The sequence below is a fragment of the Hyperolius riggenbachi genome, chromosome 10 (assembly GCF_040937935.1).
Source record: "Hyperolius riggenbachi isolate aHypRig1 chromosome 10, aHypRig1.pri, whole genome shotgun sequence".
In the NCBI taxonomy this organism is placed as follows: Eukaryota; Metazoa; Chordata; class Amphibia; order Anura; family Hyperoliidae; genus Hyperolius; species Hyperolius riggenbachi.
In genome coordinates this window covers 211014365-211302722 of record NC_090655.1, presented here as the reverse complement: position 1 = coordinate 211302722, position 288358 = coordinate 211014365, and the positions used below count along the sequence as shown (strand labels likewise).

Genomic DNA, 288358 nt, shown 5'->3' with positions numbered 1-288358 from the left:
GCCTTCTATCACCATCTTCTTCTTTTTTTCCAGTCTTCCGCCTCATCTTCTGTCACCTTTCCTGAAATGAAACACTGAAATGCACACTTTATTTATCTCGGACTCACCTGTGCTGCCTTCTATCACCATCTTCTTCTTTTTTCCAGTCTTTTACCTCATCTTCTGTCACCTTTCCTGAAACGAAACACTGAAATGCACACTTTATCTGAGACTCACCTGTGCTGCCTTCTATCACCATCTTCTTCTTTTTTCTAGTCTTCCACCTCATCTTCTGTCACCTTTCCTGAAACGAATCTCGGAAATGCACACTTTATTTATCTTGAACTCACCTGTGCTGCCTTCTATCAGCATTGTCTTCTTTAATCCCAGTCTTCACCTCATCTTCTGTCACCTTTTCTGAAACGAAACACTGAAATGCACACTTTATTTATCTCGGGCTCACCTGTGTTGCCTTCTATCACCATCTTCTTTTTTCCATTATTCCACCTCATCTTCTGTCACCTTTCCTGAAACAAAACACTGAAATGCACACTTTATTTATCTCAGACTCACCTGTGCTGTCTTCTATCACCATCTTCTTCTTTTTTTCCAGTCTTCCACCTCATGTTCTGTCACCTTTCCTAAAACAAAACACTGAAATGCACTCTTTATTTATCTCAGACTCACCTGTGTGCCTTCTATCACCATCTTTTTCTTTTTTTCCAGTCTTCCACCTCATCTTATGTCACCTTTACTGAAACAAAACACTGAAATGCACACTTTATTTATCTCGGACTCACCTGTGCTGCCTTCTTTCACCATCTTCTTTTTTCCAGTCTTCCACCTACTCTTCTGTCACCTTTCCTGAAACGAAACACTGAAATGCACACTTTATTTATCTTGAACTCACCTGTGCTGCCTTCTATCACCATCGTCGTCTTTATTCCCAGTCTTCCACCTCATCTTCTGTCACCTTTCCTGAAACGAAACACTTAAATGCACACTTTATTTATCTCGGGCTCACCTGTGTTGCCTTCTATCACTATCTTCTTTTTTCCATTCTTCTACCTCATCTTCTGTCACCTTTCCTGAAACGAAACACTGAAATGCACACTTTATTTATCTCGGACTCACCTGTGCTGCCTTCTATCACCATCTTCTTTTTTTCTAGTCTTCCACCTCATCTTCTGTCACCTTTCCTGAAACGAAACACTGAAATGCACACTTTATTTATCTCGGACTCACCTGTGCTGCCTTCTTTCACCATCTTCTTTTTTCCAGTCTTCCACCTACTCTTCTGTCACCTTTCCTGAAACGAAACACTGAAATGCACACTTTATTTATCTTGAACTCACCTGTGCTGCCTTCTATCACCATCGTCTTCTTTATTCCCAGTCTTCCACCTCATCTTCTGTCACCTTTCCTGAAACGAAACACTGAAATGCACACTTTATTTATCTCGGGCTCGCCTGTGTTGCCTTCTATCACCATCTTCTTTTTTCCATTCTTCTACCTCATCTTCTGTCACCTTTCCTGAAACGAAACACTGAAATGCACACTTTATTTATCTTGAACTCACCTGTGCTGCCTTCTATCACCATCGTCTTCTTTATTCCCAGTCTTCCACCTCATCTTCTGTCACCTTTCCTGAAATGAAATACTGAAATGCACACTTTATTTATCTCAGACTCACGTGTGCTGCCTTTTATCACCATCTTCTTCTTTTTTTCCAGTCTTCCACCTCATCTTCTGTCACTTTTCCTGAAACGAAACACTGAAATGCACACTTTATTTATCTCTGATTCACCTGTGCTGCCTTCTATCACCATCTTCTTCTTTTTTTTCCAGTCTTCCACCTCATCTTCTGTCACCTTTCCTAAAATGAAACACTGAAAACAACACACTTAATTTATCTCGGACTCACCTGTGCTGCCTTCTATCACCATCTTCTTCTTTTTTTCTAGTCTCCCACCTCATCTTCTGTCACCTTTCCTTAAACGAAACACTGAAATGCACACTTTATTTATCTCGGACTCACCTGTGCTGCCTTCTATCACCATCTTCTTCTTTTTTTCTAGTCTCCCACCTCATCTTCTGTCACCGTTCCTAAAAACGAAACACTGAAATGCACACTTTATTTATCTCGGACTCACCTGTGCTGCCTTCTATCACCATCTTCTTCTTTTTTTCTAGTCTCTCACCTCATCTTCTGTCACCTTTCCTTAAACGAAACACTGAAATGCACACTTTATTTATCTCGGACTCACCGGTGCTGCCTTCTATCACCATCTTCTTCTTTTTTCTAGTCTCCCACCTCATCTTCTGTCACCTTTCCTGAAACGAAACACTGAAATGCACACTTTATTTATCTCGGACTCACCTGTGCTGCCTTCTATCACCATCTTCTTTTTTTCTAGTCTTCCACCTCATCTTCTGTCACCTTTCCTGAAACGAAACACTGAAATGCACACTTTATTTATCTCGGACTCACTGGTGCTGCCTTCTATCACCATCTTCTTCTTTTTTCTAGTCTCCCACCTCATCTTCTGTCACCTTTCCTTAAACGAAACACTGAAATGCACACTTTATTTATCTCGGACTCACCGGTGCTGCCTTCTATCACCATCTTCTTCTTTTTTCTAGTCTCCCACCTCATCTTCTGTCACCTTTCCTGAAACGAAACACTGAAATGCACACTTTATTTATCTCACACTCACCTGTGCTGCCTTCTATCACCATCTTCTTTTTTCCAGTCTTCCACTTCATCTTCTGTCACCTTTCCTTAAACGATACGCTGAAATGCACACTTTATTTATCACGGACTCACCTGTGCTGCCTTCTATCACCATCTTCTTCTTTTTTTCCAGTCTTCCGCCTCATCTTCTGTCACCTTTCCTGAAATGAAACACTGAAATGCACACTTTATCTGAGACTCACCTGTGCTGCCTTCTATCACCAGCTTTTTTTTTCTAGTCTTCCACCTCATCTTCTGTCACCTTTCCTGAAACGAAACTCTGAAATGCACACTTTATTTATCTTGAACTCACCTGTGCTGCCTTCTATCAGCATCGTCTTCTTTATTCCAAATCTTCACCTCATCTTCTGTCACCTTTCCTGAAACGAAACACTGAAATGCACACTTTATTTATCTCGGGCTCACCTGTGTTGCCTTCTATCACCATCGTCTTCTTTATTCCCAGTCTTCCACCTCATCTTCTGTCACCTTTCCTGAAATGAAATACTGAAATGCACACTTTATTTATCTCAGACTCACGTGTGCTGCCTTTTATCACCATCTTCTTCTTTTTTTCCAGTCTTCCACCTAATCTTCTGTCACTTTTCCTGAAACGAAACATTGAAATGCACACTTTATTTATCTCTGATTCACCTGTGCTGCCTTCTATCACCATCTTCTTCTTTTTTTTCCAGTCTTCCACCTCATCTTCTGTCACCTTTCCTAAAATGAAACACTGAAAACAACACACTTAATTTATCTCGGACTCACCTGTGCTGCCTTCTATCACCATCTTCTTCTTTTTTTCTAGTCTCCCACCTCATCTTCTGTCACCTTTCCTTAAACGAAACACTGAAATGCACACTTTATTTATCTCGGACTCACCTGTGCTGCCTTCTATCACCATCTTCTTCTTTTTTTCTAGTCTCCCACCTCATCTTCTGTCACCGTTCCTAAAAACGAAACACTGAAATGCACACTTTATTTATCTCGGACTCACCTGTGCTGTCTTCCATCACCATCTTCTTCATTTTTTCCAGTCTTCCACGTCATGTTCTGTCATCTTTCCTAAAACAAAACACTGAAATGCACACTTTATTTATCTCAGACTCACCTGTGTGCCTTCTATCACCATCTTTTTCTTTTTTTTCCAGTCTTCCACCTCATCTTATGTCACCTTTACTGAAACAAAACACTGAAATGCACACTTTATTTATCTCGTACTCACCTGTTCTGCCTTTTATCACCATCTTCTTCTTTTTTCCAGTCTTCCACCTCATCTTCTGTCACCTTTCCTGAAACGAAACACTGAAATGCACACTTTATTTATCTTGAACTCACCTGTGCTGCCTTCTATCACCATCTTTTTCTTTTTTTCCAGTTTTCCACTTCATCTTATGTCACCTTTACTGAAACGAAACACTGAAATGCACACTTTATTTATCTCGGACTCAACTGTGCTGCCTTCTATCACCTTCTTCTTTTTTCCAGTCATCCGCATCATCTTCTGTCATTTTTCCTGAAACAAAACACTGAAATGCACACTTTATGTATCTTGAACTCACCTGTGCTGCCTTCTATCAGCATCGTCTTCTTTATTCCCAGTCTTCACCTCATCTTCTGTCACCTTTCCTGAAACGAAACACTGAAATGCACACTTTATTTATCTCAGACTCACCTGTGCTGTCTTCTATCACATCTTCTTCTTTTTTTCCAGTCTTCCACCTCATGTTCTGTCACCTTTCCTAAAACAAAACACTGAAATGCACACTTTATTTATCTCGGACTCACCTGTGCTGCCTTCTATCACCATCTTCTTCTTTTTTTCTAGTCTCCCACCTCATCTTCTGTCACCTTTCCTTAAACGAAACACTGAAATGCACACTTTATTTATCTCGGACTCACCTGTGCTGCCTTCTATCACCATCTTCTTCTTTTTTTCTAGTCTCCCACCTCATCTTCTGTCACCGTTCCTAAAAACGAAACACTGAAATGCACACTTTATTTATCTCGGACTCACCTGTGCTGCCTTCTATCACCATCTTCTTCTTTTTTTCTAGTCTCCCACCTCATCTTCTGTCACCTTTCCTTAAACGATACGCTGAAATGCACACTTTATTTATCACGGACTCACCTGTGCTGCCTTCTATCACCATCTTCTTCTTTTTTTCCAGTCTTCCGCCTCATCTTCTGTCACCTTTCCTGAAATGAAACACTGAAATGCACACTTTATCTGAGACTCACCTGTGCTGCCTTCTATCACCAGCTTTTTTTTTCTAGTCTTCCACCTCATCTTCTGTCACCTTTCCTGAAACGAAACTCTGAAATGCACACTTTATTTATCTTGAACTCACCTGTGCTGCCTTCTATCAGCATCGTCTTCTTTATTCCAAATCTTCACCTCATCTTCTGTCACCTTTCCTGAAACGAAACACTGAAATGCACACTTTATTTATCTCGGGCTCACCTGTGTTGCCTTCTATCACCATCGTCTTCTTTATTCCCAGTCTTCCACCTCATCTTCTGTCACCTTTCCTGAAATGAAATACTGAAATGCACACTTTATTTATCTCAGACTCACGTGTGCTGCCTTTTATCACCATCTTCTTCTTTTTTTCCAGTCTTCCACCTAATCTTCTGTCACTTTTCCTGAAACGAAACATTGAAATGCACACTTTATTTATCTCTGATTCACCTGTGCTGCCTTCTATCACCATCTTCTTCTTTTTTTTCCAGTCTTCCACCTCATCTTCTGTCACCTTTCCTAAAATGAAACACTGAAAACAACACACTTAATTTATCTCGGACTCACCTGTGCTGCCTTCTATCACCATCTTCTTCTTTTTTTCTAGTCTCCCACCTCATCTTCTGTCACCTTTCCTTAAACGAAACACTGAAATGCACACTTTATTTATCTCGGACTCACCTGTGCTGCCTTCTATCACCATCTTCTTCTTTTTTTCTAGTCTCCCACCTCATCTTCTGTCACCGTTCCTAAAAACGAAACACTGAAATGCACACTTTATTTATCTCGGACTCACCTGTGCTGTCTTCCATCACCATCTTCTTCATTTTTTCCAGTCTTCCACGTCATGTTCTGTCATCTTTCCTAAAACAAAACACTGAAATGCACACTTTATTTATCTCAGACTCACCTGTGTGCCTTCTATCACCATCTTTTTCTTTTTTTTCCAGTCTTCCACCTCATCTTATGTCACCTTTACTGAAACAAAACACTGAAATGCACACTTTATTTATCTCGTACTCACCTGTTCTGCCTTTTATCACCATCTTCTTCTTTTTTCCAGTCTTCCACCTCATCTTCTGTCACCTTTCCTGAAACGAAACACTGAAATGCACACTTTATTTATCTTGAACTCACCTGTGCTGCCTTCTATCACCATCTTTTTCTTTTTTTCCAGTTTTCCACTTCATCTTATGTCACCTTTACTGAAACGAAACACTGAAATGCACACTTTATTTATCTCGGACTCAACTGTGCTGCCTTCTATCACCTTCTTCTTTTTTCCAGTCATCCGCATCATCTTCTGTCATTTTTCCTGAAACAAAACACTGAAATGCACACTTTATGTATCTTGAACTCACCTGTGCTGCCTTCTATCAGCATCGTCTTCTTTATTCCCAGTCTTCACCTCATCTTCTGTCACCTTTCCTGAAACGAAACACTGAAATGCACACTTTATTTATCTCAGACTCACCTGTGCTGTCTTCTATCACCATCTTCTTCTTTTTTTCCAGTCTTCCACCTCATGTTCTGTCACCTTTCCTAAAACAAAACACTGAAATGCACACTTTATTTATCTCGGACTCACCTGTGCTGCCTTCTATCACCATCTTCTTCTTTTTTTCTAGTCTCCCACCTCATCTTCTGTCACCTTTCCTTAAACGAAACACTGAAATGCACACTTTATTTATCTCGGACTCACCTGTGCTGCCTTCTATCACCATCTTCTGCTTTTTTTCTAGTCTCCCACCTTATCTTCTGTCACCGTTCCTAAAAACGAAACACTGAAATGCACACTTTATTTATCTCGGACTCACCTGTGCTGCCTTCTATCACCATCTTCTTCTTTTTTTCTAGTCTCCCACCTCATCTTCTGTCACCTTTCCTTAAACGAAACACTGAAATGCACACTTTATTTATCTCGGACTCACCGGTGCTGCCTTCTATCACCATCTTCTTCTTTTTTCTAGTCTCCCACCTCATCTTCTGTCACCTTTCCTGAAACGAAACACTGAAATGCACACTTTATTTATCTCGGACTCACCTGTGCTGCCTTCTATCACCATCTTCTTTTTTTCTAGTCTTCCACCTCATCTTCTGTCACCTTTCCTGAAACGAAACACTGAAATGCACACTTTATTTATCTCGGACTCACTGGTGCTGCCTTCTATCACCATCTTCTTCTTTTTTCTAGTCTCCCACCTCATCTTCTGTCACCTTTCCTTAAACGAAACACTGAAATGCACACTTTATTTATCTCGGACTCACCGGTGCTGCCTTCTATCACCATCTTCTTCTTTTTTCTAGTCTCCCACCTCATCTTCTGTCACCTTTCCTGAAACGAAACACTGAAATGCACACTTTATTTATCTCACACTCACCTGTGCTGCCTTCTATCACCATCTTCTTTTTTCCAGTCTTCCACTTCATCTTCTGTCACCTTTCCTTAAACGATACGCTGAAATGCACACTTTATTTATCACGGACTCACCTGTGCTGCCTTCTATCACCATCTTCTTCTTTTTTTCCAGTCTTCCGCCTCATCTTCTGTCACCTTTCCTGAAATGAAACACTGAAATGCACACTTTATCTGAGACTCACCTGTGCTGCCTTCTATCACCAGCTTTTTTTCTAGTCTTCCACCTCATCTTCTGTCACCTTTCCTGAAACGAAACTCTGAAATGCACACTTTATTTATCTTGAACTCACCTGTGCTGCCTTCTATCAGCATCGTCTTCTTTATTCCAAATCTTCACCTCATCTTCTGTCACCTTTCCTGAAACGAAACACTGAAATGCACACTTTATTTATCTCGGGCTCACCTGTGTTGCCTTCTATCACCATCTTCTTTTTTCCATTCTTCCACCTCATCTTCTGTCACCTTTCCTGAAACAAAACACTGAAATGCACACTTTATTTATCTCAGACTCACATGTGCTGTCTTCCATCACCATCTTCTTCATTTTTTCCAGTCTTCCACGTCATGTTCTGTCATCTTTCCTAAAACAAAACACTGAAATGCACACTTTATTTATCTCAGACTCACCTGTGTGCCTTCTATCACCATCTTTTTCTTTTTTTTCCAGTCTTCCACCTCATCTTATGTCACCTTTACTGAAACAAAACACTGAAATGCACACTTTATTTATCTCGGACTCACCTGTGCTGCCTTCTTTCACCATCTTCTTTTTTCCAGTCTTCCACCTACTCTTCTGTCACCTTTCCTGAAACGAAACACTGAAATGCACACTTTATTTATCTTGAACTCACCTGTGCTGCCTTCTATCACCATCGTCGTCTTTATTCCCAGTCTTCCACCTCATCTTCTGTCACCTTTCCTGAAACGAAACACTTAAATGCACACTTTATTTATCTCGGGCTCACCTGTGTTGCCTTCTATCACTATCTTCTTTTTTCCATTCTTCTACCTCATCTTCTGTCACCTTTCCTGAAACGAAACACTGAAATGCACACTTTATTTATCTCGGACTCACCTGTGCTGCCTTCTATCACCATCTTCTTTTTTTCTAGTCTTCCACCTCATCTTCTGTCACCTTTCCTGAAACGAAACACTGAAATGCACACTTTATTTATCTCGGACTCACCTGTGCTGCCTTCTTTCACCATCTTCTTTTTTCCAGTCTTCCACCTACTCTTCTGTCACCTTTCCTGAAACGAAACACTGAAATGCACACTTTATTTATCTTGAACTCACCTGTGCTGCCTTCTATCACCATCGTCTTCTTTATTCCCAGTCTTCCACCTCATCTTCTGTCACCTTTCCTGAAACGAAACACTGAAATGCACACTTTATTTATCTCAGGCTCGCCTGTGTTGCCTTCTATCACCATCTTCTTTTTTCCATTCTTCTACCTCATCTTCTGTCACCTTTCCTGAAACGAAACACTGAAATGCACACTTTATTTATCTTGAACTCACCTGTGCTGCCTTCTATCACCATCGTCTTCTTTATTCCCAGTCTTCCACCTCATCTTCTGTCACCTTTCCTGAAATGAAATACTGAAATGCACACTTTATTTATCTCAGACTCACGTGTGCTGCCTTTTATCACCATCTTCTTCTTTTTTTCCAGTCTTCCACCTCATCTTCTGTCACTTTTCCTGAAACGAAACACTGAAATGCACACTTTATTTATCTCTGATTCACCTGTGCTGCCTTCTATCACCATCTGCTTCTTTTTTTTCCAGTCTTCCACCTCATCTTCTGTCACCTTTCCTAAAATGAAACACTGAAAACAACACACTTAATTTATCTCGGACTCACCTGTGCTGCCTTCTATCACCATCTTCTTCTTTTTTTCTAGTCTCCCACCTCATCTTCTGTCACCTTTCCTTAAACGAAACACTGAAATGCACACTTTATTTATCTCGGACTCACCTGTGCTGCCTTCTATCACCATCTTCTTCTTTTTTTCTAGTCTCCCACCTCATCTTCTGTCACCGTTCCTAAAAACGAAACACTGAAATGCACACTTTATTTATCTCGGACTCACCTGTGCTGCCTTCTATCACCATCTTCTTCTTTTTTTCTAGTCTCTCGCCTCATCTTCTGTCACCTTTCCTGAAACGAAACACTGAAATGCACACTTTATTTATCTCGGACTCACCTGTGCTGCCTTCTATCACCATCTTCTTTTTTTCTAGTCTTCCACCTCATCTTCTGTCACCTTTCCTGAAACGAAACACTGAAATGCACACTTTATTTATCTCGGACTCACTGGTGCTGCCTTCTATCACCATCTTCTTCTTTTTTCTAGTCTCCCACCTCATCTTCTGTCACCTTTCCTTAAACGAAACACTGAAATGCACACTTTATTTATCTCGGACTCACCGGTGCTGCCTTCTATCACCATCTTCTTCTTTTTTCTAGTCTCCCACCTCATCTTCTGTCACCTTTCCTGAAACGAAACACTGAAATGCACACTTTATTTATCTCACACTCACCTGTGCTGCCTTCTATCACCATCTTCTTTTTTCCAGTCTTCCACTTCATCTTCTGTCACCTTTCCTTAAACGATACGCTGAAATGCACACTTTATTTATCACGGACTCACCTGTGCTGCCTTCTATCACCATCTTCTTCTTTTTTTCCAGTCTTCCGCCTCATCTTCTGTCACCTTTCCTGAAATGAAACACTGAAATGCACACTTTATCTGAGACTCACCTGTGCTGCCTTCTATCACCAGCTTTTTTTTTCTAGTCTTCCACCTCATCTTCTGTCACCTTTCCTGAAACGAAACTCTGAAATGCACACTTTATTTATCTTGAACTCACCTGTGCTGCCTTCTATCAGCATCGTCTTCTTTATTCCAAATCTTCACCTCATCTTCTGTCACCTTTCCTGAAACGAAACACTGAAATGCACACTTTATTTATCTCGGGCTCACCTGTGTTGCCTTCTATCACCATCGTCTTCTTTATTCCCAGTCTTCCACCTCATCTTCTGTCACCTTTCCTGAAATGAAATACTGAAATGCACACTTTATTTATCTCAGACTCACGTGTGCTGCCTTTTATCACCATCTTCTTCTTTTTTTCCAGTCTTCCACCTAATCTTCTGTCACTTTTCCTGAAACGAAACATTGAAATGCACACTTTATTTATCTCTGATTCACCTGTGCTGCCTTCTATCACCATCTTCTTCTTTTTTTTCCAGTCTTCCACCTCATCTTCTGTCACCTTTCCTAAAATGAAACACTGAAAACAACACACTTAATTTATCTCGGACTCACCTGTGCTGCCTTCTATCACCATCTTCTTCTTTTTTTCTAGTCTCCCACCTCATCTTCTGTCACCTTTCCTTAAACGAAACACTGAAATGCACACTTTATTTATCTCGGACTCACCTGTGCTGCCTTCTATCACCATCTTCTTCTTTTTTTCTAGTCTCCCACCTCATCTTCTGTCACCGTTCCTAAAAACGAAACACTGAAATGCACACTTTATTTATCTCGGACTCACCTGTGCTGCCTTCTATCACCATCTTCTTCTTTTTTTCTAGTCTCCCACCTCATCTTCTGTCACCTTTCCTTAAACGAAACACTGAAATGCACACTTTATTTATCTCGGACTCACCTGTGCTGCCTTCTATCACCATCTTCTTTTTTTCTAGTCTTCCACCTCATCTTCTGTCACCTTTCCTGAAACGAAACACTGAAATGCACACTTTATTTATCTCGGACTCACTGGTGCTGCCTTCTATCACCATCTTCTGCTTTTTTCTAGTCTCCCACCTCATCTTCTGTCACCTTTCCTTAAACGAAACACTGAAATGCACACTTTATTTATCTCGGACTCACCGGTGCTGCCTTCTATCACCATCTTCTTCTTTTTTCTAGTCTCCCACCTCATCTTCTGTCACCTTTCCTGAAACGAAACACTGAAATGCACACTTTATTTATCTCACACTCACCTGTGCTGCCTTCTATCACCATCTTCTTTTTTCCAGTCTTCCACTTCATCTTCTGTCACCTTTCCTTAAATGATACGCTGAAATGCACACTTTATTTATCACGGACTCACCTGTGCTGCCTTCTATCACCATCTTCTTCTTTTTTTCCAGTCTTCCGCCTCATCTTCTGTCACCTTTCCTGAAATGAAACACTGAAATGCACACTTTATCTGAGACTCACCTGTGCTGCCTTCTATCACCAGCTTTTTTTTTCTAGTCTTCCACCTCATCTTCTGTCACCTTTCCTGAAACGAAACTCTGAAATGCACACTTTATTTATCTTGAACTCACCTGTGCTGCCTTCTATCAGCATCGTCTTCTTTATTCCAAATCTTCACCTCATCTTCTGTCACCTTTCCTGAAACGAAACACTGAAATGCACACTTTATTTATCTCGGGCTCACCTGTGTTGCCTTCTATCACCATCTTCTTTTTTCCATTCTTCCACCTCATCTTCTGTCACCTTTCCTGAAACAAAACACTGAAATGCACACTTTATTTATCTCAGACTCACATGTGCTGTCTTCCATCACCATCTTCTTCATTTTTTCCAGTCTTCCACGTCATGTTCTGTCATCTTTCCTAAAACAAAACACTGAAATGCACACTTTATTTATCTCAGACTCACCTGTGTGCCTTCTATCACCATCTTTTTCTTTTTTTTCCAGTCTTCCACCTCATCTTATGTCACCTTTACTGAAACAAAACACTGAAATGCACACTTTATTTATCTCGTACTCACCTGTTCTGCCTTTTATCACCATCTTCTTCTTTTTTCCAGTCTTCCACCTCATCTTCTGTCACCTTTCCTGAAACGAAACACTGAAATGCACACTTTATTTATCTTGAACTCACCTGTGCTGCCTTCTATCACCATCTTTTTCTTTTTTTCCAGTTTTCCACTTAATCTTATGTCACCTTTACTGAAACGAAACACTGAAATGCACACTTTATTTATCTCGGACTCAACTGTGCTGCCTTCTATCACCTTCTTCTTCTTTTTTCCAGTCATCCGCATCATCTTCTGTCATTTTTCCTGAAACAAAACACTGAAATGCACACTTTATGTATCTTGAACTCACCTGTGCTGCCTTCTATCAGCATCGTCTTCTTTATTCCCAGTCTTCACCTCATCTTCTGTCACCTTTCCTGAAACGAAACACTGAAATGCACACTTTATTTATCTCAGACTCACCTGTGCTGTCTTCTATCACCATCTTCTTCTTTTTTTCCAGTCTTCCACCTCATGTTCTGTCACCTTTCCTAAAACAAAACACTGAAATGCACACTTTATTTATCTCGGATTCACCTGTGCTGCCTTCTATCACCATCTTCTTCTTTTTTTTCCAGTCTTCCACCTCATCTTCTGTCACCTTTCCTTAAACGAAACACTGAAATGCACACTTTATTTATCTTGGACTTACCTGTGCTGCCTTCTATCACCATCTTCTTCTATTTTTCTAGTCCCCCACCTCATCTTATGTCACCTTTCCTGAAACGAAACACTGAAATGCACACTTTATTTATCTCGGACTCACCTGTGCTGCCTTCTATCACCATCTTCTTTTTTTCTAGTCTTCCACCTCATCTTCTGTCACCTTTCCTGAAACGAAACACTGAAATGCACACTTTATTTATCTCGCACTAACCTGTGCTGCCTTCTATCACCATCTTCTTTTTTCCAGTCTTCCACTTCATCTTCTGTCACCTTTCCTTAAACTATACGCTGAAATGCACACTTTATTTATCACGGACTCACCTGTGCTGCCTTCTATCACCATCTTCTTCTTTTTTTCCAGTCTTTCGCCTAATCTTCTGTCACCTTTCCTGAAATGAAACACTAAAATGCACACTTTATTTATCTCGGACTCACCTGTGCTGCCTTCTATCACCATCTTCCTCTTTTTTTCCAGTCTTTTACCTCATCCTATGTCACCTTTACTGAAACAAAACACTGAAATGCACACTTTATTTATCTCGGACTCACCTGTGCTGCCTTCTATCACCTTCTTCTTCTTTTTTCCAGTCTTTTACCTCATCCTATGTCACCTTTACTGAAACAAAACACTGAAATGCACACTTTATTTATCTCGGACTCACCTGTGCTGCCTTCTATCACCTTCTTCTTCTTTTTTCCAGTCATCCGCATCATCTTCTGTCATTTTTCCTGAAACGAAACACTGAAATGCACACTTTATGTATCTTGAACTCACCTGTGCTGCCTTCTATCAGCATCGTCTTCTTTATTCCCAGTCTTCACCTCATCTTCTGTCACCTTTCCTGAAACGAAACACTGAAATGCACACTTTATTTATCTCGGGCTCACCTGTGTTGCCTTCTATCACCATCTTCTTTTTTTCATTCTTCCACCTCATCTTCTGTCACCTTTCCTGAGACAAAACACTGAAATGCACACTTTATTTATCTCAGACTCACCTGTGCTGTCTTCTATCACCATCTTCTTTTTTTCCAGTCTTCCACCTCATGTTCTGTCACCTTTCCTAAAACAAAACACTGAAATGCACACTTTATTTATCTCGGACTCACCTGTGCTGCCTTCTATCACCATCTTCTTCTTTTTTTCTAGTCTCCCACCTCATCTTCTGTCACCTTTCCTGAAACGAAACACTAAAAAGGAACACTTTATTTATCTCGGACTTACCTGTGCTGCCTTCTATCACCATCTTCTTCTTTTTTTCTAGTCTCCCACCTCATCTTCTGTCACCTTTCCTTAAACGAAACACTGAAATGCACACTTTATTTATCTCGGACTCACCTGTGCTGCCTTCTATCACCATCTTCTTATTTTTTTTCTAATCTCCCACCTCATCTTCTGTCACCTTTCCTGAAACGAAACACTGAAATGCACACTTTATTTATCACTGACTCACCTGTGCTGCCTTCTATCACCATCTTCTTTTTTTCTAGTCTTCCACCTCATCTTCTGTCACCTTTCCTGAAACGAAACACTGAAATGCACACTTTATTTATCTCGGACTCACCTGTGCTGCCTTCTATCACCATCTTCTTTTTTCCAGTCTTCCACTTCATCTTCTGTCACCTTTCCTTAAACGATACACTGAAATGCACACTTTATTTATCACTGACTCACCTGTGCTGCCTTCTATCACCATTTTCTTCTTTTTTTCCAGTCTTCCGCCTCATCTTCTGTCACCTTTCCTGAAATGAAACACTGAAATGCACACTTTATTTATCTCGGACTCACCTGTGCTGCCTTCTATCACCATCTTCTTCTTTTTTCCAGTCTTTTACCTCATCTTCTGTCACCTTTCCTGAAACGAAACACTGAAATGCACACTTTATCTGAGACTTACCTGTGCTGCCTTCTATCACCATCTTCTTCTTTTTTCTAGTCTTCCACCTCATCTTCTGTCACCTTTCCTGAAACGAATCTCTGAAATGCACACTTTATTTATCTTGAACTCACCTGTGCTGCCTTCTTTCAGCATTGTCTTCTTTAATCCCAGTCTTCACCTCATCTTCTGTCACCTTTCCTGAAACGAAACACTGAAATGCACACTTTATTTATCTCGGGCTCACCTGTGTTGCCTTCTATCACCATCTTCTTTTTTCCATTATTCCACCTCATCTTCTGTCACCTTTCCTGAAACAAAACACTGAAATGCACACTTTATTTATCTCAGACTCACCTGTGCTGTCTTCTATCACCATCTTCTTCTTTTTTTCCAGTCTTCCACCTCATGTTCTGTCACCTTTCCTAAAACAAAACACTGAAATGCACTCTTTATTTATCTCAGACTCACCTGTGTGCCTTCTATCACCATCTTTTTCTTTTTTTCCAGTCTTCCACCTCATCTTATGTCACCTTTACTGAAACAAAACACTGAAATGCACACTTTATTTATCTCGGACTCACCTGTGCTGCCTTCTTTCACCATCTTCTTTTTTCTAGTCTTCCACCTACTCTTCTGTCACTTTTCCTGAAACGAAACACTGAAATGCACACTTTATTTATCTTGAACTCACCTGTGCTGCCTTCTATCACCATCGTCGTCTTTATTCCCAGTCTTCCACCTCATCTTCTGTCACCTTTCCTGAAACGAAACACTTAAATGCACACTTTATTTATCTCGGGCTCACCTGTGTTGCCTTCTATCACTATCTTCTTTTTTCCATTCTTCTACCTCATCTTCTGTCACCTTTCCTGAAACGAAACACTGAAATGCACACTTTATTTATCTCGGACTCACCTGTGCTGCCTTCTATCACCATCTTCTTTTTTCCAGTCTTCCACTTCATCTTCTGTCACCTTTCCTTAAACGATACGCTGAAATGCACACTTTATTTATCACTGATTCACCTGTGCTGCCTTCTATCACCATCTTCTTCTTTTTTTCCAGTCTTCCGCCTCATCTTCTGTCACCTTTCCTGAAATGAAACACTGAAATGCACACTTTATTTATCTCGGACTCACCTGTGCTGCCTTCTATCACCATCTTCTTCTTTTTTTCCAGTCTTTTTCCTCATCTTCTGTCACCTTTCCTGAAACGAAACACTGAAATGCACACTTTATCTGAGACTCACCTGTGCTGCCTTTTATCACCATCTTCTTCTTTTTTCTAGTCTTCCACCTCATCTTCTGTCACCTTTCCTGAAACGAATCTCTGAAATGCACACTTTATTTATCTTGAACTCACCTGTGCTGCCTTCTATCAGCATCGTCTTCTTTAATCCCAGTCTTCACCTCATCTTCTGTCACCTTTCCTGAAACGAAACACTGAAATGCACACTTTATTTATCTTGGGCTCACCTGTGTTGCCTTCTATCACCATCTTCTTTTTTCCATTCTTCCACCTCATCTTCTGTCACCTTTCCTGAAACAATACACTGAAATGCACACTTTATTTATCTGAGACTCACCTGTGCTGTTTTCTATCACTATCTTGTTCTTTTTTTCCAGTCTTCCACCTCATGTTCTGTCACCTTTCCTAAAACAAAACACTGAAATGCACTATTTATCTCAGACTTACCTGTGTGCCTTCTATCACCATCTTTTTCTTTTTTTCCAGTCTTCCACCTCATCTTATGTCACCTTTACTGAAACAAAATACTGAAATGCATACTTTATTTATCTCGGACTCACCTGTGCTGCCTTCTTTCACTATCTTCTTTTTTCCAGTCTTCCACCTACTCTTCTGTCACCTTTCCTGAAACGAAACACTGAAATGCACACTTTATTTATCTTCAACTCACCTGTGCTGCCTTCTATCACCATCGTCTTCTTTATTCCCAGTCTTCCACCTCATCTTCTGTCACCTTTCCTGAAACGAAACACTTAAATGCACACTTTATTTATCTCGGGCTCACCTGTGTTGCCTTCTATCACCATCTTCTTTTTTCCATTCTTCTACCTCATCTTCTGTCACCTTTCCTGAAACGAAACACTGAAATGCACACTTTATTTATCTCAGACTCACCTGTGCTGCCTTCTATCACCATCTTTTTCTTTTTTTCCAGTCTTCCACCTCATCTTATGTCACCTTTACTGAAACAAAACACTGAAATGCACACTTTATTTATCTCGGACTCACCTGTGCTGCCTTCTTTCACCGTCTTCTTTTTTCCAGTCTTCCACCTACTCTTCTGTCACCTTTCCTGAAACGAAACACTGAAATGCACACTTTATTTATCTTGAACTCACCTGTGCTGCCTTCTATCACCAACGTCTTCTTTATTCCCAGTCTTCCACCTCATCTTCTGTCACCTTTCCTGAAACGAAACACTGAAATGCACACTTTATTTATCTCGGGCTCACCTGTGTTGCCTTCTATTACCATCTTCTTTTTTCCATTCTTCTACCTCATGTTCTGTCACCTTTCCTGAAACGAAACACTGAAATGCACACTTTATTTATCTCGGACTAACCTGTGCTGCCTTCTTTCACCGTCTTCTTTTTTCCAGTCTTCCACCTACTCTTCTGTCACCTTTCCTGAAACGAAACACTGAAATGCACACTTTTATTTATCTTGAACTCACCTGTGCTGCCTTCTATCACCATCGTCTTCTTTATTCCCAGTTTTCCACCTAATCTTCTGTCACCTTTCCTGAAACGAAACACTGAAATGCACACTTTATTTATCTCGGGCTCACCTGTGTTGCCTTCTATCACCATCTTCTTTTTTCCATTCTTCTACCTCTTCTTCTGTCACCTTTCCTGAAACGAAACACTGAAATGCACACTTTATTTATCTCGGACTCACCTGTGTGCCTTCTATCACCATCTTTTTCTTTTTTTCCAGTTTTCCACTTCATCTTATAACACCTTTACTGAAACGAAACACTGAAATGCACACTTTATTTATCTTTGACTCACCTGTGCTGCCTTCTATCACCTTCTTCTTCTTTTTTCCAGTCATCCGCATCATCTTCTGTCATTTTTCCTGAAACGAAACACTAAAATGTACACTTTATGTATCTTGAACTCACCTGTGCTGCCTTCTATCAACATCGTCTTCTTTATTCCCAGTCTTCACCTCATCTTCTGTCACCTTTCCTAAAACGAAACACTGAAATGCACACTTTATTTATCTCGGGCTCACCTGTGTTGCCTTCTATCACCATCTTCTTTTTTCCATTCTTCCACCTCATGTTCTGTCACCTTTCCTAAAACAAAACACTGAAATGCACACTTTATTTATCTCAGACTCACCTGTGTGCCTTCTATCACCATCTTTTTCTTTTTTTCCATTCTTCCACCTCAACCTCTGTCACCTTTGCTGAAACAAAACACTGAAATGCACACTTTATTTATCTCGGACTCACCTGTGCTGCCTTCTTTCACCATCTTCTTTTTTCCAGTCTTCCACCTACTCTTCTGTCACCTTTCCTGAAACGAAACACTGAAATGCACACTTTATTTATCTTGAACTCACCTGTGCTGCCTTCTATCACCATCGTCTTCTTTATTCCCAGTCTTCCACCTCATCTTCTGTCACCTTTCCTGAAACAAAACACTGAAATGCACACTTTATTTATCTCGAACTCACCTGTGTGCCTTCTATCACCATCTGTTTCTTTTTTTCCAGTTTTCCACTTCATCTTATGTCACCTTTACTGAAACGAAACACTGAAATACACACCTTATTTATCTCGGACTCACCTGTGCTGCCTTCTATCACCTTCTTCTTCTTTTTTCCAGTCATCCGCATCATCTTCTGTCATTTTTCCTGAAACGAAACACTGAAATGCACACTTTATGTATCTTGAACTCACCTGTGCTGCCTTCTATCAGCATCGTCTTCTTTATTCCCAGTCTTCACCTCATCTTCTGTCACCTTTCCTGAAACGAAACACTGAAATGCACACTTTATTTATCTCAGGCTCACCTGTGTTGCCTTCTATCACCATCTTCTTTTTTCCATTCTTCCACCTCATCTTCTGTCACCTTTCCTGAAACAAAACACTGAAATGCACACTTTATTTATCTCAGACTCACCTGTGCTGTCTTCTATCACCATCTTCTTCTTTTTTTCCAGTCTTCCACCTCATGTTCTGTCACCTTTCCTAAAACAAAACACTGAAATGCACACTTTATTTATCTCGGACTCACCTGTGCTGCCTTCTATCACCATCTTCTTTTTTCCATTCTTCCACTTCATCTTCTGTCACCTTTCCTTAAACGATATGCTGAAATGCACACTTTATTTATCACTGATTCACCTGTGCTGCCTTCTATCACCATCTTCTTCTTTTTTTCCAGTCTTCCGCCTCATCTTCTGTCACCTTTCCTGAAATGAAACACTGAAATGCACACTTTATTTATCTCGGACTCACCTGTGCTGCCTTCTATCACCATCTTCTTCTTTTTTTCCAGTCTTTTTCCTCATCTTCTGTCACCTTTCCTGAAACGAAACACTGAAATGCACACTTTATCTGAGACTCACCTGTGCTGCCTTTTATCACCATCTTCTTCTTTTTTCTAGTCTTCCACCTCATCTTCTGTCACCTTTCCTGAAACGAATCTCTGAAATGCACACTTTATTTATCTTGAACTCACCTGTGCTGCCTTCTATCAGCATCGTCTTCTTTAATCCCAGTCTTCACCTCATTTTCTGTCACCTTTCCTAAAACAAAACACTGAAATGCACACTTTATTTATCACTGACTCACCTGTGCTGCCTTCTATCACCATCTTCTTTTTTTCTAGTCTTCCACCTCATCTTCTGTCACCTTTCCTGAAACGAAACACTGAAATGCACACTTTATTTATCTCGGACTCACCTGTGCTGCCTTCTATCACCATCTTCTTTTTTCCAGTTTTCCACTTCATCTTCTGTCACCTTTCCTTAAACGATACGCTGAAATGCACACTTTATTTATCAGTGACTCACCTGTGCTGCCTTCTATCACCATCTTCTTCTTTTTTTCCAGTCTTCCGCCTCATCTTCTGTCACCTTTCCTGAAATGAAACACTGAAATGCACACTTTATTTATCTCGGACTCACCTGTGCTGCCTTCTATCACCATCTTCTTCTTTTTTCCAGTCTTTTACCTCATCTTCTGTCACCTTTCCTGAAACGAAACACTGAAATGCACACTTTATCTGAGACTTACCTGTGCTGCCTTCTATCACCATCTTCTTCTTTTTTCTAGTCTTCCACCTCATCTTCTGTCACCTTTCCTGAAACGAATCTCTGAAATGCACACTTTATTTATCTTGAACTCACCTGTGCTGCCTTCTTTCAGCATTGTCTTCTTTAATCCCAGTCTTCACCTCATCTTCTGTCACCTTTCCTGAAACGAAACACTGAAATGCACACTTTATTTATCTCGGGCTCACCTGTGTTGCTTTCTATCACCATCTTCTTTTTTCCATTATTCCACCTCATCTTCTGTCACCTTTCCTGAAACGAAACACTGAAATGCACACTTTATTTATCACTGACTCACCTGTGCTGCCTTCTATCACCATCTTCTTTTTTTCTAGTCTTCCACCTCATCTTCTGTCACCTTTCCTGAAACGAAACACTGAAATGCACACTTTATTTATCTCGGACTCACCTGTGCTGCCTTCTATCACCATCTTCTTTTTTCCAGTCTTCCACTTCATCTTCTGTCACCTTTCCTTAAACGATACGCTGAAATGCACACTTTATTTATCACTGACTCACCTGTGCTGCCTTCTATCACCATCTTCTTCTTTTTTTCCAGTCTTCCGCCTCATCTTCTGTCACCTTTCCTGAAATGAAACACTGAAATGCACACTTTATTTATCTCGGACTCACCTGTGCTGCCTTCTATCACCATCTTCTTCTTTTTTCCAGTCTTTTACCTCATCTTCTGTCACCTTTCCTGAAACGAAACACTGAAATGCACACTTTATCTGAGACTTACCTGTGCTGCCTTCTATCACCATCTTCTTCATTTTTCTAGTCTTCCACCTCATCTTCTGTCACCTTTCCTGAAACGAATCTCTGAAATGCACACTTTATTTATCTTGAACTCACCTGTGCTGCCTTCTTTCAGCATTGTCTTCTTTAATCCCAGTCTTCACCTCATCTTCTGTCACCTTTCCTGAAACGAAACACTGAAATGCACACTTTATTTATCTCGGGCTCACCTGTGTTGCCTTCTATCACCATCTTTTTCTTTTTTTCCAGTTTTCCACTTCATCTTATAACACCTTTACTGAAACGAAACACTGAAATGCACACTTTATTTATCTTTGACTCACCTGTGCTGCCTTCTATCACCTTCTTCTTCTTTTTTCCAGTCATCCGCATCATCTTCTGTCATTTTTCCTGAAACGAAACACTAAAATGTACACTTTATGTATCTTGAACTCACCTGTGCTGCCTTCTATCAACATCGTCTTCTTTATTCCCAGTCTTCACCTCATCTTCTGTCACCTTTCCTAAAACGAAACACTGAAATGCACACTTTATTTATCTCGGGCTCACCTGTGTTGCCTTCTATCACCATCTTCTTTTTTCCATTCTTCCACCTCATGTTCTGTCACCTTTCCTAAAACAAAACACTGAAATGCACACTTTATTTATCTCAGACTCACCTGTGTGCCTTCTATCACCATCTTTTTCTTTTTTTCCATTCTTCCACCTCAACCTCTGTCACCTTTGCTGAAACAAAACACTGAAATGCACACTTTATTTATCTCGGACTCACCTGTGCTGCCTTCTTTCACCATCTTCTTTTTTCCAGTCTTCCACCTACTCTTCTGTCACCTTTCCTGAAACGAAACACTGAAATGCACACTTTATTTATCTTGAACTCACCTGTGCTGCCTTCTATCACCATCGTCTTCTTTATTCCCAGTCTTCCACCTCATCTTCTGTCACCTTTCCTGAAACAAAACACTGAAATGCACACTTTATTTATCTCGGACTCACCTGTGTGCCTTCTATCACCATCTGTTTCTTTTTTTCCAGTTTTCCACTTCATCTTATGTCACCTTTACTGAAACGAAACACTGAAATACACACCTTATTTATCTCGGACTCACCTGTGCTGCCTTCTATCACCTTCTTCTTCTTTTTTCCAGTCATCCGCATCATCTTCTGTCATTTTTCCTGAAACGAAACACTGAAATGCACACTTTATGTATCTTGAACTCACCTGTGCTGCCTTCTATCAGCATCGTCTTCTTTATTCCCAGTCTTCACCTCATCTTCTGTCACCTTTCCTGAAACGAAACACTGAAATGCACACTTTATTTATCTCAGGCTCACCTGTGTTGCCTTCTATCACCATCTTCTTTTTTCCATTCTTCCACCTCATCTTCTGTCACCTTTCCTGAAACAAAACACTGAAATGCACACTTTATTTATCTCAGACTCACCTGTGCTGTCTTCTATCACCATCTTCTTCTTTTTTTCCAGTCTTCCACCTCATGTTCTGTCACCTTTCCTAAAACAAAACACTGAAATGCACACTTTATTTATCTCGGACTCACCTGTGCTGCCTTCTATCACCATCTTCTTTTTTCCATTCTTCCACTTCATCTTCTGTCACCTTTCCTTAAACGATATGCTGAAATGCACACTTTATTTATCACTGATTCACCTGTGCTGCCTTCTATCACCATCTTCTTCTTTTTGTCCAGTCTTCCGCCTCATCTTCTGTCACCTTTCCTGAAATGAAACACTGAAATGCACACTTTATTTATCTCGGACTCACCTGTGCTGCCTTCTATCACCATCTTCTTCTTTTTTTCCAGTCTTTTTCCTCATCTTCTGTCACCTTTCCTGAAACGAAACACTGAAATGCACACTTTATCTGAGACTCACCTGTGCTGCCTTTTATCACCATCTTCTTCTTTTTTCTAGTCTTCCACCTCATCTTCTGTCACCTTTCCTGAAACGAATCTCTGAAATGCACACTTTATTTATCTTGAACTCACCTGTGCTGCCTTCTATCAGCATCGTCTTCTTTAATCCCAGTCTTCACCTCATTTTCTGTCACCTTTCCTAAAACAAAACACTGAAATGCACACTTTATTTATCACTGACTCACCTGTGCTGCCTTCTATCACCATCTTCTTTTTTTCTAGTCTTCCACCTCATCTTCTGTCACCTTTCCTGAAACGAAACACTGAAATGCACACTTTATTTATCTCGGACTCACCTGTGCTGCCTTCTATCACCATCTTCTTTTTTCCAGTCTTCCACTTCATCTTCTGTCACCTTTCCTTAAACGATACGCTGAAATGCACACTTTATTTATCACTGATTCACCTGTGCTGCCTTCTATCACCATCTTCTTCTTTTTTTCCAGTCTTCCGCCTCATCTTCTGTCACCTTTCCTGAAATGAAACACTGAAATGCACTCTTTATTTATCTCGGACTCACCTGTGCTGCCTTCTATCACCATCTTCTTCTTTTTTTCCAGTCTTTTTCCTCTTCTTCTGTCACCTTTCCTGAAACGAAACACTGAAATGCACACTTTATCTGAGACTCACCTGTGCTGCCTTTTATCACCATCTTCTTCTTTTTTCTAGTCTTCCACCTCATCTTCTGTCACCTTTCCTGAAACGAATCTCTGAAATGCACACTTTATTTATCTTGAACTCACCTGTGCTGCCTTCTATCAGCATCGTCTTCTTTAATCCCAGTCTTCACCTCATTTTCTGTCACCTTTCCTAAAACAAAACACTGAAATGCACACTTTATTTATCACTGACTCACCTGTGCTGCCTTCTATCACCATCTTCTTTTTTTCTAGTCTTCCACCTCATCTTCTGTCACCTTTCCTGAAACGAAACACTGAAATGCACACTTTATTTATCTCGGACTCACCTGTGCTGCCTTCTATCACCATCTTCTTTTTTCCAGTCTTCCACTTCATCTTCTGTCACCTTTCCTTAAACGATACGCTGAAATGCACACTTTATTTATCACTGACTCACCTGTGCTGCCTTCTATCACCATCTTCTTCTTTTTTTCCAGTCTTCCGCCTCATCTTCTGTCACCTTTCCTGAAACGAAACACTGAAATGCACACTTTATCTGAGACTTACCTGTGCTGCCTTCTATCACCATCTTCTTCTTTTTTCTAGTCTTCCACCTCATCTTCTGTCACCTTTCCTGAAACGAATCTCTGAAATGCACACTTTATTTATCTTGAACTCACCTGTGCTGCCTTCTTTCAGCATTGTCTTCTTTAATCCCAGTCTTCACCTCATCTTCTGTCACCTTTCCTGAAACGAAACACTGAAATGCACACTTTATTTATCTCGGGCTCACCTGTGTTGCCTTCTATCACCATCTTCTTTTTTCCATTATTCCACCTCATCTTCTGTCACCTTTCCTGAAACGAAACACTGAAATGCACACTTTATTTATCACTGACTCACCTGTGCTGCCTTCTATCACCATCTTCTTTTTTTCTAGTCTTCCACCTCATCTTCTGTCACCTTTCCTGAAACGAAACACTGAAATGCACACTTTATTTATCTCGGACTCACCTGTGCTGCCTTCTATCACCATCTTCTTTTTTCCAGTCTTCCACTTCATCTTCTGTCACCTTTCCTTAAACGATACGCTGAAATGCACACTTTATTTATCACTGACTCACCTGTGCTGCCTTCTATCACCATCTTCTTCTTTTTTTCCAGTCTTCCGCCTCATCTTCTGTCACCTTTCCTGAAATGAAACACTGAAATGCACACTTTATTTATCTCGGACTCACCTGTGCTGCCTTCTATCACCATCTTCTTCTTTTTTCCAGTCTTTTACCTCATCTTCTGTCACCTTTCCTGAAACAAAACACTGAAATGCACACTTTATCTGAGACTTACCTGTGCTGCCTTCTATCACCATCTTCTTCATTTTTCTAGTCTTCCACCTCATCTTCTGTCACCTTTCCTGAAACGAATCTCTGAAATGCACACTTTATTTATCTTGAACTCACCTGTGCTGCCTTCTTTCAGCATTGTCTTCTTTAATCCCAGTCTTCACCTCATCTTCTGTCACCTTTCCTGAAACGAAACACTGAAATGCACACTTTATTTATCTCGGGCTCACCTGTGTTGCCTTCTATCACCATCTTCTTTTTTCCATTATTCCACCTCATCTTCTGTCACCTTTCCTGAAACAAAACACTGAAATGCACACTTTATTTATCTCAGACTCACCTGTGCTGTCTTCTATCACCATCTTCTTCTTTTTTTCCAGTCTTCCACCTCATGTTCTGTCACCTTTCCTAAAACAAAACACTGAAATGCACTCTTTATTTATCTCAGACTCACCTGTGTGCCTTCTATCACCATCTTTTTCTTTTTTTCCAGTCTTCCACCTCATCTTATGTCACCTTTACTGAAACAAAACACTGAAATGCACACTTTATTTATCTCGGACTCACCTGTGCTGCCTTCTTTCACCATCTTCTTTTTTCTAGTCTTCCACCTACTCTTCTGTCACTTTTCCTGAAACGAAACACTGAAATGCACACTTTATTTATCTTGAACTCACCTGTGCTGCCTTCTATCACCATCGTCGTCTTTATTCCCAGTCTTCCACCTCATCTTCTGTCACCTTTCCTGAAACGAAACACTTAAATGCACACTTTATTTATCTCGGGCTCACCTGTGTTGCCTTCTATCACTATCTTCTTTTTTCCATTCTTCTACCTCATCTTCTGTCACCTTTCCTGAAACGAAACACTGAAATGCACACTTTATTTATCTCGGACTCACCTGTGCTGCCTTCTATCACCATCTTCTTTTTTCCAGTCTTCCACTTCATCTTCTGTCACCTTTCCTTAAACGATACGCTGAAATGCACACTTTATTTATCACTGATTCACCTGTGCTGCCTTCTATCACCATCTTCTTCTTTTTTTCCAGTCTTCCGCCTCATCTTCTGTCACCTTTCCTGAAATGAAACACTGAAATGCACACTTTATTTATCTCGGACTCACCTGTGCTGCCTTCTATCACCATCTTCTTCTTTTTTTCCAGTCTTTTTCCTCATCTTCTGTCACCTTTCCTGAAACGAAACACTGAAATGCACACTTTATCTGAGACTCACCTGTGCTGCCTTTTATCACCATCTTCTTCTTTTTTCTAGTCTTCCACCTCATCTTCTGTCACCTTTCCTGAAACGAATCTCTGAAATGCACACTTTATTTATCTTGAACTCACCTGTGCTGCCTTCTATCAGCATCGTCTTCTTTAATCCCAGTCTTCACCTCATCTTCTGTCACCTTTCCTGAAACGAAACACTGAAATGCACACTTTATTTATCTTGGGCTCACCTGTGTTGCCTTCTATCACCATCTTCTTTTTTCCATTCTTCCACCTCATCTTCTGTCACCTTTCCTGAAACAATACACTGAAATGCACACTTTATTTATCTGAGACTCACCTGTGCTGTTTTCTATCACTATCTTGTTCTTTTTTTCCAGTCTTCCACCTCATGTTCTGTCACCTTTCCTAAAACAAAACACTGAAATGCACTATTTATCTCAGACTCACCTGTGTGCCTTCTATCACCATCTTTTTCTTTTTTTCCAGTCTTCCACCTCATCTTATGTCACCTTTACTGAAACAAAATACTGAAATGCATACTTTATTTATCTCGGACTCACCTGTGCTGCCTTCTTTCACTATCTTCTTTTTTCCAGTCTTCCACCTACTCTTCTGTCACCTTTCCTGAAACGAAACACTGAAATGCACACTTTATTTATCTTGAACTCACCTGTGCTGCCTTCTATCACCATCGTCTTCTTTATTCCCAGTCTTCCACCTCATCTTCTGTCACCTTTCCTGAAACGAAACACTTAAATGCACACTTTATTTATCTCGGGCTCACCTGTGTTGCCTTCTATCACCATCTTCTTTTTTCCATTCTTCTACCTCATCTTCTGTCACCTTACCTGAAACGAAACACTGAAATGCACACTTTATTTATCTCAGACTCACCTGTGCTAGCTTCTATCACCATCTTTTTCTTTTTTTCCAGTCTTCCACCTCATCTTATGTCACCTTTACTGAAACAAAACACTGAAATGCACACTTTATTTATCTCGGACTCACCTGTGCTGCCTTCTTTCACCGTCTTCTTTTTTCCAGTCTTCCACCTACTCTTCTGTCACCTTTCCTGAAACGAAACACTGAAATGCACACTTTATTTATCTTGAACTCACCTGTGCTGCCTTCTATCACCAACGTCTTCTTTATTCCCAGTCTTCCACCTCATCTTCTGTCACCTTTCCTGAAACGAAACACTGAAATGCACACTTTATTTATCTCGGGCTCACCTGTGTTGCCTTCTATTACCATCTTCTTTTTTCCATTCTTCTACCTCATCTTCTGTCACCTTTCCTGAAACGAAACACTGAAATGCACACTTTATTTATCTCGGACTAACCTGTGCTGCCTTCTTTCACCGTCTTCTTTTTTCCAGTCTTCCACCTACTCTTCTGTCACCTTTCCTGAAACGAAACACTGAAATGCACACTTTTTTTATCTTGAACTCACCTGTGCTGCCTTCTATCACCATCGTCTTCTTTATTCCCAGTTTTCCACCTAATCTTCTGTCACCTTTCCTGAAACGAAACACTGAAATGCACACTTTATTTATCTCGGGCTCACCTGTGTTGCCTTCTATCACCATCTTCTTTTTTCCATTCTTCTACCTCTTCTTCTGTCACCTTTCCTGAAACGAAACACTGAAATGCACACTTTATTTATCTCAGACTCACCTGTGTGCCTTCTATCACCATCTTTTTCTTTTTTTCCAGTTTTCCACTTCATCTTATAACACCTTTACTGAAACGAAACACTGAAATGCACACTTTATTTATCTTTGACTCACCTGTGCTGCCTTCTATCACCTTCTTCTTCTTTTTTCCAGTCATCCGCATCATCTTCTGTCATTTTTCCTGAAACGAAACACTAAAATGCACACTTTATGTATCTTGAACTCACCTGTGCTGCCTTCTATCAACATCGTCTTCTTTATTCCCAGTCTTCACCTCATCTTCTGTCACCTTTCCTAAAACGAAACACTGAAATGCACACTTTATTTATCTCGGGCTCACCTGTGTTGCCTTCTATCACCATCTTCTTTTTTTCATTCTTCCACCTCATGTTCTGTCACCTTTCCTAAAACAAAACACTGAAATGCACACTTTATTTATCTCAGACTCACCTGTGTGCCTTCTATCACCATCTTTTTCTTTTTTTCCATTCTTCCACCTCAACCTCTGTCACCTTTGCTGAAACAAAACACTGAAATGCACACTTTATTTATCTCGGACTCACCTGTGCTGCCGTCTTTCACCATCTTCTTTTTTCCAGTCTTCCACCTACTCTTCTGTCACCTTTCCTGAAACGAAACACTGAAATGCACACTTTATTTATCTTGAACTCACCTGTGCTGCCTTCTATCACCATCGTCTTCTTTATTCCCAGTCTTCCACCTCATCTTCTGTCACCTTTCCTGAAACAAAACACTGAAATGCACACTTTATTTATCTCGGACTCACCTGTGTGCCTTCTATCACCATCTGTTTCTTTTTTTCCAGTTTTCCACTTCATCTTATGTCACCTTTACTGAAACGAAACACTGAAATACACACCTTATTTATCTCGGACTCACCTGTGCTGCCTTCTATCACCTTCTTCTTCTTTTTTCCAGTCATCCGCATCATCTTCTGTCATTTTTCCTGAAACGAAACACTGAAATGCACACTTTATGTATCTTGAACTCACCTGTGCTGCCTTCTATCAGCATCGTCTTCTTTATTCCCAGTCTTCACCTCATCTTCTGTCACCTTTCCTGAAACGAAACACTGAAATGCACACTTTATTTATCTCAGGCTCACCTGTGTTGCCTTCTATCACCATCTTCTTTTTTCCATTCTTCCACCTCATCTTCTGTCACCTTTCCTGAAACAAAACACTGAAATGCACACTTTATTTATCTCAGACTCACCTGTGCTGTCTTCTATCACCATCTTCTTCTTTTTTTCCAGTCTTCCACCTCATGTTCTGTCACCTTTCCTAAAACAAAACACTGAAATGCACACTTTATTTATCTCGGACTCACCTGTGCTGCCTTCTATCACCATCTTCTTTTTTCCATTCTTCCACTTCATCTTCTGTCACCTTTCCTTAAACGATATGCTGAAATGCACACTTTATTTATCACTGATTCACCTGTGCTGCCTTCTATCACCATCTTCTTCTTTTTTTCCAGTCTTCCGCCTCATCTTCTGTCACCTTTCCTGAAATGAAACACTGAAATGCACACTTTATTTATCTCGGACTCACCTGTGCTGCCTTCTATCACCATCTTCTTCTTTTTTTCCAGTCTTTTTCCTCATCTTCTGTCACCTTTCCTGAAACGAAACACTGAAATGCACACTTTATCTGAGACTCACCTGTGCTGCCTTTTATCACCATCTTCTTCTTTTTTCTAGTCTTCCACCTCATCTTCTGTCACCTTTCCTGAAACGAATCTCTGAAATGCACACTTTAATTATCTTGAACTCACCTGTGCTGCCTTCTATCAGCATCGTCTTCTTTAATCCCAGTCTTCACCTCATTTTCTGTCACCTTTCCTAAAACAAAACACTGAAATGCACACTTTATTTATCTCAGACTCACCTGTGTGCCTTCTATCACCATCTTTTTCTTTTTTTCCATTCTTCCACCTCAACCTCTGTCACCTTTACTGAAACAAAACACTGAAATGCACACTTTATTTATCTCGGACTCACCTGTGCTGCCTTCTTTCACCATCTTCTTTTTTCCAGTCTTCCACCTACTCTTCTGTCACCTTTCCTGAAACGAAACACTGAAATGCACACTTTATTTATCTTGAACTCACCTGTGTGCCTTCCATCACCATCTGTTTCTTTTTTTACAGTTTTCCACTTCATCTTATGTCACCTTTACTGAAACGAAACACTGAAATGCACACTTTATTTATCTCGGACTCACCTGTGCTGCCTTCTATCACCTTCTTCTTCTTTTTTCCAGTCATCCGCATCATCTTCTGTCATTTTTCCTGAAACGAAACACTGAAATGCACACTTTATGTATCTTGAACTCACCTGTGCTGCCTTCTATCAGCATCGTCTTCTTTATTCCCAGTCTTCACCTCATCTTCTGTCACCTTTCCTGAAACGAAACACTGAAATGCACACTTTATTTATCTCAGACTCACCTGTGCTGTCTTCTATCACCATCTTCTTCTTTTTTTCCAGTCTTCCACCTCATGTTCTGTCACCTTTCCTAAAACAAAACACTGAACTGCACACTTTATTTATCTCGGACTCACCTGTGCTGCCTTCTATCACCATCTTCTTTTTTCCAGTCTTCCACTTCATCTTCTGTCACCTTTTCTTAAACGATACGCTGAAAAGCACACTTTATTTATCACTGATTCACCTGTGCTGCCTTCTATCACCATCTTCTTCTTTTTTTCCAGTCTTCCGCCTCATCTTCTGTCACCTTTCCTGAAATGAAACACTGAAATGCACACTTTATTTATCTCGGACTCACCTGTGCTGCCTTCTATCACCATCTTCTTCTTTTTTTCCAGTCTTTTTCCTCATCTTCTGTCACCTTTCCTGAAACGAAACACTGAAATGCACACTTTATCTGAGACTCACCTGTGCTGCCTTTTATCACCATCTTCTTCTTTTTTCTAGTCTTCCACCTCATCTTCTGTCACCTTTCCTGAAACGAATCTCTGAAATGCACACTTTATTTATCTTGAACTCACCTGTGCTGCCTTCTATCAGCATCGTCTTCTTTAATCCCAGTCTTCACCTCATCTTCTGTCACCTTTCCTGAAACGAAACACTGAAATGCACTCTTTTTTTATCTCAGGCTCACCTGTGTTGCCTTCTATCACCATCTTCTTTTTTCCATTCTTCCACCTCATCTTCTGTCACCTTTCCTGAAACAAAACACTGAAATGCACACTTTATTTATCTCAGACTCACCTGTGCTGTCTTCTATCACCATCTTCTTCTTTTTTTCCAGTCTTCCACCTCATGTTCTGTCACCTTTCCTAAAACAAAACACTGAAATGCATTCTTTATTTATCTCAGACTCACCTGTGTGCCTTCTATCACCATCTTTTTCTTTTTTTCCAGTCTTCCACCTCATCTTATGTCACCTTTACTGAAATAAAACACTGAAATGCACACTTTATTTATCTCGGACTCACCTGTGCTGCCTTCTTTCACCATCTTCTTTTTTCCAGTCTTCCACCTACTCTTCTGTCACCTTTCCTGAAACGAAACACTGAAATGCACACTTTATTTATCTTGAACTCACCTGTGCTGCCTTCTATCACCATCGTCTTCTTTATTCCCAGTCTTCCACCTCATCTTCTGTCACCTTTCCTGAAACGAAACACTTAAATGCACACTTTATTTATCTTGGGCTCACCTGTGTTGCCTTCTATCACCATCTTCTTTTTTCCATTCTTCTACCTCATCTTCTGTCACCTTTCCTGAAACGAAACACTGAAATGCACACTTTATTTATCTCGGACTCACCTGTGCTGCCTTCTTTCACCGTCTTCTTTTTTCCAGTCTTCCACCTACTCTTCTGTCACCTTTCCTGAAACGAAACACTGAAATGCACACTTTATTTATCTCGGGCTCACCTGTGTTGCCTTCTTTCACCATCTTCTTTTTTCCATTCTTCTACCTCATCTTCTGTCACCTTTCCTGAAACGAAACACTGAAATGCACACTTTATTTATCTTGAACTCACCTGTGCTGCCTTCTATCACCATCGTCTTCTTTATTCCCAGTCTTCCACCTAATCTTCTGTCACCTTTCCTGAAACGAAACACTGAAATGCACACTTTATTTATCTTGGACTCACCTGTGCTGCCTTCTATCACCTTCTTCTCCTTTTTTCCAGTCATCCGCATCATCTTCTGTCATTTTTCCTGAAACGAAACACTGAAATGCACACTTTATGTATCTTGAACTCACCTGTGTTGCCTTCTATCACCATCTTCTTTTTTCCATTCTTCTACCTCTTCTTCTGTCACCTTTCCTGAAACGAAACACTGAAATGCACACTTTATTTATCTCGGACTCACCTGTGTGCCTTCTATCACCATCTTTTTCTTTTTTTCCAGTTTTCCACTTCATCTTATAACACCTTTACTGAAACGAAACACTGAAATGCACACTTTATTTATCTTGGACTCACCTGTGCTGCCTTCTATCACCTTCTTCTTCTTTTTTTCAGTCATCCGCATCATCTTCTGTCATTTTTCCTGAAACGAAACACTGAAATGCACACTTTATGTATCTTGAACTCACCTGTGCTGCCTTCTATCTACATCGTCTTCTTTATTCCCAGTCTTCACCTCATCTTCTGTCACCTTTCCTGAAACGAAACACTGAAATGCACACTTTATTTATCTCAGACTCACCTGTGTGCCTTCTTTCACCATCTTTTTCTTTTTTTCCATTCTTCCACCTCAACCTCTGTCACCTTTACTGAAACAAAACACTGAAATGCACACTTTATTTATCTCGGACTCACCTGTGCTGCCTTCTTTCACCATCTTCTTTTTTCCAGTCTTCCACCTACTCTTCTGTCACCTTTCCTGAAACGAAACACTGAAATGCACACTTTATTTATCTTGAACTCACCTGTGCTGCCTTCTATCACCATCGTCTTCTTTATTCCCAGTCTTCCACCTCATCTTCTGTCACCTTTCCTGAAACGAAACACTGAAATGCACACTTTATTTATCTCGGGCTCACCTGTGTTGCCTTCTATCACCATCTTCTTTTTTCCATTCTTCTACCTCATCTTCTGTCACCTTTCCTGAAACAAAACACTGAAATGCACACTTTATTTATCTCGGACTCACCTGTGTGCCTTCTATCACCATCTGTTTCTTTTTTTCCAGTTTTCCACTTCATCTTATGTCACCTTTACTGAAACGAAACACTGAAATGCACACTTTATTTATCTCGGACTCACCTGTGCTGCCTTCTATCACCTTCTTCTTCTTTTTTCCAGTCATCCGCATCATCTTCTGTCATTTTTCCTGAAACGAAACACTGAAATGCACACTTTATGTATCTTGAACTCACCTGTGCTGCCTTCTATCAGCATCGTCTTCTTTATTCCCAGTCTTCACCTCATCTTCTGTCACCTTTCCTGAAACGAAACACTGAAATGCACACTTTACTTCTCTCGGGCTCACCTGTGTTGCCTTCTATCACCATCTTCTTTTTTCCATTCTTCCACCTCATCTTCTGTCACCTTTCCTGAAACAAAACACTGAAATGCACAATTTATTTATCTCAGACTCACCTGTGCTGTCTTCTATCACCATCTTCTTCTTTTTTTCCAGTCTTCCACCTCATGTTCTGTCACCTTTCCTAAAACAAAACACTGAAATGCACACTTTATTTATCTCGGACTCACCTGTGCTGCCTTCTATCACCATCTTCTTCTTTTTTTTCCAGTCTTCCACCTCATCTTCTGTCACCTTTCCTAAAATGAAACACTGAAATGCACACTTAATTTATCTCGGACTCACCTGTGCTGCCTTCTATCACCATCTTCTTCTTTTTTTCTAGTCTCCCACCTCATCTTCTGTCACCTTTCCTGAAACGAAACACTGAAATGCACACTTTATCTGAGACTCACCTGTGCTGCCTTCTATCACCATCTTCTTCTTTTTTCTAGTCTTCCACCTCATCTTCTGTCACCTTTCCTGAATCGAATCTCTGAAATGCACACTTTATTTATCTTGAACTCACCTGTGCTGCCTTCTATCAACATCGTCTTCTTTAATCCCAGTCTTCACCTCATCTTCTGTCACCTTTCCTGAAACGAAACACTGAAATGCACACTTTATTTATCTCGGGCTCACCTGTGTTGCCTTCTATCACCATCTTATTTTTTCCATTCTTCCACCTCATCTTCTGTCACCTTTCCTGAAACAAAACACTGAAATGCACACTTTATGTATCTCAGACTCACCTGTGTGCCTTCTATCACCATCTTTTTCTTTTTTTCCAGTCTTCCACCTCATCTTATGTCACCTTTACTGAAACAAAACACTGAAATGCACACTTTATTTATCTCGGACTCACCTGTGCTGCCGTCTTTCACCATCTTCTTTTTTCCAGTCTTCCACCTACTCTTCTGTCACCTTTCCTGAAACGAAACACTGAAATGCACACTTTATTTATCTTGAACTCACCTGTGCTGCCTTCTATCACCATCGTCTTCTTTATTCCCAGTCTTCCACATCATCTTCTGTCACCTTTCCTGAAACGAAACACTGAAATGCACACTTTATTTATCTCGGGCTCACCTGTGTTGCCTTCTATCACCATCTTCTTTTTTCCATTCTTCTACCTCATCTTCTGTCACCTTTCCTGAAACGAAACACTGAAATGCACACTTTATTTATCTCGGACTCACCTGTGCTGTCTTCTATCACCATCTTCTTCTTTTTTTCCAGTCTTCCACCTCATGTTCTGTCACCTTTCCTAAAACAAAACACTGAAATGCACACTTTATTTATCTCAGACTCACCTGTGCTGCCTTCTATCACCATCTTTTTCTTTTTTTCCAGTCTTCCACCTCATCTTCTGTCACCTTTCCTGAAACGAAACACTGAAATGCACACTTTATTTATCTCAGACTCACCTGTGCTGCCTTCTATCACCATCTTTTTCTTTTTTTCCAGTCTTCCACCTCATCTTATGTCACCTTTCCTGAAACGAAACACTGAAATGCACACTTTATTTATCTCGGTCTCACCTGTGTTGCCTTCTATCACCATCTTCTTTTTTCCATTCTTCTACCTCATCTTCTGTCACCTTTCCTGAAACGAAACACTGAAATGCACACTTTATTTATCTCGGACTCACCTGTGTGCCTTCTATCACCATGTTTTTCTTTTTTTCCAGTTTTCCACTTCATCTTATGTCACCTTTACTGAAACGAAACACTGAAATGCACACTTTATTTATCTTGGACTCACCTGTGCTGCCTTCTATCACCTTCTTCTTCTTTTTTCGAGTCATCCGCATCATCTTCTGTCATTTTTCCTGAAACGAAACACTGAAATGCACACTTTATGTATCTTGAACTCACCTGTGCTGCCTTCTATCAGCATCGTCTTCTTTATTCCCAGTCTTCACCTCATCTTCTGTCACCTTTCCTGAAACGAAACACTGAAATGCACACTTTATTTCTCTCGGGCTCACCTGTGTTGCCTTCTATCACCATCTTCTTTTTTCCATTCTTCCACCTCATCTTCTGTCACCTTTCCTGAAACAAAACACTGAAATGCACACTTTATTTATCTCAGACTCACCTGTGCTGTCTTCTATCACCATCTTCTTCTTTTTTTCCAGTCTTCCACCTCATGTTCTGTCACCTTTCCTAAAACAAAACACTGAAATGCACACTTTATTTATCTCGGACTCACCTGTGCTGCCTTCTATCACCATCTTCTTCTTTTTTTTCCAGTCTTCCACCTCATCTTCTGTCACCTTTCCTAAAATAAAACACTGAAATGCACACTTAATTTATCTTGGACTCACCTGTGCTGCCTTCTATCACCATCTTCTTCTCTTCTTCTTTTTTTCTAGTCTCCCACCTCATCTTCTGTCACCTTTCCTGAAACGAAACACTGAAATGCACACTTTATCTGAGACTCACCTGTGCTGCCTTCTATCACCATCTTCTTCTTTTTTCTAGTCTTCCACCTCATCTTCTGTCACCTTTCCTGAATCGAATCTCTGAAATGCACACTTTATTTATCTTGAACTCACCTGTGCTGCCTTCTATCAACATCGTCTTCTTTAATCCCAGTCTTCACCTCATCTTCTGTCACCTTTCCTGAAACGAAACACTGAAATGCACACTTTATTTATCTCGGGCTCACCTGTGTTGCCTTCTATCACCATCTTTTTTTTTCCATTCTTCCACCTCATCTTCTGTCACCTTTCCTGAAACAAAACACTGAAATGCACACTTTATGTATCTCAGACTCACCTGTGTGCCTTCTATCACCATCTTTTTCTTTTTTTCCAGTCTTCCACCTCATCTTATGTCACCTTTACTGAAACAAAACACTGAAATGCACACTTTATTTATCTCGGACTCACCTGTGCTGCCGTCTTTCACCATCTTCTTTTTTCCAGTCTTCCACCTACTCTTCTGTCACCTTTCCTGAAACGAAACACTGAAATGCACACTTTATTTATCTTGAACTCACCTGTGCTGCCTTCTATCACCATCGTCTTCTTTATTCCCAGTCTTCCACCTCATCTTCTGTCACCTTTCCTGAAACGAAACACTGAAATGCACACTTTATTTATCTCGGGCTCACCTGTGTTGCCTTCTATCACCATCTTCTTTTTTCCATTCTTCTACCTCATCTTCTGTCACCTTTCCTGAAACGAAACACTGAAATGCACACTTTATTTATCTCAGACTCACCTGTGCTGCCTTCTATCACCATCTTTTTCTTTTTTTCCAGTCTTCCACCTCATCTTCTGTCACCTTTCCTGAAACGAAACACTGAAATGCACACTTTATTTATCTCAGACTCACCTGTGCTGCCTTCTATCACCATCTTTTTCTTTTTTTCCAGTCTTCCACCTCATCTTATGTCACCTTTCCTGAAACGAAACACTGAAATGCACACTTTATTTATCTCGGGCTCACCTGTGTTGCCTTCTATCACCATCTTCTTTTTTCCATTCTTCTACCTCATCTTCTGTCACCTTTCCTGAAACGAAACACTGAAATGCACACTTTATTTATCTCGGACTCATCTGTGTGCCTTCTATCACCATCTTTTTCTTTTTTTCCAGTTTTCCACTTCATCTTATGTCACCTTTACTGAAACGAAACACTGAAATGCACACTTTATTTATCTTGGACTCACCTGTGCTGCCTTCTATCACCTTCTTCTTCTATTGTCCAGTCATCCACATCATCTTCTGTCATTTTTCCTGAAACGAAACACTGAAATGCACACTTTATGTATCTTGAACTCACCTGTGCTGCCTTCTATCAACATCGTCTTCTTTATTCCCAGTCTTCACCTCATCTTCTGTCACCTTTCCTGAAACGAAACACTGAAATGCACACTTTATTTATCTCGGGCTCACCTGTGTTGCCTTCTATCACCATCTTCTTTTTTCCATTCTTCTACCTCATCTTCTGTCACCTTTCCTGAAACGAAACACTGAAATGCACACTTTATTTATCTCGGACTCACCTGTGTGCCTTCTATCACCATGTTTTTCTTTTTTTCCAGTTTTCCACTTCATCTTATGTCACCTTTACTGAAACGAAACACTGAAATGCACACTTTATTTATCTCAGACTCACCTGTGCTGCCTTCTATCACCATCTTTTTCTTTTTTTCCAGTCTTCCACCTCATCTTATGTCACCTTTCCTGAAACGAAACACTGAAATGCACACTTTATTTATCTCGGGCTCACCTGTGTTGCCTTCTATCACCATCTTCTTTTTTCCATTCTTCTACCTCATCTTCTGTCACCTTTCCTGAAACGAAACACTGAAATGCACACTTTATTTATCTCGGACTCACCTGTGTGCCTTCTATCACCATCTTTTTCTTTTTTTCCAGTTTTCCACTTCATCTTATGTCACCTTTACTGAAACGAAACACTGAAATGCACACTTTATTTATCTTGGACTCACCTGTGCTGCCTTCTATCACCTTCTTCTTCTTTTTTCCAGTCATCCACATCATCTTCTGTCATTTTTCCTGAAACGAAACACTGAAATGCACACTTTATGTATCTTGAACTCACCTGTGCTGCCTTCTATCAACATCGTCTTCTTTATTCCCAGTCTTCACCTCATCTTCTGTCACCTTTCCTGAAACGAAACACTGAAATGCACACTTTATTTATCTCGGGCTCACCTGTGTTGCCTTCTATCACCATCTTCTTTTTTCCATTCTTCTACCTCATCTTCTGTCACCTTTCCTGAAACGAAACACTGAAATGCACACTTTATTTATCTCGGACTCACCTGTGTGCCTTCTATCACCATGTTTTTCTTTTTTTCCAGTTTTCCACTTCATCTTATGTCACCTTTACTGAAACGAAACACTGAAATGCACACTTTATTTATCTTGGACTCACCTGTGCTGCCTTCTATCACCTTCTTCTTCTTTTTTCGAGTCATCCGCATCATCTTCTGTCATTTTTCCTGAAACGAAACACTGAAATGCACACTTTATGTATCTTGAACTCACCTGTGCTGCCTTCTATCAGCATCGTCTTCTTTATTCCCAGTCTTCACCTCATCTTCTGTCACCTTTCCTGAAACGAAACACTGAAATGCACACTTTATTTCTCTCGGGCTCACCTGTGTTGCCTTCTATCACCATCTTCTTTTTTCCATTCTTCCACCTCATCTTCTGTCACCTTTCCTGAAACAAAACACTGAAATGCACACTTTATTTATCTCAGACTCACCTGTGCTGTCTTCTATCACCATCTTCTTCTTTTTTTCCAGTCTTCCACCTCATGTTCTGTCACCTTTCCTAAAACAAAACACTGAAATGCACACTTTATTTATCTCGGACTCACCTGTGCTGCCTTCTATCACCATCTTCTTCTTTTTTTTCCAGTCTTCCACCTCATCTTCTGTCACCTTTCCTAAAATGAAACACTGAAATGCACACTTAATTTATCTTGGACTCACCTGTGCTGCCTTCTATCACCATCTTCTTCTCTTCTTCTTTTTTTCTAGTCTCCCACCTCATCTTCTGTCACCTTTCCTGAAACGAAACACTGAAATGCACACTTTATCTGAGACTCACCTGTGCTGCCTTCTATCACCATCTTCTTCTTTTTTCTAGTCTTCCACCTCATCTTCTGTCACCTTTCCTGAATCGAATCTCTGAAATGCACACTTTATTTATCTTGAACTCACCTGTGCTGCCTTCTATCAACATCGTCTTCTTTAATCCCAGTCTTCACCTCATCTTCTGTCACCTTTCCTGAAACGAAACACTGAAATGCACACTTTATTTATCTCGGGCTCACCTGTGTTGCCTTCTATCACCATCTTTTTTTTTCCATTCTTCCACCTCATCTTCTGTCACCTTTCCTGAAACAAAACACTGAAATGCACACTTTATTTATCTCAGACTCACCTGTGCTGTCTTCTATCACCATCTTTTTCTTTTTTTCCAGTCTTCCACCTCATCTTATGTCACCTTTACTGAAACAAAACACTGAAATGCACACTTTATTTATCTCGGACTCACCTGTGCTGCCGTCTTTCACCATCTTCTTTTTTCCAGTCTTCCACCTCATCTTCTGTCACCTTTCCTGAAACGAAACACTGAAATGCACACTTTATTTATCTTGAACTCACCTGTGCTGCCTTCTATCACCATCGTCTTCTTTATTCCCAGTCTTCCACCTCATCTTCTGTCACCTTTCCTGAAACGAAACACTGAAATGCACACTTTATTTATCTCGGGCTCACCTGTGTTGCCTTCTATCACCATCTTCTTTTTTCCATTCTTCTACCTCATCTTCTGTCACCTTTCCTGAAACGAAACACTGAAATGCACACTTTATTTATCTCAGACTCACCTGTGCTGCCTTCTATCACCTTCTTCTTCTTTTTTTCCAGTCTTCCACCTCATCTTCTGTCACCTTTCCTGAAACGAAACACTGAAATGCACACTTTATTTATCTCAGACTCACCTGTGCTGCCTTCTATCACCATCTTTTTCTTTTTTTCCAGTCTTCCACCTCATCTTATGTCACCTTTCCTGAAACGAAACACTGAAATGCACACTTTATTTATCTCGGGCTCACCTGTGTTGCCTTCTATCACCATCTTCTTTTTTCCATTCTTCTACCTCATCTTCTGTCACCTTTCCTGAAACGAAACACTGAAATGCACACTTTATTTATCTCGGACTCACCTGTGTGCCTTCTATCACCATCTTTTTCTTTTTTTCCAGTTTTCCACTTCATCTTATGTCACCTTTACTGAAACGAAACACTGAAATGCACACTTTATTTATCTTGGACTCACCTGTGCTGCCTTCTATCACCTTCTTCTTCTTTTTTCCAGTCATCCACATCATCTTCTGTCATTTTTCCTGAAACGAAACACTGAAATGCACACTTTATGTATCTTGAACTCACCTGTGCTGCCTTCTATCAACATCGTCTTCTTTATTCCCAGTCTTCACCTCATCTTCTGTCACCTTTCCTGAAACGAAACACTGAAATGCACACTTTATTTATCTCGGGCTCACCTGTGTTGCCTTCTATCACCATCTTCTTTTTTCCATTCTTCCACCTCATCTTCTGTCACCTTTCCTGAAACAAAACACTGAAATGCACACTTTATTTATCTCAGACGCACCTGTGCTGTCTTCTATCACCATCTTCTTCTTTTTTTCCAGTCTTCCACCTCATGTTCTGTCACCTTTCCTAAAACAAAACACTGAAATGCACACTTTATTTATCTCAGACTCACCTGTGTGCCTTCTATCACCATCTTTTTCTTTTTTTTTCCAGTCTTCCACCTCATCTTATTTCACCTTTACTGAAACAAAACACTGAAATGCACACTTTATTTATCTCGGACTCACCTGTGCTGCCTTCTTTCACCATCTTCTTTTTTCCAGTCTTCCACCTATTCTTCTGTCACCTTTCCTGAAACGAAACACTGAAATGCACACTTTATTTATCTTGAACTCACCTGTGCTGCCTTCTATCACCATCGTCTTCTTTATTCCCAGTCTTCCACCTCATCTTCTGTCACCTTTCCTAAAACGAAACACTGAAATGCACACTTTATTTATCTCGGGCTCACCTGTGTTGCCTTCTATCACCATCTTCTTTTTTCCTTTCTTCTACCTCATCTTCTGTCACCTTTCCTGAAACAAAACACTGAAATGCACACTTTATTTATCTCGGACTCACCTGTGTGCCTTCTATCACCATCTGTTTCTTTTTTTCCTGTTTTCCACTTCATCTTATGTGACCTTTACTGAAACGAAACACTGAAATGCACACTTTATTTATCTCGGACTCACCTGTGCTGCCTTCTATCACCTTCTTCTTCTTTTTTCCAGTCATCCGCATCATCTTCTGTCATTTTTCCTGAAACGAAACACTGAAAAGCACACTTGATTTTATCTTGCACTCACCTGTACTCCCTTCTATCAGCATCGTCTTCATTATTCCCAGTCTTCACCTCATCTTCTGTCACCTTTCCTGAAACGAAACACTGAAATGCACACTTTATTTATCTCGGGCTCACCTGTGTTGCCTTCTATCACCATCTTCGTTTTTCCATTCTTCCACCTCATCTTCTGTCACCTTTCCTGAAACAAAACACTGAAATGCACACTTTATTTATCTCAGACTCACCTGTGCTGTCTTCTATCACCATCTTCTTCTTTTTTTCCAGTCTACCACCTCATGTTCTGTCACCTTTCCTAAAACAAAACACTGAAATGCACACTTTATTTATCTCGGACTCACCTGTGCTGCCTTCTATCACCATCTTCTTCTTTTTTTTCCAGTCTTCCACCTCATCTTCTGTCACCTTTCCTAAAATGAAACACTGAAATGCACAATTAATTTATCTCGGACTCACCTGTGCTGCCTTCTATCACCATCTTCTTCTTTTTTTCTAGTCTCCCACCTCATCTTCTGTCACCTTTCCTGAAACGAAACACTAAAAAGGAACACTTTATTTATCTCGGACTCACCTGTGCTGCCTTCTATCACCATCTTCTTCTTTTTTTCTATTCTTCCACCTCATCTTCTGTCACCTTTCCTGAAACAAAACACTGAAATGCACACTTTATTTATCTTGGACTCACCTGTGCTGCCTTCTATCACCTTCTTCTTCTTTTTTCCAGTCATCCGCATCATCTTCTGTCATTTTTCCTGAAACGAAACACTGAAATGCACACTTTATGTATCTTGAACTCACCTGTGCTGCCTTCTATGAGCATCGTCTTCTTTTTTCCAGTCATCCGCATCATCTTCTGTCATTTTTCCTGAAATGAAACACTGAAATGCACACTTTATGTATCTTGAACTCACCTGTGCTGCCTTCTATCAGCATCGTCTTCTTTATTCCCAGTCTTCACCTCATCTTCTGTCACCTTTCCTGAAACGAAACACTGAAATGCACACTTTATTTATCTCGGGCTCACCTGTGTTGCCTTCTATCACCATATTCTTTTTTCCATTCTTCCACCTCACCTTCTGTCACCTTTCCTGAAACAAAACACTGAAATGCACACTTTATTTATCTCAGACTCACCTGTGCTGTCTTCTATCACCATCTTCTTCTTTTTTTCCAGTCTTTCACCTCATCTTCTGTCACCTTTCCTGAAACGAAACACTAAAAAGGAACACTTTATTTATCTCGGACTCACCTGTGCTGCCTTCTATCACCATCTTCTTCTTTTTTTCTATTCTTCCACCTCATCTTCTGTCACCTTTCCTGAAACAAAACACTGAAATGCACACTTTATTTATCTTGGACTCACCTGTGCTGCCTTCTATCACCTTCTTCTTCTTTTTTCCAGTCATCCGCATCATCTTCTGTCATTTTTCCTGAAACGAAACACTGAAATTCACACTTTATGTATCTTGAACTCACCTGTGCTGCCTTCTATGAGCATCGTCTTCTTTTTTCCAGTCATCCGCATCATCTTCTGTCATTTTTCCTGAAATGAAACACTGAAATGCACACTTTATGTATCTTGAACTCACCTGTGCTGCCTTCTATCAGCATCGTCTTCTTTATTCCCAGTCTTCACCTCATCTTCTGTCACCTTTCCTGAAACGAAACACTGAAATGCACACTTTATTTATCTCGGGCTCACCTGTGTTGCCTTCTATCACCATATTCTTTTTTCCATTCTTCCACCTCACCTTCTGTCACCTTTCCTGAAACAAAACACTGAAATGCACACTTTATTTATCTCAGACTCACCTGTGCTGTCTTCTATCACCATCTTCTTCTTTTTTTCCAGTCTTCCACCTCATGTTCTGTCACCTTTCCTAAAACAAAACACTGAAATGCACACTTTATTTATCTCAGACTCACCTGTGTGCCTTCTATCACCATCTTTTTCTTTTTTTCCAGTCTTCCACCTCATCTTATGTCACCTTTACTGAAACAAAACACTGAAATGCACACTTTATTTATCTCAGACTCACCAGTGCTGCCTTCTTTCACCATCTTCTTTTTTCCAGTCTTCCACCTACTCTTCTGTCACCTTTCCTGAAACGAAACACTGAAATGCACACTTTATTTATCTTGAACTCACCTGTGCTGCCTTCTATCACCATCGTCTTCTTTATTCCCAGTCTTCCACCTCATCTTCTGTCACCTTTCCTAAAACGAAACACTGAACTGCACACTTTATTTATCTCGGGCTCACCTGTGTTGCCTTCTATCACCATCTTCTTTTTTCCATTCTTCTACCTCATCTTCTGTCACCTTTCCTGAAACGAAACACTGAAATGCACACTTTATTTATCTCGGACTCACCTGTGCTGTCTTCTATCACCATCTTCTTCTTTTTTTCCAGTCTTCCACCTCATGTTCTGTCACCTTTCCTAAAACAAAACACTGAAATGCACACTTTATTTATCTCGGACTCACCTGTGCTGCCTTCTATCACCATCTTCTTCTTTTTTTCTAGTCTCCCACCTCATCTTCTGTCACCTTTCCTGAAACGAAACACTGAAATGCACACTTTATTTATCTCAGACTCACCTGTGCTGTCTTCTATCACCATCTTCTTCTTTTTTTCCAGTCTTCCACCTCATGTTCTGTCACCTTTCCTAAAACAAAACACTGAAATGCACACTTTATTTATCTCAGACTCACCTGTGTGCCTTCTATCACCATCTTTTTCTTTTTTCCCAGTCTTCCACCTCATCTTATGTCACCTTTACTGAAACAAAACACTGAAATGCACACTTTATTTATCTCAGACTCACCAGTGCTGCCTTCTTTCACCATCTTCTTTTTTCCAGTCTTCCACCTACTCTTCTGTCACCTTTCCTGAAACGAAACACTGAAATGCACACTTTATTTATCTTGAACTCACCTGTGCTGCCTTCTATCACCATCGTCTTCTTTATTCCCAGTCTTCCACCTCATCTTCTGTCACCTTTCCTGAAATGAAACACTGAAATGCACACTTTATTTATCTCGGGCTCACCTGTGCTGCCTTCTATCACCATCTTTTTCTTTTTTTCCAGTCTTCCACCTCATCTTATGTCACCTTTACTGAAACAAAACACTGAAATGCACACTTTATTTATCTCGGACTCACCTGTGCTGCCTTCTTTAACCGTCTTCTTTTTTCCATTCTTCTACCTCATCTTCTGTCACCTTTCCTGAAACGAAACACTGAAATGCACACTTTATTTATCTCGGACTCACCTGTGTGCCTTCTATCACCATCTTTTTCTTTTTTTCCAGTTTTCCACTTCATCTTATGTCACCTTTACTGAAACGAAACACTGAAATGCACACTTTATTTATCTTGAACTCACCTGTGCTGCCTTCTATCACCATCGTCTTCTTTATTCCCAGTCTTCCACCTAATCTTCTGTCACCTTTCCTGAAACGAAACACTGAAATGCACACTTTATTTATCTCGGGCTCACCTGTGTTGCCTTCTATCACCATCTTCTTTTTTCCATTCTTCTACCTCATCTTCTGTCACCTTTCCTGAAACGAAACACTGAAATGCACACTTTATTTATCTCAGACTCACCTGTGCTGCCTTCTATCACCATCTTTTTCTTTTTTTCCAGTCTTCCACCTCATCTTATGTCACCTTTACTGAAACAAAACACTGAAATGCACACTTTATTTATCTCGGACTCACCTGTGCTGCCTTCTTTAACCGTCTTCTTTTTGCCAGTCTTCCACCTACTCTTCTGCCACCTTTCCTGAAAGGAAACACTGAAATGCACACTTTATTTATCTTGAACTCACCTGTGCTGCCTTCTATCACCATCGTCTTCTTTATTCCCAGTCTTCCACCTAATCTTCTGTCACCTTTCCTGAAACGAAACACTGAAATGCACACTTTATTTATCTTGTGCTCACCTGTGTTGCCTTCTATCACCATCTTCTTTTTTCCATTCTTCTACCTCATCTTCTGTCACCTTTCCTGAAACGAAACACTGAAATGCACACTTTATTTATCTCGGACTCACCTGTGTGCCTTCTATCACCATCTTTTTCTTTTTTTCCAGTTTTCCACTTCATCTTATGTCACCTTTACTGAAACGAAACACTGAAATGCACACTTTATTTATCTTGGACTCACCTGTGCTGCCTTCTATCACCTTCTTCTTCTTTTTTCCAGTCATCCACATCATCTTCTGTCATTTTTCCTGAAACGAAGCACTGAAATGCACACTTTATGTATCTTGAACTCACCTGTGCTGCCTTCTATCAACATCGTCTTCTTTATTCCCAGTCTTCACCTCATCTTCTGTCACCTTTCCTGAAACGAAACACTGAAATGCACACTTTATTTATCTCGGGCTCACCTGTGTTGCCTTCTATCACCATCTTCTTTTTTCCATTCTTCCACCTCATCTTCTGTCACCTTTCCTGAAACAAAACACTGAAATGCACACTTTATTTATCTCAGACGCACCTGTGCTGTCTTCTATCACCATCTTCTTCTTTTTTTCCAGTCTTCCACCTCATGTTCTGTCACCTTTCCTAAAACAAAACACTGAAATGCACACTTTATTTATCTCAGACTCACCTGTGTGCCTTCTATCACCATCATTTTCTTTTTTTTCCAGTCTTCCACCTCATCTTATGTCACCTTTACTGAAACAAAACACTGAAATGCACACTTTATTTATCTCGGACTCACCTGTGCTGCCTTCTTTCACCATCTTCTTTTTTCCAGTCTTCCACCTTTCCTGAAACGAAACACTGAAATGCACACTTTATTTATCTTGAACTCACCTGTGCTGCCTTCTATCACCATCGTCTTCTTTATTCCCAGTCTTCCACCTCATCTTCTGTCACCTTTCCTAAAACGAAACACTGAAATGCACACTTTATTTATCTCGGGCTCACCTGTGTTGCCTTTTATCACCATCTTCTTTTTTCCTTTCTTCTACCTCATCTTCTGTCACCTTTCCTGAAACAAAACACTGAAATGCACACTTTATTTATCTCGGACTCACCTGTGTGCCTTCTATCACCATCTGTTTCTTTTTTTCCTGTTTTCCACTTCATCTTATGTCACCTTTACTGAAACGAAACACTGAAATGCACACTTTATTTATCTCGGACTCACCTGTGCTGCCTTCTATCACCTTCTTCTTCTTTTTTCCAGTCATCCGCATCATCTTCTGTCATTTTTCCTGAAACGAAACACTGAAAAGCACACTTGATTTTATCTTGAACTCACCTGTACTCCCTTCTATCAGCATCGTCTTCTTTATTCCCAGTCTTCACCTCATCTTCTGTCACCTTTCCTGAAACGAAACACTGAAATGCAAACTTTATTTATCTCGGGCTCACCTGTGTTGCCTTCTATCACCATTTTCGTTTTTCCATTCTTCCACCTCATCTTCTGTCACCTTTCCTGAAACAAAACACTGAAATGCACACTTTATTTATCTCAGACTCACCTGTGCTGTCTTCTATCACCATCTTCTTCTTTTTTTCCAGTCTTCCACCTCATGTTCTGTCACCTTTCCTAAAACAAAACACTGAAATGCACACTTTATTTATCTCGGACTCACCTGTGCTGCCTTCTATCACCATCTTCTTCTTTTGTTTCCAGTCTTCCACCTCATCTTCTGTCACCTTTCCTAAAATGAAACACTGAAATGCACAATTAATTTATCTCGGACTCACCTGTGCTGCCTTCTATCACCATCTTCTTCTTTTTTTCTAGTCTCCCACCTCATCTTCTGTCACCTTTCCTGAAACGAAACACTAAAAAGGAACACTTTATTTATCTCGGACTCACCTGTGCTGCCTTCTATCACCATCTTCTTCTTTTTCCAGTCATCCGCATCATCTTCTGTCATTTTTCCTGAAAAGAAACACTGAAATGCACACTTTATGTATCTTGAACTCACCTGTGCTGCCTTCTATGAGCATCGTCTTCTTTTTTCCAGTCATCCGCATCATCTTCTGTCATTTTTCCTGAAATGAAACACTGAAATGCACACTTTATGTATCTTGAACTCACCTGTGCTGCCTTCTATCAGCATCGTCTTCTTTATTCCCAGTCTTCACCTCATCTTCTGTCACCTTTCCTGAAACGAAACACTGAAATGCACACTTTATTTATCTCGGGCTCACCTGTGTTGCCTTCTATCACCATATTCTTTTTTCCATTCTTCCACCTCACCTTCTGTCACCTTTCCTGAAACAAAACACTGAAATGCACACTTTATTTATCTCAGACTCACCTGTGCTGTCTTCTATCACCATCTTCTTCTTTTTTCCAGTCTTCCACCTCATGTTCTGTCACCTTTCCTAAAACAAAACACTGAAATGCACACTTTATTTATCTCAGACTCACCTGTGTGCCTTCTATCACCATCTTTTTCTTTTTTTCCAGTCTTCCACCTCATCTTATGTCACCTTTACTGAAACAAAACACTGAAATGCACACTTTATTTATCTCAGACTCACCAGTGCTGCCTTCTTTCACCATCTTCTTTTTTCCAGTCTTCCACCTACTCTTCTGTCACCTTTCCTGAAACGAAACACTGAAATGCACACTTTATTTATCTTGAACTCACCTGTGCTGCCTTCTATCACCATCGTCTTCTTTATTCCCAGTCTTCCACCTCATCTTCTGTCACCTTTCCTAAAACGAAACACTGAACTGCACACTTTATTTATCTCGGGCTCACCTGTGTTGCCTTCTATCACCATCTTCTTTTTTCCATTCTTCTACCTCATCTTCTGTCACCTTTCCTGAAACGAAACACTGAAATGCACACTTTATTTATCTCGGACTCACCTGTGCTGTCTTCTATCACCATCTTCTTCTTTTTTTCCAGTCTTCCACCTCATGTTCTGTCACCTTTCCTAAAACAAAACACTGAAATGCACACTTTATTTATCTCGGACTCACCTGTGCTGCCTTCTATCACCATCTTCTTCTTTTTTTCTAGTCTCCCACCTCATCTTCTGTCACCTTTCCTGAAACGAAACACTGAAATGCACACTTTATTTATCTCGGACTCACCTGTGCTGCCTTCTATCACCATCTTCTTTTTTTCTAGTCTTCCACCTCATCTTCTGTCACCTTTCCTGAAACGAAACACTGAAATGCACACTTTATTTATCTCGGACTCACCTGTGTGCCTTCTATCACCATCTGTTTCTTTTTTTCCTGTTTTCCACTTCATCTTATGTCACCTTTACTGAAACGAAACACTGAAATGCACACTTTATTTATCTCGGACTCACCTGTGCTGCCTTCTATCACCTTCTTCTTCTTTTTTCCAGTCATCCGCATCATCTTCTGTCATTTTTCCTGAAACGAAACACTGAAAAGCACACTTGATTTTATCTTGAACTCACCTGTACTCCCTTCTATCAGCATCGTCTTCTTTATTCCCAGTCTTCACCTCATCTTCTGTCACCTTTCCTGAAACGAAACACTGAAATGCACACTTTATTTATCTCGGGCTCACCTGTGTTGCCTTCTATCACCATCTTCGTTTTTCCATTCTTCCACCTCATCTTCTGTCACCTTTCCTGAAACAAAACACTGAAATGCACACTTTATTTATCTCAGACTCACCTGTGCTGTCTTCTATCACCATCTTCTTCTTTTTTTCCAGTCTTCCACCTCATGTTCTGTCACCTTTCCTAAAACAAAACACTGAAATGCACACTTTATTTATCTCGGACTCACCTGTGCTGCCTTCTATCACCATCTTCTTCTTTTTTTTCCAGTCTTCCACCTCATCTTCTGTCACCTTTCCTAAAATGAAACACTGAAATGCACAATTAATTTATCTCGGACTCACCTGTGCTGCCTTCTATCACCATCTTCTTCTTTTTTTCTAGTCTCCCACCTCATCTTCTGTCACCTTTCCTGAAACAAAACACTAAAAAGGAACACTTTATTTATCTCGGACTCACCTGTGCTGCCTTCTATCACCATCTTCTTCTTTTTTCCAGTCATCCGCATCATCTTCTGTCATTTTTCCTGAAAAGAAACACTGAAATGCACACTTTATGTATCTTGAACTCGCCTGTGCTGCCTTCTATGAGCATCGTCTTCTTTTTTTCCAGTCATCCGCATCATCTTCTGTCATTTTTCCTGAAATGAAACACTGAAATGCACACTTTATGTATCTTGAACTCACCTGTGCTGCCTTCTATCAGCATCGTCTTCTTTATTCCCAGTCTTCACCTCATCTTCTGTCACCTTTCCTGAAACGAAACACTGAAATGCACACTTTATTTATCTCGGGCTCACCTGTGTTGCCTTCTATCACCATATTCTTTTTTCCATTCTTCCACCTCACCTTCTGTCACCTTTCCTGAAACAAAACACTGAAATGCACACTTTATTTATCTCAGACTCACCTGTGCTGTCTTCTATCACCATCTTCTTCTTTTTTTCCAGTCTTCCACCTCATGTTCTGTCACCTTTCCTAAAACAAAACACTGAAATGCACACTTTATTTATCTCAGACTCACCTGTGTGCCTTCTATCACCATCTTTTTCTTTTTTTCCAGTCTTCCACCTCATCTTATGTCACCTTTACTGAAACAAAACACTGAAATGCACACTTTATTTATCTCAGACTCACCAGTGCTGCCTTCTTTCACCATCTTCTTTTTTCCAGTCTTCCACCTACTCTTTTGTCACCTTTCCTGAAACGAAACACTGAAATGCACACTTTATTTATCTTGAACTCACCTGTGCTGCCTTCTATCACCATCGTCTTCTTTATTCCCAGTCTTCCACCTCATCTTCTGTCACCTTTCCTAAAACGAAACACTGAACTGCACACTTTATTTATCTCGGGCTCACCTGTGTTGCCTTCTATCACCATCTTCTTTTTTCCATTCTTCTACCTCATCTTCTGTCACCTTTCCTGAAACGAAACACTGAAATGCACACTTTATTTATCTCGGACTCACCTGTGCTGTCTTCTATCACCATCTTCTTCTTTTTTTCCAGTCTTCCACCTCATGTTCTGTCACCTTTCCTAAAACAAAACACTGAAATGCACACTTTATTTATCTCGGACTCACCTGTGCTGCCTTCTATCACCATCTTCTTCTTTTTTTCTAGTCTCCCACCTCATCTTCTGTCACCTTTCCTGAAACGAAACACTGAAATGCACACTTTATTTATCTCGGACTCACCTGTGCTGCCTTCTATCACCATCTTCTTTTTTTCTAGTCTTCCACCTCATCTTCTGTCACCTTTCCTGAAACGAAACACTGAAATGCACACTTTATTTATCTCGGGCTCACCTGTGTTGCCTTCTATCACCATCTTATTTTTTCCATTCTTCCACCTCATCTTCTGTCACCTTTCCTGAAACAAAACACTGAAATGCACACTTTATGTATCTCAGACTCACCTGTGCTGTCTTCTATCACCATCTTATTCTTTTTTTCCAGTCTTCCACCTCATGTTCTGTCACCTTTCCTAAAACAAAACACTGAAATGCACTCTTTATTTATCTCAGACTCACCTGTGTGCCTTCTATCACCATCTTTTTCTTTTTTTCCAGTCTTCCACCTCATCTTATGTCACCTTTACTGAAACAAAACACTGAAATGCACACTTTATTTATCTCGGACTCACCTGTGCTGCCGTCTTTCACCATCTTCTTTTTTCCAGTCTTCCACCTACTCTTCTGTCACCTTTCCTGAAACGAAACACTGAAATGCACACTTTATTTATCTTGAACTCACCTGTGCTGCCTTCTATCACCATCGTCTTCTTTATTCCCAGTCTTCCACCTCATCTTCTGTCACCTTTCCTGAAACGAAACACTGAAATGCACACTTTATTTATCTCGGGCTCACCTGTGTTGCCTTCTATCACCATCTTCTTTTTTCCATTCTTCTACCTCATCTTCTGTCACCTTTCCTGAAACGAAACACTGAAATGCACACTTTATTTATCTCAGACTCACCTGTGCTGCCTTCTATCACCATCTTTTTCTTTTTTTCCAGTCTTCCACCTCATCTTATGTCACCTTTACTGAAACAAAACACTGAAATGCACACTTTATTTATCTCGGACTCACCTGTGCTGCCTTCTATCACCATCTTCTTCTTTTTTTTTTTCAGTCTTCCACCTCATCTTCTGTCACCTTTCCTAAAATGAAACACTGAAATGCACAATTAATTTATCTCGGACTCACCTGTGCTGCCTTCTATCACCATCTTCTTCTTTTTTTCTAGTCTCCCACCTCATCTTCTGTCACCTTTCCTGAAACGAAACACTAAAAAGGAACACTTTATTTATCTCGGACTCACCTGTGCTGCCTTCTATCACCATCTTCTTCTTTTTTTCTATTCTTCCACCTCATCTTCTGTCACCTTTCCTGAAACAAAACACTGAAATGCACACTTTATTTATCTTGGACTCACCTGTGCTGCCTTCTATCACCTTCTTCTTCTTTTTTCCAGTCATCCGCATCATCTTCTGTCATTTTTCCTGAAACGAAACACTGAAATGCACACTTTATGTATCTTGAACTCACCTGTGCTGCCTTCTATGAGCATCGTCTTCTTTTTTCCAGTCATCCGCATCATCTTCTGTCATTTTTCCTGAAATGAAACACTGAAATGCACACTTTATGTATCTTGAACTCACCTGTGCTGCCTTCTATCAGCATCGTCTTCTTTATTCCCAGTCTTCACCTCATCTTCTGTCACCTTTCCTGAAACGAAACACTGAAATGCACACTTTATTTATCTCGGGCTCACCTGTGTTGCCTTCTATCACCATATTCTTTTTTCCATTCTTCCACCTCACCTTCTGTCACCTTTCCTGAAACAAAACACTGAAATGCACACTTTATTTATCTCAGACTCACCTGTGCTGTCTTCTATCACCATCTTCTTCTTTTTTTCCAGTCTTTCACCTCATCTTCTGTCACCTTTCCTGAAACGAAACACTAAAAAGGAACACTTTATTTATCTCGGACTCACCTGTGCTGCCTTCTATCACCATCTTCTTCTTTTTTTCTATTCTTCCACCTCATCTTCTGTCACCTTTCCTGAAACAAAACACTGAAATGCACACTTTATTTATCTTGGACTCACCTGTGCTGCCTTCTATCACCTTCTTCTTCTTTTTTCCAGTCATCCGCATCATCTTCTGTCATTTTTCCTGAAACGAAACACTGAAATTCACACTTTATGTATCTTGAACTCACCTGTGCTGCCTTCTATGAGCATCGTCTTCTTTTTTCCAGTCATCCGCATCATCTTCTGTCATTTTTCCTGAAATGAAACACTGAAATGCACACTTTATGTATCTTGAACTCACCTGTGCTGCCTTCTATCAGCATCGTCTTCTTTATTCCCAGTCTTCACCTCATCTTCTGTCACCTTTCCTGAAACGAAACACTGAAATGCACACTTTATTTATCTCGGGCTCACCTGTGTTGCCTTCTATCACCATATTCTTTTTTCCATTCTTCCACCTCACCTTCTGTCACCTTTCCTGAAACAAAACACTGAAATGCACACTTTATTTATCTCAGACTCACCTGTGCTGTCTTCTATCACCATCTTCTTCTTTTTTTCCAGTCTTCCACCTCATGTTCTGTCACCTTTCCTAAAACAAAACACTGAAATGCACACTTTATTTATCTCAGACTCACCTGTGTGCCTTCTATCACCATCTTTTTCTTTTTTTCCAGTCTTCCACCTCATCTTATGTCACCTTTACTGAAACAAAACACTGAAATGCACACTTTATTTATCTCAGACTCACCAGTGCTGCCTTCTTTCACCATCTTCTTTTTTCCAGTCTTCCACCTACTCTTCTGTCACCTTTCCTGAAACGAAACACTGAAATGCACACTTTATTTATCTTGAACTCACCTGTGCTGCCTTCTATCACCATCGTCTTCTTTATTCCCAGTCTTCCACCTCATCTTCTGTCACCTTTCCTAAAACGAAACACTGAACTGCACACTTTATTTATCTCGGGCTCACCTGTGTTGCCTTCTATCACCATCTTCTTTTTTCCATTCTTCTACCTCATCTTCTGTCACCTTTCCTGAAACGAAACACTGAAATGCACACTTTATTTATCTCGGACTCACCTGTGCTGTCTTCTATCACCATCTTCTTCTTTTTTTCCAGTCTTCCACCTCATGTTCTGTCACCTTTCCTAAAACAAAACACTGAAATGCACACTTTATTTATCTCGGACTCACCTGTGCTGCCTTCTATCACCATCTTCTTCTTTTTTTCTAGTCTCCCACCTCATCTTCTGTCACCTTTCCTGAAACGAAACACTGAAATGCACACTTTATTTATCTCAGACTCACCTGTGCTGTCTTCTATCACCATCTTCTTCTTTTTTTCCAGTCTTCCACCTCATGTTCTGTCACCTTTCCTAAAACAAAACACTGAAATGCACACTTTATTTATCTCAGACTCACCTGTGTGCCTTCTATCACCATCTTTTTCTTTTTTCCCAGTCTTCCACCTCATCTTATGTCACCTTTACTGAAACAAAACACTGAAATGCACACTTTATTTATCTCAGACTCACCAGTGCTGCCTTCTTTCACCATCTTCTTTTTTCCAGTCTTCCACCTACTCTTCTGTCACCTTTCCTGAAACGAAACACTGAAATGCACACTTTATTTATCTTGAACTCACCTGTGCTGCCTTCTATCACCATCGTCTTCTTTATTCCCAGTCTTCCACCTCATCTTCTGTCACCTTTCCTGAAATGAAACACTGAAATGCACACTTTATTTATCTCGGGCTCACCTGTGCTGCCTTCTATCACCATCTTTTTCTTTTTTTCCAGTCTTCCACCTCATCTTATGTCACCTTTACTGAAACAAAACACTGAAATGCACACTTTATTTATCTCGGACTCACCTGTGCTGCCTTCTTTAACCGTCTTCTTTTTTCCATTCTTCTACCTCATCTTCTGTCACCTTTCCTGAAACGAAACACTGAAATGCACACTTTATTTATCTCGGACTCACCTGTGTGCCTTCTATCACCATCTTTTTCTTTTTTTCCAGTTTTCCACTTCATCTTATGTCACCTTTACTGAAACGAAACACTGAAATGCACACTTTATTTATCTTGAACTCACCTGTGCTGCCTTCTATCACCATCGTCTTCTTTATTCCCAGTCTTCCACCTAATCTTCTGTCACCTTTCCTGAAACGAAACACTGAAATGCACACTTTATTTATCTCGGGCTCACCTGTGTTGCCTTCTATCACCATCTTCTTTTTTCCATTCTTCTACCTCATCTTCTGTCACCTTTCCTGAAACGAAACACTGAAATGCACACTTTATTTATCTCAGACTCACCTGTGCTGCCTTCTATCACCATCTTTTTCTTTTTTTCCAGTCTTCCACCTCATCTTATGTCACCTTTACTGAAACAAAACACTGAAATGCACACTTTATTTATCTCGGACTCACCTGTGCTGCCTTCTTTAACCGTCTTCTTTTTGCCAGTCTTCCACCTACTCTTCTGCCACCTTTCCTGAAAGGAAACACTGAAATGCACACTTTATTTATCTTGAACTCACCTGTGCTGCCTTCTATCACCATCGTCTTCTTTATTCCCAGTCTTCCACCTAATCTTCTGTCACCTTTCCTGAAACGAAACACTGAAATGCACACTTTATTTATCTTGTGCTCACCTGTGTTGCCTTCTATCACCATCTTCTTTTTTCCATTCTTCTACCTCATCTTCTGTCACCTTTCCTGAAACGAAACACTGAAATGCACACTTTATTTATCTCGGACTCACCTGTGTGCCTTCTATCACCATCTTTTTCTTTTTTTCCAGTTTTCCACTTCATCTTATGTCACCTTTACTGAAACGAAACACTGAAATGCACACTTTATTTATCTTGGACTCACCTGTGCTGCCTTCTATCACCTTCTTCTTCTTTTTTCCAGTCATCCACATCATCTTCTGTCATTTTTCCTGAAACGAAGCACTGAAATGCACACTTTATGTATCTTGAACTCACCTGTGCTGCCTTCTATCAACATCGTCTTCTTTATTCCCAGTCTTCACCTCATCTTCTGTCACCTTTCCTGAAACGAAACACTGAAATGCACACTTTATTTATCTCGGGCTCACCTGTGTTGCCTTCTATCACCATCTTCTTTTTTCCATTCTTCCACCTCATCTTCTGTCACCTTTCCTGAAACAAAACACTGAAATGCACACTTTATTTATCTCAGACGCACCTGTGCTGTCTTCTATCACCATCTTCTTCTTTTTTTCCAGTCTTCCACCTCATGTTCTGTCACCTTTCCTAAAACAAAACACTGAAATGCACACTTTATTTATCTCAGACTCACCTGTGTGCCTTCTATCACCATCATTTTCTTTTTTTTCCAGTCTTCCACCTCATCTTATGTCACCTTTACTGAAACAAAACACTGAAATGCACACTTTATTTATCTCGGACTCACCTGTGCTGCCTTCTTTCACCATCTTCTTTTTTCCAGTCTTCCACCTTTCCTGAAACGAAACACTGAAATGCACACTTTATTTATCTTGAACTCACCTGTGCTGCCTTCTATCACCATCGTCTTCTTTATTCCCAGTCTTCCACCTCATCTTCTGTCACCTTTCCTAAAACGAAACACTGAAATGCACACTTTATTTATCTCGGGCTCACCTGTGTTGCCTTTTATCACCATCTTCTTTTTTCCTTTCTTCTACCTCATCTTCTGTCACCTTTCCTGAAACAAAACACTGAAATGCACACTTTATTTATCTCGGACTCACCTGTGTGCCTTCTATCACCATCTGTTTCTTTTTTTCCTGTTTTCCACTTCATCTTATGTCACCTTTACTGAAACGAAACACTGAAATGCACACTTTATTTATCTCGGACTCACCTGTGCTGCCTTCTATCACCTTCTTCTTCTTTTTTCCAGTCATCCGCATCATCTTCTGTCATTTTTCCTGAAACGAAACACTGAAAAGCACACTTGATTTTATCTTGAACTCACCTGTACTCCCTTCTATCAGCATCGTCTTCTTTATTCCCAGTCTTCACCTCATCTTCTGTCACCTTTCCTGAAACGAAACACTGAAATGCAAACTTTATTTATCTCGGGCTCACCTGTGTTGCCTTCTATCACCATTTTCGTTTTTCCATTCTTCCACCTCATCTTCTGTCACCTTTCCTGAAACAAAACACTGAAATGCACACTTTATTTATCTCAGACTCACCTGTGCTGTCTTCTATCACCATCTTCTTCTTTTTTTCCAGTCTTCCACCTCATGTTCTGTCACCTTTCCTAAAACAAAACACTGAAATGCACACTTTATTTATCTCGGACTCACCTGTGCTGCCTTCTATCACCATCTTCTTCTTTTGTTTCCAGTCTTCCACCTCATCTTCTGTCACCTTTCCTAAAATGAAACACTGAAATGCACAATTAATTTATCTCGGACTCACCTGTGCTGCCTTCTATCACCATCTTCTTCTTTTTTTCTAGTCTCCCACCTCATCTTCTGTCACCTTTCCTGAAACGAAACACTAAAAAGGAACACTTTATTTATCTCGGACTCACCTGTGCTGCCTTCTATCACCATCTTCTTCTTTTTCCAGTCATCCGCATCATCTTCTGTCATTTTTCCTGAAAAGAAACACTGAAATGCACACTTTATGTATCTTGAACTCACCTGTGCTGCCTTCTATGAGCATCGTCTTCTTTTTTCCAGTCATCCGCATCATCTTCTGTCATTTTTCCTGAAATGAAACACTGAAATGCACACTTTATGTATCTTGAACTCACCTGTGCTGCCTTCTATCAGCATCGTCTTCTTTATTCCCAGTCTTCACCTCATCTTCTGTCACCTTTCCTGAAACGAAACACTGAAATGCACACTTTATTTATCTCGGGCTCACCTGTGTTGCCTTCTATCACCATATTCTTTTTTCCATTCTTCCACCTCACCTTCTGTCACCTTTCCTGAAACAAAACACTGAAATGCACACTTTATTTATCTCAGACTCACCTGTGCTGTCTTCTATCACCATCTTCTTCTTTTTTCCAGTCTTCCACCTCATGTTCTGTCACCTTTCCTAAAACAAAACACTGAAATGCACACTTTATTTATCTCAGACTCACCTGTGTGCCTTCTATCACCATCTTTTTCTTTTTTTCCAGTCTTCCACCTCATCTTATGTCACCTTTACTGAAACAAAACACTGAAATGCACACTTTATTTATCTCAGACTCACCAGTGCTGCCTTCTTTCACCATCTTCTTTTTTCCAGTCTTCCACCTACTCTTCTGTCACCTTTCCTGAAACGAAACACTGAAATGCACACTTTATTTATCTTGAACTCACCTGTGCTGCCTTCTATCACCATCGTCTTCTTTATTCCCAGTCTTCCACCTCATCTTCTGTCACCTTTCCTAAAACGAAACACTGAACTGCACACTTTATTTATCTCGGGCTCACCTGTGTTGCCTTCTATCACCATCTTCTTTTTTCCATTCTTCTACCTCATCTTCTGTCACCTTTCCTGAAACGAAACACTGAAATGCACACTTTATTTATCTCGGACTCACCTGTGCTGTCTTCTATCACCATCTTCTTCTTTTTTTCCAGTCTTCCACCTCATGTTCTGTCACCTTTCCTAAAACAAAACACTGAAATGCACACTTTATTTATCTCGGACTCACCTGTGCTGCCTTCTATCACCATCTTCTTCTTTTTTTCTAGTCTCCCACCTCATCTTCTGTCACCTTTCCTGAAACGAAACACTGAAATGCACACTTTATTTATCTCGGACTCACCTGTGCTGCCTTCTATCACCATCTTCTTTTTTTCTAGTCTTCCACCTCATCTTCTGTCACCTTTCCTGAAACGAAACACTGAAATGCACACTTTATTTATCTCGGACTCACCTGTGTGCCTTCTATCACCATCTGTTTCTTTTTTTCCTGTTTTCCACTTCATCTTATGTCACCTTTACTGAAACGAAACACTGAAATGCACACTTTATTTATCTCGGACTCACCTGTGCTGCCTTCTATCACCTTCTTCTTCTTTTTTCCAGTCATCCGCATCATCTTCTGTCATTTTTCCTGAAACGAAACACTGAAAAGCACACTTGATTTTATCTTGAACTCACCTGTACTCCCTTCTATCAGCATCGTCTTCTTTATTCCCAGTCTTCACCTCATCTTCTGTCACCTTTCCTGAAACGAAACACTGAAATGCACACTTTATTTATCTCGGGCTCACCTGTGTTGCCTTCTATCACCATCTTCGTTTTTCCATTCTTCCACCTCATCTTCTGTCACCTTTCCTGAAACAAAACACTGAAATGCACACTTTATTTATCTCAGACTCACCTGTGCTGTCTTCTATCACCATCTTCTTCTTTTTTTCCAGTCTTCCACCTCATGTTCTGTCACCTTTCCTAAAACAAAACACTGAAATGCACACTTTATTTATCTCGGACTCACCTGTGCTGCCTTCTATCACCATCTTCTTCTTTTTTTTCCAGTCTTCCACCTCATCTTCTGTCACCTTTCCTAAAATGAAACACTGAAATGCACAATTAATTTATCTCGGACTCACCTGTGCTGCCTTCTATCACCATCTTCTTCTTTTTTTCTAGTCTCCCACCTCATCTTCTGTCACCTTTCCTGAAACAAAACACTAAAAAGGAACACTTTATTTATCTCGGACTCACCTGTGCTGCCTTCTATCACCATCTTCTTCTTTTTTCCAGTCATCCGCATCATCTTCTGTCATTTTTCCTGAAAAGAAACACTGAAATGCACACTTTATGTATCTTGAACTCGCCTGTGCTGCCTTCTATGAGCATCGTCTTCTTTTTTTCCAGTCATCCGCATCATCTTCTGTCATTTTTCCTGAAATGAAACACTGAAATGCACACTTTATGTATCTTGAACTCACCTGTGCTGCCTTCTATCAGCATCGTCTTCTTTATTCCCAGTCTTCACCTCATCTTCTGTCACCTTTCCTGAAACGAAACACTGAAATGCACACTTTATTTATCTCGGGCTCACCTGTGTTGCCTTCTATCACCATATTCTTTTTTCCATTCTTCCACCTCACCTTCTGTCACCTTTCCTGAAACAAAACACTGAAATGCACACTTTATTTATCTCAGACTCACCTGTGCTGTCTTCTATCACCATCTTCTTCTTTTTTTCCAGTCTTCCACCTCATGTTCTGTCACCTTTCCTAAAACAAAACACTGAAATGCACACTTTATTTATCTCAGACTCACCTGTGTGCCTTCTATCACCATCTTTTTCTTTTTTTCCAGTCTTCCACCTCATCTTATGTCACCTTTACTGAAACAAAACACTGAAATGCACACTTTATTTATCTCAGACTCACCAGTGCTGCCTTCTTTCACCATCTTCTTTTTTCCAGTCTTCCACCTACTCTTTTGTCACCTTTCCTGAAACGAAACACTGAAATGCACACTTTATTTATCTTGAACTCACCTGTGCTGCCTTCTATCACCATCGTCTTCTTTATTCCCAGTCTTCCACCTCATCTTCTGTCACCTTTCCTAAAACGAAACACTGAACTGCACACTTTATTTATCTCGGGCTCACCTGTGTTGCCTTCTATCACCATCTTCTTTTTTCCATTCTTCTACCTCATCTTCTGTCACCTTTCCTGAAACGAAACACTGAAATGCACACTTTATTTATCTCGGACTCACCTGTGCTGTCTTCTATCACCATCTTCTTCTTTTTTTCCAGTCTTCCACCTCATGTTCTGTCACCTTTCCTAAAACAAAACACTGAAATGCACACTTTATTTATCTCGGACTCACCTGTGCTGCCTTCTATCACCATCTTCTTCTTTTTTTCTAGTCTCCCACCTCATCTTCTGTCACCTTTCCTGAAACGAAACACTGAAATGCACACTTTATTTATCTCGGACTCACCTGTGCTGCCTTCTATCACCATCTTCTTTTTTTCTAGTCTTCCACCTCATCTTCTGTCACCTTTCCTGAAACGAAACACTGAAATGCACACTTTATTTATCTCGGGCTCACCTGTGTTGCCTTCTATCACCATCTTATTTTTTCCATTCTTCCACCTCATCTTCTGTCACCTTTCCTGAAACAAAACACTGAAATGCACACTTTATGTATCTCAGACTCACCTGTGCTGTCTTCTATCACCATCTTATTCTTTTTTTCCAGTCTTCCACCTCATGTTCTGTCACCTTTCCTAAAACAAAACACTGAAATGCACTCTTTATTTATCTCAGACTCACCTGTGTGCCTTCTATCACCATCTTTTTCTTTTTTTCCAGTCTTCCACCTCATCTTATGTCACCTTTACTGAAACAAAACACTGAAATGCACACTTTATTTATCTCGGACTCACCTGTGCTGCCGTCTTTCACCATCTTCTTTTTTCCAGTCTTCCACCTACTCTTCTGTCACCTTTCCTGAAACGAAACACTGAAATGCACACTTTATTTATCTTGAACTCACCTGTGCTGCCTTCTATCACCATCGTCTTCTTTATTCCCAGTCTTCCACCTCATCTTCTGTCACCTTTCCTGAAACGAAACACTGAAATGCACACTTTATTTATCTCGGGCTCACCTGTGTTGCCTTCTATCACCATCTTCTTTTTTCCATTCTTCTACCTCATCTTCTGTCACCTTTCCTGAAACGAAACACTGAAATGCACACTTTATTTATCTCAGACTCACCTGTGCTGCCTTCTATCACCATCTTTTTCTTTTTTTCCAGTCTTCCACCTCATCTTATGTCACCTTTACTGAAACAAAACACTGAAATGCACACTTTATTTATCTCGGACTCACCTGTGCTGCCTTCTATCACCATCTTCTTCTTTTTTTTCCAGTCTTCCACCTCATCTTCTGTCACCTTTCCTAAAATGAAACACTGAAATGCACAATTAATTTATCTCGGACTCACCTGTGCTGCCTTCTATCACCATCTTCTTCTTTTTTTCTAGTCTCCCACCTCATCTTCTGTCACCTTTCCTGAAACGAAACACTAAAAAGGAACACTTTATTTATCTCGGACTCACCTGTGCTGCCTTCTATCACCATCTTCTTCTTTTTTTCTATTCTTCCACCTCATCTTCTGTCACCTTTCCTGAAACAAAACACTGAAATGCACACTTTATTTATCTTGGACTCACCTGTGCTGCCTTCTATCACCTTCTTCTTCTTTTTTCCAGTCATCCGCATCATCTTCTGTCATTTTTCCTGAAACGAAACACTGAAATGCACACTTTATGTATCTTGAACTCACCTGTGCTGCCTTCTATGAGCATCGTCTTCTTTTTTCCAGTCATCCGCATCATCTTCTGTCATTTTTCCTGAAATGAAACACTGAAATGCGCACTTTATGTATCTTGAACTCACCTGTGCTGCCTTCTATCAGCATAGTCTTCTTTATTCCCAGTCTTCACCTCATCTTCTGTCACCTTTCCTGAAACGAAACACTGAAATGCACACTTTATTTATCTCGGGCTCACCTGTGTTGCCTTCTATCACCATCTTATTTTTTCCATTCTTCCACCTCATCTTCTGTCACCTTTCCTGAAACAAAACACTGAAATGCACACTTTATGTATCTCAGACTCACCTGTGCTGTCTTCTATCACCATCTTATTCTTTTTTTCCAGTCTTCCACCTCATGTTCTGTCACCTTTCCTAAAACAAAACACTGAAATGCACTCTTTATTTATCTCAGACTCACCTGTGTGCCTTCTATCACCATCTTTTTCTTTTTTTCCAGTCTTCCACCTCATCTTATGTCACCTTTACTGAAACAAAACACTGAAATGCACACTTTATTTATCTCGGACTCACCTGTGCTGCCGTCTTTCACCATCTTCTTTTTTCCAGTCTTCCACCTACTCTTCTGTCACCTTTCCTGAAATGAAACACTGAAATGCACACTTTATTTATCTTGAACTCACCTGTGCTGCCTTCTATCACCATCGTCTTCTTTATTCCCAGTCTTCCACCTCATCTTCTGTCACCTTTCCTGAAACGAAACACTGAAATGCACACTTTATTTATCTCGGGCTCACCTGTGTTGCCTTCTATCACCATCTTCTTTTTTCCATTCTTCTACCTCATCTTCTGTCACCTTTCCTGAAACGAAACACTGAAATGCACACTTTATTTATCTCAGACTCACCTGTGCTGCCTTCTATCACCATCTTTTTCTTTTTTTCCAGTCTTCCACCTCATCTTATGTCACCTTTACTGAAACAAAACACTGAAATGCACACTTTATTTATCTCGGACTCACCTGTGCTGCCTTCTTTAACCGTCTTCTTTTTGCCAGTCTTCCACCTACTCTTCTGCCACCTTTCCTGAAACGAAACACTGAAATGCACACTTTATTTATCTTGAACTCACCTGTGCTGCCTTCTATCACCATCGTCTTCTTTATTCCCAGTCTTCCACCTAATCTTCTGTCACCTTTCCTGAAACGAAACACTGAAATGCACACTTTATTTATCTCGGGCTCACCTGTGTTGCCTTCTATCACCATCTTCTTTTTTCCATTCTTCTACCTCATCTTCTGTCACCTTTCCTGAAACGAAACACTGAAATGCACACTTTATTTATCTCGGACTCACCTGTGTGCCTTCTATCACCATCTTTTTCTTTTTTTCCAGTTTTCCACTTCATCTTATGTCACCTTTACTGAAACGAAACACTGAAATGCACACTTTATTTATCTTGGACTCACCTGTGCTGCCTTCTATCACCTTCTTCTTCTTTTTTCCAGTCATCCACATCATCTTCTGTCATTTTTCCTGAAACGAAACACTGAAATGCACACTTTATGTATCTTGAACTCACCTGTGCTGCCTTCTATCAACATCGTCTTCTTTATTCCCAGTCTTCACCTCATCTTCTGTCACCTTTCCTGAAACGAAACACTGAAATGCACACTTTATTTATCTCGGGCTCACCTGTGTTGCCTTCTATCACCATCTTCTTTTTTCCATTCTTCCACCTCATCTTCTGTCACCTTTCCTGAAACAAAACACTGAAATGCACACTTTATTTATCTCAGACTCACCTGTGTGCCTTCTATCACCATCTTTTTCTTTTTTTTTCCAGTCTTCCACCTCATCTTATGTCACCTTTACAGAAACAAAACACTGAAATGCACACTTTATTTATCTCGGACTCACCTGTGCTGCCTTCTTTCACCATCTTCTTTTTTCCAGTCTTCCACCTATTCTTCTGTCACCTTTCCTGAAACGAAACACTGAAATGCACACTTTATTTATCTTGAACTCACCTGTGCTGCCTTCTATCACCATCGTCTTCTTTATTCCCAGTCTTCCACCTCATCTTCTGTCACCTTTCCTAAAACGAAACACTGAAATGCACACTTTATTTATCTCGGGCTCACCTGTGTTGCCTTCTATCACCATCTTCTTTTTTCCTTTCTTCTACCTCATCTTCTGTCACCTTTCCTGAAACAAAACACTGAAATGCACACTTTATTTATCTCGGACTCACCTGTGTGCCTTCTATCACCATCTGTTTCTTTTTTTCCTGTTTTCCACTTCATCTTATGTCACCTTTACTGAAACGAAACACTGAAATGCACACTTTATTTATCTCGGACTCACCTGTGCTGCCTTCTATCACCTTCTTCTTCTTTTTTCCAGTCATCCGCATCATCTTCTGTCATTTTTCCTGAAACGAAACACTGAAAAGCACACTTGATTTTATCTTGAACTCACCTGTACTCCCTTCTATCAGCATCGTCTTCTTTATTCCCAGTCTTCACCTCATCTTCTGTCACCTTTCCTGAAACGAAACACTGAAATGCACACTTTATTTATCTCGGGCTCACCTGTGTTGCCTTCTATCACCATATTCTTTTTTCCATTCTTCCACCTCACCTTCTGTCACCTTTCCTGAAACAAAACACTGAAATGCACACTTTATTTATCTCAGACTCACCTGTGCTGTCTTCTATCACCATCTTCTTCTTTTTTTCCAGTCTTCCACCTCATGTTCTGTCACCTTTCCTAAAACAAAACACTGAAATGCACACTTTATTTATCTCAGACTCACCTGTGTGCCTTCTATCACCATCTTTTTCTTTTTTTTCAGTCTTCCACCTCATCTTATGTCACCTTTACTAAAACAAAACACTGAAATGCACACTTAATTTATCTCAGACTCACCAGTGCTGCCTTCTTTCACCATCTTCTTTTTTCCAGTCTTCCACCTACTCTTCTGTCACCTTTCCTGAAACGAAACACTGAAATGCACACTTTATTTATCTTGAACTCACCTGTGCTGCCTTCTATCACCATCGTCTTCTTTATTCCCAGTCTTCCACCTCATCTTCTGTCACCTTTCCTAAAACGAAACACTGAACTGCACACTTTATTTATCTCGGGCTCACCTGTGTTGCCTTCTATCACCATCTTCTTTTTTCCATTCTTCTACCTCATCTTCTGTCACCTTTCCTGAAACGAAACACTGAAATGCACACTTTATTTATCTCGGACTCACCTGTGCTGTCTTCTATCACCATCTTCTTCTTTTTTTCCAGTCTTCCACCTCATGTTCTGTCACTTTTCCTAAAACAAAACACTGAAATGCACACTTTATTTATCTCGGACTCACCTGTGCTGCCTTCTATCACCATCTTCTTCTTTTTTTCTAGTCTCCCACCTCATCTTCTGTCACCTTTCCTGAAACGAAACACTGAAATGCACACTTTATTTATCTCGGACTCACCTGTGCTGCCTTCTATCACCATCTTCTTTTTTTCTAGTCTTCCACCTCATCTTCTGTCACCTTTCCTGAAACGAAACACTGAAATGCACACTTTATTTATCTCGGGCTCACCTGTGTTGCCTTCTATCACCATCTTATTTTTTCCATTCTTCCACCTCATCTTCTGTCACCTTTCCTGAAACAAAACACTGAAATGCACACTTTATGTATCTCAGACTCACCTGTGCTGTCTTCTATCACCATCTTATTCTTTTTTTCCAGTCTTCCACCTCATGTTCTGTCACCTTTCCTAAAACAAAACACTGAAATGCACTCTTTATTTATCTCAGACTCACCTGTGTGCCTTCTATCACCATCTTTTTCTTTTTTTCCAGTCTTCCACCTCATCTTATGTCACCTTTACTGAAACAAAACACTGAAATGCACACTTTATTTATCTCGGACTCACCTGTGCTGCCGTCTTTCACCATCTTCTTTTTTCCAGTCTTCCACCTACTCTTCTGTCACCTTTCCTGAAACGAAACACTGAAATGCACACTTTATTTATCTTGAACTCACCTGTGCTGCCTTCTATCACCATCGTCTTCTTTATTCCCAGTCTTCCACCTCATCTTCTGTCACCTTTCCTGAAACGAAACACTGAAATGCACACTTTATTTGTCTCGGGCTCACCTGTGTTGCCTTCTATCACCATCTTCTTTTTTCCATTCTTCTACCTCATCTTCTGTCACCTTTCCTGAAACGAAACACTGAAATGCACACTTTATTTATCTCAGACTCACCTGTGCTGCCTTCTATCACCATCTTTTTCTTTTTTTCCAGTCTTCCACCTCATCTTATGTCACCTTTACTGAAACAAAACACTGAAATGCACACTTTATTTATCTCGGACTCACCTGTGCTGCCTTCTATCACCATCTTCTTCTTTTTTTTCCAGTCTTCCACCTCATCTTCTGTCACCTTTCCTAAAATGAAACACTGAAATGCACAATTAATTTATCTCGGACTCACCTGTGCTGCCTTCTATCACCATCTTCTTCTTTTTTTCTAGTCTCCCACCTCATCTTCTGTCACCTTTCCTGAAACGAAACACTAAAAAGGAACACTTTATTTATCTCGGACTCACCTGTGCTGCCTTCTATCACCATCTTCTTCTTTTTTTCTATTCTTCCACCTCATCTTCTGTCACCTTTCCTGAAACAAAACACTGAAATGCACACTTTATTTATCTTGGACTCACCTGTGCTGCCTTCTATCACCTTCTTCTTCTTTTTTCCAGTCATCCGCATCATCTTCTGTCATTTTTCCTGAAACGAAACACTGAAATGCACACTTTATGTATCTTGAACTCACCTGTGCTGCCTTCTATGAGCATCGTCTTCTTTTTTCCAGTCATCCGCATCATCTTCTGTCATTTTTCCTGAAATGAAACACTGAAATGCACACTTTATGTATCTTGAACTCACCTGTGCTGCCTTCTATCAGCATAGTCTTCTTTATTCCCAGTCTTCACCTCATCTTCTGTCACCTTTCCTGAAACGAAACACTGAAATGCACACTTTATTTATCTCGGGCTCACCTGTGTTGCCTTCTATCACCATCTTATTTTTTCCATTCTTCCACCTCATCTTCTGTCACCTTTCCTGAAACAAAACACTGAAATGCACACTTTATGTATCTCAGACTCACCTGTGCTGTCTTCTATCACCATCTTATTCTTTTTTTCCAGTCTTCCACCTCATGTTCTGTCACCTTTCCTAAAACAAAACACTGAAATGCACTCTTTATTTATCTCAGACTCACCTGTGTGCCTTCTATCACCATCTTTTTCTTTTTTTCCAGTCTTCCACCTCATCTTATGTCACCTTTACTGAAACAAAACACTGAAATGCACACTTTATTTATCTCGGACTCACCTGTGCTGCCGTCTTTCACCATCTTCTTTTTTCCAGTCTTCCACCTACTCTTCTGTCACCTTTCCTGAAATGAAACACTGAAATGCACACTTTATTTATCTTGAACTCACCTGTGCTGCCTTCTATCACCATCGTCTTCTTTATTCCCAGTCTTCCACCTCATCTTCTGTCACCTTTCCTAAAACGAAACACTGAACTGCACACTTTATTTATCTCGGGCTCACCTGTGTTGCCTTCTATCACCATCTTCTTTTTTCCATTCTTCTACCTCATCTTCTGTCACCTTTCCTGAAACGAAACACTGAAATGCACACTTTATTTATCTCGGACTCACCTGTGCTGTCTTCTATCACCATCTTCTTCTTTTTTTCCAGTCTTCCACCTCATGTTCTGTCACCTTTCCTAAAACAAAACACTGAAATGCACACTTTATTTATCTCGGACTCACCTGTGCTGCCTTCTATCACCATCTTCTTCTTTTTTTCTAGTCTCCCACCTCATCTTCTGTCACCTTTCCTGAAACGAAACACTGAAATGCACACTTTATTTATCTCGGACTCACCTGTGCTGCCTTCTATCACCATCTTCTTTTTTTCTAGTCTTCCACCTCATCTTCTGTCACCTTTCCTGAAACGAAACACTGAAATGCACACTTTATTTATCTCGGGCTCACCTGTGTTGCCTTCTATCACCATCTTATTTTTTCCATTCTTCCACCTCATCTTCTGTCACCTTTCCTGAAACAAAACACTGAAATGCACACTTTATGTATCTCAGACTCACCTGTGCTGTCTTCTATCACCATCTTATTCTTTTTTTCCAGTCTTCCACCTCATGTTCTGTCACCTTTCCTAAAACAAAACACTGAAATGCACTCTTTATTTATCTCAGACTCACCTGTGTGCCTTCTATCACCATCTTTTTCTTTTTTTCCAGTCTTCCACCTCATCTTATGTCACCTTTACTGAAACAAAACACTGAAATGCACACTTTATTTATCTCGGACTCACCTGTGCTGCCGTCTTTCACCATCTTCTTTTTTCCAGTCTTCCACCTACTCTTCTGTCACCTTTCCTGAAACGAAACACTGAAATGCACACTTTATTTATCTTGAACTCACCTGTGCTGCCTTCTATCACCATCGTCTTCTTTATTCCCAGTCTTCCACCTCATCTTCTGTCACCTTTCCTGAAACGAAACACTGAAATGCACACTTTATTTATCTCGGGCTCACCTGTGTTGTCTTCTATCACCATCTTCTTTTTTCCATTCTTCTACCTCATCTTCTGTCACCTTTCCTGAAACGAAACACTGAAATGCACACTTTATTTATCTCGGACTCACCTGTGCTGCCTTCTATCACCATCTTCTTCTTTTTTTTCCAGTCTTCCACCTCATCTTCTGTCACCTTTCCTAAAATGAAACACTGAAATGCACAATTAATTTATCTCGGACTCACCTGTGCTGCCTTCTATCACCATCTTCTTCTTTTTTTCTAGTCTCCCACCTCATCTTCTGTCACCTTTCCTGAAACGAAACACTAAAAAGGAACACTTTATTTATCTCGGACTCACCTGTGCTGCCTTCTATCACCATCTTCTTCTTTTTTTCTATTCTTCCACCTCATCTTCTGTCACCTTTCCTGAAACAAAACACTGAAATGCACACTTTATTTATCTTGGACTCACCTGTGCTGCCTTCTATCACCTTCTTCTTCTTTTTTCCAGTCATCCGCATCATCTTCTGTCATTTTTCCTGAAACGAAACACTGAAATGCACACTTTATGTATCTTGAACTCACCTGTGCTGCCTTCTATGAGCATCGTCTTCTTTTTTCCAGTCATCCGCATCATCTTCTGTCATTTTTCCTGAAATGAAACACTGAAATGCACACTTTATGTATCTTGAACTCACCTGTGCTGCCTTCTATCAGCATAGTCTTCTTTATTCCCAGTCTTCACCTCATCTTCTGTCACCTTTCCTGAAACGAAACACTGAAATGCACACTTTATTTATCTCGGGCTCACCTGTGTTGCCTTCTATCACCATCTTATTTTTTCCATTCTTCCACCTCATCTTCTGTCACCTTTCCTGAAACAAAACACTGAAATGCACACTTTATGTATCTCAGACTCACCTGTGCTGTCTTCTATCACCATCTTATTCTTTTTTTCCAGTCTTCCACCTCATGTTCTGTCACCTTTCCTAAAACAATACACTGAAATGCACTCTTTATTTATCTCAGACTCACCTGTGTGCCTTCTATCACCATCTTTTTCTTTTTTTCCAGTCTTCCACCTCATCTTATGTCACCTTTACTGAAACAAAACACTGAAATGCACACTTTATTTATCTCGGACTCACCTGTGCTGCCGTCTTTCACCATCTTCTTTTTTCCAGTCTTCCACCTACTCTTCTGTCACCTTTCCTGAAATGAAACACTGAAATGCACACTTTATTTATCTTGAACTCACCTGTGCTGCCTTCTATCACCATCGTCTTCTTTATTCCCAGTCTTCCACCTCATCTTCTGTCACCTTTCCTGAAACGAAACACTGAAATGCACACTTTATTTATCTCGGGCTCACCTGTGTTGCCTTCTATCACCATCTTCGTTTTTCCATTCTTCCACCTCATCTTCTGTCACCTTTCCTGAAACAAAACACTGAAATGCACACTTTATTTATCTCAGACTCACCTGTGCTGTCTTCTATCACCATCTTCTTCTTTTTTTCCAGTCTTCCACCTCATGTTCTGTCACCTTTCCTAAAACAAAACACTGAAATGCACACTTTATTTATCTCAGACTCACCTGTGTGCCTTCTATCACCATCTTTTTCTTTTTTTCCAGTCTTCCACCTCATCTTATGTCACCTTTACTGAAACAAAACACTGAAATGCACACTTTATTTATCTCAGACTCACCAGTGCTGCCTTCTTTCACCATCTTCTTTTTTCCAGTCTTCCACCTACTCTTCTGTCACCTTTCCTGAAACGAAACACTGAAATGCACACTTTATTTATCTTGAACTCACCTGTGCTGCCTTCTATCACCATCGTCTTCTTTATTCCCAGTCTTCCACCTCATCTTCTGTCACCTTTCCTAAAACGAAACACTGAACTGCACACTTTATTTATCTCGGGCTCACCTGTGTTGCCTTCTATCACCATCTTCTTTTTTCCATTCTTCTACCTCATCTTCTGTCACCTTTCCTGAAACGAAACACTGAAATGCACACTTTATTTATCTCGGACTCACCTGTGCTGTCTTCTATCACCATCTTCTTCTTTTTTTCCAGTCTTCCACCTCATGTTCTGTCACCTTTCCTAAAACAAAACACTGAAATGCACACTTTATTTATCTCGGACTCACCTGTGCTGCCTTCTATCACCATCTTCTTCTTTTTTTCTAGTCTCCCACCTCATCTTCTGTCACCTTTCCTGAAACGAAACACTGAAATGCACACTTTATTTATCTCTGACTCACCTGTGCTGCCTTCTATCACCATCTTCTTTTTTTCTAGTCTTCCACCTCATCTTCTGTCACCTTTCCTGAAACGAAACACTGAAATGCACACTTTATTTATCTCGGGCTCACCTGTGTTGCCTTCTATCACCATCTTATTTTTTCCATTCTTCCACCTCATCTTCTGTCACCTTTCCTGAAACAAAACACTGAAATGCACACTTTATGTATCTCAGACTCACCTGTGCTGTCTTCTATCACCATCTTATTCTTTTTTTCCAGTCTTCCACCTCATGTTCTGTCACCTTTCCTAAAACAAAACACTGAAATGCACTCTTTATTTATCTCAGACTCACCTGTGTGCCTTCTATCACCATCTTTTTCTTTTTTTCCAGTCTTCCACCTCATCTTATGTCACCTTTACTGAAACAAAACACTGAAATGCACACTTTATTTATCTCGGACTCACCTGTGCTGCCGTCTTTCACCATTTTCTTTTTTCCAGTCTTCCACCTACTCTTCTGTCACCTTTCCTGAAACGAAACACTGAAATGCACACTTTATTTATCTTGAACTCACCTGTGCTGCCTTCTATCACCATCGTCTTCTTTATTCCCAGTCTTCCACCTCATCTTCTGTCACCTTTCCTGAAACGAAACACTGAAATGCACACTTTATTTATCTCGGGCTCACCTGTGTTGCCTTCTATCACCATCTTCTTTTTTCCATTCTTCTACCTCATCTTCTGTCACCTTTCCTGAAACGAAACACTGAAATGCACACTTTATTTATCTCAGACTCACCTGTGCTGCCTTCTATCACCATCTTTTTCTTTTTTTCCAGTCTTCCACCTCATGTTCTGTCACCTTTCCTAAAACAAAACACTGAAATGCACTCTTTATTTATCTCAGACTCACCTGTGTGCCTTCTATCACCATCTTTTTCTTTTTTTCCAGTCTTCCACCTCATCTTATGTCACCTTTACTGAAACAAAACACTGAAATGCACACTTTATTTATCTCGGACTCACCTGTGCTGCCGTCTTTCACCATCTTCTTTTTTCCAGTCTTCCACCTACTCTTCTGTCACCTTTCCTGAAACGAAACACTGAAATGCACACTTTATTTATCTTGAACTCACCTGTGCTGCCTTCTATCACCATCGTCTTCTTTATTCCCAGTCTTCCACCTCATCTTCTGTCACCTTTCCTGAAACGAAACACTGAAATGCACACTTTATTTATCTCGGGCTCACCTGTGTTGCCTTCTATCACCATCTTCTTTTTTCCATTCTTCTACCTCATCTTCTGTCACCTTTCCTGAAACGAAACACTGAAATGCACACTTTATTTATCTCAGACTCACCTGTGCTGCCTTCTATCACCATCTTTTTCTTTTTTTCCAGTCTTCCACCTCATCTTATGTCACCTTTACTGAAACAAAACACTGAAATGCACACTTTATTTATCTCGGACTCACCTGTGCTGCCTTCTATCACCATCTTCTTCTTTTTTTTCCAGTCTTCCACCTCATCTTCTGTCACCTTTCCTAAAATGAAACACTGAAATGCACAATTAATTTATCTCGGACTCACCTGTGCTGCCTTCTATCACCATCTTCTTCTTTTTTTCTAGTCTCCCACCTCATCTTCTGTCACCTTTCCTGAAACGAAACACTAAAAAGGAACACTTTATTTATCTCGGACTCACCTGTGCTGCCTTCTATCACCATCTTCTTCTTTTTTTCTATTCTTCCACCTCATCTTCTGTCACCTTTCCTGAAACAAAACACTGAAATGCACACTTTATTTATCTTGGACTCACCTGTGCTGCCTTCTATCACCTTCTTCTTCTTTTTTCCAGTCATCCGCATCATCTTCTGTCATTTTTCCTGAAACGAAACACTGAAATGCACACTTTATGTATCTTGAACTCACCTGTGCTGCCTTCTATGAGCATCGTCTTCTTTTTTCCAGTCATCCGCATCATCTTCTGTCATTTTTCCTGAAATGAAACACTGAAATGCACACTTTATGTATCTTGAACTCACCTGTGCTGCCTTCTATCAGCATAGTCTTCTTTATTCCCAGTCTTCACCTCATCTTCTGTCACCTTTCCTGAAACGAAACACTGAAATGCACACTTTATTTATCTCGGGCTCACCTGTGTTGCCTTCTATCACCATCTTATTTTTTCCATTCTTCCACCTCATCTTCTGTCACCTTTCCTGAAACAAAACACTGAAATGCACACTTTATGTATCTCAGACTCACCTGTGCTGTCTTCTATCACCATCTTATTCTTTTTTTCCAGTCTTCCACCTCATGTTCTGTCACCTTTCCTAAAACAAAACACTGAAATGCACTCTTTATTTATCTCAGACTCACCTGTGTGCCTTCTATCACCATCTTTTTCTTTTTTTCCAGTCTTCCACCTCATCTTATGTCACCTTTACTGAAACAAAACACTGAAATGCACACTTTATTTATCTCGGACTCACCTGTGCTGCCGTCTTTCACCATCTTCTTTTTTCCAGTCTTCCACCTACTCTTCTGTCACCTTTCCTGAAATGAAACACTGAAATGCACACTTTATTTATCTTGAACTCACCTGTGCTGCCTTCTATCACCATCGTCTTCTTTATTCCCAGTCTTCCACCTCATCTTCTGTCACCTTTCCTGAAACGAAACACTGAAATGCACACTTTATTTATCTCGGGCTCACCTGTGTTGCCTTCTATCACCATCTTCTTTTTTCCATTCTTCTACCTCATCTTCTGTCACCTTTCCTGAAACGAAACACTGAAATGCACACTTTATTTATCTCAGACTCACCTGTGCTGCCTTCTATCACCATCTTTTTCTTTTTTTCCAGTCTTCCACCTCATCTTATGTCACCTTTACTGAAACAAAACACTGAAATGCACACTTTATTTATCTCGGGCTCACCTGTGTTGCCTTCTATCACCATCTTATTTTTTCCATTCTTCCACCTCATCTTCTGTCACCTTTCCTGAAACAAAACACTGAAATGCACACTTTATGTATCTCAGACTCACCTGTGCTGTCTTCTATCACCATCTTATTCTTTTTTTCCAGTCTTCCACCTCATGTTCTGTCACCTTTCCTAAAACAAAACACTGAAATGCACTCTTTATTGATCTCAGACTCACCTGTGTGCCTTCTATCACCATCTTTTTCTTTTTTTCCAGTCTTCCACCTCATCTTATGTCACCTTTACTGAAACAAAACACTGAAATGCACACTTTATTTATCTCGGACTCACCTGTGCTGCCGTCTTTCACCATCTTCTTTTTTCCAGTCTTCCACCTACTCTTCTGTCACCTTTCCTGAAACGAAACACTGAAATGCACACTTTATTTATCTTGAACTCACCTGTGCTGCCTTCTATCACCATCGTCTTCTTTATTCCCAGTCTTCCACCTCATCTTCTGTCACCTTTCCTGAAACGAAACACTGAAATGCACACTTTATTTATCTCGGGCTCACCTGTGTTGCCTTCTATCACCATCTTCTTTTTTCCATTCTTGTACCTCATCTTCTGTCACCTTTCCTGAAACGAAACACTGAAATGCACACTTTATTTATCTCAGACTCACCTGTGCTGCCTTCTATCACCATCTTTTTCTTTTTTTCCAGTCTTCCACCTCATCTTATGTCACCTTTACTGAAACAAAACACTGAAATGCACACTTTATTTATCTCGGACTCACCTGTGCTGCCTTCTATCACCATCTTCTTCTTTTTTTTCCAGTCTTCCACCTCATCTTCTGTCACCTTTCCTAAAATGAAACACTGAAATGCACAATTAATTTATCTCGGACTCACCTGTGCTGCCTTCTATCACCATCTTCTTCTTTTTTTCTAGTCTCCCACCTCATCTTCTGTCACCTTTCCTGAAACGAAACACTAAAAAGGAACACTTTATTTATCTCGGACTCACCTGTGCTGCCTTCTATCACCATCTTCTTCTTTTTTTCTATTCTTCCACCTCATCTTCTGTCACCTTTCCTGAAACAAAACACTGAAATGCACACTTTATTTATCTTGGACTCACCTGTGCTGCCTTCTATCACCTTCTTCTTCTTTTTTCCAGTCATCCGCATCATCTTCTGTCATTTTTCCTGAAACGAAACACTGAAATGCACACTTTATGTATCTTGAACTCACCTGTGCTGCCTTCTATGAGCATCGTCTTCTTTTTTCCAGTCATCCGCATCATCTTCTGTCATTTTTCCTAAAAATGAAACACTGAAATGCACACTTTATGTATCTTGAACTCACCTGTGCTGCCTTCTATCAGCATAGTCTTCTTTATTCCCAGTCTTCACCTCATCTTCTGTCACCTTTCCTGAAACGAAACACTGAAATGCACACTTTATTTATCTCGGGCTCACCTGTGTTGCCTTCTATCACCATCTTATTTTTTCCATTCTTCCACCTCATCTTCTGTCACCTTTCCTGAAACAAAACACTGAAATGCACACTTTATGTATCTCAGACTCACCTGTGCTGTCTTCTATCACCATCTTATTCTTTTTTTCCAGTCTTCCACCTCATGTTCTGTCACCTTTCCTAAAACAAAACACTGAAATGCACTCTTTATTTTTCTCAGACTTACCTGTGTGCCTTCTATCACCATCTTTTTCTTTTTTTCCAGTCTTCCACCTCATCTTATGTCACCTTTACTGAAACAAAACACTGAAATGCACACTTTATTTATCTCGGACTCACCTGTGCTGCCGTCTTTCACCATCTTCTTTTTTCCAGTCTTCCACCTACTCTTCTGTCACCTTTCCTGAAATGAAACACTGAAATGCACACTTTATTTATCTTGAACTCACCTGTGCTGCCTTCTATCACCATCGTCTTCTTTATTCCCAGTCTTCCACCTCATCTTCTGTCACCTTTCCTGAAACGAAACACTGAAATGCACACTTTATTTATCTCGGGCTCACCTGTGTTGCCTTCTATCACCATCTTCTTTTTTCCATTCTTCTACCTCATCTTCTGTCACCTTTCCTGAAACGAAACACTGAAATGCACACTTTATTTATCTCAGACTCACCTGTGCTGCCTTCTATCACCATCTTTTTCTTTTTTTCCAGTCTTCCACCTCATCTTATGTCACCTTTACTGAAACAAAACACTGAAATGCACACTTTATTTATCTCGGACTCACCTGTGCTGCCTTCTTTAACCGTCTTCTTTTTGCCAGTCTTCCACCTACTCTTCTGCCACCTTTCCTGAAACGAAACACTGAAATGCACACTTTATTTATCTTGAACTCACCTGTGCTGCCTTCTATCACCATCGTCTTCTTTATTCCCAGTCTTCCACCTAATCTTCTGTCACCTTTCCTGAAACGAAACACTGAAATGCACACTTTATTTATCTCGGGCTCACCTGTGTTGCCTTCTATCACCATCTTCTTTTTTCCATTCTTCTACCTCATCTTCTGTCACCTTTCCTGAAACGAAACACTGAAATGCACACTTTATTTATCTCGGACTCACCTGTGTGCCTTCTATCACCATCTTTTTCTTTTTTTCCAGTTTTCCACTTCATCTTATGTCACCTTTACTGAAACGAAACACTGAAATGCACACTTTATTTATCTTGGACTCACCTGTGCTGCCTTCTATCACCTTCTTCTTCTTTTTTCCAGTCATCCACATCATCTTCTGTCATTTTTCCTGAAACGAAACACTGAAATGCACACTTTATGTATCTTGAACTCACCTGTGCTGCCTTCTATCAACATCGTCTTCTTTATTCCCAGTCTTCACCTCATCTTCTGTCACCTTTCCTGAAACGAAACACTGAAATGCACACTTTATTTATCTCGGGCTCACCTGTGTTGCCTTCTATCACCATCTTCTTTTTTCCATTCTTCCACCTCATCTTCTGTCACCTTTCCTGAAACAAAACACTGAAATGCACACTTTATTTATCTCAGACGCACCTGTGCTGTCTTCTATCACCATCTTCTTCTTTTTTTCCAGTCTTCCACCTCATGTTCTGTCACCTTTCCTAAAACAAAACACTGAAATGCACACTTTATTTATCTCAGACTCACCTGTGTGCCTTCTATCACCATCTTTTTCTTTTTTTTTCCAGTCTTCCACCTCATCTTATGTCACCTTTACTGAAACAAAACACTGAAATGCACACTTTATTTATCTCGGACTCACCTGTGCTGCCTTCTTTCACCATCTTCTTTTTTCCAGTCTTCCACCTATTCTTCTGTCACCTTTCCTGAAACGAAACACTGAAATGCACACTTTATTTATCTTGAACTCACCTGTGCTGCCTTCTATCACCATCGTCTTCTTTATTCCCAGTCTTCCACCTCATCTTCTGTCACCTTTCCTAAAACGAAACACTGAAATGCACACTTTATTTATCTCGGGCTCACCTGTGTTGCCTTCTATCACCATCTTCTTTTTTCCTTTCTTCTACCTCATCTTCTGTCACCTTTCCTGAAACAAAACACTGAAATGCACACTTTATTTATCTCGGACTCACCTGTGTGCCTTCTATCACCATCTGTTTCTTTTTTTCCTGTTTTCCACTTCATCTTATGTCACCTTTACTGAAACGAAACACTGAAATGCACACTTTATTTATCTCGGACTCACCTGTGCTGCCTTCTATCACCTTCTTCTTCTTTTTTCCAGTCATCCGCATCATCTGTCATTTTTCCTGAAACGAAACACTGAAAAGCACACTTGATTTTATCTTGAACTCACCTGTACTCCCTTCTATCAGCATCGTCTTCTTTATTCCCAGTCTTCACCTCATCTTCTGTCACCTTTCCTGAAACGAAACACTGAAATGCACACTTTATTTATCTCGGGCTCACCTGTGTTGCCTTCTATCACCATCTTCGTTTTTCCATTCTTCCACCTCATCTTCTGTCACCTTTCCTGAAACAAAACACTGAAATGCACACTTTATTTATCTCAGACTCACCTGTGCTGTCTTCTATCACCATCTTCTTCTTTTTTTCCAGTCTTCCACCTCATGTTCTGTCACCTTTCCTAAAACAAAACACTGAAATGCACACTTTATTTATCTCGGACTCACCTGTGCTGCCTTCTATCACCATCTTCTTCTTTTTTTTCCAGTCTTCCACCTCATCGTCTGTCACCTTTCCTAAAATGAAACACTGAAATGCACAATTAATTTATCTCGGACTCACCTGTGCTGCCTTCTATCACCATCTTCTTCTTTTTTTCTAGTCTCCCACCTCATCTTCTGTCACCTTTCCTGAAACGAAACACTAAAAAGGAACACTTTATTTATCTCGGACTCACCTGTGCTGCCTTCTATCACCATCTTCTTCTTTTTTTCTATTCTTCCACCTCATCTTCTGTCATTTTTCCTGAAACGAAACACTGAAATGCACACTTTATGTATCTTGAACTCACCTGTGCTGCCTTCTATGAGCATCGTCTTCTTTTTTCCAGGCATCCGCATCATCTTCTGTCATTTTTCCTGAAATGAAACACTGAAATGCACACTTTATGTATCTTGAACTCACCTGTGCTGCCTTCTATCAGCATCGTCTTCTTTATTCCCAGTCTTCACCTCATCTTCTGTCACCTTTCCTGAAACGAAACACTGAAATGCACACTTTATTTATCTCGGGCTCACCTGTGTTGCCTTCTATCACCATATTCTTTTTTCCATTCTTCCACCTCACCTTCTGTCACCTTTCCTGAAACAAAACACTGAAATGCACACTTTATTTATCTCAGACTCACCTGTGCTGTCTTCTATCACCATCTTCTTCTTTTTTTCCAGTCTTCCACCTCATGTTCTGTCACCTTTCCTAAAACAAAACACTGAAATGCACACTTTATTTATCTCAGACTCACCTGTGTGCCTTCTATCACCATCTTTTTCTTTTTTTCCAGTCTTCCACCTCATCTTATGTCACCTTTACTGAAACAAAACACTGAAATGCACACTTTATTTATCTCAGACTCACCAGTGCTGCCTTCTTTCACCATCTTCTTTTTTCCAGTCTTCCACCTACTCTTCTGTCACCTTTCCTGAAACGAAACACTGAAATGCACACTTTATTTATCTTGAACTCACCTGTGCTGCCTTCTATCACCATCGTCTTCTTTATTCCCAGTCTTCCACCTCATCTTCTGTCACCTTTCCTAAAACGAAACACTGAACTGCACACTTTATTTATCTCAGGCTCACCTGTGTTGCCTTCTATCACCATCTTCTTTTTGCCATTCTTCTACCTCATCTTCTGTCACCTTTCCTGAAACGAAACACTGAAATGCACACTTTATTTATCTCGGACTCACCTGTGCTGTCTTCTATCACCATCTTCTTCTTTTTTTCCAGTCTTCCACCTCATGTTCTGTCACCTTTCCTAAAACAAAACACTGAAATGCACACTTTATTTATCTCGGACTCACCTGTGCTGCCTTCTATCACCATCTTCTTCTTTTTTTCTAGTCTCCCACCTCATCTTCTGTCACCTTTCCTGAAACGAAACACTGAAATGCACACTTTATTTATCTCAGACTCACCTGTGCTGTCTTCTATCACCATCTTCTTCTTTTTTTCCAGTCTTCCACCTCATGTTCTGTCACCTTTCCTAAAACAAAACACTGAAATGCACACTTTATTTATCTCAGACTCACCTGTGTGCCTTCTATCACCATCTTTTTCTTTTTTTCCAGTCTTCCACCTCATCTTATGTCACCTTTACTGAAACAAAACACTGAAATGCACACTTTATTTATCTCAGACTCACCAGTGCTGCCTTCTTTCACCATCTTCTTTTTTCCAGTCTTCCACCTACTCTTCTGTCACCTTTCCTGAAACGAAACACTGAAATGCACACTTTATTTATCTTGAACTCACCTGTGCTGCCTTCTATCACCATCGTCTTCTTTATTCCCAGTCTTCCACCTCATCTTCTGTCACCTTTCCTGAAATGAAACACTGAAATGCACACTTTATTTATCTCAGGCTCACCTGTGTTGCCTTCTATCACCATCTTCTTTTTTCCATTCTTCTACCTCATCTTCTGTCACCTTTCCTGAAACGAAACACTGAAATGCACAATTTTTTTTATCTCAGACTCACCTGTGCTGCCTTCTATCACCATCTTTTTCTTTTTTTCCAGTCTTCCACCTCATCTTATGTCACCTTTACTGAAACAAAACACTGAAATGCACACTTTATTTATCTCGGACTCACCTGTGCTGCCTTCTTTAACCGTCTTCTTTTTTCCATTCTTCTACCTCATCTTCTGTCACCTTTCCTGAAACGAAACACTGAAATGCACACTTTATTTATCTCAGACTCACCTGTGCTGCCTTCTATCACCATCTTTTTCTTTTTTTCCAGTTTTCCACTTCATCTTATGTCACCTTTACTGAAACGAAACACTGAAATGCACACTTTATTTATCTTGAACTCACCTGTGCTGCCTTCTATCACCATCGTCTTCTTTATTCCCAGTCTTCCACCTAATCTTCTGTCACCTTTCCTGAAACGAAACACTGAAATGCACACTTTATTTATCTCGGGCTCACCTGTGTTGCCTTCTATCACCATCTTCTTTTTTCCATTCTTCTACCTCATCTTCTGTCACCTTTCCTGAAACGAAACACTGAAATGCACACTTTATTTATCTCAGACTCACCTGTGCTGCCTTCTATCACCATCTTTTTCTTTTTTTCCAGTCTTCCACCTCATCTTATGTCACCTTTACTGAAACAAAACACTGAAATGCACACTTTATTTATCTCGGACTCACCTGTGCTGCCTTCTTTAACCGTCTTCTTTTTGCCAGTCTTCCACCTACTCTTCTGCCACCTTTCCTGAAACGAAACACTGAAATGCACACTTTATTTATCTTGAACTCACCTGTGCTGCCTTCTATCACCATCGTCTTCTTTATTCCCAGTCTTCCACCTAATCTTCTGTCACCTTTCCTGAAACGAAACACTGAAATGCACACTTTATTTATCTTGTGCTCACCTGTGTTGCCTTCTATCACCATCTTCTTTTTTCCATTCTTCTACCTCATCTTCTGTCACCTTTCCTGAAACGAAACACTGAAATGCACACTTTATTTATCTCGGACTCACCTGTGTGCCTTCTATCACCATCTTTTTCTTTTTTTCCAGTTTTCCACTTCATCTTATGTCACCTTTACTGAAACGAAACACTGAAATGCACACTTTATTTATCTTGGACTCACCTGTGCTGCCTTCTATCACCTTCTTCTTCTTTTTTCCAGTCATCCACATCATCTTCTGTCATTTTTCCTGAAACGAAACACTGAAATGCACACTTTATGTATCTTGAACTCACCTGTGCTGCCTTCTATCAACATCGTCTTCTTTATTCCCAGTCTTCACCTCATCTTCTGTCACCTTTCCTGAAACGAAACACTGAAATGCACACTTTATTTATCTCGGGCTCACCTGTGTTGCCTTCTATCACCATCTTCTTTTTTCCATTCTTCCACCTCATCTTCTGTCACCTTTCCTGAAACAAAACACTGAAATGCACACTTTATTTATCTCAGACGCACCTGTGCTCTCTTCTATCACCATCTTCTTCTTTTTTTCCAGTCTTCCACCTCATGTTCTGTCACCTTTCCTAAAACAAAACACTGAAATGCACACTTTATTTATCTCAGACTCACCTGTGTGCCTTCTATCACCATCATTTTCTTTTTTTTCCAGTCTTCCACCTCATCTTATGTCACCTTTACTGAAACAAAACACTGAAATGCACACTTTATTTATCTCGGACTCACCTGTGCTGCCTTCTTTCACCATCTTCTTTTTTCCAGTCTTCCACCTATTCTTCTGTCACCTTTCCTGAAACGAAACACTGAAATGCACACTTTATTTATCTTGAACTCACCTGTGCTGCCTTCTATCACCATCGTCTTCTTTATTCCCAGTCTTCCACCTCATCTTCTGTCACCTTTCCTAAAACGAAACACTGAAATGCACACTTTATTTATCTCGGGCTCACCTGTGTTGCCTTCTATCACCATCTTCTTTTTTCCTTTCTTCTACCTCATCTTCTGTCACCTTTCCTGAAACAAAACACTGAAATGCACACTTTATTTATCTCGGACTCACCTGTGTGCCTTCTATCACCATCTGTTTCTTTTTTTCCTGTTTTCCACTTCATCTTATGTCACCTTTACTGAAACGAAACACTGAAATGCACACTTTATTTATCTCGGACTCACCTGTGCTGCCTTCTATCACCTTCTTCTTCTTTTTTCCAGTCATCCGCATCATCTTCTGTCATTTTTCCTGAAACGAAACACTGAAAAGCACACTTGATTTTATCTTGAACTCACCTGTACTCCCTTCTATCAGCATCGTCTTCTTTATTCCCAGTCTTCACCTCATCTTCTGTCACCTTTCCTGAAACGAAACACTGAAATGCACACTTTATTTATCTCGGGCTCACCTGTGTTGCCTTCTATCACCATCTTCGTTTTTCCATTCTTCCACCTCATCTTCTGTCACCTTTCCTGAAACAAAACACTGAAATGCACACTTTATTTATCTCAGACTCACCTGTGCTGTCTTCTATCACCATCTTCTTCTTTTTTTCCAGTCTTCCACCTCATGTTCTGTCACCTTTCCTAAAACAAAACACTGAAATGCACACTTTATTTATCTCGGACTCACCTGTGCTGCCTTCTATCACCATCTTCTTCTTTTTTTTCCAGTCTTCCACCTCATCGTCTGTCACCTTTCCTAAAATGAAACACTGAAATGCACAATTAATTTATCTCGGACTCACCTGTGCTGCCTTCTATCACCATCTTCTTCTTTTTTTCTAGTCTCCCACCTCATCTTCTGTCACCTTTCCTGAAACGAAACACTAAAAAGGAACACTTTATTTATCTCGGACTCACCTGTGCTGCCTTCTATCACCATCTTCTTCTTTTTTTCTATTCTTCCACCTCATCTTCTGTCATTTTTCCTGAAACGAAACACTGAAATGCACACTTTATGTATCTTGAACTCACCTGTGCTGCCTTCTATGAGCATCGTCTTCTTTTTTCCAGGCATCCGCATCATCTTCTGTCATTTTTCCTGAAATGAAACACTGAAATGCACACTTTATGTATCTTGAACTCACCTGTGCTGCCTTCTATCAGCATCGTCTTCTTTATTCCCAGTCTTCACCTCATCTTCTGTCACCTTTCCTGAAACGAAACACTGAAATGCACACTTTATTTATCTCGGGCTCACCTGTGTTGCCTTCTATCACCATATTCTTTTTTCCATTCTTCCACCTCACCTTCTGTCACCTTTCCTGAAACAAAACACTGAAATGCACACTTTATTTATCTCAGACTCACCTGTGCTGTCTTCTATCACCATCTTCTTCTTTTTTTCCAGTCTTCCACCTCATGTTCTGTCACCTTTCCTAAAACAAAACACTGAAATGCACACTTTATTTATCTCAGACTCACCTGTGTGCCTTCTATCACCATCTTTTTCTTTTTTTCCAGTCTTCCACCTCATCTTATGTCACCTTTACTGAAACAAAACACTGAAATGCACACTTTATTTATCTCAGACTCACCAGTGCTGCCTTCTTTCACCATCTTCTTTTTTCCAGTCTTCCACCTACTCTTCTGTCACCTTTCCTGAAACGAAACACTGAAATGCACACTTTATTTATCTTGAACTCACCTGTGCTGCCTTCTATCACCATCGTCTTCTTTATTCCCAGTCTTCCACCTCATCTTCTGTCACCTTTCCTAAAACGAAACACTGAACTGCACACTTTATTTATCTCAGGCTCACCTGTGTTGCCTTCTATCACCATCTTCTTTTTGCCATTCTTCTACCTCATCTTCTGTCACCTTTCCTGAAACGAAACACTGAAATGCACACTTTATTTATCTCGGACTCACCTGTGCTGTCTTCTATCACCATCTTCTTCTTTTTTTCCAGTCTTCCACCTCATGTTCTGTCACCTTTCCTAAAACAAAACACTGAAATGCACACTTTATTTATCTCGGACTCACCTGTGCTGCCTTCTATCACCATCTTCTTCTTTTTTTCTAGTCTCCCACCTCATCTTCTGTCACCTTTCCTGAAACGAAACACTGAAATGCACACTTTATTTATCTCAGACTCACCTGTGCTGTCTTCTATCACCATCTTCTTCTTTTTTTCCAGTCTTCCACCTCATGTTCTGTCACCTTTCCTAAAACAAAACACTGAAATGCACACTTTATTTATCTCAGACTCACCTGTGTGCCTTCTATCACCATCTTTTTCTTTTTTTCCAGTCTTCCACCTCATCTTATGTCACCTTTACTGAAACAAAACACTGAAATGCACACTTTATTTATCTCAGACTCACCAGTGCTGCCTTCTTTCACCATCTTCTTTTTTCCAGTCTTCCACCTACTCTTCTGTCACCTTTCCTGAAACGAAACACTGAAATGCACACTTTATTTATCTTGAACTCACCTGTGCTGCCTTCTATCACCATCGTCTTCTTTATTCCCAGTCTTCCACCTCATCTTCTGTCACCTTTCCTGAAATGAAACACTGAAATGCACACTTTATTTATCTCAGGCTCACCTGTGTTGCCTTCTATCATCATCTTCTTTTTTCCATTCTTCTACCTCATCTTCTGTCACCTTTCCTGAAACGAAACACTGAAATGCACAATTTTTTTTATCTCAGACTCACCTGTGCTGCCTTCTATCACCATCTTTTTCTTTTTTTCCAGTCTTCCACCTCATCTTATGTCACCTTTACTGAAACAAAACACTGAAATGCACACTTTATTTATCTCGGACTCACCTGTGCTGCCTTCTTTAACCGTCTTCTTTTTTCCATTCTTCTACCTCATCTTCTGTCACCTTTCCTGAAACGAAACACTGAAATGCACACTTTATTTATCTCAGACTCACCTGTGCTGCCTTCTATCACCATCTTTTTCTTTTTTTCCAGTTTTCCACTTCATCTTATGTCACCTTTACTGAAACGAAACACTGAAATGCACACTTTATTTATCTTGAACTCACCTGTGCTGCCTTCTATCACCATCGTCTTCTTTATTCCCAGTCTTCCACCTAATCTTCTGTCACCTTTCCTGAAACGAAACACTGAAATGCACACTTTATTTATCTCGGGCTCACCTGTGTTGCCTTCTATCACCATCTTCTTTTTTCCATTCTTCTACCTCATCTTCTGTCACCTTTCCTGAAACGAAACACTGAAATGCACACTTTATTTATCTCAGACTCACCTGTGCTGCCTTCTATCACCATCTTTTTCTTTTTTTCCAGTCTTCCACCTCATCTTATGTCACCTTTACTGAAACAAAACACTGAAATGCACACTTTATTTATCTCGGACTCACCTGTGCTGCCTTCTTTAACCGTCTTCTTTTTGCCAGTCTTCCACCTACTCTTCTGCCACCTTTCCTGAAACGAAACACTGAAATGCACACTTTATTTATCTTGAACTCACCTGTGCTGCCTTCTATCACCATCGTCTTCTTTATTCCCAGTCTTCCACCTAATCTTCTGTCACCTTTCCTGAAACGAAACACTGAAATGCACACTTTATTTATCTTGTGCTCACCTGTGTTGCCTTCTATCACCATCTTCTTTTTTCCATTCTTCTACCTCATCTTCTGTCACCTTTCCTGAAACGAAACACTGAAATGCACACTTTATTTATCTCGGACTCACCTGTGTGCCTTCTATCACCATCTTTTTCTTTTTTTCCAGTTTTCCACTTCATCTTATGTCACCTTTACTGAAACGAAACACTGAAATGCACACTTTATTTATCTTGGACTCACCTGTGCTGCCTTCTATCACCTTCTTCTTCTTTTTTCCAGTCATCCACATCATCTTCTGTCATTTTTCCTGAAACGAAACACTGAAATGCACACTTTATGTATCTTGAACTCACCTGTGCTGCCTTCTATCAACATCGTCTTCTTTATTCCCAGTCTTCACCTCATCTTCTGTCACCTTTCCTGAAACGAAACACTGAAATGCACACTTTATTTATCTCGGGCTCACCTGTGTTGCCTTCTATCACCATCTTCTTTTTTCCATTCTTCCACCTCATCTTCTGTCACCTTTCCTGAAACAAAACACTGAAATGCACACTTTATTTATCTCAGACGCACCTGTGCTCTCTTCTATCACCATCTTCTTCTTTTTTTCCAGTCTTCCACCTCATGTTCTGTCACCTTTCCTAAAACAAAACACTGAAATGCACACTTTATTTATCTCAGACTCACCTGTGTGCCTTCTATCACCATCATTTTCTTTTTTTTCCAGTCTTCCACCTCATCTTATGTCACCTTTACTGAAACAAAACACTGAAATGCACACTTTATTTATCTCGGACTCACCTGTGCTGCCTTCTTTCACCATCTTCTTTTTTCCAGTCTTCCACCTATTCTTCTGTCACCTTTCCTGAAACGAAACACTGAAATGCACACTTTATTTATCTTGAACTCACCTGTGCTGCCTTCTATCACCATCGTCTTCTTTATTCCCAGTCTTCCACCTCATCTTCTGTCACCTTTCCTAAAACGAAACACTGAAATGCACACTTTATTTATCTCGGGCTCACCTGTGTTGCCTTCTATCACCATCTTCTTTTTTCCTTTCTTCTACCTCATCTTCTGTCACCTTTCCTGAAACAAAACACTGAAATGCACACTTTATTTATCTCGGACTCACCTGTGTGCCTTCTATCACCATCTGTTTCTTTTTTTCCTGTTTTCCACTTCATCTTATGTCACCTTTACTGAAACGAAACACTGAAATGCACACTTTATTTATCTCGGACTCACCTGTGCTGCCTTCTATCACCTTCTTCTTCTTTTTTCCAGTCATCCGCATCATCTTCTGTCATTTTTCCTGAAACGAAACACTGAAAAGCACACTTGATTTTATCTTGAACTCACCTGTACTCCCTTCTATCAGCATCGTCTTCTTTATTCCCAGTCTTCACCTCATCTTCTGTCACCTTTCCTGAAACGAAACACTGAAATGCACACTTTATTTATCTCGGGCTCACCTGTGTTGCCTTCTATCACCATCTTCGTTTTTCCATTCTTCCACCTCATCTTCTGTCACCTTTCCTGAAACAAAACACTGAAATGCACACTTTATTTATCTCAGACTCACCTGTGCTGTCTTCTATCACCATCTTCTTCTTTTTTTCCAGTCTTCCACCTCATGTTCTGTCACCTTTCCTAAAACAAAACACTGAAATGCACACTTTATTTATCTCGGACTCACCTGTGCTGCCTTCTATCACCATCTTCTTCTTTTTTTTCCAGTCTTCCACCTCATCGTCTGTCACCTTTCCTAAAATGAAACACTGAAATGCACAATTAATTTATCTCGGACTCACCTGTGCTGCCTTCTATCACCATCTTCTTCTTTTTTTCTAGTCTCCCACCTCATCTTCTGTCACCTTTCCTGAAACGAAACACTAAAAAGGAACACTTTATTTATCTCGGACTCACCTGTGCTGCCTTCTATCACCATCTTCTTCTTTTTTTCTATTCTTCCACCTCATCTTCTGTCATTTTTCCTGAAACGAAACACTGAAATGCACACTTTATGTATCTTGAACTCACCTGTGCTGCCTTCTATGAGCATCGTCTTCTTTTTTCCAGTCATCCGCATCATCTTCTGTCATTTTTCCTGAAATGAAACACTGAAATGCACACTTTATGTATCTTGAACTCACCTGTGCTGCCTTCTATCAGCATCGTCTTCTTTATTCCCAGTCTTCACCTCATCTTCTGTCACCTTTCCTGAAACGAAACACTGAAATGCACACTTTATTTATCTCGGGCTCACCTGTGTTGCCTTCTATCACCATATTCTTTTTTCCATTCTTCCACCTCACCTTCTGTCACCTTTCCTGAAACAAAACACTGAAATGCACACTTTATTTATCTCAGACTCACCTGTGCTGTCTTCTATCACCATCTTCTTCTTTTTTTCCAGTCTTCCACCTCATGTTCTGTCACCTTTCCTAAAACAAAACACTGAAATGCACACTTTATTTATCTCAGACTCACCTGTGTGCCTTCTATCACCATCTTTTTCTTTTTTTCCAGTCTTCCACCTCATCTTATGTCACCTTTACTGAAACAAAACACTGAAATGCACACTTTATTTATCTCAGACTCACCAGTGCTGCCTTCTTTCACCATCTTCTTTTTTCCAGTCTTCCACCTACTCTTCTGTCACCTTTCCTGAAACGAAACACTGAAATGCACACTTTATTTATCTTGAACTCACCTGTGCTGCCTTCTATCACCATCGTCTTCTTTATTCCCAGTCTTCCACCTCATCTTCTGTCACCTTTCCTAAAACGAAACACTGAACTGCACACTTTATTTATCTCAGGCTCACCTGTGTTGCCTTCTATCACCATCTTCTTTTTGCCATTCTTCTACCTCATCTTCTGTCACCTTTCCTGAAACGAAACACTGAAATGCACACTTTATTTATCTCGGACTCACCTGTGCTGTCTTCTATCACCATCTTCTTCTTTTTTTCCAGTCTTCCACCTCATGTTCTGTCAACTTTCCTAAAACAAAACACTGAAATGCACACTTTATTTATCTCGGACTCACCTGTGCTGTCTTCTATCACCATCTTCTTCTTTTTTTCCAGTCTTCCACCTCATGTTCTGTCACCTTTCCTAAAACAAAACACTGAAATGCACACTTTATTTATCTCGGACTCACCTGTGCTGCCTTCTATCACCATCTTCTTCTTTTTTTCTAGTCTCCCACCTCATCTTCTGTCACCTTTCCTGAAACGAAACACTGAAATGCACACTTTATTTATCTCAGACTCACCTGTGCTGTCTTCTATCACCATCTTCTTCTTTTTTTCCAGTCTTCCACCTCATGTTCTGTCACCTTTCCTAAAACAAAACACTGAAATGCACACTTTATTTATCTCAGACTCACCTGTGTGCCTTCTATCACCATCTTTTTCTTTTTTTCCAGTCTTCCACCTCATCTTATGTCACCTTTACTGAAACAAAACACTGAAATGCACACTTTATTTATCTCAGACTCACCAGTGCTGCCTTCTTTCACCATCTTCTTTTTTCCAGTCTTCCACCTACTCTTCTGTCACCTTTCCTGAAACGAAACACTGAAATGCACACTTTATTTATCTTGAACTCACCTGTGCTGCCTTCTATCACCATCGTCTTCTTTATTCCCAGTCTTCCACCTCATCTTCTGTCACCTTTCCTGAAATGAAACACTGAAATGCACACTTTATTTATCTCAGGCTCACCTGTGTTGCCTTCTATCATCATCTTCTTTTTTCCATTCTTCTACCTCATCTTCTGTCACCTTTCCTGAAACGAAACACTGAAATGCACAATTTTTTTTATCTCAGACTCACCTGTGCTGCCTTCTATCACCATCTTTTTCTTTTTTTCCAGTCTTCCACCTCATCTTATGTCACCTTTACTGAAACAAAACACTGAAATGCACACTTTATTTATCTCGGACTCACCTGTGCTGCCTTCTTTAACCGTCTTCTTTTTTCCATTCTTCTACCTCATCTTCTGTCACCTTTCCTGAAACGAAACACTGAAATGCACACTTTATTTATCTCAGACTCACCTGTGCTGCCTTCTATCACCATCTTTTTCTTTTTTTCCAGTTTTCCACTTCATCTTATGTCACCTTTACTGAAACGAAACACTGAAATGCACACTTTATTTATCTTGAACTCACCTGTGCTGCCTTCTATCACCATCGTCTTCTTTATTCCCAGTCTTCCACCTAATCTTCTGTCACCTTTCCTGAAACGAAACACTGAAATGCACACTTTATTTATCTCGGGCTCACCTGTGTTGCCTTCTATCACCATCTTCTTTTTTCCATTCTTCTACCTCATCTTCTGTCACCTTTCCTGAAACGAAACACTGAAATGCACACTTTATTTATCTCAGACTCACCTGTGCTGCCTTCTATCACCATCTTTTTCTTTTTTTCCAGTCTTCCACCTCATCTTATGTCACCTTTACTGAAACAAAACACTGAAATGCACACTTTATTTATCTCGGACTCACCTGTGCTGCCTTCTTTAACCGTCTTCTTTTTGCCAGTCTTCCACCTACTCTTCTGCCACCTTTCCTGAAACGAAACACTGAAATGCACACTTTATTTATCTTGAACTCACCTGTGCTGCCTTCTATCACCATCGTCTTCTTTATTCCCAGTCTTCCACCTAATCTTCTGTCACCTTTCCTGAAACGAAACACTGAAATGCACACTTTATTTATCTTGTGCTCACCTGTGTTGCCTTCTATCACCATCTTCTTTTTTCCATTCTTCTACCTCATCTTCTGTCACCTTTCCTGAAACGAAACACTGAAATGCACACTTTATTTATCTCGGACTCACCTGTGTGCCTTCTATCACCATCTTTTTCTTTTTTTCCAGTTTTCCACTTCATCTTATGTCACCTTTACTGAAACGAAACACTGAAATGCACACTTTATTTATCTTGGACTCACCTGTGCTGCCTTCTATCACCTTCTTCTTCTTTTTTCCAGTCATCCACATCATCTTCTGTCATTTTTCCTGAAACGAAACACTGAAATGCACACTTTATGTATCTTGAACTCACCTGTGCTGCCTTCTATCAACATCGTCTTCTTTATTCCCAGTCTTCACCTCATCTTCTGTCACCTTTCCTGAAACGAAACACTGAAATGCACACTTTATTTATCTCGGGCTCACCTGTGTTGCCTTCTATCACCATCTTCTTTTTTCCATTCTTCCACCTCATCTTCTGTCACCTTTCCTGAAACAAAACACTGAAATGCACACTTTATTTATCTCAGACGCACCTGTGCTCTCTTCTATCACCATCTTCTTCTTTTTTTCCAGTCTTCCACCTCATGTTCTGTCACCTTTCCTAAAACAAAACACTGAAATGCACACTTTATTTATCTCAGACTCACCTGTGTGCCTTCTATCACCATCATTTTCTTTTTTTTCCAGTCTTCCACCTCATCTTATGTCACCTTTACTGAAACAAAACACTGAAATGCACACTTTATTTATCTCGGACTCACCTGTGCTGCCTTCTTTCACCATCTTCTTTTTTCCAGTCTTCCACCTATTCTTCTGTCACCTTTCCTGAAACGAAACACTGAAATGCACACTTTATTTATCTTGAACTCACCTGTGCTGCCTTCTATCACCATCGTCTTCTTTATTCCCAGTCTTCCACCTCATCTTCTGTCACCTTTCCTAAAACGAAACACTGAAATGCACACTTTATTTATCTCGGGCTCACCTGTGTTGCCTTCTATCACCATCTTCTTTTTTCCTTTCTTCTACCTCATCTTCTGTCACCTTTCCTGAAACAAAACACTGAAATGCACACTTTATTTATCTCGGACTCACCTGTGTGCCTTCTATCACCATCTGTTTCTTTTTTTCCTGTTTTCCACTTCATCTTATGTCACCTTTACTGAAACGAAACACTGAAATGCACACTTTATTTATCTCGGACTCACCTGTGCTGCCTTCTATCACCTTCTTCTTCTTTTTTCCAGTCATCCGCATCATCTTCTGTCATTTTTCCTGAAACGAAACACTGAAAAGCACACTTGATTTTATCTTGAACTCACCTGTACTCCCTTCTATCAGCATCGTCTTCTTTATTCCCAGTCTTCACCTCATCTTCTGTCACCTTTCCTGAAACGAAACACTGAAATGCACACTTTATTTATCTCGGGCTCACCTGTGTTGCCTTCTATCACCATCTTCGTTTTTCCATTCTTCCACCTCATCTTCTGTCACCTTTCCTGAAACAAAACACTGAAATGCACACTTTATTTATCTCAGACTCACCTGTGCTGTCTTCTATCACCATCTTCTTCTTTTTTTCCAGTCTTCCACCTCATGTTCTGTCACCTTTCCTAAAACAAAACACTGAAATGCACACTTTATTTATCTCGGACTCACCTGTGCTGCCTTCTATCACCATCTTCTTCTTTTTTTTCCAGTCTTCCACCTCATCGTCTGTCACCTTTCCTAAAATGAAACACTGAAATGCACAATTAATTTATCTCGGACTCACCTGTGCTGCCTTCTATCACCATCTTCTTCTTTTTTTCTAGTCTCCCACCTCATCTTCTGTCACCTTTCCTGAAACGAAACACTAAAAAGGAACACTTTATTTATCTCGGACTCACCTGTGCTGCCTTCTATCACCATCTTCTTCTTTTTTTCTATTCTTCCACCTCATCTTCTGTCATTTTTCCTGAAACGAAACACTGAAATGCACACTTTATGTATCTTGAACTCACCTGTGCTGCCTTCTATGAGCATCGTCTTCTTTTTTCCAGTCATCCGCATCATCTTCTGTCATTTTTCCTGAAATGAAACACTGAAATGCACACTTTATGTATCTTGAACTCACCTGTGCTGCCTTCTATCAGCATCGTCTTCTTTATTCCCAGTCTTCACCTCATCTTCTGTCACCTTTCCTGAAACGAAACACTGAAATGCACACTTTATTTATCTCGGGCTCACCTGTGTTGCCTTCTATCACCATATTCTTTTTTCCATTCTTCCACCTCACCTTCTGTCACCTTTCCTGAAACAAAACACTGAAATGCACACTTTATTTATCTCAGACTCACCTGTGCTGTCTTCTATCACCATCTTCTTCTTTTTTTCCAGTCTTCCACCTCATGTTCTGTCACCTTTCCTAAAACAAAACACTGAAATGCACACTTTATTTATCTCAGACTCACCTGTGTGCCTTCTATCACCATCTTTTTCTTTTTTTCCAGTCTTCCACCTCATCTTATGTCACCTTTACTGAAACAAAACACTGAAATGCACACTTTATTTATCTCAGACTCACCAGTGCTGCCTTCTTTCACCATCTTCTTTTTTCCAGTCTTCCACCTACTCTTCTGTCACCTTTCCTGAAACGAAACACTGAAATGCACACTTTATTTATCTTGAACTCACCTGTGCTGCCTTCTATCACCATCGTCTTCTTTATTCCCAGTCTTCCACCTCATCTTCTGTCACCTTTCCTAAAACGAAACACTGAACTGCACACTTTATTTATCTCAGGCTCACCTGTGTTGCCTTCTATCACCATCTTCTTTTTGCCATTCTTCTACCTCATCTTCTGTCACCTTTCCTGAAACGAAACACTGAAATGCACACTTTATTTATCTCGGACTCACCTGTGCTGTCTTCTATCACCATCTTCTTCTTTTTTTCCAGTCTTCCACCTCATGTTCTGTCAACTTTCCTAAAACAAAACACTGAAATGCACACTTTATTTATCTCGGACTCACCTGTGCTGCCTTCTATCACCATCTTCTTCTTTTTTTCTAGTCTCCCACCTCATCTTCTGTCACCTTTCCTGAAACGAAACACTGAAATGCACACTTTATTTATCTCAGACTCACCTGTGCTGTCTTCTATCACCATCTTCTTCTTTTTTTCCAGTCTTCCACCTCATGTTCTGTCACCTTTCCTAAAACAAAACACTGAAATGCACACTTTATTTATCTCAGACTCACCTGTGTGCCTTCTATCACCATCTTTTTCTTTTTTTCCAGTCTTCCACCTCATCTTATGTCACCTTTACTGAAACAAAACACTGAAATGCACACTTTATTTATCTCAGACTCACCAGTGCTGCCTTCTTTCACCATCTTCTTTTTTCCAGTCTTCCACCTACTCTTCTGTCACCTTTCCTGAAACGAAACACTGAAATGCACACTTTATTTATCTTGAACTCACCTGTGCTGCCTTCTATCACCATCGTCTTCTTTATTCCCAGTCTTCCACCTCATCTTCTGTCACCTTTCCTGAAATGAAACACTGAAATGCACACTTTATTTATCTCAGGCTCACCTGTGTTGCCTTCTATCACCATCTTCTTTTTTCCATTCTTCTACCTCATCTTCTGTCACCTTTCCTGAAACGAAACACTGAAATGCACATTTTATTTATCTCGGGCTCACCTGTGTTGCCTTCTATCACCATCTTCTTTTTTCCATTCTTCCACCTCATCTTCTGTCACCTTTCCTGAAACAAAACACTGAAATGCACACTTTATTTATCTCAGACGCACCTGTGCTGTCTTCTATCACCATCTTCTTCTTTTTTTCCAGTCTTCCACCTCATGTTCTGTCACCTTTCCTAAAACAAAACACTGAAATGCACACTTTATTTATCTCAGACTCACCTGTGTGCCTTCTATCACCATCTTTTTCTTTTTTTTTCCAGTCTTCCACCTCATCTTATGTCACCTTTACTGAAACAAAACACTGAAATGCACACTTTATTTATCTCGGACTCACCTGTGCTGCCTTCTTTCACCATCTTCTTTTTTCCAGTCTTCCACCTATTCTTCTGTCACCTTTCCTGAAACGAAACACTGAAATGCACACTTTATTTATCTTGAACTCACCTGTGCTGCCTTCTATCACCATCGTCTTCTTTATTCCCAGTCTTCCACCTCATCTTCTGTCACCTTTCCTAAAACGAAACACTGAAATGCACACTTTATTTATCTCGGGCTCACCTGTGTTGCCTTCTATCACCATCTTCTTTTTTCCTTTCTTCTACCTCATCTTCTGTCACCTTTCCTGAAACAAAACACTGAAATGCACACTTTATTTATCTCGGACTCACCTGTGTGCCTTCTATCACCATCTGTTTCTTTTTTTCCTGTTTTCCACTTCATCTTATGTCACCTTTACTGAAACGAAACACTGAAATGCACACTTTATTTATCTCGGACTCACCTGTGCTGCCTTCTATCACCTTCTTCTTCTTTTTTCCAGTCATCCGCATCATCTTCTGTCATTTTTCCTGAAACGAAACACTGAAAAGCACACTTGATTTTATCTTGAACTCACCTGTACTCCCTTCTATCAGCATCGTCTTCTTTATTCCCAGTCTTCACCTCATCTTCTGTCACCTTTCCTGAAACGAAACACTGAAATGCACACTTTATTTATCTCGGGCTCACCTGTGTTGCCTTCTATCACCATCTTCGTTTTTCCATTCTTCCACCTCATCTTCTGTCACCTTTCCTGAAACAAAACACTGAAATGCACACTTTATTTATCTCAGACTCACCTGTGCTGTCTTCTATCACCATCTTCTTCTTTTTTTCCAGTCTTCCACCTCATGTTCTGTCACCTTTCCTAAAACAAAACACTGAAATGCACACTTTATTTATCTCGGACTCACCTGTGCTGCCTTCTATCACCATCTTCTTCTTTTTTTTCCAGTCTTCCACCTCATCGTCTGTCACCTTTCCTAAAATGAAACACTGAAATGCACAATTAATTTATCTCGGACTCACCTGTGCTGCCTTCTATCACCATCTTCTTCTTTTTTTCTAGTCTCCCACCTCATCTTCTGTCACCTTTCCTGAAACGAAACACTAAAAAGGAACACTTTATTTATCTCGGACTCACCTGTGCTGCCTTCTATCACCATCTTCTTCTTTTTTTCTATTCTTCCACCTCATCTTCTGTCATTTTTCCTGAAACGAAACACTGAAATGCACACTTTATGTATCTTGAACTCACCTGTGCTGCCTTCTATGAGCATCGTCTTCTTTTTTCCAGTCATCCGCATCATCTTCTGTCATTTTTCCTGAAATGAAACACTGAAATGCACACTTTATGTATCTTGAACTCACCTGTGCTGCCTTCTATCAGCATCGTCTTCTTTATTCCCAGTCTTCACCTCATCTTCTGTCACCTTTCCTGAAACGAAACACTGAAATGCACACTTTATTTATCTCGGGCTCACCTGTGTTGCCTTCTATCACCATATTCTTTTTTCCATTCTTCCACCTCACCTTCTGTCACCTTTCCTGAAACAAAACACTGAAATGCACACTTTATTTATCTCAGACTCACCTGTGCTGTCTTCTATCACCATCTTCTTCTTTTTTTCCAGTCTTCCACCTCATGTTCTGTCACCTTTCCTAAAACAAAACACTGAAATGCACACTTTATTTATCTCAGACTCACCTGTGTGCCTTCTATCACCATCTTTTTCTTTTTTTCCAGTCTTCCACCTCATCTTATGTCACCTTTACTGAAACAAAACACTGAAATGCACACTTTATTTATCTCAGACTCACCAGTGCTGCCTTCTTTCACCATCTTCTTTTTTCCAGTCTTCCACCTACTCTTCTGTCACCTTTCCTGAAACGAAACACTGAAATGCACACTTTATTTATCTTGAACTCACCTGTGCTGCCTTCTATCACCATCGTCTTCTTTATTCCCAGTCTTCCACCTCATCTTCTGTCACCTTTCCTAAAACGAAACACTGAACTGCACACTTTATTTATCTCAGGCTCACCTGTGTTGCCTTCTATCACCATCTTCTTTTTGCCATTCTTCTACCTCATCTTCTGTCACCTTTCCTGAAACGAAACACTGAAATGCACACTTTATTTATCTCGGACTCACCTGTGCTGTCTTCTATCACCATCTTCTTCTTTTTTTCCAGTCTTCCACCTCATGTTCTGTCACCTTTCCTAAAACAAAACACTGAAATGCACACTTTATTTATCTCGGACTCACCTGTGCTGCCTTCTATCACCATCTTCTTCTTTTTTTCTAGTCTCCCACCTCATCTTCTGTCACCTTTCCTGAAACGAAACACTGAAATGCACACTTTATTTATCTCAGACTCACCTGTGCTGTCTTCTATCACCATCTTCTTCTTTTTTTCCAGTCTTCCACCTCATGTTCTGTCACCTTTCCTAAAACAAAACACTGAAATGCACACTTTATTTATCTCAGACTCACCTGTGTGCCTTCTATCACCATCTTTTTCTTTTTTTCCAGTCTTCCACCTCATCTTATGTCACCTTTACTGAAACAAAACACTGAAATGCACACTTTATTTATCTCAGACTCACCAGTGCTGCCTTCTTTCACCATCTTCTTTTTTCCAGTCTTCCACCTACTCTTCTGTCACCTTTCCTGAAACGAAACACTGAAATGCACACTTTATTTATCTTGAACTCACCTGTGCTGCCTTCTATCACCATCGTCTTCTTTATTCCCAGTCTTCCACCTCATCTTCTGTCACCTTTCCTGAAATGAAACACTGAAATGCACACTTTATTTATCTCAGGCTCACCTGTGTTGCCTTCTATCACCATCTTCTTTTTTCCATTCTTCTACCTCATCTTCTGTCACCTTTCCTGAAACGAAACACTGAAATGCACACTTTATTTATCTCAGACTCACCTGTGCTGCCTTCTATCACCATCTTTTTCTTTTTTTCCAGTCTTCCACCTCATCTTATGTCACCTTTACTGAAACAAAACACTGAAATGCACACTTTATTTATCTCGGACTCACCTGTGCTGCCTTCTTTAACCGTCTTCTTTTTTCCATTCTTCTACCTCATCTTCTGTCACCTTTCCTGAAACGAAACACTGAAATGCACACTTTATTTATCTCAGACTCACCTGTGCTGCCTTCTATCACCATCTTTTTCTTTTTTTCCAGTTTTCCACTTCATCTTATGTCACCTTTACTGAAACGAAACACTGAAATGCACACTTTATTTATCTTGAACTCACCTGTGCTGCCTTCTATCACCATCGTCTTCTTTATTCCCAGTCTTCCACCTAATCTTCTGTCACCTTTCCTGAAACGAAACACTGAAATGCACACTTTATTTATCTCGGGCTCACCTGTGTTGCCTTCTATCACCATCTTCTTTTTTCCATTCTTCTACCTCATCTTCTGTCACCTTTCCTGAAACGAAACACTGAAATGCACACTTTATTTATCTCAGACTCACCTGTGCTGCCTTCTATCACCATCTTTTTCTTTTTTTCCAGTCTTCCACCTCATCTTATGTCACCTTTACTGAAACAAAACACTGAAATGCACACTTTATTTATCTCGGACTCACCTGTGCTGCCTTCTTTAACCGTCTTCTTTTTGCCAGTCTTCCACCTACTCTTCTGCCACCTTTCCTGAAACGAAACACTGAAATGCACACTTTATTTATCTTGAACTCACCTGTGCTGCCTTCTATCACCATCGTCTTCTTTATTCCCAGTCTTCCACCTAATCTTCTGTCACCTTTCCTGAAACGAAACACTGAAATGCACACTTTATTTATCTTGTGCTCACCTGTGTTGCCTTCTATCACCATCTTCTTTTTTCCATTCTTCTACCTCATCTTCTGTCACCTTTCCTGAAACGAAACACTGAAATGCACACTTTATTTATCTCGGACTCACCTGTGTGCCTTCTATCACCATCTTTTTCTTTTTTTCCAGTTTTCCACTTCATCTTATGTCACCTTTACTGAAACGAAACACTGAAATGCACACTTTATTTATCTTGGACTCACCTGTGCTGCCTTCTATCACCTTCTTCTTCTTTTTTCCAGTCATCCACATCATCTTCTGTCATTTTTCCTGAAACGAAACACTGAAATGCACACTTTATGTATCTTGAACTCACCTGTGCTGCCTTCTATCAACATCGTCTTCTTTATTCCCAGTCTTAACCTCATCTTCTGTCACCTTTCCTGAAACGAAACACTGAAATGCACACTTTATTTATCTCGGGCTCACCTGTGTTGCCTTCTATCACCATCTTCTTTTTTCCATTCTTCCACCTCATCTTCTGTCACCTTTCCTGAAACAAAACACTGAAATGCACACTTTATTTATCTCAGACGCACCTGTGCTGTCTTCTATCACCATCTTCTTCTTTTTTTCCTGTCTTCCACCTCATGTTCTGTCACCTTTCCTAAAACAAAACACTGAAATGCACACTTTATTTATCTCAGACTCACCTGTGTGCCTTCTATCACCATCATTTTCTTTTTTTTCCAGTCTTCCACCTCATCTTATGTCACCTTTACTGAAACAAAACACTGAAATGCACACTTTATTTATCTCGGACTCACCTGTGCTGCCTTCTTTCACCATCTTCTTTTTTCCAGTCTTCCACCTATTCTTCTGTCACCTTTCCTGAAACGAAACACTGAAATGCACACTTTATTTATCTTGAACTCACCTGTGCTGCCTTCTATCACCATCGTCTTCTTTATTCCCAGTCTTCCACCTCATCTTCTGTCACCTTTCCTAAAACGAAACACTGAAATGCACACTTTATTTATCTCGGGCTCACCTGTGTTGCCTTCTATCACCATCTTCTTTTTTCCTTTCTTCTACCTCATCTTCTGTCACCTTTCCTGAAACAAAACACTGAAATGCACACTTTATTTATCTCGGACTCACCTGTGTGCCTTCTATCACCATCTGTTTCTTTTTTTCCTGTTTTCCACTTCATCTTATGTCACCTTTACTGAAACGAAACACTGAAATGCACACTTTATTTATCTCGGACTCACCTGTGCTGCCTTCTATCACCTTCTTCTTCTTTTTTCCAGTCATCCGCATCATCTTCTGTCATTTTTCCTGAAACGAAACACTGAAAAGCACACTTGATTTTATCTTGAACTCACCTGTACTCCCTTCTATCAGCATCGTCTTCTTTATTCCCAGTCTTCACCTCATCTTCTGTCACCTTTCCTGAAACGAAACACTGAAATGCACACTTTATTTATCTCGGGCTCACCTGTGTTGCCTTCTATCACCATCTTCGTTTTTCCATTCTTCCACCTCATCTTCTGTCACCTTTCCTGAAACAAAACACTGAAATGCACACTTTATTTATCTCAGACTCACCTGTGCTGTCTTCTATCACCATCTTCTTCTTTTTTTCCAGTCTTCCACCTCATGTTCTGTCACCTTTCCTAAAACAAAACACTGAAATGCACACTTTATTTATCTCGGACTCACCTGTGCTGCCTTCTATCACCATCTTCTTCTTTTTTTTCCAGTCTTCCACCTCATCGTCTGTCACCTTTCCTAAAATGAAACACTGAAATGCACAATTAATTTATCTCGTACTCACCTGTGCTGCCTTCTATCACCATCTTCTTCTTTTTTTCTAGTCTCCCACCTCATCTTCTGTCACCTTTCCTGAAACGAAACACTAAAAAGGAACACTTTATTTATCTCGGACTCACCTGTGCTGCCTTCTATCACCATCTTCTTCTTTTTTTCTATTCTTCCACCTCATCTTCTGTCATTTTTCCAGAAACGAAACACTGAAATGCACACTTTATGTATCTTGAACTCACCTGTGCTGCCTTCTATGAGCATCGTCTTCTTTTTTCCAGTCATCTGCATCATCTTCTGTCATTTTTCCTGAAATGAAACACTGAAATGCACACTTTATGTATCTTGAACTCACCTGTGCTGCCTTCTATCAGCATCGTCTTCTTTATTCCCAGTCTTCACCTCATCTTCTGTCACCTTTCCTGAAACGAAACACTGAAATGCACACTTTATTTATCTCGGGCTCACCTGTGTTGCCTTCTATCACCATATTCTTTTTTCCATTCTTCCACCTCACCTTCTGTCACCTTTCCTGAAACAAAACACTGAAATGCACACTTTATTTATCTCAGACTCACCTGTGCTGTCTTCTATCACCATCTTCTTCTTTTTTTCCAGTCTTCCACCTCATGTTCTGTCACCTTTCCTAAAACAAAACACTGAAATGCACACTTTATTTATCTCAGACTCACCTGTGTGCCTTCTATCACCATCTTTTTCTTTTTTTCCAGTCTTCCACCTCATCTTATGTCACCTTTACTGAAACAAAACACTGAAATGCACACTTTATTTATCTCAGACTCACCAGTGCTGCCTTCTTTCACCATCTTCTTTTTTCCAGTCTTCCACCTACTCTTCTGTCACCTTTCCTGAAACGAAACACTGAAATGCACACTTTATTTATCTTGAACTCACCTGTGCTGCCTTCTATCACCATCGTCTTCTTTATTCCCAGTCTTCCACCTCATCTTCTGTCACCTTTCCTAAAACGAAACACTGAACTGCACACTTTATTTATCTCAGGCTCACCTGTGTTGCCTTCTATCACCATCTTCTTTTTGCCATTCTTCTACCTCATCTTCTGTCACATTTCCTGAAACGAAACACTGAAATGCACACTTTATTTATCTCGGACTCACCTGTGCTGTCTTCTATCACCATCTTCTTCTTTTTTTCCAGTCTTCCACCTCATGTTCTGTCACCTTTCCTAAAACAAAACACTGAAATGCACACTTTTTTTATCTCGGACTCACCTGTGCTGCCTTCTATCACCATCTTCTTCTTTTTTTCTAGTCTCCCACCTCATCTTCTGTCACCTTTCCTGAAACGAAACACTGAAATGCACACTTTATTTATCTCAGACTCACCTGTGCTGTCTTCTATCACCATCTTCTTCTTTTTTTCCAGTCTTCCACCTCATGTTCTGTCACCTTTCCTAAAACAAAACACTGAAATGCACACTTTATTTATCTCAGACTCACCTGTGTGCCTTCTATCACCATCTTTTTCTTTTTTTCCAGTCTTCCACCTCATCTTATGTCACCTTTACTGAAACAAAACACTGAAATGCACACTTTATTTATCTCAGACTCACCAGTGCTGCCTTCTTTCACCATCTTCTTTTTTCCAGTCTTCCACCTACTCTTCTGTCACCTTTCCTGAAACGAAACACTGAAATGCACACTTTATTTATCTTGAACTCACCTGTGCTGCCTTCTATCACCATCGTCTTCTTTATTCCCAGTCTTCCACCTCATCTTCTGTCACCTTTCCTGAAATGAAACACTGAAATGCACACTTTATTTATCTCAGGCTCACCTGTGTTGCCTTCTATCACCATCTTCTTTTTTCCATTCTTCTACCTCATCTTCTGTCACCTTTCCTGAAACGAAACACTGAAATGCACACTTTATTTATCTCAGACTCACCTGTGCTGCCTTCTATCACCATCTTTTTCTTTTTTTCCAGTCTTCCACCTCATCTTATGTCACCTTTACTGAAACAAAACACTGAAATGCACACTTTATTTATCTCGGACTCACCTGTGCTGCCTTCTTTAACCGTCTTCTTTTTTCCATTCTTCTACCTCATCTTCTGTCACCTTTCCTGAAACAAAACACTGAAATGCACACTTTATTTATCTCAGACTCACCTGTGCTGCCTTCTATCACCATCTTTTTCTTTTTTTCCAGTTTTCCACTTCATCTTATGTCACCTTTACTGAAACGAAACACTGAAATGCACACTTTATTTATCTTGAACTCACCTGTGCTGCCTTCTATCACCATCGTCTTCTTTATTCCCAGTCTTCCACCTAATCTTCTGTCACCTTTCCTGAAACGAAACACTGAAATGCACACTTTATTTATCTCGGGCTCACCTGTGTTGCCTTCTATCACCATCTTCTTTTTTCCATTCTTCTACCTCATCTTCTGTCACCTTTCCTGAAACGAAACACTGAAATGCACACTTTATTTATCTCAGACTCACCTGTGCTGCCTTCTATCACCATCTTTTTCTTTTTTTCCAGTCTTCCACCTCATCTTATGTCACCTTTACTGAAACAAAACACTGAAATGCACACTTTATTTATCTCGGACTCACCTGTGCTGCCTTCTTTAACCGTCTTCTTTTTGCCAGTCTTCCACCTACTCTTCTGCCACCTTTCCTGAAACGAAACACTGAAATGCACACTTTATTTATCTTGAACTCACCTGTGCTGCCTTCTATCACCATCGTCTTCTTTATTCCCAGTCTTCCACCTAATCTTCTGTCACCTTTCCTGAAACGAAACACTGAAATGCACACTTTATTTATCTTGTGCTCACCTGTGTTGCCTTCTATCACCATCTTCTTTTTTCCATTCTTCTACCTCATCTTCTGTCACCTTTCCTGAAACGAAACACTGAAATGCACACTTTATTTATCTCGGACTCACCTGTGTGCCTTCTATCACCATCTTTTTCTTTTTTTCCAGTTTTCCACTTCATCTTATGTCACCTTTACTGAAACGAAACACTGAAATGCACACTTTATTTATCTTGGACTCACCTGTGCTGCCTTCTATCACCTTCTTCTTCTTTTTTCCAGTCATCCACATCATCTTCTGTCATTTTTCCTGAAACGAAACACTGAAATGCACACTTTATGTATCTTGAACTCACCTGTGCTGCCTTCTATCAACATCGTCTTCTTTATTCCCAGTCTTCACCTCATCTTCTGTCACCTTTCCTGAAACGAAACACTGAAATGCACACTTTATTTATCTCGGGCTCACCTGTGTTGCCTTCTATCACCATCTTCTTTTTTCCATTCTTCCACCTCATCTTCTGTCACCTTTCCTGAAACAAAACACTGAAATGCACACTTTATTTATCTCAGACGCACCTGTGCTGTCTTCTATCACCATCTTCTTCTTTTTTTCCAGTCTTCCACCTCATGTTCTGTCACCTTTCCTAAAACAAAACACTGAAATGCACACTTTATTTATCTCAGACTCACCTGTGTGCCTTCTATCACCATCATTTTCTTTTTTTTCCAGTCTTCCACCTCATCTTATGTCACCTTTACTGAAACAAAACACTGAAATGCACACTTTATTTATCTCGGACTCACCTGTGCTGCCTTCTTTCACCATCTTCTTTTTTCCAGTCTTCCACCTATTCTTCTGTCACCTTTCCTGAAACGAAACACTGAAATGCACACTTTATTTATCTTGAACTCACCTGTGCTGCCTTCTATCACCATCGTCTTCTTTATTCCCAGTCTTCCACCTCATCTTCTGTCACCTTTCCTAAAACGAAACACTGAAATGCACACTTTATTTATCTCGGGCTCACCTGTGTTGCCTTCTATCACCATCTTCTTTTTTCCTTTCTTCTACCTCATCTTCTGTCACCTTTCCTGAAACAAAACACTGAAATGCACACTTTATTTATCTCGGACTCACCTGTGTGCCTTCTATCACCATCTGTTTCTTTTTTTCCTGTTTTCCACTTCATCTTATGTCACCTTTACTGAAACGAAACACTGAAATGCACACTTTATTTATCTCGGACTCACCTGTGCTGCCTTCTATCACCTTCTTCTTCTTTTTTCCAGTCATCCGCATCATCTTCTGTCATTTTTCCTGAAACGAAACACTGAAAAGCACACTTGATTTTATCTTGAACTCACCTGTACTCCCTTCTATCAGCATCGTCTTCTTTATTCCCAGTCTTCACCTCATCTTCTGTCACCTTTCCTGAAACGAAACACTGAAATGCACAATTAATTTATCTCGGACTCACCTGTGCTGCCTTCTATCACCATCTTCTTCTTTTTTTCTAGTCTCCCACCTCATCTTCTGTCACCTTTCCTGAAATGAAACACTAAAAAGGAACACTTTATTTATCTCGGACTCACCTGTGCTGCCTTCTATCACCACCTTCTTCTTTTTTCCAGTCATCCGCATCATCTTCTGTCATTTTTCCTGAAACGAAACACTGAAATGCACACTTTATGTATCTTGAACTCACCTGTGCTGCCTTCTATGAGCATCGTCTTCTTTTTTCCAGTCATCCGCATCATCTTCTGTCATTTTTCCTGAAATGAAACACTGAAATGCACACTTTATGTATCTTGAACTCACCTGTGCTGCCTTCTATCAGCATCGTCTTCTTTATTCCCAGTCTTCACCTCATCTTCTGTCACCTTTCCTGAAACGAAACACTGAAATGCACACTTTATTTATCTCGGGCTCACCTGTGTTGCCTTCTATCACCATATTCTTTTTTCCATTCTTCCACCTCACCTTCTGTCACCTTTCCTGAAACAAAACACTGAAATGCACACTTTATTTATCTCAGACTCACCTGTGCTGTCTTCTATCACCATCTTCTTCTTTTTTTCCAGTCTTCCACCTCATGTTCTGTCACCTTTCCTAAAACAAAACACTGAAATGCACACTTTATTTATCTCAGACTCACCTGTGTGCCTTCTATCACCATCTTTTTCTTTTTTTCCAGTCTTCCACCTCATCTTATGTCACCTTTACTGAAACAAAACACTGAAATGCACACTTTATTTATCTCAGACTCACCAGTGCTGCCTTCTTTCACCATCTTCTTTTTTCCAGTCTTCCACCTACTCTTCTGTCACCTTTCCTAAAACGAAACACTGAACTGCACACTTTATTTATCTCGGGCTCACCTGTGTTGCCTTCTATCACCATCTTCTTTTTTCCATTCTTCTACCTCATCTTCTGTCACCTTTCCTGAAACGAAACACTGAAATGCACACTTTATTTATCTCGGACTCACCTGTGCTGTCTTCTATCACCATCTTCTTCTTTTTTTCCAGTCTTCCACCTCATGTTCTGTCACCTTTCCTAAAACAAAACACTGAAATGCACACTTTATTTATCTCGGACTCACCTGTGCTGCCTTCTATCACCATCTTCTTCTTTTTTTCTAGTCTCCCACCTCATCTTCTGTCACCTTTCCTGAAACGAAACACTGAAATGCACACTTTATTTATCTCGGACTCACCTGTGCTGCCTTCTATCACCATCTTCTTTTTTTCTAGTCTTCCACCTCATCTTCTGTCACCTTTCCTGAAACGAAACACTGAAATGCACACTTTATTTATCTCGGGCTCACCTGTGTTGCCTTCTATCACCATCTTATTTTTTCCATTCTTCCACCTCATCTTCTGTCACCTTTCCTGAAACAAAACACTGAAATGCACACTTTATGTATCTCAGACTCACCTGTGCTGTCTTCTATCACCATCTTATTCTTTTTTTCCAGTCTTCCACCTCATGTTCTGTCACCTTTCCTAAAACAAAACACTGAAATGCACTCTTTATTTATCTCAGACTCACCTGTGTGCCTTCTATCACCATCTTTTTCTTTTTTTCCAGTCTTCCACCTCATCTTATGTCACCTTTACTGAAACAAAACACTGAAATGCACACTTTATTTATCTCGGACTCACCTGTGCTGCCGTCTTTCACCATCTTCTTTTTTCCAGTCTTCCACCTCATCTTCTGTCACCTTTCCTGAAACGAAACACTGAAATGCACACTTTATTTATCTTGAACTCACCTGTGCTGCCTTCTATCACCATCGTCTTCTTTATTCCCAGTCTTCCACCTCATCTTCTGTCACCTTTCCTGAAACGAAACACTGAAATGCACACTTTATTTATCTCGGGCTCACCTGTGTTGCCTTCTATCACCATCTTCTTTTTTCCATTCTTCTACCTCATCTTCTGTCACCTTTCCTGAAACGAAACACTGAAATGCACACTTTATTTATCTCAGACTCACCTGTGCTGCCTTCTATCACCATCTTTTTCTTTTTTTCCAGTCTTCCACCTCATCTTATGTCACCTTTACTGAAACAAAACACTGAAATGCACACTTTATTTATCTCGGACTCACCTGTGCTGCCTTCTATCACCATCTTCTTCTTTTTTTTCCAGTCTTCCACCTCATCTTCTGTCACCTTTCCTAAAATGAAACACTGAAATGCACAATTAATTTATCTCGGACTCACCTGTGCTGCCTTCTATCACCATCTTCTTCTTTTTTTCTAGTCTCCCACCTCATCTTCTGTCACCTTTCCTGAAACGAAACACTAAAAAGGAACACTTTATTTATCTCGGACTCACCTGTGCTGCCTTCTATCACCATCTTCTTCTTTTTTTCTATTCTTCCACCTCATCTTCTGTCACCTTTCCTGAAACAAAACACTGAAATGCACACTTTATTTATCTTGGACTCACCTGTGCTTCCTTCTATCACCTTCTTCTTCTTTTTTCCAGTCATCCGCATCATCTTATGTCACCTTTACTGAAACAAAACACTGAAATGCACACTTTATTTATCTCGGACTCACCTGTGCTGCCGTCTTTCACCATCTTCTTTTTTCCAGTCTTCCACCTACTCTTCTGTCACCTTTCCTGAAACGAAACACTGAAATGCACACTTTATTTATCTTGAACTCACCTGTGCTGCCTTCTATCACCATCGTCTTCTTTATTCCCAGTCTTCCACCTAATCTTCTGTCACCTTTCCTGAAACGAAACACTGAAATGCACACTTTATTTATCTCGGGCTCACCTGTGTTGCCTTCTATCACCATCTTCTTTTTTCCATTCTTCTACCTCATCTTCTGTCACCTTTCCTGAAACGAAACACTGAAATGCACACTTTATTTATCTCGGACTCACCTGTGTGCCTTCTATCACCATCTTTTTCTTTTTTTCCAGTTTTCCACTTCATCTTATGTCACCTTTACTGAAACGAAACACTGAAATGCACACTTTATTTATCTTGGACTCACCTGTGCTGCCTTCTATCACCTTCTTCTTCTTTTTTCCAGTCATCCACATCATCTTCTGTCATTTTTCCTGAAACGAAACACTGAAATGCACACTTTATGTATCTTGAACTCACCTGTGCTGCCTTCTATCAACATCGTCTTCTTTATTCCCAGTCTTCACCTCATCTTCTGTCACCTTTCCTGAAACGAAACACTGAAATGCACACTTTATTTATCTCGGGCTCACCTGTGTTGCCTTCTATCACCATCTTCTTTTTTCCATTCTTCCACCTCATCTTCTGTCACCTTTCCTGAAACAAAACACTGAAATGCACACTTTATTTATCTCAGACGCACCTGTGCTGTCTTCTATCACCATCTTCTTCTTTTTTTCCAGTCTTCCACCTCATGTTCTGTCACCTTTCCTAAAACAAAACACTGAAATGCACACTTTATTTATCTCAGACTCACCTGTGTGCCTTCTATCACCATCTTTTTCTTTTTTTTTCCAGTCTTCCACCTCATCTTATGTCACCTTTACTGAAACAAAACACTGAAATGCACACTTTATTTATCTCGGACTCACCTGTGCTGCCTTCTTTCACCATCTTCTTTTTTCCAGTCTTCCACCTATTCTTCTGTCACCTTTCCTGAAACGAAACACTGAAATGCACACTTTATTTATCTTGAACTCACCTGTGCTGCCTTCTATCACCATCGTCTTCTTTATTCCCAGTCTTCCACCTCATCTTCTGTCACCTTTCCTAAAACGAAACACTGAAATGCACACTTTATTTATCTCGGGCTCACCTGTGTTGCCTTCTATCACCATCTTCTTTTTTCCTTTCTTCTACCTCATCTTCTGTCACCTTTCCTGAAACAAAACACTGAAATGCACACTTTATTTATCTCGGACTCACCTGTGTGCCTTCTATCACCATCTGTTTCTTTTTTTCCTGTTTTCCACTTCATCTTATGTCACCTTTACTGAAACGAAACACTGAAATGCACACTTTATTTATCTCGGACTCACCTGTGCTGCCTTCTATCACCTTCTTCTTCTTTTTTCCAGTCATCCGCATCATCTTCTGTCATTTTTCCTGAAACGAAACACTGAAAAGCACACTTGATTTTATCTTGAACTCACCTGTACTCCCTTCTATCAGCATCGTCTTCTTTATTCCCAGTCTTCACCTCATCTTCTGTCACCTTTCCTGAAACGAAACACTGAAATGCACACTTTATTTATCTCGGGCTCACCTGTGTTGCCTTCTATCACCATCTTCGTTTTTCCATTCTTCCACCTCATCTTCTGTCACCTTTCCTGAAACAAAACACTGAAATGCACACTTTATTTATCTCAGACTCACCTGTGCTGTCTTCTATCACCATCTTCTTCTTTTTTTCCAGTCTTCCACCTCATGTTCTGTCACCTTTCCTAAAACAAAACACTGAAATGCACACTTTATTTATCTCGGACTCACCTGTGCTGCCTTCTATCACCATCTTCTTCTTTTTTTTCCAGTCTTCCACCTCATCGTCTGTCACCTTTCCTAAAATGAAACACTGAAATGCACAATTAATTTATCTCGGACTCACCTGTGCTGCCTTCTATCACCATCTTCTTCTTTTTTTCTAGTCTCCCACCTCATCTTCTGTCACCTTTCCTGAAACGAAACACTAAAAAGGAACACTTTATTTATCTCGGACTCACCTGTGCTGCCTTCTATCACCATCTTCTTCTTTTTTTCTATTCTTCCACCTCATCTTCTGTCACCTTTCCTGAAACAAAACACTGAAATGCACACTTTATTTATCTTGGACTCACCTGTGCTGCCTTCTATCACCTTCTTCTTCTTTTTTCCAGTCATCCGCATCATCTTCTGTCATTTTTCCTGAAACGAAACACTGAAATGCACACTTTATGTATCTTGAACTCACCTGTGCTGCCTTCTATGAGCATCGTCTTCTTTTTTCCAGTCATCCGCATCATCTTCTGTCATTTTTCCTGAAATGAAACACTGAAATGCACACTTTATGTATCTTGAACTCACCTGTGCTGCCTTCTATCAGCATCGTCTTCTTTATTCCCAGTCTTCACCTCATCTTCTGTCACCTTTCCTGAAACGAAACACTGAAATGCACACTTTATTTATCTCGGGCTCACCTGTGTTGCCTTCTATCACCATATTCTTTTTTCCATTCTTCCACCTCACCTTCTGTCACCTTTCCTGAAACAAAACACTGAAATGCACACTTTATTTATCTCAGACTCACCTGTGCTGTCTTCTATCACCATCTTCTTCTTTTTTTCCAGTCTTCCACCTCATGTTCTGTCACCTTTCCTAAAACAAAACACTGAAATGCACACTTTATTTATCTCAGACTCACCTGTGTGCCTTCTATCACCATCTTTTTCTTTTTTTCCAGTCTTCCACCTCATCTTATGTCACCTTTACTGAAACAAAACACTGAAATGCACACTTTATTTATCTCAGACTCACCAGTGCTGCCTTCTTTCACCATCTTCTTTTTTCCAGTCTTCCACCTACTCTTCTGTCACCTTTCCTGAAACGAAACACTGAAATGCACACTTTATTTATCTTGAACTCACCTGTGCTGCCTTCTATCACCATCGTCTTCTTTATTCCCAGTCTTCCACCTCATCTTCTGTCACCTTTCCTAAAACGAAACACTGAACTGCACACTTTATTTATCTCAGGCTCACCTGTGTTGCCTTCTATCACCATCTTCTTTTTGCCATTCTTCTACCTCATCTTCTGTCACCTTTCCTGAAACGAAACACTGAAATGCACACTTTATTTATCTCGGACTCACCTGTGCTGTCTTCTATCACCATCTTCTTCTTTTTTTCCAGTCTTCCACCTCATGTTCTGTCACCTTTCCTAAAACAAAACACTGAAATGCACACTTTATTTATCTCGGACTCACCTGTGCTGCCTTCTATCACCATCTTCTTCTTTTTTTCTAGTCTCCCACCTCATCTTCTGTCACCTTTCCTGAAACGAAACACTGAAATGCACACTTTATTTATCTCAGACTCACCTGTGCTGTCTTCTATCACCATCTTCTTCTTTTTTTCCAGTCTTCCACCTCATGTTCTGTCACCTTTCCTAAAACAAAACACTGAAATGCACACTTTATTTATCTCAGACTCACCTGTGTGCCTTCTATCACCATCTTTTTCTTTTTTTCCAGTCTTCCACCTCATCTTATGTCACCTTTACTGAAACAAAACACTGAAATGCACACTTTATTTATCTCAGACTCACCAGTGCTGCCTTCTTTCACCATCTTCTTTTTTCCAGTCTTCCACCTACTCTTCTGTCACCTTTCCTGAAACGAAACACTGAAATGCACACTTTATTTATCTTGAACTCACCTGTGCTGCCTTCTATCACCATCGTCTTCTTTATTCCCAGTCTTCCACCTCATCTTCTGTCACCTTTCCTGAAATGAAACACTGAAATGCACACTTTATTTATCTCAGGCTCACCTGTGTTGCCTTCTATCACCATCTTCTTTTTTCCATTCTTCTACCTCATCTTCTGTCACCTTTCCTGAAACGAAACACTGAAATGCACACTTTATTTATCTCAGACTCACCTGTGCTGCCTTCTATCACCATCTTTTTCTTTTTTTCCAGTCTTCCACCTCATCTTATGTCACCTTTACTGAAACAAAACACTGAAATGCACACTTTATTTATCTCGGACTCACCTGTGCTGCCTTCTTTAACCGTCTTCTTTTTTCCATTCTTCTACCTCATCTTCTGTCACCTTTCCTGAAACGAAACACTGAAATGCACACTTTATTTATCTCAGACTCACCTGTGCTGCCTTCTATCACCATCTTTTTCTTTTTTTCCAGTTTTCCACTTCATCTTATGTCACCTTTACTGAAACGAAACACTGAAATGCACACTTTATTTATCTTGAACTCACCTGTGCTGCCTTCTATCACTATCGTCTTCTTTATTCCCAGTCTTCCACCTAATCTTCTGTCACCTTTCCTGAAACGAAACACTGAAATGCACACTTTATTTATCTCGGGCTCACCTGTGTTGCCTTCTATCACCATCTTCTTTTTTCCATTCTTCTACCTCATCTTCTGTCACCTTTCCTGAAACGAAACACTGAAATGCACACTTTATTTATCTCAGACTCACCTGTGCTGCCTTCTATCACCATCTTTTTCTTTTTTTCCAGTCTTCCACCTCATCTTATGTCACCTTTACTGAAACAAAACACTGAAATGCACACTTTATTTATCTCGGACTCACCTGTGCTGCCTTCTTTAACCGTCTTCTTTTTGCCAGTCTTCCACCTACTCTTCTGCCACCTTTCCTGAAACGAAACACTGAAATGCACACTTTATTTATCTTGAACTCACCTGTGCTGCCTTCTATCACCATCGTCTTCTTTATTCCCAGTCTTCCACCTAATCTTCTGTCACCTTTCCTGAAACGAAACACTGAAATGCACACTTTATTTATCTTGTGCTCACCTGTGTTGCCTTCTATCACCATCTTCTTTTTTCCATTCTTCTACCTCATCTTCTGTCACCTTTCCTGAAACGAAACACTGAAATGCACACTTTATTTATCTCGGACTCACCTGTGTGCCTTCTATCACCATCTTTTTCTTTTTTTCCAGTTTTCCACTTCATCTTATGTCACCTTTACTGAAACGAAACACTGAAATGCACACTTTATTTATCTTGGACTCACCTGTGCTGCCTTCTATCACCTTCTTCTTCTTTTTTCCAGTCATCCACATCATCTTCTGTCACCTTTCCTGAAACGAAACACTGAAATGCACACTTTATTTATCTCGGGCTCACCTGTGTTGCCTTCTATCACCATCTTCTTTTTTCCATTCTTCCACCTCATCTTCTGTCACCTTTCCTGAAACAAAACACTGAAATGCACACTTTATTTATCTCAGACGCACCTGTGCTGTCTTCTATCACCATCTTCTTTTTTTCCAGTCTTCCACCTCATGTTCTGTCACCTTTCCTAAAACAAAACACTGAAATGCACACTTTATTTATCTCAGACTCACCTGTGTGCCTTCTATCACCATCATTTTCTTTTTTTTCCAGTCTTCCACCTCATCTTATGTCACCTTTACTGAAACAAAACACTGAAATGCACACTTTATTTATCTCGGACTCACCTGTGCTGCCTTCTTTCACCATCTTCTTTTTTCCAGTCTTCCACCTATTCTTCTGTCACCTTTCCTGAAACGAAACACTGAAATGCACACTTTATTTATCTTGAACTCACCTGTGCTGCCTTCTATCACCATCGTCTTCTTTATTCCCAGTCTTCCACCTCATCTTCTGTCACCTTTCCTAAAACGAAACACTGAAATGCACACTTTATTTATCTCGGGCTCACCTGTGTTGCCTTCTATCACCATCTTCTTTTTTCCTTTCTTCTACCTCATCTTCTGTCACCTTTCCTGAAACAAAACACTGAAATGCACACTTTATTTATCTCGGACTCACCTGTGTGCCTTCTATCACCATCTGTTTCTTTTTTTCCTGTTTTCCACTTCATCTTATGTCACCTTTACTGAAACGAAACACTGAAATGCACACTTTATTTATCTCGGACTCACCTGTGCTGCCTTCTATCACCTTCTTCTTCTTTTTTCCAGTCATCCGCATCATCTTCTGTCATTTTTCCTGAAACGAAACACTGAAAAGCACACTTGATTTTATCTTGAACTCACCTGTACTCCCTTCTATCAGCATCGTCTTCTTTATTCCCAGTCTTCACCTCATCTTCTGTCACCTTTCCTGAAACGAAACACTGAAATGCACAATTAATTTATCTCGGACTCACCTGTGCTGCCTTCTATCACCATCTTCTTCTTTTTTTCTAGTCTCCCACCTCATCTTCTGTCACCTTTCCTGAAATGAAACACTAAAAAGGAACACTTTATTTATCTCGAACTCACCTGTGCTGCCTTCTATCACCATCTTCTTCTTTTTTCCAGTCATCCGCATCATCTTCTGTCATTTTTCCTGAAACGAAACACTGAAATGCACACTTTATGTATCTTGAACTCACCTGTGCTGCCTTCTATGAGCATCGTCTTCTTTTTTCCAGTCATCCGCATCATCTTCTGTCATTTTTCCTGAAATGAAACACTGAAATGCACACTTTATGTATCATGAACTCACCTGTGCTGCCTTCTATCAGCATCGTCTTCTTTATTCCCAGTCTTCACCTCATCTTCTGTCACCTTTCCTGAAACGAAACACTGAAATGCACACTTTATTTATCTCGGGCTCACCTGTGTTGCCTTCTATCACCATATTCTTTTTTCCATTCTTCCACCTCACCTTCTGTCACCTTTCCTGAAACAAAACACTGAAATGCACACTTTATTTATCTCAGACTCACCTGTGCTGTCTTCTATCACCATCTTCTTCTTTTTTTCCAGTCTTCCACCTCATGTTCTGTCACCTTTCCTAAAACAAAACACTGAAATGCACACTTTATTTATCTCAGACTCACCTGTGTGCCTTCTATCACCATCTTTTTCTTTTTTTTCCAGTCTTCCACCTCATCTTATGTCACCTTTACTGAAACAAAACACTGAAATGCACACTTTATTTATCTCAGACTCACCAGTGCTGCCTTCTTTCACCATCTTCTTTTTTCCAGTCTTCCACCTCCTCTTCTGTCACCTTTCCTAAAACGAAACACTGAACTGCACACTTTATTTATCTCGGGCTCACCTGTGTTGCCTTCTATCACCATCTTCTTTTTTCCATTCTTCTACCTCATCTTCTGTCACCTTTCCTGAAACGAAACACTGAAATGCACACTTTATTTATCTCGGACTCACCTGTGCTGTCTTCTATCACCATCTTCTTCTTTTTTTCCAGTCTTCCACCTCATGTTCTGTCACCTTTCCTAAAACAAAACACTGAAATGCACACTTTATTTATCTCGGACTCACCTGTGCTGCCTTCTATCACCATCTTCTTCTTTTTTTCTAGTCTCCCACCTCATCTTCTGTCACCTTTCCTGAAACGAAACACTGAAATGCACACTTTATTTATCTCGGACTCACCTGTGCTGCCTTCTATCACCATCTTCTTTTTTTCTAGTCTTCCACCTCATCTTCTGTCACCTTTCCTGAAACGAAACACTGAAATGCACACTTTATTTATCTCGGGCTCACCTGTGTTGCCTTCTATCACCATCTTATTTTTTCCATTCTTCCACCTCATCTTCTGTCACCTTTCCTGAAACAAAACACTGAAATGCACACTTTATGTATCTCAGACTCACCTGTGCTGTCTTCTATCACCATCTTATTCTTTTTTTCCAGTCTTCCACCTCATGTTCTGTCACCTTTCCTAAAACAAAACACTGAAATGCACTCTTTATTTATCTCAGACTCACCTGTGTGCCTTCTATCACCATCTTTTTCTTTTTTTCCAGTCTTCCACCTCATCTTATGTCACCTTTACTGAAACAAAACACTGAAATGCACACTTTATTTATCTCGGACTCACCTGTGCTGCCGTCTTTCACCATCTTCTTTTTTCCAGTCTTCCACCTACTCTTCTGTCACCTTTCCTGAAACGAAACACTGAAATGCACACTTTATTTATCTTGAACTCACCTGTGCTGCCTTCTATCACCATCGTCTTCTTTATTCCCAGTCTTCCACCTCATCTTCTGTCACCTTTCCTGAAACGAAACACTGAAATGCACATTTATCTCGGGCTCACCTGTGTTGCCTTCTATCACCATCTTCTTTTTTCCATTCTTCTACCTCATCTTCTGTCACCTTTCCTGAAACGAAACACTGAAATGCACACTTTATTTATCTCAGACTCACCTGTGCTGCCTTCTATCACCATCTTTTTCTTTTTTTCCAGTCTTCCACCTCATCTTATGTCACCTTTACTGAAACAAAACACTGAAATGCACACTTTATTTATCTCGGACTCACCTGTGCTGCCTTCTATCACCATCTTCTTCTTTTTTTTCCAGTCTTCCACCTCATCTTCTGTCACCTTTCCTAAAATGAAACACTGAAATGCACAATTAATTTATCTCGGACTCACCTGTGCTGCCTTCTATCACCATCTTCTTCTTTTTTTCTAGTCTCCCACCTCATCTTCTGTCACCTTTCCTGAAACGAAACACTAAAAAGGAACACTTTATTTATCTCGGACTCACCTGTGCTGCCTTCTATCACCATCTTCTTCTTTTTTTCTATTCTTCCACCTCATCTTCTGTCACCTTTCCTGAAACAAAACACTGAAATGCACACTTTATTTATCTTGGACTCACCTGTGCTGCCTTCTATCACCTTCTTCTTCTTTTTTCCAGTCATCCGCATCATCTTCTGTCATTTTTCCTGAAACGAAACACTGAAATGCACACTTTATGTATCTTGAACTCACCTGTGCTGCCTTCTATGAGCATCGTCTTCTTTTTTCCAGTCATCCGCATCATCTTCTGTCATTTTTCCTGAAATGAAACACTGAAATGCACACTTTATGTATCTTGAACTCACCTGTGCTGCCTTCTATCAGCATCGTCTTCTTTATTCCCAGTCTTCACCTCATCTTCTGTCACCTTTCCTGAAACGAAACACTGAAATGCACACTTTATGTATCTCAGACTCACCTGTGCTGTCTTCTATCACCATCTTATTCTTTTTTTCCAGTCTTCCACCTCATGTTCTGTCACCTTTCCTAAAACAAAACACTGAAATGCACTCTTTATTTATCTCAGACTCACCTGTGTGCCTTCTATCACCATCTTTTTCTTTTTTTCCAGTCTTCCACCTCATCTTATGTCACCTTTACTGAAACAAAACACTGAAATGCACACTTTATTTATCTCGGACTCACCTGTGCTGCCGTCTTTCACCATCTTCTTTTTTCCAGTCTTCCACCTACTCTTCTGTCACCTTTCCTGAAACGAAACACTGAAATGCACACTTTATTTATCTTGAACTCACCTGTGCTGCCTTCTATCACCATCGTCTTCTTTATTCCCAGTCTTCCACCTCATCTTCTGTCACCTTTCCTGAAACGAAACACTGAAATGCACACTTTATTTATCTCGGGCTCACCTGTGTTGCCTTCTATCACCATCTTCTTTTTTCCATTCTTCTACCTCATCTTCTGTCACCTTTCCTGAAACGAAACACTGAAATGCACACTTTATTTATCTCAGACTCACCTGTGCTGCCTTCTATCACCATCTTTTTCTTTTTTTCCATTCTTCCACCTCACCTTCTGTCACCTTTCCTGAAACAAAACACTGAAATGCACACTTTATTTATCTCAGACTCACCTGTGCTGTCTTCTATCACCATCTTCTTCTTTTTTTCCAGTCTTCCACCTCATGTTCTGTCACCTTTCCTAAAACAAAACACTGAAATGCACACTTTATTTATCTCAGACTCACCTGTGCTGCCTTCTATCACCATCTTTTTCTTTTTTTCCAGTCTTCCACCTCATCTTATGTCACCTTTACTGAAACAAAACACTGAAATGCACACTTTATTTATCTCAGACTCACCAGTGCTGCCTTCTTTCACCATCTTCTTTTTTCCAGTCTTCCACCTACTCTTCTGTCACCTTTCCTGAAACGAAACACTGAAATGCACACTTTATTTATCTTGAACTCACCTGTGCTGCCTTCTATCACCATCGTCTTCTTTATTCCCAGTCTTCCACCTCATCTTCTGTCACCTTTCCTAAAACGAAACACTGAACTGCACACTTTATTTATCTCGGGCTCACCTGTGTTGCCTTCTATCACCATCTTCTTTTTTCCATTCTTCTACCTCATCTTCTGTCACCTTTCCTGAAACGAAACACTGAAATGCACACTTTATTTATCTCGGACTCACCTGTGCTGCCTTCTATCACCTTCTTCTTCTTTTTTCCAGTCATCCGCATCATCTTCTGTCATTTTTCCTGAAACGAAACACTGAAAAGCACACTTGATTTTATCTTGAACTCACCTGTACTCCCTTCTATCAGCATCGTCTTCTTTATTCCCAGTCTTCACCTCATCTTCTGTCACCTTTCCTGAAACGAAACACTGAAATGCACACTTTATTTATCTCGGGCTCACCTGTGTTGCCTTCTATCACCATCTTCGTTTTTCCATTCTTCCACCTCATCTTCTGTCACCTTTCCTGAAACAAAACACTGAAATGCACACTTTATTTATCTCAGACTCACCTGTGCTGTCTTCTATCACCATCTTCTTCTTTTTTTCCAGTCTTCCACCTCATGTTCTGTCACCTTTCCTAAAACAAAACACTGAAATGCACACTTTATTTATCTCGGACTCACCTGTGCTGCCTTCTATCACCATCTTCTTCTTTTTTTTCCAGTCTTCCACCTCATCGTCTGTCACCTTTCCTAAAATGAAACACTGAAATGCACAATTAATTTATCTCGGACTCACCTGTGCTGCCTTCTATCACCATCTTCTTCTTTTTTTCTAGTCTCCCACCTCATCTTCTGTCACCTTTCCTGAAACGAAACACTAAAAAGGAACACTTTATTTATCTCGGACTCACCTGTGCTGCCTTCTATCACCATCTTCTTCTTTTTTTCTATTCTTCCACCTCATCTTCTGTCACCTTTCCTGAAACAAAACACTGAAATGCACACTTTATTTATCTTGGACTCACCTGTGCTGCCTTCTATCACCTTCTTCTTCTTTTTTCCAGTCATCCGCATCATCTTCTGTCATTTTTCCTGAAACGAAACACTGAAATGCACACTTTATGTATCTTGAACTCACCTGTGCTGCCTTCTATGAGCATCGTCTTCTTTTTTCCAGTCATCCGCATCATCTTCTGTCATTTTTCCTGAAATGAAACACTGAAATGCACACTTTATGTATCTTGAACTCACCTGTGCTGCCTTCTATCAGCATCGTCTTCTTTATTCCCAGTCTTCACCTCATCTTCTGTCACCTTTCCTGAAACGAAACACTGAAATGCACACTTTATTTATCTCGGGCTCACCTGTGTTGCCTTCTATCACCATATTCTTTTTTCCATTCTTCCACCTCACCTTCTGTCACCTTTCCTGAAACAAAACACTGAAATGCACACTTTATTTATCTCAGACTCACCTGTGCTGTCTTCTATCACCATCTTCTTCTTTTTTTCCAGTCTTCCACCTCATGTTCTGTCACCTTTCCTAAAACAAAACACTGAAATGCACACTTTATTTATCTCAGACTCACCTGTGTGCCTTCTATCACCATCTTTTTCTTTTTTTCCAGTCTTCCACCTCATCTTATGTCACCTTTACTGAAACAAAACACTGAAATGCACACTTTATTTATCTCAGACTCACCAGTGCTGCCTTCTTTCACCATCTTCTTTTTTCCAGTCTTCCACCTACTCTTCTGTCACCTTTCCTGAAACGAAACACTGAAATGCACACTTTATTTATCTTGAACTCACCTGTGCTGCCTTCTATCACCATCGTCTTCTTTATTCCCAGTCTTCCACCTCATCTTCTGTCACCTTTCCTAAAACGAAACACTGAACTGCACACTTTATTTATCTCAGGCTCACCTGTGTTGCCTTCTATCACCATCTTCTTTTTGCCATTCTTCTACCTCATCTTCTGTCACCTTTCCTGAAACGAAACACTGAAATGCACACTTTATTTATCTCGGACTCACCTGTGCTGTCTTCTATCACCATCTTCTTCTTTTTTTCCAGTCTTCCACCTCATGTTCTGTCACCTTTCCTAAAACAAAACACTGAAATGCACACTTTATTTATCTCGGACTCACCTGTGCTGCCTTCTATCACCATCTTCTTCTTTTTTTCTAGTCTCCCACCTCATCTTCTGTCACCTTTCCTGAAACGAAACACTGAAATGCACACTTTATTTATCTCAGACTCACCTGTGCTGTCTTCTATCACCATCTTCTTCTTTTTTTCCAGTCTTCCACCTCATGTTCTGTCACCTTTCCTAAAACAAAACACTGAAATGCACACTTTATTTATCTCAGACTCACCTGTGTGCCTTCTATCACCATCTTTTTCTTTTTTTCCAGTCTTCCACCTCACCTTATGTCACCTTTACTGAAACAAAACACTGAAATGCACACTTTATTTATCTCAGACTCACCAGTGCTGCCTTCTTTCACCATCTTCTTTTTTCCAGTCTTCCACCTACTCTTCTGTCACCTTTCCTGAAACGAAACACTGAAATGCACACTTTATTTATCTTGAACTCACCTGTGCTGCCTTCTATCACCATCGTCTTCTTTATTCCCAGTCTTCCACCTCATCTTCTGTCACCTTTCCTGAAATGAAACACTGAAATGCACACTTTATTTATCTCAGGCTCACCTGTGTTGCCTTCTATCACCATCTTCTTTTTTCCATTCTTCTACCTCATCTTCTGTCACCTTTCCTGAAACGAAACACTGAAATGCACACTTTATTTATCTCAGACTCACCTGTGCTGCCTTCTATCACCATCTTTTTCTTTTTTTCCAGTCTTCCACCTCATCTTATGTCACCTTTACTGAAACAAAACACTGAAATGCACACTTTATTTATCTCGGACTCACCTGTGCTGCCTTCTTTAACCGTCTTCTTTTTTCCATTCTTCTACCTCATCTTCTGTCACCTTTCCTGAAACGAAACACTGAAATGCACACTTTATTTATCTCAGACTCACCTGTGCTGCCTTCTATCACCATCTTTTTCTTTTTTTCCAGTTTTCCACTTCATCTTATGTCACCTTTACTGAAACGAAACACTGAAATGCACACTTTATTTATCTTGAACTCACCTGTGCTGCCTTCTATCACTATCGTCTTCTTTATTCCCAGTCTTCCACCTAATCTTCTGTCACCTTTCCTGAAACGAAACACTGAAATGCACACTTTATTTATCTCGGGCTCACCTGTGTTGCCTTCTATCACCATCTTCTTTTTTCCATTCTTCTACCTCATCTTCTGTCACCTTTCCTGAAACGAAACACTGAAATGCACACTTTATTTATCTCAGACTCACCTGTGCTGCCTTCTATCACCATCTTTTTCTTTTTTTCCAGTCTTCCACCTCATCTTATGTCACCTTTACTGAAACAAAACACTGAAATGCACACTTTATTTATCTCGGACTCACCTGTGCTGCCTTCTTTAACCGTCTTCTTTTTGCCAGTCTTCCACCTACTCTTCTGCCACCTTTCCTGAAACGAAACACTGAAATGCACACTTTATTTATCTTGAACTCACCTGTGCTGCCTTCTATCACCATCGTCTTCTTTATTCCCAGTCTTCCACCTAATCTTCTGTCACCTTTCCTGAAACGAAACACTGAAATGCACACTTTATTTATCTTGTGCTCACCTGTGTTGCCTTCTATCACCATCTTCTTTTTTCCATTCTTCTACCTCATCTTCTGTCACCTTTCCTGAAACGAAACACTGAAATGCACACTTTATTTATCTCGGACTCACCTGTGTGCCTTCTATCACCATCTTTTTCTTTTTTTCCAGTTTTCCACTTCATCTTATGTCACCTTTACTGAAACGAAACACTGAAATGCACACTTTATTTATCTTGGACTCACCTGTGCTGCCTTCTATCACCTTCTTCTTCTTTTTTCCAGTCATCCACATCATCTTCTGTCACCTTTCCTGAAACGAAACACTGAAATGCACACTTTATTTATCTCGGGCTCACCTGTGTTGCCTTCTATCACCATCTTCTTTTTTCCATTCTTCCACCTCATCTTCTGTCACCTTTCCTGAAACAAAACACTGAAATGCACACTTTATTTATCTCAGACGCACCTGTGCTGTCTTCTATCACCATCTTCTTTTTTTCCAGTCTTCCACCTCATGTTCTGTCACCTTTCCTAAAACAAAACACTGAAATGCACACTTTATTTATCTCAGACTCACCTGTGTGCCTTCTATCACCATCATTTTCTTTTTTTTCCAGTCTTCCACCTCATCTTATGTCACCTTTACTGAAACAAAACACTGAAATGCACACTTTATTTATCTCGGACTCACCTGTGCTGCCTTCTTTCACCATCTTCTTTTTTCCAGTCTTCCACCTATTCTTCTGTCACCTTTCCTGAAACGAAACACTGAAATGCACACTTTATTTATCTTGAACTCACCTGTGCTGCCTTCTATCACCATCGTCTTCTTTATTCCCAGTCTTCCACCTCATCTTCTGTCACCTTTCCTAAAACGAAACACTGAAATGCACACTTTATTTATCTCGGGCTCACCTGTGTTGCCTTCTATCACCATCTTCTTTTTTCCTTTCTTCTACCTCATCTTCTGTCACCTTTCCTGAAACAAAACACTGAAATGCACACTTTATTTATCTCGGACTCACCTGTGTGCCTTCTATCACCATCTGTTTCTTTTTTTCCTGTTTTCCACTTCATCTTATGTCACCTTTACTGAAACGAAACACTGAAATGCACACTTTATTTATCTCGGACTCACCTGTGCTGCCTTCTATCACCTTCTTCTTCTTTTTTCCAGTCATCCGCATCATCTTCTGTCATTTTTCCTGAAACGAAACACTGAAAAGCACACTTGATTTTATCTTGAACTCACCTGTACTCCCTTCTATCAGCATCGTCTTCTTTATTCCCAGTCTTCACCTCATCTTCTGTCACCTTTCCTGAAACGAAACACTGAAATGCACAATTAATTTATCTCGGACTCACCTGTGCTGCCTTCTATCACCATCTTCTTCTTTTTTTCTAGTCTCCCACCTCATCTTCTGTCACCTTTCCTGAAATGAAACACTAAAAAGGAACACTTTATTTATCTCGAACTCACCTCTGCTGCCTTCTATCACCATCTTCTTCTTTTTTCCAGTCATCCGCATCATCTTCTGTCATTTTTCCTGAAACGAAACACTGAAATGCACACTTTATGTATCTTGAACTCACCTGTGCTGCCTTCTATGAGCATCGTCTTCTTTTTTCCAGTCATCCGCATCATCTTCTGTCATTTTTCCTGAAATGAAACACTGAAATGCACACTTTATGTATCATGAACTCACCTGTGCTGCCTTCTATCAGCATCGTCTTCTTTATTCCCAGTCTTCACCTCATCTTCTGTCACCTTTCCTGAAACGAAACACTGAAATGCACACTTTATTTATCTCGGGCTCACCTGTGTTGCCTTCTATCACCATATTCTTTTTTCCATTCTTCCACCTCACCTTCTGTCACCTTTCCTGAAACAAAACACTGAAATGCACACTTTATTTATCTCAGACTCACCTGTGCTGTCTTCTATCACCATCTTCTTCTTTTTTTCCAGTCTTCCACCTCATGTTCTGTCACCTTTCCTAAAACAAAACACTGAAATGCACACTTTATTTATCTCAGACTCACCTGTGTGCCTTCTATCACCATCTTTTTCTTTTTTTTCCAGTCTTCCACCTCATCTTATGTCACCTTTACTGAAACAAAACACTGAAATGCACACTTTATTTATCTCAGACTCACCAGTGCTGCCTTCTTTCACCATCTTCTTTTTTCCAGTCTTCCACCTCCTCTTCTGTCACCTTTCCTAAAACGAAACACTGAACTGCACACTTTATTTATCTCGGGCTCACCTGTGTTGCCTTCTATCACCATCTTCTTTTTTCCATTCTTCTACCTCATCTTCTGTCACCTTTCCTGAAACGAAACACTGAAATGCACACTTTATTTATCTCGGACTCACCTGTGCTGTCTTCTATCACCATCTTCTTCTTTTTTTCCAGTCTTCCACCTCATGTTCTGTCACCTTTCCTAAAACAAAACACTGAAATGCACACTTTATTTATCTCGGACTCACCTGTGCTGCCTTCTATCACCATCTTCTTCTTTTTTTCTAGTCTCCCACCTCATCTTCTGTCACCTTTCCTGAAACGAAACACTGAAATGCACACTTTATTTATCTCGGACTCACCTGTGCTGCCTTCTATCACCATCTTCTTTTTTTCTAGTCTTCCACCTCATCTTCTGTCACCTTTCCTGAAACGAAACACTGAAATGCACACTTTATTTATCTCGGGCTCACCTGTGTTGCCTTCTATCACCATCTTATTTTTTCCATTCTTCCACCTCATCTTCTGTCACCTTTCCTGAAACAAAACACTGAAATGCACACTTTATGTATCTCAGACTCACCTGTGCTGTCTTCTATCACCATCTTATTCTTTTTTTCCAGTCTTCCACCTCATGTTCTGTCACCTTTCCTAAAACAAAACACTGAAATGCACTCTTTATTTATCTCAGACTCACCTGTGTGCCTTCTATCACCATCTTTTTCTTTTTTTCCAGTCTTCCACCTCATCTTATGTCACCTTTACTGAAACAAAACACTGAAATGCACACTTTATTTATCTCGGACTCACCTGTGCTGCCGTCTTTCACCATCTTCTTTTTTCCAGTCTTCCACCTACTCTTCTGTCACCTTTCCTGAAACGAAACACTGAAATGCACACTTTATTTATCTTGAACTCACCTGTGCTGCCTTCTATCACCATCGTCTTCTTTATTCCCAGTCTTCCACCTCATCTTCTGTCACCTTTCCTGAAACGAAACACTGAAATGCACATTTATCTCGGGCTCACCTGTGTTGCCTTCTATCACCATCTTCTTTTTTCCATTCTTCTACCTCATCTTCTGTCACCTTTCCTGAAACGAAACACTGAAATGCACACTTTATTTATCTCAGACTCACCTGTGCTGCCTTCTATCACCATCTTTTTCTTTTTTTCCAGTCTTCCACCTCATCTTATGTCACCTTTACTGAAACAAAACACTGAAATGCACACTTTATTTATCTCGGACTCACCTGTGCTGCCTTCTATCACCATCTTCTTCTTTTTTTTCCAGTCTTCCACCTCATCTTCTGTCACCTTTCCTAAAATGAAACACTGAAATGCACAATTAATTTATCTCGGACTCACCTGTGCTGCCTTCTATCACCATCTTCTTCTTTTTTTCTAGTCTCCCACCTCATCTTCTGTCACCTTTCCTGAAACGAAACACTAAAAAGGAACACTTTATTTATCTCGGACTCACCTGTGCTGCCTTCTATCACCATCTTCTTCTTTTTTTCTATTCTTCCACCTCATCTTCTGTCACCTTTCCTGAAACAAAACACTGAAATGCACACTTTATTTATCTTGGACTCACCTGTGCTGCCTTCTATCACCTTCTTCTTCTTTTTTCCAGTCATCCGCATCATCTTCTGTCATTTTTCCTGAAACGAAACACTGAAATGCACACTTTATGTATCTTGAACTCACCTGTGCTGCCTTCTATGAGCATCGTCTTCTTTTTTCCAGTCATCCGCATCATCTTCTGTCATTTTTCCTGAAATGAAACACTGAAATGCACACTTTATGTATCTTGAACTCACCTGTGCTGCCTTCTATCAGCATCGTCTTCTTTATTCCCAGTCTTCACCTCATCTTCTGTCACCTTTCCTGAAACGAAACACTGAAATGCACACTTTATGTATCTCAGACTCACCTGTGCTGTCTTCTATCACCATCTTATTCTTTTTTTCCAGTCTTCCACCTCATGTTCTGTCACCTTTCCTAAAACAAAACACTGAAATGCACTCTTTATTTATCTCAGACTCACCTGTGTGCCTTCTATCACCATCTTTTTCTTTTTTTCCAGTCTTCCACCTCATCTTATGTCACCTTTACTGAAACAAAACACTGAAATGCACACTTTATTTATCTCGGACTCACCTGTGCTGCCGTCTTTCACCATCTTCTTTTTTCCAGTCTTCCACCTACTCTTCTGTCACCTTTCCTGAAACGAAACACTGAAATGCACACTTTATTTATCTTGAACTCACCTGTGCTGCCTTCTATCACCATCGTCTTCTTTATTCCCAGTCTTCCACCTCATCTTCTGTCACCTTTCCTGAAACGAAACACTGAAATGCACACTTTATTTATCTCGGGCTCACCTGTGTTGCCTTCTATCACCATCTTCTTTTTTCCATTCTTCTACCTCATCTTCTGTCACCTTTCCTGAAACGAAACACTGAAATGCACACTTTATTTATCTCAGACTCACCTGTGCTGCCTTCTATCACCATCTTTTTCTTTTTTTCCATTCTTCCACCTCACCTTCTGTCACCTTTCCTGAAACAAAACACTGAAATGCACACTTTATTTATCTCAGACTCACCTGTGCTGTCTTCTATCACCATCTTCTTCTTTTTTTCCAGTCTTCCACCTCATGTTCTGTCACCTTTCCTAAAACAAAACACTGAAATGCACACTTTATTTATCTCAGACTCACCTGTGCTGCCTTCTATCACCATCTTTTTCTTTTTTTCCAGTCTTCCACCTCATCTTATGTCACCTTTACTGAAACAAAACACTGAAATGCACACTTTATTTATCTCAGACTCACCAGTGCTGCCTTCTTTCACCATCTTCTTTTTTCCAGTCTTCCACCTACTCTTCTGTCACCTTTCCTGAAACGAAACACTGAAATGCACACTTTATTTATCTTGAACTCACCTGTGCTGCCTTCTATCACCATCGTCTTCTTTATTCCCAGTCTTCCACCTCATCTTCTGTCACCTTTCCTAAAACGAAACACTGAACTGCACACTTTATTTATCTCGGGCTCACCTGTGTTGCCTTCTATCACCATCTTCTTTTTTCCATTCTTCTACCTCATCTTCTGTCACCTTTCCTGAAACGAAACACTGAAATGCACACTTTATTTATCTCGGACTCACCTGTGCTGTCTTCTATCACCATCTTCTTCTTTTTTTCCAGTCTTCCACCTCATGTTCTGTCACCTTTCCTAAAACAAAACACTGAAATGCACACTTTATTTATCTCGGACTCACCTGTGCTGCCTTCTATCACCATCTTCTTCTTTTTTTCTAGTCTCCCACCTCATCTTCTGTCACCTTTCCTGAAACGAAACACTGAAATGCACACTTTATTTATCTCGGACTCACCTGTGCTGCCTTCTATCACCATCTTCTTTTTTTCTAGTCTTCCACCTCATCTTCTGTCACCTTTCCTGAAACGAAACACTGAAATGCACACTTTATTTATCTCGGGCTCACCTGTGTTGCCTTCTATCACCATCTTATTTTTTCCATTCTTCCACCTCATCTTCTGTCACCTTTCCTGAAACAAAACACTGAAATGCACACTTTATGTATCTCAGACTCACCTGTGCTGTCTTCTATCACCATCTTATTCTTTTTTTCCAGTCTTCCACCTCATGTTCTGTCACCTTTCCTAAAACAAAACACTGAAATGCACTCTTTATTTATCTCAGACTCACCTGTGTGCCTTCTATCACCATCTTTTTCTTTTTTTCCAGTCTTCCACCTCATCTTATGTCACCTTTACTGAAACAAAACACTGAAATGCACACTTTATTTATCTCGGACTCACCTGTGCTGCCGTCTTTCACCATCTTCTTTTTTCCAGTCTTCCACCTACTCTTCTGTCACCTTTCCTGAAACGAAACACTGAAATGCACACTTTATTTATCTTGAACTCACCTGTGCTGCCTTCTATCACCATCGTCTTCTTTATTCCCAGTCTTCCACCTCATCTTCTGTCACCTTTCCTGAAACGAAACACTGAAATGCACACTTTATTTATCTCGGGCTCACCTGTGTTGCCTTCTATCACCATCTTCTTTTTTCCATTCTTCTACCTCATCTTCTGTCACCTTTCCTGAAACGAAACACTGAAATGCACACTTTATTTATCTCAGACTCACCTGTGCTGCCTTCTATCACCATCTTTTTCTTTTTTTCCAGTCTTCCACCTCATCTTATGTCACCTTTACTGAAACAAAACACTGAAATGCACACTTTATTTATCTCGGACTCACCTGTGCTGCCTTCTATCACCATCTTCTTCTTTTTTTCTAGTCTCCCACCTCATCTTCTGTCACCTTTCCTGAAACGAAACACTAAAAAGGAACACTTTATTTATCTCGGACTCACCTGTGCTGCCTTCTATCACCATCTTCTTCTTTTTTTCTATTCTTCCACCTCATCTTCTGTCACCTTTCCTGAAACAAAACACTGAAATGCACACTTTATTTATCTTGGACTCACCTGTGCTGCCTTCTATCACCTTCTTCTTCTTTTTTCCAGTCATCCGCATCATCTTCTGTCATTTTTCCTGAAACGAAACACTGAAATGCACACTTTATGTATCTTGAACTCACCTGTGCTGCCTTCTATGAGCATCGTCTTCTTTTTTCCAGTCATCCGCATCATCTTCTGTCATTTTTCCTGAAATGAAACACTGAAATGCACACTTTATGTATCTTGAACTCACCTGTGCTGCCTTCTATCAGCATCATCTTCTTTATTCCCAGTCTTCACCTCATCTTCTGTCACCTTTCCTGAAACGAAACACTGAAATGCACACTTTATTTATCTCGGGCTCACCTGTGTTGCCTTCTATCACCATCTTATTTTTTCCATTCTTCCACCTCATCTTCTGTCACCTTTCCTGAAACAAAACACTGAAATGCACACTTTATGTATCTCAGACTCACCTGTGCTGTCTTCTATCACCATCTTATTCTTTTTTTCCAGTCTTCCACCTCATGTTCTGTCACCTTTCCTAAAACAAAACACTGAAATGCACTCTTTATTTATCTCAGACTCACCTGTGTGCCTTCTATCACCATCTTTTTCTTTTTTTCCAGTCTTCCACCTCATCTTATGTCACCTTTACTGAAACAAAACACTGAAATGCACACTTTATTTATCTCGGACTCACCTGTGCTGCCGTCTTTCACCATCTTCTTTTTTCCAGTCTTCCACCTACTCTTCTGTCACCTTTCCTGAAACGAAACACTGAAATGCACACTTTATTTATCTTAAACTCACCTGTGCTGCCTTCTATCACCATCGTCTTCTTTATTCCCAGTCTTCCACCTCATCTTCTGTCACCTTTCCTGAAACGAAACACTGAAATGCACACTTTATTTATCTCAGACTCACCTGTGCTGCCTTCTATCACCATCTTTTTCTTTTTTTCCAGTCTTCCACCTCATCTTATGTCACCTTTACTGAAACAAAACACTGAAATGCACACTTTATTTATCTCGGACTCACCTGTGCTGCCTTCTTTAACCGTCTTCTTTTTGCCAGTCTTCCACCTACTCTTCTGCCACCTTTCCTGAAACGAAACACTGAAATGCACACTTTATTTATCTTGAACTCACCTGTGCTGCCTTCTATCACCATCGTCTTCTTTATTCCCAGTCTTCCACCTAATCTTCTGTCACCTTTCCTGAAACGAAACACTGAAATGCACACTTTATTTATCTCGGGCTCACCTGTGTTGCCTTCTATCACCATCTTCTTTTTTCCATTCTTCTACCTCATCTTCTGTCACCTTTCCTGAAACGAAACACTGAAATGCACACTTTATTTATCTCGGACTCACCTGTGTGCCTTCTATCACCATCTTTTTCTTTTTTTTCCAGTTTTCCACTTCATCTTATGTCACCTTTACTGAAACGAAACACTGAAATGCACACTTTATTTATCTTGGACTCACCTGTGCTGCCTTCTATCACCTTCTTCTTCTTTTTTCCAGTCATCCACATCATCTTCTGTCATTTTTCCTGAAACGAAACACTGAAATGCACACTTTATGTATCTTGAACTCACCTGTGCTGCCTTCTATCAACATCGTCTTCTTTATTCCCAGTCTTCACCTCATCTTCTGTCACCTTTCCTGAAACGAAACACTGAAATGCACACTTTATTTATCTCGGGCTCACCTGTGTTGCCTTCTATCACCATCTTCTTTTTTCCATTCTTCCACCTCATCTTCTGTCACCTTTCCTGAAACAAAACACTGAAATGCACACTTTATTTATCTCAGACGCACCTGTGCTGTCTTCTATCACCATCTTCTTCTTTTTTTCCAGTCTTCCACCTCATGTTCTGTCACCTTTCCTAAAACAAAACACTGAAATGCACACTTTATTTATCTCAGACTCACCTGTGTGCCTTCTATCACCATCTTTTTCTTTTTTTTCCAGTCTTCCACCTCATCTTATGTCACCTTTACTGAAACAAAACACTGAAATGCACACTTTATTTATCTCGGACTCACCTGTGCTGCCTTCTTTCACCATCTTCTTTTTTCCAGTCTTCCACCTATTCTTCTGTCACCTTTCCTGAAACGAAACACTGAAATGCACACTTTATTTATCTTGAACTCACCTGTGCTGCCTTCTATCACCATCGTCTTCTTTATTCCCAGTCTTCCACCTCATCTTCTGTCACCTTTCCTAAAACGAAACACTGAAATGCACACTTTATTTATCTCGGGCTCACCTGTGTTGCCTTCTATCACCATCTTCTTTTTTCCTTTCTTCTACCTCATCTTCTGTCACCTTTCCTGAAACAAAACACTGAAATGCACACTTTATTTATCTCGGACTCACCTGTGTGCCTTCTATCACCATCTGTTTCTTTTTTTCCAGTTTTCCACTTAATCTTATGTCACCTTTACTGAAACGAAACACTGAAATGCACACTTTATTTATCTCGGACTCACCTGTGCTGCCTTCTATCACCTTCTTCTTCTTTTTTCCAGTCATCCGCATCATCTTCTGTCATTTTTCCTGAAACGAAACACTGAAAAGCACACTTGATTTTATCTTGAACTCACCTGTACTCCCTTCTATCAGCATCGTCTTCTTTATTCCCAGTCTTCACCTCATCTTCTGTCACCTTTCCTGAAACGAAACACTGAAATGCACACTTTATTTATCTCGGGCTCACCTGTGTTGCCTTCTATCACCATCTTCGTTTTTCCATTCTTCCACCTCATCTTCTGTCACCTTTCCTGAAACAAAACACTGAAATGCACACTTTATTTATCTCAGACTCACCTGTGCTGTCTTCTATCACCATCTTCTTCTTTTTTTCCAGTCTTCCACCTCATGTTCTGTCACCTTTCCTAAAACAAAACACTGAAATGCACACTTTATTTATCTCGGACTCACCTGTGCTGCCTTCTATCACCATCTTCTTCTTTTTTTTCCAGTCTTCCACCTCATCTTCTGTCACCTTTCCTAAAATGAAACACTGAAATGCACAATTAATTTATCTCGGACTCACCTGTGCTGCCTTCTATCACCATCTTCTTCTTTTTTTCTAGTCTCCCACCTCATCTTCTGTCACCTTTCCTGAAACGAAACACTAAAAAGGAACACTTTATTTATCTCGGACTCACCTGTGCTGCCTTCTATCACCATCTTCTTCTTTTTTTCTATTCTTCCACTTCATCTTCTGTCACCTTCCCTGAAACAAAACACTGAAATGCACACTTTATTTATCTTGGACTCACCTGTGCTGCCTTCTATCACCTTCTTCTTCTTTTTTCCAGTCATCCGCATCATCTTCTGTCATTTTTCCTGAAACGAAACACTGAAATGCACACTTTATGTATCTTGAACTCACCTGTGCTGCCTATTATGAGCATCGTCTTCTTTTTTCCAGTCATCCGCATCATCTTCTGTCATTTTTCCTGAAATGAAACACTGAAATGCACACTTTATGTATCTTGAACTCACCTGTGCTGCCTTCTATCAGCATCGTCTTCTTTATTCCCAGTCTTCACCTCATCTTCTGTCACCTTTCCTGAAACGAAACACTGAAATGCACACTTTATTTATCTCGGGCTCACCTGTGTTGCCTTCTATCACCATATTCTTTTTTCCATTCTTCCACCTCACCTTCTGTCACCTTTCCTGAAACAAAACACTGAAATGCACACTTTATTTATCTCAGACTCACCTGTGCTGTCTTCTATCACCATCTTCTTCTTTTTTTCCAGTCTTCCACCTCATGTTCTGTCACCTTTCCTAAAACAAAACACTGAAATGCACACTTTATTTATCTCAGACTCACCTGTGTGCCTTCTATCACCATCTTTTTCTTTTTTTCCAGTCTTCCACCTCATCTTATGTCACCTTTACTGAAACAAAACACTGAAATGCACACTTTATTTATCTCAGACTCACCAGTGCTGCCTTCTTTCACCATCTTCTTTTTTCCAGTCTTCCACCTACTCTTCTGTCACCTTTCCTGAAACGAAACACTGAAATGCACACTTTATTTATCTTGAACTCACCTGTGCTGCCTTCTATCACCATCGTCTTCTTTATTCCCAGTCTTCCACCTCATCTTCTGTCACCTTTCCTAAAACGAAACACTGAACTGCACACTTTATTTATCTCGGGCTCACCTGTGTAGCCTTCTATCACCATCTTCTTTTTTCCATTCTTCTACCTCATCTTCTGTCACCTTTCCTGAAACGAAACACTGAAATGCACACTTTATTTATCTCGGACTCACCTGTGCTGTCTTCTATCACCATCTTCTTCTTTTTTTCCAGTCTTCCACCTTATGTTCTGTCACCTTTCCTAAAACAAAACACTGAAATGCACACTTTATTTATCTCAGACTCACCTGTGTGCCTTCTATCACCATCTTTTTCTTTTTTTCCAGTCTTCCACCTCATCTTATGTCACCTTTACTGAAACTAAACACTGAAATGCACACTTTATTTATCTCAGACTCACCAGTGCTGCCTTCTTTCACCATCTTCTTTTTTCCAGTCTTCCACCTACTCTTCTGTCACCTTTCCTGAAACGAAACACTGAAATGCACACTTTATTTATCTTGAACTCACCTGTGCTGCCTTCTATCACCATCGTCTTCTTTATTCCCAGTCTTCCACCTCATCTTCTGTCACCTTTCCTAAAACGAAACACTGAACTGCACACTTTATTTATCTCGGGCTCACCTGTGTTGCCTTCTATCACCATCTTCTTTTTTCCATTCTTCTACCTCATCTTCTGTCACCTTTCCTGAAACGAAACACTGAAATGCACACTTTATTTATCTCGGACTCACCTGTGCTGTCTTCTATCACCATCTTCTTCTTTTTTTCCAGTCTTCCACCTCATGTTCTGTCACCTTTCCTAAAACAAAACACTGAAATGCACACTTTATTTATCTCGGACTCACCTGTGCTGCCTTCTATCACCATCTTCTTCTTTTTTTCTAGTCTCCCACCTCATCTTCTGTCACCTTTCCTGAAACGAAACACTGAAATGCACACTTTATTTATCTCGGACTCACCTGTGCTGCCTTCTATCACCATCTTCTTTTTTTCTAGTCTTCCACCTCATCTTCTGTCACCTTTCCTGAAACAAAACACTGAAATGCACACTTTATTTATCTCGCACTCACCTGTGCTACCTTCTATCACCATCTTCTTTTTTCCAGTCTTCCACTTCATCTTCTGTCACCTTTCCTTAAACGATACGCTGAAATGCACACTTTATTTATCACGGATTCACCTGTGCTGCCTTCTATCACCATCTTCTTCTTTTTTTCCAGTCTTCCGCCTCATCTTCTGTCACCTTTCCTGAAATGAAACACAGAAATGCACACTTTATTTATCTCGGACTCACCTGTGCTGCCTTCTGTCACCATCTTCTTCTTTTTTTCCAGTCTTTTACCTCATCTTCTGTCACCTTTCCTGAAACGAAACACTGAAATGCACACTTTATCTGAGACTCACCTGTGCTGCCTTCTATCACCATCTTCTTCTTTTTTCTAGTCTTCCACCTCATCTTCTGTCACCTTTCCTGAAACGAAACTCTGAAATGCACACTTAATTATCTTGAACTCACCTGTGCTGCCTTCTATCAGCATCGTCTTCTTTATTCCCAGTTTTCACCTCATCTTCTGTAACCTTTCCTGAAACGAAACACTGAAATGCACACTTTATTTATCTCTGGCTCACCTGTGTTGCCTTCTATCACCATCTTCTTTTTTCCATTCTTCCACCTCATCTTCTGTCACCTTTCCTGAAACAAAACACTGAAATGCACACTTTATTTATCTCACACTCACCTGTGTGCCTTCTATCACCATCTTCTTCTTTTTTTCCAGTCTTCCACCTCATTTTCTGTCACCTTTCCTAAAACAAAACACTGAAATGTACTCTTTATTTATCTCAGACTCACCTGTGCTGCCTTCTTTCACCATCTTCTTTTTTCCAGTCTTCCACCTACTCTTCTGTCACCTTTCCTGAAACGAAACTCTGAAATGCACACTTAATTATCTTGAACTCACCTGTGCTGCCTTCTATCAGCATCGTCTTCTTTATTCCCAGTTTTCACCTCATCTTCTGTAACCTTTCCTGAAACGAAACACTGAAATGCACACTTTATCTCTGGCTCACCTGTGTTGCCTTCTATCACCATCTTCTTTTTTCCATTCTTCCACCTCATCTTCTGTCACCTTTCCTGAAACAAAACACTGAAATGCACACTTTATTTATCTCTGGCTCACCTGTGTTGCCTTCTATCACCATCTTCGTTTTTCCATTCTTCCACCTCATCTTCTGTCACCTTTCCTGAAACAAAACACTGAAATGCACACTTTATTTATCTCAGACTCACCTGTGTTGCCTTCTATCACCATCTTCTTTTTTCCATTCTTCTACCTCATCTTCTGTCACCTTTCCTGAAACGAAACACTGAAATGCACACTTTATTTATCTCGGACTCACCTGTGCTGTCTTCTATCACCATCTTCTTCTTTTTTTCCAGTCTTCCACCTCATGTTCTGTCACCTTTCCTAAAACAAAACACTGAAATGCACACTTTATTTATCTCACACTCACCTGTGTGCCTTCTATCACCATCTTTTTCTTTTTTTCCAGTCTTCCACCTCATCTTATGTCACCTTTACTGAAACAAAACACTGAAATGCACACTTTATTTATCTCAGACTCACCAGTGCTGCCTTCTTTCACCATCTTCTTTTTTCCAGTCTTCCACCTACTCTTCTGTCACCTTTCCTGAAACGAAACACTGAAATGCACACTTTATTTATCTTGAACTCACCTGTGCTGCCTTCTATCACCATCGTCTTCTTTATTCCCAGTCTTCCACCTCATCTTCTGTCACCTTTCCTAAAACGAAACACTGAACTGCACACTTTATTTATCTCGGGCTCACCTGTGTTGCCTTCTATCACCATCTTCTTTTTTCCATTCTTCTACCTCATCTTCTGTCACCTTTCCTGAAACGAAACACTGAAATGCACACTTTATTTATCTCGGACTCACCTGTGCTGTCTTCTATCACCATCTTCTTCTTTTTTTCCAGTCTTCCACCTCATGTTCTGTCACCTTTCCTAAAACAAAACACTGAAATGCACACTTTATTTATCTCGGACTCACCTGTGCTGCCTTCTATCACCATCTTCTTCTTTTTTTCTAGTCTCCCACCTCATCTTCTGTCACCTTTCCTGAAACGAAACACTGAAATGCACACTTTATTTATCTCGGACTCACCTGTGCTGCCTTCTATCACCATCTTCTTTTTTTCTAGTCTTCCACCTCATCTTCTGTCACCTTTCCTGAAACAAAACACTGAAATGCACACTTTATTTATCTCGCACTCACCTGTGCTACCTTCTATCACCATCTTCTTTTTTCCAGTCTTCCACTTCATCTTCTGTCACCTTTCCTTAAACGATACGCTGAAATGCACACTTTATTTATCACGGATTCACCTGTGCTGCCTTCTATCACCATCTTCTTCTTTTTTTCCAGTCTTCCGCCTCATCTTCTGTCACCTTTCCTGAAATGAAACACAGAAATGCACACTTTATTTATCTCGGACTCACCTGTGCTGCCTTCTATCACCATCTTCTTCTTTTTTTCCAGTCTTTTACCTCATCTTCTGTCACCTTTCCTGAAACGAAACACTGAAATGCACACTTTATCTGAGACTCACCTGTGCTGCCTTCTATCACCATCTTCTTCTTTTTTCTAGTCTTCCACCTCATCTTCTGTCACCTTTCCTGAAACGAAACTCTGAAATGCACACTTAATTATCTTGAACTCACCTGTGCTGCCTTCTATCAGCATCGTCTTCTTTATTCCCAGTTTTCACCTCATCTTCTGTAACCTTTCCTGAAACGAAACACTGAAATGCACACTTTATTTATCTCTGGCTCACCTGTGTTGCCTTCTATCACCATCTTCTTTTTTCCATTCTTCCACCTCATCTTCTGTCACCTTTCCTGAAACAAAACACTGAAATGCACACTTTATTTATCTCACACTCACCTGTGTGCCTTCTATCACCATCTTCTTCTTTTTTTCCAGTCTTCCACCTCATTTTCTGTCACCTTTCCTAAAACAAAACACTGAAATGTACTCTTTATTTATCTCAGACTCACCTGTGCTGCCTTCTTTCACCATCTTCTTTTTTCCAGTCTTCCACCTACTCTTCTGTCACCTTTCCTGAAACGAAACTCTGAAATGCACACTTAATTATCTTGAACTCACCTGTGCTGCCTTCTATCAGCATCGTCTTCTTTATTCCCAGTTTTCACCTCATCTTCTGTAACCTTTCCTGAAACGAAACACTGAAATGCACACTTTATCTCTGGCTCACCTGTGTTGCCTTCTATCACCATCTTCTTTTTTCCATTCTTCCACCTCATCTTCTGTCACCTTTCCTGAAACAAAACACTGAAATGCACACTTTATTTATCTCTGGCTCACCTGTGTTGCCTTCTATCACCATCTTCGTTTTTCCATTCTTCCACCTCATCTTCTGTCACCTTTCCTGAAACAAAACACTGAAATGCACACTTTATTTATCTCAGACTCACCTGTGCTGTCTTCTATCACCATCTTCTTCTTTTTTTCCAGTCTTCCACCTCATGTTCTGTCACCTTTCCTAAAACAAAACACTGAAATGCACACTTTATTTATCTCTGGCTCACCTGTGCTGCCTTCTATCACCATCTTCTTCTTTTTTTTCCAGTCTTCCACCTCATCTTCTGTCACCTTTCCTAAAATGAAACACTGAAATGCACAATTAATTTATCTCGGACTCACCTGTGCTGCCTTCTATCACCATCTTCTTCTTTTTTTCTATTCTTCCACCTCATCTTCTGTCACCTTTCCTGAAACAAAACACTGAAATGCACACTTTATTTATCTTGGACTCACCTGTGCTGCCTTCTATCACCTTCTTCTTCTTTTTTCCAGTCATCCGCATCATCTTCTGTCATTTTTCCTGAAACGAAACACTGAAATGCACACTTTATGTATCTTGAACTCACCTGTGCTGCCTTCTATGAGCATCGTCTTCTTTTTTCCAGTCATCCGCATCATCTTCTGTCATTTTTCCTGAAATGAAACACTGAAATGCACACTTTATGTATCTTGAACTCACCTGTGCTGCCTTCTATCAGCATCGTCTTCTTTATTCCCAGTCTTCACCTCATCTTCTGTCACCTTTCCTGAAACGAAACACTGAAATGCACACTTTATTTATCTCGGGCTCACCTGTGTTGCCTTCTATCACCATATTCTTTTTTCCATTCTTCCACCTCACCTTCTGTCACCTTTCCTGAAACAAAACACTGAAATGCACACTTTATTTATCTCAGACTCACCTGTGCTGTCTTCTATCACCATCTTCTTCTTTTTTTCCAGTCTTCCACCTCATCTTATGTCACCTTTACTGAAACAAAACACTGAAATGCACACTTTATTTATCTCGGACTCACCAGTGCTGCCTTCTTTCACCATCTTATTTTTTCCAGTCTTCCACCTACTCTTCTGTCACCTTTCCTGAAACGAAACACTGAAATGCACACTTTATTTATCTTGAACTCACCTGTGCTGCCTTCTATCACCATCGTCTTCTTTATTCCCAGTCTTCCACCTCATCTTCTGTCACCTTTCCTGAAATGAAACACTGAAATGCACACTTTATTTATCTCAGGCTCACCTGTGTTGCCTTCTATCACCATCTTCTTTTTTCCATTCTTCTACCTCATCTTCTGTCACCTTTCCTGAAACGAAACACTGAAATGCACACTTTATTTATCTCAGACTCACCTGTGCTGCCTTCTATCACCATCTTTTTTTTTTTCCAGTCTTCCACCTCATCTTATGTCACCTTTACTGAAACAAAACACTGAAATGCACACTTTATTTATCTCGGACTCACCTGTGCTGCCTTCTTTAACCGTCTTCTTTTTTCCATTCTTCTACCTCATCTTCTGTCACCTTTCCTGAAACGAAACACTGAAATGCACACTTTATTTATCTCAGACTCACCTGTGCTGCCTTCTATCACCATCTTTTTCTTTTTTTCCAGTTTTCCACTTCATCTTATGTCACCTTTACTGAAACGAAACACTGAAATGCACACTTTATTTATCTTGAACTCACCTGTGCTGCCTTCTATCACCATCGTCTTCTTTATTCCCAGTCTTCCACCTAATCTTCTGTCACCTTTCCTGAAACGAAACACTGAAATGCACACTTTATTTATCTCGGGCTCACCTGTGTTGCCTTCTATCACCATCTTCTTTTTTCCATTCTTCTACCTCATCTTCTGTCACCTTTCCTGAAACGAAACACTGAAATGCACACTTTATTTATCTCAGACTCACCTGTGCTGCCTTCTATCACCATCTTTTTCTTTTTTTCCAGTCTTCCACCTCATCTTATGTCACCTTTACTGAAACAAAACACTGAAATGCACACTTTATTTATCTCGGACTCACCTGTGCTGCCTTCTTTAACCGTCTTCTTTTTGCCAGTCTTCCACCTACTCTTCTGCCACCTTTCCTGAAACGAAACACTGAAATGCACACTTTATTTATCTTGAACTCACCTGTGCTGCCTTCTATCACCATCGTCTTCTTTATTCCCAGTCTTCCACATAATCTTCTGTCACCTTTCCTGAAACGAAACACTGAAATGCACACTTTATTTATCTTGTGCTCACCTGTGTTGCCTTCTATCACCATCTTCTTTTTTCCATTCTTCTACCTCATCTTCTGTCACCTTTCCTGAAACGAAACACTGAAATGCACACTTTATTTATCTCTGACTCACCTGTGTGCCTTCTATCACCATCTTTTTCTTTTTTTCCAGTTTTCCACTTCATCTTATGTCACCTTTACTGAAACGAAACACTGAAATGCACACTTTATTTATCTTGGACTCACCTGTGCTGCCTTCTATCACCTTCTTCTTCTTTTTTCCAGTCATCCACATCATCTTCTGTCATTTTTCCTGAAACGAAACACTGAAATGCACACTTTATGTATCTTGAACTCACCTGTGCTGCCTTCTATCAACATCGTCTTCTTTATTCCCAGTCTTCACCTCATCTTCTGTCACCTTTCCTGAAACGAAACACTGAAATGCACACTTTATTTATCTCGGGCTCACCTGTGTTGCCTTCTATCACCATCTTCTTTTTTCCATTCTTCCACCTCATCTTCTGTCACCTTTCCTGAAACAAAACACTGAAATGCACACTTTATTTATCTCAGACGCACCTGTGCTGTCTTCTATCACCATCTTCTTCTTTTTTTCCAGTCTTCCACCTCATGTTCTGTCACCTTTCCTAAAACAAAACACTGAAATGCACACTTTATTTATCTCAGACTCACCTGTGTGCCTTCTATCACCATCATTTTCTTTTTTTTCCAGTCTTCCACCTCATCTTATGTCACCTTTACTGAAACAAAACACTGAAATGCACACTTTATTTATCTCGGACTCACCTGTGCTGCCTTCTTTCACCATCTTCTTTTTTCCAGTCTTCCACCTATTCTTCTGTCACCTTTCCTGAAACGAAACACTGAAATGCACACTTTATTTATCTTGAACTCACCTGTGCTGCCTTCTATCACCATCGTCTTCTTTATTCCCAGTCTTCCACCTCATCTTCTGTCACCTTTCCTAAAACGAAACACTGAAATGCACACTTTATTTATCTCGGGCTCACCTGTGTTGCCTTCTATCACCATCTTCTTTTTTTCCTTTCTTCTACCTCATCTTCTGTCACCTTTCCTGAAACAAAACACTGAAATGCACACTTTATTTATCTCGGACTCACCTGTGTGCCTTCTATCACCATCTGTTTCTTTTTTTCCTGTTTTCCACTTCATCTTATGTCACCTTTACTGAAACGAAACACTGAAATGCACACTTTATTTATCTCGGACTCACCTGTGTGCCTTCTATCACCATCTGTTTCTTTTTTTTCCTGTTTTCCACTTCATCTTATGTCACCTTTCCTGAAACGAAACACTGAAATGCACACTTTATTTATCTCGGGCTCACCTGTGTTGCCTTCTATCACCATCTTCTTTTTTCCATTCTTCTACCTCATCTTCTGTCACCTTTCCTGAAACGAAACACTGAAATGCACACTTTATTTATCTCAGACTCACCTGTGCTGCCTTCTATCACCATCTTTTTCTTTTTTTCCAGTCTTCCACCTCATCTTATGTCACCTTTACTGAAACAAAACACTGAAATGCACACTTTATTTATCTCGGACTCTCCTGTGCTGCCTTCGTTAACCGTCTTCTTTTTGCCAGTCTTCCACCTACTCTTCTGCCACCTTTCCTGAAACGAAACACTGAAATGCACACTTTATTTATCTTGAACTCACCTGTGCTGCCTTCTATCAGCATCGTCTTCTTTATTCCCAGTCTTCACCTCATCTTCTGTCACCTTTCCTGAAACGAAACACTGAAATGCACACTTTATTTATCTCGGGCTCACCTGTGTTGCCTTCTATCACCATATTCTTTTTTCCATTCTTCCACCTCACCTTCTGTCACCTTTCCTGAAACAAAACACTGAAATGCACACTTTATTTATCTCAGACTCACCTGTGCTGTCTTCTATCACCATCTTCTTCTTTTTTTCCAGTCTTCCACCTCATGTTCTGTCACCTTTCCTAAAACAAAACACTGAAATGCACACTTTATTTATCTCAGACTCACCTGTGTGCCTTCTATCACCATCTTTTTCTTTTTTTCCAGTCTTCCACCTCATCTTATGTCACCTTTACTGAAACAAAACACTAAAATGCACACTTTATTTATCTCAGACTCACCAGTGCTGCCTTCTTTCACCATCTTCTTTTTTCCAGTCTTCCACCTACTCTTCTGTCACCTTTCCTGAAACGAAACACTGAAATGCACACTTTATTTATCTTGAACTCACCTGTGCTGCCTTCTATCACCTTCTTCTTCTTTTTTCCAGTCATCCGCATCATCTTCTGTCATTTTTCCTGAAACGAAACACTGAAATGCACACTTTATGTATCTTGAACTCACCTGTGCTGCCTTCTATGAGCATCGTCTTCTTTTTTCCAGTCATCCGCATCATCTTCTGTCATTTTTCCTGAAATGAAACACTGAAATGCACACTTTATGTATCTTGAACTCACCTGTGCTGCATTCTATCAGCATCGTCTTCTTTATTCCCAGTCTTCACCTCATCTTCTGTCACCTTTCCTGAAACGAAACACTGAAATGCACACTTTATTTATCTCGGGCTCACCTGTGTTGCCTTCTATCACCATATTCTTTTTTCCATTCTTCCACCTCACCTTCTGTCACCTTTCCTGAAACAAAACACTGAAATGCACACTTTATTTATCTCAGACTCACCTGTGCTGTCTTCTATCACCATCTTCTTCTTTTTTTCCAGTCTTCCACCTCATGTTCTGTCACCTTTCCTAAAACAAAACACTGAAATGCACACTTTATTTATCTCAGACTCACCTGTGTGCCTTCTATCACCATCTTTTTCTTTTTTTCCAGTCTTCCACCTCATCTTATGTCACCTTTACTGAAACAAAACACTGAAATGCACTCTTTATTTATCTCAGACTCACCAGTGCTGCCTTCTTTCACCATCTTCTTTTTTCCAGTCTTCCACCTACTCTTCTGTCACCTTTCCTGAAACGAAACACTGAAATGCACACTTTATTTATCTTGAACTCACCTGTGCTGCCTTCTATCACCATCGTCTTCTTTATTCCCAGTCTTCCACCTCATCTTCTGTCACCTTTCCTAAAACGAAACACTGAACTGCACACTTTATTTATCTCGGGCTCACCTGTGTTGCCTTCTATCACCATCTTCTTTTTTCCATTCTTCTACCTCATCTTCTGTCACCTTTCCAGAAACGAAACACTGAAATGCACACTTTATTTATCTCGGACTCACCTGTGCTGTCTTCTATCACCATCTTCTTCTTTTTTTCCAGTCTTCCACCTCATGTTCTGTCACCTTTCCTAAAACAAAACACTGAAATGCACACTTTATTTATCTCAGACTCACCTGTGTGCCTTCTATCACCATCTTTTTCTTTTTTTCCAGTCTTCCACCTCATCTTATGTCACCTTTACTGAAACAAAACACTGAAATGCACACTTTATTTATCTCAGACTCACCAGTGCTGCCTTCTTTCACCATCTTCTTTTTTCCAGTCTTCCACCTACTCTTCTGTCACCTTTCCTGAAACGAAACACTGAAATGCACACTTTATTTATCTTGAACTCACCTGTGCTGCCTTCTATCACCATCGTCTTCTTTATTTCCAGTCTTCCACCTCATCTTCTGTCACCTTTCCTAAAACGAAACACTGAACTGCACACTTTATTTATCTCGGGCTCACCTGTGTTGCCTTCTATCACCATCTTCTTTTTTCCATTCTTCTACCTCATCTTCTGTCACCTTTCCTGAAACGAAACACTGAAATGCACACTTTATTTATCTCGGACTCACCTGTGCTGTCTTCTATCACCATCTTCTTCTTTTTTTCCAGTCTTCCACCTCATGTTCTGTCACCTTTCCTAAAACAAAACACTGAAATGCACACTTTATTTATCTCGGACTCACCTGTGCTGCCTTCTATCACCATCTTCTTCTTTTTTTCTAGTCTCCCACCTCATCTTCTGTCACCTTTCCTGAAACGAAACACTGAAATGCACACTTTATTTATCTCGGACTCACCTGTGCTGCCTTCTATCACCATCTTCTTTTTTTCTAGTCTTCCACCTCATCTTCTGTCACCTTTCCTGAAACAAAACACTGAAATGCACACTTTATTTATCTCGCACTCACCTGTGCTACCTTCTATCACCATCTTCTTTTTTCCAGTCTTCCACTTCATCTTCTGTCACCTTTCCTTAAACGATACGCTGAAATGCACACTTTATTTATCACGGATTCACCTGTGCTGCCTTCTATCACCATCTTCTTCTTTTTTTCCAGTCTTCCGCCTCATCTTCTGTCACCTTTCCTGAAATGAAACACAGAAATGCACACTTTATTTATCTCGGACTCACCTGTGCTGCCTTCTATCACCATCTTCTTCTTTTTTTCCAGTCTTTTACCTCATCTTCTGTCACCTTTCCTGAAACGAAACACTGAAATGCACACTTTATCTGAGACTCACCTGTGCTGCCTTCTATCACCATCTTCTTCTTTTTTTCCAGTCTTCCACCTCATTTTCTGTCACCTTTCCTAAAACAAAACACTGAAATGTACTCTTTATTTATCTCAGACTCACCTGTGCTGCCTTCTTTCACCATCTTCTTTTTTTCCAGTCTTCCACCTACTCTTCTGTCACCTTTCCTGAAACGAAACTCTGAAATGCACACTTAATTATCTTGAACTCACCTGTGCTGCCTTCTATCAGCATCGTCTTCTTTATTCCCAGTTTTCACCTCATCTTCTGTAACCTTTCCTGAAACGAAACACTGAAATGCACACTTTATCTCTGGCTCACCTGTGTTGCCTTCTATCACCATCTTCTTTTTTCCATTCTTCCACCTCATCTTCTGTCACCTTTCCTGAAACAAAACACTGAAATGCACACTTTATTTATCTCTGGCTCACCTGTGTTGCCTTCTATCACCATCTTCGTTTTTCCATTCTTCCACCTCATCTTCTGTCACCTTTCCTGAAACAAAACACTGAAATGCACACTTTATTTATCTCAGACTCACCTGTGCTGTCTTCTATCACCATCTTCTTCTTTTTTTCCAGTCTTCCACCTCATGTTCTGTCACCTTTCCTAAAACAAAACACTGAAATGCACACTTTATTTATCTCTGGCTCACCTGTGCTGCCTTCTATCACCATCTTCTTCTTTTTTTTCCAGTCTTCCACCTCATCTTCTGTCACCTTTCCTAAAATGAAACACTGAAATGCACAATTAATTTATCTCGGACTCACCTGTGCTGCCTTCTATCACCATCTTCTTCTTTTTTTCTAGTCTCCCACCTCATCTTCTGTCACCTTTCCTGAAACGAAACACTAAAAAGGAACACTTTATTTATCTCGGACTCACCTGTGCTGCCTTCTATCACCATCTTCTTCTTTTTTTCTATTCTTCCACCTCATCTTCTGTCACCTTTCCTGAAACAAAACACTGAAATGCACACTTTATTTATCTTGGACTCACCTGTGCTGCCTTCTATCACCTTCTTCTTCTTTTTTCCAGTCATCCGCATCATCTTCTGTCATTTTTCCTGAAACGAAACACTAAAATGCACACTTTATGTATCTTGAACTCACCTGTGCTGCCTTCTATGAGCATCGTCTTCTTTTTTCCAGTCATCCGCATCATCTTCTGTCATTTTTCCTGAAATGAAACACTGAAATGCACACTTTATGTATCTTGAACTCACCTGTGCTGCCTTCTATCAGCATCGTCTTCTTTATTCCCATTCTTCCACCTCATCTTCTGTCACCTTTCCTGAAACAAAACACTGAAATGCACACTTTATTTATCTCTGGCTCACCTGTGTTGCCTTCTATCACCATCTTCGTTTTTCCATTCTTCCACCTCATCTTCTGTCACCTTTCCTGAAACAAAACACTGAAATGCACACTTTATTTATCTCAGACTCACCTGTGCTGTCTTCTATCACCATCTTCTTCTTTTTTTCCAGTCTTCCACCTCATGTTCTGTCACCTTTCCTAAAACAAAACACTGAAATGCACACTTTATTTATCTCTGGCTCACCTGTGCTGCCTTCTATCACCATCTTCTTCTTTTTTTTCCAGTCTTCCACCTCATCTTCTGTCACCTTTCCTAAAATGAAACACTGAAATGCACAATTAATTTATCTCGGACTCACCTGTGCTGCCTTCTATCACCATCTTCTTCTTTTTTTCTAGTCTCCCACCTCATCTTCTGTCACCTTTCCTGAAACGAAACACTAAAAAGGAACACTTTATTTATCTCGGACTCACCTGTGCTGCCTTCTATCACCATCTTCTTCTTTTTTTCTATTCTTCCACCTCATCTTCTGTCACCTTTCCTGAAACAAAACACTGAAATGCACACTTTATTTATCTTGGACTCACCTGTGCTGCCTTCTATCACCTTCTTCTTCTTTTTTCCAGTCATCCGCATCATCTTCTGTCATTTTTCCTGAAACGAAACACTAAAATGCACACTTTATGTATCTTGAACTCACCTGTGCTGCCTTCTATGAGCATCGTCTTCTTTTTTCCAGTCATCCGCATCATCTTCTGTCATTTTTCCTGAAATGAAACACTGAAATGCACACTTTATGTATCTTGAACTCACCTGTGCTGCCTTCTATCAGCATCGTCTTCTTTATTCCCAGTCTTCACCTCATCTTCTGTCACCTTTCCTGAAACGAAACACTGAAATGCACACTTTATTTATCTCGGGCTCACCTGTGTTGCCTTCTATCACCATATTCTTTTTTCCATTCTTCCACCTCACCTTCTGTCACCTTTCCTGAAACAAAACACTGAAATGCACACTTTATTTATCTCAGACTCACCTGTGCTGTCTTCTATCACCATCTTCTTCTTTTTTTCCAGTCTTCCACCTCATGTTCTGTCACCTTTCCTAAAACAAAACACTGAAATGCACACTTTATTTATCTCAGACTCACCTGTGTGCCTTCTATCACCATCTTTTTCTTTTTTTCCAGTCTTCCACCTCATCTTATGTCACCTTTACTGAAACAAAACACTGAAATGCACACTTTATTTATCTCAGACTCACCAGTGCTGCCTTCTTTCACCATCTTCTTTTTTCCAGTCTTCCACCTACTCTTCTGTCACCTTTCCTGAAACGAAACACTGAAATGCACACTTTATTTATCTTGAACTCACCTGTGCTGCCTTCTATCACTATCGTCTTCTTTATTCCCAGTCTTCCACCTCATCTTCTGTCACCTTTCCTAAAACGAAACACTGAACTGCACACTTTATTTATCTCGGGCTCACCTGTGTTGCCTTCTATCACCATCTTCTTTTTTCCATTCTTCTACCTCATCTTCTGTCACCTTTCCTGAAACGAAACACTGAAATGCACACTTTATTTATCTCGGACTCACCTGTGCTGTCTTCTATCACCATCTTCTTCTTTTTTTCCAGTCTTCCACCTCATGTTCTGTCACCTTTCCTAAAACAAAACACTGAAATGCACACTTTATTTATCTCGGACTCACCTGTGCTGCCTTCTATCACCATCTTCTTCTTTTTTTCTAGTCTCCCACCTCATCTTCTGTCACCTTTCCTGAAACGAAACACTGAAATGCACACTTTATTTATCTCGGACTCACCTGTGCTGCCTTCTATCACCATCTTCTTTTTTTCTAGTCTTCCACCTCATCTTCTGTCACCTTTCCTGAAACGAAACACTGAAATGCACACTTTATTTATCTCGGGCTCACCTGTGTTGCCTTCTATCACCATCTTATTTTTTCCATTCTTCCACCTCATCTTCTGTCACCTTTCCTGAAACAAAACACTGAAATGCACACTTTATGTATCTCAGACTCACCTGTGCTGTCTTCTATCACCATCTTATTCTTTTTTTCCAGTCTTCCACCTCATGTTCTGTCACCTTTCCTAAAACAAAACACTGAAATGCACTCTTTATTTATCTCAGACTCACCTGTGTGCCTTCTATCACCATCTTTTTCTTTTTTTCCAGTCTTCCACCTCATCTTATGTCACCTTTACTGAAACAAAACACTGAAATGCACACTTTATTTATCTCGGACTCACTTGTGCTGCCGTCTTTCACCATCTTCTTTTTTCCAGTCTTCCACCTACTCTTCTGTCACCTTTCCTGAAACGAAACACTGAAATGCACACTTTATTTATCTTGAACTCACCTGTGCTGCCTTCTATCACCATCGTCTTCTTTATTCCCAGTCTTCCACCTCATCTTCTGTCACCTTTCCTGAAACGAAACACTGAAATGCACACTTTATTTATCTCGGGCTCACCTGTGTTGCCTTCTATCACCATCTTCTTTTTTCCATTCTTCTACCTCATCTTCTGTCACCTTTCCTGAAACGAAACACTGAAATGCACACTTTATTTATCTCAGACTCACCTGTGCTGCCTTCTATCACCATCTTTTTCTTTTTTTCCAGTCTTCCACCTCATCTTATGTCACCTTTACTGAAACAAAACACTGAAATGCACACTTTATTTATCTCGGACTCACCTGTGCTGCCTTCTATCACCATCTTCTTCTTTTTTTTCCAGTCTTCCACCTCATCTTCTGTCACCTTTCCTAAAATGAAACACTGAAATGCACAATTAATTTATCTCGGACTCACCTGTGCTGCCTTCTATCACCATCTTCTTCTTTTTTTCTAGTCTCCCACCTCATCTTCTGTCACCTTTCCTGAAACGAAACACTGAAATGCACACTTTATTTATCTCGGGCTCACCTGTGTTGCCTTCTATCACCATCTTCTTTTTTCCATTCTTCTACCTCATCTTCTGTCACCTTTCCTGAAACGAAACACTGAAATGCACACTTTATTTATCTCGGACTCACCTGTGTGCCTTCTATCACCATCTTTTTCTTTTTTTCCAGTTTTCCACTTCATCTTATGTCACCTTTACTGAAACGAAACACTGAAATGCACACTTTATTTATCTTGGACTCACCTGTGCTGCCTTCTATCACCTTCTTCTTCTTTTTTCCAGTCATCCACATCATCTTCTGTCATTTTTCCTGAAACGAAACACTGAAATGCACACTTTATGTATCTTGAACTCACCTGTGCTGCCTTCTATCAACATCGTCTTCTTTATTCCCAGTCTTCACCTCATCTTCTGTCACCTTTCCTGAAACGAAACACTGAAATGCACACTTTATTTATCTCGGGCTCACCTGTGTTGCCTTCTATCACCATCTTCTTTTTTCCATTCTTCCACCTCATCTTCTGTCACCTTTCCTGAAACAAAACACTGAAATGCACACTTTATTTATCTCAGACGCACCTGTGCTGTCTTCTATCACCATCTTCTTCTTTTTTTCCAGTCTTCCACCTCATGTTCTGTCACCTTTCCTAAAACAAAACACTGAAATGCACACTTTATTTATCTCAGACTCACCTGTGTGCCTTCTATCACCATCTTTTTCTTTTTTTTCCAGTCTTCCACCTCATCTTATGTCACCTTTACTGAAACAAAACACTGAAATGCACACTTTATTTATCTCGGACTCACCTGTGCTGCCTTCTTTCACCATCTTCTTTTTTCCAGTCTTCCACCTATTCTTCTGTCACCTTTCCTGAAACGAAACACTGAAATGCACACTTTATTTATCTTGAACTCACCTGTGCTGCCTTCTATCACCATCGTCTTCTTTATTCCCAGTCTTCCACCTCATCTTCCGTCACCTTTCCTAAAACGAAACACTGAAATGCACACTTTATTTATCTCGGGCTCACCTGTGTTGCCTTCTATCACCATCTTCTTTTTTCCTTTCTTCTACCTCATCTTCTGTCACCTTTCCTGAAACAAAACACTGAAATGCACACTTTATTTATCTCGGACTCACCTGTGTGCCTTCTATCACCATCTGTTTCTTTTTTTCCAGTTTTCCACTTCATCTTATGTCACCTTTACTGAAACGAAACACTGAAATGCACACTTTATTTATCTCGGACTCACCTGTGCTGCCTTCTATCACCTTCTTCTTCTTTTTTCCAGTCATCCGCATCATCTTCTGTCATTTTTCCTGAAACGAAACACTGAAAAGCACACTTGATTTTATCTTGAACTCACCTGTACTCCCTTCTATCAGCATCGTCTTCTTTATTCCCAGTCTTCACCTCATCTTCTGTCACCTTTCCTGAAACGAAACACTGAAATGCACACTTTATTTATCTCGGACTCACCTGTGTTGCCTTCTATCACCATCTTCGTTTTTCCATTCTTCCACCTCATCTTCTGTCACCTTTCCTGAAACAAAACACTGAAATGCACACTTTATTTATCTCAGACTCACCTGTGCTGTCTTCTATCACCATCTTCTTCTTTTTTTCCAGTCTTCCACCTCATGTTCTGTCACCTTTCCTAAAACAAAACACTGAAATGCACACTTTATTTATCTCGGACTCACCTGTGCTGCCTTCTATCACCATCTTCTTCTTTTTTTTCCAGTCTTCCACCTCATCTTCTGTCACCTTTCCTAAAATGAAACACTGAAATGCACAATTAATTTATCTCGGACTCACCTGTGCTGCCTTCTATCACCATCTTCTTCTTTTTTTCTAGTCTCCCACCTCATCTTCTGTCACCTTTCCTGAAACGAAACACTAAAAAGGAACACTTTATTTATCTCGGACTCACCTGTGCTGCCTTCTATCACCATCTTCTTCTTTTTTTCTATTCTTCCACCTCATCTTCTGTCACCTTTCCTGAAACAAAACACTGAAATGCACACTTTATTTATCTTGGACTCACCTGTGCTGCCTTCTATCACCTTCTTCTTCTTTTTTCCAGTCATCCGCATCATCTTCTGTCATTTTTCCTGAAACGAAACACTGAAATGCACACTTTATGTATCTTGAACTCACCTGTGCTGCCTTCTATGAGCATCGTCTTCTTTTTTCCAGTCATCCGCATCATCTTCTGTCATTTTTCCTGAAATGAAACACTGAAATGCACACTTTATGTATCTTGAACTCACCTGTGCTGCCTTCTATCAGCATCGTCTTCTTTATTCCCAGTCTTCACCTCATCTTCTGTCACCTTTCCTGAAACGAAACACTGAAATGCACACTTTATTTATCTCGGGCTCACCTGTGTTGCCTTCTATCACCATATTCTTTTTTCCATTCTTCCACCTCACCTTCTGTCACCTTTCCTGAAACAAAACACTGAAATGCACACTTTATTTATCTCAGACTCACCTGTGCTGTCTTCTATCACCATCTTCTTCTTTTTTTCCAGTCTTCCACCTCATGTTCTGTCACCTTTCCTAAAACAAAACACTGAAATGCACACTTTATTTATCTCAGACTCACCTGTGTGCCTTCTATCACCATCTTTTTCTTTTTTTCCAGTCTTCCACCTCATCTTATGTCACCTTTACTGAAACAAAACACTGAAATGCACACTTTATTTATCTCAGACTCACCAGTGCTGCCTTCTTTCACCATCTTCTTTTTTCCAGTCTTCCACCTACTCTTCTGTCACCTTTCCTGAAACGAAACACTGAAATGCACACTTTATTTATCTTGAACTCACCTGTGCTGCCTTCTATCACCATCGTCTTCTTTATTCCCAGTCTTCCACCTCATCTTCTGTCACCTTTCCTAAAACGAAACACTGAACTGCACACTTTATTTATCTCGGGCTCACCTGTGTTGCCTTCTATCACCATCTTCTTTTTTCCATTCTTCTACCTCATCTTCTGTCACCTTTCCTGAAACGAAACACTGAAATGCACACTTTATTTATCTCGGACTCACCTGTGCTGTCTTCTATCACCATCTTCTTCTTTTTTTCCAGTCTTCCACCTCATGTTCTGTCACCTTTCCTAAAACAAAACACTGAAATGCACACTTTATTTATCTCGGACTCACCTGTGCTGCCTTCTATCACCATCTTCTTCTTTTTTTCTAGTCTCCCACCTCATCTTCTGTCACCTTTCCTGAAACGAAACACTGAAATGCACACTTTATTTATCTCGGACTCACCTGTGCTGCCTTCTATCACCATCTTCTTTTTTTCTAGTCTTCCACCTCATCTTCTGTCACCTTTCCTGAAACAAAACACTGAAATGCACACTTTATTTATCTTGCACTTACCTGTGCTACCTTCTATCACCATCTTCTTTTTTCCAGTCTTCCACTTCATCTTCTGTCACCTTTCCTTAAACGATACGCTGAAATGCACACTTTATTTATCACGGATTCACCTGTGCTGCCTTCTATCACCATCTTCTTCTTTTTTTCCAGTCTTCCGCCTCATCTTCTGTCACCTTTCCTGAAATGAAACACAGAAATGCACACTTTATTTATCTCGGACTCACCTGTGCTGCCTTCTATCACCATCTTCTTCTTTTTTTCCAGTCTTTTACCTCATCTTCTGTCACCTTTCCTGAAACGAAACACTGAAATGCACACTTTATCTGAGACTCACCTGTGCTGCCTTCTATCACCATCTTCTTCTTTTTTCTAGTCTTCCACCTCATCTTCTGTCACCTTTCCTGAAACGAAACTCTGAAATGCACACTTAATTATCTTGAACTCACCTGTGCTGCCTTCTATCAGCATCGTCTTCTTTATTCCCAGTTTTCACCTCATCTTCTGTAACCTTTCCTGAAACGAAACACTGAAATGCACACTTTATTTATCTCTGGCTCACCTGTGTTGCCTTCTATCACCATCTTCTTTTTTCCATTCTTCCACCTCATCTTCTGTCACCTTTCCTGAAACAAAACACTGAAATGCACACTTTATTTATCTCACACTCACCTGTGTGCCTTCTATCACCATCTTCTTCTTTTTTTCCAGTCTTCCACCTCATTTTCTGTCACCTTTCCTAAAACAAAACACTGAAATGTACTCTTTATTTATCTCAGACTCACCTGTGCTGCCTTCTTTCACCATCTTCTTTTTTCCAGTCTTCCACCTACTCTTCTGTCACCTTTCCTGAAACGAAACTCTGAAATGCACACTTAATTATCTTGAACTCACCTGTGCTGCCTTCTATCAGCATCGTCTTCTTTATTCCCAGTTTTCACCTCATCTTCTGTAACCTTTCCTGAAACGAAACACTGAAATGCACACTTTATTTATCTCTGGCTCACCTGTGTTGCCTTCTATCACCATCTTCTTTTTTCCATTCTTCCACCTCATCTTCTGTCACCTTTCCTGAAAAAAAACACTGAAATGCACACTTTATTTATCTCTGGCTCACCTGTGTTGCCTTCTATCACCATCTTCGTTTTTCCATTCTTCCACCTCATCTTCTGTCACCTTTCCTGAAACAAAACACTGAAATGCACACTTTATTTATCTCAGACTCACCTGTGCCGCTTCTATCACCATCTTCTTCTTTTTTTCCAGTCTTCCACCTCATGTTCTGTCACCTTTCCTAAAACAAAACACTGAAATGCACACTTTATTTATCTCTGGCTCACCTGTGCTGCCTTCTATCACCATCTTCTTCTTTTTTTTCCAGTCTTCCACCTCATCTTCTGTCACCTTTCCTAAAATGAAACACTGAAATGCACAATTAATTTATCTCGGACTCACCTGTGCTGCCTTCTATCACCATCTTCTTCTTTTTTTCTAGTCTCCCACCTCATCTTCTGTCACCTTTCCTGAAACGAAACACTAAAAAGGAACACTTTATTTATCTCGGACTCACCTGTGCTGCCTTCTATCACCATCTTCTTCTTTTTTTCTATTCTTCCACCTCATCTTCTGTCACCTTTCCTGAAACAAAACACTGAAATGCACACTTTATTTATCTTGGACTCACCTGTGCTGCCTTCTATCACCTTCTTCTTCTTTTTTCCAGTCATCCGCATCATCTTCTGTCATTTTTCCTGAAACGAAACACTAAAATGCACACTTTATGTATCTTGAACTCACCTGTGCTGCCTTCTATGAGCATCGTCTTCTTTTTTCCAGTCATCCGCATCATCTTCTGTCATTTTTCCTGAAATGAAACACTGAAATGCACACTTTATGTATCTTGAACTCACCTGTGCTGCCTTCTATCAGCATCGTCTTCTTTATTCCCAGTCTTCACCTCATCTTCTGTCACCTTTCCTGAAACGAAACACTGAAATGCACACTTTATTTATCTCGGGCTCACCTGTGTTGCCTTCTATCACCATATTCTTTTTTCCATTCTTCCACCTCACCTTCTGTCACCTTTCCTGAAACAAAACACTGAAATGCACACTTTATTTATCTCAGACTCACCTGTGCTGTCTTCTATCACCATCTTCTTCTTTTTTTCCAGTCTTCCACCTCATGTTCTGTCACCTTTCCTAAAACAAAACACTGAAATGCACACTTTATTTATCTCAGACTCACCTGTGTGCCTTCTATCACCATCTTTTTCTTTTTTTCCAGTCTTCCACCTCATCTTATGTCACCTTTACTGAAACAAAACACTGAAATGCACACTTTATTTATCTCAGACTCACCAGTGCTGCCTTCTTTCACCATCTTCTTTTTTCCAGTCTTCCACCTACTCTTCTGTCACCTTTCCTGAAACGAAACACTGAAATGCACACTTTATTTATCTTGAACTCACCTGTGCTGCCTTCTATCACTATCGTCTTCTTTATTCCCAGTCTTCCACCTCATCTTCTGTCACCTTTCCTAAAACGAAACACTGAACTGCACACTTTATTTATCTCGGGCTCACCTGTGTTGCCTTCTATCACCATCTTCTTTTTTCCATTCTTCTACCTCATCTTCTGTCACCTTTCCTGAAACGAAACACTGAAATGCACACTTTATTTATCTCGGACTCACCTGTGCTGTCTTCTATCACCATCTTCTTCTTTTTTTCCAGTCTTCCACCTCATGTTCTGTCACCTTTCCTAAAACAAAACACTGAAATGCACACTTTATTTATCTCGGACTCACCTGTGCTGCCTTCTATCACCATCTTCTTCTTTTTTTCTAGTCTCCCACCTCATCTTCTGTCACCTTTCCTGAAACGAAACACTGAAATGCACACTTTATTTATCTCGGACTCACCTGTGCTGCCTTCTATCACCATCTTCTTTTTTTCTAGTCTTCCACCTCATCTTCTGTCACCTTTCCTGAAACGAAACACTGAAATGCACACTTTATTTATCTCGGGCTCACCTGTGTTGCCTTCTATCACCATCTTATTTTTTCCATTCTTCCACCTCATCTTCTGTCACCTTTCCTGAAACAAAACACTGAAATGCACACTTTATGTATCTCAGACTCACCTGTGCTGTCTTCTATCACCATCTTATTCTTTTTTTCCAGTCTTCCACCTCATGTTCTGTCACCTTTCCTAAAACAAAACACTGAAATGCACTCTTTATTTATCTCAGACTCACCTGTGTGCCTTCTATCACCATCTTTTTCTTTTTTTCCAGTCTTCCACCTCATCTTATGTCACCTTTACTGAAACAAAACACTGAAATGCACACTTTATTTATCTCGGACTCACTTGTGCTGCCGTCTTTCACCATCTTCTTTTTTCCAGTCTTCCACCTACTCTTCTGTCACCTTTCCTGAAACGAAACACTGAAATGCACACTTTATTTATCTTGAACTCACCTGTGCTGCCTTCTATCACCATCGTCTTCTTTATTCCCAGTCTTCCACCTCATCTTCTGTCACCTTTCCTGAAACGAAACACTGAAATGCACACTTTATTTATCTCGGGCTCACCTGTGTTGCCTTCTATCACCATCTTCTTTTTTCCATTCTTCTACCTCATCTTCTGTCACCTTTCCTGAAACGAAACACTGAAATGCACACTTTATTTATCTCAGACTCACCTGTGCTGCCTTCTATCACCATCTTTTTCTTTTTTTCCAGTCTTCCACCTCATCTTATGTCACCTTTACTGAAACAAAACACTGAAATGCACACTTTATTTATCTCGGACTCACCTGTGCTGCCTTCTATCACCATCTTCTTCTTTTTTTTCCAGTCTTCCACCTCATCTTCTGTCACCTTTCCTAAAATGAAACACTGAAATGCACAATTAATTTATCTCGGACTCACCTGTGCTGCCTTCTATCACCATCTTCTTCTTTTTTTCTAGTCTCCCACCTCATCTTCTGTCACCTTTCCTGAAACGAAACACTAAAAAGGAACACTTTATTTATCTCGGACTCACCTGTGCTGCCTTCTGTCACCATCTTCTTCTTTTTTTCTATTCTTCCACCTCATCTTCTGTCACCTTTCCTGAAACAAAACACTGAAATGCACACTTTATTTATCTTGGACTCACCTGTGCTGCCTTCTATCACCTTCTTCTTCTTTTTTCCAGTCATCCGCATCATCTTCTGTCATTTTTCCTGAAACGAAACACTGAAATGCACACTTTATGTATCTTGAACTCACCTGTGCTGCCTTCTATGAGCATCGTCTTCTTTTTTCTAGTCATCCGCATCATCTTCTGTCATTTTTCCTGAAATGAAACACTGAAATGCACACTTTATGTATCTTGAACTCACCTGTGCTGCCTTCTATCAGCATCGTCTTCTTTATTCCCAGTCTTCACCTCATCTTCTGTCACCTTTCCTGAAACGAAACACTGAAATGCACACTTTATTTATCTCGGGCTCACCTGTGTTGCCTTCTATCACCATCTTATTTTTTCCATTCTTCCACCTCATCTTCTGTCACCTTTCCTGAAACAAAACACTGAAATGCACACTTTATGTATCTCAGACTCACCTGTGCTGTCTTCTATCACCATCTTATTCTTTTTTTCCAGTCTTCCACCTCATGTTCTGTCACCTTTCCTAAAACAAAACACTGAAATGCACTCTTTATTTATCTCAGACTCACCTGTGTGCCTTCTATCACCATCTTTTTCTTTTTTTCCAGTCTTCCACCTCATCTTATGTCACCTTTACTGAAACAAAACACTGAAATGCACACTTTATTTATCTCGGACTCACCTGTGCTGCCTTCTTTAACCGTCTTCTTTTTTCCATTCTTCTACCTCATCTTCTGTCACCTTTCCTGAAACGAAACACTGAAATGCACACTTTATTTATCTCAGACTCACCTGTGCTGCCTTCTATCACCATCTTTTTCTTTTTTTCCAGTTTTCCACTTCATCTTATGTCACCTTTACTGAAACGAAACACTGAAATGCACACTTTATTTATCTTGAACTCACCTGTGCTGCCTTCTATCACCATCGTCTTCTTTATTCCCAGTCTTCCACCTAATCTTCTGTCACCTTTCCTGAAACGAAACACTGAAATGCACACTTTATTTATCTCGGGCTCACCTGTGTTGCCTTCTATCACCATCTTCTTTTTTCCATTCTTCTACCTCATCTTCTGTCACCTTTCCTGAAACGAAACACTGAAATGCACACTTTATTTATCTCAGACTCACCTGTGCTGCCTTCTATCACCATCTTTTTCTTTTTTTCCAGTCTTCCACCTCATCTTATGTCACCTTTACTGAAACAAAACACTGAAATGCACACTTTATTTATCTCGGACTCACCTGTGCTGCCTTCTTTAACCGTCTTCTTTTTGCCAGTCTTCCACCTACTCTTCTGCCACCTTTCCTGAAACGAAACACTGAAATGCACACTTTATTTATCTTGAACTCACCTGTGCTGCCTTCTATCACCATCGTCTTCTTTATTCCCAGTCTTCCACCTAATCTTCTGTCACCTTTCCTGAAACGAAACACTGAAATGCACACTTTATTTATCTTGTGCTCACCTGTGTTGCCTTCTATCACCATCTTCTTTTTTCCATTCTTCTACCTCATCTTCTGTCACCTTTCCTGAAACGAAACACTGAAATGCACACTTTATTTATCTCGGACTCACCTGTGTGCCTTCTATCACCATCTTTTTCTTTTTTTCCAGTTTTCCACTTCATCTTATGTCACCTTTACTGAAACGAAACACTGAAATGCACACTTTATTTATCTTGGACTCACCTGTGCTGCCTTCTATCACCTTCTTCTTCTTTTTTCCAGTCATCCACATCATCTTCTGTCATTTTTCCTGAAACGAAACACTGAAATGCACACTTTATGTATCTTGAACTCACCTGTGCTGCCTTCTATCAACATCGTCTTCTTTATTCCCAGTCTTCACCTCATCTTCTGTCACCTTTCCTGAAACGAAACACTGAAATGCACACTTTATTTATCTCGGGCTCACCTGTGTTGCCTTCTATCACCATCTTCTTTTTTCCATTCTTCCACCTCATCTTCTGTCACCTTTCCTGAAACAAAACACTGAAATGCACACTTTATTTATCTCAGACGCACCTGTGCTGTCTTCTATCACCATCTTCTTCTTTTTTTCCAGTCTTCCACCTCATGTTCTGTCACCTTTCCTAAAACAAAACACTGAAATGCACACTTTATTTATCTCAGACTCACCTGTGTGCCTTCTATCACCATCATTTTCTTTTTTTTCCAGTCTTCCACCTCATCTTATGTCACCTTTACTGAAACAAAACACTGAAATGCACACTTTATTTATCTCGGACTCACCTGTGCTGCCTTCTTTCACCATCTTCTTTTTTCCAGTCTTCCACCTATTCTTCTGTCACCTTTCCTGAAACGAAACACTGAAATGCACACTTTATTTATCTTGAACTCACCTGTGCTGCCTTCTATCACCATCGTCTTCTTTATTCCCAGTCTTCCACCTCATCTTCTGTCACCTTTCCTAAAACGAAACACTGAAATGCACACTTTATTTATCTCGGGCTCACCTGTGTTGCCTTCTATCACCATCTTCTTTTTTCCTTTCTTCTACCTCATCTTCTGTCACCTTTCCTGAAACAAAACACTGAAATGCACACTTTATTTATCTCGGACTCACCTGTGTGCCTTCTATCACCATCTGTTTCTTTTTTTCCTGTTTTCCACTTCATCTTATGTCACCTTTACTGAAACGAAACACTGAAATGCACACTTTATTTATCTCGGACTCACCTGTGCTGCCTTCTATCACCTTCTTCTTCTTTTTTCCAGTCATCCGCATCATCTTCTGTCATTTTTCCTGAAACGAAACACTGAAAAGCACACTTGATTTTATCTTGAACTCACCTGTACTCCCTTCTATCAGCATCGTCTTCTTTATTCCCAGTCTTCACCTCATCTTCTGTCACCTTTCCTGAAACGAAACACTGAAATGCACACTTTATTTATCTCGGGCTCACCTGTGTTGCCTTCTATCACCATCTTCGTTTTTCCATTCTTCCACCTCATCTTCTGTCACCTTTCCTGAAACAAAACACTGAAATGCACACTTTATTTATCTCAGACTCACCTGTGCTGTCTTCTATCACCATCTTCTTCTTTTTTTCCAGTCTTCCACCTCATGTTCTGTCACCTTTCCTAAAACAAAACACTGAAATGCACACTTTATTTATCTCGGACTCACCTGTGCTGCCTTCTATCACCATCTTCTTCTTTTTTTTCCAGTCTTCCACCTCATCTTCTGTCACCTTTCCTAAAATGAAACACTGAAATGCACAATTAATTTATCTCGGACTCACCTGTGCTGCCTTCTATCACCATCTTCTTCTTTTTTTCTAGTCTCCCACCTCATCTTCTGTCACCTTTCCTGAAATGAAACACTAAAAAGGAACACTTTATTTATCTCGGACTCACCTGTGCTGCCTTCTATCACCATCTTCTTCTTTTTTCCAGTCATCCGCATCATCTTCTGTCATTTTTCCTGAAACGAAACACTGAAATGCACACTTTATGTATCTTGAACTCACCTGTGCTGCCTTCTATGAGCATCGTCTTCTTTTTTCCAGTCATCCGCATCATCTTCTGTCATTTTTCCTGAAATGAAACACTGAAATGCACACTTTATGTATCTTGAACTCACCTGTGCTGCCTTCTATCAGCATCGTCTTCTTTATTCCCAGTCTTCACCTCATCTTCTGTCACCTTTCCTGAAACGAAACACTGAAATGCACACTTTATTTATCTCGGGCTCACCTGTGTTGCCTTCTATCACCATATTCTTTTTTCCATGCTTCCACCTCACCTTCTGTCACCTTTCCTGAAACAAAACACTGAAATGCACACTTTATTTATCTCAGACTCACCTGTGCTGTCTTCTATCACCATCTTCTTCTTTTTTTCCAGTCTTCCACCTCATGTTCTGTCACCTTTCCTAAAACAAAACACTGAAATGCACACTTTATTTATCTCAGACTCACCTGTGTGCCTTCTATCACCATCTTTTTCTTTTTTTCCAGTCTTCCACCTCATCTTATGTCACCTTTACTGAAAAAAACACTGAAATGCACACTTTATTTATCTCAGACTCACCAGTGCTGCCTTCTTTCACCATCTTCTTTTTTCCAGTCTTCCACCTACTCTTCTGTCACCTTTCCTGAAACGAAACACTGAAATGCACACTTTATTTATCTTGAACTCACCTGTGCTGCCTTCTATCACCATCGTCTTCTTTATTCCCAGTCTTCCACCTCATCTTCTGTCACCTTTCCTAAAACGAAACACTGAACTGCACACTTTATTTATCTCGGGCTCACCTGTGTTGCCTTCTATCACCATCTTCTTTTTTCCATTCTTCTACCTCATCTTCTGTCACCTTTCCTGAAACGAAACACTGAAATGCACACTTTATTTATCTCGGACTCACCTGTGCTGTCTTCTATCACCATCTTCTTCTTTTTTTCCAGTCTTCCACCTCATGTTCTGTCACCTTTCCTAAAACAAAACACTGAAATGCACACTTTATTTATCTCGGACTCACCTGTGCTGCCTTCTATCACCATCTTCTTCTTTTTTTCTAGTCTCCCACCTCATCTTCTGTCACCTTTCCTGAAACGAAACACTGAAATGCACACTTTATTTATCTCGGACTCACCTGTGCTGCCTTCTATCACCATCTTCTTTTTTTCTAGTCTTCCACCTCATCTTCTGTCACCTTTCCTGAAACGAAACACTGAAATGCACACTTTATTTATCTCGGGCTCACCTGTGTTGCCTTCTATCACCATCTTATTTTTTCCATTCTTCCACCTCATCTTCTGTCACCTTTCCTGAAACAATTTCCAGTCTTCCACCTCATGTTCTGTCACCTTTCCTAAAACAAAACACTGAAATGCACTCTTTATTTATCTCAGACTCACCTGTGTGCCTTCTATCACCATCTTTTTCTTTTTTTCCAGTCTTCCACCTCATCTTATGTCACCTTTACTGAAACAAAACACTGAAATGCACACTTTATTTATCTCGGACTCACCTGTGCTGCCGTCTTTCACCATCTTCTTTTTTCCAGTCTTCCACCTACTCTTCTGTCACCTTTCCTGAAACGAAACACTGAAATGCACACTTTATTTATCTTGAACTCACCTGTGCTGCCTTCTATCACCATCGTCTTCTTTATTCCCAGTCTTCCACCTCATCTTCTGTCACCTTTCCTGAAACGAAACACTGAAATGCACACTTTATTTATCTCGGGCTCACCTGTGTTGCCTTCTATCACCATCTTCTTTTTTCCATTCTTCTACCTCATCTTCTGTCACCTTTCCTGAAACGAAACACTGAAATGCACACTTTATTTATCTCAGACTCACCTGTGCTGCCTTCTATCACCATCTTTTTCTTTTTTTCCAGTCTTCCACCTCATCTTATGTCACCTTTACTGAAACAAAACACTGAAATGCACACTTTATTTATCTCGGACTCACCTGTGCTGCCTTCTATCACCATCTTCTTCTTTTTTTTCCAGTCTTCCACCTCATCTTCTGTCACCTTTCCTAAAATGAAACACTGAAATGCACAATTAATTTATCTCGGACTCACCTGTGCTGCCTTCTATCACCATCTTCTTCTTTTTTTCTAGTCTCCCACCTCATCTTCTGTCACCTTTCCTGAAACGAAACACTAAAAAGGAACACTTTATTTATCTCGGACTCACCTGTGCTGCCTTCTATCACCATCTTCTTCTTTTTTTCTATTCTTCCACCTCATCTTCTGTCACCTTTCCTGAAACAAAACACTGAAATGCACACTTTATTTATCTTGGACTCACCTGTGCTGCCTTCTATCACCTTCTTCTTCTTTTTTCCAGTCATCCGCATCATCTTCTGTCATTTTTCCTGAAACGAAACACTGAAATGCACACTTTATGTATCTTGAACTCACCTGTGCTGCCTTCTATGAGCATCGTCTTCTTTTTTCCAGTCATCCGCATCATCTTCTGTCATTTTTCCTGAAATGAAACACTGAAATGCACACTTTATGTATCTTGAACTCACCTGTGCTGCCTTCTATCAGCATCGTCTTCTTTATTCCCAGTCTTCACCTCATCTTCTGTCACCTTTCCTGAAACGAAACACTGAAATGCACACTTTATTTATCTCGGGCTCACCTGTGTTGCCTTCTATCACCATCTTATTTTTTCCATTCTTCCACCTCATCTTCTGTCACCTTTCCTGAAACAAAACACTGAAATGCACACTTTATGTATCTCAGACTCACCTGTGCTGTCTTCTATCACCATCTTATTCTTTTTTTCCAGTCTTCCACCTCATGTTCTGTCACCTTTCCTAAAACAAAACACTGAAATGCACTCTTTATTTATCTCAGACTCACCTGTGTGCCTTCTATCACCATCTTCTTCTTTTTTTCCAGTCTTCCACCTCATCTTATGTCACCTTTACTGAAACAAAACACTGAAATGCACACTTTATTTATCTCGGACTCACCTGTGCTGCCGTCTTTCACCATCTTCTTTTTTCCAGTCTTCCACCTACTCTTCTGTCACCTTTCCTGAAACGAAACACTGAAATGCACACTTTATTTATCTTGAACTCACCTGTGCTGCCTTCTATCACCATCGTCTTCTTTATTCCCAGTCTTCCACCTCATCTTCTGTCACCTTTCCTGAAACGAAACACTGAAATGCACACTTTATTTATCTCGGGCTCACCTGTGTTGCCTTCTATCACCATCTTCTTTTTTCCATTCTTCTACCTCATCTTCTGTCACCTTTCCTGAAACGAAACACTGAAATGCACACTTTATTTATCTCAGACTCACCTGTGCTGCCTTCTATCACCATCTTTTTCTTTTTTTCCAGTCTTCCACCTCATCTTATGTCACCTTTACTGAAACAAAACACTGAAATGCACACTTTATTTATCTCGGACTCACCTGTGCTGCCTTCTTTAACCGTCTTCTTTTTGCCAGTCTTCCACCTACTCTTCTGCCACCTTTCCTGAAACGAAACACTGAAATGCACACTTTATTTATCTTGAACTCACCTGTGCTTCCTTCTATCAGCATCGTCTTCTTTATTCCCAGTCTTCACCTCATCTTCTGTCACCTTTCCTGAAACGAAACACTGAAATGCACACTTTATTTATCTCGGGCTCACCTGTGTTGCCTTCTATCACCATATTCTTTTTTCCATTCTTCCACCTCACCTTCTGTCACCTTTCCTGAAACAAAACACTGAAATGCACACTTTATTTATCTCAGACTCACCTGTGCTGTCTTCTATCACCATCTTCTTCTTTTTTTCCAGTCTTCCACCTCATGTTCTGTCACCTTTCCTAAAACAAAACACTGAAATGCACACTTTATTTATCTCAGACTCACCTGTGTGCCTTCTATCACCATCTTTTTCTTTTTTTCCAGTCTTCCACCTCATCTTATGTCACCTTTACTGAAAAAAACACTGAAATGCACACTTTATTTATCTCAGACTCACCAGTGCTGCCTTCTTTCACCATCTTCTTTTTTCCAGTCTTCCACCTACTCTTCTGTCACCTTTCCTGAAACGAAACACTGAAATGCACACTTTATTTATCTTGAACTCACCTGTGCTGCCTTCTATCACCATCGTCTTCTTTATTCCCAGTCTTCCACCTCATCTTCTGTCACCTTTCCTAAAACGAAACACTGAACTGCACACTTTATTTATCTCGGGCTCACCTGTGTTGCCTTCTATCACCATCTTCTTTTTTCCATTCTTCTACCTCATCTTCTGTCACCTTTCCTGAAACGAAACACTGAAATGCACACTTTATTTATCTCGGACTCACCTGTGCTGTCTTCTATCACCATCTTCTTCTTTTTTTCCAGTCTTCCACCTCATGTTCTGTCACCTTTCCTAAAACAAAACACTGAAATGCACACTTTATTTATCTCGGACTCACCTGTGCTGCCTTCTATCACCATCTTCTTCTTTTTTTCTAGTCTCCCACCTCATCTTCTGTCACCTTTCCTGAAACGAAACACTGAAATGCACACTTTATTTATCTCGGACTCACCTGTGCTGCCTTCTATCACCATCTTCTTTTTTTCTAGTCTTCCACCTCATCTTCTGTCACCTTTCCTGAAACGAAACACTGAAATGCACACTTTATTTATCTCGGGCTCACCTGTGTTGCCTTCTATCACCATCTTATTTTTTCCATTCTTCCACCTCATCTTCTGTCACCTTTCCTGAAACAATTTCCAGTCTTCCACCTCATGTTCTGTCACCTTTCCTAAAACAAAACACTGAAATGCACTCTTTATTTATCTCAGACTCACCTGTGTGCCTTCTATCACCATCTTTTTCTTTTTTTCCAGTCTTCCACCTCATCTTATGTCACCTTTACTGAAACAAAACACTGAAATGCACACTTTATTTATCTCGGACTCACCTGTGCTGCCGTCTTTCACCATCTTCTTTTTTCCAGTCTTCCACCTACTCTTCTGTCACCTTTCCTGAAACGAAACACTGAAATGCACACTTTATTTATCTTGAACTCACCTGTGCTGCCTTCTATCACCATCGTCTTCTTTATTCCCAGTCTTCCACCTCATCTTCTGTCACCTTTCCTGAAACGAAACACTGAAATGCACACTTTATTTATCTCGGGCTCACCTGTGTTGCCTTCTATCACCATCTTCTTTTTTCCATTCTTCTACCTCATCTTCTGTCACCTTTCCTGAAACGAAACACTGAAATGCACACTTTATTTATCTCAGACTCACCTGTGCTGCCTTCTATCACCATCTTTTTCTTTTTTTCCAGTCTTCCACCTCATCTTATGTCACCTTTACTGAAACAAAACACTGAAATGCACACTTTATTTATCTCGGACTCACCTGTGCTGCCTTCTATCACCATCTTCTTCTTTTTTTTCCAGTCTTCCACCTCATCTTCTGTCACCTTTCCTAAAATGAAACACTGAAATGCACAATTAATTTATCTCGGACTCACCTGTGCTGCCTTCTATCACCATCTTCTTCTTTTTTTCTAGTCTCCCACCTCATCTTCTGTCACCTTTCCTGAAACGAAACACTAAAAAGGAACACTTTATTTATCTCGGACTCACCTGTGCTGCCTTCTATCACCATCTTCTTCTTTTTTTCTATTCTTCCACCTCATCTTCTGTCACCTTTCCTGAAACAAAACACTGAAATGCACACTTTATTTATCTTGGACTCACCTGTGCTGCCTTCTATCACCTTCTTCTTCTTTTTTCCAGTCATCCGCATCATCTTCTGTCATTTTTCCTGAAACGAAACACTGAAATGCACACTTTATGTATCTTGAACTCACCTGTGCTGCCTTCTATGAGCATCGTCTTCTTTTTTCCAGTCATCCGCATCATCTTCTGTCATTTTTCCTGAAATGAAACACTGAAATGCACACTTTATGTATCTTGAACTCACCTGTGCTGCCTTCTATCAGCATCGTCTTCTTTATTCCCAGTCTTCACCTCATCTTCTGTCACCTTTCCTGAAACGAAACACTGAAATGCACACTTTATTTATCTCGGGCTCACCTGTGTTGCCTTCTATCACCATCTTATTTTTTCCATTCTTCCACCTCATCTTCTGTCACCTTTCCTGAAACAAAACACTGAAATGCACACTTTATGTATCTCAGACTCACCTGTGCTGTCTTCTATCACCATCTTATTCTTTTTTTCCAGTCTTCCACCTCATGTTCTGTCACCTTTCCTAAAACAAAACACTGAAATGCACTCTTTATTTATCTCAGACTCACCTGTGTGCCTTCTATCACCATCTTCTTCTTTTTTTCCAGTCTTCCACCTCATCTTATGTCACCTTTACTGAAACAAAACACTGAAATGCACACTTTATTTATCTCGGACTCACCTGTGCTGCCGTCTTTCACCATCTTCTTTTTTCCAGTCTTCCACCTACTCTTCTGTCACCTTTCCTGAAACGAAACACTGAAATGCACACTTTATTTATCTTGAACTCACCTGTGCTGCCTTCTATCACCATCGTCTTCTTTATTCCCAGTCTTCCACCTCATCTTCTGTCACCTTTCCTGAAACGAAACACTGAAATGCACACTTTATTTATCTCGGGCTCACCTGTGTTGCCTTCTATCACCATCTTCTTTTTTCCATTCTTCTACCTCATCTTCTGTCACCTTTCCTGAAACGAAACACTGAAATGCACACTTTATTTATCTCAGACTCACCTGTGCTGCCTTCTATCACCATCTTTTTCTTTTTTTCCAGTCTTCCACCTCATCTTATGTCACCTTTACTGAAACAAAACACTGAAATGCACACTTTATTTATCTCGGACTCACCTGTGCTGCCTTCTTTAACCGTCTTCTTTTTGCCAGTCTTCCACCTACTCTTCTGCCACCTTTCCTGAAACGAAACACTGAAATGCACACTTTATTTATCTTGAACTCACCTGTGCTTCCTTCTATCAGCATCGTCTTCTTTATTCCCAGTCTTCACCTCATCTTCTGTCACCTTTCCTGAAACGAAACACTGAAATGCACACTTTATTTATCTCGGGCTCACCTGTGTTGCCTTCTATCACCATATTCTTTTTTCCATTCTTCCACCTCACCTTCTGTCACCTTTCCTGAAACAAAACACTGAAATGCACACTTTATTTATCTCAGACTCACCTGTGCTGTCTTCTATCACCATCTTCTTCTTTTTTTCCAGTCTTCCACCTCATGTTCTGTCACCTTTCCTAAAACAAAACACTGAAATGCACACTTTATTTATCTCAGACTCACCTGTGTGCCTTCTATCACCATCTTTTTCTTTTTTTCCAGTCTTCCACCTCATCTTATGTCACCTTTACTGAAACAAAACACTGAAATGCACACTTTATTTATCTCAGACTCACCAGTGCTGCCTTCTTTCACCATCTTCTTTTTTCCAGTCTTCCACCTACTCTTCTGTCACCTTTCCTGAAACGAAACACTGAAATGCACACTTTATTTATCTTGAACTCACCTGTGCTGCCTTCTATCACCATCGTCTTCTTTATTCCCAGTCTTCCACCTCATCTTCTGTCACCTTTCCTAAAACGAAACACTGAACTGCACACTTTATTTATCTCGGGCTCACCTGTGTTGCCTTCTATCACCATCTTCTTTTTTCCATTCTTCTACCTCATCTTCTGTCACCTTTCCTGAAACGAAACACTGAAATGCACACTTTATTTATCTCGGACTCACCTGTGCTGTCTTCTATCACCATCTTCTTCTTTTTTTCCAGTCTTCCACCTCATGTTCTGTCACCTTTCCTAAAACAAAACACTGAAATGCACACTTTATTTATCTCGGACTCACCTGTGCTGCCTTCTATCACCATCTTCTTCTTTTTTTCTAGTCTCCCACCTCATCTTCTGTCACCTTTCCTGAAACGAAACACTGAAATGCACACTTTATTTATCTCGGACTCACCTGTGCTGCCTTCTATCACCATCTTCTTTTTTTCTAGTCTTCCACCTCATCTTCTGTCACCTTTCCTGAAACGAAACACTGAAATGCACACTTTATTTATCTCGGGCTCACCTGTGTTGCCTTCTATCACCATCTTATTTTTTCCATTCTTCCACCTCATCTTCTGTCACCTTTCCTGAAACAAAACACTGAAATGCACACTTTATGTATCTCAGACTCACCTGTGCTGTCTTCTATCACCATCTTATTCTTTTTTTCCAGTCTTCCACCTCATGTTCTGTCACCTTTCCTAAAACAAAACACTGAAATGCACTCTTTATTTATCTCAGACTCACCTGTGTGCCTTCTATCACCATCTTTTTCTTTTTTTCCAGTCTTCCACCTCATCTTATGTCACCTTTACTGAAACAAAACACTGAAATGCACACTTTATTTATCTCGGACTCACCTGTGCTGCCGTCTTTCACCATCTTCTTTTTTCCAGTCTTCCACCTACTCTTCTGTCACCTTTCCTGAAACGAAACACTGAAATGCACACTTTATTTATCTTGAACTCACCTGTGCTGCCTTCTATCACCATCGTCTTCTTTATTCCCAGTCTTCCACCTCATCTTCTGTCACCTTTCCTGAAACGAAACACTGAAATGCACACTTTATTTATCTCGGGCTCACCTGTGTTGCCTTCTATCACCATCTTCTTTTTTCCATTCTTCTACCTCATCTTCTGTCACCTTTCCTGAAACGAAACACTGAAATGCACACTTTATTTATCTCAGACTCACCTGTGCTGCCTTCTATCACCATCTTTTTCTTTTTTTCCAGTCTTCCACCTCATCTTATGTCACCTTTACTGAAACAAAACACTGAAATGCACACTTTATTTATCTCGGACTCACCTGTGCTGCCTTCTATCACCATCTTCTTCTTTTTTTTCCAGTCTTCCACCTCATCTTCTGTCACCTTTCCTAAAATGAAACACTGAAATGCACAATTAATTTATCTCGGACTCACCTGTGCTGCCTTCTATCACCATCTTCTTCTTTTTTTCTAGTCTCCCACCTCATCTTCTGTCACCTTTCCTGAAACGAAACACTAAAAAGGAACACTTTATTTATCTCGGACTCACCTGTGCTGCCTTCTATCACCATCTTCTTCTTTTTTTCTATTCTTCCACCTCATCTTCTGTCACCTTTCCTGAAACAAAACACTGAAATGCACACTTTATTTATCTTGGACTCACCTGTGCTGCCTTCTATCACCTTCTTCTTCTTTTTTCCAGTCATCCGCATCATCTTCTGTCATTTTTCCTGAAACGAAACACTGAAATGCACACTTTATGTATCTTGAACTCACCTGTGCTGCCTTCTATGAGCATCGTCTTCTTTTTTCCAGTCATCCGCATCATCTTCTGTCATTTTTCCTGAAATGAAACACTGAAATGCACACTTTATGTATCTTGAACTCACCTGTGCTGCCTTCTATCAGCATCGTCTTCTTTATTCCCAGTCTTCACCTCATCTTCTGTCACCTTTCCTGAAACGAAACACTGAAATGCACACTTTATTTATCTCGGGCTCACCTGTGTTGCCTTCTATCACCATCTTATTTTTTCCATTCTTCCACCTCATCTTCTGTCACCTTTCCTGAAACAAAACACTGAAATGCACACTTTATGTATCTCAGACTCACCTGTGCTGTCTTCTATCACCATCTTATTCTTTTTTTCCAGTCTTCCACCTCATGTTCTGTCACCTTTCCTAAAACAAAACACTGAAATGCACTCTTTATTTATCTCAGACTCACCTGTGTGCCTTCTATCACCATCTTCTTCTTTTTTTCCAGTCTTCCACCTCATCTTATGTCACCTTTACTGAAACAAAACACTGAAATGCACACTTTATTTATCTCGGACTCACCTGTGCTGCCGTCTTTCACCATCTTCTTTTTTCCAGTCTTCCACCTACTCTTCTGTCACCTTTCCTGAAACGAAACACTGAAATGCACACTTTATTTATCTTGAACTCACCTGTGCTGCCTTCTATCACCATCGTCTTCTTTATTCCCAGTCTTCCACCTCATCTTCTGTCACCTTTCCTGAAACGAAACACTGAAATGCACACTTTATTTATCTCGGGCTCACCTGTGTTGCCTTCTATCACCATCTTCTTTTTTCCATTCTTCTACCTCATCTTCTGTCACCTTTCCTGAAACGAAACACTGAAATGCACACTTTATTTATCTCAGACTCACCTGTGCTGCCTTCTATCACCATCTTTTTCTTTTTTTCCAGTCTTCCACCTCATCTTATGTCACCTTTACTGAAACAAAACACTGAAATGCACACTTTATTTATCTCGGACTCACCTGTGCTGCCTTCTTTAACCGTCTTCTTTTTGCCAGTCTTCCACCTACTCTTCTGCCACCTTTCCTGAAACGAAACACTGAAATGCACACTTTATTTATCTTGAACTCACCTGTGCTGCCTTCTATCAGCATCGTCTTCTTTATTCCCAGTCTTCACCTCATCTTCTGTCACCTTTCCTGAAACGAAACACTGAAATGCACACTTTATTTATCTCGGACTCACCTGTGCTGCCTTCTTTAACCGTCTTCTTTTTGCCAGTCTTCCACCTACTCTTCTGCCACCTTTCCTGAAACGAAACACTGAACTGCACACTTTATTTATCTCGGGCTCACCTGTGTTGTCTTCTATCACCATCTTCTTCTTTTTTTCCAGTCTTCCACCTCATGTTCTGTCACCTTTCCTAAAACAAAACACTGAAATGCACACTTTATTTATCTCAGACTCACCTGTGTGCCTTCTATCACCATCTTTTTCTTTTTTTCCAGTCTTCCACCTCATCTTATGTCACCTTTACTGAAACAAATCACTGAAATGCACACTTTATTTATCTCAGACTCACCAGTGCTGCCTTCTTTCACCATCTTCTTTTTTCCAGTCTTCCACCTACTCTTCTGTCACCTTTCCTGAAACGAAACACTGAAATGCACACTTTATTTATCTTGAACTCACCTGTGCTGCCTTCTATCACCATCGTCTTCTTTATTCCCAGTCTTCCACCTCATCTTCTGTCACCTTTCCTAAAACGAAACACTGAACTGCACACTTTATTTATCTCGGGCTCACCTGTGTTGCCTTCTATCACCATCTTCTTTTTTCCATTCTTCTACCTCATCTTCTGTCACCTTTCCTGAAACGAAACACTGAAATGCACACTTTATTTATCTCGGACTCACCTGTGCTGTCTTCTATCACCATCTTCTTCTTTTTTTCCAGTCTTCCACCTCATGTTCTGTCACCTTTCCTAAAACAAAACACTGAAATGCACACTTTATTTATCTCGGACTCACCTGTGCTGCCTTCTATCACCATCTTCTTCTTTTTTTCTAGTCTCCCACCTCATCTTCTGTCACCTTTCCTGAAACGAAACACTGAAATGCACACTTTATTTATCTCGGACTCACCTGTGCTGCCTTCTATCACCATCTTCTTTTTTTCTAGTCTTCCACCTCATCTTCTGTCACCTTTCCTGAAACGAAACACTGAAATGCACACTTTATTTATCTCGGGCTCACCTGTGTTGCCTTCTATCACCATCTTATTTTTTCCATTCTTCCACCTCATCTTCTGTCACCTTTCCTGAAACAAAACACTGAAATGCACACTTTATGTATCTCAGACTCACCTGTGCTGTCTTCTATCACCATCTTATTCTTTTTTTCCAGTCTTCCACCTCATGTTCTGTCACCTTTCCTAAAACAAAACACTGAAATGCACTCTTTATTTATCTCAGACTCACCTGTGTGCCTTCTATCACCATCTTTTTCTTTTTTTCCAGTCTTCCACCCCATCTTATGTCACCTTTACTGAAACAAAACACTGAAATGCACACTTTATTTATCTCGGACTCACCTGTGCTGCCGTCTTTCACCATCTTCTTTTTTCCAGTCTTCCACCTACTCTTCTGTCACCTTTCCTGAAACGAAACACTGAAATGCACACTTTATTTATCTTGAACTCACCTGTGCTGCCTTCTATCACCATCGTCTTCTTTATTCCCAGTCTTCCACCTCATCTTCTGTCACCTTTCCTAAAACGAAACACTGAAATGCACACTTTATTTATCTCGGGCTCACCTGTGTTGCCTTCTATCACCATCTTCTTTTTTCCATTCTTCTACCTCATCTTCTGTCACCTTTCCTGAAACGAAACACTGAAATGCACACTTTATTTATCTCAGACTCACCTGTGCTGCCTTCTATCACCATCTTTTTCTTTTTTTCCAGTCTTCCACCTCATCTTATGTCACCTTTACTGAAACAAAACACTGAAATGCACACTTTATTTATCTCGGACTCACCTGTGCTGCCTTCTATCACCATCTTCTTCTTTTTTTTCCAGTCTTCCACCTCATCTTCTGTCACCTTTCCTAAAATGAAACACTGAAATGCACAATTAATTTATCTCGGACTCACCTGTGCTGCCTTCTATCACCATCTTCTTCTTTTTTTCTAGTCTCCCACCTCATCTTCTGTCACCTTTCCTGAAACGAAACACTAAAAAGGAACACTTTATTTATCTCGGACTCACCTGTGCTGCCTTCTATCACCATCTTCTTCTTTTTTTCTATTCTTCCACCTCATCTTCTGTCACCTTTCCTGAAACAAAACACTGAAATGCACACTTTATTTATCTTGGACTCACCTGTGCTGCCTTCTATCACCTTCTTCTTCTTTTTTCCAGTCATCCGCATCATCTTCTGTCATTTTTCCTGAAACGAAACACTGAAATGCACACTTTATGTATCTTGAACTCACCTGTGCTGCCTTCTATGAGCATCGTCTTCTTTTTTCCAGTCATCCGCATCATCTTCTGTCATTTTTCCTGAAATGAAACACTGAAATGCACACTTTATGTATCTTGAACTCACCTGTGCTGCCTTCTATCAGCATCGTCTTCTTTATTCCCAGTCTTCACCTCATCTTCTGTCACCTTTCCTGAAACGAAACACTGAAATGCACACTTTATTTATCTCGGGCTCACCTGTGTTGCCTTCTATCACCATCTTATTTTTTCCATTCTTCCACCTCATCTTCTGTCACCTTTCCTGAAACAAAACACTGAAATGCACACTTTATGTATCTCAGACTCACCTGTGCTGTCTTCTATCACCATCTTATTCTTTTTTTCCAGTCTTCCACCTCATGTTCTGTCACCTTTCCTAAAACAAAACACTGAAATGCACTCTTTATTTATCTCAGACTCACCTGTGTGCCTTCTATCACCATCTTTTTCTTTTTTTCCAGTCTTCCACCTCATCTTATGTCACCTTTACTGAAACAAAACACTGAAATGCACACTTTATTTATCTCGGACTCACCTGTGCTGCCGTCTTTCACCATCTTCTTTTTTCCAGTCTTCCACCTACTCTTCTGTCACCTTTCCTGAAACGAAACACTGAAATGCACACTTTATTTATCTTGAACTCACCTGTGCTGCTTTCTATCACCATCGTCTTCTTTATTCCCAGTCTTCCACCTCATCTTCTGTCACCTTTCCTGAAACGAAACACTGAAATGCACACTTTATTTATCTCGGGCTCACCTGTGTTGCCTTCTATCACCATCTTCATTTTTCCATTCTTCTACCTCATCTTCTGTCACCTTTCCTGAAACGAAACACTGAAATGCACACTTTATTTATCTCAGACTCACCTGTGCTGCCTTCTATCACCATCTTTTTCTTTTTTTCCAGTCTTCCACCTCATCTTATGTCACCTTTACTGAAACAAAACACTGAAATGCACACTTTATTTATCTCGGACTCACCTGTGCTGCCTTCTTTAACCGTCTTCTTTTTGCCAGTCTTCCACCTACTCTTCTGCCACCTTTCCTGAAACGAAACACTGAAATGCACACTTTATTTATCTTGAACTCACCTGTGCTGCCTTCTATCACCATCGTCTTCTTTATTCCCAGTCTTCCACCTAATCTTCTGTCACCTTTCCTGAAACGAAACACTGAAATGCACACTTTATTTATCTCGGGCTCACCTGTGTTGCCTTCTATCACCATCTTCTTTTTTCCATTCTTCTACCTCATCTTCTGTCACCTTTCCTGAAACGAAACACTGAAATGCACACTTTAGTTATCTCGGACTCACCTGTGTGCCTTCTATCACCATCTTTTTCTTTTTTTCCAGTTTTCCACTTCATCTTATGTCACCTTTACTGAAACGAAACACTGAAATGCACACTTTATTTATCTTGGACTCACCTGTGCTGCCTTCTATCACCTTCTTCTTCTTTTTTCCAGTCATCCACATCATCTTCTGTCATTTTTCCTGAAACGAAACACTGAAATGCACACTTTATGTATCTTGAACTCACCTGTGCTGCCTTCTATCAACATCGTCTTCTTTATTCCCAGTCTTCACCTCATCTTCTGTCACCTTTCCTGAAACGAAACACTGAAATGCACACTTTATTTATCTCGGGCTCACCTGTGTTGCCTTCTATCACCATCTTCTTTTTTCCATTCTTCCACCTCATCTTCTGTCACCTTTCCTGAAACAAAACACTGAAATGCACACTTTATTTATCTCAGACGCACCTGTGCTGTCTTCTATCACCATCTTCTTCTTTTTTTCCAGTCTTCCACCTCATGTTCTGTCACCTTTCCTAAAACAAAACACTGAAATGCACACTTTATTTATCTCAGACTCACCTGTGTGCCTTCTATCACCATCTTTTTCTTTTTTTTCCAGTCTTCCACCTCATCTTATGTCACCTTTACTGAAACAAAACACTGAAATGCACACTTTATTTATCTCGGACTCACCTGTGCTGCCTTCTTTCACCATCTTCTTTTTTCCAGTCTTCCACCTATTCTTCTGTCACCTTTCCTGAAACGAAACACTGAAATGCACACTTTATTTATCTTGAACTCACCTGTGCTGCCTTCTATCACCATCGTCTTCTTTATTCCCAGTCTTCCACCTCATCTTCTGTCACCTTTCCTAAAACGAAACACTGAAATGCACACTTTATTTATCTCGGGCTCACCTGTGTTGCCTTCTATCACCATCTTCTTTTTTCCTTTCTTCTACCTCATCTTCTGTCACCTTTCCTGAAACAAAACACTGAAATGCACACTTTATTTATCTCGGACTCACCTGTGTGCCTTCTATCACCATCTGTTTCTTTTTTTCCAGTTTTCCACTTCATCTTATGTCACCTTTACTGAAACGAAACACTGAAATGCACACTTTATTTATCTCGGACTCACCTGTGCTGCCTTCTATCACCTTCTTCTTCTTTTTTCCAGTCATCCGCATCATCTTCTGTCATTTTTCCTGAAACGAAACACTGAAAAGCACACTTGATTTTATCTTGAACTCACCTGTACTCCCTTCTATCAGCATCGTCTTCTTTATTCCCAGTCTTCACCTCATCTTCTGTCACCTTTCCTGAAACGAAACACTGAAATGCACACTTTATTTATCTCGGGCTCACCTGTGTTGCCTTCTATCACCATCTTCGTTTTTCCATTCTTCCACCTCATCTTCTGTCACCTTTCCTGAAACAAAACACTGAAATGCACACTTTATTTATCTCAGACTCACCTGTGCTGTCTTCTATCACCATCTTCTTCTTTTTTTCCAGTCTTCCACCTCATGTTCTGTCACCTTTCCTAAAACAAAACACTGAAATGCACACTTTATTTATCTCGGACTCACCTGTGCTGCCTTCTATCACCATCTTCTTCTTTTTTTTCCAGTCTTCCACCTCATCTTCTGTCACCTTTCCTAAAATGAAACACTGAAATGCACAATTAATTTATCTCGGACTCACCTGTGCTGCCTTCTATCACCATCTTCTTCTTTTTTTCTAGTCTCCCACCTCATCTTCTGTCACCTTTCCTGAAACGAAACACTAAAAAGGAACACTTTATTTATCTCGGACTCACCTGTGCTGCCTTCTATCACCATCTTCTTCTTTTTTTCTATTCTTCCACCTCATCTTCTGTCACCTTTCCTGAAACAAAACACTGAAATGCACACTTTATTTATCTCAGACTCACCTGTGCTGTCTTCTATCACCATCTTCTTCTTTTTTTCCAGTCTTCCACCTCATGTTCTGTCACCTTTCCTAAAACAAAACACTGAAATGCACACTTTATTTATCTCAGACTCACCTGTGTGCCTTCTATCACCATCTTTTTCTTTTTTTCCAGTCTTCCACCTCATCTTATGTCACCTTTACTGAAACAAAACACTGAAATGCACACTTTATTTATCTCAGACTCACCAGTGCTGCCTTCTTTCACCATCTTCTTTTTTCCAGTCTTCCACCTACTCTTCTGTCACCTTTCCTGAAACGAAACACTGAAATGCACACTTTATTTATCTTGAACTCACCTGTGCTGCCTTCTATCACCATCGTCTTCTTTATTCCCAGTCTTCCACCTCATCTTCTGTCACCTTTCCTAAAACGAAACACTGAACTGCACACTTTATTTATCTCGGGCTCACCTGTGTTGCCTTCTATCACCATCTTCTTTTTTCCATTCTTCTACCTCATCTTCTGTCACCTTTCCTGAAACGAAACACTGAAATGCACACTTTATTTATCTCGGACTCACCTGTGCTGTCTTCTATCACCATCTTCTTCTTTTTTTCCAGTCTTCCACCTCATGTTCTGTCACCTTTCCTAAAACAAAACACTGAAATGCACACTTTATTTATCTCGGACTCACCTGTGCTGCCTTCTATCACCATCTTCTTCTTTTTTTTCCAGTCTTCCACCTCATCTTCTGTCACCTTTCCTAAAATGAAACACTGAAATGCACAATTAATTTATCTCGGACTCACCTGTGCTGCCTTCTATCACCATCTTCTTCTTTTTTTCTAGTCTCCCACCTCATCTTCTGTCACCTTTCCTGAAACGAAACACTAAAAAGGAACACTTTATTTATCTCGGACTCACCTGTGCTGCCTTCTATCACCATCTTCTTCTTTTTTTCTATTCTTCCACCTCATCTTCTGTCACCTTTCCTGAAACAAAACACTGAAATGCACACTTTATTTATCTCAGACTCACCTGTGCTGTCTTCTATCACCATCTTCTTCTTTTTTTCCAGTCTTCCACCTCATGTTCTGTCACCTTTCCTAAAACAAAACACTGAAATGCACACTTTATTTATCTCAGACTCACCTGTGTGCCTTCTATCACCATCTTTTTCTTTTTTTCCAGTCTTCCACCTCATCTTATGTCACCTTTACTGAAACAAAACACTGAAATGCACACTTTATTTATCTCAGACTCACCAGTGCTGCCTTCTTTCACCATCTTCTTTTTTCCAGTCTTCCACCTACTCTTCTGTCACCTTTCCTGAAACGAAACACTGAAATGCACACTTTATTTATCTTGAACTCACCTGTGCTGCCTTCTATCACCATCGTCTTCTTTATTCCCAGTCTTCCACCTCATCTTCTGTCACCTTTCCTAAAACGAAACACTGAACTGCACACTTTATTTATCTCGGGCTCACCTGTGTTGCCTTCTATCACCATCTTCTTTTTTCCATTCTTCTACCTCATCTTCTGTCACCTTTCCTGAAACGAAACACTGAAATGCACACTTTATTTATCTCGGACTCACCTGTGCTGTCTTCTATCACCATCTTCTTCTTTTTTTCCAGTCTTCCACCTCATGTTCTGTCACCTTTCCTAAAACAAAACACTGAAATGCACACTTTATTTATCTCGGACTCACCTGTGCTGCCTTCTATCACCATCTTCTTCTTTTTTTCTAGTCTCCCACCTCATCTTCTGTCACCTTTCCTGAAACAAAACACTGAAATGCACACTTTATTTATCTCGGACTCACCTGTGCTGCCTTCTATCACCATCTTCTTTTTTTCTAGTCTTCCACCTCATCTTCTGTCACCTTTCCTGAAACAAAACACTGAAATGCACACTTTATTTATCTCGGACTCACCTGTGCTGCCGTCTTTCACCATCTTCTTTTTTCCAGTCTTCCACCTACTCTTCTGTCACCTTTCCTGAAACGAAACACTGAAATGCACACTTTATTTATCTTGAACTCACCTGTGCTGCCTTCTATCACCATCGTCTTCTTTATTCCCAGTCTTCCACCTCATCTTCTGTCACCTTTCCTGAAACGAAACACTGAAATGCACACTTTATTTATCTCAGACTCACCTGTGCTGCCTTCTATCACCATCTTTTTCTTTTTTTCCAGTCTTCCACCTCATCTTATGTCACCTTTACTGAAACAAAACACTGAAATGCACACTTTATTTATCTCGGACTCACCTGTGTGCCTTCTATCACCATCTTTTTCTTTTTTTCCAGTTTTCCACTTCATCTTATGTCACCTTTACTGAAACGAAACACTGAAATGCACACTTTATTTATCTTGGACTCACCTGTGCTGCCTTCTATCACCTTCTTCTTCTTTTTTCCAGTCATCCACATCATCTTTTGTCATTTTTCCTGAAACGAAACACTGAAATGCACACTTTATGTATCTTGAACTCACCTGTGCTGCCTTCTATCAACATCGTCTTCTTTATTCCCAGTCTTCACCTCATCTTCTGTCACCTTTCCTGAAACGAAACACTGAAATGCACACTTTATTTATCTCGGGCTCACCTGTGTTGCCTTCTATCACCATCTTCTTTTTTCCATTCTTCCACCTCATCTTCTGTCACCTTTCCTGAAACAAAACACTGAAATGCACACTTTATTTATCTCAGACGCACCTGTGCTGTCTTCTATCACCATCTTCTTCTTTTTTTCCAGTCTTCCACCTCATGTTCTGTCACCTTTCCTAAAACAAAACACTGAAATGCACACTTTATTTATCTCAGACTCACCTGTGTGCCTTCTATCACCATCTTTTTCTTTTTTTTCCAGTCTTCCACCTCATCTTATGTCACCTTTACTGAAACAAAACACTGAAATGCACACTTTATTTATCTCGGACTCACCTGTGCTGCCTTCTTTCACCATCTTCTTTTTTCCAGTCTTCCACCTATTCTTCTGTCACCTTTCCTGAAACGAAACACTGAAATGCACACTTTATTTATCTTGAACTCACCTGTGCTGCCTTCTATCACCATCGTCTTCTTTATTCCCAGTCTTCCACCTCATCTTCTGTCACCTTTCCTAAAACGAAACACTGAAATGCACACTTTATTTATCTCGGGCTCACCTGTGTTGCCTTCTATCACCATCTTCTTTTTTCCTTTCTTCTACCTCATCTTCTGTCACCTTTCCTGAAACAAAACACTGAAATGCACACTTTATTTATCTCGGACTCACCTGTGTGCCTTCTATCACCATCTGTTTCTTTTTTTCCAGTTTTCCACTTAATCTTATGTCACCTTTACTGAAACGAAACACTGAAATGCACACTTTATTTATCTCGGACTCACCTGTGCTGCCTTCTATCACCTTCTTCTTCTTTTTTCCAGTCATCCGCATCATCTTCTGTCATTTTTCCTGAAACGAAACACTGAAAAGCACACTTGATTTTATCTTGAACTCACCTGTACTCCCTTCTATCAGCATCGTCTTCTTTATTCCCAGTCTTCACCTCATCTTCTGTCACCTTTCCTGAAACGAAACACTGAAATGCACACTTTATTTATCTCGGGCTCACCTGTGTTGCCTTCTATCACCATCTTCGTTTTCCATTCTTCCACCTCATCTTCTGTCACCTTTCCTGAAACAAAACACTGAAATGCACACTTTATTTATCTCAGACTCACCTGTGCTGCCTTCTATCACCATCTTCTTCTTTTTTTTCCAGTCTTCCACCTCATCTTCTGTCACCTTTCCTAAAATGAAACACTGAAATGCACAATTAATTTATCTCGGACTCACCTGTGCTGCCTTCTATCACCATCTTCTTCTTTTTTTCTAGTCTCCCACCTCATCTTCTGTCACCTTTCCTGAAACGAAACACTAAAAAGGAACACTTTATTTATCTCGGACTCACCTGTGCTGCCTTCTATCACCATCTTCTTCTTTTTTTCTATTCTTCCACCTCATCTTCTGTCACCTTTCCTGAAACAAAACACTGAAATGCACACTTTATTTATCTTGGACTCACCTGTGCTGCCTTCTATCACCTTCTTCTTCTTTTTTCCAGTCATCCGCATCATCTTCTGTCATTTTTCCTGAAACGAAACACTGAAATGCACACTTTATGTATCTTGAACTCACCTGTGCTGCCTTCTATGAGCATCGTCTTCTTTTTTCCAGTCATCCGCATCATCTTCTGTCATTTTTCCTGAAATGAAACACTGAAATGCACACTTTATGTATCTTGAACTCACCTGTGCTGCCTTCTATCAGCATCGTCTTCTTTATTCCCAGTCTTCACCTCATCTTCTGTCACCTTTCCTGAAACGAAACACTGAAATGCACACTTTATTTATCTCGGGCTCACCTGTGTTGCCTTCTATCACCATATTCTTTTTTCCATTCTTCCACCTCACCTTCTGTCACCTTTCCTGAAACAAAACACTGAAATGCACACTTTATTTATCTCAGACTCACCTGTGCTGTCTTCTATCACCATCTTCTTCTTTTTTTCCAGTCTTCCACCTCATGTTCTGTCACCTTTCCTAAAACAAAACACTGAAATGCACACTTTATTTATCTCAGACTCACCTGTGTGCCTTCTATCACCATCTTTTTCTTTTTTTCCAGTCTTCCACCTCATCTTATGTCACCTTTACTGAAACAAAACACTGAAATGCACACTTTATTTATCTCAGACTCAGCAGTGCTGCCTTCTTTCACCATCTTCTTTTTTCCAGTCTTCCACCTACTCTTCTGTCACCTTTCCTGAAACGAAACACTGAAATGCACACTTTATTTATCTTGAACTCACCTGTGCTGCCTTCTATCACCATCGTCTTCTTTATTCCCAGTCTTCCACCTCATCTTCTGTCACCTTTCCTAAAACGAAACACTGAACTGCACACTTTATTTATCTCGGGCTCACCTGTGTTGCCTTCTATCACCATCTTCTTTTTTCCATTCTTCTACCTCATCTTCTGTCACCTTTCCTGAAACGAAACACTGAAATGCACACTTTATTTATCTCGGACTCACCTGTGCTGTCTTCTATCACCATCTTCTTCTTTTTTTCCAGTCTTCCACCTCATGTTCTGTCACCTTTCCTAAAACAAAACACTGAAATGCACACTTTATTTATCTCGGACTCACCTGTGCTGCCTTCTATCACCATCTTCTTCTTATTTTCTAGTCTCCCACCTCATCTTCTGTCACCTTTCCTGAAACGAAACACTGAAATGCACACTTTATTTATCTCGGACTCACCTGTGCTGCCTTCTATCACCATCTTCTTTTTTTCTAGTCTTCCACCTCATCTTCTGTCACCTTTCCTGAAACAAAACACTGAAATGCACACTTTATTTATCTCGCACTCACCTGTGCTACCTTCTATCACCATCTTCTTTTTTCCAGTCTTCCACTTCATCTTCTGTCACCTTTCCTTAAACGATACGCTGAAATGCACACTTTATTTATCACGGATTCACCTGTGCTGCCTTCTATCACCATCTTCTTCTTTTTTTCCAGTCTTCCGCCTCATCTTCTGTCACCTTTCCTGAAATGAAACACAGAAATGCACACTTTATTTATCTCGGACTCACCTGTGCTGCCTTCTATCACCATCTTCTTCTTTTTTTCCAGTCTTTTACCTCATCTTCTGTCACCTTTCCTGAAACGAAACACTGAAATGCACACTTTATCTGAGACTCACCTGTGCTGCCTTCTATCACCATCTTCTTCTTTTTTCTAGTCTTCCACCTCATCTTCTGTCACCTTTCCTGAAACGAAACTCTGAAATGCACACTTAATTATCTTGAACTCACCTGTGCTGCCTTCTATCAGCATCGTCTTCTTTATTCCCAGTTTTCACCTCATCTTCTGTAACCTTTCCTGAAACGAAACACTGAAATGCACACTTTATTTATCTCTGGCTCACCTGTGTTGCCTTCTATCACCATCTTCTTTTTTCCATTCTTCCACCTCATCTTCTGTCACCTTTCCTGAAACAAAACACTGAAATGCACACTTTATTTATCTCACACTCACCTGTGTGCCTTCTATCACCATCTTCTTCTTTTTTTCCAGTCTTCCACCTCATTTTCTGTCACCTTTCCTAAAACAAAACACTGAAATGTACTCTTTATTTATCTCAGACTCACCTGTGCTGCCTTCTTTCACCATCTTCTTTTTTCCAGTCTTCCACCTACTCTTCTGTCACCTTTCCTGAAACGAAACTCTGAAATGCACACTTAATTATCTTGAACTCACCTGTGCTGCCTTCTATCAGCATCATCTTCTTTATTCCCAGTTTTCACCTCATCTTCTGTAACCTTTCCTGAAACGAAACACTGAAATGCACACTTTATTTATCTCTGGCTCACCTGTGTTGCCTTCTATCACCATCTTCTTTTTTCCATTCTTCCACCTCATCTTCTGTCACCTTTCCTGAAACAAAACACTGAAATGCACACTTTATTTATCTCTGGCTCACCTGTGTTGCCTTCTATCACCATCTTCGTTTTTCCATTCTTCCACCTCATCTTCTGTCACCTTTCCTGAAACAAAACACTGAAATGCACACTTTATTTATCTCAGACTCACCTGTGCTGTCTTCTATCACCATCTTCTTCTTTTTTTCCAGTCTTCCACCTCATGTTCTGTCACCTTTCCTAAAACAAAACACTGAAATGCACACTTTATTTATCTCTGGCTCACCTGTGTGCCTTCTATCACCATCTTCTTCTTTTTTTTCCAGTCTTCCACCTCATCTTCTGTCACCTTTCCTAAAATGAAACACTGAAATGCACAATTAATTTATCTCGGACTCACCTGTGCTGCCTTCTATCACCATCTTCTTCTTTTTTTCTAGTCTCCCACCTCATCTTCTGTCACCTTTCCTGAAACGAAACACTAAAAAGGAACACTTTATTTATCTCGGACTCACCTGTGCTGCCTTCTATCACCATCTTCTTCTTTTTTTCTATTCTTCCACCTCATCTTCTGTCACCTTTCCTGAAACAAAACACTGAAATGCACACTTTATTTATCTTGGACTCACCTGTGCTGCCTTCTATCACCTTCTTCTTCTTTTTTCCAGTCATCCGCATCATCTTCTGTCATTTTTCCTGAAACGAAACACTGAAATGCACACTTTATGTATCTTGAACTCACCTGTGCTGCCTTCTATGAGCATCGTCTTCTTTTTTCCAGTCATCCGCATCATCTTCTGTCATTTTTCCTGAAATGAAACACTGAAATGCACACTTTATGTATCTTGAACTCACCTGTGCTGCCTTCTATCACCATCGTCTTCTTTATTCCCAGTCTTCCACCTCATCTTCTGTCACCTTTCCTAAAACGAAACACTGAACTGCACACTTTATTTATCTCGGGCTCACCTGTGTTGCCTTCTATCACCATCTTCTTTTTTCCATTCTTCTACCTCATCTTCTGTCACCTTTCCTGAAACGAAACACTGAAATGCACACTTTATTTATCTCGGACTCACCTGTGCTGTCTTCTATCACCATCTTCTTCTTTTTTTCCAGTCTTCCACTTCATGTTCTGTCACCTTTCCTAAAACAAAACACTGAAATGCACACTTTATTTATCTCGGACTCACCTGTGCTGCCTTCTATCACCATCTTCTTCTTTTTTTCTAGTCTCCCACCTCATCTTCTGTCACCTTTCCTGAAACGAAACACTGAAATGCACACTTTATTTATCTCGGACTCACCTGTGCTGCCGTCTTTCACCATCTTCTTTTTTCCAGTCTTCCACCTACTCTTCTGTCACCTTTCCTGAAACGAAACACTGAAATGCACACTTTATTTATCTTGAACTCACCTGTGCTGCCTTCTATCACCATCGTCTTCTTTATTCCCAGTCTTCCACCTCATCTTCTGTCACCTTTCCTGAAACGAAACACTGAAATGCACACTTTATTTATCTCAGACTCACCTGTGCTGCCTTCTATCACCATCTTTTTCTTTTTTTCCAGTCTTCCACCTCATCTTATGTCACCTTTACTGAAACAAAACACTGAAATGCACACTTTATTTATCTCGGACTCACCTGTGTGCCTTCTATCACCATCTTTTTCTTTTTTTCCAGTTTTCCACTTCATCTTATGTCACCTTTACTGAAACTAAACACTGAAATGCACACTTTATTTATCTTGGACTCACCTGTGCTGCCTTCTATCACCTTCTTCTTCTTTTTTCCAGTCATCCACATCATCTTCTGTCATTTTTCCTGAAACGAAACACTGAAATGCACACTTTATGTATCTTGAACTCACCTGTGCTGCCTTCTATCAACATCGTCTTCTTTATTCCCAGTCTTCACCTCATCTTCTGTCACCTTTCCTGAAACGAAACACTGAAATGCACACTTTATTTATCTCGGGCTCACCTGTGTTGCCTTCTATCACCATCTTCTTTTTTCCATTCTTCCACCTCATCTTCTGTCACCTTTCCTGAAACAAAACACTGAAATGCACACTTTATTTATCTCAGACGCACCTGTGCTGTCTTCTATCACCATCTTCTTCTTTTTTTCCAGTCTTCCACCTCATGTTCTGTCACCTTTCCTAAAACAAAACACTGAAATGCACACTTTATTTATCTCAGACTCACCTGTGTGCGTTCTATCACCATCTTTTTCTTTTTTTTCCAGTCTTCCACCTCATCTTATGTCACCTTTACTGAAACAAAACACTGAAATGCACACTTTATTTATCTCGGACTCACCTGTGCTGCCTTCTTTCACCATCTTCTTTTTTCCAGTCTTCCACCTATTCTTCTGTCACCTTTCCTGAAACGAAACACTGAAATGCACACTTTATTTATCTTGAACTCACCTGTGCTGCCTTCTATCACCATCGTCTTCTTTATTCCCAGTCTTCCACCTCATCTTCTGTCACCTTTCCTAAAACGAAACACTGAAATGCACACTTTATTTATCTCGGGCTCACCTGTGTTGCCTTCTATCACCATCTTCTTTTTTCCTTTCTTCTACCTCATCTTCTGTCACCTTTCCTGAAACAAAACACTGAAATGCACACTTTATTTATCTCGGACTCACCTGTGTGCCTTCTATCACCATCTGTTTCTTTTTTTCCAGTTTTCCACTTAATCTTATGTCACCTTTACTGAAACGAAACACTGAAATGCACACTTTATTTATCTCGGACTCACCTGTGCTGCCTTCTATCACCTTCTTCTTCTTTTTTCCAGTCATCCGCATCATCTTCTGTCATTTTTCCTGAAACGAAACACTGAAAAGCACACTTGATTTTATCTTGAACTCACCTGTACTCCCTTCTATCAGCATCGTCTTCTTTATTCCCAGTCTTCACCTCATCTTCTGTCACCTTTCCTGAAACGAAACACTGAAATGCACACTTTATTTATCTCGGGCTCACCTGTGTTGCCTTCTATCACCATCTTCGTTTTCCATTCTTCCACCTCATCTTCTGTCACCTTTCCTGAAACAAAACACTGAAATGCACACTTTATTTATCTCAGACTCACCTGTGCTGTCTTCTATCACCATCTTCTTCTTTTTTTCCAGTCTTCCACCTCATGTTCTGTCACCTTTCCTAAAACAAAACACTGAAATGCACACTTTATTTATCTCGGACTCACCTGTGCTGCCTTCTATCACCATCTTCTTCTTTTTTTTCCAGTCTTCCACCTCATCTTCTGTCACCTTTCCTAAAATGAAACACTGAAATGCACAATTAATTTATCTCGGACCCACCTGTGCTGCCTTCTATCACCATCTTCTTCTTTTTTTCTAGTCTCCCACCTCATCTTCTGTCACCTTTCCTGAAACGAAACACTAAAAAGGAATACTTTATTTATCTCGGACTCACCTGTGCTGCCTTCTATCACCATCTTCTTCTTTTTTTCTATTCTTCCACCTCATCTTCTGTCACCTTTCCTGAAACAAAACACTGAAATGCACACTTTATTTATCTTGGACTCACCTGTGCTGCCTTCTATCACCTTCTTCTTCTTTTTTCCAGTCATCCGCATCATCTTCTGTCATTTTTCCTGAAACGAAACACTGAAATGCACACTTTATGTATCTTGAACTCACCTGTGCTGCCTTCTATGAGCATCGTCTTCTTTTTTCCAGTCATCCGCATCATCTTCTGTCATTTTTCCTGAAATGAAACACTGAAATGCACACTTTATGTATCTTGAACTCACCTGTGCTGCCTTCTATCAGCATCGTCTTCTTTATTCCCAGTCTTCACCTCATCTTCTGTCACCTTTCCTGAAACGAAACACTGAAATGCACACTTTATTTATCTCGGGCTCACCTGTGTTGCCTTCTATCACCATATTCTTTTTTCCATTCTTCCACCTCACCTTCTGTCACCTTTCCTGAAACAAAACACTGAAATGCACACTTTATTTATCTCAGACTCACCTGTGCTGTCTTCTATCACCATCTTCTTCTTTTTTTCCAGTCTTCCACCTCATGTTCTGTCACCTTTCCTAAAACAAAACACTGAAATGCACACTTTATTTATCTCAGACTCACCTGTGTGCCTTCTATCACCATCTTTTTCTTTTTTTCCAGTCTTCCACCTCATCTTATGTCACCTTTACTGAAACAAAACACTGAAATGCACACTTTATTTATCTCAGACTCACCAGTGCTGCCTTCTTTCACCATCTTCTTTTTTCCAGTCTTCCACCTACTCTTCTGTCACCTTTCCTGAAACGAAACACTGAAATGCACACTTTATTTATCTTGAACTCACCTGTGCTGCCTTCTATCACCATCGTCTTCTTTATTCCCAGTCTTCCACCTCATCTTCTGTCACCTTTCCTAAAACGAAACACTGAACTGCACACTTTATTTATCTCGGGCTCACCTGTGTTGCCTTCTATCACCATCTTCTTTTTTCCATTCTTCTACCTCATCTTCTGTCACCTTTCCTGAAACGAAACACTGAAATGCACACTTTATTTATCTCGGACTCACCTGTGCTGTCTTCTATCACCATCTTCTTCTTTTTTTCCAGTCTTCCACCTCATGTTCTGTCACCTTTCCTAAAACAAAACACTGAAATGCACACTTTATTTATCTCGGACTCACCTGTGCTGCCTTCTATCACCATCTTCTTCTTTTTTTCTAGTCTCCCACCTCATCTTCTGTCACCTTTCCTGAAACGAAACACTGAAATGCACACTTTATTTATCTCGGACTCACCTGTGCTGCCTTCTATCACCATCTTCTTTTTTTCTAGTCTTCCACCTCATCTTCTGTCACCTTTCCTGAAACAAAACACTGAAATGCACACTTTATTTATCTCGCACTCACCTGTGCTACCTTCTATCACCATCTTCTTTTTTCCAGTCTTCCACTTCATCTTCTGTCACCTTTCCTTAAACGATACGCTGAAATGCACACTTTATTTATCACGGATTCACCTGTGCTGCCTTCTATCACCATCTTCTTCTTTTTTTCCAGTCTTCCGCCTCATCTTCTGTCACCTTTCCTGAAATGAAACACAGAAATGCACACTTTATTTATCTCGGACTCACCTGTGCTGCCTTCTATCACCATCTTCTTCTTTTTTTCCAGTCTTTTACCTCATCTTCTGTCACCTTTCCTGAAACGAAACACTGAAATGCACACTTTATCTGAGACTCACCTGTGCTGCCTTCTATCACCATCTTCTTCTTTTTTCTAGTCTTCCACCTCATCTTCTGTCACCTTTCCTGAAACGAAACTCTGAAATGCACACTTAATTATCTTGAACTCACCTGTGCTGCCTTCTATCAGCATCGTCTTCTTTATTCCCAGTTTTCACCTTATCTTCTGTAACCTTTCCTGAAACGAAACACTGAAATGCACACTTTATTTATCTCTGGCTCACCTGTGTTGCCTTCTATCACCATCTTCTTCTTTTTTCTAGTCTTCCACCTCATCTTCTGTCACCTTTCCTGAAACGAAACTCTGAAATGCACACTTAATTATCTTGAACTCACCTGTGCTGCCTTCTATCAGCATCGTCTTCTTTATTCCCAGTTTTCACCTTATCTTCTGTAACCTTTCCTGAAACGAAACACTGAAATGCACACTTTATTTATCTCTGGCTCACCTGTGTGCCTTCTATCACCATCTTCTTCTTTTTTTCCAGTCTTCCACCTCATTTTCTGTCACCTTTCCTAAAACAAAACACTGAAATGTACTCTTTATTTATCTCAGACTCACCTGTGCTGCCTTCTTTCACCATCTTCTTTTTTCCAGTCTTCCACCTACTCTTCTGTCACCTTTCCTGAAACGAAACTCTGAAATGCACACTTAATTATCTTGAACTCACCTGTGCTGCCTTCTATCAGCATCGTCTTCTTTATTCCCAGTTTTCACCTCATCTTCTGTAACCTTTCCTGAAACGAAACACTGAAATGCACACTTTATTTATCTCTGGCTCACCTGTGTTGCCTTCTATCACCATCTTCTTTTTTCCATTCTTCCACCTCATCTTCTGTCACCTTTCCTGAAACAAAACACTGAAATGCACACTTTATTTATCTCTGGCTCACCTGTGTTGCCTTCTATCACCATCTTCGTTTTTCCATTCTTCCACCTCATCTTCTGTCACCTTTCCTGAAACAAAACACTGAAATGCACACTTTATTTATCTCAGACTCACCTGTGCTGTCTTCTATCACCATCTTCTTCTTTTTTTCCAGTCTTCCACCTCATGTTCTGTCACCTTTCCTAAAACAAAACACTGAAATGCACACTTTATTTATCTCTGGCTCACCTGTGCTGCCTTCTATCACCATCTTCTTCTTTTTTTTCCAGTCTTCCACCTCATCTTCTGTCACCTTTCCTAAAATGAAACACTGAAATGCACAATTAATTTATCTCGGACTCACCTGTGCTGCCTTCTATCACCATCTTCTTCTTTTTTTCTAGTCTCCCACCTCATCTTCTGTCACCTTTCCTGAAACGAAACACTAAAAAGGAACACTTTATTTATCTCGGACTCACCTGTGCTGCCTTCTATCACCATCTTCTTCTTTTTTTCTATTCTTCCACCTCATCTTCTGTCACCTTTCCTGAAACAAAACACTGAAATGCACACTTTATTTATCTTGGACTCACCTGTGCTGCCTTCTATCACCTTCTTCTTCTTTTTTCCAGTCATCCGCATCATCTTCTGTCATTTTTCCTGAAACGAAACACTGAAATGCACACTTTATGTATCTTGAACTCACCTGTGCTGCCTTCTATGAGCATCGTCTTCTTTTTTCCAGTCATCCGCATCATCTTCTGTCATTTTTCCTGAAATGAAACACTGAAATGCACACTTTATGTATCTTGAACTCACCTGTGCTGCCTTCTATCAGCATCGTCTTCTTTATTCCCAGTCTTCACCTCATCTTCTGTCACCTTTCCTGAAACGAAACACTGAAATGCACACTTTATTTATCTCGGGCTCACCTGTGTTGCCTTCTATCACCATATTCTTTTTTCCATTCTTCCACCTCACCTTCTGTCACCTTTCCTGAAACAAAACACTGAAATGCACACTTTATTTATCTCAGACTCACCTGTGCTGTCTTCTATCACCATCTTCTTCTTTTTTTCCAGTCTTCCACCTCATGTTCTGTCACCTTTCCTAAAACAAAACACTGAAATGCACACTTTATTTATCTCAGACTCACCTGTGTGCCTTCTATCACCATCTTTTTCTTTTTTTCCAGTCTTCCACCTCATCTTATGTCACCTTTACTGAAACAAAACACTGAAATGCACACTTTATTTATCTCAGACTCACCAGTGCTGCCTTCTTTCACCATCTTCTTTTTTCCAGTCTTCCACCTACTCTTCTGTCACCTTTCCTGAAACGAAACACTGAAATGCACACTTTATTTATCTTGAACTCACCTGTGCTGCCTTCTATCACCATCGTCTTCTTTATTCCCAGTCTTCCACCTCATCTTCTGTCACCTTTCCTAAAACGAAACACTGAACTGCACACTTTATTTATCTCGGGCTCACCTGTGTTGCCTTCTATCACCATCTTCTTTTTTCCATTCTTCTACCTCATCTTCTGTCACCTTTCCTTAAACGATATGCTGAAATGCACACTTTATTTATCACGGATTCACCTGTGCTGCCTTCTATCACCATCTTCTTCTTTTTTTCCAGTCTTCCGCCTCATCTTCTGTCACCTTTCCTGAAATGAAACACAGAAATGCACACTTTATTTATCTCGGACTCACCTGTGCTGCCTTCTATCACCATCTTCTTCTTTTTTTCCAGTCTTTTACCTCATCTTCTGTCACCTTTCCTGAAACGAAACACTGAAATGCACACTTTATCTGAGACTCACCTGTGCTGCCTTCTATCACCATCTTCTTCTTTTTTCTAGTCTTCCACCTCATCTTCTGTCACCTTTCCTGAAACGAAACTCTGAAATGCACACTTAATTATCTTGAACTCACCTGTGCTGCCTTCTATCAGCATCGTCTTCTTTATTCCCAGTTTTCACCTCATCTTCTGTAACCTTTCCTGAAACGAAACACTGAAATGCACACTTTATTTATCTCTGGCTCACCTGTGTTGCCTTCTATCACCATCTTCTTTTTTCCATTCTTCCACCTCATCTTCTGTCACCTTTCCTGAAACAAAACACTGAAATGCACACTTTATTTATCTCAGACTCACCTGTGTGCCTTCTATCACCATCTTCTTCTTTATTCCCAGTCTTCCACCTCATCTTCTGTCACCTTTCCTGAAACGAAACACTTAAATGCACACTTTATTTATCTCGGGCTCACCTGTGTTGCCTTCTATCACCATCTTCTTTTTTCCATTCTTCTACCTCATCTTCTGTCACCTTTCCTGAAACGAAACACTGAAATGCACACTTTATTTATCTCAGACTCACCTGTGTGCCTTCTATCACCATCTTTTTCTTTTTTTCCAGTCTTCCACCTCATCTTATGTCACCTTTACTGAAACAAAACACTGAAATGCACGCTTTATTTATCTTGGACTCACCTGTGCTGCCTTCTTTCACCATCTTCTTTTTTCCAGTCTTCCACCTATTCTTCTGTCACCTTTCCTGAAACGAAACACTGAAATGCACACTTTATTTATCTTGAACTCACCTGTGCTGCCTTCTATCACCATCGTCTTCTTTATTCCCAGTCTTCCACCTCATCTTCTGTCACCTTTCCTGAAACGAAACACTGAAATGCACACTTTATTTATCTCGGACTCACCTGTGTGCCTTCTATCACCATCTTCTTCTTTTTTTCCCGTTTTCCACTTCCTCTTATGTCACCTTTACTGAAACAAAACACTGAAATGCACACTTTATTTATCTTGGACTCACCTGTGCTGCCTTCTATCACCTTCTTCTTCTTTTTTCCAGTCATCCGCATCATCTTCTGTCATTTTTCCTGAAACGAAACACTGAAATGCACACTTTATGTATCTTGAACTCACCTGTGCTGCCTTCTATCAGCATCGTCTTCTTTTTTCCAGTCATCCGCATCATCTTCTGTCATTTTTCCTGAAATGAAACACTGAAATGCACACTTTATGTATCTTGAACTCACCTGTGCTGCCTTCTATCAGCATCGTCTTCTTTATTCCCAGTCTTCACCTCATCTTCTGTCACCTTTCCTGAAACGAAACACTGAAATGCACACTTTATTTATCTCGGGCTCACCTGTGTTGCCTTCTATCACCATCTTCTTTTTTCCATTCTTCCACCTCACCTTCTGTCACCTTTCCTGAAACAAAATACTGAAATGCACACTTTATTTATCTCAGACTCACCTGTGCTGTCTTCTATCACCATCTTCTTCTTTTTTTCCAGTCTTCCACCTCATGTTCTGTCACCTTTCCTAAAACAAAACACTGAAATGCACACTTTATTTATCTCAGACTCACCTGTGTGCCTTCTATCACCATCTTTTTCTTTTTTTTTCCAGTCTTCCACCTCATCTTATGTCACCTTTACTGAAACAAAACACTGAAATGCACACTTTATTTATCTCGGACTCACCTGTGCTGCCTTCTTTCACCATCTTCTTTTTTCCAGTCTTCCACCTACTCTTCTGTCACCTTTCCTGAAACGAAACACTGAATGCACACTTTATTTATCTTGAACTCACCTGTGCTGCCTTCTATCACCATCGTCTTCTTTATTCCCAGTCTTCCACCTCATCTTCTGTCACCTTTCCTAAAACGAAACACTGAAATGCACACTTTATTTATCTCGGGCTCACCTGTGTGCCTTCTATCACCATCTTTTTCTTTTTTTCCAGTTTTCCACTTCATCTTATGTCACCTTTACTGAAACGAAACACTGAAATGCACACTTTATTTATCTCGGACTCACCTGTGCTGCCTTCTATCACCTTCTTCTTCTTTTTTCCAGTCATCCGCATCATCTTTTGTCATTTTTCCTGAAACGAAACACTGAAATGCACACTTTATTTATCTCTGACTCACCTGTGCTGCCTTCTATCACCATCTGCTTTTTTCCAGTCTTCCACCTCATCTTCTGTCACCTTTCCTGAAACGAAACACTGAAATGCACACTTTATTTATCTTGAACTCACCTGTGTTGCCTTCTATCACCATCGTCTTCTTTATTCCCAGTCTTCCACCTCATCTTCTGTCACCTTTCCTGAAACAAAACACTGAAATGCACACTTTATTTATCTCGGGCTCACCTGTGTTGCCTTCTATCACCATCTTCTTTTTTCCATTCTTCCACCTCATCTTCTGTCACCTTTCCTGAAACGAAACACTGAAATGCACACTTTATTTATCTTGGACTCACCTGTGTGCCTTCTATCACCTTCTTCTTCTTTTTTCCAGTCATCCGCATCATCTTCTGTCATTTTTCCTGAAACGAAACACTGAAATGCACACTTTATGTATCTTGAACTCACCTGTGCTGCCTTCTATCAGCATCGTCTTCTTTATTCCCAGTCTTCACCTCATCTTCTGTCACCTTTCCTGAAACGAAACACTGAAATGCACACTTTATTTATCTCGGGCTCACCTGTGTTGCCTTCTATCACCATATTCTTTTTTCCATTCTTCCACCTCACCTTCTGTCACCTTTCCTGAAACAAAACACTGAAATGCACACTTTATTTATCTCAGACTCACCTGTGCTGTCTTCTATCACCATCTTCTTCTTTTTTTCCAGTCTTCCACCTCATGTTCTGTCACCTTTCCTAAAACAAAACACTGAAATGCACACTTTATTTATCTCAGACTCACCTGTGTGCCTTCTATCACCATCTTTTTCTTTTTTTCCAGTCTTCCACCTCATCTTATGTCACCTTTACTGAAACAAAACACTGAAATGCACACTTTATTTATCTCAGACTCACCAGTGCTGCCTTCTTTCACCATCTTCTTTTTTCCAGTCTTCCACCTACTCTTCTGTCACCTTTCCTGAAACGAAACACTGAAATGCACACTTTATTTATCTTGAACTCACCTGTGCTGCCTTCTATCACCATCGTCTTCTTTATTCCCAGTCTTCCACCTCATCTTCTGTCACCTTTCCTAAAACGAAACACTGAACTGCACACTTTATTTATCTCGGGCTCACCTGTGTTGCCTTCTATCACCATCTTCTTTTTTCCATTCTTCTACCTCATCTTCTGTCACCTTTCCTGAAACGAAACACTGAAATGCACACTTTATTTATCTCGGACTCACCTGTGCTGTCTTCTATCACCATCTTCTTCTTTTTTTCCAGTCTTCCACCTCATGTTCTGTCACCTTTCCTAAAACAAAACACTGAAATGCACACTTTATTTATCTCGGACTCACCTGTGCTGCCTTCTATCACCATCTTCTTCTTTTTTTCTAGTCTCCCACCTCATCTTCTGTCACCTTTCCTGAAACGAAACACTGAAATGCACACTTTATTTATCTCGGACTCACCTGTGCTGCCTTCTATCACCATCTTCTTTTTTTCTAGTCTTCCACCTCATCTTCTGTCACCTTTCCTGAAACGAAACACTGAAATGCACACTTTATTTATCTCGGGCTCACCTGTGTTGCCTTCTATCACCATCTTATTTTTTCCATTCTTCCACCTCATCTTCTGTCACCTTTCCTGAAACAAAACACTGAAATGCACACTTTATGTATCTCAGACTCACCTGTGCTGTCTTCTATCACCATCTTATTCTTTTTTTCCAGTCTTCCACCTCATGTTCTGTCACCTTTCCTAAAACAAAACACTGAAATGCACTCTTTATTTATCTCAGACTCACCTGTGTGCCTTCTATCACCATCTTTTTCTTTTTTTCCAGTCTTCCACCTCATCTTATGTCACCTTTACTGAAACAAAACACTGAAATGCACACTTTATTTATCTCGGACTCACCTGTGCTGCCGTCTTTCACCATCTTCTTTTTTCCAGTCTTCCACCTACTCTTCTGTCACCTTTCCTGAAACGAAACACTGAAATGCACACTTTATTTATCTTGAACTCACCTGTGCTGCCTTCTATCACCATCGTCTTCTTTATTCCCTGTCTTCCACCTCATCTTCTGTCACCTTTCCTGAAACGAAACACTGAAATGCACACTTTATTTATCTCGGGCTCACCTGTGTTGCCTTCTATCACCATCTTCTTTTTTCCATTCTTCTACCTCATCTTCTGTCACCTTTCCTGAAACGAAACACTGAAATGCACACTTTATTTATCTCAGACTCACCTGTGCTGCCTTCTATCACCATCTTTTTCTTTTTTTCCAGTCTTCCACCTCATCTTATGTCACCTTTACTGAAACAAAACACTGAAATGCACACTTTATTTATCTCGGACTCACCTGTGCTGCCTTCTATCACCATCTTCTTCTTTTTTTTCCAGTCTTCCACCTCATCTTCTGTCACCTTTCCTAAAATGAAACACTGAAATGCACAATTAATTTATCTCGGACTCACCTGTGCTGCCTTCTATCACCATCTTCTTCTTTTTTTCTAGTCTCCCACCTCATCTTCTGTCACCTTTCCTGAAACGAAACACTAAAAAGGAACACTTTATTTATCTCGGACTCACCTGTGCTGCCTTCTATCACCATCTTCTTCTTTTTTTCTATTCTTCCACCTCATCTTCTGTCACCTTTCCTGAAACAAAACACTGAAATGCACACTTTATTTATCTTGGACTCACCTGTGCTGCCTTCTATCACCTTCTTCTTCTTTTTTCCAGTCATCCGCATCATCTTCTGTCATTTTTCCTGAAACGAAACACTGAAATGCACACTTTATGTATCTTGAACTCACCTGTGCTGCCTTCTATGAGCATCGTCTTCTTTTTTCCAGTCATCCGCATCATCTTCTGTCATTTTTCCTGAAATGAAACACTGAAATGCACACTTTATGTATCTTGAACTCACCTGTGCTGCCTTCTATCAGCATCATCTTCTTTATTCCCAGTCTTCACCTCATCTTCTGTCACCTTTCCTGAAACGAAACACTGAAATGCACACTTTATTTATCTCGGGCTCACCTGTGTTGCCTTCTATCACCATCTTATTTTTTCCATTCTTCCACCTCATCTTCTGTCACCTTTCCTGAAACAAAACACTGAAATGCACACTTTATGTATCTCAGACTCACCTGTGCTGTCTTCTATCACCATCTTTTTCTTTTTTTCCAGTCTTCCACCTCATCTTATGTCACCTTTACTGAAACAAAACACTGAAATGCACACTTTATTTATCTCGGACTCACCTGTGCTGCCGTCTTTCACCATCTTCTTTTTTCCAGTCTTCCACCTACTCTTCTGTCACCTTTCCTGAAACGAAACACTGAAATGCACACTTTATTTATCTTAAACTCACCTGTGCTGCCTTCTATCACCATCGTCTTCTTTATTCCCAGTCTTCCACCTCATCTTCTGTCACCTTTCCTGAAACGAAACACTGAAATGCACACTTTATTTATCTCAGACTCACCTGTGCTGCCTTCTATCACCATCTTTTTCTTTTTTTCCAGTCTTCCACCTCATCTTATGTCACCTTTACTGAAACAAAACACTGAAATGCACACTTTATTTATCTCGGACTCACCTGTGCTGCCTTCTTTAACCGTCTTCTTTTTGCCAGTCTTCCACCTACTCTTCTGCCACCTTTCCTGAAACGAAACACTGAAATGCACACTTTATTTATCTTGAACTCACCTGTGCTGCCTTCTATCACCATCGTCTTCTTTATTCCCAGTCTTCCACCTAATCTTCTGTCACCTTTCCTGAAACGAAACACTGAAATGCACACTTTATTTATCTCGGGCTCACCTGTGTTGCCTTCTATCACCATCTTCTTTTTTCCATTCTTCTACCTCATCTTCTGTCACCTTTCCTGAAACGAAACACTGAAATGCACACTTTATTTATCTCGGACTCACCTGTGTGCCTTCTATCACCATCTTTTTCTTTTTTTTCCAGTTTTCCACTTCATCTTATGTCACCTTTACTGAAACGAAACACTGAAATGCACACTTTATTTATCTTGGACTCACCTGTGCTGCCTTCTATCACCTTCTTCTTCTTTTTTCCAGTCATCCACATCATCTTCTGTCATTTTTCCTGAAACGAAACACTGAAATGCACACTTTATGTATCTTGAACTCACCTGTGCTGCCTTCTATCAACATCGTCTTCTTTATTCCCAGTCTTCACCTCATCTTCTGTCACCTTTCCTGAAACGAAACACTGAAATGCACACTTTATTTATCTCGGGCTCACCTGTGTTGCCTTCTATCACCATCTTCTTTTTTCCATTCTTCCACCTCATCTTCTGTCACCTTTCCTGAAACAAAACACTGAAATGCACACTTTATTTATCTCAGACGCACCTGTGCTGTCTTCTATCACCATCTTCTTCTTTTTTTCCAGTCTTCCACCTCATGTTCTGTCACCTTTCCTAAAACAAAACACTGAAATGCACACTTTATTTATCTCAGACTCACCTGTGTGCCTTCTATCACCATCTTTTTCTTTTTTTTCCAGTCTTCCACCTCATCTTATGTCACCTTTACTGAAACAAAACACTGAAATGCACACTTTATTTATCTCGGACTCACCTGTGCTGCCTTCTTTCACCATCTTCTTTTTTCCAGTCTTCCACCTATTCTTCTGTCACCTTTCCTGAAACGAAACACTGAAATGCACACTTTATTTATCTTGAACTCACCTGTGCTGCCTTCTATCACCATCGTCTTCTTTATTCCCAGTCTTCCACCTCATCTTCTGTCACCTTTCCTAAAACGAAACACTGAAATGCACACTTTATTTATCTCGGGCTCACCTGTGTTGCCTTCTATCACCATCTTCTTTTTTCCTTTCTTCTACCTCATCTTCTGTCACCTTTCCTGAAACAAAACACTGAAATGCACACTTTATTTATCTCGGACTCACCTGTGTGCCTTCTATCACCATCTGTTTCTTTTTTTCCAGTTTTCCACTTAATCTTATGTCACCTTTACTGAAACGAAACACTGAAATGCACACTTTATTTATCTCGGACTCACCTGTGCTGCCTTCTATCACCTTCTTCTTCTTTTTTCCAGTCATCCGCATCATCTTCTGTCATTTTTCCTGAAACGAAACACTGAAAAGCACACTTGATTTTATCTTGAACTCACCTGTACTCCCTTCTATCAGCATCGTCTTCTTTATTCCCAGTCTTCACCTCATCTTCTGTCACCTTTCCTGAAACGAAACACTGAAATGCACACTTTATTTATCTCGGGCTCACCTGTGTTGCCTTCTATCACCATCTTCGTTTTTCCATTCTTCCACCTCATCTTCTGTCACCTTTCCTGAAACAAAACACTGAAATGCACACTTTATTTATCTCAGACTCACCTGTGCTGTCTTCTATCACCATCTTCTTCTTTTTTTCCTGTCTTCCACCTCATGTTCTGTCACCTTTCCTAAAACAAAACACTGAAATGCACACTTTATTTATCTCGGACTCACCTGTGCTGCCTTCTATCACCATCTTCTTCTTTTTTTTCCAGTCTTCCACCTCATCTTCTGTCACCTTTCCTAAAATGAAACACTGAAATGCACAATTAATTTATCTCGGACTCACCTGTGCTGCCTTCTATCACCATCTTCTTCTTTTTTTCTAGTCTCCCACCTCATCTTCTGTCACCTTTCCTGAAACGAAACACTAAAAAGGAACACTTTATTTATCTCGGACTCACCTGTGCTGCCTTCTATCACCATCTTCTTCTTTTTTTCTATTCTTCCACCTCATCTTCTGTCACCTTTCCTGAAACAAAACACTGAAATGCACACTTTATTTATCTTGGACTCACCTGTGCTGCCTTCTATCACCTTCTTCTTCTTTTTTCCAGTCATCCGCATCATCTTCTGTCATTTTTCCTGAAACGAAACACTGAAATGCACACTTTATGTATCTTGAACTCACCTGTGCTGCCTTCTATGAGCATCGTCTTCTTTTTTCCAGTCATCCGCATCATCTTCTGTCATTTTTCCTGAAATGAAACACTGAAATGCACACTTTATGTATCTTGAACTCACCTGTGCTGCCTTCTATCAGCATCGTCTTCTTTATTCCCAGTCTTCACCTCATCTTCTGTCACCTTTCCTGAAACGAAACACTGAAATGCACACTTTATTTATCTCGGGCTCACCTGTGTTGCCTTCTATCACCATATTCTTTTTTCCATTCTTCCACCTCACCTTCTGTCACCTTTCCTGAAACAAAACACTGAAATGCACACTTTATTTATCTCAGACTCACCTGTGCTGTCTTCTATCACCATCTTCTTCTTTTTTTCCAGTCTTCCACCTCATGTTCTGTCACCTTTCCTAAAACAAAACACTGAAATGCACACTTTATTTATCTCAGACTCACCTGTGTGCCTTCTATCACCATCTTTTTCTTTTTTTCCAGTCTTCCACCTCATCTTATGTCACCTTTACTGAAACAAAACACTGAAATGCACACTTTATTTATCTCAGACTCACCAGTGCTGCCTTCTTTCACCATCTTCTTTTTTCCAGTCTTCCACCTACTCTTCTGTCACCTTTCCTGAAACGAAACACTGAAATGCACACTTTATTTATCTTGAACTCACCTGTGCTGCCTTCTATCACCATCGTCTTCTTTATTCCCAGTCTTCCACCTCATCTTCTGTCACCTTTCCTAAAACGAAACACTGAACTGCACACTTTATTTATCTCGGGCTCACCTGTGTAGCCTTCTATCACCATCTTCTTTTTTCCATTCTTCTACCTCATCTTCTGTCACCTTTCCTGAAACGAAACACTGAAATGCACACTTTATTTATCTCGGACTCACCTGTGCTGTCTTCTATCACCATCTTCTTCTTTTTTTCCAGTCTTCCACCTCATGTTCTGTCACCTTTCCTAAAACAAAACACTGAAATGCACACTTTATTTATCTCAGACTCACCTGTGTGCCTTCTATCACCATCTTTTTCTTTTTTTCCAGTCTTCCACCTCATCTTATGTCACCTTTACTGAAACAAAACACTGAAATGCACACTTTATTTATCTCAGACTCACCAGTGCTGCCTTCTTTCACCATCTTCTTTTTTCCAGTCTTCCACCTACTCTTCTGTCACCTTTCCTGAAACGAAACACTGAAATGCACACTTTATTTATCTTGAACTCACCTGTGCTGCCTTCTATCACCATCGTCTTCTTTATTCCCAGTCTTCCACCTCATCTTCTGTCACCTTTCCTAAAACGAAACACTGAACTGCACACTTTATTTATCTCGGGCTCACCTGTGTTGCCTTCTATCACCATCTTCTTTTTTCTATTCTTCTACCTCATCTTCTGTCACCTTTCCTGAAACGAAACACTGAAATGCACACTTTATTTATCTCGGACTCACCTGTGCTGTCTTCTATCACCATCTTCTTCTTTTTTTCCAGTCTTCCACCTCATGTTCTGTCACCTTTCCTAAAACAAAACACTGAAATGCACACTTTATTTATCTCGGACTCACCTGTGCTGCCTTCTATCACCATCTTCTTCTTTTTTTCTAGTCTCCCACCTCATCTTCTGTCACCTTTCCTGAAACGAAACACTGAAATGCACACTTTATTTATCCCGGACTCACCTGTGCTGCCTTCTATCACCATCTTCTTTTTTTCTAGTCTTCCACCTCATCTTCTGTCACCTTTCCTGAAACAAAACACTGAAATGCACACTTTATTTATCTCGCACTCACCTGTGCTACCTTCTATCACCATCTTCTTTTTTCCAGTCTTCCACTTCATCTTCTGTCACCTTTCCTTAAACGATACGCTGAAATGCACACTTTATTTATCACGGATTCACCTGTGCTGCCTTCTATCACCATCTTCTTCTTTTTTTCCAGTCTTCCGCCTCATCTTCTGTCACCTTTCCTGAAATGAAACACAGAAATGCACACTTTATTTATCTCGGACTCACCTGTGCTGCCTTCTATCACCATCTTCTTCTTTTTTTCCAGTCTTTTACCTCATCTTCTGTCACCTTTCCTGAAACGAAACACTGAAATGCACACTTTATCTGAGACTCACCTGTGCTGCCTTCTATCACCATCTTCTTCTTTTTTCTAGTCTTCCACCTCATCTTCTGTCACCTTTCCTGAAACGAAACTCTGAAATGCACACTTAATTATCTTGAACTCACCTGTGCTGCCTTCTATCAGCATCGTCTTCTTTATTCCCAGTTTTCACCTCATCTTCTGTAACCTTTCCTGAAACGAAACACTGAAATGCACACTTTATTTATCTCTGGCTCACCTGTGTTGCCTTCTATCACCATCTTCTTTTTTCCATTCTTCCACCTCATCTTCTGTCACCTTTCCTGAAACAAAACACTGAAATGCACACTTTATTTATCTCACACTCACCTGTGTGCCTTCTATCACCATCTTCTTCTTTTTTTCCAGTCTTCCACCTCATTTTCTGTCACCTTTCCTAAAACAAAACACTGAAATGTACTCTTTATTTATCTCAGACTCACCTGTGCTGCCTTCTTTCACCATCTTCTTTTTTCCAGTCTTCCACCTACTCTTCTGTCACCTTTCCTGAAACGAAACTCTGAAATGCACACTTAATTATCTTGAACTCACCTGTGCTGCCTTCTATCAGCATCGTCTTCTTTATTCCCAGTTTTCACCTCATCTTCTGTAACCTTTCCTGAAACGAAACACTGAAATGCACACTTTATCTCTGGCTCACCTGTGTTGCCTTCTATCACCATCTTCTTTTTTCCATTCTTCCACCTCATCTTCTGTCACCTTTCCTGAAACAAAACACTGAAATGCACACTTTATTTATCTCTGGCTCACCTGTGTTGCCTTCTATCACCATCTTCGTTTTTCCATTCTTCCACCTCATCTTCTGTCACCTTTCCTGAAACAAAACACTGAAATGCACACTTTATTTATCTCAGACTCACCTGTGTTGCCTTCTATCACCATCTTCTTTTTTCCATTCTTCTACCTCATCTTCTGTCACCTTTCCTGAAACGAAACACTGAAATGCACACTTTATTTATCTCGGACTCACCTGTGCTGTCTTCTATCACCATCTTCTTCTTTTTTTCCAGTCTTCCACCTCATGTTCTGTCACCTTTCCTAAAACAAAACACTGAAATGCACACTTTATTTATCTCAGACTCACCTGTGTGCCTTCTATCACCATCTTTTTCTTTTTTTCCAGTCTTCCACCTCATCTTATGTCACCTTTACTGAAACAAAACACTGAAATGCACACTTTATTTATCTCAGACTCACCAGTGCTGCCTTCTTTCACCATCTTCTTTTTTCCAGTCTTCCACCTACTCTTCTGTCACCTTTCCTGAAACGAAACACTGAAATGCACACTTTATTTATCTTGAACTCACCTGTGCTGCCTTCTATCACCATCGTCTTCTTTATTCCCAGTCTTCCACCTCATCTTCTGTCACCTTTCCTAAAACGAAACACTGAACTGCACACTTTATTTATCTCGGGCTCACCTGTGTTGCCTTCTATCACCATCTTCTTTTTTCCATTCTTCTACCTCATCTTCTGTCACCTTTCCTGAAACGAAACACTGAAATGCACACTTTATTTATCTCGGACTCACCTGTGCTGTCTTCTATCACCATCTTCTTCTTTTTTTCCAGTCTTCCACCTCATGTTCTGTCACCTTTCCTAAAACAAAACACTGAAATGCACACTTTATTTATCTCGGACTCACCTGTGCTGCCTTCTATCACCATCTTCTTCTTTTTTTCTAGTCTCCCACCTCATCTTCTGTCACCTTTCCTGAAACGAAACACTGAAATGCACACTTTATTTATCTCGGACTCACCTGTGCTGCCTTCTATCACCATCTTCTTTTTTTCTAGTCTTCCACCTCATCTTCTGTCACCTTTCCTGAAACAAAACACTGAAATGCACACTTTATTTATCTCGCACTCACCTGTGCTACCTTCTATCACCATCTTCTTTTTTCCAGTCTTCCACTTTATCTTCTGTCACCTTTCCTTAAACGATACGCTGAAATGCACACTTTATTTATCACGGATTCACCTGTGCTGCCTTCTATCACCATCTTCTTCTTTTTTTCCAGTCTTCCGCCTCATCTTCTGTCACCTTTCCTGAAATGAAACACAGAAATGCACACTTTATTTATCTCGGACTCACCTGTGCTGCCTTCTATCACCATCTTCTTCTTTTTTTCCAGTCTTTTACCTCATCTTCTGTCACCTTTCCTGAAACGAAACACTGAAATGCACACTTTATCTGAGACTCACCTGTGCTGCCTTCTATCACCATCTTCTTCTTTTTTCTAGTCTTCCACCTCATCTTCTGTCACCTTTCCTGAAACGAAACTCTGAAATGCACACTTAATTATCTTGAACTCACCTGTGCTGCCTTCTATCAGCATCGTCTTCTTTATTCCCAGTTTTCACCTCATCTTCTGTAACCTTTCCTGAAACGAAACACTGAAATGCACACTTTATTTATCTCTGGCTCACCTGTGTTGCCTTCTATCACCATCTTCTTTTTTCCATTCTTCCACCTCATCTTCTGTCACCTTTCCTGAAACAAAACACTGAAATGCACACTTTATTTATCTCACACTCACCTGTGTGCCTTCTATCACCATCTTCTTCTTTTTTTCCAGTCTTCCACCTCATTTTCTGTCACCTTTCCTAAAACAAAACACTGAAATGTACTCTTTATTTATCTCAGACTCACCTGTGCTGCCTTCTTTCACCATCTTCTTTTTTCCAGTCTTCCACCTACTCTTCTGTCACCTTTCCTGAAACGAAACTCTGAAATGCACACTTAATTATCTTGAACTCACCTGTGCTGCCTTCTATCAGCATCGTCTTCTTTATTCCCAGTTTTCACCTCATCTTCTGTAACCTTTCCTGAAACGAAACACTGAAATGCACACTTTATCTCTGGCTCACCTGTGTTGCCTTCTATCACCATCTTCTTTTTTCCATTCTTCCACCTCATCTTCTGTCACCTTTCCTGAAACAAAACACTGAAATGCACACTTTATTTATCTCTGGCTCACCTGTGTTGCCTTCTATCACCATCTTCGTTTTTCCATTCTTCCACCTCATCTTCTGTCACCTTTCCTGAAACAAAACACTGAAATGCACACTTTATTTATCTCAGACTCACCTGTGCTGTCTTCTATCACCATCTTCTTCTTTTTTTCCAGTCTTCCACCTCATGTTCTGTCACCTTTCCTAAAACAAAACACTGAAATGCACACTTTATTTATCTCTGGCTCACCTGTGCTGCCTTCTATCACCATCTTCTTCTTTTTTTTCCAGTCTTCCACCTCATCTTCTGTCACCTTTCCTAAAATGAAACACTGAAATGCACAATTAATTTATCTCGGACTCACCTGTGCTGCCTTCTATCACCATCTTCTTCTTTTTTTCTATTCTTCCACCTCATCTTCTGTCACCTTTCCTGAAACAAAACACTGAAATGCACACTTTATTTATCTTGGACTCACCTGTGCTGCCTTCTATCACCTTCTTCTTCTTTTTTCCAGTCATCCGCATCATCTTCTGTCATTTTTCCTGAAACGAAACACTGAAATGCACACTTTATGTATCTTGAACTCACCTGTGCTGCCTTCTATGAGCATCGTCTTCTTTTTTCCAGTCATCCGCATCATCTTCTGTCATTTTTCCTGAAATGAAACACTGAAATGCACACTTTATGTATCTTGAACTCACCTGTGCTGCCTTCTATCAGCATCGTCTTCTTTATTCCCAGTCTTCACCTCATCTTCTGTCACCTTTCCTGAAACGAAACACTGAAATGCACACTTTATTTATCTCGGGCTCACCTGTGTTGCCTTCTATCACCATATTCTTTTTTCCATTCTTCCACCTCACCTTCTGTCACCTTTCCTGAAACAAAACACTGAAATGCACACTTTATTTATCTCAGACTCACCTGTGCTGTCTTCTATCACCATCTTCTTCTTTTTTTCCAGTCTTCCACCTCATCTTATGTCACCTTTACTGAAACAAAACACTGAAATGCACACTTTATTTATCTCAGACTCACCAGTGCTGCCTTCTTTCACCATCTTCTTTTTTCCAGTCTTCCACCTACTCTTCTGTCACCTTTCCTGAAACGAAACACTGAAATGCACACTTTATTTATCTTGAACTCACCTGTGCTGCCTTCTATCACCATCGTCTTCTTTATTCCCAGTCTTCCACCTCATCTTCTGTCACCTTTCCTGAAATGAAACACTGAAATGCACACTTTATTTATCTCAGGCTCACCTGTGTTGCCTTCTATCACCATCTTCTTTTTTCCATTCTTCTACCTCATCTTCTGTCACCTTTCCTGAAACGAAACACTGAAATGCACACTTTATTTATCTCAGACTCACCTGTGCTGCCTTCTATCACCATCTTTTTCTTTTTTTCCAGTCTTCCACCTCATCTTATGTCACCTTTACTGAAACAAAACACTGAAATGCACACTTTATTTATCTCGGACTCACCTGTGCTGCCTTCTTTAACCGTCTTCTTTTTTCCATTCTTCTACCTCATCTTCTGTCACCTTTCCTGAAACGAAACACTGAAATGCACACTTTATTTATCTCAGACTCACCTGTGCTGCCTTCTATCACCATCTTTTTCTTTTTTTCCAGTTTTCCACTTCATCTTATGTCACCTTTACTGAAACGAAACACTGAAATGCACACTTTATTTATCTTGAACTCACCTGTGCTGCCTTCTATCACCATCGTCTTCTTTATTCCCAGTCTTCCACCTAATCTTCTGTCACCTTTCCTGAAACGAAACACTGAAATGCACACTTTATTTATCTCGGGCTCACCTGTGTTGCCTTCTATCACAATCTTCTTTTTTCCATTCTTCTACCTCATCTTCTGTCACCTTTCCTGAAACGAAACTCTGAAATGCACACTTTATTTATCTCAGACTCACCTGTGCTGCCTTCTATCACCATCTTTTTCTTTTTTTCCAGTCTTCCACCTCATCTTATGTCACCTTTACTGAAACAAAACACTGAAATGCACACTTTATTTATCTCGGACTCACCTGTGCTGCCTTCTTTAACCGTCTTCTTTTTGCCAGTCTTCCACCTACTCTTCTGCCACCTTTCCTGAAACGAAACACTGAAATGCACACTTTATTTATCTTGAACTCACCTGTGCTGCCTTCTATCACCATCGTCTTCTTTATTCCCAGTCTTCCACATAATCTTCTGTCACCTTTCCTGAAACGAAACACTGAAATGCACACTTTATTTATCTTGTGCTCACCTGTGTTGCCTTCTATCACCATCTTCTTTTTTCCATTCTTCTACCTCATCTTCTGTCACCTTTCCTGAAACGAAACACTGAAATACACACTTTATTTATCTCTGACTCACCTGTGTGCCTTCTATCACCATCTTTTTCTTTTTTTCCAGTTTTCCACTTCATCTTATGTCACCTTTACTGAAACAAAACACTGAAATGCACACTTTATTTATCTCGGACTCACCTGTGCTGCCTTCTTTAACCGTCTTCTTTTTGCCAGTCTTCCACCTACTCTTCTGCCACCTTTCCTGAAACGAAACACTGAAATGCACACTTTATTTATCTTGAACTCACCTGTGCTGCCTTCTATCACCATCGTCTTCTTTATTCCCAGTCTTCCACATAATCTTCTGTCACCTTTCCTGAAACGAAACACTGAAATGCACACTTTATTTATCTTGGACTCACCTGTGCTGCCTTCTATCACCTTCTTCTTCTTTTTTCCAGTCATCCACATCATCTTCTGTCATTTTTCCTGAAACGAAACACTGAAATGCACACTTTATGTATCTTGAACTCACCTGTGCTGCCTTCTATCAACATCGTCTTCTTTATTCCCAGTCTTCACCTCATCTTCTGTCACCTTTCCTGAAACGAAACACTGAAATGCACACTTTATTTATCTCTGGCTCACCTGTGTTGCCTTCTATCACCATCTTCGTTTTTCCATTCTTCCACCTCATCTTCTGTCACCTTTCCTGAAACAAAACACTGAAATGCACACTTTATTTATCTCAGACTCACCTGTGTTGCCTTCTATCACCATCTTCTTTTTTCCATTCTTCTACCTCATCTTCTGTCACCTTTCCTGAAACGAAACACTGAAATGCACACTTTATTTATCTCGGACTCACCTGTGCTGTCTTCTATCACCATCTTCTTCTTTTTTTCCAGTCTTCCACCTCATGTTCTGTCACCTTTCCTAAAACAAAACACTGAAATGCACACTTTATTTATCTCAGACTCACCTGTGTGCCTTCTATCACCATCTTTTTCTTTTTTTCCAGTCTTCCACCTCATCTTATGTCACCTTTACTGAAACAAAACACTGAAATGCACACTTTATTTATCTCAGACTCACCAGTGCTGCCTTCTTTCACCATCTTCTTTTTTCCAGTCTTCCACCTACTCTTCTGTCACCTTTCCTGAAACGAAACACTGAAATGCACACTTTATTTATCTTGAACTCACCTGTGCTGCCTTCTATCACCATCGTCTTCTTTATTCCCAGTCTTCCACCTCATCTTCTGTCACCTTTCCTAAAACGAAACACTGAACTGCACACTTTATTTATCTCGGGCTCACCTGTGTTGCCTTCTATCACCATTTTCTTTTTTCCATTCTTCTACCTCATCTTCTGTCACCTTTCCTGAAACGAAACACTGAAATGCACACTTTATTTATCTCGGACTCACCTGTGCTGTCTTCTATCACCATCTTCTTCTTTTTTTCCAGTCTTCCACCTCATGTTCTGTCACCTTTCCTAAAACAAAACACTGAAATGCACACTTTATTTATCTCGGACTCACCTGTGCTGCCTTCTATCACCATCTTCTTCTTTTTTTCTAGTCTCCCACCTCATCTTCTGTCACCTTTCCTGAAACGAAACACTGAAATGCACACTTTATTTATCTCGGACTCACCTGTGCTGCCTTCTATCACCATCTTCTTTTTTTCTAGTCTTCCACCTCATCTTCTGTCACCTTTCCTGAAACAAAACACTGAAATGCACACTTTATTTATCTCGCACTCACCTGTGCTACCTTCTATCACCATCTTCTTTTTTCCAGTCTTCCACTTCATCTTCTGTCACCTTTCCTTAAACGATACGCTGAAATGCACACTTTATTTATCACGGATTCACCTGTGCTGCCTTCTATCACCATCTTCTTCTTTTTTTCCAGTCTTCCGCCTCATCTTCTGTCACCTTTCCTGAAATGAAACACAGAAATGCACACTTTATTTATCTCGGACTCACCTGTGCTGCCTTCTATCACCATCTTCTTCTTTTTTTCCAGTCTTTTACCTCATCTTCTGTCACCTTTCCTGAAACGAAACACTGAAATGCACACTTTATCTGAGACTCACCTGTGCTGCCTTCTATCACCATCTTCTTCTTTTTTCTAGTCTTCCACCTCATCTTCTGTCACCTTTCCTGAAACGAAACTCTGAAATGCACACTTAATTATCTTGAACTCACCTGTGCTGCCTTCTATCAGCATCGTCTTCTTTATTCCCAGTTTTCACCTCATCTTCTGTAACCTTTCCTGAAACGAAACACTGAAATGCACACTTTATTTATCTCTGGCTCACCTGTGTTGCCTTCTATCACCATCTTCTTTTTTCCATTCTTCCACCTCATCTTCTGTCACCTTTCCTGAAACAAAACACTGAAATGCACACTTTATTTATCTCACACTCACCTGTGTGCCTTCTATCACCATCTTCTTCTTTTTTTCCAGTCTTCCACCTCATTTTCTGTCACCTTTCCTAAAACAAAACACTGAAATGTACTCTTTATTTATCTCAGACTCACCTGTGCTGCCTTCTTTCACCATCTTCTTTTTTCCAGTCTTCCACCTACTCTTCTGTCACCTTTCCTGAAACGAAACTCTGAAATGCACACTTAATTATCTTGAACTCACCTGTGCTGCCTTCTATCAGCATCGTCTTCTTTATTCCCAGTTTTCACCTCATCTTCTGTAACCTTTCCTGAAACGAAACACTGAAATGCACACTTTATCTCTGGCTCACCTGTGTTGCCTTCTATCACCATCTTCTTTTTTCCATTCTTCCACCTCATCTTCTGTCACCTTTCCTGAAACAAAACACTGAAATGCACACTTTATTTATCTCTGGCTCACCTGTGTTGCCTTCTATCACCATCTTCGTTTTTCCATTCTTCCACCTCATCTTCTGTCACCTTTCCTGAAACAAAACACTGAAATGCACACTTTATTTATCTCAGACTCACCTGTGCTGTCTTCTATCACCATCTTCTTCTTTTTTTCCAGTCTTCCACCTCATGTTCTGTCACCTTTCCTAAAACAAAACACTGAAATGCACACTTTATTTATCTCTGGCTCACCTGTGCTGCCTTCTATCACCATCTTCTTCTTTTTTTTCCAGTCTTCCACCTCATCTTCTGTCACCTTTCCTAAAATGAAACACTGAAATGCACAATTAATTTATCTCGGACTCACCTGTGCTGCCTTCTATCACCATCTTCTTCTTTTTTTCTATTCTTCCACCTCATCTTCTGTCACCTTTCCTGAAACAAAACACTGAAATGCACACTTTATTTATCTTGGACTCACCTGTGCTGCCTTCTATCACCTTCTTCTTCTTTTTTCCAGTCATCCGCATCATCTTCTGTCATTTTTCCTGAAACGAAACACTGAAATGCACACTTTATGTATCTTGAACTCACCTGTGCTGCCTTCTATGAGCATCGTCTTCTTTTTTCCAGTCATCCGCATCATCTTCTGTCATTTTTCCTGAAATGAAACACTGAAATGCACACTTTATGTATCTTGAACTCACCTGTGCTGCCTTCTATCAGCATCGTCTTCTTTATTCCCAGTCTTCACCTCATCTTCTGTCACCTTTCCTGAAACGAAACACTGAAATGCACACTTTATTTATCTCGGGCTCACCTGTGTTGCCTTCTATCACCATATTCTTTTTTCCATTCTTCCACCTCACCTTCTGTCACCTTTCCTGAAACAAAACACTGAAATGCACACTTTATTTATCTCAGACTCACCTGTGCTGTCTTCTATCACCATCTTCTTCTTTTTTTCCAGTCTTCCACCTCATCTTATGTCACCTTTACTGAAAGAAAACACTGAAATGCACACTTTATTTATCTCAGACTCACCAGTGCTGCCTTCTTTCACCATCTTCTTTTTTCCAGTCTTCCACCTACTCTTCTGTCACCTTTCCTGAAACGAAACACTGAAATGCACACTTTATTTATCTTGAACTCACCTGTGCTGCCTTCTATCACCATCGTCTTCTTTATTCCCAGTCTTCCACCTCATCTTCTGTCACCTTTCCTGAAATGAAACACTGAAATGCACACTTTATTTATCTCAGGCTCACCTGTGTTGCCTTCTATCACCATCTTCTTTTTTCCATTCTTCTACCTCATCTTCTGTCACCTTTCCTGAAACGAAACACTGAAATGCACACTTTATTTATCTCAGACTCACCTGTGCTGCCTTCTATCACCATCTTTTTCTTTTTTTCCAGTCTTCCACCTCATCTTATGTCACCTTTACTGAAACAAAACACTGAAATGCACACTTTATTTATCTCGGACTCACCTGTGCTGCCTTCTTTAACCGTCTTCTTTTTTCCATTCTTCTACCTCATCTTCTGTCACCTTTCCTGAAACGAAACACTGAAATGCACACTTTATTTATCTCAGACTCACCTGTGCTGCCTTCTATCACCATCTTTTTCTTTTTTTCCAGTTTTCCACTTCATCTTATGTCACCTTTACTGAAACGAAACACTGAAATGCACACTTTATTTATCTTGAACTCACCTGTGCTGCCTTCTATCACCATCGTCTTCTTTATTCCCAGTCTTCCACCTAATCTTCTGTCACCTTTCCTGAAACGAAACACTGAAATGCACACTTTATTTATCTCGGGCTCACCTGTGTTGCCTTCTATCACCATCTTCTTTTTTCCATTCTTCTACCTCATCTTCTGTCACCTTTCCTGAAACGAAACACTGAAATGCACACTTTATTTATCTCAGACTCACCTGTGCTGCCTTCTATCACCATCTTTTTCTTTTTTTCCAGTCTTCCACCTCATCTTATGTCACCTTTACTGAAACAAAACACTGAAATGCACACTTTATTTATCTCTGACTCACCTGTGCTGCCTTCTTTAACCGTCTTCTTTTTGCCAGTCTTCCACCTACTCTTCTGCCACCTTTCCTGAAACGAAACACTGAAATGCACACTTTATTTATCTTGAACTCACCTGTGCTGCCTTCTATCACCATCGTCTTCTTTATTCCCAGTCTTCCACATAATCTTCTGTCACCTTTCCTGAAACGAAACACTGAAATGCACACTTTATTTATCTTGTGCTCACCTGTGTTGCCTTCTATCACCATCTTCTTTTTTCCATTCTTCTACCTCATCTTCTGTCACCTTTCCTGAAACGAAACACTGAAATGCACACTTTATTTATCTCGGACTCACCTGTGTGCCTTCTATCACCATCTTTTTCTTTTTTTCCAGTTTTCCACTTCATCTTATGTCACCTTTACTGAAACGAAACACTGAAATGCACACTTTATTTATCTTGGACTCACCTGTGCTGCCTTCTATCACCTTCTTCTTCTTTTTTCCAGTCATCCACATCATCTTCTGTCATTTTTCCTGAAACGAAACACTGAAATGCACACTTTATGTATCTTGAACTCACCTGTGCTGCCTTCTATCAACATCGTCTTCTTTATTCCCAGTCTTCACCTCATCTTCTGTCACCTTTCCTGAAACGAAACACTGAAATGCACACTTTATTTATCTCGGGCTCACCTGTGTTGCCTTCTATCACCATCTTCTTTTTTCCATTCTTCCACCTTATCTTCTGTCACCTTTCCTGAAACAAAACACTGAAATGCACACTTTATTTATCTCAGACGCACCTGTGCTGTCTTCTATCACCATCTTCTTCTTTTTTTCCAGTCTTCCACCTCATGTTCTGTCACCTTTCCTAAAACAAAACACTGAAATGCACACTTTATTTATCTCAGACTCACCTGTGTGCCTTCTATCACCATCATTTTCTTTTTTTTCCAGTCTTCCACCTCATCTTATGTCACCTTTACTGAAACAAAACACTGAAATGCACACTTTATTTATCTCGGACTCACCTGTGCTGCCTTCTTTCACCATCTTCTTTTTTCCAGTCTTCCACCTATTCTTCTGTCACCTTTCCTGAAACGAAACACTGAAATGCACACTTTATTTATCTTGAACTCACCTGTGCTGCCTTCTATCACCATCGTCTTCTTTATTCCCAGTCTTCCACCTCATCTTCTGTCACCTTTCCTAAAACGAAACACTGAAATGCACACTTTATTTATCTCGGGCTCACCTGTGTTGCCTTCTATCACCATCTTCTTTTTTCCTTTCTTCTACCTCATCTTCTGTCACCTTTCCTGAAACAAAACACTGAAATGCACACTTTATTTATCTCGGACTCACCTGTGTGCCTTCTATCACCATCTGTTTCTTTTTTTCCTGTTTTCCACTTCATCTTATGTCACCTTTACTGAAACGAAACACTGAAATGCACACTTTATTTATCTCGGACTCACCTGTGTGCCTTCTATCACCATCTGTTTCTTTTTTTTCCTGTTTTCCACTTCATCTTATGTCACCTTTCCTGAAACGAAACACTGAAATGCACACTTTATTTATCTCGGGCTCACCTGTGTTGCCTTCTATCACCATCTTCTTTTTTCCATTCTTCTACCTCATCTTCTGTCACCTTTCCTGAAACGAAACACTGAAATGCACACTTTATTTATCTCAGACTCACCTGTGCTGCCTTCTATCACCATCTTTTTCTTTTTTTCCAGTCTTCCACCTCATCTTATGTCACCTTTACTGAAACAAAACACTGAAATGCACACTTTATTTATCTCGGACTCACCTGTGCTGCCTTCTTTAACCGTCTTCTTTTTGCCAGTCTTCCACCTACTCTTCTGCCACCTTTCCTGAAACGAAACACTGAAATGCACACTTTATTTATCTTGAACTCACCTGTGCTGCCTTCTATCAGCATCGTCTTCTTTATTCCCAGTCTTCACCTCATCTTCTGTCACCTTTCCTGAAACGAAACACTGAAATGCACACTTTATTTATCTCGGGCTCACCTGTGTTGCCTTCTATCACCATATTCTTTTTTCCATTCTTCCACCTCACCTTCTGTCACCTTTCCTGAAACAAAACACTGAAATGCACACTTTATTTATCTCAGACTCACCTGTGCTGTCTTCTATCACCATCTTCTTCTTTTTTTCCAGTCTTCCACCTCATGTTCTGTCACCTTTCCTAAAACAAAACACTGAAATGCACACTTTATTTATCTCAGACTCACCTGTGTGCCTTCTATCACCATCTTTTTCTTTTTTTCCAGTCTTCCACCTCATCTTATGTCACCTTTACTGAAACAAAACACTGAAATGCACACTTTATTTATCTCAGACTCACCAGTGCTGCCTTCTTTCACCATCTTCTTTTTTCCAGTCTTCCACCTACTCTTCTGTCACCTTTCCTGAAACGAAACACTGAAATGCACACTTTATTTATCTTGAACTCACCTGTGCTGCCTTCTATCACCTTCTTCTTCTTTTTTCCAGTCATCCGCATCATCTTCTGTCATTTTTCCTGAAACGAAACACTGAAATGCACACTTTATGTATCTTGAACTCACCTGTGCTGCCTTCTATGAGCATCGTCTTCTTTTTTCCAGTCATCCGCATCATCTTCTGTCATTTTTCCTGAAATGAAACACTGAAATGCACACTTTATGTATCTTGAACTCACCTGTGCTGCCTTCTATCAGCATCGTCTTCTTTATTCCCAGTCTTCACCTCATCTTCTGTCACCTTTCCTGAAACGAAACACTGAAATGCACACTTTATTTATCTCGGGCTCACCTGTGTTGCCTTCTATCACCATATTCTTTTTTCCATTCTTCCACCTCACCTTCTGTCACCTTTCCTGAAACAAAACACTGAAATGCACACTTTATTTATCTCAGACTCACCTGTGCTGTCTTCTATCACCATCTTCTTCTTTTTTTCCAGTCTTCCACCTCATGTTCTGTCACCTTTCCTAAAACAAAACACTGAAATGCACACTTTATTTATCTCAGACTCACCTGTGTGCCTTCTATCACCATCTTTTTCTTTTTTTCCAGTCTTCCACCTCATCTTATGTCACCTTTACTGAAACAAAACACTGAAATGCACACTTTATTTATCTCAGACTCACCAGTGCTGCCTTCTTTCACCATCTTCTTTTTTCCAGTCTTCCACCTACTCTTCTGTCACCTTTCCTGAAACGAAACACTGAAATGCACACTTTATTTATCTTGAACTCACCTGTGCTGCCTTCTATCACCATCGTCTTCTTTATTTCCAGTCTTCCACCTCATCTTCTGTCACCTTTCCTAAAACGAAACACTGAACTGCACACTTTATTTATCTCGGGCTCACCTGTGTTGCCTTCTATCACCATCTTCTTTTTTCCATTCTTCTACCTCATCTTCTGTCACCTTTCCTGAAACGAAACACTGAAATGCACACTTTATTTATCTCGGACTCACCTGTGCTGTCTTCTATCACCATCTTCTTCTTTTTTTCCAGTCTTCCACCTCATGTTCTGTCACCTTTCCTAAAACAAAACACTGAAATGCACACTTTATTTATCTCGGACTCACCTGTGCTGCCTTCTATCACCATCTTCTTCTTTTTTTCTAGTCTCCCACCTCATCTTCTGTCACCTTTCCTGAAACGAAACACTGAAATGCACACTTTATTTATCTCGGACTCACCTGTGCTGCCTTCTATCACCATCTTCTTTTTTTCTAGTCTTCCACCTCATCTTCTGTCACCTTTCCTGAAACAAAACACTGAAATGCACACTTTATTTATCTCGCACTCACCTGTGCTACCTTCTATCACCATCTTCTTTTTTCCAGTCTTCCACTTCATCTTCTGTCACCTTTCCTTAAACGATACGCTGAAATGCACACTTTATTTATCACGGATTCACCTGTGCTGCCTTCTATCACCATCTTCTTCTTTTTTTCCAGTCTTCTGCCTCATCTTCTGTCACCTTTCCTGAAATGAAACACAGAAATGCACACTTTATTTATCTCGGACTCACCTGTGCTGCCTTCTATCACCATCTTCTTCTTTTTTTCCAGTCTTTTACCTCATCTTCTGTCACCTTTCCTGAAACGAAACACTGAAATGCACACTTTATCTGAGACTCACCTGTGCTGCCTTCTATCACCATCTTCTTCTTTTTTCTAGTCTTCCACCTCATCTTCTGTCACCTTTCCTGAAACGAAACTCTGAAATGCACACTTAATTATCTTGAACTCACCTGTGCTGCCTTCTATCAGCATCGTCTTCTTTATTCCCAGTTTTCACCTCATCTTCTGTAACCTTTCCTGAAACGAAACACTGAAATGCACACTTTATTTATCTCTGGCTCACCTGTGTTGCCTTCTATCACCATCTTCTTTTTTCCATTCTTCCACCTCATCTTCTGTCACCTTTCCTGAAACAAAACACTGAAATGCACACTTTATTTATCTCACACTCACCTGTGTGCCTTCTATCACCATCTTCTTCTTTTTTTCCAGTCTTCCACCTCATTTTCTGTCACCTTTCCTAAAACAAAACACTGAAATGTACTCTTTATTTATCTCAGACTCACCTGTGCTGCCTTCTTTCACCATCTTCTTTTTTCCAGTCTTCCACCTACTCTTCTGTCACCTTTCCTGAAACGAAACTCTGAAATGCACACTTAATTATCTTGAACTCACCTGTGCTGCCTTCTATCAGCATCGTCTTCTTTATTCCCAGTTTTCACCTCATCTTCTGTAACCTTTCCTGAAACGAAACACTGAAATGCACACTTTATCTCTGGCTCACCTGTGTTGCCTTCTATCACCATCTTCTTTTTTCCATTCTTCCACCTCATCTTCTGTCACCTTTCCTGAAACAAAACACTGAAATGCACACTTTATTTATCTCTGGCTCACCTGTGTTGCCTTCTATCACCATCTTCGTTTTTCCATTCTTCCACCTCATCTTCTGTCACCTTTCCTGAAACAAAACACTGAAATGCACACTTTATTTATCTCAGACTCACCTGTGTTGCCTTCTATCACCATCTTCTTTTTTCCATTCTTCTACCTCATCTTCTGTCACCTTTCCTGAAACGAAACACTGAAATGCACACTTTATTTATCTCGGACTCACCTGTGCTGTCTTCTATCACCATCTTCTTCTTTTTTTCCAGTCTTCCACCTCATGTTCTGTCACCTTTCCTAAAACAAAACACTGAAATGCACACTTTATTTATCTCAGACTCACCTGTGTGCCTTCTATCACCATCTTTTTCTTTTTTTCCAGTCTTCCACCTCATCTTATGTCACCTTTACTGAAACAAAACACTGAAATGCACACTTTATTTATCTCAGACTCACCAGTGCTGCCTTCTTTCACCATCTTCTTTTTTCCAGTCTTCCACCTACTCTTCTGTCACCTTTCCTGAAACGAAACACTGAAATGCACACTTTATTTATCTTGAACTCACCTGTGCTGCCTTCTATCACCATCGTCTTCTTTATTCCCAGTCTTCCACCTCATCTTCTGTCACCTTTCCTAAAACGAAACACTGAACTGCACACTTTATTTATCTCGGGCTCACCTGTGTTGCCTTCTATCACCATCTTCTTTTTTCCATTCTTCTACCTCATCTTCTGTCACCTTTCCTGAAACGAAACACTGAAATGCACACTTTATTTATCTCGGACTCACCTGTGCTGTCTTCTATCACCATCTTCTTCTTTTTTTCCAGTCTTCCACCTCATGTTCTGTCACCTTTCCTAAAACAAAACACTGAAATGCACACTTTATTTATCTCGGACTCACCTGTGCTGCCTTCTATCACCATCTTCTTCTTTTTTTCTAGTCTCCCACCTCATCTTCTGTCACCTTTCCTGAAACGAAACACTGAAATGCACACTTTATTTATCTCGGACTCACCTGTGCTGCCTTCTATCACCATCTTCTTTTTTTCTAGTCTTCCACCTCATCTTCTGTCACCTTTCCTGAAACAAAACACTGAAATGCACACTTTATTTATCTCGCACTCACCTGTGCTACCTTCTATCACCATCTTCTTTTTTCCAGTCTTCCACTTCATCTTCTGTCACCTTTCCTTAAACGATACGCTGAAATGCACACTTTATTTATCACGGATTCACCTGTGCTGCCTTCTATCACCATCTTCTTCTTTTTTTCCAGTCTTCCGCCTCATCTTCTGTCACCTTTCCTGAAATGAAACACAGAAATGCACACTTTATTTATCTCGGACTCACCTGTGCTGCCTTCTATCACCATCTTCTTCTTTTTTTCCAGTCTTTTACCTCATCTTCTGTCACCTTTCCTGAAACGAAACACTGAAATGCACACTTTATCTGAGACTCACCTGTGCTGCCTTCTATCACCATCTTCTTCTTTTTTCTAGTCTTCCACCTCATCTTCTGTCACCTTTCCTGAAACGAAACTCTGAAATGCACACTTAATTATCTTGAACTCACCTGTGCTGCCTTCTATCAGCATCGTCTTCTTTATTCCCAGTTTTCACCTCATCTTCTGTAACCTTTCCTGAAACGAAACACTGAAATGCACACTTTATTTATCTCTGGCTCACCTGTGTTGCCTTCTATCACCATCTTCTTTTTTCCATTCTTCCGTCTCATCTTCTGTCACCTTTCCTGAAACAAAACACTGAAATGCACACTTTATTTATCTCACACTCACCTGTGTGCCTTCTATCACCATCTTCTTCTTTTTTTCCAGTCTTCAGCCTCATTTTCTGTCACCTTTCCTAAAACAAAACACTGAAATGTACTCTTTATTTATCTCAGACTCACCTGTGCTGCCTTCTTTCACCATCTTCTTTTTTCCAGTCTTCCACCTACTCTTCTGTCACCTTTCCTGAAACGAAACTCTGAAATGCACACTTAATTATCTTGAACTCACCTGTGCTGCCTTCTATCAGCATCGTCTTCTTTATTCCCAGTTTTTACCTCATCTTCTGTAACCTTTCCTGAAACGAAACACTGAAATGCACACTTTATCTCTGGCTCACCTGTGTTGCCTTCTATCACCATCTTCTTTTTTCCATTCTTCCACCTCATCTTCTGTCACCTTTCCTGAAACAAAACACTGAAATGCACACTTTATTTATCTCTGGCTCACCTGTGTTGCCTTCTATCACCATCTTCGTTTTTCCATTCTTCCACCTCATCTTCTGTCACCTTTCCTGAAACAAAACACTGAAATGCACACTTTATTTATCTCAGACTCACCTGTGCTGTCTTCTATCACCATCTTCTTCATTTTTTCCAGTCTTCCACCTCATGTTCTGTCACCTTTCCTAAAACAAAACAATGAAATGCACACTTTATTTATCTCTGGCTCACCTGTGCTGCCTTCTATCACCATCTTCTTCTTTTTTTTCCAGTCTTCCACCTCATCTTCTGTCACCTTTCCTAAAATGAAACACTGAAATGCACAATTAATTTATCTCGGACTCACCTGTGCTGCCTTCTATCACCATCTTCTTCTTTTTTTCTATTCTTCCACCTCATCTTCTGTCACCTTTCCTGAAACAAAACACTGAAATGCACACTTTATTTATCTTGGACTCACCTGTGCTGCCTTCTATCACCTTCTTCTTCTTTTTTCCAGTCATCCGCATCATCTTCTGTCATTTTTCCTGAAACGAAACACTGAAATGCACACTTTATGTATCTTGAACTCACCTGTGCTGCCTTCTATGAGCATCGTCTTCTTTTTTCCAGTCATCCGCATCATCTTCTGTCATTTTTCCTGAAATGAAACACTGAAATGCACACTTTATGTATCTTGAACTCACCTGTGCTGCCTTCTATTAGCATCGTCTTCTTTATTCCCAGTCTTCACCTCATCTTCTGTCACCTTTCCTGAAACGAAACACTGAAATGCACACTTTATTTATCTCGGGCTCACCTGTGTTGCCTTCTATCACCATATTCTTTTTTCCATTCTTCCACCTCACCTTCTGTCACCTTTCCTGAAACAAAACACTGAAATGCACACTTTATTTATCTCAGACTCACCTGTGCTGTCTTCTATCACCATCTTCTTCTTTTTTTCCAGTCTTCCACCTCATCTTATGTCACCTTTACTGAAACAAAACACTGAAATGCACACTTTATTTATCTCAGACTCACCAGTGCTGCCTTCTTTCACCATCTTCTTTTTTCCAGTCTTCCACCTACTCTTCTGTCACCTTTCCTGAAACGAAACACTGAAATGCACACTTTATTTATCTTGAACTCACCTGTGCTGCCTTCTATCACCATCGTCTTCTTTATTCCCAGTCTTCCACCTCATCTTCTGTCACCTTTCCTGAAATGAAACACTGAAATGCACACTTTATTTATCTCAGGCTCACCTGTGTTGCCTTCTATCACCATCTTCTTTTTTCCATTCTTCTACCTCATCTTCTGTCACCTTTCCTGAAACGAAACACTGAAATGCACACTTTATTTATCTCAGACTCACCTGTGCTGCCTTCTATCACCATCTTTTTCTTTTTTTCCAGTCTTCCACCTCATCTTATGTCACCTTTACTGAAACAAAACACTGAAATGCACACTTTATTTATCTCGGACTCACCTGTGCTGCCTTCTTTAACCGTCTTCTTTTTTCCATTCTTCTACCTCATCTTCTGTCACCTTTCCTGAAACGAAACACTGAAATGCACACTTTATTTATCTCAGACTCACCTGTGCTGCCTTCTATCACCATCTTTTTCTTTTTTTCCAGTTTTCCACTTCATCTTATGTCACCTTTACTGAAACGAAACACTGAAATGCACACTTTATTTATCTTGAACTCACCTGTGCTGCCTTCTATCACCATCGTCTTCTTTATTCCCAGTCTTCCACCTAATCTTCTGTCACCTTTCCTGAAACGAAACACTGAAATGCACACTTTATTTATCTCGGGCTCACCTGTGTTGCCTTCTATCACCATCTTCTTTTTTCCATTCTTCTACCTCATCTTCTGTCACCTTTCCTGAAACGAAACACTGAAATGCACACTTTATTTATCTCAGACTCACCTGTGCTGCCTTCTATCACCATCTTTTTCTTTTTTTCCAGTCTTCCACCTCATCTTATGTCACCTTTACTGAAACAAAACACTGAAATGCACACTTTATTTATCTCGGACTCACCTGTGCTGCCTTCTTTAACCGTCTTCTTTTTGCCAGTCTTCCACCTACTCTTCTGCCACCTTTCCTGAAACGAAACACTGAAATGCACACTTTATTTATCTTGAACTCACCTGTGCTGCCTTCTATCACCATCGTCTTCTTTATTCCCAGTCTTCCACATAATCTTCTGTCACCTTTCCTGAAACGAAACACTGAAATGCACACTTTATTTATCTTGTGCTCACCTGTGTTGCCTTCTATCACCATCTTCTTTTTTCCATTCTTCTACCTCATCTTCTGTCACCTTTCCTGAAACGAAACACTGAAATGCACACTTTATTTATCTCTGACTCACCTGTGTGCTTTCTATCACCATCTTTTTCTTTTTTTCCAGTTTTCCACTTTATCTTATGTCACCTTTACTGAAACGAAACACTGAAATGCACACTTTATTTATCTTGGACTCACCTGTGCTGCCTTCTATCACCTTCTTCTTCTTTTTTCCAGTCATCCACATCATCTTCTGTCATTTTTCCTGAAACGAAACACTGAAATGCACACTTTATGTATCTTGAACTCACCTGTGCTGCCTTCTATCAACATCGTCTTCTTTATTCCCAGTCTTCACCTCATCTTCTGTCACCTTTCCTGAAACGAAACACTGAAATGCACACTTTATTTATCTCGGGCTCACCTGTGTTGCCTTCTATCACCATCTTCTTTTTTCCATTCTTCCACCTCATCTTCTGTCACCTTTCCTGAAACAAAACACTGAAATGCACACTTTATTTATCTCAGACGCACCTGTGCTGTCTTCTATCACCATCTTCTTCTTTTTTTCCAGTCTTCCACCTCATGTTCTGTCACCTTTCCTAAAACAAAACACTGAAATGCACACTTTATTTATCTCAGACTCACCTGTGTGCCTTCTATCACCATCATTTTCTTTTTTTTCCAGTCTTCCACCTCATCTTATGTCACCTTTACTGAAACAAAACACTGAAATGCACACTTTATTTATCTCGGACTCACCTGTGCTGCCTTCTTTCACCATCTTCTTTTTTCCAGTCTTCCACCTATTCTTCTGTCACCTTTCCTGAAACGAAACACTGAAATGCACACTTTATTTATCTTGAACTCACCTGTGCTGCCTTCTATCACCATCGTCTTCTTTATTCCCAGTCTTCCACCTCATCTTCTGTCACCTTTCCTAAAACGAAACACTGAAATGCACACTTTATTTATCTCGGGCTCACCTGTGTTGCCTTCTATCACCATCTTCTTTTTTCCTTTCTTCTACCTCATCTTCTGTCACCTTTCCTGAAACAAAACACTGAAATGCACACTTTATTTATCTCGGACTCACCTGTGTGCCTTCTATCACCATCTGTTTCTTTTTTTCCTGTTTTCCACTTCATCTTATGTCACCTTTACTGAAACGAAACACTGAAATGCACACTTTATTTATCTCGGACTCACCTGTGTGCCTTCTATCACCATCTGTTTCTTTTTTTTCCTGTTTTCCACTTCATCTTATGTCACCTTTCCTGAAACGAAACACTGAAATGCACACTTTATTTATCTCGGGCTCACCTGTGTTGCCTTCTATCACCATCTTCTTTTTTCCATTCTTCTACCTCATCTTCTGTCACCTTTCCTGAAACGAAACACTGAAATGCACACTTTATTTATCTCAGACTCACCTGTGCTGCCTTCTATCACCATCTTTTTCTTTTTTTCCAGTCTTCCACCTCATCTTATGTCACCTTTACTGAAACAAAACACTGAAATGCACACTTTATTTATCTCGGACTCACCTGTGATGCCTTCTTTAACCGTCTTCTTTTTGCCAGTCTTTCACCTACTCTTCTGCCACCTTTCCTGAAACGAAACACTGAAATGCACACTTTATTTATCTTGAACTCACCTGTGCTGCCTTCTATCAGCATCGTCTTCTTTATTCCCAGTCTTCACCTCATCTTCTGTCACCTTTCCTGAAACGAAACACTGAAATGCACACTTTATTTATCTCGGGCTCACCTGTGTTGCCTTCTATCACCATATTCTTTTTTCCATTCTTCCACCTCACCTTCTGTCACCTTCCCTGAAACAAAACACTGAAATGCACACTTTATTTATCTCAGACTCACCTGTGCTGTCTTCTATCACCATCTTCTTCTTTTTTTCCAGTCTTCCACCTCATGATCTGTCACCTTTCCTAAAACAAAACACTGAAATGCACACTTTATTTATCTCAGACTCACCTGTGTGCCTTTTATCACCATCTTTTTCTTTTTTTCCAGTCTTCCACCTCATCTTATGTCACCTTTACTGAAACAAAACACTGAAATGCACACTTTATTTATCTCAGACTCACCAGTGCTGCCTTCTTTCACCATCTTCTTTTTTCCAGTCTTCCACCTACTCTTCTGTCACCTTTCCTGAAACGAAACACTGAAATGCACACTTTATTTATCTTGAACTCACCTGTGCTGCCTTCTATCACCATCGTCTTCTTTATTCCCAGTCTTCCACCTCATCTTCTGTCACCTTTCCTAAAACGAAACACTGAACTGCACACTTTATTTATCTCGGGCTCACCTGTGTTGCCTTCTATCACCATCTTCTTTTTTCCATTCTTCTACCTCATCTTCTGTCACCTTTCCTGAAACGAAACACTGAAATGCACACTTTATTTATCTCGGACTCACCTGTGCTGTCTTCTATCACCATCTTCTTCTTTTTTTCCAGTCTTCCACCTCATGTTCTGTCACCTTTCCTAAAACAAAACACTGAAATGCACACTTTATTTATCTCGGACTCACCTGTGCTGCCTTCTATCACCATCTTCTTCTTTTTTTCTAGTCTCCCACCTCATCTTCTGTCACCTTTCCTGAAACGAAACACTGAAATGCACACTTTATTTATCTCGGACTCACCTGTGCTGCCTTCTATCACCATCTTCTTTTTTTCTAGTCTTCCACCTCATCTTCTGTCACCTTTCCTGAAACGAAACACTGAAATGCACACTTTATTTATCTCGGGCTCACCTGTGTTGCCTTCTATCACCATCTTATTTTTTCCATTCTTCCACCTCATCTTCTGTCACCTTTCCTGACACAAAACACTGAAATGCACACTTTATGTATCTCAGACTCACCTGTGCTGTCTTCTATCACCATCTTATTCTTTTTTTCCAGTCTTCCACCTCATGTTCTGTCACCTTTCCTAAAACAAAACACTGAAATGCACTCTTTATTTATCTCAGACTCACCTGTGTGCCTTCTATCACCATCTTTTTCTTTTTTTCCAGTCTTCCACCTCATCTTATGTCACCTTTACTGAAACAAAACACTGAAATGCACACTTTATTTATCTCGGACTCACCTGTGCTGCCGTCTTTCACCATCTTCTTTTTTCCAGTCTTCCACCTCATCTTCTGTCACCTTTCCTGAAATGAAACACTGAAATGCACACTTTATTTATCTCAGGCTCACCTGTGTTGCCTTCTATCACCATCTTCTTTTTTCCATTCTTCTACCTCATCTTCTGTCACCTTTCCTGAAACGAAACACTGAAATGCACACTTTATTTATCTCAGACTCACCTGTGCTGCCTTCTATCACCATCTTTTTCTTTTTTTCCAGTCTTCCACCTCATCTTATGTCACCTTTACTGAAACAAAACACTGAAATGCACACTTTATTTATCTCAGACTCACCTGTGCTGCCTTCTTTAACCGTCTTCTTTTTTCCATTCTTCTACCTCATCTTCTGTCACCTTTCCTGAAACGAAACACTGAAATGCACACTTTATTTATCTCAGACTCACCTGTGCTGCCTTCTATCACCATCTTTTTCTTTTTTTCCAGTTTTCCACTTCATCTTATGTCACCTTTACTGAAACGAAACACTGAAATGCACACTTTATTTATCTTGAACTCACCTGTGCTGCCTTCTATCACCATCGTCTTCTTTATTCCCAGTCTTCCACCTAGTCTTCTGTCACCTTTCCTGAAACGAAACACTGAAATGCACACTTTATTTATCTCGTGCTCACCTGTGTTGCCTTCTATCACCATCTTCTTTTTTCCATTCTTCTACCTCATCTTCTGTCACCTTTCCTGAAACGAAACACTGAAATGCACACTTTATTTATCTCAGACTCACCTGTGCTGCCTTCTATCACCATCTTTTTCTTTTTTTCCAGTCTTCCACCTCATCTTATGTCACCTTTACTGAAACAAAACACTGAAATGCACACTTTATTTATCTCGGACTCACCTGTGCTGCCTTCTTTAACCGTCTTCTTTTTGCCAGTCTTCCACCTACTCTTCTGCCACCTTTCCTGAAACGAAACACTGAAATGCACACTTTATTTATCTTGAACTCACCTGTGCTGCCTTCTATCACCATCGTCTTCTTTATTCCCAGTCTTCCACCTAATCTTCTGTCACCTTTCCTGAAACGAAACACTGAAATGCACACTTTATTTATCTTGTGCTCACCTGTGTTGCCTTCTATCACCATCTTCTTTTTTCCATTCTTCTACCTCATCTTCTGTCACCTTTCCTGAAACGAAACACTGAAATGCACACTTTATTTATCTCGGACTCACCTGTGTGCCTTCTATCACCATCTTTTTCTTTTTTTCCAGTTTTCCACTTCATCTTATGTCACCTTTACTGAAACGAAACACTGAAATGCACACTTTATTTATCTTGAACTCACCTGTGCTGCCTTCTATCACCTTCTTCTTCTTTTTTCCAGTCATCCACATCATCTTCTGTCATTTTTCCTGAAACGAAACACTGAAATGCACACTTTATGTATCTTGAACTCACCTGTGCTGCCTTCTATCAACATCGTCTTCTTTATTCCCAGTCTTCACGTCATCTTCTGTCACCTTTCCTGAAACGAAACACTGAAATGCACACTTTATTTATCTCGGGCTCACCTGTGTTGCCTTCTATCACCATCTTCTTTTTTCCATTCTTCCACCTCATCTTCTGTCACCTTTCCTGAAACAAAACACTGAAATGCACACTTTATTTATCTCAGACGCACCTGTGCTGTCTTCTATCACCATCTTCTTCTTTTTTTCCAGTCTTCCACCTCATGTTCTGTCACCTTTCCTAAAACAAAACACTGAAATGCACACTTTATTTATCTCAGACTCACCTGTGTGCCTTCTATCACCATCATTTTCTTTTTTTTCCAGTCTTCCACCTCATCTTATGTCACCTTTACTGAAACAAAACACTGAAATGCACACTTTATTTATCTCGGACTCGCCTGTGCTGCCTTCTTTCACCATCTTCTTTTTTCCAGTCTTCCACCTATTCTTCTGTCACCTTTCCTGAAACGAAACACTGAAATGCACACTTTATTTATCTTGAACTCACCTGTGCTGCCTTCTATCACCATCGTCTTCTTTATTCCCAGTCTTCCACCTCATCTTCTGTCACCTTTCCTAAAACGAAACACTGAAATGCACACTTTATTTATCTCGGGCTCACCTGTGTTGCCTTCTATCACCATCTTCTTTTTTCCTTTCTTCTACCTCATCTTCTGTCACCTTTCCTGAAACAAAACACTGAAATGCACACTTTATTTATCTCGGACTCACCTGTGTGCCTTCTATCACCATCTGTTTCTTTTTTTCCTGTTTTCCACTTCATCTTATGTCACCTTTACTGAAACGAAACACTGAAATGCACACTTTATTTATCTCGGACTCACCTGTGTGCCTTCTATCACCATCTGTTTCTTTTTTTCCTGTTTTCCACTTCATCTTATGTCACCTTTCCTGAAACGAAACACTGAAATGCACACTTTATTTATCTCGGGCTCACCTGTGTTGCCTTCTATCACCATCTTCTTTTTTCCATTCTTCTACCTCATCTTCTGTCACCTTTCCTGAAACGAAACACTGAAATGCACACTTTATTTATCTCAGACTCACCTGTGCTGCCTTCTATCACCATCTTTTTCTTTTTTTCCAGTCTTCCACCTCATCTTATGTCACCTTTACTGAAACAAAACACTGAAATGCACACTTTATTTATCTCGGACTCACCTGTGCTGCCTTCTTTAACCGTCTTCTTTTTGCCAGTCTTCCACCTACTCTTCTGCCACCTTTCCTGAAACGAAACACTGAAATGCACACTTTATTTATCTTGAACTCACCTGTGCTGCCTTCTATCAGCATCGTCTTCTTTATTCCCAGTCTTCACCTCATCTTCTGTCACCTTTCCTGAAACGAAACACTGAAATGCACACTTTATTTATCTCGGGCTCACCTGTGTTGCCTTCTATCACCATATTCTTTTTTCCATTCTTCCACCTCACCTTCTGTCACCTTTCCTGAAACAAAACACTGAAATGCACACTTTATTTATCTCAGACTCACCTGTGCTGTCTTCTATCACCATCTTCTTCTTTTTTTCCAGTCTTCCACCTCATGTTCTGTCACCTTTCCTAAAACAAAACACTGAAATGCACACTTTATTTATCTCAGACTCACCTGTGTGCCTTCTATCACCATCTTTTTCTTTTTTTCCAGTCTTCCACCTCATCTTATGTCACCTTTACTGAAACAAAACACTGAAATGCACACTTTATTTATCTCAGACTCACCAGTGCTGCCTTCTTTCACCATCTTCTTTTTTCCAGTCTTCCACCTACTCTTCTGTCACCTTTCCTGAAACGAAACACTGAAATGCACACTTTATTTATCTTGAACTCACCTGTGCTGCCTTCTATCACCATCGTCTTCTTTATTCCCAGTCTTCCACCTCATCTTCTGTCACCTTTCCTAAAACGAAACACTGAACTGCACACTTTATTTATCTCGGGCTCACCTGTGTTGCCTTCTATCACCATCTTCTTTTTTCCATTCTTCTACCTCATCTTCTGTCACCTTTCCTGAAACGAAACACTGAAATGCACACTTTATTTATCTCGGACTCACCTGTGCTGTCTTCTATCACCATCTTCTTCTTTTTTTCCAGTCTTCCACCTCATGTTCTGTCACCTTTCCTAAAACAAAACACTGAAATGCACACTTTATTTATCTCGGACTCACCTGTGCTGCCTTCTATCACCATCTTCTTCTTTTTTTCTAGTCTCCCACCTCATCTTCTGTCACCTTTCCTGAAACGAAACACTGAAATGCACACTTTATTTATCTCGGACTCACCTGTGCTGCCTTCTATCACCATCTTCTTTTTTTCTAGTCTTCCACCTCATCTTCTGTCACCTTTCCTGAAACGAAACACTGAAATGCACACTTTATTTATCTCGGGCTCACCTGTGTTGCCTTCTATCACCATCTTATTTTTTCCATTCTTCCACCTCATCTTCTGTCACCTTTCCTGAAACAAAACACTGAAATGCACACTTTATGTATCTCAGACTCACCTGTGCTGTCTTCTATCACCATCTTATTCTTTTTTTCCAGTCTTCCACCTCATGTTCTGTCACCTTTCCTAAAACAAAACACTGAAATGCACACTTTATTTATCTCAGACTCACCTGTGTGCCTTCTATCACCATCTTTTTCTTTTTTTCCAGTCTTCCACCTCATCTTATGTCACCTTTACTGAAACAAAACACTGAAATGCACACTTTATTTATCTCAGACTCACCAGTGCTGCCTTCTTTCACCATCTTCTTTTTTCCAGTCTTCCACCTACTCTTCTGTCACCTTTCCTGAAACGAAACACTGAAATGCACACTTTATTTATCTTGAACTCACCTGTGCTGCCTTCTATCACCATCGTCTTCTTTATTCCCAGTCTTCCACCTCATCTTCTGTCACCTTTCCTAAAACGAAACACTGAACTGCACACTTTATTTATCTCGGGCTCACCTGTGTTGCCTTCTATCACCATCTTCTTTTTTCCATTCTTCTACCTCATCTTCTGTCACCTTTCCTGAAACGAAACACTGAAATGCACACTTTATTTATCTCGGACTCACCTGTGCTGTCTTCTATCACCATCTTCTTCTTTTTTTCCAGTCTTCCACCTCATGTTCTGTCACCTTTCCTAAAACAAAACACTGAAATGCACACTTTATTTATCTCGGACTCACCTGTGCTGCCTTCTATCACCATCTTCTTCTTTTTTTCTAGTCTCCCACCTCATCTTCTGTCACCTTTCCTGAAACGAAACACTGAAATGCACACTTTATTTATCTCGGACTCACCTGTGCTGCCTTCTATCACCATCTTCTTTTTTTCTAGTCTTCCACCTCATCTTCTGTCACCTTTCCTGAAACAAAACACTGAAATGCACACTTTATTTATCTCGCACTCACCTGTGCTACCTTCTATCACCATCTTCTTTTTTCCAGTCTTCCACTTCATCTTCTGTCACCTTTCCTTAAACGATACGCTGAAATGCACACTTTATTTATCACGGATTCACCTGTGCTGCCTTCTATCACCATCTTCTTCTTTTTTTCCAGTCTTCCGCCTCATCTTCTGTCACCTTTCCTGAAATGAAACACAGAAATGCACACTTTATTTATCTCGGACTCACCTGTGCTGCCTTCTATCACCATCTTCTTCTTTTTTTCCAGTCTTTTACCTCATCTTCTGTCACCTTTCCTGAAACGAAACACTGAAATGCACACTTTATCTGAGACTCACCTGTGCTGCCTTCTATCACCATCTTCTTCTTTTTTCTAGTCTTCCACCTCATCTTCTGTCACCTTTCCTGAAACGAAACTCTGAAATGCACACTTAATTATCTTGAACTCACCTGTGCTGCCTTCTATCAGCATCGTCTTCTTTATTCCCAGTTTTCACCTCATCTTCTGTAACCTTTCCTGAAACGAAACACTGAAATGCACACTTTATTTATCTCTGGCTCACCTGTGTTGCCTTCTATCACCATCTTCTTTTTTCCATTCTTCCACCTCATCTTCTGTCACCTTTCCTGAAACAAAACACTGAAATGCACACTTTATTTATCTCACACTCACCTGTGTGCCTTCTATCACCATCTTCTTCTTTTTTTCCAGTCTTCCATCTCATTTTCTGTCACCTTTCCTAAAACAAAACACTGAAATGTACTCTTTATTTATCTCAGACTCACCTGTGCTGCCTTCTTTCACCATCTTCTTTTTTCCAGTCTTCCACCTACTCTTCTGTCACCTTTCCTGAAACGAAACTCTGAAATGCACACTTAATTATCTTGAACTCACCTGTGCTGCCTTCTATCAGCATCGTCTTCTTTATTCCCAGTTTTCACCTCATCTTCTGTAACCTTTCCTGAAACGAAACACTGAAATGCACACTTTATTTATCTCTGGCTCACCTGTGTTGCCTTCTATCACCATCTTCTTTTTTCCATTCTTCCACCTCATCTTCTGTCACCTTTCCTGAAACAAAACACTGAAATGCACACTTTATTTATCTCTGGCTCACCTGTGTTGCCTTCTATCACCATCTTCGTTTTTCCATTCTTCCACCTCATCTTCTGTCACCTTTCCTGAAACGAAACACTGAAATGCACACTTTATTTATCTCGGACTCACCTGTGCTGCCTTCTATCACCATCTTCTTTTTTTCTAGTCTTCCACCTCATCTTCTGTCACCTTTCCTGAAACAAAACACTGAAATGCACACTTTATTTATCTCGCACTCACCTGTGCTACCTTCTATCACCATCTTCTTTTTTCCAGTCTTCCACTTCATCTTCTGTCACCTTTCCTTAAACGATACGCTGAAATGCACACTTTATTTATCACGGATTCACCTGTGCTGCCTTCTATCACCATCTTCTTCTTTTTTTCCAGTCTTCCGCCTCATCTTCTGTCACCTTTCCTGAAATGAAACACAGAAATGCACACTTTATTTATCTCGGACTCACCTGTGCTGCCTTCTATCACCATCTTCTTCTTTTTTTCCAGTCTTTTACCTCATCTTCTGTCACCTTTCCTGAAACGAAACACTGAAATGCACACTTTATCTGAGACTCACCTGTGCTGCCTTCTATCACCATCTTCTTCTTTTTTCTAGTCTTCCACCTCATCTTCTGTCACCTTTCCTGAAACGAAACTCTGAAATGCACACTTAATTATCTTGAACTCACCTGTGCTGCCTTCTATCAGCATCGTCTTCTTTATTCCCAGTTTTCACCTCATCTTCTGTAACCTTTCCTGAAACGAAACACTGAAATGCACACTTTATTTATCTCTGGCTCACCTGTGTTGCCTTCTATCACCATCTTCTTTTTTCCATTCTTCCACCTCATCTTCTGTCACCTTTCCTGAAACAAAACACTGAAATGCACACTTTATTTATCTCACACTCACCTGTGTGCCTTCTATCACCATCTTCTTCTTTTTTTCCAGTCTTCCATCTCATTTTCTGTCACCTTTCCTAAAACAAAACACTGAAATGTACTCTTTATTTATCTCAGACTCACCTGTGCTGCCTTCTTTCACCATCTTCTTTTTTCCAGTCTTCCACCTACTCTTCTGTCACCTTTCCTGAAACGAAACTCTGAAATGCACACTTAATTATCTTGAACTCACCTGTGCTGCCTTCTATCAGCATCGTCTTCTTTATTCCCAGTTTTCACCTCATCTTCTGTAACCTTTCCTGAAACGAAACACTGAAATGCACACTTTATTTATCTCTGGCTCACCTGTGTTGCCTTCTATCACCATCTTCTTTTTTCCATTCTTCCACCTCATCTTCTGTCACCTTTCCTGAAACAAAACACTGAAATGCACACTTTATTTATCTCTGGCTCACCTGTGTTGCCTTCTATCACCATCTTCGTTTTTCCATTCTTCCACCTCATCTTCTGTCACCTTTCCTGAAACAAAACACTGAAATGCACACTTTATTTATCTCAGACTCACCTGTGCTGTCTTCTATCACCATCTTCTTCTTTTTTTCCAGTCTTCCACCTCATGTTCTGTCACCTTTCCTAAAACAAAACACTGAAATGCACACTTTATTTATCTCTGGCTCACCTGTGCTGCCTTCTATCACCATCTTCTTCTTTTTTTTCCAGTCTTCCACCTCATCTTCTGTCACCTTTCCTAAAATGAAACACTGAAATGCACAATTAATTTATCTCGGACTCACCTGTGCTGCCTTCTATCACCATCTTCTTCTTTTTTTCTAGTCTCCCACCTCATCTTCTGTCACCTTTCCTGAAACGAAACACTAAAAAGGAACACTTTATTTATCTCGGACTCACCTGTGCTGCCTTCTATCACCATCTTCTTCTTTTTTTCTATTCTTCCACCTCATCTTCTGTCACCTTTCCTGAAACAAAACACTGAAATGCACACTTTATTTATCTTGGACTCACCTGTGCTGCCTTCTATCACCTTCTTCTTCTTTTTTCCAGTCATCCGCATCATCTTCTGTCATTTTTCCTGAAACGAAACACTAAAATGCACACTTTATGTATCTTGAACTCACCTGTGCTGCCTTCTATGAGCATCGTCTTCTTTTTTCCAGTCATCCGCATCATCTTCTGTCATTTTTCCTGAAATGAAACACTGAAATGCACACTTTATGTATCTTGAACTCACCTGTGCTGCCTTCTATCAGCATCGTCTTCTTTATTCCCAGTCTTCACCTCATCTTCTGTCACCTTTCCTGAAACGAAACACTGAAATGCACACTTTATTTATCTCGGGCTCACCTGTGTTGCCTTCTATCACCATATTCTTTTTTCCATTCTTCCACCTCACCTTCTGTCACCTTTCCTGAAACAAAACACTGAAATGCACACTTTATTTATCTCAGACTCACCTGTGCTGTCTTCTATCACCATCTTCTTCTTTTTTTCCAGTCTTCCACCTCATGTTCTGTCACCTTTCCTAAAACAAAACACTGAAATGCACACTTTATTTATCTCAGACTCACCTGTGTGCCTTCTATCACCATCTTTTTCTTTATTTCCAGTCTTCCACCTCATCTTATGTCACCTTTACTGAAACAAAACACTGAAATGCACACTTTATTTATCTCAGACTCACCAGTGCTGCCTTCTTTCACCATCTTCTTTTTTCCAGTCTTCCACCTACTCTTCTGTCACCTTTCCTGAAACGAAACACTGAAATGCACACTTTATTTATCTTGAACTCACCTGTGCTGCCTTCTATCACCATCGTCTTCTTTATTCCCAGTCTTCCACCTCATCTTCTGTCACCTTTCCTGAAATGAAACACTGAAATGCACACTTTATTTATCTCAGGCTCACCTGTGTTGCCTTCTATCACCATCTTCTTTTTTCCATTCTTCTACATCATCTTCTGTCACCTTTCCTGAAACGAAACACTGAAATGCACACTTTATTTATCTCAGACTCACCTGTGCTGCCTTCTATCACCATCTTTTTCTTTTTTTCCAGTCTTCCACCTCATCTTATGTCACCTTTACTGAAACAAAACACTGAAATGCACACTTTATTTATCTCGGACTCACCTGTGCTGCCTTCTTTAACCGTCTTCTTTTTTCCATTCTTCTACCTCATCTTCTGTCACCTTTCCTGAAACGAAACACTGAAATGCACACTTTATTTATCTCAGACTCACCTGTGCTGCCTTCTATCACCATCTTTTTCTTTTTTTCCAGTTTTCCACTTCATCTTATGTCACCTTTACTGAAACGAAACACTGAAATGCACACTTTATTTATCTTGAACTCACCTGTGCTGCCTTCTATCACCATCGTCTTCTTTATTCCCAGTCTTCCACCTAATCTTCTGTCACCTTTCCTGAAACGAAACACTGAAATGCACACTTTATTTATCTCGGGCTCACCTGTGTTGCCTTCTATCACCATCTTCTTTTTTCCATTCTTCTACCTCATCTTCTGTCACCTTTCCTGAAACGAAACACTGAAATGCACACTTTATTTATCTCAGACTCACCTGTGCTGCCTTCTATCACCATCTTTTTCTTTTTTTCCAGTCTTCCACCTCATCTTATGTCACCTTTACTGAAACAAAACACTGAAATGCACACTTTATTTATCTCGGACTCACCTGTGCTGCCTTCTTTAACCGTCTTCTTTTTGCCAGTCTTCCACCTACTCTTCTGCCACCTTTCCTGAAACGAAACACTGAAATGCACACTTTATTTATCTTGAACTCACCTGTGCTGCCTTCTATCACCATCGTCTTCTTAATTCCCAGTCTTCCACCTAATCTTCTGTCACCTTTCCTGAAACGAAACACTGAAATGCACACTTTATTTATCTTGTGCTCACCTGTGTTGCCTTCTATCACCATCTTCTTTTTTCCATTCTTCTACCTCATCTTCTGTCACCTTTCCTGAAAAGAAACACTGAAATGCACTCTTTATTTATCTCGGACTCACCTGTGTGCCTTCTATCACCATCTTTTTCTTTTTTTCCAGTTTTCCACTTCATCTTATGTCACCTTTACTGAAACGAAACACTGAAATGCACACTTTATTTATCTTGGACTCACCTGTGCTGCCTTCTATCACCTTCTTCTTCTTTTTTCCAGTCATCCACATCATCTTCTGTCATTTTTCCTGAAACGAAACACTGAAATGCACACTTTATGTATCTTGAACTCACCTGTGCTGCCTTCTATCAACATCGTCTTCTTTATTCCCAGTCTTCACCTCATCTTCTGTCACCTTTCCTGAAACGAAACACTGAAATGCACACTTTATTTATCTCGGGCTCACCTGTGTTGCCTTCTATCACCATCTTCTTTTTTCCATTCTTCCACCTCATCTTCTGTCACCTTTCCTGAAACAAAACACTGAAATGCACACTTTATTTATCTCAGACGCACCTGTGCTGTCTTCTATCACCATCTTCTTCTTTTTTTCCAGTCTTCCACCTCATGTTCTGTCACCTTTCCTAAAACAAAACACTGAAATGCACACTTTATTTATCTCAGACTCACCTGTGTGCCTTCTATCACCATCATTTTCTTTTTTTTCCAGTCTTCCACCTCATCTTATGTCACCTTTACTGAAACAAAACACTGAAATGCACACTTTATTTATCTCGGACTCACCTGTGCTGCCTTCTTTCACCATCTTCTTTTTTCCAGTCTTCCACCTATTCTTCTGTCACCTTTCCTGAAACGAAACACTGAAATGCACACTTTATTTATCTTGAACTCACCTGTGCTGCCTTCTATCACCATCGTCTTCTTTATTCCCAGTCTTCCACCTCATCTTCTGTCACCTTTCCTAAAACGAAACACTGAAATGCACACTTTATTTATCTCGGGCTCACCTGTGTTGCCTTCTATCACCATCTTCTTTTTTCCTTTCTTCTACCTCATCTTCTGTCACCTTTCCTGAAACAAAACACTGAAATGCACACTTTATTTATCTCGGACTCACCTGTGTGCCTTCTATCACCATCTGTTTCTTTTTTTCCTGTTTTCCACTTCATCTTATGTCACCTTTACTGAAACGAAACACTGAAATGCACACTTTATTTATCTCGGACTCACCTGTGCTGCCTTCTATCACCTTCTTCTTCTTTTTTCCAGTCATCCGCATCATCTTCTGTCATTTTTCCTGAAACGAAACACTGAAAAGCACACTTGATTTTATCTTGAACTCACCTGTACTCCCTTCTATCAGCATCGTCTTCTTTATTCCCAGTCTTCACCTCATCTTCTGTCACCTTTCCTGAAACGAAACACTGAAATGCACACTTTATTTATCTCGGGCTCACCTGTGTTGCCTTCTATCACCATCTTCGTTTTTCCATTCTTCCACCTCATCTTCTGTCACCTTTCCTGAAACAAAACACTGAAATGCACACTTTATTTATCTCAGACTCACCTGTGCTGTCTTCTATCACCATCTTCTTCTTTTTTTCCAGTCTTCCACCTCATGTTCTGTCACCTTTCCTAAAACAAAACACTGAAATGCACACTTTATTTATCTCGGACTCACCTGTGCTGCCTTCTATCACCATCTTCTTCTTTTTTTTCCAGTCTTCCACCTCATCTTCTGTCACCTTTCCTAAAATGAAACACTGAAATGCACAATTAATTTATCTCGGACTCACCTGTGCTGCCTTCTATCACCATCTTCTTCTTTTTTCCAGTCATCCGCATCATCTTCTGTCATTTTTCCTGAAACGAAACACTGAAATGCACACTTTATGTATCTTGAACTCACCTGTGCTGCCTTCTATGAGCATCGTCTTCTTTTTTCCAGTCATCCGCATCATCTTCTGTCATTTTTCCTGAAATGAAACACTGAAATGCACACTTTATGTATCTTGAACTCACCTGTGCTGCCTTCTATCAGCATCGTCTTCTTTATTCCCAGTCTTCACCTCATCTTCTGTCACCTTTCCTGAAACGAAACACTGAAATGCACACTTTATTTATCTCGGGCTCACCTGTGTTGCCTTCTATCACCATATTCTTTTTTCCATTCTTCCACCTCACCTTCTGTCACCTTTCCTGAAACAAAACACTGAAATGCACACTTTATTTATCTCAGACTCACCTGTGCTGTCTTCTATCACCATCTTCTTCTTTTTTTCCAGTCTTCCACCTCATGTTCTGTCACCTTTCCTAAAACAAAACACTGAAATGCACACTTTATTTATCTCAGACTCACCTGTGTGCCTTCTATCACCATCTTTTTCTTTTTTTCCAGTCTTCCACCTCATCTTATGTCACCTTTACTGAAACAAAACACTGAAATGCACACTTTATTTATCTCAGACTCACCAGTGCTGCCTTCTTTCACCATCTTCTTTTTTCCAGTCTTCCACCTACTCTTCTGTCACCTTTCCTGAAACGAAACACTGAAATGCACACTTTATTTATCTTGAACTCACCTGTGCTGCCTTCTATCACCATCGTCTTCTTTATTCCCAGTCTTCCACCTCATCTTCTGTCACCTTTCCTAAAACGAAACACTGAACTGCACACTTTATTTATCTCGGGCTCACCTGTGTTGCCTTCTATCACCATCTTCTTTTTTCCATTCTTCTACCTCATCTTCTGTCACCTTTCCTGAAACGAAACACTGAAATGCACACTTTATTTATCTCGGACTCACCTGTGCTGTCTTCTATCACCATCTTCTTCTTTTTTTCCAGTCTTCCACCTCATGTTCTGTCACCTTTCCTAAAACAAAACACTGAAATGCACACTTTATTTATCTCGGACTCACCTGTGCTGCCTTCTATCACCATCTTCTTCTTTTTTTCTAGTCTCCCACCTCATCTTCTGTCACCTTTCCTGAAACGAAACACTGAAATGCACACTTTATTTATCTCGGACTCACCTGTGCTGCCTTCTATCACCATCTTCTTTTTTTCTAGTCTTCCACCTCATCTTCTGTCACCTTTCCTGAAACGAAACACTGAAATGCACACTTTATTTATCTCGGGCTCACCTGTGTTGCCTTCTATCACCATCTTATTTTTTCCATTCTTCCACCTCATCTTCTGTCACCTTTCCTGAAACAAAACACTGAAATGCACACTTTATGTATCTCAGACTCACCTGTGCTGTCTTCTATCACCATCTTATTCTTTTTTTCCAGTCTTCCACCTCATGTTCTGTCACCTTTCCTAAAACAAAACACTGAAATGCACTCTTTATTTATCTCAGACTCACCTGTGTGCCTTCTATCACCATCTTTTTCTTTTTTTCCAGTCTTCCACCTCATCTTATGTCACCTTTACTGAAACAAAACACTGAAATGCACACTTTATTTATCTCGGACTCACCTGTGCTGCCGTCTTTCACCATCTTCTTTTTTCCAGTCTTCCACCTACTCTTCTGTCACCTTTCCTGAAACGAAACACTGAAATGCACACTTTATTTATCTTGAACTCACCTGTGCTGCCTTCTATCACCATCGTCTTCTTTATTCCCAGTCTTCCACCTCATCTTCTGTCACCTTTCCTGAAACGAAACACTGAAATGCACACTTTATTTATCTCGGGCTCACCTGTGTTGCCTTCTATCACCATCTTCTTTTTTCCATTCTTCTACCTCATCTTCTGTCACCTTTCCTGAAACGAAACACTGAAATGCACACTTTATTTATCTCAGACTCACCTGTGCTGCCTTCTATCACCATCTTTTTCTTTTTTTCCAGTCTTCCACCTCATCTTATGTCACCTTTACTGAAACAAAACACTGAAATGCACACTTTATTTATCTCGGACTCACCTGTGCTGCCTTCTTTAACCGTCTTCTTTTTGCCAGTCTTCCACCTACTCTTCTGCCACCTTTCCTGAAACGAAACACTGAAATGCACACTTTATTTATCTTGAACTCACCTGTGCTGCCTTCTATCAGCATCGTCTTCTTTATTCCCAGTCTTCACCTCATCTTCTGTCACCTTTCCTGAAACGAAACACTGAAATGCACACTTTATTTATCTCGGGCTCACCTGTGTTGCCTTCTATCACCATATTCTTTTTTCCATTCTTCCACCTCACCTTCTGTCACCTTTCCTGAAACAAAACACTGAAATGCACACTTTATTTATCTCAGACTCACCTGTGCTGTCTTCTATCACCATCTTCTTCTTTTTTTTCCAGTCTTCCACCTCATGTTCTGTCACCTTTCCTAAAACAAAACACTGAAATGCACACTTTATTTATCTCAGACTCACCTGTGTGCCTTCTTTCACCATCTTCTTTTTTCCAGTCTTCCACCTCATCTTATGTCACCTTTACTGAAACAAAACACTGAAATGCACACTTTATTTATCTCAGACTCACCAGTGCTGCCTTCTTTCACCATCTTCTTTTTTCCAGTCTTCCACCTACTCTTCTGTCACCTTTCCTGAAACGAAACACTGAAATGCACACTTTATTTATCTTGAACTCACCTGTGCTGCCTTCTATCACCATCGTCTTCTTTATTCCCAGTCTTCCACCTCATCTTCTGTCACCTTTCCTAAAACGAAACACTGAACTGCACACTTTATTTATCTCGGGCTCACCTGTGTTGCCTTCTATCACCATCTTCTTTTTTCCATTCTTCTACCTCATCTTCTGTCACCTTTCCTGAAACGAAACACTGAAATGCACACTTTATTTATCTCGGACTCACCTGTGCTGTCTTCTATCACCATCTTCTTCTTTTTTTCCAGTCTTCCACCTCATGTTCTGTCACCTTTCCTAAAACAAAACACTGAAATGCACACTTTATTTATCTCGGACTCACCTGTGCTGCCTTCTATCACCATCTTCTTCTTTTTTTCTAGTCTCCCACCTCATCTTCTGTCACCTTTCCTGAAACGAAACACTGAAATGCACACTTTATTTATCTCGGACTCACCTGTGCTGCCTTCTATCACCATCTTCTTTTTTTCTAGTCTTCCACCTCATCTTCTGTCACCTTTCCTGAAACGAAACACTGAAATGCACACTTTATTTATCTCGGGCTCACCTGTGTTGCCTTCTATCACCATCTTATTTTTTCCATTCTTCCACCTCATCTTCTGTCACCTTTCCTGAAACAAAACACTGAAATGCACACTTTATGTATCTCAGACTCACCTGTGCTGTCTTCTATCACCATCTTATTCTTTTTTTCCAGTCTTCCACCTCATGTTCTGTCACCTTTCCTAAAACAAAACACTGAAATGCACTCTTTATTTATCTCAGACTCACCTGTGTGCCTTCTATCACCATCTTTTTCTTTTTTTCCAGTCTTCCACCTCATCTTATGTCACCTTTACTGAAACAAAACACTGAAATGCACACTTTATTTATCTCGGACTCACCTGTGCTGCCGTCTTTCACCATCTTCTTTTTTCCAGTCTTCCACCTACTCTTCTGTCACCTTTCCTGAAACGAAACACTGAAATGCACACTTTATTTATCTTGAACTCACCTGTGCTGCCTTCTATCACCATCGTCTTCTTTATTCCCAGTCTTCCACCTCATCTTCTGTCACCTTTCCTGAAACGAAACACTGAAATGCACACTTTATTTATCTCGGGCTCACCTGTGTTGCCTTCTATCACCATCTTCTTTTTTCCATTCTTCTACCTCATCTTCTGTCACCTTTCCTGAAACGAAACACTGAAATGCACACTTTATTTATCTCAGACTCACCTGTGCTGCCTTCTATCACCATCTTTTTCTTTTTTTCCAGTCTTCCACCTCATCTTATGTCACCTTTACTGAAACAAAACACTGAAATGCACACTTTATTTATCTCGGACTCACCTGTGCTGCCTTCTATCACCATCTTCTTCTTTTTTTTCCAGTCTTCCACCTCATCTTCTGTCACCTTTCCTAAAATGAAACACTGAAATGCACAATTAATTTATCTCGGACTCACCTGTGCTGCCTTCTATCACCATCTTCTTCTTTTTTTCTAGTCTCCCACCTCATCTTCTGTCACCTTTCCTGAAACGAAACACTAAAAAGGAACACTTTATTTATCTCGGACTCACCTGTGCTGCCTTCTATCACCATCTTCTTCTTTTTTTCTATTCTTCCACCTCATCTTCTGTCACCTTTCCTGAAACAAAACACTGAAATGCACACTTTATTTATCTTGGACTCACCTGTGCTGCCTTCTATCACCTTCTTCTTCTTTTTTCCAGTCATCCGCATCATCTTCTGTCATTTTTCCTGAAACGAAACACTGAAATGCACACTTTATGTATCTTGAACTCACCTGTGCTGCCTTCTATGAGCATCGTCTTCTTTTTTCCAGTCATCCGCATCATCTTCTGTCATTTTTCCTGAAATGAAACACTGAAATGCACACTTTATGTATCTTGAACTCACCTGTGCTGCCTTCTATCAGCATCGTCTTCTTTATTCCCAGTCTTCACCTCATCTTCTGTCACCTTTCCTGAAACGAAACACTGAAATGCACACTTTATTTATCTCGGGCTCACCTGTGTTGCCTTCTATCACCATCTTATTTTTTCCATTCTTCCACCTCATCTTCTGTCACCTTTCCTGAAACAAAACACTGAAATGCACACTTTATGTATCTCAGACTCACCTGTGCTGTCTTCTATCACCATCTTATTCTTTTTTTCCAGTCTTCCACCTCATGTTCTGTCACCTTTCCTAAAACAAAACACTGAAATGCACTCTTTATTTATCTCAGACTCACCTGTGTGCCTTCTATCACCATCTTTTTCTTTTTTTCCAGTCTTCCACCTCATCTTATGTCACCTTTACTGAAACAAAACACTGAAATGCACACTTTATTTATCTCGGACTCACCTGTGCTGCCGTCTTTCACCATCTTCTTTTTTCCAGTCTTCCACCTACTCTTCTGTCACCTTTCCTGAAACGAAACACTGAAATGCACACTTTATTTATCTTGAACTCACCTGTGCTGCCTTCTATCACCATCGTCTTCTTTATTCCCAGTCTTCCACCTCATCTTCTGTCACCTTTCCTGAAACGAAACACTGAAATGCACACTTTATTTATCTCGGGCTCACCTGTGTTGCCTTCTATCACCATCTTCTTTTTTCCATTCTTCTACCTCATCTTCTGTCACCTTTCCTGAAACGAAACACTGAAATGCACACTTTATTTATCTCAGACTCACCTGTGCTGCCTTCTATCACCATCTTTTTCTTTTTTTCCAGTCTTCCACCTCATCTTATGTCACCTTTACTGAAACAAAACACTGAAATGCACACTTTATTTATCTCGGACTCACCTGTGCTGCCTTCTTTAACCGTCTTCTTTTTGCCAGTCTTCCACCTACTCTTCTGCCACCTTTCCTGAAACGAAACACTGAAATGCACACTTTATTTATCTTGAACTCACCTGTGCTGCCTTCTATCAGCATCGTCTTCTTTATTCCCAGTCTTCACCTCATCTTCTGTCACCTTTCCTGAAACGAAACACTGAAATGCACACTTTATTTATCTCGGGCTCACCTGTGTTGCCTTCTATCACCATATTCTTTTTTCCATTCTTCCACCTCACCTTCTGTCACCTTTCCTGAAACAAAACACTGAAATGCACACTTTATTTATCTCAGACTCACCTGTGCTGTCTTCTATCACCATCTTCTTCTTTTTTTCCAGTCTTCCACCTCATGTTCTGTCACCTTTCCTAAAACAAAACACTGAAATGCACACTTTATTTATCTCAGACTCACCTGTGTGCCTTCTATCACCATCTTTTTCTTTTTTTCCAGTCTTCCACCTCATCTTATGTCACCTTTACTGAAACAAAACACTGAAATGCACACTTTATTTATCTCAGACTCACCAGTGCTGCCTTCTTTCACCATCTTCTTTTTTCCAGTCTTCCACCTACTCTTCTGTCACCTTTCCTGAAACGAAACACTGAAATGCACACTTTATTTATCTTGAACTCACCTGTGCTGCCTTCTATCACCATCGTCTTCTTTATTCCCAGTCTTCCACCTCATCTTCTGTCACCTTTCCTAAAACGAAACACTGAACTGCACACTTTATTTATCTCGGGCTCACCTGTGTTGCCTTCTATCACCATCTTCTTTTTTCCATTCTTCTACCTCATCTTCTGTCACCTTTCCTGAAACGAAACACTGAAATGCACACTTTATTTATCTCGGACTCACCTGTGCTGTCTTCTATCACCATCTTCTTCTTTTTTTCCAGTCTTCCACCTCATGTTCTGTCACCTTTCCTAAAACAAAACACTGAAATGCACACTTTATTTATCTCGGACTCACCTTGCTGCCTTCTATCACCATCTTCTTCTTTTTTTCTAGTCTCCCACCTCATCTTCTGTCACCTTTCCTGAAACGAAACACTAAAAAGGAACACTTTATTTATCTCGGACTCACCTGTGCTGCCTTCTATCACCATCTTCTTCTTTTTTTCTATTCTTCCACCTCATCTTCTGTCACCTTTCCTGAAACAAAACACTGAAATGCACACTTTATTTATCTTGGACTCACCTGTGCTGCCTTCTATCACCTTCTTCTTCTTTTTTCCAGTCATCCGCATCATCTTCTGTCATTTTTCCTGAAACGAAACACTGAAATGCACACTTTATGTATCTTGAACTCACCTGTGCTGCCTTCTATGAGCATCGTCTTCTTTTTTCCAGTCATCCGCATCATCTTCTGTCATTTTTCCTGAAATGAAACACTGAAATGCACACTTTATGTATCTTGAACTCACCTGTGCTGCCTTCTATCAGCATTGTCTTCTTTATTCCCAGTCTTCACCTCATCTTCTGTCACCTTTCCTGAAACGAAACACTGAAATGCACACTTTATTTATCTCGGGCTCACCTGTGTTGCCTTCTATCACCATCTTATTTTTTCCATTCTTCCACCTCATCTTCTGTCACCTTTCCTGAAACAAAACACTGAAATGCACACTTTATGTATCTCAGACTCACCTGTGCTGTCTTCTATCACCATCTTATTCTTTTTTTCCAGTCTTCCACCTCATGTTCTGTCACCTTTCCTAAAACAAAACACTGAAATGCACTCTTTATTTATCTCAGACTCACCTGTGTGCCTTCTATCACCATCTTTTTCTTTTTTTCCAGTCTTCCACCTCATCTTATGTCACCTTTACTGAAACAAAACACTGAAATGCACACTTTATTTATCTCGGACTCACCTGTGCTGCCGTCTTTCACCATCTTCTTTTTTCCAGTCTTCCACCTACTCTTCTGTCACCTTTCCTGAAACGAAACACTGAAATGCACACTTTATTTATCTTGAACTCACCTGTGCTGCTTTCTATCACCATCGTCTTCTTTATTCCCAGTCTTCCACCTCATCTTCTGTCACCTTTCCTGAAACGAAACACTGAAATGCACACTTTATTTATCTCGGGCTCACCTGTGTTGCCTTCTATCACCATCTTCTTTTTTCCATTCTTCTACCTCATCTTCTGTCACCTTTCCTGAAACGAAACACTGAAATGCACACTTTATTTATCTCAGACTCACCTGTGCTGCCTTCTATCACCATCTTTTTCTTTTTTTCCAGTCTTCCACCTCATCTTATGTCACCTTTACTGAAACAAAACACTGAAATGCACACTTTATTTATCTCGGACTCACCTGTGCTGCCTTCTTTAACCGTCTTCTTTTTGCCAGTCTTCCACCTACTCTTCTGTCACCTTTCCTGAAACGAAACACTGAAATGCACACTTTATTTATCTTGAACTCACCTGTGCTGCCTTCTATCACCATCGTCTTCTTTATTCCCAGTCTTCCACCTCATCTTCTGTCACCTTTCCTAAAACGAAACACTGAACTGCACACTTTATTTATCTCGGGCTCACCTGTGTTGCCTTCTATCACCATCTTCTTTTTTCCATTCTTCTACCTCATCTTCTGTCACCTTTCCTGAAACGAAACACTGAAATGCACACTTTATTTATCTCGGACTCACCTGTGCTGTCTTCTATCACCATCTTCTTCTTTTTTTCCAGTCTTCCACCTCATGTTCTGTCACCTTTCCTAAAACAAAACACTGAAATGCACACTTTATTTATCTCGGACTCACCTGTGCTGCCTTCTATCACCATCTTCTTCTTTTTTTCTAGTCTCCCACCTCATCTTCTGTCACCTTTCCTGAAACGAAACACTGAAATGCACACTTTATTTATCTCAGACTCACCTGTGTGCCTTCTATCACCATCTTTTTCTTTTTTTCCAGTCTTCCACCTCATCTTATGTCACCTTTACTGAAACAAAACACTGAAATGCACACTTTATTTATCTCAGACTCACCAGTGCTGCCTTCTTTCACCATCTTCTTTTTTCCAGTCTTCCACCTACTCTTCTGTCACCTTTCCTGAAACGAAACACTGAAATGCACACTTTATTTATCTTGAACTCACCTGTGCTGCCTTCTATCACCATCGTCTTCTTTATTCCCAGTCTTCCACCTCATCTTCTGTCACCTTTCCTAAAACGAAACACTGAACTGCACACTTTATTTATCTCGGGCTCACCTGTGTTGCCTTCTATCACCATCTTCTTTTTTCCATTCTTCTACCTCATCTTCTGTCACCTTTCCTGAAACGAAACACTGAAATGCACACTTTATTTATCTCGGACTCACCTGTGCTGTCTTCTATCACCATCTTCTTCTTTTTTTCCAGTCTTCCACCTCATGTTCTGTCACCTTTCCTAAAACAAAACACTGAAATGCACACTTTATTTATCTCGGACTCACCTGTGCTGCCTTCTATCACCATCTTCTTCTTTTTTTCTAGTCTCCCACCTCATCTTCTGTCACCTTTCCTGAAACGAAACACTGAAATGCACACTTTATTTATCTCGGACTCACCTGTGCTGCCTTCTATCACCATCTTCTTTTTTTCTAGTCTTCCACCTCATCTTCTGTCACCTTTCCTGAAACGAAACAATGAAATGCACACTTTATTTATCTCGGGCTCACCTGTGTTGCCTTCTATCACCATCTTATTTTTTCCATTCTTCCACCTCATCTTCTGTCACCTTTCCTGAAACAAAACACTGAAATGCACACTTTATGTATCTCAGACTCACCTGTGCTGTCTTCTATCACCATCTTATTCTTTTTTTCCAGTCTTCCACCTCATGTTCTGTCACCTTTCCTAAAACAAAACACTGAAATGCACTCTTTATTTATCTCAGACTCACCTGTGTGCCTTCTATCACCATCTTTTTCTTTTTTTCCAGTCTTCCACCTCATCTTATGTCACCTTTACTGAAACAAAACACTGAAATGCACACTTTATTTATCTCGGACTCACCTGTGCTGCCGTCTTTCACCATCTTCTTTTTTCCAGTCTTCCACCTACTCTTCTGTCACCTTTCCTGAAACGAAACACTGAAATGCACACTTTATTTATCTTGAACTCACCTGTGCTGCCTTCTATCACCATCGTCTTCTTTATTCCCAGTCTTCCACCTCATCTTCTGTCACCTTTCCTGAAACGAAACACTGAAATGCACACTTTATTTATCTCGGGCTCACCTGTGTTGCCTTCTATCACCATCTTCTTTTTTCCATTCTTCTACCTCATCTTCTGTCACCTTTCCTGAAACGAAACACTGAAATGCACACTTTATTTATCTCAGACTCACCTGTGCTGCCTTCTATCACCATCTTTTTCTTTTTTTCCAGTTTTCCACCTCATCTTATGTCACCTTTACTGAAACAAAACACTGAAATGCACACTTTATTTATCTCGGACTCACCTGTGCTGCCTTCTTTAACCGTCTTCTTTTTGCCAGTCTTCCACCTACTCTTCTGCCACCTTTCCTGAAACGAAACACTGAAATGCACACTTTATTTATCTTGAACTCACCTGTGCTGCCTTCTATCAGCATCGTCTTCTTTATTCCCAGTCTTCACCTCATCTTCTGTCACCTTTCCTGAAACGAAACACTGAAATGCACACTTTATTTATCTCGGGCTCACCTGTGTTGCCTTCTATCACCATATTCTTTTTTCCATTCTTCCACCTCACCTTCTGTCACCTTTCCTGAAACAAAACACTGAAATGCACACTTTATTTATCTCAGACTCACCTGTGCTGTCTTCTATCACCATCTTCTTCTTTTTTTTCCAGTCTTCCACCTCATGTTCTGTCACCTTTCCTAAAACAAAACACTGAAATGCACACTTTATTTATCTCAGACTCACCTGTGTGCCTTCTATCACCATCTTTTTCTTTTTTTCCAGTCTTCCACCTCATCTTATGTCACCTTTACTGAAACAAAACACTGAAATGCACACTTTATTTATCTCAGACTCACCAGTGCTGCCTTCTTTCACCATCTTCTTTTTTCCAGTCTTCCACCTACTCTTCTGTCACCTTTCCTGAAACGAAACACTGAAATGCACACTTTATTTATCTTGAACTCACCTGTGCTGCCTTCTATCACCATCGTCTTCTTTATTCCCAGTCTTCCACCTCATCTTCTGTCACCTTTCCTAAAACGAAACACTGAACTGCACACTTTATTTATCTCGGGCTCACCTGTGTTGCCTTCTATCACCATCTTCTTTTTTCCATTCTTCTACCTCATCTTCTGTCACCTTTCCTGAAACGAAACACTGAAATGCACACTTTATTTATCTCGGACTCACCTGTGCTGTCTTCTATCACCATCTTCTTCTTTTTTTCCAGTCTTCCACCTCATGTTCTGTCACCTTTCCTAAAACAAAACACTGAAATGCACACTTTATTTATCTCGGACTCACCTGTGCTGCCTTCTATCACCATCTTCTTCTTTTTTTCTAGTCTCCCACCTCATCTTCTGTCACCTTTCCTGAAACGAAACACTGAAATGCACACTTTATTTATCTCGGACTCACCTGTGCTGCCTTCTATCACCATCTTCTTTTTTTCTAGTCTTCCACCTCATCTTCTGTCACCTTTCCTGAAACGAAACACTGAAATGCACACTTTATTTATCTCGGGCTCACCTGTGTTGCCTTCTATCACCATCTTATTTTTTCCATTCTTCCACCTCATCTTCTGTCACCTTTCCTGAAACAAAACACTGAAATGCACACTTTATGTATCTCAGACTCACCTGTGCTGTCTTCTATCACCATCTTATTCTTTTTTTCCAGTCTTCCACCTCATGTTCTGTCACCTTTCCTAAAACAAAACACTGAAATGCACTCTTTATTTATCTCAGACTCACCTGTGTGCCTTCTATCACCATCTTTTTCTTTTTTTCCAGTCTTCCACCTCATCTTATGTCACCTTTACTGAAACAAAACACTGAAATGCACACTTTATTTATCTCGGACTCACCTGTGCTGCCGTCTTTCACCATCTTCTTTTTTCCAGTCTTCCACCTACTCTTCTGTCACCTTTCCTGAAACGAAACACTGAAATGCACACTTTATTTATCTTGAACTCACCTGTGCTGCCTTCTATCACCATCGTCTTCTTTATTCCCAGTCTTCCACCTCATCTTCTGTCACCTTTCCTGAAACGAAACACTGAAATGCACACTTTATTTATCTCGGGCTCACCTGTGTTGCCTTCTATCACCATCTTCTTTTTTCCATTCTTCTACCTCATCTTCTGTCACCTTTCCTGAAACGAAACACTGAAATGCACACTTTATTTATCTCAGACTCACCTGTGCTGCCTTCTATCACCATCTTTTTCTTTTTTTCCAGTCTTCCACCTCATCTTATGTCACCTTTACTGAAACAAAACACTGAAATGCACACTTTATTTATCTCGGACTCACCTGTGCTGCCTTCTTTAACCGTCTTCTTTTTGCCAGTCTTCCACCTACTCTTCTGCCACCTTTCCTGAAACGAAACACTGAAATGCACACTTTATTTATCTTGAACTCACCTGTGCTGCCTTCTATCAGCATCGTCTTCTTTATTCCCAGTCTTCACCTCATCTTCTGTCACCTTTCCTGAAACGAAACACTGAAATGCACACTTTATTTATCTCGGGCTCACCTGTGTTGCCTTCTATCACCATATTCTTTTTTCCATTCTTCCACCTCACCTTCTGTCACCTTTCCTGAAACAAAACACTGAAATGCACACTTTATTTATCTCAGACTCACCTGTGCTGTCTTCTATCACCATCTTCTTCTTTTTTTTCCAGTCTTCCACCTCATGTTCTGTCACCTTTCCTAAAACAAAACACTGAAATGCACACTTTATTTATCTCAGACTCACCTGTGTGCCTTCTATCACCATCTTTTTCTTTTTTTCCAGTCTTCCACCTCATCTTATGTCACCTTTACTGAAACAAAACACTGAAATGCACACTTTATTTATCTCAGACTCACCAGTGCTGCCTTCTTTCACCATCTTCTTTTTTCCAGTCTTCCACCTACTCTTCTGTCACCTTTCCTGAAACGAAACACTGAAATGCACACTTTATTTATCTTGAACTCACCTGTGCTGCCTTCTATCACCATCGTCTTCTTTATTCCCAGTCTTCCACCTCATCTTCTGTCACCTTTCCTAAAACGAAACACTGAACTGCACACTTTATTTATCTCGGGCTCACCTGTGTTGCCTTCTATCACCATCTTCTTTTTTCCATTCTTCTACCTCATCTTCTGTCACCTTTCCTGAAACGAAACACTGAAATGCACACTTTATTTATCTCGGACTCACCTGTGCTGTCTTCTATCACCATCTTCTTCTTTTTTTCCAGTCTTCCACCTCATGTTCTGTCACCTTTCCTAAAACAAAACACTGAAATGCACACTTTATTTATCTCGGACTCACCTGTGCTGCCTTCTATCACCATCTTCTTCTTTTTTTCTAGTCTCCCACCTCATCTTCTGTCACCTTTCCTGAAACGAAACACTGAAATGCACACTTTATTTATCTCGGACTCACCTGTGCTGCCTTCTATCACCATCTTCTTTTTTTCTAGTCTTCCACCTCATCTTCTGTCACCTTTCCTGAAACGAAACACTGAAATGCACACTTTATTTATCTCGGGCTCACCTGTGTTGCCTTCTATCACCATCTTATTTTTTCCATTCTTCCACCTCATCTTCTGTCACCTTTCCTGAAACAAAACACTGAAATGCACACTTTATGTATCTCAGACTCACCTGTGCTGTCTTCTATCACCATCTTATTCTTTTTTTCCAGTCTTCCACCTCATGTTCTGTCACCTTTCCTAAAACAAAACACTGAAATGCACTCTTTATTTATCTCAGACTCACCTGTGTGCCTTCTATCACCATCTTTTTCTTTTTTTCCAGTCTTCCACCTCATCTTATGTCACCTTTACTGAAACAAAACACTGAAATGCACACTTTATTTATCTCGGACTCACCTGTGCTGCCGTCTTTCACCATCTTCTTTTTTCCAGTCTTCCACCTACTCTTCTGTCACCTTTCCTGAAACGAAACACTGAAATGCACACTTTATTTATCTTGAACTCACCTGTGCTGCCTTCTATCACCATCGTCTTCTTTATTCCCAGTCTTCCACCTCATCTTCTGTCACCTTTCCTGAAACGAAACACTGAAATGCACACTTTATTTATCTCGGGCTCACCTGTGTTGCCTTCTATCACCATCTTCTTTTTTCCATTCTTCTACCTCATCTTCTGTCACCTTTCCTGAAACGAAACACTGAAATGCACACTTTATTTATCTCAGACTCACCTGTGCTGCCTTCTATCACCATCTTTTTCTTTTTTTCCAGTCTTCCACCTCATCTTATGTCACCTTTACTGAAACAAAACACTGAAATGCACACTTTATTTATCTCGGACTCACCTGTGCTGCCTTCTATCACCATCTTCTTCTTTTTTTTCCAGTCTTCCACCTCATCTTCTGTCACCTTTCCTAAAATGAAACACTGAAATGCACAATTAATTTATCTCGGACTCACCTGTGCTGCCTTCTATCACCATCTTCTTCTTTTTTTCTAGTCTCCCACCTCATCTTCTGTCACCTTTCCTGAAACGAAACACTAAAAAGGAACACTTTATTTATCTCGGACTCACCTGTGCTGCCTTCTATCACCATCTTCTTCTTTTTTTCTATTCTTCCACCTCATCTTCTGTCACCTTTCCTGAAACAAAACACTGAAATGCACACTTTATTTATCTTGGACTCACCTGTGCTGCCTTCTATCACCTTCTTCTTCTTTTTTCCAGTCATCCGCATCATCTTCTGTCATTTTTCCTGAAACGAAACACTGAAATGCACACTTTATGTATCTTGAACTCACCTGTGCTGCCTTCTATGAGCATCGTCTTCTTTTTTCCAGTCATCCGCATCATCTTCTGTCATTTTTCCTGAAATGAAACACTGAAATGCACACTTTATGTATCTTGAACTCACCTGTGCTGCCTTCTATCAGCATCGTCTTCTTTATTCCCAGTCTTCACCTCATCTTCTGTCACCTTTCCTGAAACGAAACACTGAAATGCACACTTTATTTATCTCGGGCTCACCTGTGTTGCCTTCTATCACCATCTTATTTTTTCCATTCTTCCACCTCATCTTCTGTCACCTTTCCTGAAACAAAACACTGAAATGCACACTTTATGTATCTCAGACTCACCTGTGCTGTCTTCTATCACCATCTTATTCTTTTTTTCCAGTCTTCCACCTCATGTTCTGTCACCTTTCCTAAAACAAAACACTGAAATGCACTCTTTATTTATCTCAGACTCACCTGTGTGCCTTCTATCACCATCTTTTTCTTTTTTTCCAGTCTTCCACCTCATCTTATGTCACCTTTACTGAAACAAAACACTGAAATGCACACTTTATTTATCTCGGACTCACCTGTGCTGCCGTCTTTCACCATCTTCTTTTTTCCAGTCTTCCACCTACTCTTCTGTCACCTTTCCTGAAACGAAACACTGAAATGCACACTTTATTTATCTTGAACTCACCTGTGCTGCCTTCTATCACCATCGTCTTCTTTATTCCCAGTCTTCCACCTCATCTTCTGTCACCTTTCCTGAAACGAAACACTGAAATGCACACTTTATTTATCTCGGGCTCACCTGTGTTGCCTTCTATCACCATCTTCTTTTTTCCATTCTTCTACCTCATCTTCTGTCACCTTTCCTGAAACGAAACACTGAAATGCACACTTTATTTATCTCAGACTCACCTGTGCTGCCTTCTATCACCATCTTTTTCTTTTTTTCCAGTCTTCCACCTCATCTTATGTCACCTTTACTGAAACAAAACACTGAAATGCACACTTTATTTATCTCGGACTCACCTGTGCTGCCTTCTTTAACCGTCTTCTTTTTGCCAGTCTTCCACCTACTCTTCTGCCACCTTTCCTGAAACGAAACACTGAAATGCACACTTTATTTATCTTGAACTCACCTGTGCTGCCTTCTATCAGCATCGTCTTCTTTATTCCCAGTCTTCACCTCATCTTCTGTCACCTTTCCTGAAACGAAACACTGAAATGCACACTTTATTTATCTCGGGCTCACCTGTGTTGCCTTCTATCACCATATTCTTTTTTCCATTCTTCCACCTCACCTTCTGTCACCTTTCCTGAAACAAAACACTGAAATGCACACTTTATTTATCTCAGACTCACCTGTGCTGTCTTCTATCACCATCTTCTTCTTTTTTTCCAGTCTTCCACCTCATGTTCTGTCACCTTTCCTAAAACAAAACACTGAAATGCACACTTTATTTATCTCAGACTCACCTGTGTGCCTTCTATCACCATCTTTTTCTTTTTTTCCAGTCTTCCACCTCATCTTATGTCACCTTTACTGAAACAAAACACTGAAATGCACACTTTATTTATCTCAGACTCACCAGTGCTGCCTTCTTTCACCATCTTCTTTTTTCCAGTCTTCCACCTACTCTTCTGTCACCTTTCCTGAAACGAAACACTGAAATGCACACTTTATTTATCTTGAACTCACCTGTGCTGCCTTCTATCACCATCGTCTTCTTTATTCCCAGTCTTCCACCTCATCTTCTGTCACCTTTCCTAAAACGAAACACTGAACTGCACACTTTATTTATCTCGGGCTCACCTGTGTTGCCTTCTATCACCATCTTCTTTTTTCCATTCTTCTACCTCATCTTCTGTCACCTTTCCTGAAACGAAACACTGAAATGCACACTTTATTTATCTCGGACTCACCTGTGCTGTCTTCTATCACCATCTTCTTCTTTTTTTCCAGTCTTCCACCTCATGTTCTGTCACCTTTCCTAAAACAAAACACTGAAATGCACACTTTATTTATCTCGGACTCACCTTGCTGCCTTCTATCACCATCTTCTTCTTTTTTTCTAGTCTCCCACCTCATCTTCTGTCACCTTTCCTGAAACGAAACACTAAAAAGGAACACTTTATTTATCTCGGACTCACCTGTGCTGCCTTCTATCACCATCTTCTTCTTTTTTTCTATTCTTCCACCTCATCTTCTGTCACCTTTCCTGAAACAAAACACTGAAATGCACACTTTATTTATCTTGGACTCACCTGTGCTGCCTTCTATCACCTTCTTCTTCTTTTTTCCAGTCATCCGCATCATCTTCTGTCATTTTTCCTGAAACGAAACACTGAAATGCACACTTTATGTATCTTGAACTCACCTGTGCTGCCTTCTATGAGCATCGTCTTCTTTTTTCCAGTCATCCGCATCATCTTCTGTCATTTTTCCTGAAATGAAACACTGAAATGCACACTTTATGTATCTTGAACTCACCTGTGCTGCCTTCTATCAGCATTGTCTTCTTTATTCCCAGTCTTCACCTCATCTTCTGTCACCTTTCCTGAAACGAAACACTGAAATGCACACTTTATTTATCTCGGGCTCACCTGTGTTGCCTTCTATCACCATCTTATTTTTTCCATTCTTCCACCTCATCTTCTGTCACCTTTCCTGAAACAAAACACTGAAATGCACACTTTATGTATCTCAGACTCACCTGTGCTGTCTTCTATCACCATCTTATTCTTTTTTTCCAGTCTTCCACCTCATGTTCTGTCACCTTTCCTAAAACAAAACACTGAAATGCACTCTTTATTTATCTCAGACTCACCTGTGTGCCTTCTATCACCATCTTTTTCTTTTTTTCCAGTCTTCCACCTCATCTTATGTCACCTTTACTGAAACAAAACACTGAAATGCACACTTTATTTATCTCGGACTCACCTGTGCTGCCGTCTTTCACCATCTTCTTTTTTCCAGTCTTCCACCTACTCTTCTGTCACCTTTCCTGAAACGAAACACTGAAATGCACACTTTATTTATCTTGAACTCACCTGTGCTGCTTTCTATCACCATCGTCTTCTTTATTCCCAGTCTTCCACCTCATCTTCTGTCACCTTTCCTGAAACGAAACACTGAAATGCACACTTTATTTATCTCGGGCTCACCTGTGTTGCCTTCTATCACCATCTTCTTTTTTCCATTCTTCTACCTCATCTTCTGTCACCTTTCCTGAAACGAAACACTGAAATGCACACTTTATTTATCTCAGACTCACCTGTGCTGCCTTCTATCACCATCTTTTTCTTTTTTTCCAGTCTTCCACCTCATCTTATGTCACCTTTACTGAAACAAAACACTGAAATGCACACTTTATTTATCTCGGACTCACCTGTGCTGCCTTCTTTAACCGTCTTCTTTTTGCCAGTCTTCCACCTACTCTTCTGCCACCTTTCCTGAAACGAAACACTGAAATCCACACTTTATTTATCTTGAACTCACCTGTGCTGCCTTCTATCACCATCGTCTTCTTTATTCCCAGTCTTCCACCTAATCTTCTGTCACCTTTCCTGAAACGAAACACTGAAATGCACACTTTATTTATCTCGGGCTCACCTGTGTTGCCTTCTATCACCATCTTCTTTTTTCCATTCTTCTACCTCATCTTCTGTCACCTTTCCTGAAACGAAACACTGAAATGCACACTTTATTTATCTCGGACTCACCTGTGTGCCTTCTATCACCATCTTTTTCTTTTTTTCCAGTTTTCCACTTCATCTTATGTCACCTTTACTGAAACGAAACACTGAAATGCACACTTTATTTATCTTGGACTCACCTGTGCTGCCTTCTATCACCTTCTTCTTCTTTTTTCCAGTCATCCACATCATCTTCTGTCATTTTTCCTGAAACGAAACACTGAAATGCACACTTTATGTATCTTGAACTCACCTGTGCTGCCTTCTATCAACATCGTCTTCTTTATTCCCAGTCTTCACCTCATCTTCTGTCACCTTTCCTGAAACGAAACACTGAAATGCACACTTTATTTATCTCGGGCTCACCTGTGTTGCCTTCTATCACCATCTTCTTTTTTCCATTCTTCCACCTCATCTTCTGTCACCTTTCCTGAAACAAAACACTGAAATGGACACTTTATTTTTCTCAGACGCACCTGTGCTGTCTTCTATCACCATCTTCTTCTTTTTTTCCAGTCTTCCACCTCATGTTCTGTCACCTTTCCTAAAACAAAACACTGAAATGCACACTTTATTTATCTCAGACTCACCTGTGTGCCTTCTATCACCATCTTTTTCTTTTTTTTCCAGTCTTCCACCTCATCTTATGTCACCTTTACTGAAACAAAACACTGAAATGCACACTTTATTTATCTCGGACTCACCTGTGCTGCCTTCTTTCACCATCTTCTTTTTTCCAGTCTTCCACCGATTCTTCTGTCACCTTTCCTGAAACGAAACACTGAAATGCACACTTTATTTATCTTGAACTCACCTGTGCTGCCTTCTATCACCATCGTCTTCTTTATTCCCAGTCTTCCACCTCATCTTCCGTCACCTTTCCTAAAACGAAACACTGAAATGCACACTTTATTTATCTCGGGCTCACCTGTGTTGCCTTCTATCACCATCTTCTTTTTTCCTTTCTTCTACCTCATCTTCTGTCACCTTTCCTGAAACAAAACACTGAAATGCACACTTTATTTATCTCGGACTCACCTGTGTGCCTTCTATCACCATCTGTTTCTTTTTTTCCAGTTTTCCACTTCATCTTATGTCACCTTTACTGAAACAAAACACTGAAATGCACACTTTATTTATCTCGGACTCACCTGTGCTGCCTTCTATCACCTTCTTCTTCTTTTTTCCAGTCATCCGCATCATCTTCTGTCATTTTTCCTGAAACGAAACACTGAAAAGCACACTTGATTTTATCTTGAACTCACCTGTACTCCCTTCTATCAGCATCGTCTTCTTTATTCCCAGTCTTCACCTCATCTTCTGTCACCTTTCCTGAAACGAAACACTGAAATGCACACTTTATTTATCTCGGGCTCACCTGTGTTGCCTTCTATCACCATCTTCGTTTTTCCATTCTTCCACCTCATCTTCTGTCACCTTTCCTGAAACAAAACACTGAAATGCACACTTTATTTATCTCAGACTCACCTGTGCTGTCTTCTATCACCATCTTCTTCTTTTTTTCCAGTCTTCCACCTCATGTTCTGTCACCTTTCCTAAAACAAAACACTGAAATGCACACTTTATTTATCTCGGACTCACCTATGCTGCCTTCTATCACCATCTTCTTCTTTTTTTTCCAGTCTTCCACCTCATCTTCTGTCACCTTTCCTAAAATGAAACACTGAAATGCACAATTAATTTATCTCGGACTCACCTGTGCTGCCTTCTATCACCATCTTCTTCTTTTTTTCTAGTCTCCCACCTCATCTTCTGTCACCTTTCCTGAAACGAAACACTAAAAAGGAACACTTTATTTATCTCGGACTCACCTGTGCTGCCTTCTATCACCATCTTCTTCTTTTTTTCTATTCTTCCACCTCATCTTCTGTCACCTTTCCTGAAACAAAACACTGAAATGCACACTTTATTTATCTTGGACTCACCTGTGCTGCCTTCTATCACCTTCTTCTTCTTTTTTCCAGTCATCCGCATCATCTTCTGTCATTTTTCCTGAAACGAAACACTGAAATGCACACTTTATGTATCTTGAACTCACCTGTGCTGCCTTCTATGAGCATCGTCTTCTTTTTTCCAGTCATCCGCATCATCTTCTGTCATTTTTCCTGAAATGAAACACTGAAATGCACACTTTATGTATCTTGAACTCACCTGTGCTGCCTTCTATCAGCATCGTCTTCTTTATTCCCAGTCTTCACCTCATCTTCTGTCACCTTTCCTGAAACGAAACACTGAAATGCACACTTTATTTATCTTGGGCTCACCTGTGTTGCCTTCTATCACCATATTCTTTTTTCCATTCTTCCACCTCACCTTCTGTCACCTTTCCTGAAACAAAACACTGAAATGCACACTTTATTTATCTCAGACTCACCTGTGCTGTCTTCTATCACCATCTTCTTCTTTTTTCCATTCTTCTACCTCATCTTCTGTCACCTTTCCTGAAACAAAACACTGAAATGCACACTTTATTTATCTCAGACTCACCTGTGTGCCTTCTATCACCATCTTTTTCTTTTTTTCCAGTCTTCCACCTCATCTTATGTCACCTTTACTGAAACAAAACACTGAAATGCACACTTTATTTATCTCAGACTCACCAGTGCTGCCTTCTTTCACCATCTTCTTTTTTCCAGTCTTCCACCTACTCTTCTGTCACCTTTCCTGAAACGAAACACTGAAATGCACACTTTATTTATCTTGAACTCACCTGTGCTGCCTTCTATCACCATCGTCTTCTTTATTCCCAGTCTTCCACCTCATCTTCTGTCACCTTTCCTAAAACGAAACACTGAACTGCACACTTTATTTATCTCGGGCTCACCTGTGTTGCCTTCTATCACCACCTTCTTTTTTCCATTCTTCTACCTCATCTTCTGTCACCTTTCCTGAAACGAAACACTGAAATGCACACTTTATTTATCTCGGACTCACCTGTGCTGTCTTCTATCACCATCTTCTTCTTTTTTTCCAGTCTTCCACCTCATGTTCTGTCACCTTTCCTAAAACAAAACACTGAAATGCACACTTTATTTATCTCGGACTCACCTGTGCTGCCTTCTATCACAATCTTCCTCTTTTTTTCTAGTCTCCCACCTCATCTTCTGTCACCTTTCCTGAAACGAAACACTGAAATGCACACTTTATTTATCTCGGACTCACCTGTGCTGCCTTCTATCACCATCTTCTTTTTTTCTAGTCTTCCACCTCATCTTCTGTCACCTTTCCTGAAACGAAACACTGAAATGCACACTTTATTTATCTCGGGCTCACCTGTGTTGCCTTCTATCACCATCTTATTTTTTCCATTCTTCCACCTCATCTTCTGTCACCTTTCCTGAAACAAAACACTGAAATGCACACTTTATGTATCTCAGACTCACCTGTGCTGTCTTCTATCACCATCTTATTCTTTTTTTCCAGTCTTCCACCTCATGTTCTGTCACCTTTCCTAAAACAAAACACTGAAATGCACTCTTTATTTATCTCAGACTCACCTGTGTGCCTTCTATCACCATCTTTTTCTTTTTTTCCAGTCTTCCACCTCATCTTATGTCACCTTTACTGAAACAAAACACTGAAATGCACACTTTATTTATCTCGGACTCACCTGTGCTGCCGTCTTTCACCATCTTCTTTTTTCCAGTCTTCCACCTACTCTTCTGTCACCTTTCCTGAAACGAAACACTGAAATGCACACTTTATTTATCTTGAACTCACCTGTGCTGCCGTCTATCACCATCGTCTTCTTTATTCCCAGTCTTCCACCTCATCTTCTGTCACCTTTCCTGAAACGAAACACTGAAATGCACACTTTATTTATCTCAGACTCACCTGTGCTGCCTTCTATCACCATCTTTTTCTTTTTTTCCAGTCTTCCACCTCATCTTATGTCACCTTTACTGAAACAAAACACTGAAATGCACACTTTATTTATCTCGGACTCACCTGTGCTGCCTTCTTTAACCGTCTTCTTTTTGCCAGTCTTCCACCTACTCTTCTGCCACCTTTCCTGAAACGAAACACTGAAATGCACACTTTATTTATCTTGAACTCACCTGTGCTGCCTTCTATCACCATCGTCTTCTTTATTCCCAGTCTTCCACCTAATCTTCTGTCACCTTTCCTGAAACGAAACACTGAAATGCACACTTTATTTATCTCGGGCTCACCTGTGTTGCCTTCTATCACCATCTTCTTTTTTCCATTCTTCTACCTCATCTTCTGTCACCTTTCCTGAAACGAAACACTTAAATGCACACTTTATTTATCTCGGACTCACCTGTGTGCCTTCTATCACCATCTTTTTCTTTTTTTCCAGTTTTCCACTTCATCTTATGTCACCTTTACTGAAACGAAACACTGAAATGCACACTTTATTTATCTTGGACTCACCTGTGCTGCCTTCTATCACCTTCTTCTTCTTTTTTCCAGTCATCCACATCATCTTCTGTCATTTTTCCTGAAACGAAACACTGAAATGCACACTTTATGTATCTTGAACTCACCTGTGCTGCCTTCTATCAACATCGTCTTCTTTATTCCCAGTCTTCACCTCATCTTCTGTCACCTTTCCTGAAACGAAACACTGAAATGCACACTTTATTTATCTCGGGCTCACCTGTGTTGCCTTCTATCACCATCTTCTTTTTTCCATTCTTCCACCTCATCTTCTGTCACCTTTCCTGAAACAAAACACTGAAATGCACACTTTATTTATCTCAGACGCACCTGTGCTGTCTTCTATCACCATCTTCTTCTTTTTTTCCAGTCTTCCACCTCATGTTCTGTCACCTTTCCTAAAACAAAACACTGAAATGCACACTTTATTTATCTCAGACTCACCTGTGTGCCTTCTATCACCATCTTTTTCTTTTTTTTCCAGTCTTCCACCTCATCTTATGTCACCTTTACTGAAACAAAACACTGAAATGCACACTTTATTTATCTCGGACTCACCTGTGCTGCCTTCTTTCACCATCTTCTTTTTTCCAGTCTTCCACCTATTCTTCTGTCACCTTTCCTGAAACGAAACACTGAAATGCACACTTTATTTATCTTGAACTCACCTGTGCTGCCTTCTATCACCATCGTCTTCTTTATTCCCAGTCTTCCACCTCATCTTCTGTCACCTTTCCTAAAACGAAACACTGAAATGCACACTTTATTTATCTCGGGCTCACCTGTGTTGCCTTCTATCACCATCTTCTTTTTTCCTTTCTTCTACCTCATCTTCTGTCACCTTTCCTGAAACAAAACACTGACATGCACACTTTATTTATCTCGGACTCACCTGTGTGCCTTCTATCACCATCTGTTTCTTTTTTTCCAGTTTTCCACTTAATCTTATGTCACCTTTACTGAAACGAAACACTGAAATGCACACTTTATTTATCTCGGACTCACCTGTGCTGCCTTCTATCACCTTCTTCTTCTTTTTTCCAGTCATCCGCATCATCTTCTGTCATTTTTCCTGAAACGAAACACTGAAAAGCACACTTGATTTTATCTTGAACTCACCTGTACTCCCTTCTATCAGCATCGTCTTCTTTATTCCCAGTCTTCACCTCATCTTCTGTCACCTTTCCTGAAACGAAACACTGAAATGCACACTTTATTTATCTCGGGCTCACCTGTGTTGCCTTCTATCACCATCTTCGTTTTTCCATTCTTCCACCTCATCTTCTGTCACCTTTCCTGAAACAAAACACTGAAATGCACACTTTATTTATCTCGGACTCACCTGTGCTGCCTTCTATCACCATCTTCTTTTTTTCTAGTCTTCCACCTCATCTTCTGTCACCTTTCCTGAAACAAAACACTGAAATGCACACTTTATTTATCTCGGACTCACCTGTGCTGCCGTCTTTCACCATCTTCTTTTTTCCAGTCTTCCACCTACTCTTCTGTCACCTTTCCTGAAACGAAACACTGAAATGCACACTTTATTTATCTTGAACTCACCTGTGCTGCCTTCTATCACCATCGTCTTCTTTATTCCCAGTCTTCCACCTCATCTTCTGTCACCTTTCCTGAAACGAAACACTGAAATGCACACTTTATTTATCTCAGACTCACCTGTGCTGCCTTCTATCACCATCTTTTTCTTTTTTTCCAGTCTTCCACCTCATCTTATGTCACCTTTACTGAAACAAAACACTGAAATGCACACTTTATTTATCTCGGACTCACCTGTGTGCCTTCTATCACCATCTTTTTCTTTTTTTCCAGTTTTCCACTTCATCTTATGTCACCTTTACTGAAACGAAACACTGAAATGCACACTTTATTTATCTTGGACTCACCTGTGCTGCCTTCTATCACCTTCTTCTTCTTTTTTCCAGTCATCCACATCATCTTTTGTCATTTTTCCTGAAACGAAACACTGAAATGCACACTTTATGTATCTTGAACTCACCTGTGCTGCCTTCTATCAACATCGTCTTCTTTATTCCCAGTCTTCACCTCATCTTCTGTCACCTTTCCTGAAACGAAACACTGAAATGCACACTTTATTTATCTCGGGCTCACCTGTGTTGCCTTCTATCACCATCTTCTTTTTTCCATTCTTCCACCTCATCTTCTGTCACCTTTCCTGAAACAAAACACTGAAATGCACACTTTATTTATCTCAGACGCACCTGTGCTGTCTTCTATCACCATCTTCTTCTTTTTTTCCAGTCTTCCACCTCATGTTCTGTCACCTTTCCTAAAACAAAACACTGAAATGCACACTTTATTTATCTCAGACTCACCTGTGTGCCTTCTATCACCATCTTTTTCTTTTTTTTCCAGTCGTCCACCTCATCTTATGTCACCTTTACTGAAACAAAACACTGAAATGCACACTTTATTTATCTCGGACTCACCTGTGCTGCCTTCTTTCACCATCTTCTTTTTTCCAGTCTTCCACCTATTCTTCTGTCACCTTTCCTGAAACGAAACACTGAAATGCACACTTTATTTATCTTGAACTCACCTGTGCTGCCTTCTATCACCATCGTCTTCTTTATTCCCAGTCTTCCACCTCATCTTCTGTCACCTTTACTGAAACGAAACACTGAAATGCACACTTTATTTATCTCGGACTCACCTGTGCTGCCTTCTATCACCTTCTTCTTCTTTTTTCCAGTCATCCGCATCATCTTCTGTCATTTTTCCTGAAACGAAACACTGAAAAGCACACTTGATTTTATCTTGAACTCACCTGTACTCCCTTCTATCAGCATCGTCTTCTTTATTCCCAGTCTTCACCTCATCTTCTGTCACCTTTCCTGAAACGAAACACTGAAATGCACACTTTATTTATCTCGGGCTCACCTGTGTTGCCTTCTATCACCATCTTCGTTTTTCCATTCTTCCACCTCATCTTCTGTCACCTTTCCTGAAACAAAACACTGAAATGCACACTTTATTTATCTCGGACTCACCTGTGCTGCCTTCTATCACCATCTTCTTTTTTTCTAGTCTTCCACCTCATCTTCTGTCACCTTTCCTGAAACAAAACACTGAAATGCACACTTTATTTATCTCGGACTCACCTGTGCTGCCGTCTTTCACCATCTTCTTTTTTCCAGTCTTCCACCTACTCTTCTGTCACCTTTCCTGAAACGAAACACTGAAATGCACACTTTATTTATCTTGAACTCACCTGTGCTGCCTTCTATCACCATCGTCTTCTTTATTCCCAGTCTTCCACCTCATCTTCTGTCACCTTTCCTGAAACGAAACACTGAAATGCACACTTTATTTATCTCAGACTCACCTGTGCTGCCTTCTATCACCATCTTTTTCTTTTTTTCCAGTCTTCCACCTCATCTTATGTCACCTTTACTGAAACAAAACACTGAAATGCACACTTTATTTATCTCGGACTCACCTGTGTGCCTTCTATCACCATCTTTTTCTTTTTTTCCAGTTTTCCACTTCATCTTATGTCACCTTTACTGAAACGAAACACTGAAATGCACACTTTATTTATCTTGGACTCACCTGTGCTGCCTTCTATCACCTTCTTCTTCTTTTTTCCAGTCATCCACATCATCTTTTGTCATTTTTCCTGAAACGAAACACTGAAATGCACACTTTATGTATCTTGAACTCACCTGTGCTGCCTTCTATCAACATCGTCTTCTTTATTCCCAGTCTTCACCTCATCTTCTGTCACCTTTCCTGAAACGAAACACTGAAATGCACACTTTATTTATCTCGGGCTCACCTGTGTTGCCTTCTATCACCATCTTCTTTTTTCCATTCTTCCACCTCATCTTCTGTCACCTTTCCTGAAACAAAACACTGAAATGCACACTTTATTTATCTCAGACGCACCTGTGCTGTCTTCTATCACCATCTTCTTCTTTTTTTCCAGTCTTCCACCTCATGTTCTGTCACCTTTCCTAAAACAAAACACTGAAATGCACACTTTATTTATCTCAGACTCACCTGTGTGCCTTCTATCACCATCTTTTTCTTTTTTTTCCAGTCGTCCACCTCATCTTATGTCACCTTTACTGAAACAAAACACTGAAATGCACACTTTATTTATCTCGGACTCACCTGTGCTGCCTTCTTTCACCATCTTCTTTTTTCCAGTCTTCCACCTATTCTTCTGTCACCTTTCCTGAAACGAAACACTGAAATGCACACTTTATTTATCTTGAACTCACCTGTGCTGCCTTCTATCACCATCGTCTTCTTTATTCCCAGTCTTCCACCTCATCTTCTGTCACCTTTCCTAAAACGAAACACTGAAATGCACACTTTATTTATCTCGGGCTCACCTGTGTTGCCTTCTATCACCATCTTCTTTTTTCCTTTCTTCTACCTCATCTTCTGTCACCTTTCCTGAAACAAAACACTGAAATGCACACTTTATTTATCTCGGACTCACCTGTGTGCCTTCTATCACCATCTGTTTCTTTTTTTCCAGTTTTCCACTTAATCTTATGTCACCTTTACTGAAACGAAACACTGAAATGCACACTTTATTTATCTCGGACTCACCTGTGCTGCCTTCTATCACCTTCTTCTTCTTTTTTCCAGTCATCCGCATCATCTTCTGTCATTTTTCCTGAAACGAAACACTGAAAAGCACACTTGATTTTATCTTGAACTCACCTGTACTCCCTTCTATCAGCATCGTCTTCTTTATTCCCAGTCTTCACCTCATCTTCTGTCACCTTTCCTGAAACGAAACACTGAAATGCACACTTTATTTATCTCGGGCTCACCTGTGTTGCCTTCTATCACCATCTTCGTTTTCCATTCTTCCACCTCATCTTCTGTCACCTTTCCTGAAACAAAACACTGAAATGCACACTTTATTTATCTCAGACTCACCTGTGCTGTCTTCTATCACCATCTTCTTCTTTTTTTCCAGTCTTCCACCTCATGTTCTGTCACCTTTCCTAAAACAAAACACTGAAATGCACACTTTATTTATCTCGGACTCACCTGTGCTGCCTTCTATCACCATCTTCTTCTTTTTTTTCCAGTCTTCCACCTCATCTTCTGTCACCTTTCCTAAAATGAAACACTGAAATGCACAATTAATTTATCTCGGACTCACCTGTGCTGCCTTCTATCACCATCTTCTTCTTTTTTTCTAGTCTCCCACCTCATCTTCTGTCACCTTTCCTGAAACGAAACACTAAAAAGGAACACTTTATTTATCTCGGACTCACCTGTGCTGCCTTCTATCACCATCTTCTTCTTTTTTTCTATTCTTCCACCTCATCTTCTGTCACCTTTCCTGAAACAAAACACTGAAATGCACACTTTATTTATCTTGGACTCACCTGTGCTGCCTTCTATCACCTTCTTCTTCTTTTTTCCAGTCATCCGCATCATCTTCTGTCATTTTTCCTGAAACGAAACACTGAAATGCACACTTTATGTATCTTGAACTCACCTGTGCTGCCTTCTATGAGCATCGTCTTCTTTTTTCCAGTCATCCGCATCATCTTCTGTCATTTTTCCTGAAATGAAACACTGAAATGCACACTTTATGTATCTTGAACTCACCTGTGCTGCCTTCTATCAGCATCGTCTTCTTTATTCCCAGTCTTCACCTCATCTTCTGTCACCTTTCCTGAAACGAAACACTGAAATGCACACTTTATTTATCTCGGGCTCACCTGTGTTGCCTTCTATCACCATATTCTTTTTTCCATTCTTCCACCTCACCTTCTGTCACCTTTCCTGAAACAAAACACTGAAATGCACACTTTATTTATCTCAGACTCACCTGTGCTGTCTTCTATCACCATCTTCTTCTTTTTTTCCAGTCTTCCACCTCATGTTCTGTCACCTTTCCTAAAACAAAACACTGAAATGCACACTTTATTTATCTCAGACTCACCTGTGTGCCTTCTATCACCATCTTTTTCTTTTTTTCCAGTCTTCCACCTCATCTTATGTCACCTTTACTGAAACAAAACACTGAAATGCACACTTTATTTATCTCAGACTCACCAGTGCTGCCTTCTTTCACCATCTTCTTTTTTCCAGTCTTCCACCTACTCTTCTGTCACCTTTCCTGAAACGAAACACTGAAATGCACACTTTATTTATCTTGAACTCACCTGTGCTGCCTTCTATCACCATCGTCTTCTTTATTCCCAGTCTTCCACCTCATCTTCTGTCACCTTTCCTAAAACGAAACACTGAACTGCACACTTTATTTATCTCGGGCTCACCTGTGTTGCCTTCTATCACCATCTTCTTTTTTCCATTCTTCTACCTCATCTTCTGTCACCTTTCCTGAAACGAAACACTGAAATGCACACTTTATTTATCTCGGACTCACCTGTGCTGTCTTCTATCACCATCTTCTTCTTTTTTTCCAGTCTTCCACCTCATGTTCTGTCACCTTTCCTAAAACAAAACACTGAAATGCACACTTTATTTATCTCGGACTCACCTGTGCTGCCTTCTATCACCATCTTCTTCTTTTTTTCTAGTCTCCCACCTCATCTTCTGTCACCTTTCCTGAAACGAAACACTGAAATGCACACTTTATTTATCTCGGACTCACCTGTGCTGCCTTCTATCACCATCTTCTTTTTTTTCTAGTCTTCCACCTCATCTTCTGTCACCTTTCCTGAAACAAAACACTGAAATGCACACTTTATTTATCTCGCACTCACCTGTGCTACCTTCTATCACCATCTTCTTTTTTCCAGTCTTCCACTTCATCTTCTGTCACCTTTCCTTAAACGATACGCTGAAATGCACACTTTATTTATCACGGATTCACCTGTGCTGCCTTCTATCACCATCTTCTTCTTTTTTTCCAGTCTTCCGCCTCATCTTCTGTCACCTTTCCTGAAATGAAACACAGAAATGCACACTTTATTTATCTCGGACTCACCTGTGCTGCCTTCTATCACCATCTTCTTCTTTTTTTCCAGTCTTTTACCTCATCTTCTGTCACCTTTCCTGAAACGAAACACTGAAATGCACACTTTATCTGAGACTCACCTGTGCTGCCTTCTATCACCATCTTCTTCTTTTTTCTAGTCTTCCACCTCATCTTCTGTCACCTTTCCTGAAACGAAACTCTGAAATGCACACTTAATTATCTTGAACTCACCTGTGCTGCTTTCTATCAGCATCGTCTTCTTTATTCCCAGTTTTCACCTCATCTTCTGTAACCTTTCCTGAAACGAAACACTGAAATGCACACTTTATTTATCTCTGGCTCACCTGTGTTGCCTTCTATCACCATCTTCTTTTTTCCATTCTTCCACCTCATCTTCTGTCACCTTTCCTGAAACAAAACACTGAAATGCACACTTTATTTATCTCACACTCACCTGTGTGCCTTCTATCACCATCTTCTTCTTTTTTTCCAGTCTTCCACCTCATTTTCTGTCACCTTTCCTAAAACAAAACACTGAAATGTACTCTTTATTTATCTCAGACTCACCTGTGCTGCCTTCTTTCACCATCTTCTTTTTTCCAGTCTTCCACCTACTCTTCTGTCACCTTTCCTGAAACGAAACTCTGAAATGCACACTTAATTATCTTGAACTCACCTGTGCTGCCTTCTATCAGCATCGTCTTCTTTATTCCCAGTTTTCACCTCATCTTCTGTAACCTTTCCTGAAACGAAACACTGAAATGCACACTTTATTTATCTCTGGCTCACCTGTGTTGCCTTCTATCACCATCTTCTTTTTTCCATTCTTCCACCTCATCTTCTGTCACCTTTCCTGAAACAAAACACTAAAATGCACACTTTATTTATCTCTGGCTCACCTGTGTTGCCTTCTATCACCATCTTCGTTTTTCCATTCTTCCACCTCATCTTCTGTCACCTTTCCTGAAACAAAACACTGAAATGCACACTTTATTTATCTCAGACTCACCTGTGCTGTCTTCTATCACCATCTTCTTCTTTTTTTCCAGTCTTCCACCTCATGTTCTGTCACCTTTCCTAAAACAAAACACTGAAATGCACACTTTATTTATCTCTGGCTCACCTGTGCTGCCTTCTATCACCATCTTCTTCTTTTTTTTCCAGTCTTCCACCTCATCTTCTGTCACCTTTCCTAAAATGAAACACTGAAATGCACAATTAATTTATCTCGGACTCACCTGTGCTGCCTTCTATCACCATCTTCTTCTTTTTTTCTAGTCTCCCACCTCATCTTCTGTCACCTTTCCTGAAACGAAACACTAAAAAGGAACACTTTATTTATCTCGGACTCACCTGTGCTGCCTTCTATCACCATCTTCTTCTTTTTTTCTATTCTTCCACCTCATCTTCTGTCACCTTTCCTGAAACAAAACACTGAAATGCACACTTTATTTATCTTGGACTCACCTGTGCTGCCTTCTATCACCTTCTTCTTCTTTTTTCCAGTCATCCGCATCATCTTCTGTCATTTTTCCTGAAATGAAACACTGAAATGCACACTTTATGTATCTTGAACTCACCTGTGCTGCCTTCTATGAGCATCGTCTTCTTTTTTCCAGTCATCCGCATCATCTTCTGTCATTTTTCCTGAAATGAAACACTGAAATGCACACTTTATGTATCTTGAACTCACCTGTGCTGCCTTCTATCAGCATCGTCTTCTTTATTCCCAGTCTTCACCTCATCTTCTGTCACCTTTCCTGAAACGAAACACTGAAATGCACACTTTATTTATCTCGGGCTCACCTGTGTTGCCTTCTATCACCATATTCTTTTTTCCATTCTTCCACCTCACCTTCTGTCACCTTTCCTGAAACAAAACACTGAAATGCACACTTTATTTATCTCAGACTCACCTGTGCTGTCTTCTATCACCATCTTCTTCTTTTTTTCCAGTCTTCCACCTCATGTTCTGTCACCTTTCCTAAAACAAAACACTGAAATGCACACTTTATTTATCTCAGACTCACCTGTGTGCCTTCTATCACCATCTTTTTCTTTTTTTTCCAGTCTTCCACCTCATCTTATGTCACCTTTACTGAAACAAAACACTGAAATGCACACTTTATTTATCTCGGACTCACCTGTGCTGCCTTCTTTCACCATCTTCTTTTTTCCAGTCTTCCACCTATTCTTCTGTCACCTTTCCTGAAACGAAACACTGAAATGCACACTTTATTTATCTTGAACTCACCTGTGCTGCCTTCTATCACCATCGTCTTCTTTATTCCCAGTCTTCCACCTCATCTTCTGTCACCTTTCCTAAAACGAAACACTGAAATGCACACTTTATTTATCTCGGGCTCACCTGTGTTGCCTTCTATCACCATCTTCTTTTTTCCTTTCTTCTACCTCATCTTCTGTCACCTTTCCTGAAACAAAACACTGAAATGCACACTTTATTTATCTCGGACTCACCTGTGTGCCTTCTATCACCATCTGTTTCTTTTTTTCCAGTTTTCCACTTAATCTTATGTCACCTTTACTGAAACGAAACACTGAAATGCACACTTTATTTATCTCGGACTCACCTGTGCTGCCTTCTATCACCTTCTTCTTCTTTTTTCCAGTCATCCGCATCATCTTCTGTCATTTTTCCTGAAACGAAACACTGAAAAGCACACTTGATTTTATCTTGAACTCACCTGTACTCCCTTCTATCAGCATCGTCTTCTTTATTCCCAGTCTTCACCTCATCTTCTGTCACCTTTCCTGAAACGAAACACTGAAATGCACACTTTATTTATCTCGGGCTCACCTGTGTTGCCTTCTATCACCATCTTCGTTTTCCATTCTTCCACCTCATCTTCTGTCACCTTTCCTGAAACAAAACACTGAAATGCACACTTTATTTATCTCAGACTCACCTGTGCTGTCTTCTATCACCATCTTCTTCTTTTTTTCCAGTCTTCCACCTCATGTTCTGTCACCTTTCCTAAAACAAAACACTGAAATGCACACTTTATTTATCTCGGACTCACCTGTGCTGCCTTCTATCACCATCTTCTTCTTTTTTTTCCAGTCTTCCACCTCATCTTCTGTCACCTTTCCTAAAATGAAACACTGAAATGCACAATTAATTTATCTCGGACTCACCTGTGCTGCCTTCTATCACCATCTTCTTCTTTTTTTCTAGTCTCCCACCTCATCTTCTGTCACCTTTCCTGAAACGAAACACTAAAAAGGAACACTTTATTTATCTCGGACTCACCTGTGCTGCCTTCTATCACCATCTTCTTCTTTTTTTCTATTCTTCCACCTCATCTTCTGTCACCTTTCCTGAAACAAAACACTGAAATGCACACTTTATTTATCTTGGACTCACCTGTGCTGCCTTCTATCACCTTCTTCTTCTTTTTTCCAGTCATCCGCATCATCTTCTGTCATTTTTCCTGAAACGAAACACTGAAATGCACACTTTATGTATCTTGAACTCACCTGTGCTGCCTTCTATGAGCATCGTCTTCTTTTTTCCAGTCATCCGCATCATCTTCTGTCATTTTTCCTGAAATGAAACACTGAAATGCACACTTTATGTATCTTGAACTCACCTGTGCTGCCTTCTATCAGCATCGTCTTCTTTATTCCCAGTCTTCACCTCATCTTCTGTCACCTTTCCTGAAACGAAACACTGAAATGCACACTTTATTTATCTCGGGCTCACCTGTGTTGCCTTCTATCACCATATTCTTTTTTCCATTCTTCCACCTCACCTTCTGTCACCTTTCCTGAAACAAAACACTGAAATGCACACTTTATTTATCTCAGACTCACCTGTGCTGTCTTCTATCACCATCTTCTTCTTTTTTTCCAGTCTTCCACCTCATGTTCTGTCACCTTTCCTAAAACAAAACACTGAAATGCACACTTTATTTATCTCAGACTCACCTGTGTGCCTTCTATCACCATCTTTTTCTTTTTTTCCAGTCTTCCACCTCATCTTATGTCACCTTTACTGAAACAAAACACTGAAATGCACACTTTATTTATCTCAGACTCACCAGTGCTGCCTTCTTTCACCATCTTCTTTTTTCCAGTCTTCCACCTACTCTTCTGTCACCTTTCCTGAAACGAAACACTGAAATGCACACTTTATTTATCTTGAACTCACCTGTGCTGCCTTCTATCACCATCGTCTTCTTTATTCCCAGTCTTCCACCTCATCTTCTGTCACCTTTCCTAAAACGAAACACTGAACTGCACACTTTATTTATCTCGGGCTCACCTGTGTTGCCTTCTATCACCATCTTCTTTTTTCCATTCTTCTACCTCATCTTCTGTCACCTTTCCTGAAACGAAACACTGAAATGCACACTTTATTTATCTCGGACTCACCTGTGCTGTCTTCTATCACCATCTTCTTCTTTTTTTCCAGTCTTCCACCTCATGTTCTGTCACCTTTCCTTAAACAAAACACTGAAATGCACACTTTATTTATCTCGGACTCACCTGTGCTGCCTTCTATCACCATCTTCTTCTTTTTTTCTAGTCTCCCACCTCATCTTCTGTCACCTTTCCTGAAACGAAACACTGAAATGCACACTTTATTTATCTCGGACTCACCTGTGCTGCCTTCTATCACCATCTTCTTTTTTTCTAGTCTTCCACCTCATCTTCTGTCACCTTTCCTGAAACAAAACACTGAAATGCACACTTTATTTATCTCGCACTCACCTGTGCTACCTTCTATCACCATCTTCTTTTTTCCAGTCTTCCACTTCATCTTCTGTCACCTTTCCTTAAACGATACGCTGAAATGCACACTTTATTTATCACGGATTCACCTGTGCTGCCTTCTATCACCATCTTCTTCTTTTTTTCCAGTCTTCCGCCTCATCTTCTGTCACCTTTCCTGAAATGAAACACAGAAATGCACACTTTATTTATCTCGGACTCACCTGTGCTGCCTTCTATCACCATCTTCTTCTTTTTTTCCAGTCTTTTACCTCATCTTCTGTCACCTTTCCTGAAACGAAACACTGAAATGCACACTTTATCTGAGACTCACCTGTGCTGCCTTCTATCACCATCTTCTTCTTTTTTCTAGTCTTCCACCTCATCTTCTGTCACCTTTCCTGAAACGAAACTCTGAAATGCACACTTAATTATCTTGAACTCACCTGTGCTGCCTTCTATCAGCATCGTCTTCTTTATTCCCAGTTTTCACCTCATCTTCTGTAACCTTTCCTGAAACGAAACACTGAAATGCACACTTTATTTATCTCTGGCTCACCTGTGTTGCCTTCTATCACCATCTTCTTTTTTCCATTCTTCCACCTCATCTTCTGTCACCTTTCCTGAAACAAAACACTGAAATGCACACTTTATTTATCTCACACTCACCTGTGTGCCTTCTATCACCATCTTCTTCTTTTTTTCCAGTCTTCCACCTCATTTTCTGTCACCTTTCCTAAAACAAAACACTGAAATGTACTCTTTATTTATCTCAGACTCACCTGTGCTGCCTTCTTTCACCATCTTCTTTTTTCCAGTCTTCCACCTACTCTTCTGTCACCTTTCCTGAAACGAAACTCTGAAATGCACACTTAATTATCTTGAACTCACCTGTGCTGCCTTCTATCAGCATCGTCTTCTTTATTCCCAGTTTTCACCTCATCTTCTGTAACCTTTCCTGAAACGAAACACTGAAATGCACACTTTATTTATCTCTGGCTCACCTGTGTTGCCTTCTATCACCATCTTCTTTTTTCCATTCTTCCACCTCATCTTCTGTCACCTTTCCTGAAACAAAACACTGAAATGCACACTTTATTTATCTCTGGCTCACCTGTGTTGCCTTCTATCACCATCTTCGTTTTTCCATTCTTCCACCTCATCTTCTGTCACCTTTCCTGAAACAAAACACTGAAATGCACACTTTATTTATCTCAGACTCACCTGTGCTGTCTTCTATCACCATCTTCTTCTTTTTTTCCAGTCTTCCACCTCATGTTCTGTCACCTTTCCTAAAACAAAACACTGAAATGCACACTTTATTTATCTCTGGCTCACCTGTGCTGCCTTCTATCACCATCTTCTTCTTTTTTTCCAGTCTTCCACCTCATCTTCTGTCACCTTTCCTAAAATGAAACACTGAAATGCACAATTAATTTATCTCGGACTCACCTGTGCTGCCTTCTATCACCATCTTCTTCTTTTTTTCTAGTCTCCCACCTCATCTTCTGTCACCTTTCCTGAAACGAAACACTAAAAAGGAACACTTTATTTATCTCGGACTCACCTGTGCTGCCTTCTATCACCATCTTCTTCTTTTTTTCTATTCTTCCACCTCATCTTCTGTCACCTTTCCTGAAACAAAACACTGAAATGCACACTTTATTTATCTTGGACTCACCTGTGCTGCCTTCTATCACCTTCTTCTTCTTTTTTCCAGTCATCCGCATCATCTTCTGTCATTTTTCCTGAAACGAAACACTGAAATGCACACTTTATGTATCTTGAACTCACCTGTGCTGCCTTCTATGAGCATCGTCTTCTTTTTTCCAGTCATCCGCATCATCTTCTGTCATTTTTCCTGAAATGAAACACTGAAATGCACACTTTATGTATCTTGAACTCACCTGTGCTGCCTTCTATCAGCATCGTCTTCTTTATTCCCAGTCTTCACCTCATCTTCTGTCACCTTTCCTGAAACGAAACACTGAAATGCACACTTTATTTATCTCGGGCTCACCTGTGTTGCCTTCTATCACCATATTCTTTTTTCCATTCTTCCACCTCACCTTCTGTCACCTTTCCTGAAACAAAACACTGAAATGCACACTTTATCTCAGACTCACCTGTGCTGTCTTCTATCACCATCTTCTTCTTTTTTTCCAGTCTTCCACCTCATGTTCTGTCACCTTTCCTAAAACAAAACACTGAAATGCACACTTTATTTATCTCAGACTCACCTGTGTGCCTTCTATCACCATCTTTTTCTTTTTTTCCAGTCTTCCACCTCATCTTATGTCACCTTTACTGAAACAAAACACTGAAATGCACACTTTATTTATCTCAGACTCACCAGTGCTGCCTTCTTTCACCATCTTCTTTTTTCCAGTCTTCCACCTACTCTTCTGTCACCTTTCCTGAAACGAAACACTGAAATGCACACTTTATTTATCTTGAACTCACCTGTGCTGCCTTCTATCACCATCGTCTTCTTTATTCCCAGTCTTCCACCTCATCTTCTGTCACCTTTCCTAAAACGAAACACTGAACTGCACACTTTATTTATCTCGGGCTCACCTGTGTTGCCTTCTATCACCATCTTCTTTTTTCCATTCTTCTACCTCATCTTCTGTCACCTTTCCTTAAACGATATGCTGAAATGCACACTTTATTTATCACGGATTCACCTGTGCTGCCTTCTATCACCATCTTCTTCTTTTTTTCCAGTCTTCCGCCTCATCTTCTGTCACCTTTCCTGAAATGAAACACAGAAATGCACACTTTATTTATCTCGGACTCACCTGTGCTGCCTTCTATCACCATCTTCTTCTTTTTTTCCAGTCTTTTACCTCATCTTCTGTCACCTTTCCTGAAACGAAACACTGAAATGCACACTTTATCTGAGACTCACCTGTGCTGCCTTCTATCACCATCTTCTTCTTTTTTCTAGTCTTCCACCTCATCTTCTGTCACCTTTCCTGAAACGAAACTCTGAAATGCACACTTAATTATCTTGAACTCACCTGTGCTGCCTTCTATCAGCATCGTCTTCTTTATTCCCAGTTTTCACCTCATCTTCTGTAACCTTTCCTGAAACGAAACACTGAAATGCACACTTTATTTATCTCTGGCTCACCTGTGTTGCCTTCTATCACCATCTTCTTTTTTCCATTCTTCCACCTCATCTTCTGTCACCTTTCCTGAAACAAAACACTGAAATGCACACTTTATTTATCTCAGACTCACCTGTGTGCCTTCTATCACCATCTTCTTCTTTATTCCCAGTCTTCCACCTCATCTTCTGTCACCTTTCCTGAAACGAAACACTTAAATGCACACTTTATTTATCTCGGGCTCACCTGTGTTGCCTTCTATCACCATCTTCTTTTTTCCATTCTTCTACCTCATCTTCTGTCACCTTTCCTGAAACGAAACACTGAAATGCACACTTTATTTATCTCAGACTCACCTGTGTGCCTTCTATCACCATCTTTTTCTTTTTTTCCAGTCTTCCACCTCATCTTATGTCACCTTTACTGCAACAAAACACTGAAATGAACGCTTTATTTATCTTGGACTCACCTGTGCTGCCTTCTTTCACCATCTTCTTTTTTCCAGTCTTCCACCTATTCTTCTGTCACCTTTCCTGAAACGAAACACTGAAATGCACACTTTATTTATCTTGAACTCACCTGTGCTGCCTTCTATCACCATCGTCTTCTTTATTCCCAGTCTTCCACCTCATCTTCTGTCACCTTTCCTGAAACGAAACACTGAAATGCACACTTTATTTATCTCGGACTCACCTGTGTGCCTTCTATCACCATCTTCTTCTTTTTTTCCCGTTTTCCACTTCCTCTTATGTCACCTTTACTGAAACAAAACACTGAAATGCACACTTTATTTATCTTGGACTCACCTGTGCTGCCTTCTATCACCTTCTTCTTCTTTTTTCCAGTCATCCGCATCATCTTCTGTCATTTTTCCTGAAACGAAACACTGAAATGCACACTTTATGTATCTTGAACTCACCTGTGCTGCCTTCTATCAGCATCGTCTTCTTTTTTCCAGTCATCCGCATCATCTTCTGTCATTTTTCCTGAAATGAAACACTGAAATGCACACTTTATGTATCTTGAACTCACCTGTGCTGCCTTCTATCAGCATCGTCTTCTTTATTCCCAGTCTTCACCTCATCTTCTGTCACCTTTCCTGAAACGAAACACTGAAATGCACACTTTATTTATCTCGGGCTCACCTGTGTTGCCTTCTATCACCATCTTCTTTTTTCCATTCTTCCACCTCACCTTCTGTCACCTTTCCTGAAACAAAATACTGAAATGCACACTTTATTTATCTCAGACTCACCTGTGCTGTCTTCTATCACCATCTTCTTCTTTTTTTCCAGTCTTCCACCTCATGTTCTGTCACCTTTCCTAAAACAAAACACTGAAATGCACACTTTATTTATCTCAGACTCACCTGTGTGCCTTCTATCACCATCTTTTTCTTTTTTTTTCCAGTCTTCCACCTCATCTTATGTCACCTTTACTGAAACAAAACACTGAAATGCACACTTTATTTATCTCGGACTCACCTGTGCTGCCTTCTTTCACCATCTTCTTTTTTCCAGTCTTCCACCTACTCTTCTGTCACCTTTCCTGAAACGTAACACTGAATGCACACTTTATTTATCTTGAACTCACCTGTGCTGCCTTCTATCACCATCGTCTTCTTTATTCCCAGTCTTCCACCTCATCTTCTGTCACCTTTCCTAAAACGAAACACTGAAATGCACACTTTATTTATCTCGGGCTCACCTGTGTGCCTTCTATCACCATCTTTTTCTTTTTTTCCAGTTTTCCACTTCATCTTATGTCACCTTTACTGAAACGAAACACTGAAATGCACACTTTATTTATCTCGGACTCACCTGTGTGCCTTCTATCACCTTCTTCTTCTTTTTTCCAGTCATCCGCATCATCTTCTGTCATTTTTCCTGAAACGAAACACTGAAATGCACACTTTATTTATCTCTGACTCACCTGTGCTGCCTTCTATCACCATCTGCTTTTTTCCAGTCTTCCACCTCATCTTCTGTCACCTTTCCTGAAACGAAACACTGAAATGCACACATTATTTATCTTGAACTCACCTGTGTTGCCTTCTATCACCATCGTCTTCTTTATTCCCAGTCTTCCACCTCATCTTCTGTCACCTTTCCTGAAACGAAACACTGAAATGCACACTTTATTTATCTCGGGCTCACCTGTGTTGCCTTCTATCACCATCTTCTTTTTTCCATTCTTCCACCTCATCTTCTGTCACCTTTCCTGAAACGAAACACTGAAATGCACACTTTATTTATCTTGGACTCACCTGTGTGCCTTCTATCACCTTCTTCTTCTTTTTTCCAGTCATCCGCATCATCTTCTGTCATTTTTCCTGAAACGAAACACTGAAATGCACACTTTATGTATCTTGAACTCACCTGTGCTGCCTTCTATCAGCATCGTCTTCTTTATTCCCAGTCTTCACCTCATCTTCTGTCACCTTTCCTGAAACGAAACACTGAAATGCACACTTTATTTATCTCGGGCTCACCTGTGTTGCCTTCTATCACCATCTTCTTTTTTCCATTCTTCCACCTCATCTTCTGTCACCTTTCCTGAAACAAAACACTGAAATGCACACTTGATTTATCTCTGACTCACCTGTGCTGTCTTCTATCACCATCTTCTTCTTTTTTTCCAGTCTTCCACCTCATCTTATGTCACCTTTACTGAAACAAAACACTGAAATGCACACTTTATTTATCTCGGACTCACCTGTGCTGCCTTCTTTCACCATCTTCTTTTTTCCAGTCTTCCACCTACTCTTCTGTCACCTTTCCTGAAACGAAACACTGAAATGCACACTTTATTTATCTTGAACTCACCTGTGCTGCCTTCTATCACCATCGTCTTCTTTATTCCCAATCTTCCACCTCATCTTCTGTCACCTTTCCTAAAACGAAACACTGAAATGCACACTTTATTTATCTCAGGCTCACCTGTGTTGCCTTCTATCACCATCTTCTTTTTTCCATTCTTCTACCTCATCTTCTGTCACCTTTCCTGAAACGAAACACTGAAATGCACACTTTATTTATCTCGGACTCACCTGTGTGCCTTCTATCACCATCTTTTTCTTTTTTTCCAGTTTTCCACTTCATCTTATGTCACCTTTACTGAAACGAAACACTGAAATGCACACTTTATTTATCTCGGACTCACCTGTGCTGCCTTCTATCACCTTCTTCTTCTTTTTTCCAGTCATCCGCATCATCTTCTGTCATTTTTCCTGAAACGAAACACTGAAATGCACACTTTATTTATCTCTGACTCACCTGTGCTGCCTTCTATCACCATCTTCTTTATTCCCAGTCTTCCACCTCATCTTCTGTCACCTTTCCTGAAACGAAACACTGAAATGCACACTTTATTTATCTCGGGCTCACCTGTGTTGCCTTCTATCACCATCTTCTTTTTTCCATTCTTCCACCTCATCTTCTGTCACCTTTCCTGAAACGAAACACTGAAATGCACACTTTATTTATCTCGGGCTCACCTGTGTTGCCTTCTATCACCATCTTCTTTTTTCCATTCTTCTACCTCATCTTCTGTCACCTTTCCTGAAACGAAACACTGAAATGCACACTTTATTTATCTCGGACTCACCTGTGTGCCTTCTATCACCATCTTTTTCTTTTTTTCCAGTTTTCCACTTCATCTTATGTCACCTTTACTGAAACGAAACACTGAAATGCACACTTTATTTATTTCGGACTCACCTGTGCTGCCTTCTATCACCTTCTTCTTCTTTTTTCCAGTCATCCGCATCATCTTCTGTCATTTTTCCTGAAACGAAACACTGAAATGCACACTTTATTTATCTCTGACTCACCTGTGCTGCCTTCTATCACCATCTGCTTTTTTCCAGTCTTCCACCTCATCTTCTGTCACCTTTCCTGAAACGAAACACTGAAATGCACACTTTATTTATCTTGAACTCACCTGTGCTGCCTTCTATCACCATCGTCTTCTTTATTCCCAGTCTTCCACCTCATCTTCTGTCACCTTTCCTGAAACGAAACACTGAAATGCACACTTTATTTATCTCGGACTCACCTGTGTTGCCTTCTATCACCATCTTCTTTATTCCCAGTCTTCCGCCTCATCTTCTGTCACCTTTACTGAAACGAAACACTGAAATGCACACTTTATTTATCTCGGACTCACCTGTGTGCCTTCTATCACCATCTTTTTCTTTTTTCCCAGTTTTCCACTTCATCTTATGTCACCTTTACTGAAACGAAACACTGAAATGCACACTTTATTTATCTCGGACTCACCTGTGCTGCCTTCTATCACCTTCTTCTTCTTTTTTCCAGTCATCCGCATCATCTTTTGTCATTTTTCCTGAAACGAAACGCTGAAATGCACACTTTATTTATCTCTGACTCACCTGTGCTGCCTTCTATCACCATCTTCTTTTTTCCATTCTTCCACCTCATCTTCTGTCACCTTTTCTGAAACAAAACACTGAAATGCACACTTTATCTGAGACTCACCTGTGCTGCCTTCTATCACCATCTTCTTCTTTTTTCCAGTCTTCCACCTCATCTTCTGTCACCTTTCCTGAAACGAAACTCTGAAATGCACACTTTATTTATCTTGAACTCACCTGTGCTGCCTTCTGTCAGCATCGTCTTCTTTTTTCCATTCTTCCACCTCATCTTCTGTCACCTTTCCTGAAACAAAACACTGAAATGCACACTTTATTTATCTCAGACTCACCTGTGCTGCCTTCTATCACCATCGTCTTCTTTATTCCCAGTCTTCCACCTCATCTTCTATCACCTTTCCTGAAACGAAACACTGAAATGCACACTTTATTTATCTCGGGCTCACCTGTGTTGCCTTCTATCACCATCTTCTTTTTTCCATTCTTCCACCTCATCTTCTGTCACCTTTCCTGAAACGAAACACTGAAATGCACACTTTATTTATCTCTGACTCACCTGTGCTGCCTTCTATCACCATCTTCTTTTTTCCATTCTTCCACCTCATCTTCTGTCACCTTTTCTGAAACAAAACACTGAAATGCACACTTTATCTGAGACTCACCTGTGCTGCCTTCTATCACCATCTTCTTCTTTTTTCCAGTCTTCCACCTCATCTTCTGTCACCTTTCCTGAAACGAAACTCTGAAATGCACACTTTATTTATCTTGAACTCACCTGTGCTGCCTTCTGTCAGCATCGTCTTCTTTATTCCCAGTCTTCACCTCATCTTCTGTCACTTTTCCTGAAACGAAACACTGAAATGCACACTTTATTTATCTCGGGCTCACCTGTGTTGCCTTCTATCACCATCTTCTTTTTTCCATTCTTCCACCTCATCTTCTGTCACCTTTCCTGAAACAAAACACTGAAATGCACACTTTATTTATCTCAGACTCACCTGTGCTGTCTTCTATCACCATCTTCTTCTTTTTTTTCCAGTCTTCCACCTCCTTTTCTGTCACCTTTCCTAAAACATAACACTGAAATGCACACTTTATTTATCTCAGACTCACCTGTGTGCCTTCTATCACCATCTTTTTCTTTTTTTCCAGTCTTCCACCTCATCTTATGTCACCTTTACTAAAACAAAACACTGAAATGCACACTTTATTTATCTCGGACTCACCTGTGCTGCCTTCACCATCTTCTTTTTTCCAGTCTTCCACTTCATCTTCTGTCACCTTTCCTTAAACGAAACACTGAAATGCACACTTTATTTATCTTGAACTCACCTGTGCTGCCTTCTTTCACCATCTTCTTTATTCCCAGTCTTCCACCTCATCTTCTGTCACCTTTCCTGAAACGAAACACTGAAATGCACACTTTATTTATCTCGGGCTCACCTGTGTTGCCTTCTATCACCATCTTCTTTTTTCCATTCTTCCACCTCATCTTCTGTCACCTTTCCTGAAACGAAACACTGAAATGCACACTTTATTTATCTCGGGCTCACCTGTGTTGCCTTCTATCACCATCTTCTTTTTTCCATTCTTCTACCTCATCTTCTGTCACCTTTCCTGAAACGAAACACTGAAATGCACACTTTATTTATCTCGGACTCACCTGTCCTGCCTTCTATCACCTTCTTCTTCTTTTTTCCAGTCATCCGCATCATCTTCTGTCATTTTTCCTGAAACGAAACACTGAAATGCACACTTTATTTATCTCTGACTCACCTGTGCTGCCTTCTATCACCATCTGCTTTTTTCCAGTCTTCCACCTCATCTTCTGTCACCTTTCCTGAAACGAAACACTGAAATGCACACTTTATTTATCTTGAACTCACCTGTGCTGCCTTCTATCACCATCGTCTTCTTTATTCCCAGTCTTCCACCTCATCTTCTGTCACCTTTCCTGAAACGAAACACTGAAATGCACACTTTATTTATTTCGGACTCACCTGTGTTGCCTTCTATCACCATCTTCTTTATTCCCAGTCTTCCACCTCATCTTCTGTCACCTTTCCTGAAACGAAACACTGAAATGCACACTTTATTTATCTCGGACTCACCTGTGATTCTTCTATTACCATCTTTTTCTTTTTTCCCAGTTTTCCACTTCATCTTATGTCACCTTTACTGAAACGAAACACTGAAATGCACACTTTATTTATCTCGGACTCACCTGTGCTGCCTTCTATCACCTTCTTCTTCTTTTTTCCAGTCATCCGCATCATCTTTTGTCATTTTTCCTGAAACGAAACACTGAAATGCACACTTTATTTATCTCTGACTCACCTGTGCTGCCTTCTATCACCATCTTCTTTTTTCCATTCTTCCACCTCATCTTCTGTCACCTTTTCTGAAACAAAACACTGAAATGCACACTTTATCTGAGACTTACCTGTGCTGCCTTCTATCACCATCTTCTTCTTTTTTCCAGTCTTCCACCTCATCTTCTGTCACCTTTCCTGAAACGAAACTCTGAAATGCACACTTTATTTATCTTGAACTCACCTGTGCTGCCTTCTGTCAGCATCGTCTTCTTTATTCCCAGTCTTCACCTCATCTTCTGTCACTTTTCCTGAAACGAAACACTGAAATGCACACTTTATTTATCTCGGGCTCACCTGTGTTGCCTTCTATCACCATCTTCTTTTTTCCATTCTTCCACCTCATCTTCTGTCACCTTTCCTGAAACAAAACACTGAAATGCACACTTTATTTATCTCAGACTCACCTGTGCTGTCTTCTATCACCATCTTCTTCTTTTTTTTCCAGTCTTCCACCTCCTTTTCTGTCACCTTTCCTAAAACAAAACACTGAAATGCACACTTTATTTATCTCAGACTCACCTGTGTGCCTTCTATCACCATCTTTTTCTTTTTTTCCAGTCTTCCACCTCATCTTATGTCACCTTTACTAAAACAAAACACTGAAATGCACACTTTATTTATCTCGGACTCACCTGTGCTGCCTTCTTTCACCATCTTCTTTTTTCCAGTCTTCCACTTCATCTTCTGTCACCTTTCCTTAAACGAAACACTGAAATGCACACTTTATTTATCTTGAACTCACCTGTGCTGCCTTCTTTCACCACCTTCTTTATTCCCAGTCTTCCACCTCATCTTCTGTCACCTTTCCTGAAACGAAACACTGAAATGCACACTTTATTTATCTCGGGCTCACCTGTGTTGCCTTCTATCACCATCTTCTTTTTTCCATTCTTCCACCTCATCTTCTGTCACCTTTCCTGAAACGAAACACTGAAATGCACACTTTATTTATCTCGGGCTCACCTGTGTTGCCTTCTATCACCATCTTCTTTTTTCCATTCTTCTACCTCATCTTCTGTCACCTTTCCTGAAACGAAACACTGAAATGCACACTTTATTTATCCCGGACTCACCTGTGTGCCTTCTATCACCATCTTTTTCTTTTATTCCAGTTTTCCACTTCATCTTATGTCACCTTTACTGAAACGAAACACTGAAATGCACACTTTATTTATCTCGGACTCACCTGTGCTGCCTTCTAGCACCTTCTTCTTCTTTTTTCCAGTCATCCGCATCATCTTCTGTCATTTTTCCTGAAACGAAACACTGAAATGCACACTTTATTTATCTCTGACTCACCTGTGCTGCCTTCTATCACCATCTGCTTTTTTCCAGTCTTCCACCTCATCTTCTGTCACCTTTCCTGAAACGAAACACTGAAATGCACACATTATTTATCTTGAACTCACCTGTGTTGCCTTCTATCACCATCGTCTTCTTTATTCCCAGTCTTCCACCTCATCTTCTGTCACCTTTCCTGAAACGAAACACTGAAATGCGCACTTTATTTATCTCGGGCTCACCTGTGTTGCCTTCTATCACCATCTTCTTTTTTCCATTCTTCCACCTCATCTTCTGTCACCTTTCCTGAAACGAAACACTGAAATGCACACTTTATTTATCTTGGACTCACCTGTGTGCCTTCTATCACCTTCTTCTTCTTTTTTCCAGTCATCCGCATCATCTTCTGTCATTTTTCCTGAAACGAAACACTGAAATGCACACTTTATGTATCTTGAACTCACCTGTGCTGCCTTCTATCAGCATCGTCTTCTTTATTCCCAGTCTTCACCTCATCTTCTGTCACCTTTCCTGAAACGAAACACTGAAATGCACACTTTATTTATCTCGGGCTCACCTGTGTTGCCTTCTATCACCATCTTCTTTTTTCCATTCTTCCACCTCATCTTCTGTCACCTTTCCTGAAACAAAACACTGAAATGCACACTGGATTTATCTCTGACTCACCTGTGCTGTCTTCTATCACCATCTTCTTCTTTTTTTCCAGTCTTCCACCTCATCTTATGTCACCTTTACTGAAACAAAACACTGAAATGCACACTTTATTTATCTCGGACTCACCTGTGCTGCCTTCTTTCACCATCTTCTTTTTTCCAGTCTTCCACCTACTCTTCTGTCACCTTTCCTGAAACGAAACACTGAAATGCACACTTTATTTATCTTGAACTCACCTGTGCTGCCTTCTATCACCATCGTCTTCTTTATTCCCAATCTTCCACCTCATCTTCTGTCACCTTTCCTAAAACGAAACACTGAAATGCACACTTTATTTATCTCAGGCTCACCTGTGTTGCCTTCTATCACCATCTTCTTTTTTCCATTCTTCTACCTCATCTTCTGTCACCTTTCCTGAAACGAAACACTGAAATGCACACTTTATTTATCTCGGACTCACCTGTGTGCCTTCTATCACCATCTTTTTCTTTTTTTCCAGTTTTCCACTTCATCTTATGTCACCTTTACTGAAACGAAACACTGAAATGCACACTTTATTTATCTCGGACTCACCTGTGCTGCCTTCTATCACCTTCTTCTTCTTTTTTCCAGTCATCCGCATCATCTTCTGTCATTTTTCCTGAAACGAAACACTGAAATGCACACTTTATTTATCTCTGACTCACCTGTGCTGCCTTCTATCACCATCTTCTTTATTCCCAGTCTTCCACCTCATCTTCTGTCACCTTTCCTGAAACGAAACACTGAAATGCACACTTTATTTATCTCGGACTCACCTGTGTGCCTTCTATCACCATCTTTTTCTTTTTTTCCAGTTTTCCACTTCATCTTATGTCACCTTTACTGAAACGAAACACTGAAATGCACACTTTATTTATCTCGGACTCACCTGTGCTGCCTTCTATCACCTTCTTCTTCTTTTTTCCAGTCATCCGCATCATCTTCTGTCATTTTTCCTGAAACGAAACACTGAAATGCACACTTTATTTATCTCTTACTCACCTGTGCTGCCTTCTATCACCATCTTCTTTATTCCCAGTCTTCCACCTCATCTTCTGTCACCTTTCCTGAAACGAAACACTGAAATGCACACTTTATTTATCTCAGACTCACCTGTGTGCCTTCTATCACCATCTTTTTCTTTTTTTTTCCAGTCTTCCACCTCATCTTATGTCACCTTTACTGAAACAAAACTCTGAAATTCCCACTTTATTTATCTCGGACTCACCTGTGCTGCCTTCTTTCACCATCTTCTTTTTTCCAGTCTTCCACCTACTCTTCTGTCACCTTTCCTGAAACGAAACACTGAATGCACACTTTATTTATCTTGAACTCACCTGTGCTGCCTTCTATCACCATCGTCTTCTTTATTCCCAGTCTTCCACCTCATCTTCTGTCACCTTTCCTAAAACGAAACACTGAAATGCACACTTTATTTATCTCGGGCTCACCTGTGTGCCTTCTATCACCATCTTTTTCTTTTTTTCCAGTTTTCCACTTCATCTTATGTCACCTTTACTGAAACGAAACACTGAAATGCACACTTTATTTATCTCGGACTCACCTGTGCTGCCTTCTATCACCTTCTTCTTCTTTTTTCCAGTCATCCGCATCATCTTCTGTCATTTTTCCTGAAACGAAACACTGAAATGCACACTTTATTTATCTCTGACTCACCTGTGCTGCCTTCTATCACCATCTGCTTTTTTCCAGTCTTCCACCTCATCTTCTGTCACCTTTCCTGAAACGAAACACTGAAATGCACACATTATTTATCTTGAACTCACCTGTGTTGCCTTCTATCACCATCGTCTTCTTTATTCCCAGTCTTCCACCTCATCTTCTGTCACCTTTCCTGAAACGAAACACTGAAATGCACACTTTATTTATCTCGGGCTCACCTGTGTTGCCTTCTATCACCATCTTCTTTTTTCCATTCTTCCACCTCATCTTCTGTCACCTTTCCTGAAACGAAACACTGAAATGCACACTTTATTTATCTTGGACTCACCTGTGTGCCTTCTATCACCTTCTTCTTCTTTTTTCCAGTCATCCGCATCATCTTCTGTCATTTTTCCTGAAACGAAACACTGAAATGCACACTTTATGTATCTTGAACTCACCTGTGCTGCCTTCTATCAGCATCGTCTTCTTTATTCCCAGTCTTCACCTCATCTTCTGTCACCTTTCCTGAAACGAAACACTGAAATGCACACTTTATTTATCTCGGGCTCACCTGTGTTGCCTTCTATCACCATCTTCTTTTTTCCATTCTTCCACCTCATCTTCTGTCACCTTTCCTGAAACAAAACACTGAAATGCACACTTGATTTATCTCTGACTCACCTGTGCTGTCTTCTATCACCATCTTCTTCTTTTTTTCCAGTCTTCCACCTCATCTTATGTCACCTTTACTGAAACAAAACACTGAAATGCACACTTTATTTATCTCGGACTCACCTGTGCTGCCTTCTTTCACCATCTTCTTTTTTCCAGTCTTCCACCTACTCTTCTGTCACCTTTCCTGAAACGAAACACTGAAATGCACACTTTATTTATCTTGAACTCACCTGTGCTGCCTTCTATCACCATCGTCTTCTTTATTCCCAATCTTCCACCTCATCTTCTGTCACCTTTCCTAAAACGAAACACTGAAATGCACACTTTATTTATCTCAGGCTCACCTGTGTTGCCTTCTATCACCATCTTCTTTTTTCCATTCTTCTACCTCATCTTCTGTCACCTTTCCTGAAACGAAACACTGAAATGCACACTTTATTTATCTCGGACTCACCTGTGTGCCTTCTATCACCATCTTTTTCTTTTTTTCCAGTTTTCCACTTCATCTTATGTCACCTTTACTGAAACGAAACACTGAAATGCACACTTTATTTATCTCGGACTCACCTGTGCTGCCTTCTATCACCTTCTTCTTCTTTTTTCCAGTCATCCGCATCATCTTCTGTCATTTTTCCTGAAACGAAACACTGAAATGCACACTTTATTTATCTCTGACTCACCTGTGCTGCCTTCTATCACCATCTTCTTTATTCCCAGTCTTCCACCTCATCTTCTGTCACCTTTCCTGAAACGAAACACTGAAATGCACACTTTATTTATCTCGGGCTCACCTGTGTTGCCTTCTATCACCATCTTCTTTTTTCCATTCTTCCACCTCATCTTCTGTCACCTTTCCTGAAACGAAACACTGAAATGCACACTTTATTTATCTCGGGCTCACCTGTGTTGCCTTCTATCACCATCTTCTTTTTTCCATTCTTCTACCTCATCTTCTGTCACCTTTCCTGAAACGAAACACTGAAATGCACACTTTATTTATCTCGGACTCACCTGTGTGCCTTCTATCACCATCTTTTTCTTTTTTTCCAGTTTTCCACTTCATCTTATGTCACCTTTACTGAAACGAAACACTGAAATGCACACTTTATTTATTTCGGACTCACCTGTGCTGCCTTCTATCACCTTCTTCTTCTTTTTTCCAGTCATCCGCATCATCTTCTGTCATTTTTCCTGAAACGAAACACTGAAATGCACACTTTATTTATCTCTGACTCACCTGTGCTGCCTTCTATCACCATCTGCTTTTTTCCAGTCTTCCACCTCATCTTCTGTCACCTTTCCTGAAACGAAACACTGAAATGCACACTTTATTTATCTTGAACTCACCTGTGCTGCCTTCTATCACCATCGTCTTCTTTATTCCCAGTCTTCCACCTCATCTTCTGTCACCTTTCCTGAAACGAAACACTGAAATGCACACTTTATTTATCTCGGACTCACCTGTGTTGCCTTCTATCACCATCTTCTTTATTCCCAGTCTTCCGCCTCATCTTCTGTCACCTTTACTGAAACGAAACACTGAAATGCACACTTTATTTATCTCGGACTCACCTGTGTGCCTTCTATCACCATCTTTTTCTTTTTTCCCAGTTTTCCACTTCATCTTATGTCACCTTTACTGAAACGAAACACTGAAATGCACACTTTATTTATCTCGGACTCACCTGTGCTGCCTTCTATCACCTTCTTCTTCTTTTTTCCAGTCATCCGCATCATCTTTTGTCATTTTTCCTGAAACGAAACACTGAAATGCACACTTTATTTATCTCTGACTCACCTGTGCTGCCTTCTATCACCATCTTCTTTTTTCCATTCTTCCACCTCATCTTCTGTCACCTTTTCTGAAACAAAACACTGAAATGCACACTTTATCTGAGACTCACCTGTGCTGCCTTCTATCACCATCTTCTTCTTTTTTCCAGTCTTCCACCTCATCTTCTGTCACCTTTCCTGAAACGAAACTCTGAAATGCACACTTTATTTATCTTGAACTCACCTGTGCTGCCTTCTGTCAGCATCGTCTTCTTTTTTCCATTCTTCCACCTCATCTTCTGTCACCTTTCCTGAAACAAAACACTGAAATGCACACTTTATTTATCTCAGACTCACCTGTGCTGCCTTCTATCACCATCGTCTTCTTTATTCCCAGTCTTCCACCTCATCTTCTATCACCTTTCCTGAAACGAAACACTGAAATGCACACTTTATTTATCTCGGGCTCACCTGTGTTGCCTTCTATCACCATCTTCTTTTTTCCATTCTTCCACCTCATCTTCTGTCACCTTTCCTGAAACGAAACACTGAAATGCACACTTTATTTATCTCTGACTCACCTGTGCTGCCTTCTATCACCATCTTCTTTTTTCCATTCTTCCACCTCATCTTCTGTCACCTTTTCTGAAACAAAACACTGAAATGCACACTTTATCTGAGACTCACCTGTGCTGCCTTCTATCACCATCTTCTTCTTTTTTCCAGTCTTCCACCTCATCTTCTGTCACCTTTCCTGAAACGAAACTCTGAAATGCACACTTTATTTATCTTGAACTCACCTGTGCTGCCTTCTGTCAGCATCGTCTTCTTTATTCCCAGTCTTCACCTCATCTTCTGTCACTTTTCCTGAAACGAAACACTGAAATGCACACTTTATTTATCTCGGGCTCACCTGTGTTGCCTTCTATCACCATCTTCTTTTTTCCATTCTTCCACCTCATCTTCTGTCACCTTTCCTGAAACAAAACACTGAAATGCACACTTTATTTATCTCAGACTCACCTGTGCTGTCTTCTATCACCATCTTCTTCTTTTTTTTCCAGTCTTCCACCTCCTTTTCTGTCACCTTTCCTAAAACATAACACTGAAATGCACACTTTATTTATCTCAGACTCACCTGTGTGCCTTCTATCACCATCTTTTTCTTTTTTTCCAGTCTTCCACCTCATCTTATGTCACCTTTACTAAAACAAAACACTGAAATGCACACTTTATTTATCTCGGACTCACCTGTGCTGCCTTCACCATCTTCTTTTTTCCAGTCTTCCACTTCATCTTCTGTCACCTTTCCTTAAACGAAACACTGAAATGCACACTTTATTTATCTTGAACTCACCTGTGCTGCCTTCTTTCACCATCTTCTTTATTCCCAGTCTTCCACCTCATCTTCTGTCACCTTTCCTGAAACGAAACACTGAAATGCACACTTTATTTATCTCGGGCTCACCTGTGTTGCCTTCTATCACCATCTTCTTTTTTCCATTCTTCCACCTCATCTTCTGTCACCTTTCCTGAAACGAAACACTGAAATGCACACTTTATTTATCTCGGGCTCACCTGTGTTGCCTTCTATCACCATCTTCTTTTTTCCATTCTTCTACCTCATCTTCTGTCACCTTTCCTGAAACGAAACACTGAAATGCACACTTTATTTATCTCGGACTCACCTGTCCTGCCTTCTATCACCTTCTTCTTCTTTTTTCCAGTCATCCGCATCATCTTCTGTCATTTTTCCTGAAACGAAACACTGAAATGCACACTTTATTTATCTCTGACTCACCTGTGCTGCCTTCTATCACCATCTGCTTTTTTCCAGTCTTCCACCTCATCTTCTGTCACCTTTCCTGAAACGAAACACTGAAATGCACACTTTATTTATCTTGAACTCACCTGTGCTGCCTTCTATCACCATCGTCTTCTTTATTCCCAGTCTTCCACCTCATCTTCTGTCACCTTTCCTGAAACGAAACACTGAAATGCACACTTTATTTATTTCGGACTCACCTGTGTTGCCTTCTATCACCATCTTCTTTATTCCCAGTCTTCCACCTCATCTTCTGTCACCTTTCCTGAAACGAAACACTGAAATGCACACTTTATTTATCTCGGACTCACCTGTGATTCTTCTATTACCATCTTTTTCTTTTTTCCCAGTTTTCCACTTCATCTTATGTCACCTTTACTGAAACGAAACACTGAAATGCACACTTTATTTATCTCGGACTCACCTGTGCTGCCTTCTATCACCTTCTTCTTCTTTTTTCCAGTCATCCGCATCATCTTTTGTCATTTTTCCTGAAACGAAACACTGAAATGCACACTTTATTTATCTCTGACTCACCTGTGCTGCCTTCTATCACCATCTTCTTTTTTCCATTCTTCCACCTCATCTTCTGTCACCTTTTCTGAAACAAAACACTGAAATGCACACTTTATCTGAGACTTACCTGTGCTGCCTTCTATCACCATCTTCTTCTTTTTTCCAGTCTTCCACCTCATCTTCTGTCACCTTTCCTGAAACGAAACTCTGAAATGCACACTTTATTTATCTTGAACTCACCTGTGCTGCCTTCTGTCAGCATCGTCTTCTTTATTCCCAGTCTTCACCTCATCTTCTGTCACTTTTCCTGAAACGAAACACTGAAATGCACACTTTATTTATCTCGGGCTCACCTGTGTTGCCTTCTATCACCATCTTCTTTTTTCCATTCTTCCACCTCATCTTCTGTCACCTTTCCTGAAACAAAACACTGAAATGCACACTTTATTTATCTCAGACTCACCTGTGCTGTCTTCTATCACCATCTTCTTCTTTTTTTTCCAGTCTTCCACCTCCTTTTCTGTCACCTTTCCTAAAACAAAACACTGAAATGCACACTTTATTTATCTCAGACTCACCTGTGTGCCTTCTATCACCATCTTTTTCTTTTTTTCCAGTCTTCCACCTCATCTTATGTCACCTTTACTAAAACAAAACACTGAAATGCACACTTTATTTATCTCGGACTCACCTGTGCTGCCTTCTTTCACCATCTTCTTTTTTCCAGTCTTCCACTTCATCTTCTGTCACCTTTCCTTAAACGAAACACTGAAATGCACACTTTATTTATCTTGAACTCACCTGTGCTGCCTTCTTTCACCACCTTCTTTATTCCCAGTCTTCCACCTCATCTTCTGTCACCTTTCCTGAAACGAAACACTGAAATGCACACTTTATTTATCTCGGGCTCACCTGTGTTGCCTTCTATCACCATCTTCTTTTTTCCATTCTTCCACCTCATCTTCTGTCACCTTTCCTGAAACGAAACACTGAAATGCACACTTTATTTATCTCTGACTCACCTGTGCTGCCTTCTATCACCATCTGCTTTTTTCCAGTCTTCCACCTCATCTTCTGTCACCTTTCCTGAAACAAAACACTGAAATGCACACTTTATTTATCTCGGGCTCACCTGTGTTGCCTTCTATCACCATCTTCTTTTTTCCAGTCATCCGCATCATCTTCTGTCATTTTTCCTGAAACGAAACACTGAAATGCACACTTTATTTATCTCTGACTCACCTGTGCTGCCTTCTATCACCATCTGCTTTTTTCCAGTCTTCCACCTCATCTTCTGTCACCTTTCCTGAAACAAAACACTGAAATGCACACTTTATTTATCTTGAACTCACCTGTGCTGCCTTCTATCACCATCGTCTTCTTTATTCCCAGTCTTCCACCTCATCTTCTGTCACCTTTCTTGAAACGAAACACTGAAATGCACACTTTATTTATCTCGGGCTCACCTGTGTTGCCTTCTATCACCATCTTCTTTTTTCCATTCTTCCACCTCATCTTCTGTCACCTTTCCTGAAACGAAACACTGAAATGCACACTTTATTTATCTCGGACTCACCTGTGTGCCTTCTATCACCTTCTTTTTCTTTTTTCCAGTCATCCGCATCATCTTCTGTCATTTTTCCTGAAACGAAACACTGAAATGCACACTTTATGTATCTTGAACTCACCTGTGCTGCCTTCTATCAGCATCGTCTTCTTTATTCCCAGTCTTCACCTCATCTTCTGTCACCTTTCCTGAAACGAAACACTGAAATGCACACTTTATTTATCTCGGGCTCACCTGTGTTGCCTTCTATCACCATCTTCTTTTTTCCATTCTTCCACCTCATCTTCTGTCACCTTTCCTGAAACAAAACACTGAAATGCACACTTGATTTATCTCAGACTCACCTGTGCTGTCTTCTATCACCATCTTCTTCTTTTTTTCCAGTCTTCCACCTCATGTTCTGTCACCTTTCCTAAAACAAAACACTGAAATGCACACTTTATTTATCTCAGACTCACCTGTGTGCCTTCTATCACCATCTTTTTCTTTTTTTCCAGTCTTCCACCTCATCTTATGTCACCTTTACTGAAACAAAACACTGAAATGCACACTTTATTTATCTCGGACTCACCTGTGCTGCCTTCTTTCACCATCTTCTTTTTTCCAGTCTTCCACTTCATCTTCTGTCACCTTTCCTGAAACGAAACACTGAAATGCACACTTTATTTATCTCGAGCTCACCTGTGTTGCCTTTTATCACCATTTTCTTTTTTTCCAGTCTTCCACCTCATCTTCTGTCACCTTTCCTGAAACGAAACACTGAAATGCACACTTTATTTATCTCGGACTCACCTGTGCTGCCTTCTATCACCTTCTTCTTCTTTTTTCCAGTCATCCGCATCATCTTTTGTCATTTTTCCTGAAACGAAACACTGAAATGCACACTTTATTTATCTCTGACTCACCTGTGCTGCCTTCTATCACCATCTTCTTTTTTCCATTCTTCCACCTCATCTTCTGTCACCTTTTCTGAAACAAAACACTGAAATGCACACTTTATCTGAGACTCACCTGTGCTGCCTTCTATCACCATCTTCTTCTTTTTTCCAGTCTTCCACCTCATCTTCTGTCACCTTTCCTGAAACGAAACTCTGAAATGCACACTTTATTTATCTTGAACTCACCTGTGCTGCCTTCTGTCAGCATCGTCTTCTTTATTCCCAGTCTTCACCTCATCTTCTGTCACTTTTCCTGAAACGAAACACTGAAATGCACACTTTATTTATCTCGGGCTCACCTGTGTTGCCTTCTATCACCATCTTCTTTTTTCCATTCTTCCACCTCATCTTCTGTCACCTTTCCTGAAACAAAACACTGAAATGCACACTTTATTTATCTCACACTCACCTGTGCTGTCTTCTATCACCATCTTCTTCTTTTTTTTTCCAGTCTTCCACCTCCTTTTCTGTCACCTTTCCTAAAACAAAACACTGAAATGCACACTTTATTTATTTCAGACTCACCTGTGTGCCTTCTATCACCATCTTTTTCTTTTTTTCCAGTCTTCCACCTCATCTTATGTCACCTTTACTAAAACAAAACACTGAAATGC

At 40.2% G+C, this 288358-nt stretch overlaps 1 protein-coding gene across 1 annotated transcript; it reads right to left on the bottom strand.

Moving 5' to 3' along the window:
- Nucleotides 1–134207: 134207 nt before the first annotated feature.
- Nucleotides 134208–258875, bottom strand: LOC137536784 (octapeptide-repeat protein T2-like). The gene is made up of 11 exons (XM_068258986.1): nucleotides 258824–258875; nucleotides 257137–257203; nucleotides 254780–254843; nucleotides 248144–248207; nucleotides 175868–175934; nucleotides 164273–164336; nucleotides 160858–160921; nucleotides 157666–157729; nucleotides 155188–155251; nucleotides 137420–137483; nucleotides 134208–134239 (listed from the first exon to the last, which is right to left on the bottom strand). Exons 1-11 carry the CDS (start codon nucleotides 258873–258875, stop codon nucleotides 134208–134210), a joined length of 666 nt encoding a protein of 221 aa, XP_068115087.1.
- Nucleotides 258876–288358: the final 29483 nt, after the last annotated feature.

Bases quoted from the DNA above. Each gene is read 5' to 3' on its own strand.
- LOC137536784 (XM_068258986.1), bottom strand. From the start codon at position 258,875: ATGATGTGGATGACTGGAAAAAAGAAGAAGAAGGTGATAGAAGGCAGC. The intron at 254,844-257,136 runs GTGAGTCCAAGA...GTTTCGTTTCAG, and splicing joins GGTGATAGAAGGCAGCACAG to GAAAGGTGGCAGAAGAGTAG. The intron at 164,337-175,867 runs GTGAGTCCAAGA...GTTTCGTTTCAG, and splicing joins GGTGATAGAAGGCAGCACAG to GAAAGGTGGCAGAAGAGTAG.